Source organism: Melitaea cinxia, chromosome 4 (assembly GCF_905220565.1).
Source record: "Melitaea cinxia chromosome 4, ilMelCinx1.1, whole genome shotgun sequence".
Taxonomy (NCBI): Eukaryota; Metazoa; Arthropoda; class Insecta; order Lepidoptera; family Nymphalidae; genus Melitaea; species Melitaea cinxia.
In genome coordinates this window covers 4,038,300-4,326,657 of record NC_059397.1, presented here as the reverse complement: position 1 = coordinate 4,326,657, position 288,358 = coordinate 4,038,300, and the positions used below count along the sequence as shown (strand labels likewise).

Here is a 288,358-nt window from a genome sequence, read left to right as displayed (position 1 = left end):
GCTGTCTTCTGACGGGTGTGGTCCTCCAGCAATATGGGGGTTGTGCGGCGGGTTAACGCCCCTCCCACGAAAAAAAGACCAAGTTACGAAACCGAAACCAAGAAAGAAACGGTCCGATCCCAAAAACGACGACCAATGGCACGAATTAAAGGACTTCCGAATTGCTTCGTGGAATGTGCGTTCCTTGTATAGACTCGGGGCTATCTACCAAGTTAATAAAGAGCTGTATCGATATAATATCGGAATAGCAGCTCTCCAAGAGGTAAGATGGCCGGGCCGAGGAGAATGCAATATTGACAACCAATCAGTGCTCTTTTACAGTGGTGGGGAAGAAGGAGAACATAAATACGGTACGGGCTTTATGGTCGCTAAGAAATTCATGGGTAGTGTGCTTCGGTTTGATGCAATATCTGATAGAATATCAATACTACGAGTAAAAGGCAAATTCTCAAATATTTCAATATTGAATGCATACGCGCCCACTGAACTTGCTGAAGATGAATTTAAAGACAGCTTTTATGAACATCTCGAAGCGGTTTACGACCAGCTACCCAATTATGATATTAAGATAGTCCTCGGTGACTTTAACGCAAAAATTGGCCGGGAAGAAATTTTTGTGCCTACCATCGGGCGACACAGCAAACACGACCAGTCTAACGATAATGGTCTGAGACTAATCAGTTTTGCTACAGCAAAATCAACGGTTATAAAAAGCACAATGTTTCCCCATAAAGATATATACAAAGGTACCTGGCGATCTCCTGATGGCCATACCGTTAATCAAATAGACCATGTTGCAATCGATGATAGGCACAAAAATACAATCCAAGATGTTAGGTCGTACAGAGGCGCCGACTGTGATAGCGACCACTACATGATTGGTATTAAATTAAAATGTAGAATAAAATCAAATAAGATAACTACAAAAGTACACACACCATTATTAAACATAGACAATTTAAAAGATAAACGACACAGAGAGAAATTCCACATAGAACTAAGCAATAGATTTAAAGACTTGATGATTGAGGACATAGAGACGGGGTGGGATAGAATAAAGAACACGGTAAAAGAAGTTGCAACAACGGTAATTGGTACAAAGAAGAGGAAGAGAAGAAAGAAATGGTGGAATCAACAATGTGAAAAAGTGGTGGAACAAAGAAGAAAATATAAAATCTTAGCAAACCAGGAAGACAGATGGCAGACCAAATATGACGAACTGAGGATAGAGGCCAAAAGACAAATAAAAAGGGCTAAAAGACAACATCTTAACGACATCGTTCATGACATGGAGCGACTTATAAAGGCAGGCGAGACCAGAAAGTTCTATCAGGAGATTAGAGAAGTGAGGAGGGGATATCAGCCGGATACACAAATGCTAGAAGACGATCATGGTAACTTAGTCACAGACAAAGATGTCGTTAAGTGCATGTGGCGAGATTACTTCCAACAGCTGCTCAATTGCCCCCCACCGACAGAGCCGATTATCCAACTAGCCGATGACAATCAGGAGGAACTGGGACCGCTCACCTTCTTTGAAGTTCGTAGGGCGATAATGAGGCTTAAAAACAACAAGGCCCCAGGTGTGGATGGAATACCAGCTGAATTATGGAAATATGGTGGAAGCGCTGTACAGTCCAAAATGTTCGAACTCCTGGAAAAAGTGTGAGACCTTGGAGTACAGCCCCAGGAATGGAATTTGGGTATTATTTGCCCAATTCATAAAACGGGCTCCAAAAAGAAGTGCGCGAACTACCGAGGTATTGCTATGCTCCCGACTGCTTATAAGGTCTGGTCATACATACTGCTGGAAAGGCTAGAACCATATGCGGAAAAAGTCTTAGGGGACTATCAGTGTGGGTTCAGACGCAATCGTAGTACGGTTGACCAGATTTTTCTTCTTAAACAACTCATGGAAAAGAAATGGGAATACGCTCAGAGCATTCACTCATTGTTCGTGGACTTCAGGAAAGCATATGACAGCGTGGATCGAATTTCCTTGTATGCCATTTTAAGGAATTTTAATATTCCAAGAAAGCTAGTGGACCTAGTGGTGGCGGCTACCGGAGTAAGCAGGATGTGTGTAAAGGTTGGCGGCGAGCTGAGCGACGAATTTCCTGTTATTACCGGTCTAAAACAGGGCGACGCCCTGTCACCAGTGCTCTTCAATATTGTCTTAGAGCATGTAATTAGAGGATTAATGACACTCGATCTGGGGCTTGACCTGAATGGAAGGCATATGGTGATAGGCTACGCTGACGATTTGGCCCTTTTGGGGGAGCACATTAACGATGTTGCTTTAGCCGCTATGACACTCGAAGAGCAGGCAAAAAAGGTTGGTCTCTTGATCAACCATGACAAGACCGAGTACTTCCACATGAAGCGGTATAGGATTATTCGCGAAGCAAGACAAGACCTCCATGTTGGAAGTACCACATACAAGGGAGTGTCGAAATTTAAGTATCTTGGCTGCACTGTAACCGATACGAATACACGTGACGAAGAAATACAGATCCGTATACAAAACACCTTGAGGTGCAGTGCAGCCCTGCACAAGGTCTTGGTGTCCAAGCTTCTTAGTAGGAAGACAAAGATCACAATTTACAAAACCATCATTCGTCCAATCCTAATGTACGGTTGTGAGGCTTGGACACTTACGCTCAGAGAGGAGAACAGGCTTCTGGTTACGGAAAGGAAAATTTACCGTAAGATCCTAGGACCATCTAAAGGGCAAGATGGCAGCTGGCGAATAAAAACCAATGCTGAAATTGCAAACCTGGTGTCAGAGCCAAACATCATTGGAGTTACCAAATCCCATCGGTTGCGGTGGCTCGGTCATGTCGAACGCATGGGGGAGGATCGAGCAGTTAAGAGAGCGTATCTGGGTCGACCAACTGGACGTAGACCGGTGGGTCGCCCCAGGTACCGCTGGAGGGACATGGTTGAAGCAGACTTGAGTGAGATCCAAGCCAATAATTGGCGGGAAATCGCGCAAGATCGTGCAAAGTGGAGAAATCTTGTTTCGGAGGCCAAGACTCACTTCGGGTCACTGAGCCAGTTGAGTTAGTTACTTAATGGAAATTGATGTTAAAGCTACAAATTAAAAGCAAGTTTCTCTTTCGTTTTCAATAACCACTTTTTTACGTTTACTGAAATTATGCTATAGACATTTGCTATGTATCCTATTGTTGAAATTGTAATGTAAATTAAAACAGAAATTACAATCTTAATGAAATTGTTTCACGGCGGTTTTATTCTCATTGAAATTTATGACTATTACTCTACTTTGAGCCATAGAATGATTTTACTACATAATTATTTTTTTTAATGTAGCGCTCTAATAGTAAAACATATACTTAGAATATATAAGAGATTAACTATTAAAAATTTTAGCATGAAAAAGTCCGTAACGAAAATGGTATGGCTGGAGAGTGTGAAAATTTTAAAAGTAATGTTGTTGTAAGTGCGTCCTTGTCTGTCACTAGACATAATAGTTTACTGCGTCTAGTCGCATGTCCTCATAGCGTGGTTGCTAGCTAAACCATCCTTTGTTTAAAGGAACTACAAGTGACTCTATGGCTAACCATTTCTTTGTTTACTAATTTTTATTTCACTAAAAATTGTGGAAAAAAAACCTAGCTAATTTTTAATTATTTAAGTTAAGCTCACATAGGTTCTGCTACAAATATAATATGTTTCTGTACTACGTACGATAATATTTTTTCCATCAAAACATTATAAAATTTATGTGTAATTTTTAAGACTCTATAGGCTTCCTCCCTAAGTTTGTAGACTTAGGATAGCCCAGTTCGTGTACGGTTTTTTTTGGAATCCTAATAGATAGATAGGTAATTCTATTATATTTGTGCTAAAATTGTGCAACCTGAGCAAGGGTTGTACAGTTTATATTTTTATACAACCTTTAAAAGGTGAGCCATAAATTAAATTTTTTTTTATTTTTATTTCGCATTAAAAAAAGTTTTACGTGTGGTCCAGTTAATTTTGAGTAAATTGGCTGTGATATAACATTAATAACATCATCAAAAAAAAAATAGAATTCATGACAAGGGACCCCATTATATTAAACAAAGGTTTTTATGCGTTGGAAATCCATTTTTTTAACTTTATAACGTTCACATATTTTTATAAAAAATTGTTAAAAATATTTAAGCTTGCAACAAACAAGTATTATGTAAAGTTGTGTTGAGTTATTTTATTTTCGTAATAAATGAAAAACGTTTTGAAAAAACTCACAATTATTATTAATTCCTAAAAACAAAAATGAAACACAGACTAGTCAGCGTTACTTTACGTTATAAAATATATAAATTCCCTCTCTTATTTTTTTTTTCATATTAGTTCTATTGCTCCCTTTTAGCTTCGGCAAAGCAACTAAAGCCTGGGATAGTCTCGCGTCATTGGTGCGTAAAATGCTAGCTTAAATCTCAAGCGTTTCGTGGTCATATAGCACTTAGGCTTAGGAATGGTAGAATGAATAAAATGTACCTATATATGTATGGATAAATGTGTATGGATAAATAAAAGGAGGGAAGAATCCCTATTCTTGAAAATAGAATATGCATTTTAGTGAAATATTTTATTTGAAATGTAGTATAAGATATTGTTGTACAACTGCTTTAGTGCAAGGTACGAGTAGTTAAACCACTGACGGTTTGCGGGTTCGATTCCTGCTCGGGATGGATATTAGTATTTGTACAAATATTTGTTTCGGGTTTGGATGTCTGTCCTTGTGGGTCTTCTCGCCATGTCTCGGAGAGCACGTTAAGCCGTTGGACCCAGTTGTTATAGCGATCATTACTCATAGTATCAGCTATCGCTCGTATATCTGACGAAAAATATCGGTTGATATTAATATCTTACGACAACAAGCAGTATTGATCGTTTTATGTACTCATCATAAAAATTCTTACAAAATCGAAAACGAAAATAAGAAAGATAAATTTGAAAATACAAGTGGCAAATCCGTAACAGACAAAATTAACTTAACTCGTCACCACTACATGAAAATATTAGACTTTAAATAAAAAGCTATTTAAGCGGGTCGTAAAGTATCTTCCACAAACATTAGCACAGCTTTAAAGGGTTGTCGACAATACTTCTTACTCTCACAATTTTGCAGAATGTTACTGCTAATTTGGTTAATAACCTTGTATTCAATCCAACTTTCGCATTTCGAGCAGTGTAGCTCTCGCGAGAAGTGATGTTTGCATCCGAAATGCAACCAGACTTGTAATTAAGCAATCCGAACGCGAGATGAATGAACGAAGCGATGTTCTTAGACGGATTTTGCTGCTCAAATTTCGTAATGTTTTCATTCGTATAAGACTATTTATTTTAATTACAATTATGACGCAAGAGTCATGAGAATAGAACCAAGTGGAACTGTTTAGCTAAATAGATATCATGCCACTTTATGATGCAGTATATATGTATGTTCTAGGGAGTTCAGCTTCAAGGGTGGATTCAAAAAAAATTAAATCACATAGACTACAAATCACTTCTAAGCTACATACATAAAATCAATGAAATAGAAGTAGTTAGCAGGCGTAGGCGCAAAATATGTTTAAAATCGAATATTAAACTGTTGATCCACTTTTTTTTATTACAACTTTTTTGTTGAAAATGTCGAATTTAAATTAATATAACCTACAAAATTTTAGGATTTAAGCTTAAATGGATGACCGAGATTTACTAGGTATTTTTTTGTTTTGGTAAAATAGTATTTTTTTAATTATGTTTAAATACGAATTACGTACTAATTAATTATTATGATTAATATTTTTTCGAAATAATGATAAAAAAAAATATGAACTGCTTATTTAAATTAAAAAAAAAAAAAAAAAAGAACAGATGAGACATCTGGGCTCGAACCGGGATCTTTTAGTTTCGGGATTGACCGATTTCCCACCTGAGCTATTATAAATTGTATATGGTGGCATTTATCTTCGTACTCTAATGACATTGTAGCAGTTTTTCATTGTCTGAAAACACGAAAAAACGACATTTTCTAAAAATTAATCCTACCCATACTAAATTCCATGTAAATCATTATATATATAAATAAGGCCAAGATAAGTCTTATTTATAAAGGACAGAGATACGTTCATATGGACATTATAAGCACAAAAGAATTGTAAAAGAACTTATCTAGCAAGCGTAGAAGGCATCTTTTATTTGCGTGCGAGTGGCAGTTTAATGCAAATATAATCCTTTATTACTTATCAAACAACCTCAAAGCGCGTCAGAGACGTATGCGCTTCGTCTAATCAAAGAGACCTCGTATTGTACTAATGGTATTGGTATACACGGCGACGCGTCAAAATTGCGCACTACAATAAGACGAATCTGTTTCCATCCTTCAATCACGGTTTGCTCTAAGATTTAGGAACAAATCTACCTTAACTGTATACATTAATAGCGAAACATATTCTAGTTAATTTCTAATTTTCGTAATTATACATACAACTGTATATATTGCCACCCCGCCACCCCGCCAACACACATGAGTTCACGCATTTTTGGCGCGAACTTGTGGAGACCTATGTCCAGCAGTGGACTGCAATAGGCTGGAATGATGTTATATATTGCTGTGTGGTTACGGTAGTTAGAATATAACCACCCCCTCTCGTCCCGTAGGTGTCGTAAGAGGCGACTAAGGGATAATACAGTTCCACTACTACCTTGGAACTTAAAAAGCCGACCGATGGCGGGATAACCAATCCACTGCTGGGTTTGAAATACACAGGCTGAAGACGGGCAGCAGCGTCTTCAATGCGACAAAGCCAGCCCTGCAGTTATCAACCCGCCTGCCCAGCATGGTGACTATGGGCAATACACATGAGTTCACGCCATTTTCAGCGCTAACTTGTGGAGGCCTATGTCCAGCAGTGGACTGTATTAGGCTGAAGTGACGATGATGATGATGATGATGATGATACATACAGAATAAGATCAGGTAAATGGGGATGGAATCAGATGTACCTTTATCTAGTTCACTCTCCGCGTAATTAGTAATCCACGCCTCTTGGACGCAGTCTTGGAATCTGTTACCGGCATAATTTTTTTCCGTCGATTTAATGTTTACGTTTTCTAAATTAACATTTGTACAACACTATAAATTCAAAGTAAAAAAATAATACAGTATTTGAGTGTACAAAAGTCCTTTGTCACTTTGTGAGCTTGACTAACTAGTAAAAAAATTCGTATGAATAAAAAAACATTTTTAGTCATGTTATTTCGCACCTATTTATCACGTAGCTAGGAAAGGGCGTCTTCACGCGATATCCTTACCGAAACGGATAAATCTGATACCGCTAAACCCCTTTGAAAACTTTGAATAATATAAAAAAGTTACGAGGGAACGGATGGTTTCTCATCTAAAAATACTATGTTAAATATAGCCTATTCTGTTGTGAATTGAATTAAGAATGAGTTTTACTTTTTATTATTAAAAGTTACAATGTATTATAAGCTACGGTAACCGCTTACCGTCAGGTAAATCATACGCTTGTTTACCGACCTAGTTATTTATTATATTGAAAAAAAATGCAAGAAATAAAATTGGTAACGTTTTTTTCAATATAAAGTGAAACAGTAATAATAATTATGAAAACTGAAAACAGTCAAAAGTATATTTCTTATAATCAAATGTCTTTTATAATCAAGTCTAATCGATCTGAATATTGTGTGTCTATGCATCAAAATGAAAAGTATGTATTTTTTTTGTTTCGGTTGTTCCTTTAGTTTTTTGCAGGAAACTTACTTATATGTTATATATAAGTTTATTCTCGAGGGTTTCAGAGTGACGGCAATCAAACTTAGTAAAAATCAGCAACTTTTCAGATCACGACTAGAATAATAAGTAGATTCTGGTAAAAAAAAAATATTCGGAAAATGGTAAAGGTTAAACTCGACGGAACTAAGCAAAATCAACCGTTAAGTCAAACGACTGATGGAACGATGAAGATAAATCCACCACACTGTTCCACTGCAGAAATGTGAATAATTTTCTCACTTATAAAAGCGGTCGTTATTAGGTGCTTATGATAATACCTGGGGTCAACTGCTTTACTTTCTGACTAGCTTACTAAGGATTAATATTAAAATTATTTTCGATTTTTGATTTTTGTTTTCTTTACTGAAGCAGGCTTCAAAACCACTTGAGTTGTCATTACACTAATTAATTACAATTAATTTTACAATCTGTATTTGTTTTAATTATTTAATCATAGTTAAAAGTCAAGAGCTACCACCGATTCGGAATGTAAATTCTGCAGAGAAAATCACAAGAAACTCTGCAATAACACTTCAAAAATAAATAAATAAATATCTACAACATAAACACGGTCATTTGTTCCTAAAGTAAGCAACTTAATGCTTGTGTTATAGGTAACAGTCGACTGGTATGGCTACATTTTTTTTTCAGATAAACATACATAAAAATAATACATATATATAAATATATATATTATACCAAGATTCGGGATGGAAAATCTAACCCACAACCCCCGGAGCAGAAATTCTTCTTTTTCTTCTTCTTTTACTTTGGCTCCCTGAAGGATTTGCCAATATCTGGGTGAAGCTTAGTTTACGTTATAAGAATTGTTAAGTTAGGACAGAAAACTTTGCTTTGTGTAAGGCTTTGTTGGAGTGCAAGTCGTAAAAGCGAAAATAAAGACTATGAAATGAATCAGAAAAAACGTCGGAGATGTTGCCAGTTTTTCACAATTTTAAGAGCCGAGTTAGTATCTGAAACGAAAGACAAACAAACATATATAAACACAGTAAATTAACATTTAAAATTTAAAATTGGCCTAAAACTTAAAGAAATGGTTTTTAAATATGAATTTCATTCACTTTAATTACAGCTATGACAAAAAGACGCCAAGTGTTTATTATATTGTAAGCGTCAACGTTACTAGTTTTTTTTTTCTCTTATCCGTTCACTGTGAGCGGAATAATAATAGCCTATATTTGTCTTGCCTCTAACGAAGAGAATAAGTAAATTACTACATCACAAGTTACCCATATTGACATTTGCACTAACGAATGGGTATATTCTACTAAATTATGTTTCGCCAGTAGACTGGTGAATAAATTAAATCTACCGTATCGTCATAATTTTTCCTGAAATTTTGCTCTTATTATACGACTATATACAAAATACCTTTTTTAACCGACTTCAAAAAAGGAGGAGGTTACTCAATTCGACCGTATATATATTTATGTATGTTCGGGGATAACTGCGTCGTTTATGATCCGATTTTGATAATTCTTTTTTTGTTGGAAAGGAGATATCCCAAGAGTGGTATCATGATAAGGATACTAGGCTCTGATGATGGGATCCCAGAGAAATCATGGGAAACCCGCAAAAATCGTAGTGACAGTTAGTACATTTGTTAATTTTTTTAGTCTACTTACGTTGTATTACTTTTCGATGTGATTGAAGTCGGTTTTTTTGTTTGCGAGCAAACACAATTATGTATTATTAGCAGAATTGAAGAGTAGTTTTGGAGGTTCCTAATAATACTATAGCACATTAATATATTATTTCTTTGTCTAAAAATTGTTCTACTCATTACTTTTATTAGTTAAATCTATCCCTCTTACACGCTGTGAATATTTTGACACATCAGCGCAGTTGTCGTAAACATGCCAAATATGTGTACAGGCTGTAGAGATTTTTGTCTCGTCAAGACGTTTATTCTTGTCTATTATATCTCAGGGTCTCAGATAAAATATTTACAACCCAGACTGGACTATTGTGAGCGAGCGAGCGTGCGTGCGTGTGTGCGTGCGTTTGTATGTGTTGAGTGACATTAGCTAAAGTTCTGTACGGTAAAGTGCCTTTCACCTTTTATTTACAAATAATCTAAATAAAAATATTGATATAATGAGTTTATAAGTAACTAGCTGTGCCCGCGGCTTCGCCCGCGTTGAAATCAGTGTGTCACAAAGTTTTCCCGGCAAACTTCCAGTGACACTCTCATCAAAATCGACTTAGCCTTCCTCTTAAACCGCATGAAAATCCGTTCAGTAGATTTTGAGGGAATCGATCACATACACTTTTGGAGACTTTGTTTTATAATAAACTAACTGTTGCCCGCGACTACATCCGCGTGGTTATAAAAATATGCATTACTATTAAGATGTTTAACGCAAATTATTGTTTTTAACCGACTTCCAAAAAAGGAGGAGGTTCTCAATTCGACTGTATTTTTTTTTTTTTTTTTTTTTTTTTTTTTTTTTTTTTTTTTATGTATGTTACATCAGAACTTTTGACCGGGTAGACCGAATTCGACAAATTTTGTTTTAATCGAAAAGTGGTGTGTGCCAGTTGGTCCCATTTAAATTTATTTGAGATCTAACAACTACTTTTCGAGTTATATCTAATAATGCGTTTTTACTTGACGCTTTTTTCGTCGACCTACGTTGTATTATACCGCATAACTTTCTACTGGATGTACCGATTTTGATAATTCTTTTTTTGTTGGAAAGGGGATATCCCTAGTTTGGTACCGTGATAAGGAAACCAGGATCTGATGATGGGATCCTAGAGAAATCGAGGGAAACTCTCGAAAATCCGTAATAACTTTTTACTGGGTGTACCGATTTTGATAATTTTTAATTTAATCGAAAGCTGATGTTTATCATGTGGTCACATATAAATTTTATCGAGATCTGATAACTACTTTTTGAGTAATCTTTGATAACGCGTAGTTGCTTGACTATTTTTTCGTCGATCTACGTTGTATTACTTGTCAATGTAATTGAAGTCGGTTTTTTTTTCGATTGCGAGCAAACACAATTATATTTCAGTTACTTGAAATGCTTATCACACTGAGTAACTTTTTAAAAGGCACAATTTAGTATAATTTAATAGTTGTTTTTATAAAACCTCTCTATACACCACATTCATAGTTTTATTTTCAGGCAGCAGTATAAATAACCTATCAGGCGAACTTATATGTTTCATACAAACTATCAACCCCAATTAAGTCCCTTAGCGGTGGAATATCGCAAAATCCGTTCTTAGCGGACGTCTACTAACTATAATCTACCTCCCTGCCAAATTTCATCTTTGTCCATCCTGGATGGATGAATCCTCCAGCGGTTTTTGAGTTCTCGTGATGAGTGAGTCAGTGACCTTTCTCTTATATATATATATAGATTACGATGCATTATTTGGACACCATCTCATCATCTATAGAGCACACATTTTACATTTCAAGTCTCTTACTTAAAAAACATAGGATTTTCATACAAACTTCCAACCCCCGTTTTACCCCCTTAGGGGTCGAGTTTCGTAAAATCCGTTCTTAGTGGATATCTACGCTCTATAAGGAGCCTACCTGCCAAATTTCAAGTTTGTGGGTGTTATAGTTTCGGAAATACCGTGATCAGTGAGTCAACCTAACATCCCCTGGTTTAACCCCAAAAAGGAGTTGAACTCTAAAAATACATTATTTGGACACCTTTTCACCATCTATAGAGTTTACATTTTAAATTTCAAGTCTCTTACTTCAAAAACATAGGACTGTCATTCAAACTACCAACCCCCGTTTCACCCCCTTAGGGGTCGAGTTTCGAAAAAATCAGTTCTTAGCAAATTTCTACGTCCTATAAGAAACCTACCTGTCAAATTTCAAGTTTGTATCTGTTATAGTTTCGGAGATTTCGTAATGAGTGAGTCAACCTACCATCCTCCATTTTAACCCCAAAAGGGTGTTGATTTCTTAAGATACATTATTTGGACACCTTTTCACTATCTATAGAGCATACATTTTAAATTTCAAGTCTCTTACTTCAAAAACGTAGGACTTTCATACAAACTTCCAACCCCCGTTTCACCCCCCTTAGGGGTCGAGTTTCGTAAAAACCGTTCTTAGCAAATGTCTACGACCTATAAGGAGCCTACTTGCCAAATTTCAAGTTTTTAGGTGTTAAAGTTTCTGAGATTTCGTGATGAGTGAGTCAACCTACCATCCCCCGTTTTAACCCCAAAAGGGAGTTGGTTTCTAAAGATACATTATTTGGACACCTTTTTATCATCTATAGAGCATACATTTTAAATTTCAAGTCTCTTACTTCTAAAACACAGGACTTTCATACAAACTTCCAACCCCCGTTTTACCCCCTGAGGGATCGAATTTCGTAAAATTCATTCTTAGCGGTAGTTTACGTTGTATAAGGAACCTCCCTGCCAAATTTCAAGTTTGTAGCTATTATAATTTCGGAGATTTCGTGATCAGTGAGTCAACCTACGATCCCCCGTTTTAACCCCAAAAAGGGGTTGATTTCTAAATATTCATTATTTGGTCACCTTTTTATCATTTATAGAGCTTACATTTTAAATTTTAAGTCTCTTACTTCAAAAACATAGGACTTTCATACAAACTTCTAACCCCCGTTTCACCCCCTTAGGGGTCGAGTTTCGTAAAATCCGTTCTTAGCGGATGCCTACGTCTTATAAGGAGCCTACCTGCCAAATTTCAAGTTTGTAGGTGTTATAGTTTCGGAGATTTCGTGATGAATGAGTGACCTTTCGCTTTTATATATATTATTATAGATAAGTATACCTTTGCCGACAGGGTTGAGCTTCTAAATGATATAATGTACAAATAATATTAAATTTGTTCTGATCAACTTAGGTAATAAAAATAAATTGCTTTCAGTTGACGGCCGGTAAACAATGGGACACGTGTTAGTTGTCACATCTTATCCCTCACGTAAGTAATAAGTAAAAATATTACCAGCGGTTTTCTATATGAAAGAAGTTCTCACTGAACTTAGACAAAAAGATTAAAAGTTTGTCACGGTTAAGATTAAGCATTTCTTTCTTGGAAATCCAGATTTGCGTTTTGCAAGGCTTTAGTAAAAATATAAAAGCTCGGAATTAGTTTTGTTAATTTTTGAGTTAAGAGATTTTATTGTGTTTCTTTACGAATTTATTGCTTTGTTAAGCATTTATATGAAAAATTTATTATTGTAATTGGAGTTTCAAGAAGTATGTCTGAATTATTTTTAAGTTTTTCGTGCTATTAAGAAATAACCATTTACCTTTAATTTTCATTTAAGTGATACTATCGAAGTACTTTGTATTTACTTCAATGTTTCATAAAATGTATTGTAAAATGTTTGTCTTGATATTGATACACATATTGCAGAATAGTTACGTTTAGAATTCAGGCAACTACTCGTATCAAAACTTGAAAAGGTGATGGTCTCGTGAAACATACTTTACAAAACAGAATATTTCAACATAATTATCGTTGAAAAGTTAAACTGTAATAGAAATGGCTCTTTGCTGTGATGAGATACGATGTATATTACTTTCAACGGTTAAAACTCTAAACGGTCTGCATACATAATGTGTTTTGTTATAAGTTCTTGTAAATGTAACGCTGTTTCTGTTTAAATTAAACTTGTAATGTTCTGTAAAGAATTAAATAAAACGGTAAAAAATGCAAACATTTTCAGCTTCAATTTCGTTCCATATCTTTTTAGGTACGAAAAACGAATTGTCGAGGTTAAAGTTCTGTAACACGGAGAACCTTTTTTCCCGTTTTACTTGTAGCTTATCCTAAAACGTGTTTTAATTTTAATCGTACGCTGTGAACATCAAATTTGTGTTATTTCTATAGTTATTTAATAAAGTAATAGTTTGTTTTTGTGAATTCTTCTGTTCTAATAGTATTTTAACAGTAAAAAATGGTTTTATCAATGACTTTATAATTGTTATTTGTGACAGATATTATGTACTAAACTCAAACTTTATTTATTTATTATGTACACACTCACCAACTATGCTGTAACGTTGTCAGTGGAGGTTGGTGTCAATAGTGTTTGTAATAGTTTTGTAGTTATTCAGAAGTAAAGAAAAAAAAAACAGCATAATTACGTTCGTTAAGAGAAAAGTATAACAGAAATTAGAACTTTAGACAGACCCTAAAAAAAATATTTTAAATAAAAATATCTCTTTCTGTTACCTACATAATACATTAATTTAAAAAAAAATTACACGATTTACTTGACTTACTTTATTAGCAGATATATTTGGTGTAAATCTTATAACCGAATTTTAAAACTGCTAAAACCTCAACCTGATCTAAGAGTTTGCAGATTAAGTTTCGATTATGATACAGTTAGCTAAGTAACCTCTTTCTAAATTCAGTATGGCGGATACCCAAAGGTATCTAATACTCTTCAAGAGGGTCAGAGAACCATTTTAATTACATTAGATTTTACACCTATCACATGGACCAAATATAAAAGAGGTTGCTGAGAGTATAGAGTATGAGCGTGTCGCTTTGCTCTCATTTGAAGACTAAGGTTACGGATACATGTAACACTGTTAACCTTTAAATACTGTAACGATCGATTCGATCTCCGCCTGTCCCGCTGGTTCAACCGTTTGACGGTTCGATTTTCGCTCGCGATGGATATTTTGTATTTGTACAAATATTTCTTTCCGGTTTAGATGTCTGTCCTTGTGGATCTCCCCACCGTCCATCAGAGAGCACGGTCGGTCTCGATTGTTATCATAAATACGTGATAGTGATCGTTACTCATAGTAGGGATTATATATTTCATCCTACAGTGTTATAGCGTGGTGGAATAAGCTCCTATGCTTCTTCTACTTGGAGAAATAGGGCTATTCCCAACCGTGGGATGTTTGAGGCTGAATTGTAATCAAGATCGATTAACCCTTTAGAAAGTATTTTTGGAGTTGGTTCCTTTAACGTAATTGCGAGACTAATCGTCGGCTCTTACCACCGTCAAAGGACATGATTTTTACTGGAGACTTTTTCTCAGTGAACGTCATAATTCCATTGAGGAGTCGTTAGAGGCTCCTTATCGACTTGCATTTCATCAACGTTTTTCTAAAACGTGCAAAGTCCATAATCGCGTGACAGTAATTTTGGAGCGTGTGTTAGAACCCGCATTATAGGTATAAAAGCTTTTGATGCCAGTTAATTAGTTGGAGAGTTCGTTTTTGTTACGTCCTCAGTAGTACAGTTTATCAAACTAGAGGTTGCTGAGTTCACTTCAGGATAAGCTGATATATACTTTATCACTTTGAAATAGAATACAAAATTATTTGCATCAATTCCGTATTGTAATGTTGATATGTATTACCGAAAATTTTCTTCCCTCTGTGGTTTTGTTTTACGCAAATGGGAATAAAATATGAACGGTTTGGTTTGGTACTTTACGAAGTTATGAGTACCAAAAGATCCTTAACCTCGCAAAAGAGTAGAACAAGATACATTCGACTATCACTTTTTTTAAACGCATTTGTACAGAACACAAATAAAAAGTTTGCTTACTTTACACCACGATAATTATGAATATTATGTTTGCTGATATACTTGGAAAAGCCTTTTTTGTCTTTGGTATAATTAGAAAGAGGGAGAGAAAGAGAGAGAGAGAGAAAGAAAGAACTGTTACGTTTAAAAGTGTTAAAGTTAATATTTAAAATTAACTATAAAAATTATACAAAAACCGACACCGATGGTAACCCTTTAGGATTCTACGAAATCCAATATCAGACAGTTGCACCCGACCAATTCATACAACAAAGGTTCAAATAATAAAATTAACCCTACAATAAACTTTACGTGTAATATTAACACTCACTATAACACATTTAACCCTTCGCTGCCGGGTCGGGAGCCAAATTAGATTCTCTGAGTTATATACAACCTTATTGGTGCGGACCTGTCTTGATTAATGTTTTGTATAGCTCCCATTACGTCGTTATCTGTTACCTGAATATTGCTCAAGTTTCATTATATTCAATATATCGATACATATTACGAAATTAATAGATTTTCGTACTCTATAAACTGTTAGTAGTACTATAGTTACTGATTAAAATTTCTTTGATTAGATCAATATTAAAATGTACGTACTTAGTAAGGCTGTAGCTACACAGCAGGTTATGGCAGTAAAGAATGTACCCCCCCTCTTCCTGTGGGTGTCGTAAGAGGCCACTAAGGGATAACACAGTTCAACTACCACATTGGAACTTAAAAAGCCGACGAATGGCGGGATTACCATCCAACTGCTGGTTTTGAAATACACAGGCCGAAGACGGGCAGCATCGTCTTCGGTGCGACAAAGTCAGCTCTGCGGTCACCAACCCGCCTGCTCAGCATAGTGACTACGGGCAACACACATGAGTTCACGCCATTTTTGGCGCGAATTTGTGGGGGCTTATGTCCAGCAGTGTATGACGATAAGCTGAAGTGATGGTGAGTGAAGGCTGTGTACCTGATTGAAAAATTTTTTATTTTCATATAATAAATAAATACTCTACACTTAACTTCGACGAAGATACTTTTTGAAAATCAGTTTCATAATTCTCAAAACAACACTTTAAGAGAAATTATGTGGCACACCTACTAAGCAGCGTGTTGGATTAAGTTTTGGCTTTTATACATAAAGATTCGTCAGATATAGATTTGATTTATCATGAAAAAATTAACAGAAGTCTTAAAATAAACGAAAAAGACATTAAAATATCAGAGGTATAGAAATATATAAAAATATTTTTAAATCCGTTGAGAAGCTAAAGCATTTTTATACTGCAGCTTGTAAAGCGTTCCAGATATTTACAGCACGACATTCAACCTGAGCCATAAATCCACAGCACCTAAATAGTATCGAACTACTGAATATTGGTGGCTTAGCTCGAAACGAAATAGCGGTAAAAATATAACTTTGTTTCCTTGTCTTCGTCCGTAGATATTTAACCTAATATATTTTACTCCTTTCATATTCGAATAAAAATATAAGCAATAAAACGCGTTTACTATTTCGACACCAACAATTTATACTACGCCAACTCGAATATTCGATAAGTTGTTTTTTTTTTAATGCAACTGTGTGTGTGAATAAATGTGGTTTTTTTTTGTAATAATGAAAATTGTGAAATTGCAATGAATAAATTAACTATTAAAGATACCAAAATTCAAATAAGTTTCTTAATTAATATAAAAGGTATCACGTTTTTCCCTTTTATAAGCCTCAATAGTAAAGTTCACTTTTATGAGTTAGCGTAGTATAAATTGCTGGTGTCGATTTACTTGCTATGTAAAAAGCGGGATGAAAGTTATTCTATATGTTAGCTTTTATGCTACATTATTTTATAAAGACTTAGCAAATATTTGCGAGAATTAGCATGATAGCCATCTACTTCTTAAATAAAACTTATTTTAAAAAGAATTTAGATTAAATTTATAAGATTTTTCTACAATATGCACGGAAAAGTATTAGAACCGTTTTAATAGATTTTGTAATAAAATATCATCAAACAAAGGCTTATAGGAAATGCTTTCGTTTGTTATCAACTAACAGTCTTTCATTAAAACCTTAGAAAATTTGTAGTAGCTAAATAATATTATTCAAAATTAATATTACACCTGATTCCTGAGTATTCTATAATTACCAAGCCAAAAAATTTAATATATATTATTCATAATACGAAAAAGATAGTGAAGAAAACACGTCTGCGGAACATCACGCAAATAATTTCTACGCAAATGGCTCAACACGTTTTGTTTTAATTGATCTGAGTGCGTGAGGTTATTATTTCCGTGTTGAAAACGCTAATGGTCGGACGAAACCGAAAGCTTTGTGTGTAATCTCCATTAGAGCTGTCGAAATTTTGGTCACGAATCCAATGGTATTTTAAATGTACTTGTTATTAAGAAGACTTTTTTTTATATGAAAGGGTTTATGCAGATTTAAATCGTATTTTTTTTTTAATTTGATCCCCCGCTATATATACTCAATCATGCCACTCGCACTTTTACTACACATTTAAAAACGAAAGATCCATTGATAACAATTTTACGTTGGTACAATGGATTCTTATATATTACACTATATATATATATATTTTTAATGTATATATATATATATATATATACATTAAAAAAGCTTAATATACATAAACGAATAATATGTAATATACACAATATTCTTCAAACACACTAGACTTGACTAAACAATTTCAACTATCAATTAAAACAACTTTTATGAATTAGCTAGACTAACTTTTGACAAAATAAATGTTAGCGCTCATAAAGGCACTAGCAGTTAAACAAAAAAAAAAAAAAAAAAATATGCAGGATACATGTACGCGCATGTAATAATTACACGTAACATGAAATGGTTTTAGCTATTTTCATGTATTTATAGCATATACCTATTTTAGCGACTGATTTGATATACGATTGCTTCGTTGATAGGGAAATCATTCGCCATCCGCGGTAAGTTAAGATGTTTAGAATCTATTGTATGTAGTGTTGTGTAACAATAAATAACTGTTCAAGCATTGATGCAATTTTGGCTTCTATAGTGCTATAGATTTCTTTGGGTATATATGATCAATAATTTAACACCATGTATTTTGATAACAGGTGTCCAAGAAATTATTTTTCGGTTATAACTGTAGCAAAACTCGTTTATACAAAATAAATTAAGTACTTGTCCGTATTGAAACAGTCGTAGCAAACTCGACATTAATGACAACGATTATTAAGAACCTGTCACGAATGGTAAGCGAAGCGACGTCGAATGCAATTCGCAATAGCTTACTTTATCATTAGCTTATCTTATATTAATTGAATTCAAGAGTTCCTTCTTTAGTGAGCCATGAATATTTAAAAACGTTTTATATGACAGAATGGTAAGTAGAAACGACGACGAAAAAAACTTTTTAATGTCTCCGCAGCAATTTAGTTACATTCTTAAGTATCTTCCGGAAACTTGTGCATTAGGTGCTGAGTGCTTGAACAAGAACAAAATTAAAAACATCAAAATATCCACAGGCAATTTACGGACTCGTACTTACGTTATTAATATTAAAGTTATTTTTTATAAATATTTTTTTAAGTTATACCTCTTTTGGCGCGTTAGGGAAAAAATATAAGAATAATGATGGATTTCGTTCTGGTCATAGTACGGCTTCAGCTCTGGTCAAGGTTACCGACGACATCCGAAAGGCTATGGATAATAAACAACTTACTGTTTTGATACTTTTGGACTTTAGTAATGCGTTCAACTGTGTTGACCACGACATTTTATTGAGTGTGTTGCGCGCTTTTAACATGTCTCACTCGGTGACAGACTGGTTTCTGAGCTACCTCAAAGGGCGACGACAGCGCATACGCTACGATGATGCCACATCTTCATGGTGTGATGTCCAAGCTGGCGTACCTCAAGGCGGCGTTCTATCTCCATTGCTCTTCTCAATCTTCATAAATTCAATTACTCAATCCATTTCTTCTCTCTACCATATGTATGCAGACGATGTCCAAATTTATCGTCACACAACGCTTCAAGATCCACATACACTCCATAGTACAATTGATTTAATCAACATAGATTTAGCTAACATTTCTAAGTGGAGCAGACGCTACGGACTTAATGTTAACCCGAGCAAATCACAGGTTATAGTTATTGGTAGTCCAAGCTTGATCGCAAGGGTTGATAGCTCAACACTACCTACTATCTTTTATAATGGTATTAGTCTGCCTTACTGTGCCACCGTAAGGGACCTTGGTATACAACTCGATCGGACTTTGTCGTGGTCAGAACAATTAAAAGAAGTCAGAAGAAAAACCTTCGCTGCGCTGAGCTCCCTACGGTGCCTCAAGTCTTTTTTACCAATTCCTACCAAAATTATGTTGGCGAATTCTCTCCTCCTATCGATTCTCAACTATGCAGATGTAAGCTATATTAATCTAACAGAGGACCAACTTAATAGGCTTGAGCGTCTTCAAAATTTTGCTATACGGTTTATATTCTGCCTTCGCAAATATGACCATGTTTCTGAATTTCGTTCCAAGCTCAAGTGGCTTCCAATACGTTCTCGCCGAAACCTGCATACTTTATCTCTTCTGTACTGTGCGTTGTTTGATCCTAAGGCTCCGTCTTATTTAAAAGATAAGTTCGAATTTCTCGGGGACCCTTCTTCCCTAAGATCTTCGAGGAGACTAATGTTAAAAATGCCTGTTCATAAAACAACATTTTTCAGTCAGTCTTTCACCATTCGGGCAATTAAACTATGGAATGATTTACCATTATGTATCAAAGAAGCCAAATCACTCCCATCGTTCAAAAGATTAGTTAAAATACATTACCTTAATACTGAGAGCGATTCCAATTAAATTTATTTATTTATTAATTTTTATTATTTTTTTTTTATTTATGGCGAAATAGATTGTAACTGCTATGAGATACTATTGTTATATTTATTTATTTATTTTATTATATTAATCAAATGTATATATATATATATATATATATATATATATATATATATATATATATATATATATTGCTTGTAAGTATTAATGTGTACATATTTGTATGTAAGTTTATTACAATATAACTGCACCACCTACCCGATCCTCAAATAAATAGTATTCAATCCTATTTCGGGTTGTCTGGAAGAAATGGCTAACTAGCCATAAGACCGCCTCTTGTACTACACATTCTTAAGTTGTCTGTATTATTATTATTTTGTATTTGCATATTGTGGTGTACAATAAAGAGTAAATAAATAAATAAATAAAGAATAAATTTTTACGATGCGCGCGCCGTCAGATAAACGGTTTTTTGTGACAGTGTGTGCGCCCGAAGTTAGCTAGTCAACGAAAAAAAAGTTAGCCAATGAAGTATAACTTCTCACATACATACACACGTTTTTTTCGAATAGTTTGCATGAAGTAAGCAAAATTTATTCAGACAATTTACATTACATACGAGTAATTGATAGTGTTGAATTAAACGGCCCGAGACTTTTCACTCAAGTTTTTGGTTATTATTTATTTAGTATCATGAGTTTAACATATACATATTCTCAACATTTTTGAATACGATCTGCAGAAATTAAATAAACTGTGTCGAACCTAAGAAACAAACAAAAATAATTCATCTTTTAAAAATAAATGTTTTATAATTATACCTTGTTAAGATCTTCCGTTTGTTACGTGGTTAAAAACTAAAGATTATAAACTTGTAATTAGTAATATTTAGCTTGTGTGTATCTATTTTATAGTTTCTTTAACGAGACCAGGATTAAAGATACCAGCTTGTTACTTATCCAAAGTGTCCTACTCAAGGAAAATTGTTTCTAATCCCGAGTGGAGAGTGAGGTCATATTTTCTCACATGATTTTATTATGCAAATAAATAGAGCCGAATTGACGCAGAAGATAACACGTGAAGCACCAATGCGTTGCGATTGACCCTAAAATCCTTTTATACAGCTAATAGGATGACCTTTGCCCTTATATAGATGACAGATAGGCCCTTTTAGCACACAATACCGATCGTATGATAAAATTGTAATGTATTTGAAAATCCCTGTCCCTTATATTAAAGGAAGATCTTTAATATTTTTAAAGAACACTCATAGTAATAATAAACTTTGTAGTAAAAGCACAACTAATTCCCTTCTTAGTGTCTTAATGTGGCTTGGCCGTTACGGTCAATAGAAAAACATTCACATTTGTCGTTAGGTTTTGTGCTCTGTCTCAATTACTATAGAGTTCATTTTTAGTTTTATTGTTTTGCATTTCACGTTTGACACAGTACCTTTGTGAATTTGAGAGCAGCGCCTCGCTTTCGAAGTTAAAAACTTTATTCTACTCGACTTAGAAATTATCAATGAAGCTAAAATATTATGTTTCTGAAAGGCAAAGTTGACTTATTTAGTGTCTTTTGAAAGTGTTACTTATTTTGTAACTGATTTCAGGTGTTGTTGAAAATTATTTTTATAAAGTTGATAATGACGCTTATTTTTTGCAACAATAGACTTCACGATATATGAAAACTTATCTACTCGTTCGAAAATTTCTGTAAATATTACGTAGAGCGTGCTTTATAATCTGATTAATAGTGAAATATTTACAGAATGTTACAGTACAGTTACAAATAGTAATACAGCATATGTGTCAGTTTTTTAACTGACTTCCAAAAAAGGAGGAGGTTCTCAATTCGACTGTATTTTTTTTTTTTTTTTTTTTTTTTTTTATGTATGTTACATCAGAACTTTTGACCGGGTAGACCGATTTCGACAAATTTTGTTTTAATCGAAAGGTTTTGTGTGCCAATTGGTCCCATTTAAATTTATTTGAGATCTAACAACTACTTTTCGAGTTATATCTAATAATGCGTTTTTACTTGACGCTTTTTTCGTCGACCTACGTTGTATTATACCACATAACTTTCTACTGGATGTACCGATTTTGATAATTCTTGTTTTGTTGGAAAGGGGATATCCCTAGTTTGGTACCGTGATAAGGAAACCAGGATCTGATGATGGGATCCTAGACAAATCGAGGGAAACTCTCGAAAATCCGCAATAACTTTTTACTGGGTGTACCGATTTTGATAATATTTAATTTAATCGAAAGCTGATGTTTATCACATGGTTACATACAAATTTTATCGAGATCTGATAACTACTTTTTGAATAATCTTTGATAACGCGTAGTTCCTTGACTATTTTTTCGTCGATCTACGTTGTATTACTTGTCGATGTAATTGAAGTCGGTTTTTTTTCGTTTGCGAGCAAACACAATTATTCACACTAAAAGTAAGTAATTGAAGCTTCTTAAATAAATTACACACTTTATCTGAAATTACATTTGCGAGGTTTTATATATATATTTTACTGACAATTTAAAGTGGAAAAGCAGATATATATTTGTGTGCTGCATGTATGTATAAGAGCAACGTATATTGAGAGGAACAGGAGGATTGTTTTTCATGAATACGAGTAATTATTAATATTGATTACATTGACACAACAAAGAAATAAGCTCCCGTCATGCTAAAACAATGAATAGCTGAATCACTTAATTTACGTTACTCGTATTTTCAATTACACATACACATACACACACACACACATTCAATCGTATTCTAAAATGAGTCGATCGATCTACGAGTATGTTCCGTTTTCAACGTTAAATGTTCTATAATTTTTAACTTTCCGCGCGCTTATTAATTCAACAAATGCAACTCAACTGCTGGCTTTGAAATACACAGGCCGAAGATGGGCAGCAGCGTCTTTGGTACGACAAAGCTACCCCTGCGGTCACCAACCAGCCTGCCCAGCGTGGTGACTATGGGCAAAACATATGAGTTCACGCCATTTTTGGAGTGAACTTGTGGAGGCCTATGTCCAGTAGTGGACTGTGAAAAGCTGATGTGATGTGATGATGTGAATTTCATAATGTCATTACAAACGGTGCACGCTTGTGTATTTGACCAATGAGAGCGCCTGAATCACCGGCGTGCATGCGCAATCGAACCTCACGAAGAAAGCAGCGCCCGCGGCGGCCAATAATTACAACAGCTGTCATCTGTAAAGTTTGTGTGTGGCGCGATTAGTGGACTACTCACACATAAAACGTGGCCGGCCGGTATACCTATATCCTAAGAGTCCCAACAATATTATCAAGAACCACTCCGTGTTGTGTTCCTGCTGAGCATGTTGAGTTGTGCATGATGTTTCTTGGTCATTTATTCAAGTCGTGTTCCATTTATTTACCGGCGACTGTATTTTTATGCTCGATCCAAACTGTGCGCATATTGACATTGCATTATTATAAAACATGGAACAATTAGGAGTAGATATTTTAAATATAAAATATCTACTCTATATTTTTGTATTTGTGCGAATTATTTATTCTTTTTATTTTAAATATTAATAACCATTATTATTATATTAGTATTTTACGACAGTGGTTTATTATAAGAGTAAATTATCAATAAACCTGTAAACCAATTTTAGATACTCGTAGTAACGTAGTGTATGAGGCGGCAAACACATGAAATAAAATAAAAGGTTTTTATATATAGTAGAGAACTAAAATTCGTAAATGCCATCTATGGGGAAACTGTGAATAATTTCTTGTTAATCTGATTATAAATCATTCATTTGAAAGTTGATTCAAACAATCAAATGACCATTTTAATTTTTATGATTCGTGATGTGGAAACATCCCTAAAGTCATGACGCACAAATGTTAGTAAACCATTTCATCTATCCAACCAAGCGACTACGTCTCTTTGTTGTAATTATCTCGCTTGGTAGCGCAGGTGTGTCTACTGACTTACACGTGATTTACGGTTAAGGTCAGTTTCACCTCGCTTGGTCGAAGATGCGTTTGATCCCTCATAAACGTCAAAATATAAAAACCTTGAAAGTAGTGTTGAAAATGAATTACTCAGTTAATAAATATGTATCAGTAACTTAAATTGTTCTATTTTTGAATTAATACCTACACTTATTGAAAGGTTGATAATAATCAGTAGATCGGTCTGTTCAGGTTGCTGTATCATCATCATCATCATCATCATCATCATCATCATCATTACAGTCCACTGCTGGACATAGGCCTCTATAAGTTTACGCCAAAAATAACGTGAACTCATGTATTTTGCCCATAGTCACCACGCTGGGCAGGCGGGTTGGTGACCGCAGTACTGGCTTTGTCGCACCGAAGACGCTGCTGCCCGTCTTCGGCCTGTGTATTTCAAAGCCAGCAGTTGGATGGTTATCCCGCCATCGGTCGGCTTCTTAAGTTCCAAGGTGGTTGTGGAACCTTGTTATTCCTTAGTCGCCTCTTACGACACCCACGGGAAGAGAGGGGGTGGCTAAATTCTTTAGTGTTCATATTACCTTAGGTTGTAATATACCTTATGTTTAGATATATCTTTTTTTTATTAATTTATGTTTTGCTACCTTAATTTTTTTTATTTTGTTGAGTGTTTTCTTGGGAATGTAATTTTTTCTCACATTCGTTACGTGTGTGGTCATATTATGGCGAAATAAATATTACATTTCAATCAAAATCAATAATATCTTCATTCAAATACACTTTATAAGCACTTCCAAATCGTCATTTTAGAAATAAAAAATTTAATAACATAAGCACTTTTAATAACATAATTAAATAAGAACCGGCAAGAAACTCCACAGTTACACTTTAAAAGAATATAAGCTAAGCCTTTATACAAATTTTGTAATATCTTGCATGAAATAAAGCGTCTCTAAGTCGACACATCTTTATTTCTGTAATCCTGCACGGAATAATCAGCTAGTATAATATAATAAGCTTAAGCTATTAATTTCTATTTAATACAAATTTTAAATTTATTCTTAGAAAATTTCAGTATCGTTTGTGGAATTTATTATACATACCATCACCCAAAAAATGGACGTTTAATTTGCGTAGTCGGAAACGTGGAGCTACAATTTTGTTATTTCTTCTCGGGTTTATATTGCGATTATTACTATTTATATCAAAACAATCGATATTCTTGTGAATATATATATATATATATGCTGCGGAGCTGAAGCTACCATTCAAGGATGACAAAACGGGAACCACTGAAGTTTTTTATTCAAATTTATCCCGAAGAAAACTGAAGTATCATTGACAATAAGCCTCTCGTTATTTATTGCTAAATTGTAATTCGGATGCTTGACATTGAGCAACGCAAACACAATACACATGGTTTCTTGGCGTTCAAAACTAAGTTGTTTGTTTTAAACCAATCTTGAATTCGCGTCATAATTTATTTTTTTCCTATTGACTTTAAAAATAAGTGGTGTATCATTAGCAAATAACACTATATCAAAAATATCCTTAACATAAAATAGCAGATCTGTGTAAAATATGATCTGTGTAAAATGTGTAAAATAGCAGTGCTGTGTGGCTACGGCACTAAAGAATTTAGCCACCCCCTCTCTTCCCGTGGGTGTCGTAAGAGGCGACTGAGGGATAACAAGGTTCCACAACCACCTTGGAACTTAAGAAGCCGACCGATGGCGGGATAACCATCCAACTGCTGGCTTTGAAATACACAGGCCGAAGACGGGCAGCAGCGTCTTCGGTGCGACAAAGCCAGTACTGCGGTCACCAACCCGCCTGCCCAGCGTGGTGACTATGGGCAAAACACATGAGTTCACGTTATTTTTGGCGTAAACTTGTGGAGGCCTATGTCCAGCAGTGGACTGTATAGGCTGTAATAATGAAAATAGCAGATCATTTATACTCCCTGTGGAGCGGCCATTAGTACAGATTTAGAAGATTTCGTTCCGTTTATTGATACGTGTTTAATTCTATTAGTTAGATATGAAGCAATGAGGTCAAAAGCTTTACCATTAACACCGTAATCAATCAAGTCAATAATCAAGTTTACTTAATAGAATCCCATGGTCCACGTAACCAAACGCCATTGATAATTCACAAAAAATACTAATAGCATTTTTATGACCTCTCCCAAGTGATATATATATTTTTGAGAAGTGCCACACCAGCATCTGTCGTTGAGCGACCTCTAATGAAATCATATTTATTTCTGTCAAAAATGTCGTTAGTATTATTAATATGAATAATAATAATTATATAATATATGTAAGTTGTAAGTATATATTATAAATTAAAAGGGGTGGAGTAACATCTACCATAATAATAATAATAACTCTCCCAGGGGAATCACCTTGTCATGATAGGAGAGCTTACTGAGGTATTTTTAACCTCTTCCTAACTAACGATTCCCAAATATCATATACTTTAATAATTTGCTGCAACTCCAAAACTGTTATTTAATGTCTTCTAAGGCGAGTGATGTATGCACCAGTAACTGGCATGCATACCGGACTATGTACATGAATATGATTATTGTAATATTTAGTATGATATGCTGTTGGTGTGTCAGTAAATAAATAAATAAATATCCTTTTTTTTACATAGAAAATATTAATTGAATCTATGATTTACGGCCGCTGCCCGAATGTCGCTGTGGCGCATATGGAGCTGATGCTAGGTGCTACAGTATGCGATCCATCGGTGATGTGGAGGTGAGCAGGCGGGCTTCTGTTCACAAGAACTACACATAGACTACAGCCGGACCTCGAGAGTTGATCAGAAGGACTCCCGATGTTGATAACAAGATTACTATGAAAAAAAGTTCCACTTAAATTTGGTTCCATGTTGAAGAAAGTTACTTGCTTATTTATAAAAACAAACAAGGATTCAAGAAATAATGAATAAGTTATTATACTAAACTAAATGAAGAAAATACGTATGTGGGCAGTTGGCAGTTGTGCATGTAAATTATTCATTTTACTCCCTCGAGGTGTCACTTTATTAATTTACTAAATAAAAAACACGAATATAATAAAAGCATCTATTAATAGTAGAAAACCTTTTCAAGCATTAAAAATAATCTTAAGAAACATTTTATCTAATACTGTTTCGAATATCAACATAAAATATTAACGTCGACTATGAGAAGGCCTGTTTGTTAAGGATGTAAGTTGAATAAAGCTAGGATCAAAAAAGAGGCTCACAATCTTAAAGCTGAAAATAATGTAACTGATTACTATCTAACTATATATAATTATTATTTTATTAAAACTTATTTTATACATGAATATTTAGCTTAAAAAACTTATTTTTTTTCTGTACAAAGGTTAAACTTAGATGTTACTAAGAAAAGGTCGTTCAATTTTAGGGCAATCCTACGGATCGTCACACAGGATAATTATAGTCCTATTATGAAAAGTTCGTTTACTTACGTAGATGCTTACTTTTTTACATTTGCGTTGAAACATAATTATTCCAGGTATAATAAGGAGGCTCGATGAACAAATTCTCAAAAGTCGATATTGTGCTCTGAATGTTTTTCAATGTTGTAGGGAAAATGCTGTAAGAATTAAATAGTAGCCGAGCTCTACTTAACATAAATATAGTCACCGTGTATGAAGTATCAGTATTTCTTTAAGTTTAGAATAATCTCTAACAAGAAAACGAAAGCACTCAAAAACAATCTCAATTATAGTTGATGCATATTTTGATTTAACATGTGTGACGCAATGCGATATCAAACAGACGCAAATATCATATTAAAGTTGTTTACAAAATGATGAAAAGGTAACTAGAAATTTATAAGTAGCTTTATTTAAAATTAAACACGGCAAAACTAATATTGCTGTACCCATGAAAAGTGACTATATTGTTAATTAAAGTAGCCGGTATAGATCAATGAATTAATGGACGCATAGTGACTCGTGAATTGTGTTGATTTTGCAAGTCATTGAATCGGTTGTAAGTGGTTTTCAGAAGCTAGTGTAAATATAACGTTATTAGTTACCGAAGTTGTTAATTAAAGAGTCGTGTTTCGTTATCACTCTAAGGAACTATAGTTGTTGTACTTGTTATTATGTTGTTATATTCAGGAAATTTGCGAAAGCGTTTTTGTATTTTAGACTTCTGGATATTACTTTATAAATTTATTATGACCTATTTGAAGACAAAACTGATCACTAAAATTATGTAATAAATTATTATTTTTTATAAGCTAATTAAAAATAGTAAGTAAATGAACTGAGGTAGGATACAGCAGATAATATCCTGCTCATAATCTGAGGCAGCCTGATTGGGTAGTACTCTTCACTCGACACCCGAACTACCTCAACCTTACAGAAGGTCACAGCTAAATAATACTGTTTTCAAGCAGTGTTGTGTTCCTGTGGTGAATAAGGTGATCAGAGCTTCTGAGGGAACAGTATCTGGGGTAGCGTCGTACCATGAGAAAGTGAAGAAAATATGTGCTCGCACCTCTCTCTCTTGCTTCGTTCGCCTCGGCCGATTAAACTCTTCGTAACGCTTTCGTCACGTATTCACCAGCTTACTAAGTCAAGCGTGACTAAAGTAGTCTCATTTCAAAAAATAATTAAACTGTATAATAAAACTTAGTACATGTACATTTTTTAAAATTTGTGATGTCATTTGAAAGTATAATATGATTTTAAATATTAATTGAGCATGATTTAAATATTATGTAAGGTTTTATTAATTTTAGTTACGTTCTTCAATTCGAATAAAATAAGAATTCGAATTTAAATTTGAATTTGACCCTATTCAGAATGAGACGATTTTTTTAAAAGAAAAATCAGTAAATTCTTACTCAAGTGAGATAAGGTCTGTGTGTCGACAGTGAATCTTTAATTTTTATTCACATACTCAATAACGTAAATGTATAAACATATAACAAATATTTGTATCAAAGCATGTTCAGTCAAGAAATAAACTAGAAGTAAGCCTTATTTATTTTAGCGAATAATAATTTATACATGGAGATGGCCAATGTTTGGCAGAGCTACTTTTAAGATCGGCGCTTTTCCTTTATTTCATATAAGCCACCGTCGCAGATGTCCGTTACCCTGTAATTGCTACTATTTCTGTCCTCGCGACCAGACTTGCCAGATGTTTACAAGTGTTCCGTAACTGTGTTGAGTATGAAAAATGCTTAAACCGCAGAATGAACCTATATTTCTGTTGAAGATTCTTGTACAAATATTAAAAAAAATGTTTACATTCAACAATAGACAATGTATATCACAAATTAGTGTATAGTTTCCTTAAAATTTAGCCTGAATTTCTGTATTTTAATGATTCGTTTGGCCTTTGATGTATATTTTGTGTTCATAAAAAAATGTTTTTAATACTATTTCTAAAAAATATTGTTTAATTTGTAATATTATTAATACCTATACAAAAGATTTGACTTTCATAGGCGTAATAAAATGTAGCTTTTGCCATAATTATTGTATTTTTATGAAACGTGTACAATTGTTATTCTTAATGTACATAATACATAATTATATTATGTATATTATATATATTATATAAATCAAAATTGGAGTCTCTGTTTGTAATATTAAAATAACCGCGTTTTACTAAATGTATATGGGTAAACAGTATGTATAAACGTTACATATACCAAAATAACATTTTTTTCAATTTTGTCTGTCTGTCTGTTTGTTTGTTCTGGCTAATCTCTGAAATGGCTGGACCGATTTATCGGGACTTTCACTCGCAATAGCTGATGTAATAAGAAGTAACTTAGGTTACTTTTATTTTAGAAATTTATTAAGCTATTGCATAGCTTCTATCGCGGGCCTTGAGCGCGGGGACCGAATCCAGAAATTCCGTAACGAAAAAAACCTCACGCTCCCCACTCCGACGGGCACGGAGGTGTGGCTTGAAGGCCGTGCATCGTCTAACGTCGTTTCAGTTCGGCAGTCTTCGACACGGCGTTGTGTGCGTGCGTTTAGTCGCAAACTAATGTTTCTTATTTCAGTTATCATAAACCTATAGTTTCAATGATAAATATTCCTGAATAACCAACAGCTACTGTAAGATAATAAAACCCACATGTATTGTAAAATAATAAAAATATTTTAAACAATATTAACTTTTTATTTATTTAATAAAAGAAAAAAAAATTGTTTTCTTATGCTCACGCTCAAAAAGTGTAACTTGAATTAATATCAAAGAAAAAGAAATACTGCATAAATAAAATAAATAAATAATTATAATTACGTAAGTTGATACAAAATGCTATGCAATAGCTTTACCGCGGCAGTCCCCGAGTGCCACACGTTATTTTTTTATTTTGTAACTCTGCGAACTGCATAATATTAAAAAAAAACACACACACACAAACACAGTTCATCATTATCGTCATCATTACAGCCTATACAGTCCACTGCTGGACATAGGCCTCCACAAGTTTACGCCAAAAATAACGTGAACTCATGTGTTTTGCCCATAGTCACCACGCTGGGCAGGCGGGTTGGTGACCGCAGTACAGGCTTTGTCGCACCGAAGACGCTGCTGTCCGTCTTCGGCCTGTGTATTTCAAAGCCAGCAGTTGGATGGTTATCCCGCCATCGGTCGGCTTCTTAAGTTCCAAGGTGGTTGTGGAACCTTGTTATCCCTTAGTCGCCTCTTACGACACCCACGGGAAGAGAGGGGGTGGCTAAATTCTTTAGTGCCGTAGCCACAAACACAGTTAGTACAAATATAAATATTTGATGATATAAAAAAAAATATTATGTGTATAAGAGTAAATTATTGAAAAAAAGGTCAAAACCTAAATTTTTGCATGTTAAACAATTAAACATGCGTATATCTACCATAGCAGTATTAGTTAGCATAGTTATTATTAGCGTATACCCAATATAAGACCTTAGTAGAGCACCCTTATCCTTCCAAGGAGAAGTAGATTATATCTAGCATTAGGACGTTTACAGGCAGAGAGTACAATTTAGTTCAGTAAACTAGGCGTGGAGGGTAGATAATATTTTCACAAAATTGTGAATTGTTTACTATAGTTACGTTCCACCATAAATTTTTTATACGTCTTAAGTACAACGATATTTACAAACATTCTTTTTGATGTTTTATGAAGCGAACATGTTATTTCTTACACCACGTTGTGGGGATACGACCTCGTAGGCAACGAAAGAAAACAATACAAAATTGTTAACAATATTATGATATTACTATGAACACAGGAAAAAAGGCAAAGGAAGAATCCTTTATCCTTTAATATATATGAACCTCTGTTTTGTGTGAACTTAAGAAAAAAGTTTTTGTGGTTCAATGAATTAACTAGTGACATGTTCGTATTTGGGCTGACAGGAAAATTTTTACTTTCACTATTAAATTTATTTTATACTTGGGGCTATAGAAAAATTGAAAAACTATATCTTTTCTTGGTTTTTATATTTAACATGATGAGAATAAAGAGTTACTTTACTATAGTATACTACAGATAGTGCTAAAAATGTCTCATATTATTATATGTATAGTAAAGAAGGTAATATTAAACGTAGCCATAAAGTTTATACTATTGAAACGTTAACATGTATAAATATATTCAACAATCGTCGTCAGTAAAACCAAGGCACAAAAGAAGCGGTCTAGCTTCCCTCAAAAGTAATAATTTCTTCATGTTGACTGCAAACAATCATTAATTAAGGCTCAGTCGTACCTGGGGCGTGGCTTCCATTAATCAAGCGATAGTGGGCCAACTCTTTGCGATTCGTAAGCTGATTGATGAACTTACTAACTTGTACCGTGTAGACTAATCGTATGTCAAAAATCATGATATTTAGGTTGCGTAAACAAGTAATATGTCTTCAATATTAAAAATAAATCTTATGTAATATTCCGAAATTTCTTTTGGAAGTTTCTCTTATTACGTTTTGTATTAAATAATAATATATCGCTTCAGCTTGTAATATTGGAAAAAGGCCTATGCCCAGTAGTGGGCTGAATCAGAGCTTAATCCACCACGTTGCTCTAATGCGGGTTGGCGGAAATATTTCCTAGACAGAACCCCCCATTTGAAAGAAAGTAGTTAGGAGTCGAACAACCCATATCTCTAGTTCAAAATATCAAACACTAACACCTTTTTTCCCATCGATTCAGTTTCAAATATATTTTCCAAACTAGTGGATGAAATTAGATATTCATAGAGTATTTTCAAATTTTCTAACTAAAGTTTTTTTGTATGGGTGAAATCGATTTTTAGAATGTTTCACATTTCTTCTTTATTATTTAATCTCATTATCGTTTGCTTTGAATTTGATTGTTAGCGTATGTTTTATTTTAGTAATTTATAAGTTTAACAACAATCACAAGAATTTTAGTTGCTTGTTCAAAAAAAAAAAGGAATTTAAATATCCAATCCTAATTAACTTTATATTAACACGTAATAATGGTGTACCTGTGAAACACGCGATATTACAGAAATTTTATATGTATCTAGATAATAAATAAAAACTTGTGTCCGTACGAAAATACTTATTTAGTAGGGGTTTGTAGTGTCGCTGAAAAAAAATCTCGCACAATTTAATGTATTTGATTTTATGCGCAATTTTTCAAAGTACGGTAATAAAATATTACTGTCAATGACACATTTATTTTGAATGAGTTCTCGCGATTTTGGTATTTGCAATTGCATTGCTTGTGCCTTAGTCACGGAAACACCTTATATAGAATTTTTTCAATGTCTTACATTATTATTAATGACTATTGTTTCGTCAAAATAATTGTGATTCTGATTTTTATAATTTATATTATTTCCTAGAGAGGCTGAGTGTTATGTATTTTCTATGTTTTCTAGATTATCGAGGTTGTGGATAGATTGTTTTTTTCTGTCAAAGGTATGATTAAACGTGTTGTAAACCCAATCAGCTGTTTTCTGTTGTTCCGAATATTTTAGTATCTTTTAACATATTTAACACTGAGTTTCAAATATTCAAATATTGTAAATTAACGGTTTGGCATTTTCAATGACTCAACATTATATGTTTCTAAAAATAGTTTGCTGGACAGCATTTTGTAATTCTATGTATAAAATAAAGATACGGAGAATTATGACATTTGAATTTGCAAGAAAACTGTCTCTGGAGATAACAACATATTTAATACAATGCTCGTATTTATAATACTGTTTAAGCAAACAAAGCCGAATGAGCTTGTTTTCACAATTAATTCAAGGCCATGCGCATAATAACTGCTTAGAGGTGTAACTTCACCATGTTTTTAACCGACTTCCAAAAAAGGAGGAGGTTCTCAATTCGACTGTATTTTTTTTTTTTTTTTTATGTATGTTACATCAGAACTTTTGACTGGGTGGAGCGATTTCGACAAATTTTCTTTTAATCGAAAGGTGGTGTGTGCCAATTGGTCCCATTTAAATTTATTTGAGATCTAACAACTACTTTTCGAGCTATATCTAATAATGCGTTTTTACTTGACGCTTTTTTCGTCGACCTACGTTGTATTATACCGTATAACTTTCTACTGGATGTACCGATTTTGATAGTTCTTTTTTTGTTGGAAAGGAGATATCCCTAGTTTGGTATCATGATAAGGAAACCAGGATCTGATGATGGGATCCCAGAGAAATTGATGGAAATTCTCGAAAATCCGCAATAACTTTTTACTGGGTGTACCGATTTTGATAATTCTTTTTTTGTTGAAAAGAAGATATCCTTAGTTTAGTACCATGATAAGGAAACCAGGATCTGATGATGGGATCCTAGAGAAATCGAGAGAACTTCTTGAAAATCCGCAATAACTTTTTACTGGGTGTACCGATTTTAATAATTTTTAATTTAATCGAAAGCTGATGTTTGTCATGTGGTCACATATAAATTTCATTGAGATCTGATAACTACTTTTTGAGTAATCTTTGATAACGCGCAGTTACTTGAATATTTTTTCGTCGATCTACGTTGTATTACTCGTCGATGTAATTGAAGTCGGTTTTTTTTTCGTTTGCGAGCAAACACAATTATTCGTTATGTTGTTGATTGTAAATGTTTTAAAATTTGTAATATTGGACGTAATCTGCATCACCGGACTCTATTACATGTCAGAGACACAGTTTTAAGAGCTGGGGCCGATTCGAGAAAGGTACAATTGGTAAAATGGTGTAAATATTTGTCACCAATGTAAAATTGCATATTTGTAATGTTTGCAGTTATCACCAATGTAAAATTGTATATTTGTAATGTTTGAAGTTGAAATTTGAAGTATTTGGACATTGAAGTACTAGCTCTTATAAATTTCTTTAAGACGAACTTACTATCCACATCTCGTACGTCTCAGTTATATCTACTGAAGATTTTGTACATTTTTATTATATGTAATAAATAATTTGAATTTTTAATTTGAAGTCGTAAATTTCATGATAAAATTTAGTCAATTTTCAGAATATTTCTGTAGCTGTTTTAAATATGAATTATACTTCGAATAATACATGTAAATGTAGCCACCACTTCTCTGCAAAGACGTAACGTCTGTAATGGCATATAAAATTTGAAATATGGTGAAAGTATTGGCTCGAGTTCAAGATATTTGTTGCTGTGAGAATTATGTGAGACGGGTGCCAGCTATGGACCTAATTTTGCTATATGAAAATTTATTACAACGATTTTTATGTGTTACTAAAATTTTGCACTTCATCCAGTTAAATTTTTCTCGAAATTTTACAATATGGATGGATGGAACATTGTGTTTTGCGATAACACTTATCAGTCAGTCAGTCAGTCAGTCAGTTAAAGCATTGTGTCAGCAGAGCAGTGTATATTATTTTAGCAATATATAGTAAACAACTTTCAGTAGAAAATATGGAGCATAGGATCGGATTTCTTCATTAAAGTACCCAAAATGTTGGCATGTGAAAAAATCTAATAAGCCGCGATAAAATTTGAAAAAGTGGTTTCATTATAAATAGTATCGTCAATTAATCTTATTCTTTTGAATTTGTGTATTGTAATGTATCTTACAAAAAAATTTTGCCAAGAAGGAATTATTTATGTAACTACGAATATTAATAAAACAAAAACAATATTGTAAAATAACAAATAATAAACGAAAACACCAGTCGATTAACATAGAGATGTATGTTGACGAATTTAAAATTATTAAATTAATTTTAATAAATTCACGTTAACAAATGATAAATACAACACAATATTTTATAATTAAATAATATTTATATTGTCATAATTATAACATATTTATAAAACATTTTAAATGGGTTATTATTCTCACGGTGTATAAACCTAAGCTAATTGATTTAATTAACCGTAATGATGCCATTTATCACCATAAATATACTGAATCGCCGATAAATATTCAATGAGAATATTATAAGCGAGTAATTTATGGTATGACGTTTTAATTTTCGGAAACTAATTTATCGTGAAGCGGTTGTCGATTAAATATCGAGTTACATTTATATTGTAAAGGAATTATTGTTATTTCAAATGTGTACCCATTGTATTGTGATGTTATTTTAAGATTTTTTTTTTAGATATCTTCAGAGTTTAGTCAATGACAGTGCCAAATAAACAACGTATTAGCATTATTATCTCAAATAGGAAAAATAGACGTTAATAAAATTTTCTGTTGTTAATACACCTTATTAATAAGTATTTTAAAAATAGCTCAGAGTTGAATTAAATAATCTTGTACTCAACTGTTACAGAAAAAATACGTAAACGTGAAGTACTAAATTTAGTTTCAGTATTCTTATTTCATGTGTCAAAATATTCCATATTCCATTTACACTTATATTTAAAAACTATTCTTCGCATTTGTCTTCAAAAATACATGGCTGAAGGAAGAAACCAGGTTTTGTTGGTTTTTAGGCCCTTGGGTAATCATCGGGACCTTTGTGATGACTGCCCTTATACCTAGAAAATCGACAAAACTTTGATATCACTTTAGCATACGAATTAGACGACATTACTATGCCTCGCTGTAATTAGTAGCTCGGACCAAAGGGGCGATAAACTTATTTTACTCTCGGCTACCAGTCATCTTTGAGAACTATGAAAACCATTGTTTGACTAGAAGCTTCCGACTGCCATCCAGGTTTTGAAAGTCAGCAGGAACGCTCATACAGGCGGTACAGTAAAAAAAATATAAAGTTATTTGTATCGTTTGTTATAATCTTGAAACTCGACTATCCACAAGCACAACATTATGAAAATTGACATATTTTCAATTAAATTCATTAAAAGCAATTATTAAAAAAAGTATAGTCTAGTACACACATATATTTATTTTATTTATATACTTTATTGCACTAAAAATAATGTACAGAAAAATTATACATAAAGTTGATGGCAAAGGTGGACTTATCTCTAGAATAGATCTCTTCCAGTCAACCAATGGCATGACCATTGGTTGACTGGAGAGAGAGTGTCATATAGCGGGCAACACAGTGCAAGAATTAATAACGTAATAGCTAAAGAACTGTAATATATTACATACTTACAGGTACAAATACATACACTTACATAGATACATATAGATATCATACATATACATAATATACACATATATCATGCATATACATATACACACACACTACTTACATCCATACATATATACACATACATACGTGCACACATAAATACAAATATATGATACAATATTATAGATAATTATATATATATACTTACATATTCATTAAGTAGATGATTGTAAATTGAGTTGAGAAATAAAATGCTCCTTTCCATATATTGACTGGTAAACTTGTAACTTTAAGTTGCTCACCTCACAAAGCGAATGTTACCTTTATAGGTCAAGGTTTTCATGTATAAAGCTTATATTAAAATTTCTTAATAGCTAAAGCATTTTAATTAGTACAAGATTACATCTTTACTAATATTATAAAGCTTAAGAGTTCGTTTGTTCGTAGGTTTGAAGTTTTGACCCCATTTAGCTTTTATTACTGTTATCGATAAGTAAAGATATCACTTAAATACAAATATAATTTTACTGAAATTGAGTTAAAACTTTACTTTTACCAAATAAGTTTACAATTTTTACGAATATAATACAGCCAAATAAGGACAAAGGCTGTAGTAAGTTTTTAAGAAATGTTGAGACACCAAGCACTATCAGATCGATCCCCGCGTGGCTCGACCCTAAAAGACTGTAAATAATGACAATGGATTATGTTGTTTTCCTTTTATTAGGTTACTTAATGATTTAACCGTATCTGTGTATCGCTTCATATTATATTGACTCCAGAGATATGTATTAGCTCTGGGGTTTTGTGTGAGATATTAATGGGGGTATTCTGTAAATTTCATAAACTTAACAATAGTTTCTAAAATAGTATAATAAAATAAAATGTTATTTCAACAGTTTTCGAGAGAAGAAAGAGACTGAAATTTTTTGTATTTAATAGAAACTAAAATTACTTTGGGCTGTGGCAATCTTTACGTGAACAAAGTACATTATTTGTATTTATGAATTGGTGTATGACGATGGTTTATTGCGACGTTTATAATATAGCACAATAGCTTAACAATATATTGAATACTTTACTACTGGATGTGAAGAAATAAAAAAGAGGTATTCCCCTCTTCTTCTATTATTATATTTATTCTTATTCTAAAATGGTTAGAACTTTAACTGCGGTGTAACATAAATTATTTATATTTAGCTATCGCTATATCTACAGATGAAAAACTGCCTTTAAGAAGAATAGACTAGGGCTGCAAAAACGCTACTCCCTTGTTTTTGTAGTATCCGTTGGAATGTTAATCATTCACTGTTGAGTGGACAACCGGTAATTCGGATCATAGTGGACTAGACTTCTAACATGTTTATTAATATACTGCTATCTAAGAATACATGTGCTATTTTTTTATACTTATTTCTTTCGTTTAATATAAAATAAGAATAAATATAAATAAAGTAACATGCGACACCATTTATCGTCCACACATCTATAGATAAGGTTTTCCTTTTTGTTTATAGATAAATAAATTTTACTTATAAATTATTTTCGATTCTATTACATAATACATTCGCAAAAATAGTGCGTTGGCCGGTAATCGGACCCTGATTAAACACCAACGCTTTTTGGAGCAACGTTAATAGAATTATAAGTTATTTCAGTTAATATTAATATTTGTAAAATTGACAGCCTTTATCTTCCTTTACCAGAAAAAATACAATTCTTTTTTAGTTATTATATTTAACAATGAATTATTTATTAGCAATGATAATAGACATTATTGGACGATTATTTGACTTGATTTTATTTATTTTAAATTGATTTTTGATTTCTGGTAAATGTTTACCTATTCGAATCACTGAGTTGTTTTTCTTTATCGTGACCAATACCTCATCCGCAGTGTAGCAAAATGACGTAATAAGTTAAACCCTTTACCAATAAGGAGGCTGTCCACAGTAAATTGTTACGATAAATATTATGTGTAAATGTGTGTAAATAATAAAATACAAAATTGCATATGTCGTCCCTTCCGTAACTTTATTGCTATAATTATGGTTCTGTATAAAATTGTTATACATACATGGAAACAAATATCAACATTCAATTAATTTAATACAAGGAAAAATCGACTGTTTTGTTATGTTTAATAAGGGTGACTATTGTTTAAATTTATAACTACACAGCAAACCTCTGGCGAATATAAAAATAGTGGTAGCTAAGAACCCTTCATTAAAATAATTCATTTCATTAGTCCGTCCGGACACGCAAGTTTGTTTTTAAAATTTAATCATACACTGACCTTATTTCATTTCGTGGGCGCAGAATAAACTGTGGAACAATAATTAGTACGAATTTCGAAGAACGTTTATTTTTCGTGGATTTCGAGCGAGATTATGCAAATGTTAGCGTATAATTTGTCCGGAATCTATGTCTACACCGAATGCTCGGTTGTTTCAAAATATTTACTTATCAAATTACTCTAATGTTTTAGCTCCTTATAAAAACAAGAACAATGTTTAATAGAATTTCAGTATAACACCTCGTTATAAGAAAAAAAGTTGTCATGGTTTGTCGCGTTGTAATGAATAACCATTTTGTTCACGTGTACATATAATTTCATCACATACATGATCAGTCTCGTAAACAAGTCATAGTAATGTTGAAATATCGAGCTCGACAATATGAAAATAAAAAACATGATAAATATCCCGTTTTTAAATATTATTATTATTATTATTAAAATCTTATGTACCTAATATAATGTTAAGTGATGGCAAAATAACTGTCTGCCGATCAATACTTACAATTTTCAGCAATTTGTTAATCTATGATTTTACGGACTCTGTGAATAAACTCTGCCAAAATTTTATACCTACTAAGTAAAATTTCAGACGAATAGATTATATGAACTGGAGATTAGTTTTTACCATCCAGTAAATATCTTTATAAAATAATATTTTTTAGCTTGTTTGTTTGTTCCTCTAAGCAATTCCTCTGTGCTTATTTTCAGAGATTTTTAGTAAGCAGATTGATTGAAATTTATAATGTCTGGATCACAGTAATACGTATTATATATACCTCGTATATTCAAACGGTAAAAAAGGAGCTTCTTGCCTATTTAAATTTTGATTTCAGCGGTAGACTTCACATTAAAATGACCAATTAATTCGTGCTTTTGAAGCCAAAAAAAAAAAAGAAAAGTAAAAAAGTTAAAGGAAGTAAGTTTTATTTTTGATTATCAGATGCAGTGATTTTTTTAAATTACACGAAAACAAAATTTCTTCTTCTTCTTCTTCTTCCAACCAAAATAACAGATTAACTTCGTTAGTATGTTTGAGTCGAGTTAGACAATACAAAATACAATTTTCAATGAGCTTGAAATATAGTGATTTTTTTTACATTACAATAGTTAGCTAATGTAATTTAATCAGAGCGAGTAAATAATTTTTGAACCTGGGATAGCATTTAATTCCTCTATATGATACTTTGCTTTGATTAATTCACAGAATTATGTATTAACGGTGTGATTAACTCGAGATCATATCGCTGAGCCCAAAATTTAATCACTTGCTAACAATAAAATAGTTTTATTAAAAGTGTTTCCATTATATAAATAATGCAGTTGCTTATAAGATTAATTAGAATGAGTAAATAACGAAGGATTTATGATATACATTATTATGAGAAAGTTTAAAAAATTACAATAAAATATGTAATATAAGAACTTTTTCATTATGAAATAAATACAAAATGCTCATTTGTAGTTGAATTGAACGAGAAAATAAGCAAGTTGGAAGTGTGCCACGCTCGACTGAACAAGACTTGCCTTGTTAATAGCTTGATTGTAAGCGAATGTGTTGTCATGTAGGCGTTTAGAATTTGCAGTTTAATGCAAATCTCTTTAAATATGTCGGAAATTCTTTATTCGTTTCGAATAGTCTACGTTGAAATTGACTATGAACTTGTCTCCAATATAGGTCATTTTTATTATATGCCCTTAGGTTATTTGTCTTGATAGTTAATATGTGTCTTTTAGTTTTTTCCAAATTCGAAAAAATAAGTTTTAAATTCGATTGCTTTTTTAAATGTATTACCTCACAACTTTGATTTTGGTGTCTCGATTTGGGTGATTTTTTTTATTTATCACTAGAAGAGGCTAGATTTATCCCTAGGTGCACGCAAAACAGATATATCGTTGTATATTTTTGGGAACCGTTGAGTGTGAAGTATTTATTTATAATTTATTCGTTTATTTTTAACCAAAGGTTATCAAAAAAGTATTTTTGTTTTATTTGATTTGCAGTACAATGGGTGTTAAAGTAGCATCATTCTAAATTTGCAGTCTTCCAAAACGGAGGACCATATCGTGATTATATTTAAAATTTTAAATGAATTTCTTATTTTCCTTTTATATAATATGAGTAGGTATATATAGATATAGTTAGACACTCTTTTTGCGATAAAACGTTAACGGTATTATTTATAAATTCACAGCAAATTCAATGAATAATAGCAGTTAGTAGTTAATTTTGAATAATATTAACTTATCTCGTTTCAAAAATTCTGACAGAAATTTTAGAAATTATAAATAATAATAATAAATAAATTCTTTAAATATTTTTTTAAAGAAACAAAGCATCCCTAATTCATAATATTCAGTAATAGATTACTTCAAATAATTTAATTCATATTTTGGACTGCAACGAAGTGTTCCTTTTTCACAACATGATGAATGGTGACACGAACAGACTGTACAAGCCGCGTATTCGAACTTTTTACTTTATATTTTTTCTAATAAACTGCTGTATATAAAGTACAGTAGAATGATTATAAATTGTGATATTTATTGTAAATTTATATTAAAAAGGGAAAATTTTATGTAATATATGCATCACAGTTCTTAGTCACGGGCTTAACGCGAGGCAAGCAGCGAGTCAGCATGTAAACAATACGGCATGCCTAGTCGTTATAACGAACTCGGTAGTGCCTAATTTAGAACAAATTCTATAGAACAATCTTCAGATTTAAAAGATAATTTTCTAAGTTTTGACACTTGTCACTGAGGTATGTGTGTATCGCTATTGACTTTCTGTGACACAGTGACACTTATTTTATGAAAGTTTCAGGAGTCGATCAATTACGGTTGTAATGTTACAGATTATTCTGAAAAGATTGATAGATGGACGGTCGAAAGAATAGAAATCTCAATTTTAGTAATAGAAGCCCTATTATCGTTTGTTTCTATACTTTTGGTTCAGAAGACTGGTATATGAAAAATAAATGTACATGATAATATTATGTATTACTTTAAAGAGCTGCAGTCTGGTTTTAAAATTTGGGCAAATTAAGTAAAACTTGTAGATTGGTAGAGTCAAAAGTCTAGGCAACCAAAAATATTGTGTCAAAACATAAACTTGTGCTATTTATTACGAACATTTGTCTAAGCAAAAAAAAAACCTAATGTTACGAGGATTAAATGTTAAAAGTCTTTTACTTAGTACTCGCCTACACATTTAATATAAATAATCAAGAAATGTTTATATCTATATTATTAAGTAAAATTGCTTATTACATAGTTCAAAATTCAAATAAATGTATATCTAAAAGCCTAAGATCTCTAATTTTCATCGCATTTAGTCTGTAACATCCCACTGCAGGCGCAGGCCTCTGTCTTCATGTAGGTAATCCAACAGTAGGTACTTGACCCTATTAAAAACTATATGTTGTACGTTAATTTCACTTAATATAAAAAAATAATAAATGGAAATGATTACAATAAAATAATTTATCAAAATATTTTAATATTAAAATATTTTAGCACTAAAAATTACATAATTATGTTTAAAAAACTAGGGCCTTCTAATGTTATGTTTTACTTCATAGTTTTCTAGCAAAAACTCCAGCTCCGAGATGTCTGTCTAAATAGTAACTATTGCATTTTTTTATTGATTATTTTTTTATATAAAAAAAAAATTGGCAATAAGTAAGTTGGACTCGTGCCACTACTGGTTAAACGCGTCATTGTTCCAGCTAGATGTTAGGTCTACATATGGCTACCTAGTAATAAATTTGAAAGTTGTTTGTACTCGCATGTAAGAAAATAAGCAAGTTGGATGTGTGCCATGCTTGGTTGAAACCGACCTTGTAATAAAAGGCTTTTATTAAGTCCCGTGTTGCCTGTATATATTGGTTACGAACAGGCCATTTGAATTTTAATGATATTGAATTAAATAAACTACTTTTGTGGTGACAGCAATTTCCTGTTTGATTTAAATACGTCATTTATAAAATATGAATGATTTTTAGAACATTGAACATGGTAAGCTTTAATTTGCTGAGAAGTGAAGCATCATACCTTAACCTTATTAAATATAGAGAATATTTTAACTTTTGCGAAGATATGTACAAGCAAATTTAATCATGTTATTTGCTTAATAAATTCTTGTAATCGATAGGTACCATGGAAAAAAATTCAGTATTTTATCGTAAAATTTTATTTTGTAAATAATAAGATAATGTATATTTTTAATTTTTTTTATAATAAGTAGAATATAATAATATTATAAATAAATTTGCGGTGTGGTTACGGTATTAAAGAATATAGCCACCCTCTTCCTTCGCGTGGGTGTCGTAAGAGACGACTAAGGGATAAGACAGTTCCACTACCACCTTGGAACTTAAAAAATCAACCCATGCCGATGGCGGGATACCCATTCCAAATGCTGGCTTAATTTACACACAAAATCGTCTACTTGATTGTCAAAGCCAACCATTAAAAAAAACTTAATAATACGGTTAGTCAATTCTCATTATCTTAAATATTTTAAAATGACATAATCCAAAATAAAACATCGCTTTCAAAAATTATGCCTTTATTTATACACTTGCAGTATATCGTTGTATGCGCTGCTGTTCTGCTAACTTACGAACCATGTAGAGTGAGTGTGATGTTGCGGTCTTGGGCTCGTGAAGGGAAGTTATGTCTCCATAACAGCCATATTAGTTTGAATCTACAAGGGCCTGAGCGATAACTATGGTGCTATGTACATGATATTGGCTTTAGTTTGGTCACAAATCCCTACTAATATTATAAATGTGAATGTAAGTTTGTTTGTTACGCTTTCACGCGAAAACTACTTAACTGAACATCGTGAAACTTTGTAAATGTATAATTGGAGGTATTAGAAGTAACATAAAATTATTTTTAGTAAATTAAAATTCAATGCGAGTGAAACCACGGGTAAAAGCTAGTGACATAATATATCGATACAAAAAGTTTCAAAGGAGAAGTTTATTTTATCAACTTTAACACATTTAAAATAAAAGCTTGTTTTTTATTCATTAATTAAATGCGTTCATTTATTTAATGCGAAAACTGGTGATTGTTATGTGTTCCTGTTTAAATTTGAATGAGAGCCGATGAGTAGTTGGAGTTATATTTAATAATGCGGATTCTTCGTATATTAGACGATATGATGAAGTGGGATTTTTATTTGTTTGAGGACAAACAGTGTTATAGTCGGTGATTATAACGATTTATAAAAATGACAAAGGTTCGATTTCAAGAAAAACCAACCTAAATATTCTTAAAATCAACAAAGGTCTAAAAATAACGAAAGTAAGAGTGTAAAAACTGTTGTTTTATTATACGAGAGGTGCGAATACCTGCGGGCTTTTCTGTATTTTGATATTTTTATTCATTGTTTGTGACAAGTTTTGACTGTGTATTTTATTAACAGAAATAAAATAAGCATTAAACTGAATAATAACATTATTTTTGTTTCGTGAACTACCGGCATTTGTTTATGGATTTTGAAGTTCAAGTCGCATTTTACCCTCATTGTTAATGTATTGTTATGTTATGTTTCTCAACGAGTGAATTGTTATTCTGATGAGAAATAAAGTTTTTTAACTATATTATTGTAGTATTAACTTATAACATATACAGACATTATTATGCATATATATTTTTATTTGCTTTATACAATGTATGTTGCATGTACAATGAAGCATTGAAGTCCTTTATTATATTATTCTATCTAAACTATCTCACTATTATTATATCTTCACTAAAATAACATTTAAATCTAAATTTATCATCAAAGCTTTAGCAGTAAGCTGGGAGTTGTGTTAGACAAGACGTAAGTAAATATTAAAATGTCTCGATCAAGGTTTAGGTTTGTAATTACCATTATTGAAACAATATATTAACAATACCTACGATTTTATTTTTGTGTTACCCCCACATTAGGAATTCTAAACATTTTTGAATATCATATCAAAAATTGACCGCTCCAGCGGGATTCGAATCCGCGTCTCCGACTGACCGTGTCGGCGCTCTAGCCAATTAAGCTATGGAACGATGTACCCGCTAGAGCGAAATTTTTGATACGATGATTTTTAATTTCGGTTTAAGCGAACCGTGGCGCCGTCTATAGTGAGTTCTTTACAGAGACCCGTAACTATTCAAAGTTTCATATTACAATGAAAATCTTTGACAGGAGACGACACCATGCTATTATTAATACCTACGATTTTATTTTTGTGTTACACCCACATTAGGAATTCTAAACATTTTTGAATATCATATCAAAAATTGACCGCTCCAGCGGGATTCGAACCCGCGTCTCCGACTGACCGTGTCGGCGCTCTAGCCAATTAAGCTATGGAACGATGTACCCGCTAGAGCGAAATTTTTGATATGATGATGAGCTAGAGCGCCGACACGGTCAGTCGGAGACGCGGGTTCGAATCCCGCTGGAGCGGTCAATTTTTGATATGATATTCAAAAATATATTAACAATTTTAAGAAAAAACGTTTAGTTTCTTGCTAATAATTTGCAGCTGTCCAATCGGTTTTGAGTTTATTTATTCATTTATTTATTTATTTTTATGTTTATTATTTATTTATATTATTATTATATTATTAGATTGTAGGATTCACTTTGTTTTGCCTTTATGATGACCCTACTCTGTTTTGTTTTAAAATCTCCTCTACCCCAAGGTTGTCTGGAAGAAATCGCTTACTTAGCGATAAGACCGCCTTTGTGCATATTATTATTTTGTAAGTTTTTATTTTTTAAGACCTATGTACTTTAACTTTTATGCATAATAAAGTATATTTCTTCTTCTTCTTCTTCTTCTATCATTAGCATAGATCTATATTCTCTATAATTAAAAATGAATGTTGCTAAGCGCATAACTCGAGAATAGCTAACTAATTCGGCTAATTTATTTTTTGTATGTTTCTTAAGGCCCACGGACGGCTTTAACAAAAATAAAAAAATAAGATTTAATTTTTACTTAATAGTAATTTTGACAGAAAGAAGTCTGTCCGGGCAGCGAGTAATAAAATATTTCTTGTTCTTGCGAATTTTGTAATTTTTTTAGCTGACTAGTGTTGTCATTCTTTTTTTATTAATGAAAATTTACGTTCAGAGTCTTGATATATTAAAATAATCGAAATATTAAAAACCAACGCTTGTACCATTTTTAACAGCTTGCTTGACCGCTCCGGTGTAATTGTGCGAGTGCCGTGTCGGCGGCGCGTAAACACCGACGGTCGCAAGTGCTATTCCCGCTTGGATTGGATATTTGTCTTGATAAAAATATTTATTTCTGATCTAGTTGTTAGTCCTTGTGGGTCTTCCCAACGTGCCTCGGAGAGCACATTAAGCTGTCGATCCCAGTTGTTATCATGTACAGGAATACATGGGTACGCATGTGGGAACATATCCGCCAACACGCATTGGAGCAGCGTGGTGGAATAATCTCTGATCCTTCTCCTACATGGGAAAGAGGCCTATGCCCAGCAGTTTGATGTACAGTCTGAAGCATATTGTTATAAGTTCTTAGCTACAAAATTTTCTATGTATACAACATAAATTTTACCAAGCGCTACCATTGCGACTCGCAAACACTATAATTATATGATTAACCTAACGTTTTTATTTATTAAATATGTTACAAAACAACGTTGTTAAAAAACCAAGATCGTGACCATATAATATTTTGTTTCGGTATTTATTGAAATAAGTTGAAATAAAGTAATGTCCGTACAAAACCGAATTAAGCAAATGCGTACAAATCCGTGGAATGAATTACTACGGTATAAGTTTTCATTGGTGTCCGGGGTGGATAATCTCTGTAAATCTGTGACGGAAGCCGTTAAGCTAGATGCGTTTTTGTAGGTCTTCACATATTTGCCAAGCTAAAATTGATCTTATTATAAAGGGAATTATACCATTTTGAGTGAATCACCCATTGACCCATACTAATTGTTCATAATATGTGTCAACCATGTTGTATGTAAACAGATCGTAATTAAATGAACTTTTTATCCGACATCAATGGAGATAATAAGGGTAATGCACTTTATAATAATAGAAGGATTAGATAAATCAGTCCATAAGCCTTTTACGGTTGTAGAAATACTAACGTACCTTAATTTTTCCAGAACTTTGCATCTAAAGCCTAATAGTCTATATTCTTAATGTTTGAATAGAAAAGTTTTAACCTTATTTGTATGTCATATTGTAGGGAAAGTTTAACTTAAATTAATTAAATTAAATTTATTTTAATTTAATTTAATTTAATTTTTATTATGGATTTTTTCTGAAATAAATGATTATTATTATTATTATTAAATGTATATATTGTATCTGTCACACTTTCAGGCAGTTTGTGTTTTGTATTCTCTCAATTTAAGCAGAGTAAATTCATTTTTCAAATAACAATTTTTTTTTATTTCGTTACCACTTTCATACAAGTAATAAATTTCGAGTTTCTAGGGATAGTTAGTCTAGTTTAGTTAGTAGAGAACGCTATAAATATTAAATCTGCCTTCTGTAATTATATTTATGATGTATACCGAGTAACTCGCGATGGAGCAGCGTGGTGGATTAAGCTCTGATCTCTCCTACATTGGGAAAGAGATTTATGTCCAACAGTGGGATATTCCCCCGACCCGCCTGCCCAGCGTGGTGACTATGGGCAAAACACATGAGTTCACGTTATTTTTGGCGTAAACTTGTGGAGGCCTATGTCCAGCAGTGGACTGTATAGGCTGCAATGATGAGTGGGATATTACAGGCTGAAGCATATATCGAGCAATAAATTACCAGTAAAGTAATACATATTTAAGTTGAAATAACTACGTAATATAATATACTAAAAAAGGTTTTTGCTAAGATAACATAAAGATTACATGTTTAATTTGTATTTATGAAAAGTACCGTGATTAGGAATCCTGTCTCAGGAAAAAAATAATATGTAGTAGAATGACTAGTAACACACGTGCTTTTAAACAAACACTTCTAGAGTTAATACATAATACCAATCAGTACAAAAATCTCACATTAACAATATTTATTTATTATTTTGATAAAGCATTTTATAGGAAAAAATTTAATTTTAACATGAGGTATATTTTATAATTAAGGTCAACCGAAGATTCAGATCCAAAGTTAACTTTATGACTAAGTTTAGACTATTAGCAGTTGCAGTTAATCTTAGTTAAGATTGAGTTTAAGGTTATTTCGGAGTCCTTTAACACTCATGTATTAAATTTGAATCTAAGCACTATATTTGGACAGCATTTACGGTTATAGATATTCTAGCCTCTACCGGCGATCTTATCTAGATCAGGATAGATCGTAGAACTAGCGGGCTACTAGAATGCTTTTACCCACACGCGGTCTCTCTCAAGGACACGTATGTTCCATCGGGGTTTCGTTGTGTCACAACTACCTACTGCCACATCGACTTGTTGATTCTCCGTGCAACTTTAATACTTATTATTAATTATATTTCTCATTAGCACTTTATTAAATTAGTTTTTATATTTTACATACATATTTTTGACATGAATAATAATAATAACACGAGTATTTTACTTAAACAAAATTCTTTTACCTAACTATGTGACGTTTACTTTTAGACATTGAATTTATTTTTTCAATTCAGTTAGGTCTAATTTAATAAAGTCATTAAATTTTCTCGAGAGTACTACAGCTATTTCCATTCGGTTTGACCAAGCTCGGAAGGAAATAGAAGTAAAAACGAAAAATCCCTGAGCGTCGAATACGATTTACTGCTCTGTTCGTACCCAGCTTGAATATTCTTTTAAAATCGTTAACTGGAAAGTGATTATTATGAGTGAATAATTTGTATTATTTATTAGCATTATTAGGGTTGTTTTTTACTATACAAACTAGGTCGGCAAATATGAATACGGCTCACCTGATGGTAAACAATTACTGTAGATTATAGACGCCTGCAAAACCAGAAACATCGCAAGCGTCTTGCCAACCCTACCCCTAATCCATCTGTGGCGTATCCACACATATGCAAACTTTTTATATCAAAATAATAATGCAACTACGTTTTTATATTGTTTATATTTTTTTTGATATGTGTCAAGAATTTGTATTTTGAATTCTTCTTTACAATTCTTTAATTCTATGATAATTTTTGTTACACACACGTTGTTTTTGATTCTATTTATTTTTAATAAAAGTCGATGGAGATATCAAAGATTTATTCATTATTCACCAAACCTTGCAAGAGCTGTGATTACCTTACTCACACACGCAGGAACAGGAACACAACACTGCTTGAAAGCTGTGATCTTCTGTATAGCCGAGTTACCCCAGTCGAGCTGCTCCAGATTTTGAGCAGGACATTTTTCTCGATTCATTTAATTACTGTTTTAATTAGCTTCTAAAACATAATTATTTTTGCATAAATTGAACGATGAGGCAATCTGCCAGATGATTAGGTTATTCAGCAGATGCATATCGCCGCCTTTAAATATTTATAAACGACATTGCTTTTGGTTTGTTACTGGTTTTACAGTTAGTCCTTAAGTACAGCTGATACATATTTTCTTAAAGTATGGTATCGTGACGAGTGAGCTAGCTATAAATTATATTTATTGTAACCGTATATATTTTTAAATTAGTCCGTAGTCGGCAAGGAATCAAAATTTGTATAGGAACTTGCAAAGATAAAAAATTTTGAGAGTTATAGTGTTAAGCCGTTGTTGAACAGCATAGGGGAATGCGTAATAGTCCTTTCTCTACTTAAGGTAATTATAGGATATTACTATATAATAGTACAGTATAGAGAATTACCACAGTTGTAATTTGAATTAGATCCTCCTATCTACTAACTACCTACTAAACCAATTTTACAGTAATAACTTAATGAAATATCACTTCAAAGTATATGAGGATTATATAAGCCAGTGTATGGGTAGATTATTGTATATATCTACAAGTTTTTCGTTTTCTTACAGTAGTATAAATACAATCATATTGTTTGAGATACTGGTGATTCAATACAAGGAAAATAAAATTTTAATAATGTGGATATGATTAAAATTGTATGTTTCTTAAACGTTTAAGCCCTATCCATACTCTGATAACGTTGTAAGGTTGCTACTACTAGGTACATGAACGGATGACAATTGATCTGAATTTCTCTGTGTATACAATTTTTTCAGGTCTTAGTTTCTCGATTCCTGAACCAGACGCTTTCGTTTACCCTGTCATCGAAACCCCACACTAACACTATTACAAGTCGATGCAAACTGAAGACTACTCGTTGCATCTATAGTAATATCAAACACGACCCTTTGGTTTTGTGGACACAGCAATGGCTAGCGGTTGCGGGTTTGATTTTCGCACATAGTAAACTTTTGTATACGCCACACAAGTTTCTTCCATGGTCTGGGCGTTTTTGTTTGTGTGTTGTGTGTTTCCGGACCTTCGACAAATTAGTAAATCTTAGTAAAGAGCGTTGAGTATAAAATGTTTATTTATTTTTATTTTTATTTATAAAGTTGAATAGTTTGTTTAAACGGGTAAATATCAGGAAGTACTGGCTCGAACTGAAATAATCTTTATGTGTTGAATAGCCTATTTAACGAGAAAGTCTCTAGGCTTTTTCTATTTTCAAAAACGAGTGTTAAGCCGTGGAGCACAGCTACATTGAATAAAGTTTCGAATAAAGTTTCCAATAAAGTAGTGAACTATTATATAGTATTAATATGTTAATTAAAAAATATTTTAGTGTTATATGTACATATATATATTCAACGAATATAAAGTCAAAAATAATTATCTTTATTTTAACAAAAAAAAAAATACAATTTTCTTTGATAAGTATAGTGCAATACAGCTTATTAGGCACAACTCAAAAAGTACTAGTTAGATCTCGCTCCAATCTAAATAAGACCACACCAGCTTTTACATTTAAAAAAAAAAAAAAACATTAAGCCGGTACACCCAGTAAAATGTTATGAGGACACATATACATTAGAAGGAATGATAGCACATAAAAAGTACAGTTAAATTGAGAACCACCTCCATGTAAAGTCAGTTAAAAATTATAACTTAAAGGCAGGTGAATTAAAACTGTGGAATCGTAGCATGAATTTTTGCAGCATTTTCGATTCATTTCTATTCTCTAGACAGAAATAAGACAGCTCTTCTCTCAGTACCGATAGAGTCGTGAAGACTAACGTCAGATTATCACAAAGCTTTATCGTATTAATGGCAAAACGAAAATAGTATCACAATTATTATATTTATATAAATTTATAATTTAAGCTATAATACTTTGAGAAGGTAAGCTTCATTAGACTTCACATAGTATAAAACAAAGTCGCTTCCTGCTGTCTGTATGCTTAGACTTTTAAAACTACGCAACGGATTTTGATGCGGTTTCTGGAATCACTCTATCTAAATAGAGTGATTCTATATAGTATCTAAATAGAGTGATTCCAGAGAAAGGTCTATATAGGTACATGCATAATATTTTAGAGGATCATCGATAGTTTTAGAGGTTTCTAATGTGATATCGTAAATAAACATATTTTTTTGCGCTTACATTGCAAATATTTATTTTTTATTTAGTATCAGCATTGCAACCGTGCGAAGCCGGTGCGGGTCGCTAGTATAATAATACAAATAGCACGAAAATTATAGCAGTGTCAATAACGTCTAAATAAGTTGAACCTTTTTTTGGTAATTTGTGTGTATTAACACATAAAGAAAATTCACACATAAAGAATTAAAGATTATAATATACGAAACTCCGTACATTTGAATTTATTAAACTGATTTTTTTCAGAGTTCGTGTTATTAATTGGTATTCGATTTTAAAATCGTAATTGTTTTAAATTTCAATCTCCGTTCCACTTCAATAACATGGAGTATTTTTTCAAACGTCATATTATTGAAAAAAAAAAAAAATTGAATTCGGTTTTTACGGACAGAAATATTTTAATGTATGAAATAAAATTTTGTTGGAACGAGAAGTTGGTTTTATTTCATAAATGTTTTATAAAAGTCAATCCATTACTCTTATAGGTCATCGATTATATTTATAAACCCTGCACGTATAGAGCCGTGGACTTGATGGAATTTCCCATTGAGGAAAATGGTGATAATGATCATCAAATACGTTATCCAGTATTTAACATTATTTGAACAGATGTTTTATAAAAATATTAAATTTTCTACTAAGTTATTCTTTATATATATATATATATATATATATATATATATATATAAAGAATAACTATATATTTTTGCTTAATGCTATAGGTATAATGATTGTAGTAATCATATCAAACATAGTGAAGTGTATAATTATTATGCTTTAGCCTGTAATATCCTACTACTGGGCATAGGTCTCTTTCTCCATGTTGGGGAAGGATCAGAGCTTAATCCACCACGCTGCTCCAGTGCGGGTTGGCGGATATACTATACTATGAGTAACGATCGCTATCAGGCGTAGATGATAACAATCTCGACCGACGGCTTAACGTGCTCTCCGAGGCACGGTGGGGAGATCCACAAGGACTGCATAAAGACCCAGATCACGGCAAACACCTGTATGGCCAATACAAATGTTTGCCATGTGCGGGGATCGAACCCGCAACCGTTAGCGCAACAGGCACAATCCATGACTGTGACTGTTGCGCCAACGCGGCGTATAATTAATGATTTGAAACAAACACAAATTATTGTGAAAAAATGCAAAAAAAATGTTTCCCTATTTTTAAATTGAATTGAATTTCTACCATTACCTATATAATGAAAAAATATTAACGGTAACTGTGTTAGATTTTTAAAAGGCTCCAAATTGAGTGATGTAAGCTAAGCCGAACGAGTAGCCGGCTTAACGCAAGATAAACGAGTTGAAAAGACTTCGACTTCGGTTCGCGGCGTTTCGAAACATCCGCACTCGAGTACCGCTGCTAAATACCGATCCGTGGCTATTTAGAATTCTGGAATGAGGAATTTAAATTTAGTCATGTTTTTTTATTGACCTTATAAATAGGAGTTTAATTTCGTTTTAGAAAACTGGGTAATATTTTTGTGTGTTTTTTTTAAATATAGCTTTTGCCAAATGATGGAAAGTTTTCGTTTAACGAACTACAAATTGCTTTGTAATATTGCGTGTAGCATGAAATTTATTCGCTTAAACTATATTCCTAAAACTATTGTCATAAAAGATAAAAAATTTAAAATTGTATGGCAAGAAAATTAAAAACATTAGTGTTTCTTTCTATGGTTCTGCTTTATTAATTTTGAAAACTTAATTCATAAAACAACATTTTAATAGCTAATAGATAGTTTTCTAAATCTTTATAGCGTAATTGATGTGAAATTGAATTGAATTTCCGCGTATTTTACTTTAATACTATTTCTTAAACTGAACATATCACATATTACATCATTGATCTTAATTGCTACATACATATGTATATTACGTATATATTAAAGCGTATACTGCTGCATAGAGTGCTTTATATTAAGTTATTTCTGTAACAGCACATTTTGTTACTTCAAATGTAAGTAAATTTCAGCTTGCAGCTAACTAGATATTCAACACCAGTTTATCATAAATGTCCACATTGAACCGTGTATTGTGCATAGACGTCATCGCGTTCTCGCCACGTCATCGCTTGTAATTCGATTCTGTGGAGTACAAAGGACCGAAATTCAATTTTCACTATCACACGGGGGTCATCTAAAATAATATATATCTTTACTTTTCATTTATAACCCAGCGGTATCGAGTACTCTTGAAGGGGTGATGTCTTTCAATATGGGATTATCTTTATTGCTTCAATTTTATACAGTCTTACATCTTTGTGTACTTTTATATGTAAACTAAATCAATCACACGGTTTTACTTGAGTTTCATTTGATTATTAATTTTGCTGTAATAACTAATACAATCATTTTTCTCATACACGGAGAAGAGGCTTTGCCCAGCGGTGGGAGATTTAAAGGTTAAATTAATTACTCATTCTTTGACTTATAGAAGCCACAGCGTTATGCTTTATAGTCTACAGGCATCTTAACACAATTTGTAAAATTAGAGTTACTTATAAGTTGTTCTCAATCTCCATTTACCTAGTTTAAGGGCAAGTAATGAGCATATGTATGTCAAGCAATTTTTACCCGTACATCGACCCTCACAAAATTTCTTATAATTTATTGACGTTTGTAATCTTTCTCAATATACAAGTAAAACAATATTTCAAACCTATCTTGCAGTCCCCGAGAATTCTGACGTATTGAAACAAGCAAACTTTTTTGTTTATCATAGTATAAGTAGAAATACGAATTTACTATCTATCATTGAATTTAAAAGAATAAATATTTTTTTAGGAATAAATTAGTATTGTTTAATATCACCAATCCTCTAGACAAATCTTCATTAGTGCTATGAAAAATACATACTTTCAAAGTTACCAAAATAAAAGCGTGCAAAAAGTAACGAGCAAAACTCAGTACGCCTAATAAATTTTTATATAGTTTTGTTTGTATAGGACATATTTTTGTAAAAGAACTGAACTTTCTGAAGCTTATTATCGATACAGTGGCACAAAAATAACACCTTTAAAAATGTTCGTATATTTTTTCCTATTATAGAATTCTGCTGATAAGTTTCTTATATTTAACGATGCAGTAAAAATGTATGCTTATATTATATTAGTTTATTGTTTATGTCGTGTTTTTTCATAATGTGTTTGTTTCCCGCCCTTTGAGGCTAAATTTTTTTATTCTAATTGAATAATTTTTGTTTTCGAAATACATTTTAAGTCACATTTCGTTAGTTAATATAAACATTTTGATGAGAAAAAAGCTACTTATTTGTTGGCAAGCAATCTTCCAAAGTTTTTGCTTCAAAGATTTCAGATGTGCTTTTATGTATGGGTAAATCAGTCACTTTATTTTTAGATCATCATCATCATCATCACTTCAGCCTATCGCAGTCCACTGCTGGACATAGGCCTCCCCAAGTTCGCGCCACACATCCCGGTCTTCCGCAATCCTCATCCAGCCTACACCGGCAATCTTACGTAGATCGTAATTAATTTTAATAATTAATAATTATTTTTAGATGTACATAAAAATGTTTTTCAACTTCACTAATACTATATATAATATTTTTTTTGAAATATATTATATAATTAACCAAATTTATATTGATGATGATTTGATGGTATAAGTAAAAGCTATTTGTAAAAGGCACCTAGACCTGGACCTGGAGGGCTACGTTTGGGTTTAAAGGTATAAGGAATATTATACCAATATTACCCTTATTCTACAGTGTAGAAAAATATTAAATTAAAAAACCAAAAACGTTCCTTTACAAGTTCGTTAAATTACGTAATACTTATTATATTCAAATTAGAGATCAAAATGCGAATTTATATTTTACATATCCCGCCGTATAACATCTATTTTAGTATTCAGCACAGAATCATAGAAGCTTGTTCTTGGCGTATTCGAGTCGAATACACGGATTCCTTCCAGATTAGACGATATTGCTTGCTAGCATTCCTTATAACTTTGCCTACTGCAGTAAGAGGTTTTGTCTATTTATTATAAGGGTAAAAACTTTGAATAATGTTGTTGTACTATAAAATTTTACTCATGTTATGTGTAATAGTGAAATAAATAACATAAAATAGGTGGCAACAAAATATATTCTATTCGCAATTACTATAGCGTATTTCCTAAATAATTGTGTTTGCTAGCAAACGAAAAAAATCCACTTCAATTACATCGACAAGTAATACAACTTGAGTAAAAGAAAAAAATTAACAAAAGCACTAGTCGTCACTACGATTTCCGAAGATTCCCTTCGATTTCTCTGGGATTCCATCATCAGATCCTGATTTCCTTATCATGGTACCACCCTTGGGATATCTCCTTTCCAACAAAACAAAAAAAGATTAACAAAATCTCTTCATAAATGACGAAGTTATCAGCGAACAGGCATTAAAAAATAAAATAAAAATATATACGGTCGAATTGAGAAACCTCCTACTTTTTTTGAAGTTGGTTAAAAATATTTTCTTGATAAAATTAATGTATTAATTTTATTCTTCGACACAAGTAAATATAATGAATAGAAGATTCTTTTCTTATTATGAAGTTGTAAAGATGAGGCACGTCTTAATTTTGAAATAAACTTATTCAATTTTCATAAAATATATTTTAATATTCATCATCAAATCATGACATGAAAAACTTTAAAAATGTAACATTTTTCATAATAAGGAAGGTCTTACTGTGAGACATTGAATATTAAGTCTCTAACACAAAGGTGGAGAGCGTACAACTTGTGGTTCTCAGTTTCCCAACTCCGTAGTACGATGTTACGGAATTCATTACACATTATTAAATTTGCCCGTCAGTTATTTGTAGCGTTCCGGTAAACGTGCTACAGCTACGATGCTACGGCTACGTAGCTACGAAATACGTAGCGTAGAGATTTCCAGCGCTAAGACAATTGTGGCCATTGAAGTTACGGCTACCAATAGCTCATATTATCTGTTATGTGTGTGTGGAATAACGACCGCATTATATTAAGTCTTATTATAAATTATTGATATCTTAACAATGACAGAACATCGAAATTATATGACATAGTGATATTCATCATCATCATCACTTCAGCATATCGCAATCCACTGCTGGATATGGGCCTCCTCCAGTTCGCGCCAGACATTATGGCGCGAATCATGTGTTTTGCCCATAATCACCACGCTGGGCAGGTGGGTTGGTGACCGCAGGGCTGGCTTTGTCGCACCGAAGACGCTGCTGCCTGTCTTTGACCTACCTTTTGACGTCGAATTTTTAAGTTACAAGGTGGTGGCGGAACTGTGTTATCCCTTAGTTGCCTCTTACGACAGCCACGAGAACAGAGGGGGTGACTATATAGTTATATTACATTGATTTAATGTTAAAGATAAAATATAAAAGAGAAATGAGAAATCTGAATTTAATTTTCCGTATAAAAGCGTTTAATAATAAGCTGCTCTTAAAGAATCTTCGTAAATTTTAGCTTAATCTGATACGGTACTACTATCAACATGTCACGTTTCCTTCAAAAACTTCTAAGCAACAAAAATTAAAAATATTTTTATCATTATTTAATCAAATTAAATGTAAATTATTAATGAAGTTATTATATTTGCATTTGTAAATAAAATATTTTATTAACAAATAATAAAATAAATGCAAATATCAGCATTGCTGCATAATCATTATCTACACGAAAAAGTACTAAACATGTTTGTATACCGTGCAATGTTAATGACCACCGACCTTGGTTCGACACGTTTGCCATATACATATTCATGTTCAAACATCGATTTTCTGTTTAAATACGAGTATACTAGATTTTTCGTGATCACTTACCGACTCGTCGACCTTAGAGATTTAGATGCTTGTTACAATAATCGAAATTTGTTTATTGTGAATGCTTATTATTTCATTTATATCAATTGTAACGTGATGTTTCAAATCCAAATCAAGGTCAAAAAGAACTTTATTATAAAATGATTATTATTTTTGTACAAGTAAAGCTACCACCGATTCTGAATGTAGACTCTGCAGTTACTCTTTTGAAAATAATATATAAACTGTGTTTTAGTAGAAAATTAGTAACATATTGTATGAAATACAGCGTCACTAAGTCCACACATCCTTATCAACTATGTAATCCTACACCGAATAATACGCTTTATCTATTATTATTTTTCAGTAAAAAGTTTAAATTTATATTGAGACAATTCTAAAATTGTTCTTCCTCTTCGTTTTTAAGGATAATGGCTTTCAATAGTGCCAAATGAGCAAAGATGATTTCGCCAATGTCACGTAGAATGGAGAATACACGAAGGAGATTGATCGGTGCGGCTTGTGTGTGGGATTTTATTATACATACGAGTACCAAAACCCAGATTATAGGAGACATTTACTTTGCGCAGTCAGAAAGTTGGAGTTACAATTTTGTTAATCCTTCTCGTTAACACGAGAAGACGTTAGACTGCGATTATACCTATTTATTTCAAAACAATGAATATTCTGGTTAATACCTAAAAAATATATATTTTTTTAATTTTAACCAACTATAAAACTACAAAACACGTACACACATATATATTATATAGATATAGATTATGATAGATTAGACATCACAAACATTTCTTGGAAATTGTTGTTGAACACCGCGTACCTAGTGATTTAATTAAGCGTCTCTATATTCCATCAAATTAACAAATTAAAACAATCATTTTACTTTCTTGATTTCTTTGGAAAATCGTTAATTTTTACTAAATTTGTATAAAGATGCAATTATTTAAAACACACTTAACACTTTCAAAAATAAAGTATCTAAAAACTTTATTCCTCCTAAAAATATCAACAATATTCTAAAAAAAAGAATAGTTTTATATGACAAGCTAACCACGAATAGTGAATACTCCTTGATAATTATGAAACCAAAGCAAATTGTTAACTGTCTACATTCAGAAGTCGTCCTTACATCAAAGTGAATAAAACTTAAAATCCCGTTTCAGTTTTTTTGCTTGAGATTGCAAGTTTTGCTTTATTTCAAGTAGCTTTCCTCGCGTTCGCGCTAATTAATCAAGGCAAACACGTTTCAGCGTGTTGCTAGGCTATTCGTGTGTTACGAACTTGTATTGTTACAGAGTGAGATGCAAATCTTTTAAAATTTAATGGTTGGGGCTTTGCAGATCTTTCCAAAAATGTCGGCTCATTAGAGTGTATATATAACATATGTTAGTATTTAAATTTGTAGTTCTGACATTATTTAAATATTGGATTTTGTGTCGATATTACTTTTATTGTTTATTTGCTTTATACCGGAACAGTACAAAGATGGTGACGCCGTGTTCCGAATGGTTAAAACCTATTCATTTACGATTAGGCAGTCACTATATTTATTATCTGTTTTGTAGGGTAGTTACTAAATAAATACTTCAATTCAAATTTATATTTCTAATAATGTTATTAGATTGTATTGATTGTAATTTCATTAGATTGTATCGTTCTTATTGTGATTATTATTTGTTGAAGTACCGAAAGAGCATATAAAGATGGAGACACCCTCTTCCGAGTAGTTAAAACTAATTTTCTGATTGGTTAGTCGCCATCTTTGTCATGTATTGACGGGATCAATGTCTTATAAATATGATAATTTTTAAGTGAAGAAGCAGTTATTGTTTAATTATTGTGCGGCTAACGTTGCTGCACAATAAGTGGCGTTTACGTGATTAGTGTGGTAAATTATTCAATGTAGTTAAAAGTGTGTGTTGTGAATGCATAACTGTAGATTTGAAGTGGGAAATAATTATTTAGTTGTTTCAGTTGTGTTCTACACATATACAACGTATATGTATATTTTAAGACGTCGTTAATGACCTACAATGTACATACAATCATCGTATGCTTTTTTGACGTAAGTACTGTAAGAGAACACATTCATAGTTTGTAAGAAAAAGAGCAATAACAAAAGTATTTTGATATTAATTACCTATGTTATTAAAGCTAGTAATTAATATAATTTCAACTGTTTCCTGTTCAATACAATGTCCTGTTTACTGCTTAAGCATAGCAGAGGTTATTTGTGCATCGATTTTTTTTCCATTACAATGTTTCTATTAAAGGGTCTGTTGTATTCTTACAAATTGAACATAGCAGTTACGCCAAAATCCATTGTTAGATGATTTTTGTTTTAAAAGTTCTGACTTGCCACGGATTAATGTTTGGAAATGTAAATATAAATAAAACGTGTAAATAGAGGTGGTTTTCACTTACAAAAAAAAATATCCATTGTAAAACAACATTTTATTGATGTTTAAAGAACAAAAAGGTTTTACGCGTCCATGTTACCTGAACTGAACTGAGCTTATAAATATCCTTCTGATTTTTTAAAAGGTTATATACGTGTAGGTTAAGTTCGTCATATGCCACGCTACTATACTGTAGGCTGCCCAATCAATTCCCTGCAAAGAATAAAGTTACCAGGTGCTTATGGTAGCGTATTTAGGTTGGTTAAGACAAAATAAGCTTACATTAGTTCATAATACATGATTATATATAAACGAGTTTTGGGCATTAAATTAAATAAAATTAAAAAAAAATTAAATTTATACACTAAATTTATAATTCTTTAATTCTTTAATTTATGTGACGAGGGTAAAATAAACTTGATCATTTACTATTTAAACAATATAAAAACTGAAAAAATTCAAACATGATAACGTCACACAATAAATAACTTCAATAGTAAAAAAGTTAGTAATAGTTACACTCTTTTATCCTTTGCGTCATCGACTTGTTACGAATCTTTACATCTTGTCAACTAGTGTTTTTGTTTGTTAAAGATTGAGTCCTCAAAATCCTTCCTTGTTATTTTCACGGCCGACTAGCCGGGTGGATTCCATTAATGTCGGCTAACGACCGGACGCACTTCAGATTGGGGATTAAAAGGGTTGAGTGGTTTTGTACAATCGTTCTGATAAAAGGGGTCCAACGTTAGCTCTCGGCGATTTAAAAGATATCTTTCGCGAATTAATTTTGGTGTCGATGAACTAATAAGAACCTTGTTTTTGGAAAATTCGATTCTGTCGTAAAAGCCTTTGTTACAATTTCGTCCTTCGGAATACAACAATGGATTATTAGTGTTTTCGAGTTTCAAATCCTTTTGTAGCGCTCGCGAAAGATTTGAATAAATGCCAAATTAAAGACATATTTTGCAAAATCCAGCTACGTCAAAAATATATTTTCCATTGTAGTTTTAAATTAATTTTAACGTCGACTAAATTAGTTGTGTTTCCCAATTCTTATTTTTACAAAGAAAATAAAGAATGAAACAAATTTATGTACGCTGTGGAATTTTTTAGTGTTTTTTTTTAGTTTATACCATAATAATAACCACCAATTTGTTCATTGAGATACTTATATTCTTTTATCATATCATTCTTTTATATCGTTGTCATAATTTAAGGAAATCTATTTCCAAATCAATTTAGTCAGGTCAATTAAATTTTTCAGTTATTATTTCGTTTCTAGTCTTTTCTTACATGTTTGTAAACAAAAGGAGTTTAGTTTTTGTAATTATATGCATTAAGTGATGCGAGTTTTACATGAGGTTCTGAATATCCTTCATAGGATGTTGTGGTGTTCTATTAAAAATTTGTTTTAATGATCAATCACAAATCAAAAGAAACTTCGAGACAGTGAAAACCAAAACTAATTCTTGCTTATGCATTAACCATAAAAGCAATCAAAAGAAGTAGCACCTGTTTTTTTTCGTATGTAACTAGGTCAGCAAACTAGCGTACGGCTCACCTAATGGTAAGCCGTATTACCGTAGCTTATAGACACCTGTAACACCAGAAGTATCGCAAACGCGTTTCTGACCCTATCCCCAATTTCCCCCCAGAAGCTCTGGTTACCTTACTCAACAACAGGAACACAACACTGCATGAAAACTGTATTATTTAGCTGTGATCTTCTGTAAGGTCGTGTTACTACCCCACTCGGGCGGCTCCATATTTTGAGCAGGAAATTTGCTTTTGTGCCCTACGTCAGTTAACTAATTTATTCATAAATCAGCCACTTAACCTGCACTTCTGATTTATGCTATAAAAACTTTCGAAACAACCTAAAAGAAAACTTTCTACTTAAACACGTAATATATATCGGAAAGAAGGTATCACACACAAACAATACTCAAAGCTCTGTTTCCCTTTGAACAACTCCGCGCAAACCCACTCGTATAGCACCCATGAGGAACATCCGTCAAAACAAAACTAAAAACTAACTTATGAATATTCGCTCGTAGAACGTATATAAGCTAGAGTGTCAATCGGCTTAGCGCACGCGCAATAGCGATCTTAGCGGAGACTTGCGTGACAACTTCAGTAATTGGCCAAACGCTGTCCTGTTTGGACGTGTTCGGACTTGTTCGAATCAGTTTTCCCGCTGGACACGCGCAATACACCTGCAACGTAATGATAATGGTGATCATTAGTACTTTGTAACTAGTAAAACTTTGTGAATGTCTGTAGGTTATGACTTTTAATTTTATAGTGTGTTCTATCGTACAGTTGAAAAGTTTTTCCAAGTTTACTTAGTTAGTTAAAACTTATAAAATTAATGTGTTTAGTGATAATATTATGGACTTGTGGATTTTAAAACTTTAGGTAAGTCTACGATAAACTTTATTGATGTTATTGTTACTTATTAACGTCTTTTTAGTACTTTTATAATTTATCCTTGCAAAAAATTAAATATATTAATAAGTTTCATAAGTATATGAAAATACCAGAGAAAAAAAAACTATTTTCTTACCGCAGTAAACTTTTAAAGAAATGTGACTAAGAAGTTAATATTGTAACGTCTAATTTTAACTGCAGTATATAATAAATTTAATTGCTCTATAAAAAAAATTTTATGTTTACAGTTACAGTAGCATATATTTCAAAATAAACCAAAAAGAAATAATTATACATATTATATATATATATATATATATATATATATAATTCTCGTGTCACAATGTTAGTTACAATAACTCTCCGAAACGGCTGGACCGATTTTAATGAAATTTTGTATGCATCGAGGTAGGTCTGAGAATCGGTCAACGTCAATTTTTCATACCCCTAAGTTATAAGGGGGGGATTAAGGAAAGTTAATAACATATATGGTAAAACGACGTTTGCGGGGTCAGCTAGTATTATATATAAATAAAGAAAATTCTATAATATTTATATATACATATTTTTTCATTTATTAAACCGAGAAAAAATATAAAGTTACATCCTACTAAGGCTTATAAATGTATTAGCTGACATCACGTAATAACCGTTGCGTCATAAATCCTGAGTGTGTTCCTACCATTATTTTACGTTTTCTATATAACATAATATCTTAACTTGGAAATGCGTCACGTACCCCTGTTTCTTTTTAATATACCATATATTACTTTCGTTTCGTACGTGATATTATATTTAAGCATTTACAAGTATAGCTAATATATTATAATATACCTACAAGTTTAATCTTTTTGGTTCTAACGATTTCACCAAAAATTAGTATGCAATATTAAATAAAATTAACTAATAGCATTTTATTTAAATAACATTTATTGTTTATTACTATTTCAATTTAAATAACATTTATTCTTTTAGTAAAATTCTCTTTAACCGACTTCTAAAAATGGAGGAGATTATCAATTCGATTCTATTTTATGTTTATAACCTCAGAACTTTTGACTGGGTGGAGCGATTTCGATGAAATCGAAAGGTGGTGCGTATCATGCGGTCCCATTTAAAAAAAAGTGAGATCTGCCAAGTAGTTTTCGAGTTAGATCTAATAATAATAATGCGTATTTAATTGACTATGATTTCCCCGACTTACGTTGTATTAAAATCTCATAACTTTTAACTGGGTGTACCGATTTTTATCATTCTTAATTTAATCGAAGCTAATGCTTGTTTTGTAGTCTCGTCACAGTTTGATCTAGTTCTGATGACTAATTTTTAAATAATCTTTGTTGTATGTTGTATTAGACGATGTAATTGAAATCGGTTTATTTTTGTTTGCGAGCAAACACAATTATTCTTTGGCATTTGATAAAAATTGAAATATTTTTAGAGTAATGAGAAAAACAGCCCCAAAAGTAATAAGTTCGGCTTTTGTTTCAAGCGAATATTTCGTGGCTTCGTTTTAGTTATGAAAAATTCAATTAACAATTTTTATTTCGCACCGAAAAATATTTATTTTCTTGGCGACGTTTCATTTTGTTTATTACTATCCGAATTATTTTACGGCTTACTCTTATGTTACATCTTTAAACTTAAACTTTTCTTTTTGAATGAATAAAAATTTTACTAGAAGCAAAAATTAATAATTTATTTATTTTCATAGTAACTTTACTTCTTAATGCTATTGAAAATCCAGCTCTCGATAACAGTTGTATAAATTGTACATATATATGTATACTATTTATTTATATCATCGATCACGATTCAGCTTGTGACATCCCACTGCTGGGCATAGGCCTCTTTCTGCATAGGAGAATGATTGAAGCTTAATCTACCAAGCTAATCGAATGTGGATTGGCGGATTTATTTCATATTTACGTAGAATTTTATGATGTTTGAACATTATAATGAATCTGTTAATAAATTATACATGAAGAATTAAATATACTACCTCATTTCTTAGATTGCTTCCTGATGTTAACGAAGCCGGACGTACCCATGGGTAATCAAAATTACTTCTTACACTGAATCTTATTTCGTGCAGTAGGTATATAATTTTATTACGTCGATCTTAATGTAAGACATTTTCAAATACATTTTTTTTGTTTATATAGATTATACTAACCTAAATTAGATAATTCTAGTTAATATTTTCTTAAATTGTTAATAAAAATAATTGCAATATTTTATTACCTAACCAAATATTTATAATTATTTCAACTATCTTCAAATCTTGTTACAAAATATTTGACTATAACGTTAAATGTACGCTAAGTATTTATTGAGCATTAAAATTTTCTACTTTTTTTTTAAACAAAAACATGTAAAATAACACAGTTTGATTTTTGACCACATTGTCACAGTGGACCATAAAATCAAGCTACAGTCAGAAGGTATATTTTTTTTATACAATGATAGGCTTGCGTTTGACCACTATTTCACCTGATAATAAGTGAAAATGCTGTCTATATATATATGATACTTTAATGTGAATATGATTATAACAAATGCGACCGTTTTGACTAAGACTTTTTTTGGCACTTTGATTCATAAACATACATAATACCAAACAATTCAAATAATTTTTTTATGAAGATTAATTACTATAATACAATCCCGCTGCGGCTTCAACCGCACAAATACACAATTTTAATGTTCCGCTGTCTTTCGTAGAAATATAGTTTATGTCACTCAGCAATGACGATTTTAATGAAAAAACTTTACAACCGGTCTGGCCAGTTTTTGAGTTTATTCAGTTCAAACAAAAAATAAAATACAATAAACAATAAGAATAGATTGCAATGTAGATGGCATAAAAAATTATATGATTTAGTTATTATTCTTAAGACCAAAGGTTATAATTATTATAATAGAATACATATGGTATACATTTTGGTAACAGATCGTGTAATTAAATAATCATTACACTTTTAGATATTTATATAGATCGTTATATTTATAATCTAACCTTTTGCCCGCAATCTGTTGGGTAAAATATTTGCATGCCATCGACGTTATATTAAAGCTGTGAATTTTAATTGCTTGCATAATACTTGTTCATGCTTAGAGCACGTAAAATTATAGCATAAAATCGCAATTAAGAATGAACATAGCTTATGATACTTCGAAATTATTGACGCATTTTCACTTCAACCTATCGTAGCTCTCTGCTGGACATAGGCCTCCAAAAACAGGTTGGAAAAGTTTGCGCCAAAAATGGCGTGAACTTACGTATTTTGCACATAGTCACCACGGCGGGTTGGTGACCGCAGAGCTGACTTTTTCGCACCGAACACGCTGCTGCCCGTCTTCGGCCTATGTATTTCAAAGCTAGGAGTTGAATGGTTATCTCACCATCGGTTGACTTTTTAAGTTTTAAGGTAGTAGTGGAATTGTGTTATCCTTAGTCGCCTCTTACGACACCCACGGGAAGAAAGGGGGTGGCTATATTCGTTACTACCGTAACCACACAGCATTTTAAGATATGTATATTCTACATTAAGCTATTACCTCATTTTTAACTAAATATATCTATAAATTTAACATTTAGTGACAGTGTAGGAATAGGTACTAACTTTGTAATACATTTGGTAGGTACTAGAATAAATGTTCGTTTATGTTTAATGATTGATTTTTAAATCTTAATAGATAAAATCGATGTTTTTTAATTTATTTTAAGAGTGTTCGAACGACAACTCGGAATTAAACTGATATAAGAGTATATATAGGAAAAATAGTTTTATTATAAACTAGCTGCCCGGACAGACTTCGCTCTATCAATAGTTAATAGTAAAATAAAATAATTTTTAACAAAAAAAAAACCGACTTCAAACAGGTAACTAAAAAGTGAAAAATAAATTTACTTAGTACAAAGTAATTCGTATTTTGATTTATTTAATCAGAAATGATTAAATAAATATTTTATAATTTTGAAGTCGGTGCCAAGTAAAACAATAACTACTCCAGTATCTACTCGTAAGTTGTATTCAGTTTTCTTTCATAATTTGTTTCATTGACTATTACTTTGAATACTGTTATCATTATGTTATTGTTTTGAGATATCTAATAATATTTTTTTGTACTTGTTTGTTGTGTGTGTGTTGTTTGTGTTTGTTATTGTAGTCAGGTTGTTGTAGTATTTACTTGGCACCGACCTCAAAATTATAAAATATTTATTTAATCATTTCTGATTAAAATCAAAATACGAATTACTTTGTACTAAGTAAATTTATTTTTCACTTTTTAGTTTCCTTTTTGAAGTCGGTTTTTTTTTTTGTTAAAAATTATTTTATTTTACAATTTTTAGTGATGGGTAGACCTAACAAGGATGCTTTTTCTCTTATGTCGGGGGTCCGGAAACATACACAATACACAGGCACAAACACCCAGATCATGACAAACATCTATATGGCCAATACAAATGTCTGTCGTGCGCGAGGATTGAACCTACTAACGCCAGCGCAACAGCCAGTGCTGTGACCGCTGCGCTAACGCGTCGACATACTATGAGTAAAGTTCGCTATCAGGTGTACGTAATAACAACCGGGACTGAGAGCCTAGCGTGTTCTCCGAGGCTAGGTTGGGAGAACCACAAGGATTAACAACTAAACCGAAAATCAATATTTGTATAAACATAAATATCTACTCCGAGTGGGTATTGAACCTGCGACCGTCGGTGTTTAGGCGCCGCCGACACGGCACATGCACCATTATATCAAAGCGGTCGTCAAATAGCAAGTGGTAACTGCTGTAAATTGTTGAGAAATTCCCTCGAGTGTTTATAGGCTCCATCATCAAACCTGGTCCTCGACACAGATGACCAGACAGCAGGTAATTGCTATATATCGTTGAAAAATTCCCTCGACTATCTTTCCTCGCCATCATCAGACTGTAATGGCACTTGTAACTCATATAGGTGCAAAGTTATCATCAATAGAAACGAATTAAGTTCAAACAGCAGGTGATTACTATAAATCGTTAAAGAGTTCCCTCGACTATCTTTTGTCTCCATCATCAGACTTTAATGGCACTTGTAACTCATATAGGTGCAAAGTTCTCATCAATAGAAACGAATTAAGTTCAAATAGCAGGTAATTGCTATAAGTCGTTGAAGAGTTCCCTCGACTATCTTTCGTCTCCATCATCAGACTGAAATGGTACTTATAACTCATATATATGCAAAGTTCTCATCAATAGAAACGAATTAAGTTCAAACAGCAGGTAATTGATATAAATCGTTAAAGAGTTCCCTCGACTATCTTTTGTCTCCATCATCAGACTGTAATGGCACTTATAACTCATACAGGTGCAAAGTTCTCATCAATATAAACGAATTAAGTTCAAAAAGCAGGTAATTGCTATAAATTGTTGAAGAGTTCCCTCGAGTATCTTTCTTCTCCATCATCAGATCGACTCCAGACCTTTATTAAATAGTAGTGCTTTATAGTCCTTAATGAAAACATGATTAAATTCACTAGTCACCCTTACGATTTTTGAAAGTTTCCCTCGATTTCTCTGGGATCCCATCATCAGATCCTGGTTTCCTTATCATGGTACCAAACTATGAATATCTCCTTTCCAACAAAAAAAAAAAGAATTATCAAAATCGGTTCATAAACGAAGAAGTTATCTCCGAACATACATAAAAAAAATACATATATACGGTCGAATTGAGTAACCTCCTCCTTTTTTGAAGTCGGTTAATAAATGTGACGTTTTCCGACTTTAATTTTTATTTTTTTTTATTTTAATTTTTTTATCTTATAAATACCTTTCGTGGACCTTAAGCAACATATAAAAAAATAAATTAACCGAATTTGTCGAGTCATTCTCGAGTTATGCACTTAGTAACATTCATTTATATTTACATAGATTGTGTAGAATAAAATCCACAAAATGGCCGGTGTGAGAACGATATGTTCAGTTCAATGAATCGACAATAAATATCGGACTCAATATCGTCGATAAAAAAAAATAATAGTTATTTTCACTTTTAAAGTATTATTCGGTTTTGACTTATCTGTTATAGCCAATCAATAAGATTTTATCCACCAGACCTCAAAAGTTTTGATGTTAAAACGAATAATCGTATCGGCAAATTTGCCGTGCAAGGAAAGTAATTAATGCAAGAACTGTTTGATAATAAGGGCCAGTCTTTTAAAATTACCCGGTAACAAACAAAATATTCGTTATATAAAGTGATTTAATAATTTTAGCGAATAGGATCTAAAAGTATCTGTCCTTATCACTTAACTAATCGGGAACATGGTTTTCACTCTTTTTTTTCAATATGTTTAATTAATTCTTAATATACTTTTTAAATTTGAGCGCGTTATACTTTTAATTCTATATTTAAATTAAAAATATCTTATATTGTTCCATACATTAAAATTCTGTAAGTTTCCAATTGCTAGGTAACAGGTCTTTTCTCGTATAAAGGAGGATTAGAACTCAATCAGTCACGCAATTTCACTGCGGTTTGGTGAATTGCTTCACTACAAGTTGACGGTTTCGAGAGAGACATGTCAATGCATAAATGAATCTTTAAAAATATATAAAAACTATTTCGATCTGTAATAAAAAAAATACAACAATATTAAAGCATATAGCATTTAAGAATTAAATAGTAGATACTGAGAGTAGCCGAATAATAAATTGACCAAAAAATATATGTAACGTTATAAATTACTGATTTAATATAGAGAAGTAATATTTTAATTCCACCATCTCTTCAAATGGACTTTTTACGGTGGGTGGTGTAAATATAGAGCTACCCCTGAACTTGTAAAGGACTCGAAAGTATGCGAGTGGTAGGAAAGTATCAGAAGTAGAATCGAAACAGATAATTTTTTCTAAAAGTTCAAAAACAACAATAATAGAAAATCATTTTGGACTTTGACCATGAAGGTTAAATTTTAGTTTTACATTAAATCTTAAAATAATTAATCTATACTAATATTATAAAGCTGAAGAGTTCGTTTGTTTGAAGCCGCTAATCACAGAAACTATTGGTCCGATTTGAAAAATTCTTTCAGTGTTAGATAGCCCATTTATTGAGAAAGGCTTATAGGCTATACATCATCACGCTAAGACCAATAGAAGCGGAGCACCAAAACCGTGTGTGCTTAAAAGTGAAAGTTTCGCAAAAATCTGTACGACAGAATTATTTCTATTCCACGCGGTCTCGGGCAGAAGCTAGTATAACATACAATTAATATAGCATATATGTACTAATTATTTTAAAGTTTATATAGTAGTCTTGGGAACAAATCCAAAATGTGTTAAACAAAGACAAAGCTCCTAAAAATAATTATGAGCTAAAGATCATTCGATCCGCAATGACTTCTAGAAAAATGAGTTGGAAGGATTTTCTAGCACGCAAAAAAATTGCAAAGTTTTAGATAAAATAAGTTAAAAAAAATAAAAGAATTTTGTTTTTTGCTAATAACTTCAAAACTATTAATATTTAAGGAATTAAAAAAATAAAGAGGAAACAATACCAATAAAAAATCCGGACTCGTAGGGTTTTAATCTACATTATTTATAATTTTAATTTAACGCTCAAATAGGTCTCCTCGCAGAAGCTAAAGATTGAGTGCGCCACTGCCAAAGCGAGTACGCTCCACGAAATATTTATTTTGAGTGATAAATATTAATTTAACCCTTAATTACTCGCACAAAGAATATTACATTATTGCTCGCATGGGGTCACGGGTGACCCCAAATAGTATGAGTAGTTTTTAATATATTTTGAAATACATAAGTAAATGAATCGATTTTATTATTAAAGTGCTATGTTTATTTTATAATATCTATAAGTAATAATATGAATTACTAATTAATTATACAAAAACAAGTTAAAATAAAATTAATATCAATAATCAACAATTTGTACTTAGGTATACTGAGATCATAGTAAATACTCGTATTTTTTAGGAACTCTCCAAATCACTCTCGTTACACAGTTGACGGTATATGTCAGAATGATCATAGCACACAAATCTTATACATTTCTTGCATTTTGTTGGTACTTTGCGATCGCATTTCCTTGGGCAGCTGTTGCAACGTTCACGTTTTGCAATGGTTGGCGGGACGCGATTTTCCAACTCGCGCTCTTCCATCAGACGTTTTTTTACCTTCTTAGGAGTTGCTCTGACTTCAAGTCGTCGTTTTTGGTTATTATGAATAAGTTCAACAGACAATTGCCGCAAGAAATTACACCTCATGTGAGTACGTGATTTTTCGGTATTTAGTCAATGTACAATGAGTGCATTTATGCCTGAAACATCTATCAGGTGGAAGGAAATGGCTAACGGCCACTATTTGGTTCACCTCCCTACGTTGAATGTACCACACAAGTGATCATTAGTGTCCACTCCTCCATTAGTGCTGTTGTAAAATGTTATTATTTCAGGTTTCTGCTTGTCAGTTGAGGCTGGTGTTATCGGAAGATAACAACACAACAGCTTTATTTGGTTTTTGAACATAAGAAATCTGACCCTCCAACTTCTTCTTCATCAGTACCTCCTTCATTCTCTACCAACCATTGCACAAATCGCTGTTCTCTCCTATCCATGACTAACTCTGACAAAAAGACAAAACTCGTAGTAAAAATGAGTTTTTTGATAATTTCATTGTATAAAGAGGTAAAAAACATATTTATAACAAACATTTATTCACTGAACATACAATAACACAAATATAATTCATAATACACAAAAAACAAATACATAAAATAAAAAACTTACCTCTTCCAAAAAAGTAACGTAATTACTCGCACGGGGTCAGCGCTGAAGAGTGCAGCGACGCATCCTTCCACTCCTGTGACTTGGTCGCTAGTAAAATACAAACTTAGACCCACGTTATGAAGCTAGCGAGGGCGCGGGAGAAATCGGGCCGAGCCAAGTGCTTCATTTTTTAATCCGAAAATGCTTTGACCCCATGCGAGTAATTAAGGGTTAAAATCAATGAATAAATTCAATTTCGAAAAAGTTTTAATATCCATTTTTCAACAAACAGGGCTTTAGTTCATTGACAAAAAAATTCCCGAACTCCGTCTTGATTACACATAAGTAATTTTAATATTTATTTTGTGCTGTGTGGCTACGGCACTAAAGAATTTAGCCACCCCCTCTCTTCCCGTGGGTGTCATAAGAGGCGACTAAGGGATAACAAGGTTCCACAACCACCTTGGAACTTGAGAAGCTGACCGATGGCGGGATAACCATCCAACTGCTGGCTTTGAAATACACAGGCCAAAGACGGGCAGCAGCGTCTTCGGTGCGACAGAGCCAGTGCTGCGGTCACCAACCCGCCTGCCCAGCGTGGTGACTATGGACAAAACACATGAGTTCACGTTATTTTTGGCGTAAACTTGTGGAGGCCTATGTCCAGCAGTGGACTGTATAGGCTGTAATGAAGATGAAGAATTTTAATATTTAAGGAATTAAAAAAAATAAAGAGGAAACAGGCGTAGGCGAAGGCGTAATGGTACGTTCTACAGTTTGTGTTATCTGTTGCAGTACAAGCAAAACCACAAACAACAGCGGGCTATTCGATTATATACAGTCGATTTTATTAAAAACAGATTAACATGAAATGTCGTAATGGGCATTTCTTTAAGTGACTCATGATTTCTCTATCGTTAAATTTCGATACTTTTATTTTGGTATACGTTTATACCTACTACTTCTGTGAGAACAGTTTGGTTTGAGCTCTAACCTTGTTTCGTTAACATTCAGTCAACCGACTGGAAAAATATTTTCTCAAATCACAGAGGTAAAGGTTGGGGGGTATCGCACTAGGAAAAGACCAATCTGTTCAGTTTTATCGCATATGTACCTTTTCATTTCTAACCTCAGTGGCACTAAAGAAAGAATTGATGTATTGTGTCAAGAATTTTACCACGCTAGACCCTTGACACACAGCCTAATTGGCAGAGGTGGCGCGATACCTTGAGGCTTCCGTTCTAGTCTTTGTGTTGCCATGTCCGTATATATCATATATGAGTATGTTTATATGTATGTATGTATTTATTTGTTTTTAATGTATATGTGTAAAGTAAAATATAAATGATAACACTCATGTTTTATCATTTATAGTTTTAAGTTTTAATTTTTTTATTGTTTTGGTGTCGTGTTTTACGCTCTAATTTTTGTTCATCTACTTGTTACTTTTTTTTATGATTATAAGATTATTATCAATAAAACAACTTCATATTTTTTTTGTGTTTTATAAATCAATTGTATTAAAAGTTTAAAAATAATTTAAATGACTGTCAAGTTTATCATAACTATAAACAATCAAGAAAAGAAAGATAAAAAAAAATTACAGAATCATTAATAGACATTATATGAAATCGTTCATATGTAAAACGTTGATATGTAAAGGGTTATATTTATTGTGGTCAGATAAATTTCATATTCTGACTCAACAAGAACGTAACGGTAATTAAATAAAGAGCCAAACGTGTTCCGGATACAGGAATATATTATTCAATCCACGCTTATTTGTAGTAATTATATTCTCGTTTGAATATATCGCCATTACGGCCCCATCAAAAACCTTTGTTCGTTTGTCATATTTAGAGAATAATTCAAATAAATGTTTAACTTTTGAGATTTGAAAGCTATTTACAATCAAGCTTTCGTTCGTACTATAAAATGACGCGGATCAAAACTAACATATTATTATAAGATGATTTACATCTTAGTTTATTGTAGATATGAATATGATAAGTATAAAGTTTATTTTTGTTATATGTACATTTCAATGGTTATATTTAAACTGGTAAAACGAGAAGCGAAACTGTCTGTAGAACCGTTAAAACCAAAACATTGTCCAACAAAAACGGTTTTTGCGTCAAAATTTTTCTCTACCAATTTTTCAGCTTAGTTGCGTGGTTCTAAATAAAGGGATTTCGTGAAAAACGACCTTTCATCTGCTTAAAACCGAACGATTTATTATTATACAACGTTGTACTTATTTGATACTATCGCCTGTTTTAGAAAATGTTAAATGGCGTCTGACGGTTATTATATTACCATTTCATGAAACCAACGATCACTTTTAAGTCAATTTTAGTCTTTTTAGTCGAATTTTTGAATATGAATTTTATTAGGATATTGTAAATTGGCCGAAGACGGGCAGCAGCGTTTTCGGTGCGACAAAGCCAGCCCTGCGGTCACCAACCCGCCTGCCCAGCGTGGTGACTATGGGCAAAACACATGAGTTCACGTTATTTTTGGCGTAAACTTGTGGAGGCCTATGTCCGGTAGTGGACTGTAAAGGCTGTAATGATGATGATGATGATTGTAGATCATTCCAACTAAAATTTTGTAAACAAAATATACGTAATATTCTAGTTATAATGCGCCTTGGTGTTTTTTATTTAATTAACTTTTTATGACATAATTGTACATTTGAATTGTAAATCATTAAATTTAATGAATTTTAATTTACCTAACACGGTCGTATTAAAATTATAAACGTTAAACATTATTTTTCTATAACCACTGGCAATTTGACTTAATAATAAAAAAATTTGAGGGTTTGGACACGTTCGATGAAATAGTTTCAAGGATTATTTTAATTTAAACAAAAGACGGCAGAACATTTTAGTAAAAGAAAACGTGTAATAAATTATTTTCATAAAAGAAAAAAAAAAACGTTACAAAAGTCGATCGCACGGTCAGTTCGCGTGCTACGAGATGGTGTACACGCACGATATTCCAAGGGTAACAATAGGAGAGTTGGACACTATTTTAGTGTTTACTACCTTAAGATATGGGCGAGTGTTGCTTTTTAATGTTCTTTATAGTGTGCTTAGTACTAAGAAAAAGACGCGGCAGGAGCCTTACTACCCAAGGTCAAAAATAATACCTCGTCGAATTCAGTTAGTGTTACTAAGTCCAGCTTTTTATGTACCTTTACTAGTAAGAAAATTCGGCAATTTCTCGCTAAAGTCTGTATTATTTGAAAATTATTAATATTATCGAATTAACTAAGATTTACATTTTATTTCAACGTGAAATTACAATTTATTAGTTATCATGAAAATTAAGCTCTCTATTATTATTATAGATTGCATTCAAATTAAAAATCGTTTCTCAGATAGACGAGGGGGGGGGATCTTTCTGTTTATGCCTAGCCATTTTTCATTAGATCTCAATGCATGATTCATATCTTACATATCTGCGTGACTTATATTTGTCATGTACTGATACAGTTTAAGCAATTGTACTAATAGGTAAATAGTTTAAATAATTGTGTTTGCAGGCAAAAACAGAAAAACCCACTTCAATTATATCGACAAGTAATACAACGTAGGTAGACAAAAAAAATGTCAAGTAAATACGCATTATCAAAGGTTACTCCAAAAGTTGTAATCAGATTTCAATGAAATTTAAATATGACCACATGATAAACATCGGCTTTCGATTAAATTAAAAATCATTAAAATCGGTACACCCAGTATAAAAGTTATGCGGATTTTCGAGAGTTTCCCTTGATTTCTCTGAGATCCCATCATCAGATCCTGGTTTACTTATCATGGTACCAAACTAGGTATATCTCCTTTCAAACAAAAAAAGAATTATCAAAATCGGTTCATAATCAACGGAGTTATCCCCGAACATACATAAAAAAATATATATATACGGTCGAATTGAGTAACTTCCTCCTTTTTTTGAAGTCGGTTAAAAACCAGAACACAAGTTTTCTATTGCACATGTCATTTGTATAAATAAATACAAGATAAAAATTTACATTGTAAAAAAAAATGTAAATATGTTTGTACTTCTTATCTTTTTTATATGTAATCAATTAACAACGAAATTATATTTAGGTGAACACTAAGTGATTAATAAACAAAACCGAGATTACAACCGACGGTTCAGTAAAAGTTAATCTGCGGTTTTGTAAAGCTAAAATCATGTCGAATAACTGAGTTAATGTTCAAAGTAGATAAGCCTCGCTTCTGGTAGACCGTGGATTAGTTTTACTTTGATATAGAATTATAAACTTCCGCGTAAAGTTCGATGATATCTTGGACGACATTGTTTTGTTTTTATACAAAGGTCATCCAAGAAATTTACAGTACACTAGTTGACCTGGCGAGTTTCGTTCCACTCACTATGTTTTTTTTTTAATATATGTAAATATATATATGTAATTATTTTCTTATAAAAACCTTTTTTTATGTTATCGTAGGGGAACCCATTTACGGGTGATATCCAGGATGCCCGGGTTCCTAGACCGTATGTTGGCTTCAGCACTTGGGGGTGCAATACCGACCAAAACCCCCGTGGGAGCCTTCAGACGCTTTAGTTGGAGGGTCCCGGATCTGTAGGCAACAGGATCCCTCCAGCGACAGGCTGACCTCGGCGAAAAGACCAGACTTCTCTTCCACGGGGACTGTCCGGCTCACCTCTGAAAAATCCCGACGACGCCGTGTCTAGCAGGGCCGGGTTCCCATCCCGGCTCGACACGGGCACAGGGGCGTTACTGGAGGCGCATTAAGTGGCGCCTCCTACGCACCCCCGTTCGTCGCCTGCGGACGGAGGCCTCGTCGACGGCCTCCTCTCTCATCCGCTCGTCATTCTCCTTCTGGGACTATACTTATTGCTTTATTTCTTTTGTGTTATTTATTATTAGTACACGGTTCTTATAAAAACCTTGTACTAATAATAAATAAGACAAAAAACGGAATTAACCAATTTTAGTGCTGTTGTTTGGAGGTTATGCATGTAAATACAATGTGGCGACTCAATTTTATTTATGTGGAAGATTGAACTAAGCTAAACTTAACAGAAATTGCTTGTAAATATCTCACTCCTGAGAAGCTAATTATTAAAAAAAAAGAGTCAAGCTAATTATTTTATGAAAACTAGATTTATGTAATGTTGTATCAAACATTAACGTATTTACTTGACATTTTTTTTCACCGACCCACGTTTTATTATACAGCTTAACTTTTTACTGGATGTACCGATTTTGATGATTCTAATTTTGGTCGAAAGCTCATACTTGTAGTCTCATTTAAATTTAATTGAGATCTGATAACGATTTTTTAACTGACTTCAAAAAAAGGAGGAGGTTACTCAATTCGACCGTGTGTATATATATATTATGTATGTTCGGGGATAACTTCGTTGTTTATGAACGGATTTTGATAATTCTTTTTTTGTTTTAAAGGAGATATCCCTAGTTTAGTACCATGATAACCAGGATCTGATGATGGGATCGCAGAGAAATCGAGGGAAACTCTTGAAAAGCCGCATAGCTTTTTACTGGGTGAACCGATTTTGATGATTTTTAATTTAATCGAAAGCCGATGCTTATCATGTGGTCACATTTAACTATCATCGAGATTTGATTACAAGTTTTGGAGTAATCTTTGATAATGTGTATTTACTCGACAATTTTTTTGTCTACCTACGTTGTATTACTTGTCGATATAATTGAAGGCGGTTTTTCTTCGTTTGCTAACAAACACAATTATTTTAGTAATCTTTGATAATGCGTATTTAATTGACAATTTCTCGTCTACCTACGTTCTCTTACATGTCGATGTAATAGAAGTCGTTTTTGTTTTTTCGTTTTGCGAGCAAATACATTTATTCTTTGGCATTTCAAAAAATTGTAATATTTTAAGAGTTGTAAGAAATACAGCCCCCAAAAGTAATTAGTTTGGCTTTTGTTTCAAGCGACTATTTTGTGGCTTCATTTTAGTTACGAAAAATTCAATTAACAATTTTTATTTCGCAACGAAAAATATTCGTTTTCTTGGCGACGTTTCATTTTGTTTATTACTATCGGTATTATTTTACGGCTCACTCTGATGTTAAATCTTTAAACTTAAACTTGTTTTGTGAGTTAACACAATTATGTAGTAACTCGTTTATTAATTATTTAAAAAAATCAACAAATCTTACAAGAGTATGTACTCTAAGATAGTGAAACCGAGACGAATGATACGAACGAACGATGTAGTTGTTTCAGCTGGAAACATTTTTGTTTAGTTTCAAAGTTGTGATTTTTCTATTCTAAGTTACTCATGTACGTGAGTAGTCCTCAGAAATGTATATACAATGACAAACAACCATTGTCTACAGCTATTGTTTCAAAATATTATATCCATTCGCAAAAGTTTACACTCGATGTAACAGATGTGACTCGTTACAATGTGGTTCAAACACTGTAGTTAATGCCTTGCTTATTTGTCAACGTCCACACTTTTTTCGTGGTTATACTATACGATGTTTGTGTTGAACGTAATATGTAATTATTTATGGCTTATAATAAATAACTAAATACTGAAATATTTTACATAAAAGTGTGCGTCTAATATCTAATACACAAATAAATTGCGTTTCAAATTAATTCCAGTCAATTTCCTTTTGTAGTTACCGTCAAAAAGTCGATATTGGTAGAGAAAGGTTCATAATAGCTTTTAAATTATATAGATATTTATAGTGCCTACCAATGTGAGACAAGTAGGAATTAATTATATATGATTTTTAATGGAGTATTAAAATGTACACGTTTATAAATTTTACTGAACTTAAAAGAAAAAACAACACACGTCAGCATAATTGGCACGGCAATATACGGTAGTTGAGTGGTAATGCCAACTAAACATACAAATAACGCTGCATAGCTAAATAAATTGTTAGGAATTCGTAGTTCCTCAATAAAAATGATCAAAACATTGCTATTAATATTACGTTTGACACAAAAGAACGCCCTAATAAAATTGTACGAAATACGCACGATTCCATGGTTTCCCATATGGGTTTGTAACCGCGCCTAGAAAGTCATTTTTCATTTCTAAATTACATTTATTCACCGAATGCCACGTAACATTTTATTTATGTGCCGTAAAATTTGTATTGTTCTAACACAGGCAAATACTAATAATTCACGCTATCTATATTTTATATAGATTTAAATATAAGTTAATATGAGATTTAATTCGCTTGCTTTTTTTTATTACCTTTAAACAAAAATAATAATAAATAAGTTCCTAAGGTATCAAATCTTAATTAAGTTCATCATCATCACTTCAGCCTATCGCAGTCCAGTGCTGGACATATGTCTCCACAAGTTCGGGCAAAAATTGCGTGTCAACTCATGTGTGTTGCCCATAGTCAACACGCTGGGTTGGTGATCGCAGGGCTGGCTTTGTCGCACCGAAGACGCTGCTCCTGTCTTCGGCCTATGTATTTGAAACCCAGCAGAAAACTTTGAAAACCATCCAGGTTATCCCGCCATCGGTCGGCTTTTTATGTTACAAGGTGGTAGTGGAACTGTGTTATCCCTTAGTCGCCTCTTACGGTACCCACGGGAAGAGAAGCCGTGGCTATATTTTTTACTGCCGTAACCACACAGCAGATGTAATTACAAATACACAGTTAATACTAATGGCTGTCTACATAATGTAAAAAATAAACAAAAATTAGTTGAGAGTAACATATTTTTCCTTATATATTCTTAATTTACTAAATAAATTGAATGAAAAGAAATCTTAATTTTTTCTACAAAAATACACAGCATTAGAATTTTAGTCATGAAACGTAAATTCGATATTTTTAAGTGTTAAACGCAGAAACGATATTTCGAAAAGTGAACAACACAGTGTAGTCGGTATTTTCCTCACTAACCTATTCCAACCCCGGTACTTCCGGCTCATATTAAAACCGTTATCGCACAATCTTAACTGCTCTGCACTCGAAACTATAGCTTTCAATGAAAATGATATACTTACATTTCATTATCATACAAAAACCATTCCTATCGTGACGTGTTAATGTCGTTTTTCGCTCGCAGCAGATGACGTCCTCGAATGCCCTATTATTTTTCATTATTAATTTGATAAGATGTGTATGACCGTATTTCAGACTTTATTATGTAAAGCGTAAAGGCAATTTTAAGCGTATTTTATTTTATTATTTTAAATTGTTAGGTCAATACGATTGAAATAAAAGCGGGTTTATGGTAAAGTAGCCGTCTCAATCTCGAACTGTTATGGATATTGGAAATTGTTTTGTTGCGACATATAATTTTAAAATACGACGTATTAATTTTTAATCCATAATTATTAACTACAAGATCATGAGGCGACATGTGAACCTATAGCATCTTTCTATATTAGAAAGTAAATAAAACTCACAAGTAAATAAAATTGTGAAGAAAAATATATTATTTTTTTTTTATTTAGGAAACAAACAGTACAATAATACAAAGAAAAAATCTTATACAATTTACACAAATCAATAAAGTTTTCAATAGTAAACAATACATCAATGAGCTAAAATTAAGAAATAAATATAATCGATAAATGACACACAGAAATATAAATAATCCAAATAGTAGTAAATTGAAAATGCATACTATTGGCACTGAAGCACTTTAAAAGGTTTTAATAAAATAAATTAATACTTGAACAACGACACATTTACCTAAAATTGAAAAGTTACTCACTTCTTAAAATTAGCGTCCTTACACGTATTTTTTATTATTTTCTGAAGATGTGCTGCCTAGATGCTTTAGCGCATTATATACGTCAAACGTGTTTCAAATAATTTTAAGTTTACGTTGGCTTGCATCGCTAGGGCTAAAACAGCTCTATTTATTTTTTTAGTTTATCTAATGTCGTATTGATGAAATATATCTGAAGGAAATGTGTGTTTAAAAAAATATGTGTGACTAAAATTTTAAAGCAATGAGTGTCTCCGTGACTTTATGAAGCATTGAAACGTTTACAGGCTACTTTGAAATACATACAGTAAGTATATTAGTACCTAGTGACGCTGTATTTCATGCAAGATATTACTAATTTTGTACTAAAACACAGTTTATATATTATTTTCAAAAGAGTAACTGCGGAGTTTCTTCCCAATTCTTCTCTGCAGAATCTACATTCCGAATCGGTGGTACCTTTTCCCGTGGGTGCCGTAAGAGGCGACTAAGGGATAACACAGTTCCACTACCATCTTGGAACTTATAAAACCGACCGATGGCGGGATAACCATCCAACTGCTAGCTTTGAAATACACGGGTCGAAGACGGGCAGCAAGGTTTTCGGTGCGACAAAGCCAGCCCTGCGGTCACCAACCCGCCTACCGAGCGTGGTGACCATGGGAAACACACATGAGTTCACGCAATTTTGGCGCGAACTTGTGGAGGACCATGTCCAGCAGCTGATTACGATAGGCAGAGGTGAATCACCATCATCATCATTACAACCGGTGAAACCGGAGGTGAATAATCACTGTAAAATTTTAATTTGTAAAATGACGATTCAAAAGTTCTTTTGAAGCCTATTTGAATAAAGTTGTTTTTGATTTTGATTTTGAATTCCAATTCCATTTAGTTCCTGAATGGAAAATCTTATTACGTAACGTAAATTCAAAACACGTGTACAACATATGCACATATGTATATAAATATTTTGTCTTTTGTAATATAATGACACAATATTAAATTAAATGTAATAACATGGTGCGTTAATATGTAATAAATAAGTTTTTATAGCTGATATTACTTTTGTAACCACTTTAGCAGGTGGATATTACAAATCGCTTGGCAACGGATGTGGCCGAAAATTTTATGCTACTTTGACATAGCGTGGATAGCACAGACTCTTTGTTTATTGTTGTAATAATTTAACATTTTCATAACTAAACATATTTTACAAACATATTTTTTATAAAATAGTTAGTCTCTAGATTTAATTACAAAATGTAAAAGTTATTAAAATAAAAATCAACACAAACGCCTGTGCAGGTGTATTTACACCTTCATCTAGCACATATTCTGCTTAAGGCAAATGCTCATAATTAAGTCGCTTGCACAACGCAAGTTTAGTTCAATTACAAAAAAAATATTGATGCTAAGTTTAGTTGCAATTTACTTGAATTAGTTGTTTCGAAGACAAATAAGTTGTTTTCTAAATGATGTCCAAATGATGTCTAAATGATGCCTAAATGATGCCGAAATCTCAGTCAGTTTAGCCTACAGGCAATCTTACATAGATCGTCGGTCCAGCGGGCCGGAGAATGTCCCACATTGCGTTGCCAAGACGCGGTTTACACTTCATGAAAAAAAAAGTAAAAGTAAATAGGCGTTATCAAAGATTACCCAAAAAGTAGTCATCAGATCTCAATAAAATTTAAATGAGACCACAAGACAAGCATCAGCTTTCGTAAAAAGTTATGAGGTATACAACGTAAGTCAGCGAAAAATCGTTAATTAAATACGCATTCTTAGATATAACTTGAAAAATAATTGTCGAATCGGAACGCATGACAAGCATAGCCTTTCGATTAAAAATTCGAACATTGAATCATCAAAATCGTTCCGCCTCGTAAAAAGTTTTGAAGCAACTAACATACATTAAAAAAAAACAATCTGATCGGAAACCTATTCCTCTTCTTTGAAGTTAGTCAATTAAATACTTACCGTAAAATAAAGAATTTTTAAAACATTATACAACGTGACAACAAATATAAAAAACAACAACAAAAAGAACGTCGTTGTTAGTAATGAAAAATGTTTGATGACGAAAGATAAATAAAAGACGAAGTTTCTACGCCAACGGTGCTCTTACTGGAATAGTTTCAAAGGTTAGACATCAGAAATCACTTCGAAGCGGATGTGATCGAGGAAATTAGGGTAGTTCGACACGAGCGCGCCACGTCACTTACAAACTAAGTTGTACATCAAGTAACCAAGTAATGTAAATAATATCTCGTACATATTTAGATTGTATTTAGATATTTGGTTTTGGAATTCAATTTATTTGAAATACTTTTTCTTATTACGAATACGTTTTACTTTAGTATCATTTCATTTCTTGGTAGGTTTATTTTTTATATCATAGTTATTGTATGTAAATTAATTACATTTTTTTTCATATTCCAAGACCTTAACCTATCTTGTTATATTATTAGTCTTTTTAACATAAGTTAGCTATATATGTATTATTAAATACAATTATAATAACAACCTTACTCTATATTTGAAAATATATCATGAATCAATTGTAACAGTTTAGTTGCATAATTTATGTAATTTCTTAATTAAAAGACTGTATTTTAGAACTTAAATATTTCAAAAAAATATATAAATGTATTTCGTAATAATTTTATTAATAATTCTAAGTCAGCGCTAAACTTTTAAGAAATAAAACAAGAGTGTTATACATAAGAAATTCAGGACACAGCACGCGTCGTAAACATCTCGAAGCGCATAATGACATTACATATGAATTTTTGCTCACCATGCTATCTTTTCAAGCACCAACTATTTTTACTGCATTTGGGAATAAAATGAATAATAATAATTTATAATAATAGCTACATCTTTATGCTTACAAAAATTTATTATGCCACGAGAAAAAAATTTATTATACATCGTGATTCTTAAAGAAATTTATTATGTCATTAACATTATAACATAGTGTTTCATTTACCTACAACATTAGTTAGTCAATATAAAAACAAATAATCATACAGTAGCGACTTTAATATACGAGTAAATAAAACTTATAACTTAATGTAGGTGACCCTGTTCTACATTTTTTTTTAAGGCTATACGGTATTTTATTACTATAAAATCTCGCAATAGTATGTTGTACATTTTTCAATTGTTTTTCAAGGTAGTTTATTTAATTACTTACTAAAAATAGTTTTATTTTAATAATATGAGGTACAAATACCGTATTACGTAGTCATTTTTACTCAGAGCCGTTGTTATAGGTTTATTAGCCTTTGCTTACACAATGTGCTGCTTGCTATGGAATCTAAGATATTATGTCTCAAACCCCTGTTATAACATCGTCTTTCTCATCCAAGATATAATATATAGGATAGTTTGTGTTGGTTATAAATGTATTTACCTATCACTTTCTGTACTACTGATGGACTTAATAAAGAGAGAAAAATAAACTGGTCAAGCTAAATAAAACCGTTTATAAATGTGTTTTTACACAGATATGACAGATAATTACAATCTAATTTAAAAAGTTCTGAGAATATTTTTAACAGAATTATTTTGATACACAACAAATTATTTACTGGCCAGTAAAGTTTACATATTCAAAAAATATAATAGCTATATACAATTTAAATAGAATATTACGGTCTAGTAACTGAAGAAAATAACACTATTGCTTAAAATCAAAGCTGTAAAAATATTTAATTAATTATATTTGTGTTGAGTTCTAACGATGACAATGATATATCATTTGTTTTTTCTTTTACTCGTCAACATTCGTTTTTCAGCGTCAGTATCAGTACTAAAGCAACATCATTTTAGAAAATTATTACTGTAAGGGTAAATCCCTTCCACTATAATTAATATCCAACTTTATTTAAGATTTTATCAAGTCTAGTCGAAATATTTTGTTGAAACAAGTTTTGTGGTTGTCTCTTAGTTTGCTCTTTGTAAGGAACTTAAGAGCTTCGGGAAGCTTATTACGTCAGAAACCCGGTTCAGTGAACTATGTGATGTTAAGGTCTTTGTCAGGAAAATAATTTTGATTTTATTGAATAAAGGAGAATGGAAGTTAGAGAGTTACATATATAATATAGTAAACTATTAATGTAAGTAGAGTTTTTGTTAATAATTAAATATTGTTATCATTTTAATGAAATAAGTCTGATTTGTGAAAAGTCTGTTTATTTGAAATAATAAGTAATACAAATAACTTAAAGATTGATATTACCTCAAAAACGTACTAATTTTTTTATTTTTTGAAATCATTTTAAGACTAAACCGCTTTAGCCTGTAATATCCCACTGCTGGGCATAGGCCTCTTTCCCCGTGTAGGAGAAGGATCAGAGCTTAATACACCAAGCTGTTTCAATGCGGGTTGGCGGAAAATCATACCAATTAGGATAAAAGATATTTTACCAAAACCAGAATATTTTAATGGACAGAGAACATAAGAAATACAGCAGATTTAAAAAATATATTTATGTTTGAGTTTGATAAGCTTTTAAGTATTAAAAATACTTCTGTTTAAAATATATAGAACCCATATAGAATTTTAAAGGGGTGAAAAAGCACGTATTTTTTTGGGGTCGTCTTACTTACTTTTTTCGTTATTATTTGTTGTTGTTAAATATAATAATACTCAGTTTACATTATTTATAATTTTTATGTTAAGTGATAGGTAGAATATGCAGCTTAATATAAGTTAGATTTTGTATCCTAACTGTGCAGAACCCTAAATAGTTTGTATCTCAGTCATTAGATTTTAACATAAGTAAAATGATTATAACGCGCGGTCTTATGAGTCAAAGACAGTCAAGACAGGTTTAATCGATACTAATAAATAAAATTGGAGTGTCTTTTTGTAATATTAAAATAACCGATTTTTACTAAATGTATATGGTGCATATACAAAAATAACACTTTTTACAATTTTTGTCTGTCTATCTGTCTATCTGTCTGTCTGTTTGTTCCGGCTAATCTCTGAAACGGCTGGACCGATTTTGACGGGGCTCTCACTGGCTGATAGCAGATGTAATAAGGAGTAACATAGGCTACTTTTATTTTAAAAAATTATTTATTTTGTAAACTTCGAACTGAACAATATTTTTTTTTTTATTATTTTACACGGACTAGTCGCGGGCACAGCTATTTTCGAATAAAATCGTTTTCCTTCATTTAATTTTAAAATTTTACAATACAATGATTTGAAACACTGATTTAACTGGAACAAATCAAGGAAGAACTAACTTTCAATGCGTTTGTTGATCTCTTCATTAATTTGAACAAAATGAAAGTTATATAATAAATCATCGAGTTTGATATCAAGCTTGTCAGAGAAAACTACCTCTTCATATACCAGAATATCTAAATAGGCTGATACTATTTTAAGCATGAAGCTAATATGAGGAATTATTTATTCTGAGTCTTCAATTCGCTGGTTGCGCAAACCTAAAAAAGGCAACAGTTATCGAGCAGTACATCTACATTTGTTGATATGGTATCAAGACATGGATAATGGCGATTGAACTATCACATAAATTAAAAGTCCCTTAACAAGTTCTAACAAATAAAACTATAGTAACTGCCATTGCCCGTGGATTTAGCTAGTTGAAATGTACATAACAGTGTGTTGGTAAAGTGAGTGGAAGTAGCAGTTGTACTAGGCTTAAGACTGCATCTCGACAAACGCAATGCTTAAGGCTACCTTTCAGCCCTAGAGTGAGGATATTTGTAAGATTGTCACCACAAGTTGGATGTCACTTGAAGACAGCGAGCATTTTTTTCCGACGCACAATAGGTGGCCTTTATCCATTTGTAGAACTTGGTGATTATTTATTATTTACTGGTGTGATGATATGATTTGTGTTATACTACCTAGCTGATGTCTTCTTAATGAATTTAATTTGTAATTTACAGCTTTTTATCAATTCATTTGTTTAATAAAATTTAACAAAATGTAAAAGTGCTAACAAAAAGGGCTAGGCTGTGCGGTTACGGCAGCAAAGAATATAGCCACCCCCTTTCTTCCCGCGGGTGTCGTAGGAGACGACCTAGGGATAACACAGTTCCACTACCACCTTGGAACTTAAAAAGCCGACCGATGGCGGGACAACCATCGAACAGCTGGCTTTGAAATACACAAGCCGGAGATGGGGAGCAGCGTTTTCGGTGCGACAAAGCCAGCCCTGCGGTCACCAACCCGCCAGCCCAGCTGGTGATGATGGGCAAAACATATGAGTTCACGCCATTTTTGATCTCGTCTATGTTCAGAAGTGAACTGCGATGGCTAAAGTGAACAAAAAGAGACCGAATTTTTTTGTTTCAATCGTAATGGAAGGGAAATCTCTTTATTTTCACACAAATTATTCATTTTGATTCGAATAAGCTAAAGGAAAACATAATCTCTTCCTAATACAATAAAGGAATCATATTTCTATTGTTTATGCGATTACAATATTCAATATAACTGAAAGACCCTAGTGTAATACAATAAATAATTTTGACGGATAAAAGGGACGCTTGACGCACCATCGGATGGAGTGTTTCGTAAAATAAATTTAGTGATATCGGGATTATTCATAACTTTATGACTTTCACTCTCATATTTATTTATGTGCAGTGGTTACAAAATACCTGTTACTGACTATTGAGACAAGGAATCTGTTAATGATTTATTCTTTTTTTATCAAGAATATTCTCAGACTGATTCAGATGTATGGAATTTACTGCCATCTGCAGGAAAAAGTTGTTGTTACCTTCAATATTATTTTTTGTTAAACATTATGCATATTTACAATTCATAACTTAAGAACTAAGTATTTACAGATAGTTTTGGTATAAATCATGTCCGCGTGAAATTGTACCAAGAATGCTAGCAGCATTTCCCCGTTGAATCGCTATGCCAATTCTCTGGGCAAAAAATGCACCAGCCCTCTTGTCACCAGTGGAGGCAATAAGGCGAAGAGTTATCTCATTTAAAAAAAATAATTAGCACTGCTACTCCAAGGTCCAAGTGTTTCGACTGCAAACGGCACTAAGATGTAATTTGGATTTAGTGACGAATATTTGTGCCGTTTAGTCGTTTCAGCTTTTTCCGCTGCGGCTCCCACTTTTAAGGCTGTTTCCCTGACATGAGGCAGAGCAAGTGTGTCAACGCAGGTTGCGTCCCACAAAAGCGTCCGTCCCCTTTCCCAGGGAACCAGCGTCACACCAGGACACCTTAACTTCTAGTTTTCTATTGCATCTGTAGCATCTGTCAATTGTTTTCAGTACAGTATATTTGGTACGACACTATATGTAGATACTTTTTCACACTTACAGTACCATGCCTTCGATTAAGAAATATCACTTAATATCTGGTCAGAATGAACGGGCAAATAACCAAATTATTTATGAAAGCTTTTTTTCTGACTTAGGAACTCGTAGATAAATAATACTATATACAATACGTTAGGGTAACATAATTATTATCATCAATTTTGTATTCATAATTTATTTTTGTTTGTAAAAAACTAATATTATGCAAATTAGTACATTCAGCAAATAAAGAAAAATCTCTTTGTACTTATAAAATGAATTGGTACTAATTTAACTTTTCTGTCATTTAAATAACTATAAAATTAAATAAATCACATCTATACAAATAATAAATAATATTGGAGTGTCTATTAATAAAAAAAAAAAAAAAAACGCTTTGTACTAAATGCATGTAATGGATAATTATATACACTGTATATATAACAAAATAACATTTTTTACAATTTTGTCTGTCTGAAACGGCTGGACCGATTTTTACGGGACTTTCACTAGCAGATAGCTAATGTAATAAGGAGTAATTTAGGCTTATTACATTTAGAAATTACTTTATTTTATAACTCTGCGAACTGAACAATAACTTATTTGTTCAATTCCACGCGGACAAAGTCAACAGGCACAGAAAGTAATATATAAAAGTTAAAATGAAAGTTTATTGTCATTAAAGTAGACACGTTAGTAATTTATCATAATTAGACTGATACGCTAGTAAAAATGTCTATTCAAATCCAGTTAGGTCATACTAGTAAGTAATGAATACTAGGAAAACACCACAGAAAGTACTTTATCATAAAAATGTCCAGGGAATATAAGTAAATATAATACTTTTTTTCTTCTATTTTATATTCACTGGGAAGGAAATAATTATACCTGTGTTATCTTATGTTTAGTTACCATTTAAATTATTAACGTGTATTCCAATAAAATTAACTATACCGTGATAATTATAACTGTCACGTGTAAAAATATATATAACAAGTAAGAACAGAAATATCACTGTGAATGAAGAACTTAACTTTAAACAAAAAATTTGCAAATCAAATCTATGATTTTTAGAAGTAGCAATGTGATTTAGCTTTAGCTGTTATAATATAGTATGAAGTAATTTGTAGGGTATTTTATTAATAGTAACAAAACTAAACTCAAGAGAATTAATTAATTTCAATAATAAATGGCAAATATTGTAAGTCAAAGCTATTTTAGTCAACATTATCACATTAATGAACACTAGATAATACACTGGTGTGATTCCGGTTAATCTAACTGAAGAGCCTCTAAACAGAGCGAGCGACTCTCCTAATGATGGATGGACCTAGTTTTGACGAAACAGCTACCATCCATTTTGCTCTAAAAGGGATCTCGATCGTATTATACCGAGGGTTGTATGTTGTTTCGACGAAAAATCAATTTTGAGAGTAAAGGTTTTTTTATGTTTTGTTTAGGTTAGATCTTTCGAAAGATATAGAGGGTGTACAGTTTTACTTTTTTAACCTTTCTATTGGTAAAAAACTTGAAATCAATCTCATCCAAATTTATGATCGTAGGAACAGTGATTGAATTCAGTTTGAACTCTTGTAATAGTAAAATGTTAAGAAAAAAAAAAAAAAAAACGAAAAAAGATACGCATATTTTCAAGTAATATTAACTGTTTAAAGTTATACATATATATAAACAATAATTTATCTTTAAGTATTTAATATATCTATTATAGGGTGAGTAGGACTCATAAAATGGTTCCGTATCCCCAAGTTGAATTTATCGACTTCGTGTAAGCAATATTTTGTTATTATTTTTGGCTCTTATAGAAACATTGTTTTCTGTTTTGAAATTGAAGTATTCGCTTATTACGAATCCAAAGATAGAAATAGAACACTAAAAAGTTAGCTCAATTCAGACTGCAACATCCCATTGTCAGACGTGGGCCATAGCTATCATAAAAGTAATGAGGTAAAATCGGGTCGTAACATATAGTATTAAAAGTTAAGCAATGTAATGTTTAAATCAATTTATATTCCAGTATAATTTAGAAGGAATCACATTACATAAGAATTTCCAAAATTAGTAACGACATATGTTAAAGTAGTTAGCTGAGTTTCGGTAAAAATACTTAGCTAACATTTTGCACGTGTAACCAATTCGACGTTAATGTCTTTGCGTGAGTCGTTCCTACGGAATATAATGTTCCCGTTTTCATTGTATCGCAGAGGCAGTTTTGACATTTATCGACACGGCTAGGATTTATCTAGCCATGTTATTTGATGGCGTTCATAACGTCAAAAGTCTAATCAAACGACGGTTGGACGTCACATCATAAACTGCAGTGATACAATAGTTTTTCATTGTTTTATTGTGAATTCTTGCGGCAATTTAGTTTTTTTTAATGTTAAGATAAGGTTATATATAATAAGGTTTCTGACTTTCGCTCTAAGCTTAAGTGGCTTCCTATCCGTCTTCGCCGAAATTTACACATTCTCTCACTTCTGTATTGTGTACTATTTAAACCAACTAGTCCTTTATACTTGAAGAACAAATTTGAATTCGTTGGAGATCACAGTAAAGTACTTCGTTCGTCTGGAAATCTTACGCTTAGAATGCCTGTACATAAGACCAAATATTATCGAGGTTCATTTGCTGTTCAGGCTATTATTTTGTGGAATACTTTACCCTTACATATTCGCAAAGCTCAAAGCATTGGTTCATTTAAAAAACTCGTAAAAGACCATTATCTGTCTCTTAATAGGACTTAATTATATATATATGTATAAATGTTTGTATGTATGTATATATGTATGTGTGTATTATTTAGCGTGTACTTATATTTTATTGTTATGTACGTGTATATTTATACCTATAGGAATATTGAATAGTTTATCATATATATTTTATTTGTATTAGTTGTATCTTATTTTGTTTGATGTACGTTTATTATACACCACCTACTTATTTCTTTTTTTTTTCCTCTAATCCTAACCCTAAGGTTGCCTGGAAGAAATCGCTATCGAGCGATAAGGCCGCCTCATTGTGCATTATACTTTTTTTTTTCTTTACAATTCTGTATGAAATTACTCTGTGTGGTGTACAATAAAGAATAAATAAATAAAATAAATAAAAAAATTATATTTGAGTTTTTCATTAATGGATCTTTATTTATAGTCCTTATAAGTAAAACCCAACAGCCACTAACTTTTATGATTGAAAAATTAGCTAAGGAAAAGGCGATCAGAAATAGCTTTTTTTTGTACGTTGGACAATATTGTTAAAATATATTTGAAATTTGTTATTTCATTGAAATTAAATGTTTTTGTTACCACGATAGATATAATGAAACCTAAAAGATTCTGGCTTTTAAGCAAAGTAATTTATGGATCAGATAACAGGAATATATTTATAACGTGTGATGTACTCATATATATGAGTAATTACTCCAAAGATTTCAAAAAAAAAAAACTATTTACTGCAAATAAAAGAATAACCATCTATAAAATTTTCTCAGCATTCTATGAGCATGGTGCGAATTATAATTCTGAAATTATTTTATTTTTAGATGTTTGAGAATTTCGACCGCGGTCCTTTCGCTATTATGCTCTTAAATAGAAAACAATGGCCATTCTTTTCAATTTATGAAAGGATCAATACTGAGAATAATGAAATAAACCATTTTTAATATGTACGATTTTTTTTGTGTTACTCACACATTTTTCGTTATTTTTCCTTTTTATATCACAATCAACTCCTATTTGATAATGGCTTAGGGTTGTAGTTACATCAATAGCCTATTGCTTAAGCAGTTACAAACCCATAACTACTTAATTACCATGAAAATATTTTTATAGCATTATGATAAAATGATTTTTAATATTACAAAGACGTTGATTTAAATAAGATAAGAAAATATATACTATAGTAGTATTGTACGATACATATTCAAATATTGCCAAAAACATTTAAAATCAATATTAAATAATTTTGTGCTAGTCGTCCTGTCATCGACTGATATGATTTCCATTGACCTACGTAAGTCGACACGTCAAGATGTAAACGCGCCCTACGTTTTATTTTGGTTCCCAAAGCGAATGTCGTGAGAGTGACATGAAGTAATGACGTTTGGCGTTAAGAACTCGCCTCTGGGTGGTTCAAGTGCTACTTGCCTGCCTCTCGACTATACGTATACCATCCGCGTCATGTCGAAGAAATTTAATCTGAGAAGGGATAAGAGCTAAGAAGTAATTTTGCTTTTTTTTTGTCGATTTGGCCGCGGTTTTTGTGATGTCGATATACGGTTCTCTCTTCTTCTGTAGGTTATTATGTAATTGCTTATGTAACTTTTTACCGTTTTCTACGTTTCTTCTTACACTTCAATGATATTGGAGTTATGTTCATAATGTTAGATAGGATAAAATATAAAATATTATTCCGTAACACCTGTCTTTTTATTTTGGTTTTAAATGTCATAATCAGTTGAACTTTTTAAATGCTTGAAGTTTGTTCAGCGACTTCAGATTTTTTTCTTTTTCAAAAGCAATCGAATCGGTGCAACAGGATTCAGGTAGTTCTAAAAATAATTTCAACGTTATTAGTCCGTTTTATACCACAATATTAACCGTCTTTAAAAGTAGCACAGAAATTTCAAATATTCGTTTTTAAATTAGGAAAAACTGAATTAAAAAACTAACGAGGAAAAAACTCCTAAAAACTAAAACGTATAGTGCTTTTTAGTACCTAAATTCGATTAGTTACACACACATACACCTACACACACACTACACACACTACTACACACTATACTACACAGTCCTAGTTACATTCGATTTCAGCGAGATTTTAGTTTGTTTTTTATAAATTTGTTTAAATATGGGCACACACATCCAAGGTATTTGCTGATTGTTATTACTTTGCTAAAAAAACATATTTACCTTCCTATTGTACATATTATGAAGTAATCTTCCTTTTTATGAATATTAAAACATCATCCGACTGAAAAAGAAAAAGTTAATCTAGTAAGCAAATAGAAAAATCTCTCAAGTATTAACAGTTTGATGAATGTTATTTGGTTGGGTAAATGTGCTCAAATAATTTATATAATATCTTATGTTTAATATGTAAGCAGATAATTGTTTATTATTACATTTATTTTATTATTGTAGTATTTATTTTTATAACCGTATAGGAATTTACTTGACCACGGCGTATATGAGGAGAGCCTGAGGTTCGCATCAAGCGATAATGTTTTCGCGCAGTCTTTTTTATTCAGCTAAAACTCCTAGCATACTCGTATTTGCTTAAATTACATATTGTAAAGGAAAATCATAGTGTATATAAAATTCTTAGCAACTTACGTATTTTAATTAGTTAGGATTAATACTGTATTCGTCTAAGCAACTTTCGAATTACTACATTACTAGTGACAATTTTTTAGAAATTACAATGAGTATAGTGAGCTGCCTCAAAAAATATGTTATCTTTGCGGACTTTTTGTAGGCCTATACTTATAAGAGTAATAATCCTACCGTACATTTTATATTAAATATTTAAAAAAAATCGATTTCTTTAGAAATTATTGTCACATGTAAACAACTTTATATAATATCATAACAAATTATACATGTTAGTCTTCTTAAGGAACCATTGTCTATTGTTGAAAATCGCATGAAAATCAGTTTCATACGAACATACACAAATACGATGTTTTTTACTATATTAAGATTTCGATTATAATAAATTTTAATTAATTTAATTATAAAAAAAATAAATGAACATCGATATTGGGTGTGATTAGAATTATCTTATATATATATAATTCTCGCATCACAATGTTAATTACAATACTCCTCCGAAACAGCTGGACCGATTTTTGTGAAATTTTGTGTGCATATCGGGTAGGTCTAAGAATCGGGCAACATCTATTTTTCATACCCTTAAGTTATAAGGGAGGGGGGATTAAGGGGATTAATAACATATATGGCAAAACAACGTTTGCGGGGTCAGCTAGTATAGTATAAGTATATAATCTGGTACATTTGTTTGAAGAATGAATATATTTCAATCATCATTTGAGTTTCGAACCAAAACGTTTAAGAATGTCAGACGAAGAATAATGCTACAACATTAATATATTTTCGTAATTACTACAAATATTTTGTAATTAAAAATATTTCAGATGTAAATATATAATAGCAAGTTGAATTTGTTTAAGAAAATAATTACAAATAAATTTTTAATTAACTCTAAATCTGTCAATCAACATTTTGATAGCTGTTCGCTAGAAACATAATTTTAATAACCTTTGTCAGTCAGTAAGAAATGTATTAAATGCCTTTCAATTTCATATCTTTATAAGCCATGTTGGCCTGGTGATTAGGGCACCCGAAAAATTCTGAAGATCGTTTGTACATCCTAATATTATCATAAAATATGCTAAATCCATTTAAGCGCAGTTTTTTTTTCCAGCTTACTGACTTGAAAATATTGTTATGGTTGAAAGTCGTCTGTGAGAATTTTAATAATGGACTTCTACTTTGGCTGATTATTGCTCCGGTTATGCGTAACAAAATTTCAGAAAAATCTCGACTTTTTGTTGATGGTTAAAAAAAAGCGTTTTAAAATATTTGGTTAATTAAACTTTGGAAACAAACAAGTGCAGTAGTTGCGGTCAGTGGTTATTATATTTTAAGTGTTCAGATCGTTTCGCCAATTAATAGTGAAAAATTCCAGCAGCGGAATTTAATTTTAGAAAATATTTGTATATAATATGATTGTTTTTCTCTGTTGAATATCACTTGAAGTGTAAAATCGACGAACATTTTGGAGAAAGTTTAAGGATTTCACTATATCAATCATTTGTTTGATTTGTTATATCTCGTTTAAAAGTCGTGCTCAAATTATTAATTCATATGTGACTTGCGTCGCAAATTATTCATTGCCAGCCTTTCAGTAATGGTATTTAATATGTTAGCTTAACGTTGTTTTACATGCGTAACCGATTCGGTATGGTAGTGCGAATGCCTAATTAAAATAACGGTGGTTATTAATTTTATCTAGAGATGAAAATATTTTTCTTTATTTATAATATTTGTTTTTGAACTAAATATTCATTTTGGAATCATCCTTCCCTTGCATTGCAGAGTACATTGGCCTCGTTGTTATGAAAAATACCTGCGCTTGGTACGTAATTTATCAGCTAAACTGCAGTGGAGCCACATGGAAGACAAAGCACTAACCCTTCCTCTTGTAAATAAAGAGGAAACTCCTACAAAACTCGAAAAATAAATTTATTACTGTATAAATCTTGTGCAAGATTTAACGCATTAAGAAGCGTTAAATCCTGTTCTGCGTAACAAGTAAACGCTTATTTTTGATTTATTAATATTTCAGTTATCTAACAGTTAAAAAAGATCATTTCATGTAAGAATTAAAATAATCTGAGGTCAGGAAACTGGCTAACGACGTCACTCGAGATAATGATGAAGCGAATAGCATACATAAAACGTTGCTTTAACAAGCAGGCTATTCGATGAGGCTATTACCAATACAACTAACGATTGCATCCGTTCCAGTTTATTTTTGTTATATCTGTATAATAAAATTTATAAACGAAAAAGTTCGGAATTCAAAAAAAGATATAAATAAATCTTTTTAAACGTAACGTACCATATAATTGAAATTTACTAGCCATTTTTATTTTTGACATGAAGCTTTGATAATATTAAAATGAGGAACATAATGAAGTGAATAATGGTCCTTAACAAGTTTTAAACTAAAATTTTATTAACAATATAGTATGTCGTCACGACTCATAGAAGCGATGAATTAGCCATAAACGCTAACCAATCAAACAAGTACCAATACTCGGCGTTTTTATTCTATAAATCAATAAAAATTAATAATTTATATGCCTAGGTGTATGATTAGTATTCGATGATTAAGTGAACTTCAATATCTGAAGTTCAATCATCATTAACTGAGTGTTGAGTTGGAAGATTAACACTTTAGGATGTTATTTACATGAAGTTTTACTCAAATATTACAGCTGTATGTACTTAGCTAAGGCGACTCATCTAGATAGTTACTAAAAAAAACTTTACATTGGCATTAAAATTAGGATTAAATTTTATTATCAAAAAAACTTTAGGTCTAGGACATTAAGGTTAGGATTTTTAATAGGTTTTCTTACTCCTTACTAAATAGTAGTGTTAATTTGTGATGGTATATTCTTCTTTTTTTAACCATTGTGAATGGTGTCAAAATGTTAAGTTGGTAGTTGATTGATTTTTGAAAGGAATAAAACACCACCAGACAGATGGAGGATAGTTCGCATGGGATTTTATGTTTGATAGGTATCTTTTGAACGGTGAAAGATGTTCGCGACGAAGACGGTGTGTGTGTTGTATGTGTTCTCTACAAAATGGGCCTTATCGATGGTAACCTGAAGGCTAACTAATTTTTTATATGTATAGTTTTATAATTGTATCAAAAGTTTGACTGCACCTAACTCTGTTTACTTACATCATTTAACTAACCACATTTTGTAATCTATACGTGTTTTTGTTACTACGGCTTATATGTAGCGTAAGTTTTCTTTTTAATATTCTGTGACTACCAACTTAACAGTGTGGAAATATTGGTAGCTTTTTAATTCTATATAATTTTGTACATTGTATTTCTCAGCTGTTGTTCCTCAAATAAAATAAATAAATAAAATAAAATAAAATAAAAATTAGAAATCATTTAAAATTCACCGTTAGTTGCGAAAGTCAATGTCCTTCAATATATTCGGAATTCCCATTGAAAAATCGTCATTTTCACTACTGTTTGTATTTTACTGTCACTCGTTGCAATTGAAAATGGCTAATTACAGTAATTGATTTTTTGTGTGAGCCCATAATGTATACTAATATTATAAAGAGGCAAAGTTTTTAACTTTGTTTGTTTGTATCTGATAATCTTCGCAAATACTGATCCGATCATAAAAATTTTTTCACTAACACAAAAGCTACATCATTCAAGAGTGATATAGGCTATATTTTACTGTTATGGAACAGCAAATTCAGTTAAAATAACAGTATGTGCAAATCAAGTCGGAGAAATGCGAGCGAGATGAAAACTTTACTACGAGTATATATTTGCATCACAAAAATAATTAACGCCCAACGAAGTGGGCCCGTGCTAGTGTATGATAAATGCTTTTATAAAATCTTCAATTTTCTCTATACAATTTCTGACAGAATATTAAAGGCATAAATTAGATTACTGCTGTGTGGTTACAGCAGTAAGAATATAACCACCTCCTTTCTTCCCATGGGTATCGTTAAGAGGCGACTAAGACATAACACAGTTCCATCATCACCTTGGAACTTAAAAAGCCGACCGATGGCGGGATAACCATCCGAATGTTGGCTTTGAAATACACAGGCCGAAAACGGGCAGCAGCGTCTTCGGTGCGACAAAGGCAGCCCTGCGGTTAACAACCCGCCTGCCCAGCGTGGTAACTATGGGCAAAACACACAAGTTCACGCCGTTCATGGCGTAAACTTGTGGAGGCCTATGTCCAGCAGTGGACTGCGATAGCCTGAAATGATGATGATGATGATGATAAAATTAGGTTAGGTTATTATTTGACGTTTCCCGAGACTCAAGCCAAGCGAGCATAGAAAGCATAATGCAACCATTGCCACTGGTTGGCAAATGTAAATTGAAATCACAGATTATAATCTTGGGAATTTTGACGGGTTTGAACGATTTCGACGTTTTTTATTTTTTTGAAGTGAAACTTCTTTAGAATTGGTATGATTTGAAACTCGATGGAACGAAAATGTGTTATGATTAAGAAACAAACACATCAATGCATAGGAGAGAATGAGATAGAATACATTACCGCTAAAAAGCGCTTACGACCTTTTTCACGAGACCGTGATCATCGTCGATAGAACAAATCACAACGGCCTATATTCCTACAACTTTCCAGAAGTTTCACGCCCGCCATGTGTGAGTTGCATACACACTTTTTTAGTAATCAAAAGGTGGTGCATGTCATGTTGTTCCATTCAAAATAAATTGAGATGTGACGAGTACTTTTTGAGGTAAATTTAATAATGCGTATTTGCTTTATAATTTTTTCGTTGACCGTCGTTGTATTTATATCTCATAACTTTTTACTGGGTAAACCGATTTTAGTGATTCAGTTTTTTAGTTGAAAGCTAGTACTCGGCACATGGTCTTTTTTAAATTAAGTTGATTGAGATCTGATGACTACTTTTTAAGCTATCTCCAATAATGCGTATTTACTTGACTATTTTTTCATCAACCTACGTCGTATTACTTGATCCATGTAGTTAAAGTTGATTTTTTTTTCGTTTGTGAGCAAACACAACCATTTACGTCATCTAATTTTCATATTCATATACTAAGTGGTCTAAGCTACTACAATACAAAAATCCTAAAATAATAAAAACGAGCATTGAAATAGTATTTATGAATTATTGTACATATTATCGTTTTTGTTGGTCACTGATATGTGAACTAAAACAGCCTGTGAACTATTATACAAAGGCATATTCTCCTACACGAGAATGGTATAAGCTTAATCCGTCACACTGCTGCGTTCCGTTGTTTGTGAATGATTTTGCCACCAATAGTAACGATTGATATCAAGAGTTGAAAATAACGATCCAACAGATTTTACGTCTTCTTCAGTCATATCTATATAAATTAAAGCAAATGGCTCAGTGTTTTTTAAGAGTTTTTACATAAAATATATAAGGAAAATTACACAGAATATTGGATTATTTCAGAAAACAGTTCGTATGACAGGACAACGTCTATTCGTCTGTAATACAAATATTAGCATCACTCAAAAACTGTTCTCCGAAACATTTGTTATTACATTTGTTAAACTTTTAATATTTATGAATAATATTTTAAAATATAAATCGAGAAAACGAGGTGTATATTTTTTTACTGTTTTTGGAAATTGTTTATTTTTTGTGAATGACAAATGGAATACTGCTCTCACCTATGAGCTGGAGCGCCCCAATACCAGCTCCTTCCATTTGACCGTGCTCAACGCCGAGCGGCTCGAATCGTCGGCGACAAGATTCTTTGGCGCTGCGTAGAGATGTCAGGTCACTCTGCATCTTCTACCGTATCTACCACAGGGAGTGTTCTGAGGAATTGTTCGGATTAATACCTACAGCTGAATTCCACCACCGGACGTCGCGTCAAAATTCCAAATTTCACCCACATTTCCTCGATGTCCGGAGGTCTACCACAGCTCGATTTTTGCTAGATTTCCTGCCACGCACACCACTTTATGGAACCAGCTACCACCTACGGTATTTCCGACCCGATACGACATAGGAACCTTCAAAAAAGGAGCACTTTCCTGTCTGAAAGGCAAGGCTAAGGCTAATCCTCTGATGTAGCGGGTGTCTGTGGATGTTGTTTTCACTTACCACCAGGTGAGTCAACTGTCTGTTTACCCCATCTTCTATAAATAAATAAAAAAATATCGAGGATCACTCTTAAAAATTAGTTATGAATTTGATTAAAAAAATATTAATTTTGTTTGTAACTTTCATTTTAAATTGAACTTAAACAAGTATTTACAACGGGCGGATTAATGCTGCTCGCTTTTTTCGCCAACCAGTCGTAGTATATGTACAAAAAAATATATACAATATTACAATATATAATAATAAATATCAACTATCATAAAACCAAATCATGAAACTGCACATAAAAATCAACTGCATTTAAAAATCTGCATTTCTCTTCTAACCAAAAGCCTAAACAAAATGGTCCAATTTTTTGATTCGCCAGACGAGTCACGTAATTCCATTGGTACCGCAAACATCACTGAAAGGCTGAAGAGGTTATCGTGAATGAGGCTAACGGTAAAGGACTTAGGGTGATACTTCATCTGAAATATAGCTTTAGGTATTTTAACAGTATTTTAATACAATAATTTTGCTTGGTTTCGTGTTGAAAAATAATAATTGGTTAAAGAAGCGATTAAGAGGAGAAAATAAAACATAATTATTTTCTCTTGAAAATATGATTAGAAATGATTTTATTTTATAACTAATCTATTAGAGGTGAAGTCAAAATGTTCGTTTTACAATTTAGATGAGTATCATCATATCATATATATTAATACGCTGAGGTTAAAGATGTTTGCCTCTATTTAAAAAAAAAAAAAAAAATAAACTTCACAATTTTATTTTTTATTTTTTTATTAAAAAAAAAAAAAAAAAACTTTACAATTACTCCACATAAATTATAGATTTGCTTGCTCTCCCAGCATCAACAACAAAAAAAAAATATTATTACTTTTTTTAATTAATCAATTATTAAAACTATATATCTGATGGATTTAATTTTGAAACAGCGTCAACATGATAAGCGTTCGATGATCTTTTTATTGTTCAATGTGAAATCAACTCACGTATAATACTACTTTTTATAATTTCGTAAAGTGACAATTATTATAATTATTTGAGACGATAAAATCGTATATGGTTTTATTACATTTCATTTCCGGTTGACGAAAAACAAAAAGAAAAACGTTACTAAACGATCAAAGCTTGTAGAATATCATATTTATTTTCATAGAATCGCGTACAATGAACGTTCATCTTTATTGCGGATATTTTATACAAAAAATTGTATTTCACTGCTATAGAGTGTAGAGACCATTTCTCACGTACTATATAAATTCGGTTGCTATTATTTCTAACCACCATATTTTCTTCCACTGATTTTCTTGTTACTTCGCAACACTGTTTATTTTTCGTACGATTACGCTTATCGAGATTTATTCTGATATTTATGTGATATAAAAATTAGTAAATATAAGAATGTTAGCTACATACTCGTATTCGAGATCGTTTGTATAAAATCACAAATGTTTACATCCTATATTGTTTATATATTGTGTATAATGCACGAATTAATTATATTTATTTACAAACGGAAAAAAAAAAACGAATTCAGTTTACATCAATAAGTAAGGTTAGACAAAAAAGCAATGAATCAAAATAATTTTATTATAATTGTATATTTGAACTGCAAAAGTAAGCATAAATTTGATACAGTTTATTTGCACTTTTGGGTTTTTTTAATGTAAGTCAATTAGTATCAATTTCTAATATATTCAATTTTATTATTTTAGCTAAATCATAAAATATGATGGTAAAGAGCACATTGAACCGTTAATCTATGAAAATGTATCGATATTTCTTGCTTTATTAACTTGGAACGTTTCTTACTGAAACACGGTAGCATTATACGAAGCGCAGTTGGCTTAATAGAACAATATACCACAGGGAACGCCTCGACTTCCTTACTCGATATGAATTTATCGTTCTCTCACCGAATACTTAGTTTATAGCATTATAAAGACAAACTTTTAACATTTATACCATTAATATAGGTCGATGATGTTGCAACAATTTCTGGTATTTCATTTATCTTCTATACTTGGAGTAACAACCGCTCTGGTGAAGTGGTGCGAGTATTCGCCTAAAAAACTGACGGTTTGCGGTGTTGATTCACGCTCGGGATAAATATTTATATTTCACTACATAGTATAAAACAAAGTCGCTTTCTCTGTCCCTATGTATGCTTAAATCTTTGAAACTACGCAATGGATTTTGATGCGGTTTATTTAATAGATAGAGTGATTGAAGAGTAAGGTTTATATGTATAAAACATGCATAATATAATAGAGGAACACTGATAGTTTTTGCAACCGTGCGAAGCCGGGGCGGGTCGCTAGTATACAAATATTTCTTTCCGGTTTAGATGTCTAATCCTTGTAGGTGTCCCCATCTCGCCTCGCAGAGCACGTTAAGCCGTCGGTCGCGGTTGTTATCATAGATACTTGATAGCGATCGTTACTCATAGTAGTAGTATATATCCGCCAACCCGCATTGGAGCAGCGTGGTGAATTAAGCTCTGATCCTTCTCCTACATGGAGAAAGGGGCCTATGCCCGTAGTAGGATATGATCAACTGAGGTAGGGCACAGCAGGAATTTCCTGCTCAAAATATGGAGCAGCCCGACTGGGGTAGTACCTCGACCTTACAGAAGATCACAGCAAAATAATACTGTTTTCAAGCAGTATTGTGTTCCTGTTGGTGAGTAAGGTGACCAGAGCTCCTGGGGGGATTGGGGATTGGGCCGGCAACGCGCTTGCGATGCTTCTGGTGTTACAGGTGTCTATAAGCTACGGTAATCGCTTACCATCAGGTGAGCCGTACGCTTGTTTGCCTAACTAGTGACATAAAAAAAATACAGGCTGAAGCGTATGTAATTTAAGTCGTCAAAGTGAGTTAATATCCCAGACTGATTCTAATCGTAATTCTTGTTATAAATCGAAAAGAAAGGGACAAAATGTCACTTCTGTTTTTGAGCTGCTACAAAGTACAGTAATTTGCACTGAATAAATTTAACACGGAGTGTAACATAACATAGAAACACCTTAATATAATACTGTAGGCTTTTGTATCAATCAATGATCCCTTTGGATACTGCCAAAAATATTTTATGTTACTAAAGATAAGAGCTTTTTATTACGTATAGATGGATGCCATTTTTCCAGGTGTCATAAAGGGCCAGTGTAACGCTATGGGGCGTCAAGAAGGCACGCGGCGCTCATCAATTTCCCTTACTCCTTATTATTCCCACGCTGTGGAGCTTGAAGGCGTTCTTGACTTACTTACACTTTTATTAATAAAAGTTTAGGCGATCTCCGTCTATTCGGTTCGTAATTCTTGGCTTTTTCGTGCTTTATTCGGCGGATCGAATTTTAATTTAAAATTGCACCGTGCGAATGGACGGTCCACTCGAACTTTTTGAATAAAATGAACGCTTGGAATAGGAATCGTTATCAGATTTTTATTTCAACTTTCAATATTACAAAATTTTTAAATAGGTTTATTATTTTTCAAAAATACTATTGTCTAGATTTCAGTGCTATAAAGGACGGTGTATGTTTCTTTTTACAACGTTAATTGAAAGAACATCACTGTTCAATAGTTAGTAAATTAAGTAAATTTATGCATGCTTAAAATTCAGATACGTTTCAAAATACGTAGATTAGTTATAAAGTATTGATCCAAAAAATGCTTCCATACGTCATTAAGATTAACGGTAAAGCTAAAAAAAGTTGTAAGGAAAAAAAAAACAGAAATTAATTAAATTTTCCACTTTAAGTTAAAATCTTTTCATTGAGGTAAAATACCGCTGGAAATATATAATATAGCTCAAATTTTTGAGCAACCCCCTGGGGAAGCACCCCAATTTTACAGAATATGACAGCTAATTAACACTGTCATCAAGTAGTGATGTGTTCCTGTGGTAATGTAACCTGGGTTAGAAGGGCAGAGCTCTTGGCGAGGTTCTTAGGTTAAGCAAGACACTTGCGATACTTCTGGTCATCTATTTATACTCTACGTTTACCGTATTTTGTTTGCCACTCTAGTCGTATATATTAAAAAAAAAAAAAAAAAAACTGTACATTATTGGTGCATGAAAATGTTTTACGCGGTCGAGCACCGCTCCAGGAGTCATTAGCGCAGCGATTGTTGCTCCGCGACTACCAGTTAATTACTTTAGCGTGAAATAGCGAATAAATAATTAACAAATTTAATGAAATGCTCTGTTGGTTATTAAATTGAGTACCTCAATAATACTTCAGTAGAAGCTGTATTGTTACATATTTGAAAGTTCATGAATTATTCCGTTGATTTACTTCATTCTACTACCAAACTATGAGGTACTGTAATATTCTGATTATTAGAGCTATCGAATGTAATACGAAAAAAAGTTCAAAAATTAACATATAATACAAGTTGTTATTATTAATTCTACAGATTAAAAAAAACAATGTTTTTTTTACTTTAATATTATTATTTTAAAGTAAAAATAAATGATTAATTAAATACTTTGGTTATTATTAACAGTAACTATTATGTATTGAAAATAGTTATTCAACGCTTATCTACACGCTTTGATACTCAGAATTCCTGATATGAATACAACCTCATTTCTTATGCATACGCCTGTTTTATTTGAATATAATTGAAGACTCAAGATATTATTTTTTGTTTTGTTTGTTAAATTCAGATATTTATAATGATCCGTAGAAGTGATTAATTGTGCAGTCTTTATCAAACTCAGCCTAAAACATCGCATTAGTAACTATTTCGAAAGAAACTTTAATAGGCTATATATTACTGAAAATTACAATCATTGTAACATATTTACATATATAACATACTGCTAATAAAAATTGAAACTGTATGGATAAATAAAAATATATGAATGTAATTGCTCTTTCATTCAACAAGCTTTAATTTTTTTATACATGACATAAAAATAAAAGGTACATATAAAACGCAAACGAGAGCTTTGAAGTAACATAATAGTGTTGGCTGTAACTTTTAAATTTTGTTTTACAAATATCATCAAAGAGAAAAATATACTTTTTATTCTGATAGTTAGTTGATTTAAGTGAGTTCTAGAAAAATATTAAGTCTCATAATTGTAAATAATTAACTGTTTACTGTAAATGACTAAAAATATTTTAACCCCCCCCCTCTTTTTCTCTGTCTCTCTTCTCAAAATTTTGAGTTTAACTTAAAAGTTTTTCAAGCTAATAGAACGATGTCGCCTGCATCGACGCCGAAACTTCATTTTTTATTATTTCTCGTTATAACAGCCTTACTATTATGTTTTGTGGAGACTTGTACAATTTTATGTATGCAATGTTACAATTTTATATATACAATTATCTAAGTTAAACATATTCTATTTGACGTGGATAGTAGTTGAATAAAACTAATAAAATATATCTCATACAACTTTATATATGAAGCAATTTTTTTTTGTTCACGGTAAAGTGTTGTCTACGCAATAAAATCCCGTGCACCTTTTCTCCTTTTACAGTGTATATAGCGACTGTCTTATATTCGGCCTCAACAGAATATCATTGTTATTATCTCACCTTGAATAAAATTTTTCGCTTTGTTTCAAACGAGCTCCGCTAAAAATCACCGCGTGAGCTGTGACCTGGCCTTTTAATGACTGAGTTCTATTTATATACATATCTCTGTATGAAATGTAATTTTTATAATGTGTGGCATATGATTTTAATGTGTTTTATTTGAATGTGAATTATTTAAATAATAGCTCGCGGGATTTTGTTAAGAATAATTTTAGAACTATAGCTACTTCATTTTTTAAAATCAAGCGTTTAATCAACCGAAACACAATATTTTCGAGTCTCAACATACTACTTCTTATTTATTTCTTGGAATTTCAAATATTTTTTGTCGTAACCTTCTGTTTGTTTCCTTCCATTTCCTCGTTCCTTTTAAACTTAATTTTTATAATATCATGTAATCATCTTACTGCCAGCTTTACACCTCTTTTCGTATCAAGGAGGATTTAATCTTATAACATCACGCTGCGCCACTTGGCGTTAGCAGATATGCGTAATTAATAATCACGAATATTTTCTGAAAAATAAAGGTTTTATTTTGTAAAATAATGATGTAAAAGTCCTTTTGAAGCTTATTTCAATATAAATTTTGATTTACATTGCAAACTTAATTTTATATTATAATAAACATTGAGTAATGGGACTTGTGTCTTTTATCCTTGAGGCTAATGTTGACAGAAGGTGGGAGGAAAAACGACAAGACGGTGGACTTAATTAAAGAAGTTTATTGTAAAATCATAAATCTTCTGATTACGTAGGCTTAGAATTATTCAGTAATATTTATAAATTAAATAAAATAAAGAAATAAAAATAATGTTGCATAAAACTTCGAAGGACTACCGTATTGATAATTTTAAGTGTACAGTACACAATGTTTGGTATTGTTTCGATTTATTTCGCTGCCTTTGTGTAATTATTAAATTTTTATCTTGTTCCAGCCTTTTCAGTTTATTTTCTATTAATTATTATTCACGCAGGCGGGTTTTTATAATTGTTTTTTAATTTTTGTCTGTTTAATTAGACAAATTATGTAATCGGTTCAATTCATGTGTTTGGCTATTATATACATTACAGGTAGATTTTTTTATGGAGGTTAAATTTTTGTTATTTCTGACTCTACCCTAATTCCGGTGCTGCGGGAAGTATACTCATGCTCCGTTCTGCGACTATCACGCGTTATTTTCAAACAAATTTATGTAAAAACGATTTTTACTGCAAGATCAAACTACGATACGAACTGACCTTTAACGACTGACAAATAGACACTTTTAAACAAAATAACGCGTCAGACATAATATTCCAATAAAATTAGTAACATTGCGTGCTAGAATATAGGTATAGAAATTCGAAAAATACCCAAAACCGAATCGGAGCACCCCACTGTCCACGTGGTCTTGGTCTGCCCTACCCCTAGAGTGTTTTTTTAAGCCGGAGACGCGGAGGGAGGGCTGCCCTCGCACGCAAGGGTGGAAGGGCTGCACTTCCTGCAGCGCCGGAGCCAAGCGTTACTCTAACCTTAAAGGTGGTAGGTTAATTTTTTCTGATTTAAAAATTGAACCTCAAAACTTCAACCACGATATCTCTGTAATAACGGGGTTTACACGAAAATAGTTATCCAGGGGGGTGAAAAACCCACACTCCCTTCTACCCCCCACCCCCTTTTCCCCCAACCCCATAAATTTCTCGCCGGGAATGTTCATATTACCCATGTGTTTTATTCAGTAATTTTTTTAGGGTAGGTAGGGAACTGATAGCAAGTCTGGAGAGATATCTCACTGTGCTCAAAGTAACGTAAGCCTGACCTTTAGCAAAATTTTTATAAGAAAATTTTTAATCTACTATACTTAATTCTAATGCAAAGAAAGATGACGTCTTTTTACAACCGACAAAAAAACCGAGGAGATTCTAAAGTCTTCACGTATATATATTTTTATGTTTGACCATGCATAACTTTTTACAGAGTAGTCCAAATTGGGTTATTATTTTTTTTATTGGAAACGCCCCAAAGTTGATCGTCATCTAGGAGGCGAGGAAGAAGCGCGACTCGCAGCTTGCTTGCCATAGTTATGGGAAAGAGCAAAGTCCACATTTTTAAAACTTTCTCAGTGTATTTTTTTATTAGTATTACGGTAATAATAATCATGATATACTTTTTTTAAACCTTGTATCAAGCCCTTTAATTAAAGGCAGGATATCGATGGCAGGATAACCATCCAACTGCTGATTTTGAAATACACAGGTCGAAGACGGGCAGCAGCGTCTTCGGCGCGACATTTATTTATTTATTTATTTTATAGGCAATCCGACAGCGTTATGTTACAATAGTATGTTACAATATAATGTACAAATATGGCCAAAATAGGATCACACTGATATATAAAAATATTATTCTTTATAAAATACATAACTAGACACTATATTTAAAAAATAACAGAAAGTAATAAAAAGTAAAAAGTGACATAAAGGCAGTTGCTAATTATATATTAAAATTTTATTAAGTAATTTTGATTAGAAAATTATTTATAACATAGCGTTTAATGATAAAGAAATAATAATAAATTGAAATTCGAAGATGTTGTTGTTTTACCAACGTGTTTAATTTTACACAAGAGCCTTATATTATATTCATGATACGCAATTAGCGCTAGATGTGTTGTTAATCAATACGTTAGTAGTAAATTTATCTAACTTGCTATTATGTAGGTTAGGGGTGGGGAAAATAATTTGAATACTTGACTATATTACGTATTACTTATTTAATATGTGGGTCATTTAGATCTTTTTATCTTTCAATAACTTGTCTCTGGAACGAAGCCTGGAAACAATGAGAGCGCTGTGTACAAACACTCGTCCATGATTCAAAAAGATATTGTTTGTGGACGGATTTTTATATATAGACAGTAGATATATGGAACATTTATATATTCCATTTTCATATTATTTGTTTAAAGCTCAGTATTCTCCAGTAGTTGAGGGAGCAGCTGATCATTTATTTTCTTAGTACAAAAAATATGTTATAAAAGTAAGTAAAGTATTTTATAGAGCTCAAAAAAAATTTTTTTTTGGACGCGTTAATCTCAGGAATAGACTAGTTCGAATTTTAAAATTATTTTTGTGTTGGATACTGCATTTTTTCTTTAATTTAGGAGGGTGAAACCGCGCGACACACCTAGTTATATATATGATTGACAAAGTGTAGTCGGATTAAAAAATGGCCAATAAACAATTGATATTCTTTTAATTATTTAAGTACATTTCATTTAAAAAGACGCGAACTCGTAGATAAACTTATTTTGATTCATTCTACAATAATAATTGTTATAAATTCGGCAAATATTGAAATTTTCTTTTACTTAACAAAAGTTTAAGATCGTGAATTCTCTCAAAGTTGATTTAATGCTTCAACTTGCTAACTTTGCTAAACAAAAACGAACAGAAAGCCAAACGGACAGGTCGGAAAAGAAGATTACTGTGAAAGAAAGTACTTGTTTAATAAAGAAATTTTTAATTGGTTATACCTTTGTAAACATTTTTCAATCTTCTTTTATCTTTTGTGCTGATATTTTGGAAGTATTGTTTTGTAAGTGGCAACAAAAATGTTGAATTGTGAACAACCCTATGTAAATGACATTAGAAAATAATGAAAAAAAAATATGAAATTAAATATGGAGAAAACGGTCAGACCACTAGCTGGCTGCGTTGGTGGTCGTGGCATAGACCCCCCGCTCCACACATAGATGGATAGAGCAGTAGACTGCGAAGTTGAAGTGATAAAGGGTCGGCACAATAAACACGTTCCGCTGGAAATAATTACCGTGTTTTTCACCAAAATTAATTAGCTAATGTAGAAACGGTTTTTCTGAACTTTCTGAGAGTGCTAATAGCCAAAACGAGAAGAGCTTGTTTATGAAAAAGTGTTATGGTCGTATGTAAAGTATACAAACATTTTAAAAAATTCGGACGAAAGTGAAATCCTTAATCAAAAAGGACTCAAGTACAAAGTGAAACAAAACCTTTGTCAACGTAGTTTGTCATTTCCAAGGACTTTTAAAAAGAAAAGATCTTACCTACTCGTATGTGATACCTTCTTGAAATTTAAATACCTTAATATTAATTGTATATACTTCACTTCTAAATGGCTAACTGTGGTGTATTGCAGTTTCCTTCTTAAACATTATGGACTCAACGCAAATCTACTCGTAGTTTTCATATCAAACTGGCAACTCACGAAATAAATAAATATTGACTTTCATATTTTATTACATTAAGTATATCGTTCAAATCACAATATAAAGCCAAGTCTGAACTAGTAATACCCAAAACTAATATTTAGGTTTACGCGTTGTAAAATTTAGTTTTTGTATTGATTTTTAAATTTTCAACTCTCGATCGACGTCACGAATGCCGTGCCAAATGGAATATGAAATGGTTCAAGCCCTTGCGCCTGTCAGTCTATTTGCCTGTTGCTGATTTTACAAATTCGAAAACTTTTTTTCACTATGGAAAACGGTAGGTTTTTTATGCAGATGCTTCGGTTTTGATAGTTTGTTTACCGAACGTTGTTTTACTTTATTCGAATATTTTGATGTGTGCAGTGAAGTTTTTGTAATTGTTTGCTGTTTTTTAATGGTTTAGAGACTTAATAAATATTATACTTTGTTTTTTCTTCTTTTTGAAACTATAAAATATAAATATTTTCGTTTTAAAAATCTATATCAATTTATCTAATTATATAACCTAGTTTTTATTTTATTTTTTATTTCAAATTTACTGTTTGATTATTGCATGTTGTGATTACCTTTATAAAGAAATACAATTAAACTTCTTTAATCTATTATGTAGAATATTTATTTATGTTTTACTGTTGTAATTTCTGTTGGTAATCCTAATAAATAAATCATTACAGCCTATACAGTCCACTGCTGGACATAGGCCTCCACAAGTTTACGTCAAAAATAACGTGAACTCATGTGTTTTGCCCATAGTCACCACGCTGGGCAGGCGGGTTGGTGACCGCAGTACTGGCTTTGTCGCACCAAAGACGCTGCTGCCCGTCTTCGGCCTGTGTATTTCAAAGCCAGCAGTTGGATGGTTATACCGCCATCGGTCGGCTTCTTAAGTTCCAAGATGGTTGTGGAACCTTGTTATCCCTTAGTCGCCTCTTACGACACCCACGGGAAGAGAGGGGGTGGCTAAATTCTTTAGTGCCGTAGCCACACAGCACTGTTAATAAATAAATAAATTATTAAAAAAAAATTAAAAAATATGAAAACAAACTTAATATGAATAAAAAATCGATAAAATTCCACTTAAACATTTGTATAAACCATGTCATTGTAGCTAATTAAATGCGAACTATGCATTTTTTTTTAACAATACCCATTTTCAAATATAAAATGTAAATATCGAAATTTGTAAGCTTGGTGTCGTGATTAGTTGCGAAGCAAAATATGCTATATAATATTTTTCATAAAAAGCTAAATATATTTTCTGTTGTAGTTATACCTACCTCGTCCTATAATCAGGAAATCATTTACAATGTAGGATTATGCGAGACACAGTTGGCTAAAAATTAAAATTCAGTAATAAGTAGTCAATCATTCCGTTTATTTGTGATTTTATTGTAAACTTATATTTAAATAATAAACATATAAAAATGTACTTTAAACTCCCTTTCCATACCTTTCTCTTTCTCTCACTACTTCTATCTCTGTCATTTTCTCATATTATATCTTCAACATCATACATAATTATAATAAGTTTCATTAATGAAAGAATAATTTTACCAAATCAAAATAAGGATGACTTTGATTAAATCATATTTGTTTAGATATTACAAAAGAGAAGACTCTTTTTCTGCTCCATAAGCTAATTAATTATGAAAATCTACGTTATAACCAATATAAATGTACGGATACAAATATCAAATCATATGTAAATAAAACATAAGTTTTATAATGGATGTATTAATCTTATAGACTAGCTGTACCCGCGACTTCGTTCGCATGGTATTTTAAATATATTTTTCAGTTCTCAGACTCACAAAATAAATACATTTCTAAAATAAAAGTAGCCTAAGTTATTCCTTATTACAACAAAAGTCCCTTCAAAATCGGTCCAGCCGTTTCAGAGACGGACATACAGACAAAATTATAAAAAATGTTATTTTGGTATATGCACCGTGTATACATCCATGTTATACATTTAGTAAAAAGCGGTTATTTTAATATTAAACACTAACGTAGACACTCCAATTTTATTTATTTGTATAGATGAAAATTTAAAGAATACCACTATCACAAATACAAATACAAATACAAATACAATATCACAATCATTCTTTTACTCTTAACGACCAAGTAAAAACAGTTTGGATTTAAAATTTAAACTATGTTCTTAGCACCTTTTTCATACACATTTTAAAACGTGTAGAAGGACGCTTATATGTTTAAGGGCCTCTAACTAGGTAATTGAAACAAAGTGAAATATCATATTTAGATAAACTATATAGTAAGGGGATGAATTTTTTATTTATGGAAGCAATGAATAAGATGTATGCAAATTTTTTAATAGACTCTTACCCGCGGATCCTAGCATCGTTTATTTTTATTTTTGTGCGTTCCATTTTACGAGTATAAACGGGAATTTGTAAACAGGAGCCAAGATTAATTGCAATGGTTCTCAAATAAGAAGCAAAAATTTCTTCAATAATATGTAACGAATAAATCTAAAAGTATTTTTAAATTACTATTTTTTATTGTTTGATTTTTACAGACTTCGTATAACCATGAAATTATATTGTTGGTGGCTATCTTTATAATTGTGTTTGCAGGCAAACGAAAAAAAAACCGACTTCAATTATATCGTCAAGTAATACAACGTAGGTAGACGAAAAAATAGTCAAGTAAATACGCATTATCAAAGATTACTCCAAAAGTTGTAATCAGATCTCGATGAAATTTACATGTGACCACATGATAAACATCGGCTTTCGATTAAATTAGCAATCATCACAATCGGTACACCCAGTAAAAAGTTTGCGAGTTTTCGGTTAAAAATATATTTCGATTTTAGGCTTTAGCTCAAAATTCATTTGACTTCTTTTGCGAGAAGTTTTAACACTTTCTTTAGCGATTAGGAAAGTGAAACAATCAATCGATATTTCATAAGACTAGCGTTGTTCATTTTAGATATTTTTACAGCATTATGTCGTATTTATTTAGTTTTTTTAAGGATTCCATCATCAGATCCTAATTTTTTTATCATCGTACCACCCCTAGAATATCTCCTTTGCAACAAAAAAAAAATCAAAATCGGTTCATAAACGAAAAAGTTATCCCCGAACATACATAATATATACATATATATACGGTCGAATTGAGTAACCTCCTCCTTTTTCGAAGCCGGTTAAAAATAAAATAACGTGGAATTGAATTGCGTAGCATTTTGCAATGTAGTTGTTAATTCCTATATTCAACAACGTTTTATTAAAAGTTTTAAAAATAATACTTATTACTGAGCTTCTTCCCAGCTTCAGTTTTTCAGTAGCATATGCGTTCTAAAACAGCACTCATGTCCGTCTAACTCTTAAGACATTCTTATAAAGTGTATTTATACCGTTAACCTTCTTAAATAAGGTATGATCTGAATTTGAGTTAAAACGACAAGATTATATAAATAAAATTATAGTTTCAAAATACAAAAGCTCATCATCGTGGTCGTCATTAATTTTAACGGTAATCGGCTACCGAAAACCGATGGCGCGTTTATGGTTTTAGATTGCGGTGAAATCTGGAGTGCCGTTAAGAAAATGTTGAATATTCACGAGGCTAAACGTAGGGTTTGATCGCATGGCTTGTTTTCATTTACATGATTGGTCTGACCCGGCGAAATTTCAACTGTGTACGCTAAGCTTAATGAGTAAACAGTTAAAGGTAAGGTAACTGCACCGATAAATTGAATTAACGATCATTTACTTCATTATTGCTAAAGTTATTTGGAGTAACAGTTTTTTAATATTATTATGACTGAATCGAGTGAAACTAGTATTAGGTAGCATATATGTATTTATTAAGATCGGTCGTAAATTAGACTTATAAAAGTGAATTTTAATTGGTGTTAAAATTTCGCCAGCTTTGCTATTAGTATTTATATCATAAGGTTAGCCAGTCTTTGGCTAAATGACATCGTTAATAAGTCAGGAAAATAGATTTTTGGTATCTAGTTCCGTCTTCCATGAATTTTAATACTTATAAACTATTGATTCGAGTAAATACCAAATACAACCTTCTGAGAAATTAAGTGTTCGCTACGCTAAAGTATACTCTTTATTAAAATACCAAGGAAATTATATTTTGTGATAAATCAAATCGTAAGGTATATAATATAGTTTCTAATTTAAATATTGTAAAAAATCTCAAACTAATTGCAACAAAAAAAATGTACGATTTTATATTTGTGTTACCCACACGTTAGAAATTCTAAACATTTTTAAATATCATATCACGGTCAGTCGGAGACGCAGGTTTGATCCCCGTTGGAACGGTCAATTTTTGATATAATATTAAAAAATGTTTAAAAAAAATACCTTTTGTTCGAAACAAGGGCAGTAACGCTTCCCTAACGCCAAAATATGTCTAAGGTATGTCTGATCGTACATGCACATTTCAGTATGTGTTTGACAGTAAACACAGATACAGATAGAAAGATAAGTTTTTACTCTTTAGTTGTTATGGAATGTAAAATGTTACGCTAAAATAATTCATATGAAATAAAATTCATTCCAGATAGAATAGAAGTCATATCAATCGGCAAATATTATTGAGGAACAAAGCAAATAAAAATTTACCGTGACAATCGACGTACAATGTACAACATCACAAGTTCATAATGAAGAGTAAATAAATAAAAAATACCTCTATTGTGTTGAATATGTGAAAATTGGTAGAATTTTTTTATTACAACGCTTTTTTTAATTACCGATATTGGTTAGTTTTTTTTTTCGTCCGTCATTGTTCTAGGTTGCGGCATTTTTACCCTCGATGCGGTTGGTTTGTTGATCGACATAAATGAATTCAGGCTATAAACGGTATTTAACGTAAAAATTTAATAAAATACTATGTAAAAAGTCTAAAGTACAGGATAAAGTATATTTAAATACTAGCAAAATAAATTAAAATTTTTCAAGTCTGGAATTTCCGGAATGGAATTCCAATAACTTCTTCTTCCTATAATCAAATAATTCTATTCTTCCTATAACTTCAGTTGAAGACGCGTTAGCGCAACGGTTACACCACTGGTTTGTGACTGTTGTGCTGGCGGTTGCGGGTTGACAGATGTTTGTCGTGGTCTAGGTGTTTGTGTAGTCCTTGTGGGTCTCCCCACCGTGCCTCGAAGAGCACGTTAAGCTGTCGGTCCCGGTTGTAATCATGTACACCTGATAGCGATCGTTACTCATACTAGGATTATATGCGCTAACCCGAATTGGAGCAGCGTGGTGAATTAAGCTCAAATTTTTTTACTACATGAGGAAAGTGTCCTATGCCTAGCAATGGGATATTACAGGCTGAAACGTAATGATTTCATTTAAAAATTATATGTCAGTAATCTATATGTAAAATCTTCTTTTTTAGAAGGAAAAATATGACATTACATACTCTCGAATAATACCAGTTTAAAAAATTGTCATTAAATTGCTAACATAATTTGACGCAGCCGAATTTCAAATTCGTCATTCTTGGCACATTTTACGCACGGCGCAACATGTTCTCCGGTCAAAATGTAAATAATGAATGACAAAACGTAGCCTTATTATTACCTCGACCAATCCCCCAACAATTCATGACGAGGAATAATGCAAATGTATCCATTACCTTGTTACGACCTCACACAATAATTTACTCGCTATCACACGGTAATAAAGACTATAATTGCTTTTACACATCGAATTCTAGTTAACAATGAGCAATATTTCGTGTACGTGTTCGCAATCTCTCAAAATGCACGCGAAGGCAATCGTTTACAGTGTATTTACGGTTGGTAAGGAAATTTGTCGCATTTATAGGGAAAATTAGATCAAGATTGTTTCTGTAAAAATTCAAGTAATTGATCTATAACTGCATATAAATACCGCTTTGTTTCCAAGATAATAAACAATAAATTTAACAAAGTAAAACATTTTTTCGAGTATACCTACATTTTATAAGTATATAGCTCCCTAATGATTCTAATCCCCCCTTAAAAGAACAAGAAAATGTACATAAAATTCCATAAGCAGCCAAAAAGTATAATTTAAACGTCCAAACAATTTTACGGTACGATATTTGTATTTCAAACAAAAATATACTACTTTTATTCTAAAGTAAACTTAAGTAAAACACGCCAAATTGTCTAGACCGTACTAAACTCCGTGACCTAAAAGAAAAACACTGAACAAGGTCTCTTTTCTATTTTGCAAACAAGATGTATTTACACAGTAAACTAAGTGCTGTTTTAAATGCTAGGATTTACGTAATGGTAAATCAAGTATCTCAATTAAATACTGTTAGAACTTAATAAAATATCGTTTTTCATTATACGTTATTATAAATAGTTAATAAGAGCCTCATCCGTGCCTCCATTACGATTTACTCCTGTGCCGAAGGTGGCCGGCCATACACAATACACAAGCACAAACGCCCAAACTATGACAAGCATTTGTAGGGAATATATATTTGTTTGCCCGTTGCGTAAATCGTACACAGCCAGCGCAACAGCTAGCGCTGCGACCGCTGCGTCGGCGAATTTAGAGCTGTTTGCTTATACTTATGTAACTCATATCACCTATTACAATTGATTAAGACTCGGTAAAAATGGGCATAATTTACCAGCACTAGTTGAGTTATCATACACGGTGATCTTTGGACTCATTACACATACCATAGCTCCATCAGATTATAAAACTCCTAGTTCTATGCCTAATCAAAAGACAACATTAGAATATCATATCTTAGATAATGAGGGTGCTAAATTTATTAGAAACTAGCTGCCCGGGCAGACTTCGTTCTGTCAAAAGTTAATAGTAAAAAATTATTATTTTTTAATTTTTTATTTTTTTAAGTATTAAAGCCTTCCGTGGGCTTTAAGGAACATTTGAAAAAATAAATTAGTTGAATTGGTCGAGCCACTCTCGAGTTATGCGCTTAGCAACATTCATTTTTATTTATATAGATTATCGTTGTCGGTTAGTGTTATATCCACATTACTACAGCAGAAAATTGAAGTTAGTCTAGTATCGTGTTTAGTGCGGTGATGTATCGCACACAATAATCACGTTTCTTGTCATCTTTTCTCATATTCATTTCGTTGCACTCAGTACTTAAGCAAGTAACCTATTGTATACAGATATCTCTCTCTATACTTAAATGTTTTCGTAGGAAACAAACAACCGAGAGATATAACCACATCATCTTGCGTGTCATATGAAAATGGGTAGTTTCGTTTCGGAAAACGTTAATATATTAACGACATTTGTATCTTTTAAAAACAATAGTTCAGTTGTATTCCGCAACTGAAAGACTACTAATATATATATTTTTATTTTTACCCATTTCTTATGAACGATTAAAAATTCTCTTTAAATCTTTCATTTAAATGTATTTTTAGCCTAGACGCTGAACACAGACTTTGTAAGTTTTTATCTAACACAGGGGCTTTTATGTTAAAAAGTCTACAAAGGAAGAAAAAAGCCACTCTCGCTTCTATTCCTAAACGCATTCTATTTCCGAGGACTGTATAAACACGTTTTATGAGCGGTCAGATCACAGGTAGTAAATAAAAACTTAAATTAAAAATGAAAAGATTAGTAGAAGAAAGAAAAATAAATTTCTAAAGTAAAAACCTTCTACGTAAATTACATGTATTAAGCCGTGTTTCAATATCACCGTCATAATTAAGATGTCGGAGAGAAAATGACCGAACATTTTCGGTGTATAGGTGTTTCGAGATGACTCACAATTTTTACCTTATAAAATGGTTAAGTCAAGCAAATTTTAATATTTTTCCCGCTCATAAATATATCAGCGTCGACGACTTCATCTACAGAACACCATTACGACTTATATTTTTTGAGCAATATAAATACATAAAAGCATTATGTACATGAACAGAAATTCGTTCAAACGTTTTCTTTTGTTGATTTTGTTTGATGTTACGATTATATAACAGTTGATTTTTTAAATGAGTAAAAGTATAAAAAAAATAAGATATAAATATGTTGTTGCTAAATTTATTTATTTTTTATTTTGATACGATTTTTTGGATATAGTCTATCACGATTTAGTATGTAATACCCCACTGCTTGGCATAGGGTTATTTCTCCGTGTAGGAGAAGAATTAGAGCTGAATCTATCACGCTGTTCCACTGATGATTGGCGGATATATTTTGAGTTATTGGTGATGCTTAATCACCGCAGGTCGCAGGTTCGATTTCCGTTATCAGATATTTGTATTTGTAAAACTTTTCCAACTTTGTTTCTTGTCGGTGTAAGTACTTGTGAGTTTCCACCGTATCATCGTGTGGCTGCAGTTCCGGTCGGTATCCTAAATACCTGGTAGCAAACTTTCGTGGTGGATTAATTATCCCCCAATTGTAACAATGACGTAGTTCAAGCTACTCCTTCACCTTTTCTTATATGGAAATAAAGCATTTGCCCAGCTGTAGGGCCTCACAGGCTAAGTCGGGTCAGTTTTAAATATTTTAATTTTGTGTTTAGCGTAAAATATTTATGTTATATCCACACATTCATAAGATTTTGCCACATATAAATCTGCAGAATCAGTGCCGTATGATTGTCACTCTTAATAAAATACACCAAAGAAGGTAGAAAACTAAAAATATTATTTCTTTCAATTTCGTTAAAACTACATACTCGTACTTAGGAGGGCAATCGGAAAACCTCATTTATCCTCAAAGCCCCGTGAATCACTATTTTCACGTCATAAACACGTATTGGAAATTCATAACCCATCCGTTCAACAAATGGGTAAAACAGCAGAGAAGGATTTTGTATGTCTGAAAAATGAGCGCTTCTTTGGAAGATTGCACTGTTGAATTTTCGTAACATTCATCATACACAAGTATTGCTAAAAAACTTTACACCGTTAACAATATTATTTTAAATAAAGAGCAAGAGATTCCAACTCAATAGCTACTGTAAGTATTATAAACGACATATAAATCCAGACAATATGTGGTCACTGTCCTTTAACACCTCACATCTTTCGTATTTCTGATTCGAATCCCGCGAGAGTGTAACATCCCATTATATTTCCGATCACGAACCGAATAACGTTAAAGTTTTAAAATCGAAATCGATTTTTCTCGACCTGATTTGTGCCTTCCATTCACCTGTAGAACTCGCTGAGAAAAGCTGCTGAGACGTAATTCAGGACTCGGTAAAAAGATTTCCTTTTTCTGACGTTTGTTATAACGAGATATTTGGGGAATTTACCGTGCTGGCGAAATTTCGAAGCGAATTTTTAATGATGCCAACCTTAAAAGAAAAATTGTCATTATTTATTTATTTGTTATTTTCACGCTTTTGTCATTTAATTTACTTTCGTTGAAACGCATTGCAATTTTTTTAATATGCAATAAGTTTATATATATTAGCTATTCTGATTAAACATATACTTTTTATTCTGTGATTGACCGTGATTTCAATAATATACTTTGTTTTACAGAATAAGAATTAGATTTTATAATATTTGCAAAGTGTAACGGAACGTCAATAACTCCATTCACAGTAAAAAAATAGCTTGTGATTGGATAAAAGTTTACAATTTTAGATTCAAGATATAACTAATTAATATAAGATATTTGATACGCATCATTAGAACCAAAAATATTAATATGTTTTGTGTTTCTAACGTAAACTTAGATAGTTGCAAAACTTGCATTATTTTTAAAAATTGCGTTAAATTATTCGTCATTACTCCGGTATTGGTACACAAAAATAGAGCAATCGGAACATTTAGATGTCAACGTGTATACAAAGGGCAACTGTATCCCAAGGGTTTGCTTGTAATCAGTGCAATTTCACTCGTCAATGAGATCTGTTCCTGACGTCCCATTTGCCTGCCATCTATGCAGAAATTTGGAACGACCACGCGAAATTACTGACATTCGTACGCTAAAATAGCATTTTAAATTTCGAACCGATTTGAATTTCGAAAATTGTTGAATTTTTCCGCACCGAATCTCTGGTTTATTCTCTCTTATAAAATGTTTTAAATAAATAGAGTATAATAAAGTTGAATTTTATTAAATCATTCGAAATTTTTTATTCATCTTAATTCATAATTTAAATTCAAACAATTTTGAAGTAAATTGGTAAAGAAGTGTGAGTAAGTTTGTAAGTTTGATGAGCTTATACTTTTCGTAGTCGCTGTTACAAAGCGATTTTAATATTTTGTTAAGGGTGGATAAAATAAAATTACGTCACGTTAGAATGTATGAATATGAAATTAGTTTGTCCTTAATTTTTCATAGCTTAAGTGGAAGGACGTTTCTGTGTAAAATTATCATATAAACGCTTTTTTAGGTATTTACACAAGGTCATTTTTTCTGATTGATACTCGTTCAAAAATTACTTGGTATAGTTTTGTTCTCGTAGATCAGTTCTAAAGCGATATTCTCTATAGTAACGATTTTTAAATGATATTCACGGAGTTTCTTGAATATAAACCCGTAAATAAATAAACGCTTCACACTCAACTATATTGCGATGTTCTATTAAGCATCTCCAGAATGAAACCTTTGTATTGTAATTATTCAATAAAAGGTGAAAAAAATAGTTTTCAACGCGTTAAATATATGGACACATATTATTTTCATTCACGCTTTAAGTCTATATAATGTTTATTTTTGTCAAGGCTTATTTATAATATCATTTTTTACCAGCGACCCGTAGGATGTAGATTGAAACAATGCTGAAAAAATTCCAAGACTTATAATTTGTAGCATATTTAAAAAATATATACTAGTTATAAATATATAATACTAATTGAAACGTTTACGTATATCTCTCTAATTTACATATAACACATAAACTGTACAACTCTTACTTAGTTACAGTTTGCGACAATCCTTGTTTCTCACTAAACATATCACGTTACATTCAAATGTGACTTTGAAAGGATGAATATCAATACAAAGATGCAAGAAGTACTCTTCAACTAATTGGGCTGTCAACCACAGGTGCGTTGAAACGCGCTTTCGTACGATAACACATATATTTGAATTACAGCCCTTGCTTAATTGACAGCGCCTTATGTCGCGTTCTCGCGTAGATTAGATAAGCCAGTATGACAGATCAATTTAAAATAAGAAATATTACTTGTTGAATTTTGAGTATATTAAGAAGGTTAGTTTTGTATTGTGTTAGAAGCTTACAATGAAAAAAAATAAGATATTTTTTTGTATTACTAATCGATGTAATTGTAGTTAGTTTTTTTTCCAACAAATAATTATTATTTTATTTATAATACATATAGCGTGATAAACAAACAGACAGTTTTAATAGATGAATAAGTTATGATATAAATTAATTAATAATTATAAGATCTATAGTTTATCATTATAGATGACGGAAATATATGTATGATCTTCCTAGTTAATCAAATAAGTTAATTCCTTAGTAAAATAAACATTATTACAAGTTTTATACTGAGTACCGAGATAAATTTAATTAATGTTAAGAATATATGATTTTTGATTTAATTTATTATGACGTAAGTGCAAAAGTGACTCAAGTAACATATTAAAGAAGTACGTAAATAATCTGCTACAAAGATAATTAAAAAAATATATATATTTAATAGACCGATTCAATTATTTTGTGTTTTCCTGACAGACTCACCCAATGCTTGAGTTTAATTAATCAGTTTAATAGCCAGAACGATAACACCTTCCCTCTTCTACGTCGCTAGATATTTTAAACGAATCGTTATTATAATACTGAAAATATTATTTCAAGTAACCCGTCTTAATCGTTTCTTCGACGTTATTTGAATTCGTTGTAATAAGTATTACTTATTTTACAGGCATGAAATATTTGCGAGGTTTCTTCAAATAAGATTTTTAATTATTATTCATATTTCTCATTCAATAAAACATGTGACATTATTTATTACATTGATTTTATTACTTTGAGAATTTTTGTTACTTTTAGTTCATATGAGAAGTTTATTTTTATCACGATTAGGTAAGAAAAACTATTATAATACTGTTTTCACTTGTACCTTAAAGTTAAAAAATTGTAAACGCTCATTTTGCCAAGTAAAAATCTCTAAAACTAGAAATATTTAATTTCCTATTAGCCGAGAAAGATTGTATTTTTATAAACAGATTTGACGCGAACGAAATTGTAGATATAAAAAATTGTTATAATTTTTTTCATTGAGCTTAATTATAAAATAATTACACAGACGCGTATAAATTAATGTCGAAATACACTTTCAACTTAAAATACTCGCGACTAATTCATTTCGTTCGCAATATTAAGTTATGTCAACCATAAAATTTTAATTTCGTCGCGATAATATAATATTGTCGAACACATATGAAGTTTATCATAGGAATAAAATAATAATGTCTGTGAATTCCAATTACTCCACTCTCCATTGACTATAATGAAATCGGCGCGCCCGACTTCTTGCACAGGTGTACTTTAATAAACGTAGAGACGAAAGGTCACCGATATCAAGGGTCGCGGACAAAGACGCTAACCTTTTTGCCGTTTTTTTTCCTTGTCCTAAGATAAAAAGAGAAAGTGGATTAAATACATAGATAGCCGTCACCCATAAAGAGATTGAATCGAGATAATCCTAAGAGAAAGAACCCCGCCGTTTTCTATCTAAAAGGTTTTATAAAGGTGGCCGATTTTTTTTTTACTGAGAAAATTTAAACTTTTCCTTTGTTTTTTGTTCATTACTCCGGATAATATTTGTATTGAGATAGATTAAAAGTAAGTGCTCTTTTATGTCATTTGTGTTTTTACTGAACTGTTTGATAAAATGATGCCTCAAATCGATTTATTTTTGAATCACCAATAATGGTAATTGGTTTGCTAGGTAGTTTAAATAAATTAACTTCAACTCACAAATTACTCTTCGTGATAAATACACAGTACATATAATCCAGAATCTCACATTTTTAGCTAACAAGTGGTCGTTATATGCCATGGCTGCCATAATTAAGTTCATAAGTTCATTTAAATATTGACCTAAGCTACGGTGGAACTTTTCGAAATATTTAAGACATCTTTAGATATTCCATAAGAGTGTTGGTCTTTGAAATGCGGTTCAACTCAGTATTCGCTTTGCACTTTGGTCTTTGCGCAACTTGATAACACTGAGGCAACAAAACTTTGATTTCTTTGCAGTTTCAGTCATATAATTGTGCGGGTATTATCTACGAACTTAAATAACGCTGCCTTGTCGAACTTTGTTAAAGCCATTTTAATTTTCTCTTTATTTTCATCTGCGTTTAATTAATTTTCATAGAATATATTTGCTTTTACTATGTGTCGTTAATATTAAAAAAAAAAACACTTTAGTTGTAGATACACAAAAATAGCACGTATTTATTCATTGACTGGCTGATTCTTCACTTAAATTTTGGCAAGTCGGATATATTTATTAGGTAGACACTCACTTATCAAGAATATTAAGAGATTCCGCCTCTAAAAGGGTGAAATAGGATTTTGAAGTATATTTGGCAGTCGATCATTTTCGATGTTAGATACGTGAAATTTTAATTTAGAAGTACCGACTAGTTGGTAAATAATTAATTAAGTACAGTACATATAAATATTGTAAGCTTCTTTTTAAATATAATCAATTTATACGCAAGCAAAGGAGAGAAAAACAGCTAGTAGTATAATATTCGCCTTAGATACGACCCATATATTAAGATCGTAATTGACGGATGGACATAACTCAAAAAAAAAAAATCCATTATCTTCTAGACTATCTCAACTTAGATATTATGTTTTGTTTAATATGTGTAGTTGAAGGTTTTACACCAATTAAAATAAAACCTTGAACTTTATAAAAAGACAACAAGTATATTTTATTGTAGGTATTTATTTTTGTCTCTGGCTAGTAATTACTATACTTTGTAAGTCGTTTACAATATAATAACATCGATTTCGTTTTTAAATTTATTCTAACAGTATTCTTTAATTAATATACATATATTATTATTGTAGAGTTCATTTCATTGTTTCAAAATTATTTCTTTGTTGAAAGAAAAAGTTTCATTATGCATTATTTTCAATTTTTTATTTTTTATTTTAGACGAGAAAAATAATTTTAGGTGCGATACAGTTTTAAAATTAAGTTTCAATCTATTTAAGTTTAAAGTTTCTATGTTGCATTTTTTAATTTATTTTCATTTCTAAGATATTGTTTTACGAAATAGGCCACTTTTTAAATGTGTAATTTTATTATAAATTATAATTTTATAAATGATTGTAATTAGCGTAAGTAATATTTACGTTTTCTCAAACCACACAACTAAAAACTGGGTTATATCCATCTCTGCTAAAATATATTAAGTATCTTTATCACGATGTTACTAAGTGGCCTCAGTTTGGTAACTCGGTCCATCTTGAATTTTTAAAGTGAAGCTACTTCACGAATTACGTGACTTAAGCATACAATTACTTATACTTATTTTTTATACGATCCAAATATATGTGAATTTGTTGTTGTGAATGTTAATTTGATTATTTAATTGTTGTTTTCTTCGCGAATATAAAAAAAAATCGTAATGAAACGGTCTTTTTACACAACTTTTTGGTAAAATAATGTCAATAAACATTCAGATATTATTTGCAGCTTATTTTTCTTATAATTATTATTAATGCTTTTAAAGATTTCACTAATAATAAATAAAAAACAAAAATCAAAACTATATAATTTTTACGTCTATTATTGATTTTTTTTTTTATTACTAGATGTACCCGGGACTTATATTCCTCGATAAATGGGCTATTTTACACTGAAATATTTTTTAAATCGGACGAGTTCCTGAGATGTGCACGTTCAAACAAACAAACAATTCAGTTTTATAGTATTAGTATAGATTGATACTCGAATCCTTCAATAAAATTTTCTTTCAAGGTGGTTGAAAAATACGAACGGGCGAATATTAAATGCAATAATGCGTCATACTATTAATTATAAAACTTTTTATATCGGCCTACATGAAAAATAATAAAAACACATCATAAGAGAAGCATATTTAAATCATTCATACAAAAGATGTTTGCAACAAAAATTAAAATATTAATAAATTATTCCTTATTTCACCTATTCAATCAATTTTTTGTCTGACTGTTAACCATCACCATCATTAGACTCAAATTTTACAGTCAATACAGCGCCTTAACAAAGTTTTAGAATTTGAGATTACATCACGCGCGAATGCTGCCGATTGTTCCAAGTATGAAGTACTCAAAAATTAATTTAAGCTCGGAGTCTCGTGCAAGATAATGTATATTTAATTTAATCATTATGGCGTAACTTCAAAAGTCTTTAATTTTTGATTATTGACAGGAGCATCATCTTTTGTTCACTGTGCGCTGACTTGTTGGAGTATAAGTTGTATAAATTGTTTTGTTGTCAAAAATTCCAAAACCAGCTTGGAATTTAGAACCGATATTTTCATAATATAAATGTATTAAATCAAGCAATTAAACGTAAGTACTTTTAATGAAATTTGTATATTAATACATATCCTATTTGCATCTTTCTTTGAAAGTGGATTCCGTAACCAGTTAACTGAGGTAGGGCACAACAGGAAATCTCCTGTTCAAAATATGGTGCAACCCGACTGGGGTAGTACATCGACACAGAAGATATATAATACTGTTTTCAAGTATTGTTGTATTCCGTTGGTGAGTAGTGTGACCAGAGCTTCTGGTGGGAATAGGGGATACGGTCGACAACGCGCTTGCAATGCTTATGGTGTTGCAGACGTCTATAAGCTACGGTAATCGCATACCATCAGGTGAGTCATACGCTTGCTTGCCGACCTAGTTATATATTTAAAAAAAGCTTACATACGCCTGCAATACCAGGAGTATTGCAACCGCGATTCTAGTCCTTTTTTGGTATCGCAGGGGAACCCATTTACGGGTGATATCCAGGATGCCCGGGTAGGCATTCCTAGACCGTATGTCGGCTTCAGCAGTTGGGGGTGCAAAACCGACCAAACCTCTGCGGGAGCCTTCAGCCGCTTTAATTGGAGGATTCCGAATCTGCAGGCAACAGGATCCCTCCAGCGACCGGCTTGTATTTGATGGTTAATTTTTGTGAATGATATTTTTCTGACGTTCGTTATGTGTGTGTAATCACCTTATGACGAAAAACATTTTCATATCAGTTTCATTTCAAAACACCATTTTTTGCAGTCCGTGGATCTGTACAGCGACTTCTCTGTATATTTCTCTGTGCAAGGGACAAGTTATCGAATATATAAATAAATTCGAATTAACCGCTATTAGTATATTAAGTATAATACTGTTCGGATAACAATACCGTTCAATTCTTTTGAAACTAATATCCGTATGAAGCTACATCATTTTTTTTTTTACATTATACTTTCTAAGTGATACACCACTTAGATTATATAGTTAAAAAGGTCATCTCAAGCTACGTGTCATTAAAATAAGAAATTAATATACAACGTATCACGTTACTTTTTGCAACTGTCACTATATAAAATTATTTTATTAAAGTTTTCCTATTACTATTCATGTAATAAGACCATAGTTATTTAGATAGATATTTTTTATATTATAAAAATTAACACTATATTTCAAATTTTTACATTAATTATTAATTTTTCAAAAATAAATAAAATAAATAAATAACTCTTCAGTTCAGGTATCTAATGATCTTTAAAAAAAAAAAAAAAAAAAAACAATTCTTCGTACAATGGACAAAAACAACAAAACAAATACAACTAAAATTTTTTAAATGTCTCAACAGTTTTACAATTACAATAATATTTAATAATCAAAATAATAATTATTATAATAATAAACATAAATATAATGTTTCATTATATAAAAATTAAGAGAAACAGTTACAGTAAAATCTCAGATATTCGTAATTTAAGGCTTTCGATCCGGCATTTGTACAGCAGTGTCTGCAATGCCGGAGGTAGAAGCAGTCAAAGCGTTCCGCGATCGTCTTAAGCACACTGTTTGGGCTGCCTCTTACTCTACGCACTAAAGATGTGCATCGTTTACACATGATGGTGTGGAAACAGTCGGTTCTTGCGTCTGCAAACATGCCAGAGGCGCTGCAGTCAATACAAGTAACACAAATATTTAGTAGCGTTTGTAATTATTATAATCATGACTGAATGGTGAATGGATGAATTAGTGTTATAATTAGCTATTTTTCACGCTTATCAAATATAAGTAAACTTTAAACTTGTTTTCTTAATTAATTACATTTTCATTAGAAAAACCTGCACGATAAAAGAATATTAAAATTTCCCTACTGTGTATTAAGTTAATTCCAGCACTTATTTTCAACGGGAACACACGCAAAACAGTAAAAAGTGGCCATAGTTTGATAAGATGATTCAGTTGATTAAAAACGTAATTTAGTGTCAAATTTGTCTTTTTTCCATTATTATCCTTCTTCCTTTCTGTGACACGTCAGACTGTGACATTACAGAAATAACATGTTGATAAAACGATAAGAAATACGAAACCAATAACTTAATATTTAGGCATAAAATTTCTAACGCTGTCGCTTATAACGTTGACCATGCCAACATTTTATGGGCAAGATGTACATAATTATATAGATATATAATTATGTACTTTCTTGCTTACATAATAGGTGCGGCTCAGCCGTTTATGATATCTTAAGTGAAAATTTTAATGGACCAACAAAATGAAGCTATTTTCAGAGGGAAGTCTAATATAAATTTTATTTGAGCATCTTCGCTGTTAGTAAAATGTTACTTATTATTTTTGTATGTAATAACAATTTTTGGCGCTACTGTTGTTAGTAATATATTTATTGCAGAATTAGATATTGTTTTATTTGTTTAAACTTTGTCTTCTTATATGTTATATTACGAATTTAAAAATTTGTTTTGTAGTAACAAACCTTTTGAGTATTCTTTAAATAGGTTTTTATTGACAAATCACTTATAATATAATATATTATGATGATTATTACTACTTAATTTAATGAAAATATTCAGTAAAAAGTATCGTACATACATCAAGGACGTTCTTTGATGTATGTACGACAATTTTTTAATTAATTTAATGTAAAAATATTGAGGAAAATAAATATAAATGTTTTGACATTGTAGCTGTTTATTATAACGTATTTTTTAATCAACTTAAAAAAGGAGGAGGTTACTCAACTCGACTGTATATATATGTTTATATATATATATATATATATATGTCGGATTCGGCCCAGACATCAGAAGGAAAACTCAGATAAGGTATTATACAAATTTATTTCAGTCGAACAATCGGTTATCTTAAATCTAGAAATACAGAAATGAAATATAATAAATTAAACAATTACAAAATATGACAGTGAGGGCGGTCACATAGGGCTGTACTGACTGTCAGAGACAGGGTTCCACGCACCCACCGCAATAAGGACAGTACTAATTATACAACGTTCCAACGTCCAATAACCGTGCAGTACTGACTGTCGAGAGACAGTGGTCCGTGCACCAAGACGCATCCGTTTGAAATGCGTGTCGACTCAAAAGCGCGGCTCCTTATAAAGACGATCGCTTGGCGGGGAGAACCGTTACAACATTGTACTGTCGATAATGATGCGTCCGGTGCACGTTCCACTAGCGCCATCTAGCCGCCGTCTCTCAAAACTGTTAAATAAGGTGGCTGCCGTCACGGCCATTCTGATAAATCAGTCGTCCTCGAGTGTATTCATTAATCTAAAAAGATAAGAACTCATTAATTTCCATCGTCATCATCATTACATATCAATATGGCAAGTATGACTGGTCTAGGTTTACAACAGGAAAACCCCTACAGTTCAAACATGCTGGTCTAAATCGTCACCCACTAGAGCAGGTGAGATTCCTGCAGCGCATCACTGATCATCGCCATAGCAAGTTAACAGGCTGGTCTAAATCGTCACCCACTAAAGCAGGTGAGATTCCTTCAGCGCATCACAGATCATTACCATAGCAAATTAAATAGGCTGGTCTAAATCGTCACCCACTGAAGCAGGTGAGATTCCTTCAGCGCATCACAGATCATCTCCCACAATAGCAGAAGAGACTATTTTAATTGATCACTCTAAAGATTCTATTACAGCTTCGGAATTATCTACACTTAATGTTCTAGAGCTAAGAGATAAAGTTTCCTCAGAATCATTTGCGCTTAAGGTGCGAGAGCTTACAGAAAGTGTTTCCTCTGAATCATCCGCAGTCAATGTTCGAGAGCTTACAGTAAGGGTTTCTTCAGAATCTGAGGTAACATTACTATTGCTTACAGACACAACAGGTATGTTGAACTCATTATCTGCCGTCACGGTTCGTTCATCATCATCATCACTATAATTTTCGTAAATTTGTAAATAACCTTCTTGCCCTTTAGGTACTTCCCTTAAATTTTCATGGGCAACTTTATAAATTCTGTTAGAACCGTTTATCTGTCTAAGTTCATAACGGTCATTATCTAATACAGTGATTATTTTATAAGGTCCCTTAAATTTATTGTCCAACTTAGTTTGATGTCTTTCTTCGCATTTTACAAAAACAAATTGACCTACTGCAAAAGGTTGAATCCTAGCTTTTCTTTTATTAAATCTTATAGTGTCAGCATTAGCCACTTTTTGAATATTTTCTGATGCAGATGAACGAGCCGTTTCAACATTAATTACAGTGGGTTCAAAAGAACTAGGAGCTATCTTAGCTAGATTAAGTGAGGAACCTTGAATGCCAAACATCAGTTCTATAGGCGTAAAACCTGTGGTCCTGGAACGTGTACTATTAAGAGCAAGCTGAATCTCTCCTAGTTCATCCTTCCAAGCTTTATTAGTATTACATTCGACAATAGTAAAAATGTTCTTTAAAGTTTGCATGACCCTCTCAACCTGCCCGTTGGCTCTACTAGAACCAGTTGCTATTAAATGGAGCTCTATTCTATTATCGTTACAAAAGTTTTTAAACTCGTTGCAGTCATAACAACGTCCTCTATCTGCGATAATGCGCTTCGGAGCACCAAATAAGTTTACAGCATTTTTAATTGCTCTTACAGCGTATGAAGAACTTAAGGCCGGAGTATATTCAAGTAATACAAACTTTGTAAAGGCGTCTATTAAAACTGAGCAATATTCTTTTCTATCACTTTTTCCTGAAAGTTTTCCTGTTAGATCTAAATGAATTGTATGCCAAGGGACTGGATGTTTGGGGATTGGATGCAACTGCATTTGCTGTGCACCTGAAGGGCCTTTAGAAGTTTTATATACCACACAGCTATTAATAAACTTTTTTACAAATTTAGCCATATCAGGAAACCAATAAAATTCGTAAAGTTTGTCTAAAGTCTTGTCAAAACCTAAATGTTTTATTTCATTATGGACATGACTAATGAGGGACCAAACCAAAGAACGGGGCACAATAGGAAGCCAACTAGAAACTCCTCTACGTTCTATCTTTCTATACAGTATTCCTTGTCTTAAATCATCTCTTCAGGTAGTTGATTATTACGGACTTTTGATATTATTTCAGAAAGTTCCAAACCGCGTTCTTGTTCTACAATTAACCAACCTTTATCTAACTCAAGAAAATTTACCTTACGGGGTTCAGAATAATTAGTGTTTGCTAGATTTCGAGACAAGTAATCTGCATGGGCTATCTTGCGACCTTCTTTGTACACGATATCAAAATCGTAAGCCTGCAATATAGCCCACCAACGGTGAACCCTTGGAGTTAAATCACGCTTTGAGTGAGAAGCTTTAAGGGAGTTACAATCAGTGAATACAGTGAATTTTCGTCCATGTAAGTAATGACGAAAATGTTCGATTGCTTTTACTACTGCAAGGGTCTCTAACTCATAAGAGTGATAACGTGTCTCTGCATCTATGGTCTTCCTACTATAATAGGCTACTACATGAGGGGCATCATTATATTTTTGGATAAGAATTGCCCCATATCCCTCACTACTTGCATCGGTATGGAGTTCAATGGGCAGAGCAGGGTCAAAAACTTTTAAAACCGGTTCGGACGTTAAAATGTGGATAATTTTTTTGTGTATTTGGTCATGCTCTGGGGTCCACTTAACATTACCTTTTCCTTTGGTTAGGGGATACAAGGGCCGAACTATTTGGGAAAAGTTAGGAATAAACTGCCTAAAATACGTTGCCAGCCCTATGAGCTGCCTAACTTGAGTAACAGTTTTTGGAGTGGGGACATTAACTAAGGCTTGAATTTTTTTTGGATTCGGACTAATTTCCCCAGCTGAAACTATATACCCAAGGTATTCAGTTTGAACTTTTAGAAATGAACACTTCTTTAAATTAAATGAGAACCCTGCATTGGACAGCGTTTTAAGTAATTTGTCTAAGCGGTTAAGCCCCTCATCAATATCCTTTGAAATTGAAAGTACATCATCCATGAAAACTAAAATCTTTTCATCATTCATGGGCTTTAAGGCAGTATTAATAGCCTTTTGAAAAATGGAAGGGGCATTGCGTAATCCAAAGGGCATAGCCAAATATTCAAACTGCCCTTTTGGGGTTACAAATGCAGTTTTTTCTATGGAATTTTCATGTACAAGTAGTTGGTGAAAACCAGATGCCATATCAATACTACTGAAATAATGAGCGCCATTAAGCTTGTCGATTTGTTCACTAATCAGAGGCAAAGGGTAATGAATTGGTTGAGTATTATTATTCAATTCCCTATAGTCAACACACATGCGTGTTCCACCGTTCTTTTTATCTACAAGAATGATAGGGCTCGCAAATGGGGATGAACTTTCTCTAATAATATTCGCCGCCAACAATTGCTCAATCGTCTCATCAACTACCTTAGACTCCTGAGGGGATAACCTATATGGTCTCCTATGTACTACTTTATGGGGATCTATCAAATCAATTTTCAACTGCCCGGTTTTAATTCTAGTTGTAGGAAAATTTTCAATAAAATTATCAGCATATTGCGTTAATATGTCAAAAAGTTTTACTCTATCAGATCCCGTCAGGTCGGTAATAATTGAATGAATGTCAAATATGGGTTTGGTTTTGGTACACACGTTAGACTCCCTACATCGCTTAAATATTAAGCCGGTCTCGGAAATTTTAACTAAAATATCACGCTCAAGTATATCTCTACCTAATAAAATAGCGTGTCGTAGGCAATCATCCGGGACTACATGAAGAGTGACGCGAATCTCGACGCTCTGAATATTTATGTCACAAACGATTTGCTCTGTGCTACTAATGATACTCTTTCCAATACCAGTCATGTTGATAAGGTCATGCAATCTTTCGCCGATAACAAGGTGTGAAAAGCTTTTCTTAATTAAACTACACTCAGAACCGGAATCGAAAATAAAAGGAAATTTCATACCACTACAGTCCATAATACCTCGAACAATCTTCGAGCACGCGTTGACTTCTTTGCTTCCAGTAGCGACTTGTTCCTTCTTCGTATTGTCAATCCTTTTTGGGCAGGTGGAGACGACGTGGCCTGGCTCCCCGCAGACGTAGCAGGTAGGGTGTGGCTTCTGGTTGACACGTTTATCTTGTGGTTTGTTTCTGTCACGGCAATCAGCTCCACGATGCCCAATCCTGCCACATATGTTGCAGCTGCCTCGAAAGCTGAACGTGGCGCGAGGGCGTTTGACATCAGGGTCATTTAAATCTGACAATTCGGACTTTCTTTTCAAGGAAATACCCCGTAGTACTCGAAATAGGTGGGATTTATCATTTACAACAGTCGAGTTCAGTTCACGACGTATTTGAACATCGCACTGAGATAATACGGAAATGGCAAAGCCCGTCACAACCTTTTCAGATAAACTTGCATCCGGGATGTTTTCAATTAATTGCCAAAGTCGTAAACATGCTTGAGCGGGGGTCTCATTAGTGTTAATTTGAAATTTAAGGATACTGTCAAAGTGATCCTGAATCAGCATAGGACGAGAGAACTGAGCTTTTAAAGTCTCCTGTATATCTTCCCATTTATATTGACTGGGAGGTATTTTGGTCAATAACGTGGCTGCACGGCCTCGTAGACAATGGGTCAGCGTCATGATTAAATCTACGCCTTTCAAATTTTTGCTACTAATTATGGCGTCTGACAGGCGACACCATCCCTCTATGTCAGAATTCGGGTCATCAGGATCAAACGGCACCAATACCGTGACAGGATGTGGTGGTGCATTGGAACGGGGTAGTAAAGCATCGGTTAATTTTGAAAGAAATGCTTCTAAACTATTTGAGGGTAGCGGAATATTTTCTTGCATATTTTGTGACGAGGTGTCAGACGTGGGCGGAAAATCCAATCCCACTTCTGATGTCGGATTCGGCCCAGACATCAGAAGGAAAACTCAGATAAGGTATTATACAAATTTATTTCAGTCGAACAATCGGTTATCTTAAATCTAGAAATACAGAAATGAAATATAATAAATTAAACAATTACAAAATATGACAGTGAGGGCGGTCACATAGGGCTGTACTGACTGTCAGAGACAGGGTTCCACGCACCCACCGCAATAAGGACAGTACTAATTATACAACGTTCCAACGTCCAATAACCGTGCAGTACTGACTGTCGAGAGACAGTGGTCCGTGCACCAAGACGCATCCGTTTGAAATGCGTGTCGACTCAAAAGCGCGGCTCCTTATAAAGGCGATCGCTTGGCGGGGAGAACCGTTACAATATTGTACTGTCGATAATGATGCGTCCGGTGCACGTTCCACTAGCGCCATCTAGCCGCCGTCTCTCAAAACTGTTAAATAAGGTGGCTGCCGTCATATATATATATATATATATATATATATATATATATATATATATATATATATATGTATGTTCGGAGATAACTTCGTCGTTTATGAACCGATTTTGATAATTCTCTTTTTGTTGGAAAGGAGATATCCCAAGGATGGTACCATAGTAAAGAAACCAGGATCTGATGATGGGATCCCAGAGAAATCGAGTGGAACCCTCGCAAATAGTAGTGACGACTAGTGCGTTTGTTATTTTTTTTTTCGTCAACTTACGTTGTATTACTTGTGTATGTAACTGAAATGGTTTTCTTTTCGTTTGCGAGCAAACACAATTATTTCTAATCCCACGGGCATTATGGGATAAAAATTATATGTTGACATGTGTCCCCTTTTATGTCATTTTTGAATTTTAATAGAAATATATATATTATAGGCGGGTAGGCGGGTACCTAGGCGGTAGGTACTCTCGTGGGGTCAACGAGGTGTTTTTTTGGTAACAAAACCGGTATAGAAGTAGTTTATATGTTGCTTCACAACCTCCTCTATCTTCGGATCGGAAAAACAGAAATACAGAGAGACAGACAAAACTTTTGATATCATTCACTGTCGTGCCTTAGTATCATGTAAATATGCACATTAAAAACATAGGTATTTTGAAATCACAGACAAATAATTCAATTTTATTTATTTGTATGAATAAAAACTGTTACAATATTTTATGTTTATCTCAACTTTTTTTTGGTAAATATTAAAAAGTATACCCACTTTATACATATATGAAAAAAATATGGTTTAGCAGAAGTTCTGCTGTAGAGTTCCTGAAAATTTATTCGAAATAAATACTAAATGCAAAAACATTTTTTAAAATGATAATCAAAATTCTCAAAATAAAATCATGTCATGAAAAAAAAAGTACAAGAAATTCGTTTGATTTATAAAAACGTTTTCGCTAATAGACACGAACCTCTGATTTCGTTTAAGACACTTTATTTCGAACCTTTTATTAAGTGACTTTGTTATAAAAGGAAAAATTGAAAAACAATGTACAAAAATTTATAAACACAATAAACAAAACAATTTCTTACAAAGGAAATGACAAAAAATAACTGTTACTTACGCAGATTATCACTTCGTTAATGTTAAGCTATTTTAGAGTGTTTATCTTAATTCATATCTCATTGTTCTATATAAGTCATTCAGAAGTATGAACAATATAACAGCAATGCTTCGAGACCTTCTAGAACGTGTGTTTAAGGTTTACTCTTAGGAGATACGATATTTTCCTAACTTAATATATATATATCTAATAACTTAACACATCTTCATATATTCGACGACGCGTTGGCGCAAAGGTCACAGCACTGGTTTGTGGCTGTTGCGCTGGCGCACAGAGGGTGATTTGACCCAAAAAGCTGGTCAAAATTCAAAAATTCAAAATTTATAAATATTAGAAAATTTTGCTACATAGTCATAGATAAGGACATAATGAATGATATACCGTAAACTTTCATTCACTCTTGCTTCGTTAAACATATCAATCAATCGTCATTTTACCGTCTCGTTTAGATCGTCTTTGTTCTATACGGTTTGCTGCGAAAAACAATTGAAATTTATATTTTATTTGAAACAAGATTAAGTGAAACTGAACTTTTTTATACAATGGACCTTTATGCACCAGGTATGTGTAATTAATGTTTATTAGTAACTTGGTATTATATTGCTTAGTATCTTTAGAAACAAGTTTTTTTCTAACTACCTTCAACATATTATTTATTTTATTCAAAGGTTAAATACTTAAGTTTTTTAAATATGTTTCCCGAATGGTCCTAGCTTGTAATTTTTTTCTACTATTAACCTAATGAGTTGTGAAGAGAATTACATAAAATTTAGGTGCCACTAAGTGCCACTTTTGGAATGATATTTTTTTAATTAAATTGACTCTTTTACGAAGCAAAGTTTTATTTGCGTTCAGATATTTATTTACCGTATTTTATGGTTGTGGGTTCTTCTGGGTTAACTGTTTTATCAATAAGTTGTTAGATTTTGCGTTCGAAAAGCTATTAAGCGATTATTTTTAAATTGTTCGTGTTTCGTGTATTAGTAAATTGCAGTAATTAAAAATTTTGTAGTATTTATTATTAACGTACTAAATGCCTATTTAATTGCGACCTTGGCTATATCTTATTGTTGTACTCCACATAAGTGGTATCTATTAAAATTATTGAAATTAATAATCTAACCATATTTCGTAATATCCGGTGACAACTCTAGGCAAGGCCGTTCTATATGTACCAATGAACATGTAAATACTAAGAGTATGTAAATCGTATGAACGTAAGAAAGTAGCCCTAGCGGTTGCGGGTTCAATCCCAGGTCATCACAGGCATTTGTATATTGTATTGGAGATATATATATATATATATATATATATATATATATATATATAAATATATTTGTCGTGATCTGGGCATTTGTGCGTGTGTATTATGTGTGCGTGTGTTTCTTAATCCTCGACACATGAAAAGGTCCTGTAAACCGTTGAGTCTGAAGTAAAAAAAATTCATTACGTCAAAATAAGAACTGAAAAGTATAACTAATTAACAAACTTTTAAAATAAAATATGAAAATTATATTATTTATTTATAAATTATAAAATTATGTTATATATCTTATTTATTCAGTTTTTCTTGTAAATATTTATTTTCAGGCGAGAGTGTAAAAGTAAAAAAATGACTGAAAATGCCATAAATTATATAAAAAGTAGACGTCATTTGAGTCATTTAAGTTTGGAAATACATAACATCAATTATATACTATTTTAATATAACAGACAGGTTTTAATGACGAGGATATTAAAACAAAATAAGTGTCTATATTGTAAAAGAAAATTTTGTCTTTGACGCCTCTTAAGTAAAGCGACAGTAATCGTTTTTCATTAGAACGATGGGTATTTTCAAACCCAACGAAAGCTTCAGCGTTATCAACGTAAAAGGTTCGGTCAATTAAGTGAAATTTACTATTTCTCGGTATATTTTAACGTTATTCCTCTAAGAAATCGGATCGTTAGTAGCACTTAGCGAGACGAACGTTCTGTGTCAGTTGTTGTTTGGGAAATATGAAGATTGATCGCCTTCAGTCTTCAGCTTATCTATTAAGTCGAGTTAATGTTCTTACAAAATCGTGAAATTAACGAAGCGATAAATTTCGAACAGCTGCGTTTGAAAATGGCAATTAAACGATTGTTAATTTGTATCAAGTTTTTTTTTTGTGAAAGAACAAAATTGACTTTATACGATGTCCTCGTAGTGGTAAAATAATGAACTTCGATTAATAGGTAAATTAATATTTTTTTATTCGTCGTATATATATATATATATATATATATATATATATATATATTTTTTTTTTTTTATTTTTTTTTATGTCACTAGGTCGGCAAACATGCGTACGGCTCACCTGATGGTAAGCGATTACCGTAGCTTATAGACGCCTGCAACACCAGAGGCATCGCAAGCGCGTTGCCGACCCAATCCCCAACCCCCCAGGAGCTCTGGTCACCTTACTCACCAACAGGAACACAACACTGCTTGAAAACAGTATTATTTTGCTGTGATCTTCTGTAAGGTCAAGGTACTACCCCAGTCGGGCTGCTCCAGAATTTGAGCAGGAAATTCCTGCTGTGCCCTACCTCAGTTAAAATATTTTATATATATATATATATATATATATATATATATATATATATATATATATAAAATACTGTACTCTCTCGAAAATGTCTGTGGTAGTTGAAAATAGTATCTTATTCCATTTGAGATATTTCTTACTGTGTCGGCTCTTGAAAACTATTTCTGTAAAGTGACCTGACAAGTGCTCGCAATGTTGTGACGTGTATAAAATTTATATAAAGTAGTAACGCTCGCTTCGAGTTCGACTGCGGGCAGAAATATTAAAGTTGTAGAGGCTTTTAATCATATTGTAGGTCTTAGTTACCATTTTTATATATAAACTGAACGACTAATGCAGTTTGAGTTACTGTTTTGCTCTATAGTTAAATAATATTATTTCAGTCTAAAAAATATTATTAAGAAACACGATTCGTAGCATTATTTTGTATAATGATTGTTTTAATAATAAATCTTAGCAAAATAATCAATATTTAGTAGAAGACGCGAAGAAAAGACTTTAATTTATTCCAAGTTATATGTTAAGATATTTCGACTTTCAAAGTTACTAAAAACGCGCTTGTGGTTACGGCAGCAAAGAATATAGCCACCCCTTTCTTCCCGTCGTGGGTGTCGTAAGAGGCTACTAAGGGATAACACAGTTCCACTATCACCTTGGAACTTAAAAAGCTGACCGATGGCGGGATAACAATTCAACGGCTGGCTTTGAAATACACAGGCCGAAGATGTGCAGCAGCGTCATCGGTGCGACAAAGCCAGCCTTGCGGTCACCAACCCGTCTGCCCAGCGTAGCGACTATGGGCAAAACACATGACTTCACGCCATTTTTGGCGCGAAATTGGAGAGGCCTATGTACAACAGTGGACTGCGATATGCTGAAATGATGATTGATGAAGGAACTGTTTAAAATACTTTTGAAAAAACATAATTATTCATCTGTTAAAATAATAATTACATATGTAAATATTAGTTTGAACCTAAGAATAATTATTTACTGCGTGTACTTATGGTGTGTATCAAATTGAATAACAATTCTATCCACTATCTCATGTTCTAAATTATGACTCATATTAATTCATTATTATTCATTTGGTTTCAGGTTGAATAAAAGAGATGAATGAAAAAATGTAATCAAACATCAGTGCAGTGCAGTAATAATTAAGAAGCATAAAATGGAGTGTTCGCTCCGTAGCTCGACGCGAGTGCTCTCCCTATGGACCTTGATCATCGGCAGCTTCAATATAGCAGGTCAGTTCATAATTAAACTTGAATATAAATTATAGTTCTCTAGCCCACGAGGACGTATCTGTTCGTTTTAATGAAGTAATTTCTGACTAAATGTTCGTGTTTGTATTGTTTTCATTACGGACATTTCAAAATGTATTTGAAGTAACAATATTTCTGCTATTAACACTTAAACTTGGAAATGTAATATTATAATAATCCTAATAGGTATCTAAAATAGAATGTAATAAACTCTTCCAGTGCTATTTACCAAAACTGATTAAGTATTCATCTATCACTTCCGATTTAGGTGAAATAAATTTTAGTCACATGAATTTTATAATATCAAATCACTTGGTGAATCACATAGTCTCCTATTACCAATTCTTGATTATGCTGATACTTGCTATCTTGACATTACAGAGGAGCAGCTTAATAAACTTGAGCGCATTCAGAATGTATGTATAAGATTTATATTTGGACTATGCAAATATGACCATATTTCGGAATTTTGCAAAAAACTCAAGTGGCTCCCAATTCGCCTTCGCAGGAATACTCATATCCTTACCCTACTTTACTCCATTTTATTTAATCCTTTTACCCCTTCCTATCTGAAAGAACGTTTCGAATTCCTTGGTGATTCTCATGAACGTTGTTTTCGTTCAGTAATTTTCTTCTTGAAATTCCTTCTCACTCCTCTTCCTTTTATGATAAATCTTTTACAGTTCAAGCCTCTCGCTTATGGAATACCTTGCCCTTGAATATCAGACGTATACAAACACCTGCACTTTTTAAAAAGACTGTTTGGAAGCATTTTCTTCAAACTCAATAATAAACAAGTAATTCATAATTATAATGTATGTATATGTATTCATATGTATGTATGCATGTACGTGGGTGTATATGTATATATGTCAGTACGTATGTATGTATTTATGTATCTATTTATGTATGTGTGTATGTATGTATATGTTTAATTGTTTGAATATTTATAATAAATTTGTTGTAACTTGTACACCTATGTTGACGCTAGACCATTTCCTTTGCCCTAAGGTTGCCTGGAAGAGATCGCTTTTTAGCGATAAGGCCGCCCTTTGTACCTAATGAATATATTGTCAATATTTTTTTTCTCTCTTTGATATGTATCATTTCTGTCTTTGGTGTACAATAAAGTGTATTATTATTATTATTATTGGTGTTTTGTACAGATATCTTCTGTTCTATGGCTAACACACAGGCGTACAGCCTAAGAAAAAAATACATAAAATATATTTTTTAAAATGCTATAGGAAATCATAAAGCAATATTATGTATAAACTAAAAACAAAATTGTAAATGAATATACTTCATACAAACTTACATTCGCAGTAAGAATGTGGTGGGTGTGGTGGGCCTGCGTTTTAAAATATTACTTTTAATTATCGTGTTACCTAGCTACAGTATTACAGCTTACAGTATTCTTTTATTTTAATAATTCTTTCATTACTATATTCTAAAATATTTCCGTACTCCTTAAGAAATAAATAAATAAAAGATCACTTATAGAGATAATATTTACAAATTATTCGAAGTTCATATCAAAAAGAAGGACATGAGGAAAAAACTTCACACTCTTTTAACTTCACACTTTGTCTTAGAACAATACACTTATGAATTTTTTGTTTTCAATATCAAGGTTTTACGGTGTTCGTCACACTTTCAACGCCTACTTCGATAAATATTTAAAATTTAACGCCCTGTTAAGTAAGTTAAAGACTTAACAAATTAATGCTGACTACGCTGACATAAGTTTTAAACAAAAAAAAAAGATGTTTATTGGCATCGCAAAACTTAAAAGAATAAAAATAAGACAGCCATAACATCGTATTACGATTTGCTTACAACGATGATATACCACGCCACAACGATGCAGGTTGACTAATGTACATGTTTGGAAATTTCTCTTGAGACTATGTCCCGTGTGTACTGTGACTGTCTGTCAATGTCACCGCAGCATGTATATAGCAGCATGAAATTTTGCATATCTATATATGCAAAATTTCAAGCATTACTTATTACAATTTCCTATGTTGCTTCATAACGACATTTTCGTTCAATACGAATAGTTTTGTAAAATAAACTTTAGTTTTGAAGTTACCACCGATTAGTTTTACTGCATAGTGCAAAAATGATCTGTAAGTATTTCAATGTTTGGATAATACGTGGACGATGTTTCAAACAGTTAAATAACTCCAAATGAGGTAGGGCACAGTTGGAAATTTACTGCTCAAGATATGAAGCAGCCCGACTGGGGTAGTACCTCGACCTTACAAAAGATCACAGCTAAATAATACTGTTGTCAAGCGGTGTTGTGTTTCTGTTGGTGAGTAAGATGACCAGAGCTCTTGTGGGGAGTTGGAGATAGGGTCGGTAACGCATTTGCGATGCTTCTGGTGGTACAGGCTTCTGTAAGCTACGGTAATCGCTTACCATCAGGTGAGCCGTACGCTTGTTTGCCGACCTAGTTGTATAAAAAAAAACTCCGACAGCTTAGCAAAAATATGATACGTATAAAAATAATCTGATTTTTCAATATTTATAAAATCATATTACAGCAATAAATACAGAATAATGACGATAAAACGGTACACGCGAATATAATTGAAAGCTTAATAGGTACATTTATTAAGTTCGTCGTATCTGACATAATACCTATAATATGCAATGCTATTTCAATGAATGTAAAACAATTATATTATTTCAGTAAAGTTATAGTTTCAATGTATAAAACATGTCATACCAATTTAATTACGCGGTGTAAAGTAGGCCACCTGTTTTATTTTGCGTTGACACAGAGCTTTGCTGTAAGCTTTTATGAATGTTGGGTAGCACCGAAACGTTTCAGCCTGTACGTAAATTTAAAGTATTTTTTTTTATTTCATGAAATATAATTTTTTCTTGTGTTTATCATGGTATGAAATAGCGTAATTTAATAACATTTTCGCGGGCAAGTAACTAATTAATTTTACTTAATTATAATGGAACTAATTTTTTGAAGATTATATGTAACTTGATGAGTATATTTTTTGTATATAGAAGTTAGATACAACCATACTGATCTGATTAACGTTATGGTGTCTACATTTTTTTTGCACTTTTATCTAGAGAAGCGAAGGTAAGCTGATTTTTTTTGTATTGTGTACACATTTATTACTTTAATTCGATATAGTCTTGATACTGCTGTTTTCAATTTCGTCAAAAAATGACCAACTTGAGTGTATCATATTTCGTCAAATTTAACGTTCAACCACAAGCCACTGATAAAATAATTGTGGAAATAACTAGGGTTTATTTTCCATGTCTTTGTTTTTATATCAACTGAATATAATCACGTTAAAGAATAAAGTCACGTTAAAGCAATAAGGGATATTTTATATGTTTCCGTGTCGTCTTAAAATCGTCAGAATACACTAGGGTATGGAATTTATAAAGTATTTAGGCAAGTCATTGATGAAAACATTGAACGGAACTGGCCCTAATGTAACACCCGATTAACTTTTGACATTTAGAATATTAATCTATAACCGTTTGTTGCAACATTAAAATACCTGTTGGTTAAGTTGGGGTGATACCATCTGAAATGGGAATCGGTAACTATGGGACTAGTAGCGATTAATAATTGAATTGATTAATAATGATGATATTGATTTAATAGTTGAAAACAACCTATATAATTCATATTAAAGTCCCTTATAAATATTGTAGTTTAACACGATGACACATTATTTAATAACATCGATTTCAAGTAGCGGATCAACGAACTTGTATTGTTAATATAAAAGAATCGAAGTGATTAAAAATATTTCGGTCAAAGTTCGAAACATAAAAAAGGCATTGAACGAGAATCCATTTAAACAATTTGAACAATTTTTACATATTTTATTAAACCACTACAATTTCTCGACCACTTTTGAATACAAATTTCAAAGCTGTATGTTTCTATTAAGCGCTAGATCGCAGCTGAATATTTACAAGATACTTGTACTATCGTGCTTATTTTCATTAGCATGACTTTTGCATTGTTGTTTTGTAAGTAGTTACTGTAAGGATTATTTAAATGTTAGAAACTCAATTATTATGTATAAATAATTAATGCTACTATTTCTGAGTTCAATTTTATTTAATGGTCTAGAATAATACGGGGTTTTTGTTACTCATTTAGTGTTTAACATTTGATGCTTATAGTTACTTAAGGCCTGGTGTAACATATTAAAGCCTATTTATTGTATTTATCACTAAGCATAAAATATAACCAGAAAATTGTGACATGAACATTTCAAAGTCTACAAACTATTTATCTTTATAATAATTTTTTGGACATAAACAATTTTATAACCCATTAATATTAATAATAGGCAGAACCCAAAAATTTTTTTTTTAAAATAAACATTCATTTTAAATGTTTAGCATTTATCTATACTAATATTAAAAAGCGGAACATTTTGTTTTTTTTTTGTTTGTTGAAGCGCGTTTATTCCAGGAGCTACTACGTTGAATTGAAAATTACTTTTTGTGTTGAACAGTCCATTTCCCGAGGAAGGCTATATCTATATGCTAGTTTATTATAATAGTAGAATATTTGAAGTCATAATTTATTTTAGAGACATTATTTGGCCGTCCCCCTCTCTCTTCCCCGGGTGCCGTAAGAGGCGACTAAGGGATAACACGGTTCCACTACCACCTTGGAACTTAAAAGGCCGACCGATGGCGGGATAACCATCTAACTAGGCTAAGGCTAAGGCTAAGGCTTTGAAATACACAGGCCGAAGACGGGCAGAAACATCTTCGGTGCGACAAAGTCAGCCCTGCGGTCACCAACCCGCCTGCCCACCGTGGTGACTATGAGCAAAACACATGAGTTCACGCCATTTTTGGCTCGAACTTGTGGAGGCCTAGGTCCGGTAGTGGACTGCGATAGGCTGATGTGATTTGGCCGTTTATTTATTATATTTAAAAAAAACATGGATATATCTATTTTTTAGTTTCAAGATTACCCACAGCGATTTATACATTAATTATAGAATATTTAGTGTTTTGAATCGATCTCTTTACATTTTTTATTCTATGTTTCGATTAAACATTTTCATATTTACTGATGGAAAAAAAAAACAGCGTGGATTAAGGTCATGCTACCTTATCTCTTTTAACGGTCTCTGTATGGTTTTATTTTATAAAATATACGCTTGGCCCTAGTTAGTTTCGTATAACAAATATTCAAGTTTCCTTACATAGTAAATTTTTATAAAATCATCTCATATCCCCAAAGTTTACGGCTGTAGATTAGTCTTGATAACATTTTTAAAATAAAGGCAAGTTTATTACGAACTTAGGTAGTTTTAGAGTACACCCGTTGCTTACAGTGTTGTGTGCACAAGACGTTAGTATCTTCTGTTTTATAGTTTCATTTTTATATCATTCATAAATAAGATTTAATAAATCCTGTAATTTCATCATATTTAATAATGCACACGTCATTACATCTTAATATCACCGCCGTTTGTCATTATTTTGTTAGATCCCAACTGTTGTTAATTTATGTTATATTCATGGCGTGATGCTAGTCAATATTAACATATTAGAGCGAAATAGTACTACGCGGATATATTTTAGGGTGTATCGTTTATTAGGTAAGACAATCTTTTTATTTAGTTATAATTACTGCAAGATATCGCAAGGTAAATTTCATGTAACACATTTAATAACGACAACGCGTTGATAGAGTAATAATAGCACTGGTTGTTGCAATTGTGACCATTTGTTCGTGAGCGAATTATTGACTGAATGATGAACCAACGTTCATGGAAATCATCAGAGAATTTCAATCTGAAATTATTCCTTTAGTTAGAATGGGATCATCATTACAGCCTATACAGTCCACTGCTGGACATAGGCCTCCACAAGTTTACGCCAAAAATAACGTGAACTCATGTGTTTTGCCCATAGTCACCACGCTGGGCAGGCGGGTTGGTGACCGCAGTACTGGCTTTGTCGCACCGAAGACGCTGCTGCCCGTCTTTGGCCTGTGTATTTCAAAGCCAGCAGTTGGATGGTTATCCCGCCATCGGTCGGCTTCTTAAGTTCCAAGGTGGTAGTGGAATTGTTTTATCCCTTAGTCGCCTCTTACGACACCCACGGGAAGAGAGGGGGTGGCTAAATTCTTTAGTGCCGTAGCCACACAGCACATAGAATGGGATAACAGGTATAAATAAAATAGAGTAAAGAAGGTTAATGATATGAGTATTCCTGCAAAGGCGAATTGGGAGCCATTTGAGTTTTTAGTGAAATTCGGAAATATGATCATATTTGCGTAGACCAACCATAAATCTTATATATAATTTCTGTATGCACTCAAACATATAATAATAATAATAATAATAAATATTTATTTTATTTTCTCTCACACAAAACAAAATACAAATTTCAACATAACGAAACACAATCTGTGTGAGAGACTGGCGACTGTACTAGGAGACCTGTATTACAGATTGCCAGTCCCTCCACATCCGGAACGAATTTGATCAATAAAATTATTAAATATACTCACACTTTAGTGTCATGGTGTATGTATGGGTTAGTGTATGTATTTTTTAATGCATGAATGTGTAAGTGTATGTAGTAAATGTGTTAATGTATAGGTAGGTCTTAGTATATGTACATGTATGTGTGGCAAAGAACATAATATGTGTATACGCGTGTTAGAGTGCTTAGTATTAGCTGAGGACCAGTAACAACTTCTCAGTCTCATTGTAGTCTAGATCTTTAAGCCATTTTACTATAGCTTTTTTACATTCATATTTAGTAAGCGGATATATGTTGATCAACCTGTTTATCTTGTTATATAGATGACAGCCCATAAAACCAAAAAACCTCCTTGAGAAAGCGGTGGACCAACGGGTATCTGAGGTGCAGACTTTATATTTGCATCGTTTGTTGTTATTTAAAAAAGGATCATAGCGAGTCATAGAATGTTGTTTGAGCACTGTGTTTAGTATATATAGTTGGCGAACACTGAGTACGTCAGATAATAATATAAATCTGCTCCTCTGTGATGTCAAGATAGCAAGTGTTAGCATAATCAAGAATTGGTAATGAGAGACTATATGCAAGAGCGATTTCTGTGGGAATGGGTAGTATATTACGCAATCTGCGGAGAGACCCAACAACGCGGACCCCAAAAGAGAAGTTTCTCGAAGATGACACCTAAATTTCTCATGATTTCGCTACATAGAATGGTGAAACCGCTAACTTTAAAAGGAGCATGATTAGATTTATAAATAAATAAAGACTTGTAAAAGTGTGCGCTAGAAACGTTTCATTCATTAAAATAATTACAAAAATTGTTTACTTCGTATCAATTTATTAAATGACAGTTACAAAAAAAAAACGAACCGTAATTTAAATCTAATTATTATTTTCTAGCATTCTAATTTTACAAATGGAAACAATTTTAATCAAAGATTAGTAAAACTTTGAATAAAACATTAAGCAAACATCTACATTAATAAAGTTAATGATTTTACAATTAGATATTACTTTAACTGTAACTTAGAAAAGATGTCAAAGAGAGAAATTACTGTGGAGCATTCTCGTACTTCTAAAATATTATTTACAAGTTCACGACATTTTTTACGTAATTGGAGAACAATATTGGCTCGGAGGATTAATGAGAAATCAGCTTTGTTCTAAGGAAATTCTGTATGAAGATTCATGTAATTGGATTATTTATGAGAATATTTCGCTTAAATAAGAACTTGTAAATATAATGCTTAGCAAAGGACTGTTTCCTTAGAATGAAAATGATTTGAGATTAATTAGGAATTGCTCCGCGTCTTATAAATTCAAAATATGTGTTGAAGTTATTGTGACAAAAGTTCATACATTTTAAGTTGTGGCGGCATCTATCTCGAGACATATAAACTAGACTGATGTAGTTGACATCGCCATATCAAAGTTATCCGAAGATTTAACATGTATACAAGAACCTGATAACAACCATCGGGGCGTTAGCCCGCCAGGCACAATATCCGCCTGGTCGGAAGATCCTCCCTTTTCAATGGCGGAAGAGGAACTTTAACACCCTGTTCTCGCACTCCTAAAATGTTATTTATTTATTTTAAATACTATTTAAAGCTTGTTTTTGTTGTTATACTGTGTGGTTACGGTAGTAAAGAATATAGCCACCCCCTGTCTTCTCGTGGGTGTCGTAAGAGGCGACTAAGGGATAATTTAGTTCCATTTCCACCTTGGAACTTATCAGGCCGACCGATGGCGGGACAACCATCCAACTGCTGGTATTCAAATACACAGACCGAAGACGGGCAGCAACGTCTTCGGTGCGGCAAACTAAGCCAGCCCAAAAGACAAAACTGCGGTCAAAATTCAAGTTATTATAAAAATATCTTTTTGTATATAATTAGCGTACGGCTCTTCTGATGGTAAATGACTACCGTGGCTTATAGACGTCTGCAACACCAGAAGAACCTTTTTCAACCTTAAAATCTCCCCTCCTCCCCACTTCCTGACCTCAAAACACCCGTAAATTAATTTTTCCTTTTATTTTTGTTATATTGTCTTACTTTTCTTAAGGGGTTTTATCCTGTTCTATTTTTATCACTTTTTACCATTTTCAAAGGCTTCAGCACTGATCTAATATTAAAGTTATCGCATAAAAACGTGTACGTATAACAATCAGTAAAGCATATCATAAAACTGATCTCGATCGAGGCGAAAGATTACTCTCAGAACAGAAAGTAAAATGATTTTATATTCGGCAATATTAAACCATTGAATATTTCCCTTTACATCATTTTCCTCGTCGTATTTTCCGCTACGTTCGCAACCATTCTCATTTTACTGAGAATTAATAAAGAACTTGACAACTGTGTTACACCGATGAGAATTGGTGTAATCAAAAGTGCGAGTAAAAACGGAGGGTGCTACTGCCAGTGCAGCGCTAAGTAAAATTATGGCGTAGTTAAATCTCGGTTGGAATGCCGCCTCAGATTGTCAAGAATGCGAGCCTTTGAGCAAGGCGAGGTATGCCGCCTTTGATAATATACACAAGGAGTAACGCTTTTTATATCGAAAAATGTTTTCGTACGGACGGGTCGGGTGTTTTTTCACTGTACAATTCTGAAAATTCCTACGAGTGTATAAAGTGGAGTTTTTAGTTAGTCATCTAAATATTCTTTGTAAAGATCTCATAAAAACGTCGGACATAATTTTTCCGCACCTGTCACTATAATTGTATCACCAAAGGAAAATTAGATCCATGTATGTGATATTTTAGGTGGATTTTCAATTTTTATTTTAACTATGGTATAATTAATATTCAAATAATTAGAAGTAGAATCATAGTTTAATAATATAGATACATTCAAGGACGAAGTACCTTTGTCGAGTGTTTAATATAATGAAGTACAAATAATGAGAAGTGTAAATTGAATCTTCATATGTGTCCACTACTAACTGCTGCACTTGCATTGCTTAATGGATATAATACAAGTAGAGATCGCGGGCCAAAAAATAATTAAAACTATACACAATAGTATTGATTGACTAGCCCGTTGGCGCAGTTTGAAGTGACCCTCTTTCCTCTCCGGGGGTTGTGAGTTCGATTCCCACCCCGAGTGTGTGCGTAATATATATATTTATTTACACATATATTATGTATAAGTATGTTTATCGAAAAAAAATGTAACTGTACCAGTCGACTGTTACCTATAACACAAGCATCAAGTTGCTTACGTTAGGAACAGACGAACGATAAATTATTTATTGCAGCCAATACCATCGAGATTTTTGGGGTACTATATTTTTAAAGCAAATTTGATTAGGTATAGAAAAGAAAGTTTAGCAAGATGAAACTAAGATGTCTCTCCTACAAACTGTGGAGAAGCGTTAAATACTCAGTGCTAACTATTCTTCACACACACACAAAAAACGCTTTTGTTTAGACGTCGGAAGATCACTATGTATCTTCTATGGGACAGCACTTTTACGCTTCAGCCTGTAATATCCGTCTGCTGGGCATAGGTCATTTTCCCCATGTAGTCTCCTACCTGTAGGATCAGAGCTTAATTCTGTGCTTTATCTGTGACATATTTAAAATAATGTATTCTTTTTTACTTGATCCGATGATTTATATGATTGTGTGTAAGGAAATATATAAAGCTAAAAACGTTGATGATTAAAAGCAAAATTTTCACATGAATAAATTAATAAACTCATAAAACAAAACTTCGATAATAAAACGACTCGATGACGACAATAAATTCAATTCCCGCGAAGCCGTCACTTATTATCCTGAAGGTCACACGATACCAAGAATCGTGTTCGCACGTACGCCGCTTTTTTATTGTTTCGCATTGTTCCTTTTGAAAATAAATCGGAACGGAGGGGTTGCGTGCGCTGTATATGTATTTTGCATGAGAAGGAACTACTTCGCTCGGGGCCGGCTGGAAAAAGGTGCGTGATTTTTGTCGGATATAGGGAGAGAAATTTATGGACGTAGTGTGTTATAAGTTTTATTAGACATACACTCACGGTAAGGAAATATCCTTGATACTGTTTTTAAGAAGCATAAACGAAGTGAAGTAACACTTGATATTGGGGTATTATTATTAATGCTTGTCGTTCCACTCGCTGTTATGTTTAACCGCTGCCATAAACGTTTGACTGCTAAGTACCGACAACTACTATAACCGCACTATGGTTATCCTAACAGCGACCTGCAAAGGCTTTCACATTTTCGTTAATCGTAAGATCCCTAAAGTTTCTGTGTATTTAAAAACTATTAAACTAAATTTATGTGTTAGTAGCATTCGAAGTTCTTTGTATAAATATTTAGAAGCGCGCAACACGTTGGAGTGAGACCAATAGGTATATACTAAGATGGAAAAATTATTTCGTTTCTTGTTATCAAAATGTCAAACTGTCATTAATATCCCATAAAACTGTAATAATAATTTAACTACCTACCAATCTACCAAATGTGCTGTGTGGCTACGGCACTAAAGAATTTAGCCACCCCCTCTCTTCCCGTGGGTGTCGTAAGAGGCGACTAAGGGATAACAAGGTTCCACAACCACTTTGAAACTTATGAAGCCGACCGATGGCGGGATAACCATCCAACTGCTGGCTTTGAAATAAACAGGCTGAAGACGGGCAGCAGCGTCTTCGATGCGACAAAGCCAGTACTGCGGTCACCAACCCGCCTGCCCAGCGTGGTGACTATGGGCAAAACACACGAGTTCACGTTATTTTTGGCGTAAACTTGTGGAGGCCTATGTCCAGCAGTGGACTGTATAGGCTGTAATGATGATGATACCTACCAATCTATAAAAGCGATTGTTTTTTTACCTTTTCGTGTTAAAGAAAAAAGTTGGAGCTTAATTCATCCCGCTGTTTAACTGCTGGTGTTTTAATATAGATATATCATATAGTATTTTTTTTTTATGTCACTAGCTCGGCAAACAAGCGTACGGCTCACCTGATGGTAAGCGATTACCGTAGCTTATAGACGCCTACAACACCAGAAGCATCGCAAGCGCGCTGCCGACCTAATCCCCAATCACCCCCCCCCCCCAGGAGCTCTGGTCACCTTACTCACCAACAGGAACACAATACTGCTTGAAAACCGTATTATTTTGCTGTGATCTTCTGTAAGGTCGAGGTACCCCACCCCAGTCGGGCTGCTCCATATTTTGAGCAGAAATTCCTGCTGTACCCTACCTCAGTAAAAGTATAGTATGATTAAATAATTAAAATATGAGGAATAAGGAAAAAAATCCTTTACTTTGCTTTATTACTTTGAATATAATAATTTTAATATGTAAATGTTTTTATGTTTATTGGCGTGTTTTATTGAGAAGAGATATGAGGAATTAAATTATATGTTACGACTGGCCAAGTGATACGGCGCGTCACACTCTCGAGGACTGTGTCGCTTGGCCCAGCGCTGTGCCCTGGTGGCCGTAATAGGCGAAGATCTGTCGCTGCCGAGCGTGGTCCGCAGCTTGCTTGGCAACGAGAGGTGCTAGTTGGCCGTAACCTCTTTCTACGAGAAGGTCATGGCGTTAAAGGAAGCTGCGGAGCGGCAGCGCGAGGCTGATGCTCACGTCAACCCGCTCCGCAGAAGACGACCATGGGGAAGGAGACGCCGTTATGCGCTCACCCTTCGCAATTGAGTGGGAGAAGGGCACCACTATTCCCTCCACTCGACGTCGGTGTGATGGAATGCTCACAATGCCCGTGGGCGCTCTATCAACGAAGGCGGCCCGTGCATGGAGGGCCAACTGTCGGGGCGTCGCGGTAGCATGCGAAAGCGATCCCGTGGCGCCCCGCTATGGCGATACGGGCACCACTGGATTTTAGTGGGTAGTTTGGGTTGGCCAGGAGTCCAACACTCTCACCAGCCTCGTCGGCGGGGTGCGTAAAAGCATTTCTGTGCAAAAAAATATATGTTACAACTGCGATAAACAACAAAACTCAAACTACGTGGGCAGTATTTTATATCACATAAAAATCCATTCCCCGCCACACACAAATTCAGATTCAAATCCTGATATGACATTGTCAAAGTTTCATTAAACTCTTGACCTTCATAGAGATGAATCGCGCCCAAAATCCATCATGCGGATATCAAACAATTTCAACGGATCAAGTATCTGTTAAATCATCACGGACAAACGATTTCCAATTGGTCTGTGCCATTAAAAGGTTCGTTTTATTGCGAGTATCACCGCAAAGCGTGTAATGTTCATCGAAAACACCGAAATTGCTTTCGAGAATTGGGACGCTCGAAGTCGAATGTGCGGCGATAATTTAAGATCGTCCTCCTGTGAAATTAGTAAGACGGTTCGTATTATCGGTGTACTTAATAGATATTTAAATTAAGTCAGAAAATTGTATCGATTATTCGTATCTATTTTTAATCAATGATCGATAGTTTCTCGAGAGGTTGTATCTTAGTTTTCATCAATAGGTTGTAAATATAGTTCTTCGAGAAGTTATGTATTTAATGAATATTTAGAAGTGATTTGCTGTAGATATACAAAGTATGAAACAAAATAATATACATGTGATACATGTTATTATTTTTAAGAATAAGGCAGTCGAAAAATAATAGAGCTGGTATTATTTTTTCGGGCTCAAAGATTGATGTTACAGTTATTAATAAAGAATACCCAAAAGGCCCACCTGTTCTGTACATTATCCTAGTCGTTCGTACAAAGTAATAATATTTACCCTGTGAGCCAATGGGCCCGGTAGGAGTTGAAAAAAATAACATATTTTCGGTATCCCGACCGAAAGAAGTAAGCTGAGGAGTAAATAAAAATTATTCCCCATCGACCGTCATGATAGGTTTATGAAAAAATAAACGATGAATAAACACAGTCAACGTCATAAAGTCTTATAAAGCGTTCAGTCAACATTGATTTCAGTTTTTATTACGGAAAGGTAAAAATTGCAGAATGTTATTATTAAGTCTCAGATTATTGTGGAAAAATAATAAAAGAGGTTTTTTTTTTAATATTAATATAAATTTGTATACTATAATATATATAAATATAATATAGTATAAAAGACGAAGCAAGACTTCTCTGTAAAATGTTTCTGTTCTAGCGAAGCTGTGGTAGTGAGAACCAATTTTATAAAGCAACCTAAAAACGTGCAGTGATATAAAATTAAACACATTAATATTACATAGCAAATACGATAAGGATTATGAAATAAAATAAAAGAGAATGAGCATTTGATTTAGATAGATATTGTTCATTGTGGAACAAGACGACGGGATACATAACACTTGCAATATATAAATATTATATTCTTGAATTGCCGCTATTGTACGAAACTCGTGGCAACTCGCCGAGCGATATCAAAAGTTAAAACGTTTTCTGCACTAAACCATACAAAATACATTTTGTCTGCGGAAAATAAATCTAATGGTCATAGTAATAACGCGAGCATCATTCAAAGAAACTAGTCGAGAAATACGAAACGAAGTATTTTACAAAGTCGGTAGGTACATTTTCAATGTTCTTTCGCTTTTGTAGTATTCTTTTCCCAACTGACTTCATCTGCACTTGTTTTTCCTGGTTGTGCACTTTTGTATCGCGAATGTTCGCAACTACATGTTTTCAAAGGGTGAATTAGCCATTTAACTTTGCATACATATTGTTCAAGCAGTCTCTAGCCAATGTATATTCTTCCGTTTTAAGAATATTTGTTCGTTTGAAATTCTTATTGTGTGTAATTTATTTCGATTAAACAAAATATTTAATTCTATGTTAAATTTTTAATACATTTGTATTATCAACGTAATTATTGTTTCATTCCAACATTTAGAATGATAATGATAATTATATCATGTTTTTAAATCGCGTTTTAATCTCTAAATAGTATTAAGTACAATAGCTACCTACATAAAACACATTTTTTTAGTAAGTCCTAAACACATTGATTGTCGATAAAAAAAATCAAAAGAAAATAAAGGATTACAGTCGTGTTAGTATTCTTGATCGAACACGTTGTAAATAAACCTATCAAGGCATTTGACGGCGACTGAGAAATGCAACGTAATTATACACATGCGACGGCTTGATGTAGCTATTAAAATTAAACTTTTGACTACTTTGATGTACTCGGCAATTTCACGGTACATGTTAAATGAGATTATTAAAGCGATCGATATTACGTTACACGCTAAGTCCGTTGCAGCGAATAGACCCTTTAAAGTTGAGATTATTATCTATTTAATTCTTTCGTGGCGTGTCTAATTTTTCTTTTAAGTTATTAGTCACTCTAGTTTTTTATGATCTTTGAGCGTTGAGCGATCGAAACTTTTGAAGTACTCGTAAAACATATTTTTATGTACGAGCTATTTTTTTTTTCCTTTTATTTATGTATATTTTTTCTTTTTCTTTTATTAATATATTCTTTTCATACATGATAATAATTTTAAACCTATAGTCCCTAAATTAATACACAAATAATCATAAACATAAATCTATTAAAGTCACATTGTTAAATATAGAAAAGAAAATATTAATTGTTTGTCATGTCGGGGTTCTGTGACCAATGCGCCAATGCGTCGTTGTATGTGAGTGTAAATGGTAAAACAAATTTTTTTCACGCCCAAGTATCTGATCCGAGACAGTGTCACCGTGTAAGATGGATTCATGGAGATTTGTTTTTGTCCTTATCCAAAAGGGGATTACTTACGCTAATAAATTTTGTATTTCTATTTTATATATTTCCTATTGCATATAACAGAAAAAGCATTGATTGTATTGTAAGCTATATGTTGCGATTTTGATTGGGTGGATTTTGATGATATTTTTAATCGAAAGTATTAACTTGATTGGTTGTTCGTCTGCGTACGTTGTATTACTTGTCAATGTAATTGAAGTAAGTTTTTTGTTTGAAAGAAAACGCATTTATTTAATGTTTGAATGAACGAATTCAATGAGTATTGAATCAATTTTATTTCAACAGGAGAATGTTACGTTATCACCGAAATGAATGATGTAGGCTTATATAATAACGGAGAAGAACAGAACAAAAAAATCTTGTAATCCACAATACTATTGAAATTAGTTAGAAATGGCTATTCGTGTCATGTAAATAATTTGAAAATTAATCTGTTGAACACAATTATGTATATATATTAAATTATACCTACTATATATTAAATATTACTTATGTAGTATATCAAACGATCAACGGTTTCTTGTTCACACGAACGGTGTATAATTAATGTATTCTAGCTTTTAAGTCGATGACAATAAGGTTCACAGTCTTATAGTGTATTTATAAAGTAAAAAACCGTTTATCGCATCACGCTATGAAGTATGACTTATGGTAAACCACCTATCTGCCTTGTCAGCTCCACGATCGATGTTTCAATACTGACAACTACTGACTACTCAAAAATACATATAACTGTATCCCTCTTATATCTATCTACACATTTAATAAAATGGTAGGAAAGTCAAAACTGTACATTGAATATTTTTTTTAAAAGAATACTTGGGGTGTGATCTACAATCGATACCGAAGCCAAAAATATAGTTTTTAGAATTTTTTCTGTTTGTCTGTTTGTCTATATGTATGTCCGGGATAAACTCAAAAAGTGCCACATGGATTTACTTCAAATTTGGCACGAATATTATTAAGAAGTCGGGTCAACATATAGGCTACATAATATTATCACGCTATCACCTACGGGGAACGAGCAGTGAAGCTTTATTTCATCAACGCATCTAACGACGCATATTTGAATGTTGTTGTTATTATGTTAATAACCATGCTATATAAGCTAGCTTCAGACTACAAAAATCACGCAAAATAAGTAACTAAGGCGATAAACGTAATTAAATGAATATAAGTAGACAATACAATTTTAAAGCAGCGCCATCTATGAGATTTTTCTGTAAATATGAAATGTAAAGAAGAAACGGGTGATTAAATGTTATTTTAAAAGGTATAATCGTAGGTATTTTTGGTGCTGTATAGCGTTCACGCAGACTTCGTCGCGGGCAGCAGCTAGTTATAAATATAATATGGATATCCTGTCTTTCCTGTATCCACACTAATGTAATCCCACAACCTATTTTATTATTGCTAATAAATAAACTTGAACTGTGTGCTAAAAATCCTTTAATATCTAAATCAAATTATATGCCGCAAGACTATATCAGTGCTAAATGTGTTTAGTGGCGCTGTATTCAATTTTTTTTTTATGTCACTAGGTCCTCAAACAAGCGTACGGCTCACCTGATGGTAAGCGATTACTGTAGCTTATAGACACCTGCAACACCAGAAGTATCGCAAGCGCGTTGCCGACCCAATCTCCAATCCCTCCAGGAGCTCTGGTCACCTTACTCACCAACAGGGACACAATACTGCTTTAAAACAGTATTATTTTGCTGTGATCTTCTGTAAGGTCGAGGTACTACCCCATTCGGGCTGCTCCATATTTTATGCAAATCAAATATATTAAATTTTGAATCCAAACCCGTAGCAAGCCTAGATGCTAAGCGCGAACAATGGGGATTTCTTCCTACGAATATACATACAACCGAGACGGACAACTACACTGTTTCTTTTGTGTTTATTAGTGCAAAACAAAGTTTGGCTTCGCCAGTCATCTCAGAGCTCACGCCAAGCGCTAACAGACCTTCACGATAGATAGTTATATCTTGGAGGATATCATTTCATGCAAGACTTTTCAATAACTGACAGTTTTTTTAAATAGTACTCTACTGCTGGTTTGTTGTCGATTCTTCTTACTAGAATCTATATTCCAAATCGGTAGTATTATATGTTTGAGAAGTGGTGCGATGGTATAGGGTGTAAAGTTTCTCATCCACTCTCGCAAAGGGTAGGGGATCCTCCGACTAGACAGGTGCTGTGTCTGGTGGGCTAACGCTCCGACGGTTGCTGTCGGGTTCTTGTATATATACTCAATCGCTCTGATAACTTTGATATCGCGATGTAGGTACGTCAGTTTTCTCTAGTTTGCATGTCGCGAGATAGATGTCGTTACACATGCACCATAATTTATTTACTAACCGACTTCAAAAAAGGAGGAGGTTCTCAATTTATCTGTATTTTTTCTTTTTTATGTGTGTTCCCTCAAAAGTTTTTATGGGCAGACCGATTTCGATGATTCTTTTTTCATCAAAAAGTGGTGCTTGTCATATGACCCATTTAAATTTGACCTAAATTTGACGAGTCCTTATTTAATTTTATCTCTAATAATGCATTTTAAATTGACTATTTATATACGTTGTATTACTGGCCAATGTACCTGAAGTCGGTTTTTTTTTCAATTGCGATGAAACACAATTATTAATTGATAGGGTTGAACTTATTTATTAATAGGGTTCTCCAACAATATTATAAAGGTACTTACAAAATAGAACTTGGTATATAAGTATTCAAGCTGACTATGCGCTTCAAAATTTCAAGAGAGCACATAATCCTTTCATCTTAGTTTCTGAGAGTGAGAGTTTCTGTAGCCTACTTAAATTAAGATGTTTTTATATTGTTTTTTGTTTTATATTAATAAAGAAACAAAACAATACAACGGGATACAACGAGATTCGAAAATATCAAGTAATAAAAACCTGTTATAGTAAATTATGTGCTACGTTGTGGCAGTAACTCACGTCGCGTGAAGTATTGGAGGTATTATGTCGCATGTTGTCACGTCGCTTATTATCCATTTTTCTCGGGTATTTTAACGGGCCATCTTTAATCGGAAACGTGAAACGTAACAACATTATATTTAATTACTTAAAAGACATTTACGATCTAGTTTTTTTTTTTTTTTAATTTAAAATAAATTAAACGCATCACACTCAACGGCCCGACAGGATTAGCTCCTGGGTCTGGAAACACACAATATACAAGTACAGACGTCCAGACAGAGGCAAACATCTGTATAACCAATACAAATGTTTGCCATGTATGGGAATCGAACTCGCAACCGATTGCGCATCTGCCACAAACCAGTGCTGTGACTTTTGCGCCAACGCATCGTTTTTAATTTTAGTCTTAAATATGGTGTATTGGATTGATGTTTATGTTATATATCAAACATATCTATATATTAAATGTGGTGTATTGGATAATTCATCATCATCATCACATCAGCCTATCGCAGTCCACTACTGGACATAGGCCTCCACAAGTTCGAGCCAAAAATGGCGTGAACTCATGTGTTTTGCCCATAGTCACCACGCCGGGCAGGCGGGTTGGTGACCGCAGGGCTGGCTTTGTCGCACCGAAGACGCTGCTGCCCGTCTTTGGATTATTATTAAAAGAGTAATAGAGAGAGTAGCTAATAGATTAGACATTGGATAATTATTAAAATAGTATTAGCCGACTTGCTTACCGCCTTCTCAACAATATGAATATTGTAAATATATGGTATCTAAGTAAGACTTTATTAAATTAATTATTTCATAAAATGACAATTCAAAAGCACTTTTGAAGTCTACTTGAATGTCGTATTTCTTTTTTGCTTTGCATTTGAGTTTAAAATTTGGTAATTGAAAGTGGAGAATATTTTTGAATTTTCTTTTGATTTTATCAGTAATTTGAAACATACTATAACATTGATTTATTTAACATAAAAAATATGTATTTTGATGTATGTGTATTAAATGTAATATCAAAATTACATTACTAATAACAATAATAATTGACAACAGTCATTTCAGTGTCAAATTATTACTATTATTTCTGTACAGGTAAAACAAACAGGCAATGATAATAGCGTATGTATGGATTACACAATTAAAAATTATTATTTGTGACTCGACTAAAATAAAGGATCGTATACGCTCTAATCATGCGTACTACATTTACACATTATGAAAGACCAGTGAGACAGTGATTAGTGATGTTATAATTAATTTAGTAAATTGAATTTGCTAGCGAAACTTTAAATTTATGAACTGAAATTCGTATACTTACGAATATGTAATAGGATGAAATACAGTGAAAATTATTACTGATACACCTGAACCATTTTATTAAATACTATGTCAAAAGTTGACTTAATAATTATTTTCTCTTAAAAGGAAACAAAAATATCCACTAGTTGTGTTTAGTCCATTTAATTGGGTAGGCAACTGCAGTAATTGAACTAAAACGGAGTCTAACCTGCCCAATGCTGAGAATACTCTCCTATCCTGTAGATTAACAGGTCTAAGGCTCTAACTACCACTATTATTTCCCTACACAAGTGAAAATTCAAAATTACTTATACAAATACTCATTCAAAGCGAGAAGAAACTCAAGAAACGGTATTTATTAGACTTTTGACTTTTACCTAACAAAGGATAAAAAGTTCTTTATCGTGTCCATATTTTTACAGAAACCCAGTTTCGGAGCCTAGGTGTAATTAAAACTGTGGCGACATCTATCGCGCGACTACGAACTACGTAACTTGAGAAAAATTGACGTATCCTACATCGCACTATCAAAGTTATCAAAGTGATTGAGTATATATATAAGAATTCCACAACAACCGTCGGGGCGTTAGCCCACCAGACACAACACCCGTCTGGTTGGAGGATACTCCCTTTGCGATGGCGGACGAGGAACTGAACACCTCGTTCGTCGCAACCCCCAAAAATCTATCTGAATCAAAATTACAATAAAAAGATAAAAATCCCTATTATTACTTAACTTATCCCTTCGTATTTGATATTAAGTAAATCAACTGACAGTTAATGATATCCTTAGTTTTATCGACAAGAACAGACCGCATAAATATTTTTCAAATATCTGTCTTATTTGATATACTCGTAAAATACAGTAGGTGTTGAGTTACGATTGCAAAAAAAAAGTCAGTGACATAAGTCAAGTGACGATTTATTGCTCATTGAGGAACGTGTTCGAGTGAAGATAGTGGAAAAATGAGAAGGGATGAGTAAAATGTATCACTGTTCTTAATATTATGAGGAAATTGATTCGAAACAGGATCTATTTTTTATGGCGATGGAGTATCTATATCAGCTTATAATATGACTGATGAAGAGTACGTTTTGATATGGATTAATGAGAAAAAATAAGAGGACACTACCTTCTTTACTAATTTTGCTTTAAATATCTATTACATAATAAATGTTATCTATATTTACTAAATAATTTATGACCTAAGACACGAGTATATATAAGGACTATAACTTATGTAAGAAAAAACCTAATATAAAATTTTCATTAAATCGAAATTTGGTCAATAATTAAACTTTCTTCAAGAAAAAAAAATTGCCCATTTTTTGTCGCACTATTTTATTGACTCAACTAGAGTAAGGTTTGCTCAAAATTGTTTGTTTTACTGCATTTTATTCATTCTACTGCTCATGTTTTCATACCCATAAATAAACTACCGAGTAACAGCAAAAATAAATAAATTAATAGATAAAAATTATTATTTGGTGCGGGATTACATAGTTGATAAATATGTGTGGACTTAGTGACGCTGTATTTCATGCAAGATATTACTAATTTTGTACTAAAATATAATTTATATATTAGAAATTTTCAAAGTAACTGCGAAGTTTCTTTTCGATTCTTCATACAGAATCTATATTCCGAATCGGTGGCAGCTTCACTTTTGAAAATAATAAGTAATTACATTAAAATTTTAATTTCTAAAATGACGTTTCGAAAGTGCTTTTAAAGGTTATTTGAATAAAGTTGTTTTTGATTTGATTTGATTTGTCTGTTCTTGTGAGTTTCTCACCGTACCTTATAGAGCACGTTAAGCTGTGAGTCCCAGTTGCTATCATATTATACACCTGTGGGATGTAGCAATCGACGTTGTAAAAACGATTACGTTTCGTTGTAACATTCTGAACGAGTAAACTTGTTTACGAATTTTCTATTCGTTTGTTGTGATCACGTGACTTAACGTTGAGGTGATGTCATTCCTATACATTTAGTTTTCTAATAGCGTTATAGATTTTAGATTGTCAACTTGGCTAAGCCTTCTGATAGCGATTGTTACTCATAGTACGATATATACCGGTCAACCTGCAGTGGAGCAGCACGGTGGATTAAGCTCCGACCCTTCTCCTACACAGACAAAGATGCCTATGTATCTTTTTTCTTTAAAAATCAAAAATTTTGCCTTTATATATTTTAGTTCGCAAATGACAATAAAATTCATCAATAGTGTTCTTTAAAAAGATTCTTAATAATTTATTTCTATATAAATAACTCATTCCAATGCGAACCGGAGTAGCAAATTCAGTTGTATTAATTTCAATTTCGGCTTCGTAATTGATACCGCAACAATAACGATATTGCGACAAAGCCAATGTAAACATTGAACGGGACCACAACTTAGTTGAAAACAATTCATCAATTAAAATTAATAGAGCACCACGGCTATAAACCAACGTGACACTTATTGAAGGAAACTTACAAGCGTATTCAATTATAAATCGAAGGCAGAGGAACGATTTACGTTTCAATACACGTACGTGAATATTATTCCTTAAATGTACATTATGATTATTATATGAGCACATTTTTGTATACCTCCTTGTTTGTGTAAACTTGGGTAGACGTGTCTTTATGTGTGTATCATGACTAAAGAAACTAAGTAATACGTTGCATGTATAACTTTTTTAATTTTGTTTTCTATTATTTCTCTGTTTCTTTATTAATTATGTTTGTATAATGCTGTTTGATTGTATGGACTTTGTAAATAAAATTATTATTATTATTATTATATTATAAAGTTAATCAAAAAATAACACAGAATTGTCAAGAGGGTAGTACAGATTTAATGCAAATTGAAATGAAAGATATGTCTATTTAATGATCAAAAATTATGAGTAGAGTGTATATCGTTTTAAAATACTCATTTTTTTTTAAATCCCCTTAAAAAGTGTACACCAAGACACATCTAACATCCATTTCAAGAGTTAGATTTAGGTCAGGGGAAAAGATTCTTCGAATTTTATATAGAAGTTCAAAGCAAGACTTTACAAATTCATTTACATGTACCGTTTTTTTAATTTTAAAAATTTCACCTTCAATTTTAAAATTCAACCATTCTGGCGGACAGAAAAACAAATGAAAAGGGGTGGGAAATTGTATAATTTTTTAATTTCATTTATAAAATGTCACCCTTTCATGGTATCAAATAAGTCAGTAACAAACATTACAACCAAAAAAAAACCGTAACTTATTACAAAAAAAGTCGAAAAGGCTTTTTTTGGTACCTATTATTCCTATACAAACGTCTAATATAACCATAATACAAATAAATGAAGTCTCCCACTTTATCAAGGAATTTTGGACAATAACGTTTTTCAAATATGTCTCACACTTCTTAAACAATTAAATCAACTATACACACCAGCAACTAGAAACTAATACGATATCCTAATTAAAATATATTTTATTAACCGTATTAGCTTTGCGAAAACCGTAAGTATACTGATACTATTATCATGTTGGCGTATTTCGCGTACACTCCGCCTATGAAATTAACCGCAACAAATTGTATTTGCGCATAATATACATTTCATATAAGAAACTTTGTCGTAGTTGTGTTTCTGTCGCTGAATGCTTAATTTGCCGGAGTAACGCGGAGACCATCTAATTTGGGTATGTCACTAACAGTTCAAACATACTTCGTATCGGTTAAGATAGCTCTATCTCTCTCGTTCCCCGTAGCTGAGACAAAGATACAGTATTTCCAAGTGGCCAAAGTTATGAGCATCGAATACAAGCCACGTGAAGCTGACTCGGAATTTTCGCAACAAGATACGCCAACTTATTTTGGCCTGCGTTGCTAATTTTGAGTACGATATTAAGGATTAATTTTGCCGTTTATCGCAAAGTTGCTTCTGCTTAGCAAGAGTTTACTAGAATATTAATAAAGCAATATAATATATCCTCTTGATCTACGTTTGATTATCGAGATATTCTTAATAAAGGCCCCGTTTGTTTTACGAGTCAGTAAAATATTATGACGTAGTTATGTAAACAATTCACTACAAAGAAGATAGATTTTATCGAATAATTGAAATATAAAATATCTTATTAGTTATTTATAACTTTCTATGGTTTAATTGGATATATATTAATACAAATATTACCTAAGTGCATATTATAAAGTAATTGAAATGTTATCGTTAAAAACAAAACAGTGCATATTCTTTTTAATATAGATTTTTTATTTAGTATATATTTAATTATCACAGATGTCCTTCATTTATAACATTATTATACTTTATAATTGATTGTACCCGATTTTTTGTAAAATGTCCGTATATTCTTATATTTTATTTAACGCTTCAGCCTGTTATATCCCACTACTGGGCATAGGTCTCTTTCCCCATGTAGGAGATGGATTAGAACTTAATTCACCACGCTGCTCCAATGCGGGTTGGCGGATATATTCCCTACTATGAGTAACGATCGCTATCAGGTGCACATTATATCAACCGGGATCGACAGCTTAACGTGCTCTCCGAGACACGGTGGGGAGACCCACTAGGACTGCACAAACACCCAGACCACGGCAATCACCTGTATGGCCAATACAAATGTTTGTCATGTGCGCGGATCGAACCCGCAACGCCAGCGCAACAGGTACAATCCATGGCTGTGACCGTTGCGCCAACGCGGCGTCCTTATTGGCGGCGCGTTATTTTATTTAGTTACAGTGTAACTCAAATAGCTTATTTTTAAAGTGAAACTAAACTGTATGTTACCTATACCTACTCGTATATAGAGAAACTACCTTTTTCCTCTTTATCTTTACTCAGTATAGCGGATTAAACACGAAAGTTTCTCCTACCTCAGTATATCCAAACTTATTCCATCCATAGAATTAAATAGTTGAGACGCAACATAGTTGTCTCGACGTACGAAATTTATCACCGTATTCATGAAAATGAACGTACCACTTTACACTTCAGTATAGAATGTCAAACGCGATCAAAACTTCTAACTTCTTGGTGTGCACTAACTATTTGACTAATTGCTCCGAATCATCTATTCGCTTGTCCAACCGCCTGTTTAGAACTAACGGTTTCAAAACGGATTAAACTATGTCATAACTAATATTTCTGGGATTCAAGATATCATGTAACTTTTATTGTTCTTTAGCTTGCATGAATTTCTCGAATAAGACTGCTTCCATTCTTTTTTTACAAACATAACAGGTCTATAAGAGCAGGTATTAATCAAAAAGTCATCCAATCTAGTAACTGTGTACAAAAACGTATAGTAAAAATCACCATCATTAACAAATAGAGTTTAAGTTACACAGGCATGAAAATAGAATAGAATTATATCTGCCATATAATAGTGAAAATATTTTTTTTTGAGTAAACGGTGTATAAGCGGTACTTATACGAGGCCCCCAGTAACGTTTAATTCTGTATTTCGAGTTAGAACAATTACCTAACTAAGTATAAATTCCAGATCACGACAATCCCTAGAACACGATAAATAAACTAGTGGATAAATCCTTTGTTAACAAATTTTTAATACAAAATTTCATACATACATATTGACATAAGTTATATGAAATAATAACTTAAAATTTTTGACGTAATGAAATTACATAATCTTATTTTAATATTATTTGCCGTAAAATCAGGCACGTAAGTTTTATTTTTATTTTTTATCAAACCCTAGTTACAATGCAAAACTTTTCGATAATCTATTAACAAAAATAACATCTTATGACAAAGTTATACATCTGTGAAGTAAAAGAAAGACAAAACGAATAAATGTAACATTTTACCAAAACATCTATACCATCTCCCTTTGTTGTCGTTGTTAAAAAATAAATGGACGGGAAGAGATTTTACCGTCAAAGTAAGTCACTTCCTTTTAAGACATTCAAATGATATTAGCCAGGTATTATTTGGTAAGGAAACTCAATATTCACGATTCAATACGATCTATACTGTATACTTGTTTACCGAAGTCACGAAATCCCTAAAATTTACATTCCCAGATTGAGTCGTCTCACAATCTACGTTTCGTGTTCCGTGTTCCTAAGCCTTTAAAGCTTTCATCTGAAAAGGAAATGAGGTTATATGAACAGTAAGGTGCAAAAGTGAATTGCATTTATTGTGATTCGATTTGATTGTATGATGTTTTCGTTGATAGGGTTCGTGTGTATGTATTCAAGTTAGTCGTGATTTATTACTAAAAAGTTAGGATATTGTATACATTTATATTGAAAGTAGTTGTGCCCGCGACTTAGTTTGCGTGGAATTTAACAATATAGTTATAGTTCAGCTAGCAGAGTTATAAAATAAAAATAGGTTAGCCTTTAGTAAAAAAAGAGTAGTAGTTAAAAAATTAATCCTTATTACATCAGTTATCTGCCAGTGATAGTCCCGTCAAAATCGGTCCAGTTGTTTCAGAGATTAGCCGGAACAAATAGACAGATAGACGGACAGACGAAAATTATAAAAAATGTTATTTTGGTATATGTACCGTATATACATATGTATGAATTTAGTAAAAAGCGGTTATTTTAATATGACAAACAGAGACTCCAATTTTATTTATTTGTATAGATGTATTACATTAAACAAAATATATACAAAACATATAAGTATATAACTCTAATCGACGAACAAACATTAATATAATTTTTATTTTTTACTAAGCATTTATGTGATAAATAATTAACGTACGTTATGTACTTGGAAGTAGCATGAAAAGTAAAAAAAAAAAAACGTATACCTGATATCCGAGTACTCAACAGAAAACAGGCAAAAACAGTTCTTTTGAATATTGTAATAAAACTTCCCACAGCACACACGACCCACTCCAAGGCCGAACTGATAGAATCAGCGATAACCTTTTTTTTTTGGAGCATTAATTAAACCCCTTTTAATTGGACCGATTTATACATCCCCATTATAATCCCTCCATCTCTACCCTTTGTTCCATTTGTAAAGACCTTCACGGAAAAAAATGGAAAGAAAATTAAATGTCCACAAATGGAACTCTGAAATTCTGATAAATATACGTCTCTTTTTAACCGCTGTAATGACTCTTTAATAAGATGGTAAGAATAGTGGAATAGTCATCTTAGAGCGCCTTTGAGAAGTGGTTCTTATTTAGATAAGATTTTTTTTCCTACGAGTTCTATTCAAAATTAAATTACTATTTATCAATGTGATTGTTTACCTAAGATATATGATAATGTTCAATCCTTGTTACTAATAGTTTTAATTATAATTTTCTTTTAATTTGGAAGATATATAACAAATATTAGGAATAAAAGAGCGTAAAACATTTTTAATAAAATGTTTACAAATAGTAGGTATAAAGATTGGTATTTGGTGTTATAATAAAAAAATCAAAACAAAAATAATCACTAAAATTTTCACTAAATAGTATATTACTACGTAACTATGGTAATAAAATATTCAATAATCACGTTTATTTACGTGGGATGTTTATTTCATTTACATTTTTATCACTATCGCTTCAGCAAAATATATTAATATAGAACATTTATGTTACAAAGATTTTCTTTCTTAGACTATTGCTTTCAAAAATTCGAAATGAAAATTAGTATCATATACATTGCTATATTATATAGACACCGAGTTGGCGCAACGCTTACAGCCATGGATTGTACCTGTTGCGCTGGCGGTTGCGGGTTCGATCCCCGCACATGACAAACATTTGTATTGGCCATACAGGTGTTTGCCGTGGTCTGGGTGTTTGTGCAGTCCTTGTGGGGTCTCCCCACCGTGCCTCGGAGAGCACGTTAAGCCGTCGGTCCCGGTTGTTATCATGTACACCTGATAGCGATCGTTACTCATAGTAGGGAATATATCCGCCAACCCGCATTGGAGCAGCGTGGTGGATTAAGCTCTAATCCTTCTCCTACACGGGGAAAGAGGCCTATGCCCAGTAGTGGGATATTACAGGCTGAAGCGTAACATTGCTATATTAATTAAAACTTAGAAACTTGTCAAACGCAATCTAAATACATAAATACATTTCTAAAATAACGGTAAATAATATATTTCCAAACGTTAAATTCGAATTGTATCAATGTGTCTTATTATATTAACAACGCTTTTTAGTTAATCTGCATATTTGAATAAATACATAAATTCAATACGGATGTATTACCCACTAACATCCCAGTAGTCAACTTCACGCGTCGACCGCAACCTAACGCCTCCAACCACAGCCTAACATAGAGTCCTTAGAGTCGACTATTTGGCAAATGTTATAAGATTCATTATTCAACAGCAACACTCAAACGCTAAGAGAATTCCAGTGTATAAACAGTGTGTCAATTATAAGGACGCCATCATTTCTAATGCTAATTTTGTCCCTTAAATAAATTGATTCCAACGTTCAATGACTTGGACTTCCATTTCGATGTTAGACTACAACCGTACTAAGTACAAAGCTAAACGTAATATGATAAGATAATGAAAATGATAATTTAAAATATATAAAAAATGCATCCAATTGTTTTTCAATTTTTTTTTGCTGTGTATGCACATTGCAATCATTATTTATGTTATGAAAATTATTTGCCATACCACAGTAAAGCAGGATGATAGTTTAGACTCTAATTCTTTTTATGGGCCTTTATCTAGTAGTTATGAGACCCTTATATACTTAATATTTTATTTAATTAATATTAATTTTATTAAATTATAATACATAGATAATAAATATCATAGGATTATTTGTAAAAGATACCTCTTAGGCAGGTGATTCCTATATAAACGTGATTTAAGCGAACATCAAAATTATTTACATAAATGTGATAAAATCTTTCAGTGAGGAAACGTCGAAAATTGACTCCGGGATTATATAATTGCGCATTACGACATTAGCGGGTATATCTTAAGGTCTAATAATGACATCGTAAGTCCCTAATTCGCATAATCTGCTTCGCACACCCGCCCTTAGCCCTCCCTTTATCACAACGTGCACAATGTACCATCTTAAGTTGTTTTAACCTCACATACCGAGAATTATAATACTGACCTGATTACATATGACATAATCGTGTATGTTTGATTTACTATTTATTTTGATAAGTCCATTAATAGCATATTGAGGACCGATTTTTTCTTTTATTGCAGGTTATTTGGTCATTAATCTAATTGAGAATCGTTAAATAATAAATCACTAAAATGCTTTTCAAATATTCGTTTATTAATCTAAATATATATGTATGTGTGTATGTGTATTAATACAATAACAATCATTATTTTTTATTTGTCAGCGATAAGCGTTAATATTTTGGAACATTATTTATTATTTGTGACGAGCAGCATACATTTTTTGGTGGTATATGTAGTGACGTATTCTGAAAGGTTTTGTGAGTGAGAACTCGTGGTTACACTATTAGGTGGACACTTATACCTAGTATACATGAAAAGAGGCTACGCGTTATACATGCTTGTGAAAACTATAAACAAAAAGAAGAACTCTGTAACTTTTTTTGTTTATATATAAAAACATTGTATTTTTCACTCATAACACCCATAATAAGCTACTAGTGGGTTATGGGTTAAACAATACCCAACCTACGTATTATTAAAGTACCAAAATTATTCAATAGTGTACTATAGTTGCACTAAGATTATACCTGGTTTTAATATTCTAATAGTACAATATTGTACTAAACTGTGTTTTTGCTACTAAATATAGTAGGGGAGAGAGGGGCTTGTTATAACATTTTTCATGAAAACTAATATATCTTGAAATCTATTGATTATATTGCTACTAAATAAAGATGGATGGATGCTGTAACTCTTCCTCTACCCAATAAAGTAAAAATAATACCATAACTATTAGTCATTATTTTACAATCAATTATTTTCTAGAAAAAGTGCGGTGTTACAACTTACCTTGTGCTTGGGGCAAGTTGTAACATCTACCGGGGCAAGTAGTAACGACAAAAAAAACGACACTAATACCTGTAATCATTTATTCTTTGTTTATTTTTAACAAAATTGACACCTTTTTAAAGTAGGTATTATGTAATTCTTATCAAAAATCAACTCAAATAGACTTTTAAGTAATCAACGCCTAAAAATTAAATAATTAACTGTTTTATGTACTTAAACACTACTTATAATCATCATTGCACTTTTATATCACAGTAAGTAATTAAATTATTTATATGTAAGGTATGCTTCGTAATTATCTCTTTTTAATATCTATCTAACAAAGTATTGTACTTATATAAGAATCAACATTTGGTAGGTTTCATTATAATTAAATTCAGTCTTCATCTGAGCAACAATGAATACAAATAAAAGAAATAGTGTCTCCTGTAACACATCCTACATGTGCCCACATCTTACAAATGATACACTCTACCCAATCTTCTTTATTTGAATCTGTGTAAGCTTCACCACATACCAGACAATATGTATCTATAAAGAGATACGTGACATAATCCGAAAGTCTGACTAGCTTTCCGAATACTGCATTTTTTTTCTAAAACTTTAGCTGCCGCTAACTCGTACACTTCTTGGCTTTGTTTTGCCCGCTTTGACTTTCTTTTATACACCCTCATTCTAGAAGAACATAACTTGGGGCATATTGTAACACGCTACATCAAGCCTGGAATTTTGTTACAACTAGCCCCGGGTTTTTGTTACAACTAACCCCATGGTATGATTTTTAACATTTATCAACATAACTATATAAACAATTTAGCAACCTTTAAAACTGTTACACATTATCAAAGATAGATAAATTTGTATGTAAATAAGATATAGAAAGTCTGAAATTAGTCGATATTAATAATGCAAACCAAAATTTTACGACAGTAAAATTTTATATTACCTGGCAAAAATGATGCGCGTGCACAATTTCGCTCATTGCGCCAGCTGGCGGGACACTGGCTATGGCAACATGATGCAGCGCGGTTTATAGGTTAAATCGAGTCAAAGAAATGCGTTGATAAAGTTTAAGATCCTAGTGAAAAGAGCCTGTTACTACTTACCTCTGTTACAACAAGCCCCTCTCTCCCCTACGTGGGTGACCGAGTTTTGCTCGGTATTATTTTTTTATAATACGTGTTTTTTCGAAAATTATAATTAACTACGATGTTACCGACATAATAATAAAAGAATGTGAATTTGTTTTATAAATAAAAAAACACGAGAACTTGAAAAGAGGGCAAAAAGTAACCGGACTGGTGACGTCGGGACTCGAACCCGGTTCTTCAGGTTTTAGGACATACCGATTTCCCACCTGAGCTCTTATAACCTGTAGGTAGTGGCGAAATTTACCTTCGCAATGATATAGTAGTAGTTTTTTACTGTCTGAAAACACGGATAAAACGACATATTCTAAACATGAATCCTAGTTAGTTCGATTTATTACCCCCAAAACTCCCTGCATACTAAATTTCATGAAAATCGTTGGAGCCGTACCCGAGATTCAGATTATAAATATGTATAAGAATTGCTCATTTAAAGGTATCAGATTATTTTACCGATTGTATAGATAGAAAAAAGTATATATTTTGACCCTAGCAACTACTCAAATCAGTGTGGTAGTTTGTCAAGTTTTGTATGCCTCCAATCAAATCGCCCTGTTACACAGCGATAACGAACGCTGAGGGAGATTTACTGTTGATGTTTGGCAAAAAAACTTTGATAGGTCACGAAAAATTTTAACGAATATTTTTTTTTTCGTAAAAATATAATTTATATTTATAAAACATTTTCTGTCTAATGATGTTCATGAAAATAAATTTCAGACTATGAAATCGACCGAAAATAAGGTAGTTTTTTCCGTTGCTCTTTAGATGTTTCCATTAACCACATTAATTTCTATTTAACTACTTTCAAAACTGATCATTGATTTTCCAGCTAAATGCATACCGAGGCTACGCTAATATAGATATAAATAATCTTGTTTTTTTAGATTCTTATCGTAAAGAAACCATATCTTCATTGTAACTTATTATCGATATCATTCCCTTGATTTTAAGTTGCAGATTGACGAACACTAACTTACTTTTAGGTCAAATATATCTATTCTCACAAGAATTAACAATTCACTTATATGAGAAATACATTAGATAGAATACATTTTTAAATAGCTATAAGTTTACAATAATTCTAGGCGAGCGTGTCGGTAATATAAAATATACATTATACGATATCGTCACAAAAAGTAAAAAAGTGAGCACCCCGCGTTTCTACGCACTACATCGATGGACCGGTAAGAGACCGGTAATAAGACCGGTCACTGTGCAGAAAAAAAAGTAACAAAACGATAAGCAACGAAACACAATTAAATACATAGATCTTCAAATGTTTAACTAGATGATTTTACTTTCCTACACATATACTAATACATAAATAAATAAATAAATAAATATTTTTAATATACACACGGTCGTGTCTTCCTAAGGTGATCAATTTATTGCTTGTGTGATAAATAACAGCCGACCGATATAGCTATTCTATTTGATAAATATAAATATAAATAAAACATATATAAATAAATATATTTCTTATCTATGCATTTATGTCTGGCGCGAACTTGGGGAGGCCTATGTCCAGCAGTGGACTGCAATAGGCTGAACTGACTGACTGACTGACTGAAATAAATATGTATTACACCCAGACTCAGGCGATAATCGAGGCCATAACCCCCGGAGCAAAAAGCAGGGTCACTACAAACTGCACAAACGGGCTAGTCAAAGCTAGTCTAATAATAATACTTATTTGTAATGTTCATATATAAAAAAGATATATTAAATATATAATTCAGCTCTATTTTTTTATTAAATACCCCGACGAAATACGAGTATATTCATGAAAAATTATTATAATTTATTGGACTGGCTATGTGTAATTTAATTAAAAAAAAAAAAAAAAAATTCCGCTAACACAATAATGTTACTGAGTTACTTGAATATGACGTATTACACGTCATTACTCTCCCATCATAAATTTCATGACATTTTTGTATAACAATATTGTCAATCATTTATTGCCGCTGGCTGCGAAGTTATATTAGATAAATACTTATAGTTTAATTACATATTATGTGAGAGTAATAACATTTTTGTAGGAAATATTTTATTTCAACCTTATTAAATTTTACTTTTAGCCTATAAATGTTGTACAACAGGAGGAAACTCATACAACAAGAAAATTAACCTCTCAAGTTCATTAGGTATAAAAATGTTGATGTTAAAATTGTATATTACATTTCAAGGATCAATAATAATTATAATTTTTATATATTAGATAATTTCATAAGTCGCATGTCAAGTGCCTTTAATGCGAATATTATCCAGCTATAAACTACTTTCGTAATGAAACCAAATGGTTTTAGTAATTACGAAAACTCTCAGCTGTGTCTCGTAAAATAAAAACCGGCCGTATAACAAATTTACGATGTTATAGGTATCTGTTCTTGCTAACGTAACGCTAAATAAGTTTTAAGACGACTCGGGTTGTTTCGTTTCATCTATAAAATGCTCTGATAAAGAGTTTGCTGTTGATTTGTAATATGCGTTGTTGCGTTTATATATATATATATATTTTTTTTGAGTTAAAAACTGTTTTGAGAATTCTTTAACATTTAAATAGTTTGTTAGTTGATATGAGTCACAACTAATTGTCGCCGCAATAATCTTACAGGCTTGGAGCATCAATCACACGCATAAAATAATTCATTAATGATTAGCTTTTACCCGCAGTTTTACTCGCAATTTTTTTTATAAAAAAAATGTTTTTTTTTTCATAAAAAGTATCCTATGTTACTTCTAATACCCCCTAAGAATATGTGTATAAAGTTTCATGATGATCAGTGGAGTAGTTTTCGCGGAAAAGCTTAACAAACAAACTTACATTCTCATTGATAATATTAGTAGGGATATATTTTTGATAAAAAAAAGGACTTATGCAAAATATACTTTGATGTACGTGTTTTTTAAAAATAAAATGGGAAATAGTTTATTTTTTTTTAAATAATATTTTTTCTAAAATGTAGTGAAGGGAAACAAAATCCAACTGTATGTAATGGATTTCATAAAATATTTTCGAAGCGTATAGTATGTGAAAAAATTACTCAAGTTTCATACAGCACTATAATTGCGTCCGCAGAAAATTGCAAGAGAATTTCTAACAAGTAAAATAGTACAGACGTAAAGCAGCGAGGATATCCAAAGACATTTGTAACGATTTTTCTTGAGATATCCTTTATCACATAACGTGAAAACGGTACAAATGTTTCTTTTTAAAATTTCCGTTTCTTAAAAGCACATTTATTTGCAAGGACAAGACTTGATAACAGGGCCTTTAGATACGAAGTACATTGATTTTACTGAAACTCATAACTGCTCTGATTTAAATTTGATTAATAATGGCTAGTTTTATTTTTATTTTGAGCTAATTGATGGTTGCATGATGCTTATAAGCTGATAGCTTCTTAACCCATATGTGCTCACCGCCCCATTTTTAAAACGGCAGGTTATTTATTTTCTGTGTCGAACTAAAACTGTGGTTTGATTATTGAATGGTACTGTTCGCTTTGTTTACATTTTGACATTATAAAAAAAAAAAAAAACGAAAATTTGCTGGCGCCATTTTTTCTGTTTTTTGGAAGAATAGAAAGTGCAAGTGTGGTGTTCACGATGGCGGGAATAAAAAGTAAGTTTATTTTTTATTTATTTATAAGTAAAACCGTGTAAAGCAGTTTTTTTATATGTATTATTTTATATTTGATTAGTTTTGTGATAAAAATCAATTCTTTCGGTTGAGATTTAGTTTTTTAGAGGCATTATTTATAGCGCCCCATTATTGGGGCGCTGGGCACGTACTTGCATGTTGATTTCAAACTTCATAGTATATGTGTTATATTTTATTTACATTGTTTATAGCAACTTCCAGTTATATTGGTACTTTATATGTTATACTTTTAAATTTATTATGTTGTTTTAGGTTGAGTTTGGCAGAAATTATCGACTTATTGGAGACGGAAGATGAGGACACTATCTACACATAGCCCAGCAACCAAATGTTGACGAGAGACTGCGATAGTGACGAAGTAAATGCGCTTGTAGGTAATATCAATCACCTGACAGGCAATCAACTACGAGCCGAGGCGCTGCTTGTATCGAGCCGAGGCGCTGCTTGTATGTGTGCGCAAATTGGGTTCACTTTTACAAAGATAAGTTATAGAAGTGGACTCGATTGATGACGACAAGATATCCCTATCGGGAGATACATCCACTTCTGCGCCAAAAAGAGGTAGCACAGGTAACACTAATCCCGATCTAGGTGTTGGAGGATCTGTCATTACGAACTTGGCGGCCAAATTGCCTACAGATTTTCGAGTTCATGTTTACATAGACAATTTCTTTACATCGTTTAGATTGCTTATCGCTTTGAAGGATTTTGGTCACCAGGGGACATGAACAATACGGGCCAAAGGGTCGAAAATGCGCTGCTCGAGTCAATCGACGACATAAAGAAAAAGCAGCGAGGGAGCTATGATCAACACGCCTGATGTTTCATCAAATCATTGATGAAACATCAGGCGTGTCCCCAGTGCGATACAACGTCAGTAACATCGTTACCGTAGCTTCGAGCTGTGAAGGTGTTTCTCCAGTTGGATCCGCAAGCGATGGTCAAGTGCTGTAAAAGAACCCTCGATTTAACCGCCCTTTTGTGTTCAAATGTATAATCAATATATGGGCGGAGTAGATCGTCTAGATCAAAATATAGGCTGCTACCGCAATAGCATAAATAAAAAAAGTGGTATTATTCTGATGTGTGGATGTGTATAGATGTTCTTAGATGTAATAAAAATTTCTTTACTACCTCTATAACAGTTATTTTATTAATATTACTCTTTAAAATAAATGCAATTGAAAAAATTAAGGAGTGGTTATAGACGTGATCTGCCGTGCTCAGCGCCCCAAAATTGGGGCGGTGAAAATGTCCAAAACGGCATATTTTTTTTTATTTAATTTTCAGAATACCTTTATTTTTATGCTTATTGGACTTAGAATATAACGAAAAAAATATCAGTTTTTACGAAAAAAAAAGTTGAGCACATATGGGTTAATTATTTTAAAACCTGTATAATTATTCTACTATTTTATGATTTTCTAGTTTACATCATCATTACATAGTATAGAACAAAGTAGCTTCCCGCTGTCTGTATACTTAGATCTTGAAAACTACGTAACGGATTTTGATGCGGTTTTCTTTTCTAAATAGAATGATCCCAGAGGAAGGTTTATATTTATAATACATGCATAATATAGTAGAGGAACACTAAAAGTTTTTGCAATCGCGTGAAGCCGGGGCGGGTCGTTAGTTTATATTTAAACATAAGTAAATGAAATGTACTTAATAAAGTAAGTTTTTTAAACTTTATGTATATTTTATCACACATTAATTTCGGTTGTAATGTTGTCGCTAAAATTTGTTAGGATGATCGTAGCTTAGCTGTAAAGCTGTCAGTTTCAGTTATAATTCTTTTTGTTGTTTTTTTCTCAGTAAATAGGCTACATACTTGCATACCTAAGGAGAAAATCTAAGACACGTATATTTACTAATAAATAACGAAGCGACATGGTATATTTTTTTATTTTAAATAGTGGAAAAGAAAAACAAATCATTTGCGGACTGTTTTACTACAATAGAAAGTTTTCCAACATACTGAAAATTTAACTAATTGTAAAACCAGACTGTCATACAAAAGGTTTCATACGACCACGTTTCCTGATGTTTTACGAATCAGCTCAAATTGTAGCAGTTAAGATTTTAAGAACTATGTTAAGGGAATTAGCCGTAAAACTCAGCTCTGCTAGATATGGGAATCGTGTAGTGAAGGGAAGAACAAAGAAACGCTATTTATATAAGTGTATCGTCAAGTCTATCCTTTGTAAACGAGTCACGCAACGACACGGTGCATTGTCACGGAAAACTGTGTAAACTTTATGCCTTTATACGCTTTATGTAAATACGGTATGGTAATTAGTATCATGTTGATTTTTTACTGTACGTGATGTGCTTTTAAATTTACATTAGATTTTGTTGGCTAGATATTAGATTAACATGTCGTTAGTCCAATGTTTTTTTCTTTACTTTTTTTTTCATTTTGTTACTCAATCTTTGTTTAAGCATTTGAGCATAGTTCTGTGATGTGAGTTTAATTAAATTGTGTATAATTTTGTAAGGCTTTTTTTTTGTAAAAAAAAAGTACTTTTTAGCATAATTTAATATCTTTGAAAAGTATTATTTCCTAGTAAATATTTAACAAGTCTAGCTTCTTCAGATTTGATGAAATGAGATGTTCATTGGAACACATCTACACACATATTTACTTTTTTAATATATATTTTTTGCCCACCGCTAATATAATTGTCAATGATGGACTTTGAAATATGTTTATTCTTGTAATAGAATTCCAGAAATCGTTCTGTTTCAACTGAGTTTGGTTAGTTAAAATAATATTGTGGAATATTACAGGAATAAAAAAAAAAATCCTCAAACATAATATGATATATGTTCATTATTTTTGTAGGCGTGATTGGATTTATCCAAATGTTTTCAATCGATACAAACAATTTTTTAAGTACTTACTGTTAAGAGATCAATTTTATTATGTCCGTACCTGTAAATTTAAAAAGGTCCTCCGTCTGTCTAAATGTCTTTCCGCTAAGTGTTTCCGGTTTATTGTCTATTCTCTAATGCTTATCGTTAAATCGTCGTGTAGTCTTGTATTCGATTAATAAAAAGTTAATTTCATAAGAATTCTTACTCGGCTAAAAATATTTAAAAACACAATACTTACTATGTATAGGTATGATGATGCGATTATAATACATTTTTAGAGTGTAGGATAGAACTTTTGAATTTTTGTGAATAATTACTGTACATTTGTTACAAAATAGTCTACTATAGTTAAACATAGGATTACATTTAAGTAAATATAATAAACTCATTTGATGACATAGTAGCATTAAATCAACATTTACTCTAAAACATCAAGTATCAATCAAAAAATAGTATTTATATTGACTTTTTTATCTTTAGGAAAAATCTAAGCATGAAATTAAAAAAAAAATGTGTTGCCAACTCCGACACGCGATTGAAGGTTAATCCCTAAGTCGATTACCGTGATATTTAAAAATTTAAATGCTTTATCGGATCAATCAAATAATAATTAATTATGATAATAAAATTCTAAAATCAAAACATAAATTTACTGTACCGATAAGTTGTACCAGTATAATAAATGCTGGTATACTATTAAGCCTATCTTGGTCAAAGCTCACAAATCGCTTTAAATTGTCGCTCTCAGCGTCACTGCTATTTCGTTGTTTTAAACGATTTTATTCCCATAGTTTTTTCGTAGTATCGTTACATAAATAGCTCTAAAAAAATATTATATGACAAAATACTAAATTCTATATTAAAAAATATATAAATCGAAGTTTGCCTAGGAATTGTGTTTTCTCACTCGTCTGACTTATAGTAGTAATTAATTTTGTAGTGTATGTCCATCGCGACATCGATGGAATCGTCACTCATTAGTGGTGAGCTAGAGATGTTGAAGTTTCAGATATTTCATAAAAATATGGTTATATTTTAAAAGTAAAGAAACGTACTAAACTAGACTAGATTCGTTTTTATTTCAATTAGGGTCGACAGCAGATCGGACTTTACAATGAAAAACAGAGAAAAATGATAAATGTAATTGTCACGTTAAAACTTTTATGAAAAAAAAAACGTTATAATAAACTGAAACAATTTGTTAAACTTTCGTACACAAATAAGAACATAATATCATAACTCCCAAGAAATGCGAGTGGTTGATGTAAATAGCGTGGGTGTGTAACTTTTGTAACTCGTTTTACCTCTGTAAATCTCGTATTCCAGAAACGCGGAAACACGAGTTTAAAAATAATATCTCAAGCAATAACTTTTGAACATTTGTTTATAAAAATGATAGATCTCTAACACATATAAACATATTGTGTTCTATTTTATTTCAACATATTATTGGGAAAAATTACGGAGACTGAAATATGTATTTTTTTAGTTGTTAAGTTCTGTAAAAACTTAATAATATTTCTGAATAACTAAAATAAAAAAAAAAAAAATAAAAAAAAATTTAATTGGATACGTAATTCTTTTTTCACTTGGTAGAGTTCCCAAAAAAGGTGAGAGGTAGTTTAGAGGTTTAAACGTCCAAAAATCATTTCTTGTTGCGTGTCGTTGTAAATTACGTTTTAAACGAGGCCCACACTGGTTATACTGACCCAAAATTATTCTGTTTAACTTAACTAAGATTCAATGGAAATAAATCAATCAGTTATTTGATCAGTTAATCAATGAGGTTATGTTGATTTTTTTTTTATAATTTTCCGTTGTAAAGTTAATTGTAATGTGAATTTAGTTCATTAATATGTTATGGACTTCATATCTCCACGTTACTTTTGCAAAAGTTAACTACGACCAAGATTTAGTACTTTGTAAATATATACAAAGATGATGAATGATGATGAAGTCTTCGAGGCTACTAGTTAGTAATTTGAAATTTAAATTTTATTGAAAAAACACTTATTTTTGCAATCTTCAATCAATGCGTTAAACAAAAACTTTCGTAAAGAAAAAAAAAATAATAATAATGTAAACGATTACTAGCATCCAGCTTCCTTTTACGCTTCGATACTCTTACCCTGATTAAAACTGGTCTAAATGACAATAAACATTTCTAAAATGTAGCTATTGAATTTAGTGACTATTATGAAGCAGCCGGTAGCAAATGCTAAAATACGCGATGAATTACTACGCCCTTATTCAAACTAACTCAAGAAAGAAGCAGTAAGCGGATTTAGTGTAAACCAAATTATCCAAAACGGCTTTGTTACTCAAATACGCTATGTATTTTACTGAAAATAATAAAATATATAAAAAAATCTGTCCCTTTACAATATTCGAGTAACGAGATCCTTACGCAATAGAGCAGGGAACGGATTACAATGCAATCTATCTCTTTAATAACAAGACTTTAGAGATATCTTTTCTTAAAATGAGGATATTAGTATATTTTATAATAATACGCTGCTGTACAATGGATAGAAAGCTAGATTGGAAAAAAATAAAATATTAGGATATACATTGGAATTTACAATACCTACTGTTAAATATCATCATCATTACAGCTTATACAGTCCACTGCTGGTCATAGGCCTCCACAAGTTTACGCCAAAAATAACGTGAACTCATGTGTTTTGCCCATAGTCACCACGCTGGGCAGGCGGGTTGGTGACCGCAGTACTGGCTTTGTCGCACCGAAGACGCTGCTGCCCGTCTTCGGCCTGTGTATTTAAAAGCCAGCAGTTGGATGGTTATCCCGCCACCGGCCGGCTTTTTAAGTTCCAAGATGGTAGCGTAACTGTGTTATCCCTTAGGCGCCTCTTACGACACCCACGAGAAGAGAGGGGGTGGCTATATTCTTTAGTACCGTAGCCACACAGTACACTGTTAAATATGCTTTGATTTAATTAATCTAAATAGCTTTAGTTGAGCTGTAACTTAAAAAATAATAATAATAAAAATCAAATCGGACTCTATACGAATAAATTAAGTTATTAGATAATGGCATCATTCTGTTTTTATACAAATCGATAAAATAGATGAAATAAAATGACTTTAACTGAGGTTAGAGCACAGCAGAAAATTACCTGCTCAAATGTGAAGCAGCCCGACTGGGGAAGTACCTTGACCTTACAGAAGATCACAGCTAAATTATACTGCTTTCGAGCAGTGTTGTATTCCTACTGGTTAGTAAGGTGACCAGAGCTCCAGAAGGGAATCGGGGATAGGGTCGGCAACGCGCTTGGAATACGTCTGGTGTTGCAGACGTCTATAAGCTACGGTAATTGCTTATCATCAGGTGAGCCGTACGCTTGTTTGCCGACCTATTTTATGTAAAAAACAAAAAAAAATAGACTTATTAGACTCCAGAAGACCTGGTTTTGATTTGGTTACACCCATACAAGCGGAAACGCTTATTTAAAAAATTACACTAACACCTGGATTTGTACAAAGGAAAAACATCAAAAGATCACCGAATTACACCCAATCCCACTCCCACCAGGAGATCTGACTACCTTTTTGCCCCAGATTTTAAGCAGAATATTTCCTGCTGTGGCCCACCCCAACAAAATTACTGACTGCAATCTTATTATAATTATATATATGCATTTAATAAATTTGGTAATCCATTTACTTCAATTACCATTGCTTTGACTTAATAACAGCTATAATTAATAAAAAATAATAGTTCAATAAGAACTGTCTCCATTAATTCAACAACTTTCATCATAATATTTTTATAATATTATTTACATCTGGTACAACAATGTAGTGATACATTTAATAAAAATATGGTCACCGTTGACACAATACACTAAAATGTAAAAATTAAAACAACGTAACCAACGCATATCATGTAACAAAGACATAAATTAAACAGGTCTATCTAAAATTTATTCCATCTTTTATCTTATCACTTAAACCATCGCGTAAGCCTTTAAGCTGCGACATTAACATGCCGCGTATTCTGGTTCTATCATGAATATTTATATCAACGTCGCATCAATGCTGAGCGATATTTAACGCGAATACCTACGTGACAAAACAAAACTAGCTTCTGTTCTAGCGTGTTATCTAATAACGTTTTAACAAGCTATATAAATATATAATATCATGCGAAATAGCATGCAGCGTTAAGATCGTAAAGTTTGATATGTGTGAAATATTTTACGAATTTCATGTTACATGTGACATGGCAAATGTTATATGTAAATTTTTCATACCAGCTTGTTTGTTTAATAGCCGTGTGATAAAAATCAAAAATGAATTCAGTTTATTTTGTATTATTTATATTATTGGATTATTAAAACTTTAAATTGACTGAGTCTATTTATTATGAAAACAAACATGCAACCGGTTTTTGATTTGGTTTTCGATGTCGTTTGGAAAAAAATGCAGTATTTTTTAAATTTTGTAAAAACATCAGTTCGTAATTTTGTGTTTAAGTTTAATAACCGAGTTCGGACTTTCGAAAGCTTATATAGCGTATGATAAATAAGTCTTTCGATGTGGCACATTTATGTATGACGCTAATTAATGCAAACGTAACGTAGTAATCAATACACATTAAAGTATTAAAATAACTATTCATGTTAATAAATACTAATTTAGTTTTGAATATTTATGATCATATTAAAATACAACAATTTCTAATTGATAAAACTCTTCAATTTAGTTAATCAGTGACTATAATAAAGCTTTGTGACTATATTTAATCTTTTATTAATTAAACACATTCAATCAGTTTGCGCTCCGGTTCCAATTAAATCTTAGTCCGTTTTGCTAAGTCATCGCTTTGAAACATAATCGTTCGCTTTTCACCGACACGACGAGCACTGTGTCACATCGAGAGCGCTCAGCGTCCTAAGCGCGCAATCACAGTGAAATAGCATCGACCAGTTGGAAAACGCTTAGATAGATGACGGAGCAAAAAATTCACAAACGATTCTTGTCCCTAAGGAATAGAGCGCAGTTAATAGATTTCATTAATTAACCCGTTCAGTGAGCCGGGTGATTGTAGCACTGTCCCAAGATAAAAAGTGACAATTTCAAGCCTCTGGGATTTAGGGTTATACACTTTTTTACGTATGCGATACGACATCAGTAAGCCGCTTAGTTCCATTCGTATTGTTGGCTAAACCTTTTACATTCCCGGTAACAAAAAAACAAAACCGTTTTGCGTTTAAACTTTGTGTTTTATAAAAGGAGATGACAATATAAATGAATGTTGGGAGGGCGATTTACGAGAACCCACAAAAGAACTAAAAAAATAATGCTGAATTAAGGCCTTCTTAACAATTTACATCAATGTAATATTACTGAAAACGAATTACTATTTTTTGCTTTAGATGTTCTTTTCAAATTCATATTTAGCATACGTTAAAATATTTGATCATAGACAGCAATGTTGTATTTAATCTTTTTTATTCTTGGTTCATAATTATTATACCTTTTTTAATTTTTATTCATTGTATGCAGTATGACACATTGGTGTATTTAAAGACATACAACATTAGACCGGTAATGAATTATGTAGCATCAATCACGAAGTCGTCGTATAGTTAACATTGATTTGTCAATTGAAAAATTTCCGTTAATATTTATATATATATAAAAAAAAACAACTCACCTACTCTCCTCTTAACAATATATGCAGAACACAAACACTATTGTCTTTTTTATTTCAAGAAGTATACCTATTAATAATGAGCTCGATATCACATATATTACTATAATGTCTTAGTAATAGATGGTAGGCTTCAGTCATATTTTGATATAAGTAAAAAATATTCCTATTATTAATTTAAATCAAAATTAAGATATATATATTAGCTTAGGCTTAAGTTTAATTAATTATGTACGCTAATAACGTAAGAAGGTGAGATTTTATTTAATTTAAACTCGCCATTTACAAAACCACAAGCCACTATGACGAGAATGGATGCTTATTTTTTATACTTCTCATCCAGATAGCTAAGCGAATGGCTATAAAGACAACCGCTAAAGGTGATATAAGAAGGGTGTTACAGCAAAATTAGCCTTGAGGGTAAGGTCGTAAGGACTACAATTGCTTAAATAAATAGACTATTTTCGTATGTGCTTGACCGTACGTTAAGTATTGCCTTTTACCTGGAACGAGCGCGTAAGCTTCATTCTCTGTCTGGCTACTGAATAATTTAATATTAACTCGCGCTGCTGTAATTGAAAATAAATTTATTTTATAAAAGTAAATTTAAAAATGTATGTTTTCGACCTTTTTCGCAACTAATTCGACTTTTCAGTCATTGAGTGTTTTTAAAATAAGGTAAAAATTCAAACATCTTAGCACTTTTAGTATATCGTACGTTGGCATATTTACTTTCATTATTAAACTACTGATATTCTTAGTAATTTGCTTTATTTTAAGTTTTTAAAACAAAGCATTTTATAAGTACTTTATATTCATGAAATAAATTCTTAATTGTAAACCTGTGAAATAAAATGCTAATCAAACGACAGGAACTATCAATCAAATCAAATCAAATTAGCCCAATTCAAATATGCTTCAAAAGCACATTCGAATCCTCATTTTACAAATTAATATTTTAATTATTTTAAAAAGAGTGCTACCATCGGTTCGGAATGTGAATTCTGCATAGAAGAACCGGGAAGAAACTCCTTAAGTACTCTTTAAAAAAATATATAAACTGAATTTATATAGAAGTTTGGTAATATCTTGCATGAAATAGAGCATCACTACATACACACATTTTTATCATTTCTTTAATCCTGCAACGAATAAGCTTTAGTTATAAATTTCTTTTCAATACAGTCTTTAAATTTATATTCAGTCAATTTAAATATCGTGTAATCGTTTAACCTTAATTAAAATTTAATAAAAAAATTCGCTTTGTGTGTAAACTAATGGTTTTTACGATAACACACGTCCCACACAAAAATGTTTTGACTATGAAATATTACAGCCTATTTTGATACTTTCACCCAACTACTATAAAACCTGAGGATGTTGTGTTTTTATATGATCACTTCAGCCTACCGCAGTGTACTGCTGGACTGATAGGCTGGATAGGCCTCCCCAAGTTCGCGCCAGACATTATGGCGGAAATTCATGTATTTTGCTCTGTCACTACTCTGGGCAGGCGGGTTGGTGACCGTAGGGTTGGCTTTGTCACACCGAAGCCGCCACTGCCCGTCTTCGGACTGTGTATTTGAAAGCCAGCAGTAGGATAGTTATCCCGCCATCGGTCGACCTTATAAGTTCTAAGGTGGTAGTAGAACTGTATTATCCCTTACTCGCCTCTTACGACACCCACGGGAAGAGAGGGGGTGACTATATTCTTTACTGCCGTAACCACACAGCACATTCTATATGATATTTTCATGTTAATACATAGAAATATTCTGTACGTCTCCACTGCTGGGAAAATACTTCAAATATTTGATGTTTAATCCGCACACTAATAACCGGAGGAAACATAATAGCAAACATTCCAGATCAGACAAATATATATAAAAAGAAATGTCCAATTCAAACTGCGACTCCCAGTCGAAATAAGAATAGAACGACTTACCAGGTTGCTCCTATCAATAAAATTAATTCAAAAATAATAAATAAGCGTTTAAACTTAAAATATTTTTTCTCATGACCTGCACCTTCCACGGCGCCATCTTGTCCAGCTCCCGACGCGTTCCTCCTTCTCCCTATTGTGACGCCGTCTTGTCGATTCCTCCAAAGCATCGTTCCGTTCTCCTTCTGTTTATTTCCAATAAGACAATGGTGGTCACGTTATGAATAATGTTATACTAATATTATAATAATTTTAAACAATTATAATTTTGTTATAATTTATTTTAATATAATTACGTGAGAATTATGTTTTTTTTTTTTGTAAATTCTATTTTACGAAATAACTAGTATCTATCCTGCAATAAGATTTTTTTACCTGTTTACAAACGAAACTATTATGCATCTGTAAGTATTGTAACAAATCGAGTTTCAAGAGTTCAAATTCAATTTCATTTATTTATTTTGCAATAATAATTTCAAATAATTATTAAATTAAATAATTAAATAATAATAATAATTCTCAAAAATAATTCTGCATTTTCTATAAGTAAAGACATTGTAATTACTTTCAGTTTTGAATTTTCCGAAAGAAATTGAACTTCGGATTCTTTCATTTATATTTCATTGTCTTCGAGAAAACGGAGAGGATATTAAAACTACCGTAGTTTACATAAAAATTCATCAAGATATAAAAGATAGAAATTTTCAAAAGAATGGTATTAATACCGTTTTGTTTTCAGAAATTTATGTCATTGTTTTGTAATTAATTTGTTTTTTACAAATTTTTTTATTCTCTGTAAAACAATGTTTTTATACATTGAACGCATAATATTATATATAAATTCCGAAACATATTTCTAAATATTATTTTCAGCTATCTAGAATATTGTAAAACCTTTTTCTAAATTTATTATAGTTTTATTCTATCACAATTTTCTACAAAAAAATAAATATCAGGTATGTAATTTTATTGCTTAAGTTAACAAAATTATTGTTATTAAAAACGAAATAATTCCAGAATGTGCTCTCATATTTTCAATAAAATTTTTACAACAATTTTTAAATCTTTTAATACATTTTTATGCGATAAAATTAGTATACGGTCGAAATCAAATCAATTATTAACGTAATGTTTATGCATGGTCATACTCGCGATTCGAATACCGGTCACCGACCTTAGCTCCCGCAGGGGAATTTAATAATAAAATACTAGGCACGTCAAGACAAAAACTAATTTCGGACTCGTATATTACCCGGTTAAATTGAAGGTCACTATAGCAACAAGGCTACATAATCCGAAAAAAGATAAAAGTTAGCGGCGAACTCAACCGGCCGTAAATCTTACGACAACGTCCATAGGCTTAGGTTTAGCTTAAAGTTATACCCGAATAAATTCGGTTGTAATAAAACGTTAGGTTGTATTTTTGCAATTTTCTCTGTATTCGATGTTATTTCTCCCTCGGGTCTAATTGTTTTAGCCCAATAATACACTCGAAGCAATTATTTATTTAAGAATAAGGGTTTATTTTGACATATTGTTATGTAATATCGAATTCATTTTGAATATGAAATTTAGCAATTTCGATTAATAAATATGGTAAATGTATAAAATATTCTCAATAATATTTCACCGTGCAGATAAATTTGTAGTATAATTAAAATAAAATTGTTATAATAAGTGACGCGTTTATCTATGTGATCATTAGTCATCATTTTGGTATATATGAAATATGGTTGTTATAAAAAATGTGGAACGCGTCACACGAGCAATAAAGCCATTTCAAATACCCTTATGTCATCGATCCCGAACAATTGAAGCGTTACGTGCCCTTCGCAAATTTTCCTTAAGCCTCCGTCACGTATGAGGGGGAGAAAATACATATTAAGCCAAGTTTGGACTGCGCATTTTCGTACACTGAAACACGTTATTCGTATTTGCAACAACACTTATTGTTCGTCGTTTTAAAATAATAGCTTAAGCTCAAAAATATATACATTAATCGCTATATTATAAATTATTTTAAATTTGGAACTAGAAAAAATTTAAATAATGCATTTTTATATACACAATACGTTATAGCATCACGCATATCAATAGCTTAAATCGTATATTACTATATTATTAGATTACTTACTTATACAAGATTTAAATTTAGAAACTTAAGAATAAATTCGGAGATGAATATATTTGGATTTTCTTTATTTTTTTATGAGATCAATAATTAATCCTTATGCCTGTATTATTGTAACCCGATCGCCGAGTTAAGTAATATGGGCTTAGGAGATGTTAAATACTTTCGCGGCTACGGTATTATTGTAATATATTTTTATAATTTATTTATAGAAAAAATCCAACATCTATTAATCAATATTGCGATATGCAGTTTTAAGTGGCCCTGCTTTCTGCTTCGCGGGTTGCGGGTTCGATTCCCACCTGAGACTGGGTGTAATATTTATATCTATATATATCTATATATGTACTAACCCGGCAAACGTCGCCTTGCAGCTATTAAAATAGGGGTTGGTGGTAGAAGGGTAAAAATTTAGGGTTGTATGTATTTTTCAATGTTAAATCATAATAAAAATATATATTAGGGTAGGTCACCTTTATAATTTAGGGGTATAAAAAATAGATGTTGGCCGATTTTCAGACCTACCCAATATGCACACATAATTTCATGAAAATCGGTCCAGACGTTTCAGAGGAGCTTGGCAACAAACACCGTGACATGATAATTTTATATACTAGATTATTTCTATGTATATTTATCAAACAATATTTAGCTAGAACAGTTGGCGGCTACCTATAACACAAGCAATAAATTGCTCAACGTAGGAACAGACGACAGACTGTGTATATCTGTTATATTTATTTATCATCATTCATCATTACAGCCTATACAGTCTATAACTGTTGGACATAGGCCTCCACAAGTTTATGCCAAAAATAACGTGAACTCATGTGTGTTTTGTCATGAGTTCACGTATTTATTTATACGAGTATAAAATATGACCAATTACAGATTTATTATAATATATTATTATTATTATACCTTAATAAGAGGCAAAAAGGTTAAAACTAAAATTGTTTCACAATTCAAGGTTTCAGTGGAACGCGTTCTTAAAACAATTGTCTATCTGTTCGCGTCTTGTGTCACGTACTGTAACAGTTGTTTTCAATGCTCGCTCGTAAAACTTCCTCGGTACACTAATGTTGCGATATTCACTTCTTAGATGTGCGTTTTATTGAAATGGCCAGTAAAATAAAATTAGAATTTTTATTAAACAATATATTTAACATTTTTTGAATGTACGCCTATATGAAACTTAAAATTTTACGAAAAAAATTAATGTAAAATATTTGTCGTACTTAAATAAAAATTTGGTTAAAAATACTCTAAATGTAAATATTTTTCTATCTCTATTTTTGAAAGTTAAACGAGTTATATAAACATTGCATAAATATCATATTATATACACCAATCGGAATAAATATTTGTATTGCATACTTTTATAACAAAAGTTGGAAAAGGTGTTGCTCTGGCTGGCTGGCCGACAATATAGACTTGAAATAATGTTAGAAACTGTTATATTTCAGGAATTGAGTACTTCTAGTGAACCCGAAATTGCAATTTTCAAATGATTTAAAAATAATATAGAAAAAAAAAACAAAATTACTTCAGGACCGCTTTTTCTGATCCTTTATTATTATAAAATTGTGAAAATATTTCAGAGGTGGAATATAAAAATGAGAGCTTAATTTTATGAATGAATAGTATTCATACGACTTGTTTTCGTTCAATCGAATCGAATCACATGCAAAAAATACGTTCATACTGCAACTACCGACTGCAGCTAGTTAAATCAATTTCTCGTGTTATCCGGAACGACAGAAAAACATTGAATTTTTCCATCGAAATATATGTCCCTATGAAAAATGTAAAGGCAGTCGTGTATTTTTTTCGAATTATTGTATATTAATACTAGCTGACTCGGCAAACGTTGTCTTGCCGCTAAACGCTATTTAAAAAAAGGGGTTTGTGGTAGAAGGGTGAAAATTTAGGGTTGTATGTATTTTTCAACGCCAAATCATAATAAAATAAGGAATAAATAATTTATCTAAAAATTAAAAAAAAAATTTTTTGGGGTGGACTACCCTTAGCATTTAGGGGGATGAAAAATAAATGTTGTTCGTTTTTCAGACCTACCCAATATGCACACAAAATTTCATGAGAATCGGTCAAGCCGTTTCGGAGGAGTTTAACTACAAACACCGCGACATGAGAATTTTATATATTAGATTGAGAGTAAAACTAGAAATGTGAACAAATAAAAATTGTAAATGTAATTTTTTAATGAATGTCATAAGATCTATTGCGTGACAGTTTGTGACGCAGTTTTTCCGCCATAAAACTTGCCTGCAACATGGCGGAAAATTGGAAGTAAGTCCGGTTTAAAATAAAGTACTCGGAATGACCACAACATTTAAAAACTGTCTAATGTTTATAATATAATAAACGTTTCACACTCAACGGATCCCCCAGTATGAGTTTTTTTAGTGTTCGGGGTCCGGAAACACACACAGTACACAAATACAACGCCCAGACCACGACTAACATCTATATGGTCGATACAAATGTGTGTCGTGAGCGGGAATCGTACCAGCGACCGCCAGCGCAACAGCCAGTGCTATTACCGCTGCGCCAACGCGTCGTCATATATAGGCAGTTAACTTAATAGCTGTATTTTAGGAAGAACCCGATGGATATATATATAATAGCTACTGCCCGCGATTTCGTCCGTGTTGAATAGTTCCTTGAAAAAAACCTTCGATTTTGAAACATTCTTCATTAGTGCTCTTCTCCTATTGATCTTAGCGTAACAATATATAGCCTTTTTCGATAAATGGGCTATCTAACACTGAAAGAATTTTTCAAATCGGACCAGTAATTCCTGAGATTAACGCGTTCAAACAAACAAACTCTTCAGCCTTATAATATTATTTTATTTATTTATTTATTTATACTTTATTGTACACTACAACCACATTTTAAACAATAAACACATTTAAAAAAATATTTACAGACTGTGAAGTACAATGGGCGGACTTATGGCTATTTAGCCATTTCTTCCAGACAACCCAAATTATTATATTATAGATTTACTTGTCGAAATCGATCCCACATTTTTTAAGTAGAAAGCAGGGTTACTGGTATCTGCTAACCAATGAGCTAGTTAAACCTTGAGATTCTTTAAATGCTTCTCCTTTTGTCGTAAAAACAACTATTTAGGAACCTGAATATCTATCAATATAAACAGTCTCTTTGTTTGTCCGTAGTCACTAACTGTTCAAGAAGAATTAAAAAGTTCCCGAACAACAATTATGGTGGACAGTTCGAACGTCAGAATGGTATAAACCGAGCAGCTCGTGAATCTTTTACTAAAGATATATAAAATTTCCAAATAATCCAGAATTCTTCATAATGCTTTTTTCTACTGTCAATCATACTTAAAATTTGAATATGTGTTCTCGACTCAGCTTGTACGAAAATTCATTTGACTGTGTTTTTTCAATACATATGTATATATATTTTTTCATATATTTTATATACCTATATATTGGACATAATATTTTTACACAAACTCTGAATAAAGAAATATTAAAATTCTCAAACACGTGTCATGTTTTAGTTACCACAAACCAATTATTTCAACTTTTGTTTATTTTATAATAAATAAAATTTAATGCTTATTTATAAATCAAGAAAATTTTAATTAATAAAATAAAATTTACAGCTACTATATTTTAATTTGTTATTAAATGAATTATCCTCCATCAGTTAGTGTTCATTATTTCATTTCATCAGTTATTTTTTATTATTTTTTTTTTTTATTATTTTTACTTATAGCCTTTAGTCTTTACATTAAATCATTATAGGTATATAAATTGATATATTTTATTATAAATTTTTCAATTTAACTTAGTTAACTTGATATTTTACAATAAAAATTATGACCGTTCATCAAACGTCTATCGAAAAGCGAAAGGAATTTCGTTCCGAACGTTTATCATTATTTTTGTTTAAAAGACTATGTGTAAAGAGTGTTATTACTGGTTCAAGGATCACAAGTGGTGCTCATTATCAAGTAGCAAAACATATATGTTTCAAATACCTATAAAAAAAAGCAATTTTCAGATTCATTAAAAAGGTATCAAAATTGATAATAAACATCGTTCAGTATAAATAAAATTATTTAACGACATCAGGGTCGTAGCAAACGTTGTTTTTTCATCTTGAAATTGTTTATCGAATCGTTTGATCTATTGAATTGTCAACCGTCACCGTCGAGACGACAATCGTCAAAATGTTGACATTTTTTTTCTGATAATATGGAAATTTTCATTAAATATATATGTTGTACCTACTGAATAAATTATCGAATAGCATTTTGTACAAGAATTTCGTTTCAGGTGAACTTGAACTCCTAAATCCTCTCCATCATCGATTCAACTTAGTCTTCGTTGCATAATCCTTATATTATCATCATCAGCAGAGTCTTTGTACCAACTTAAATTTTTCAGGAAAAAAAATATATATCATGCATGCATCCATAGTTCAAAAAACGGTATAACTTATTTAAAAAAGAGCAAGTAAAACGGGTTCTCAAAAGCGGATTAAAGGCAATACGATTCCTGAATTCACATTCATTAATAAACAGGAAATTGCTTCAGTGTCTCGTCAGCGTACAGAAAAATCCTTTGATATATTGGCTCGTTATTCGCGCCATCTCCTTCGTCGGGTACTTGGATTGTTAATCGGGCCATTTGTCACGATCACGCTCGGTATTCACTGCAAACGAACGATTCAAATTTCGCGAACAATTTCGCACGGGAATCGGAGCGGTTCCTTGGACGATTGGAGCTATAACCAACTAATGTTAATTTAGCCAATCCGTTGGCAAACTGTTATAGCTCACGCTCAACGTCAAACAATGGAGTAGAGTGGACTAAAAAATTAACTTGACGTTAAATACTATAATATAACAGGTTGTTAATTTTGCTATGACAGGTAGAAAAAAGTTAAATAGTTTCTCTGATTTTTGTTTAAATAAAACGAATTTTTATATTTTGTTTCGATGGCAATTATCAGTAGATTTTATTTTATATTAGTTTGAATTTTTCAGTGTCATAAAACATATATGCTAACCTAATAGGGGTTAATAGAAAACATGTATAATTTTTAAAAGACTTAATATTTTTGTATTACTACTGCATACGTACAATATGAAAGAGTTATCATTGTTATTAGTATGACTCAATGTACAAAATTACTTTCTCTACGATTTCACGGGTAGAAGTTTAATCAGAAATACTTTTCACTTGGACAGCAAACGGTTGGTACGCTACTCAAATTCGTGTACCTATTAATCAGTAGCAAAAAAAGTTTAGTTTTGTATTATTATACAATATAATATACTTCTTACTAGAAATTACTTTATTATATTGTAATTTTATGAACATATAGGTACATAATTGTGTAAAAAAATATATATAATTTTATTTTATTATAATTAAAAGATATTAATTATCATATTTGAATCTATTTTTATTCATATATTTTTATTCATAAATAATTCTAAGCTTTTCAATTACGTTTGCCTTTAAAACAAGAAAGCATAGATCGGTATTACCTTACCAAGCGTGCTTTGCGACCTTAAATTTTGTGGAATCGCATAAGCTCTGTTACTTTGCTTTAATTTACGACCAGTTCTAATACTACTGTATTATCGTGTTGTCTTTACGTTTAGAATTTATAGTGAACATTTTTATTTTATTGTGCGGTGAAACACGAGTTATCTTTAGGAATAGCTTATCTTAAAATATCTAACGTGTAATTTTTATAATATTTTATTAGTTACAATACTCCTTCGAAACGGCTGGACCGACTGTTATGAAATTTTGTGTACATATCGGGTATATCTGAGAATCAGCCAAAATCTATTTTTCATACCTCTAAGATATAAGGAGGAGGGGGATTAAGAGGGTTAATAACATATATTATGGCAATACAACGTTTGCGGGGTCAGCTAATAATGACATAAAATTGATTTCGGAACAATTTTATTTAAGATCATAAATTATCTTGAGTTAAGTAAGTAGTTACGATAATTTTTATTTATAAAATATCCTCTACTATACAGTAGAACCCGCTGATAAGACTACTAAATAATAAGTGAACATTATTACGAGTTAATCGCTTGTGCTACTGCTAAATTATCCTTGGTTATAAACTCATGATCGATGGCAAGATAACCATCCAATTACTGGCTTTGAAAACACAGGCCGAAGACGCGGAGTAGCGTCTTCGCTGCGAAAAAACTAGCCCTGCGGTTACCAACCCAGCCCAGCTTGGTGACTATGGGCAAAACACATGAGTTCACGCCATTTTTGGTGCCAAATTGTGGATTCCTATGTCCAACAGAGGACTGTAATAGGATGAAGTGATGGTAAACTCATATTTTTATTCCTTAATCGTTTCCTTAGAAGAGTGACAAGTGTTATTTTATTAACTACCTTTAAGCACGAGGTATACGCTAGGAAAATTTTTCTCAGTCAAAATAATACTGCGTTTGTGTTCAATTTAAACATTATAATGGAACCGCACGCATTACATTATCTTCCTAAAAATTTATATTCGCTCGCCTGAATTAAGTTAAGCCTCGCTTTGTGATAGTGCGATCGCGAAAAAAGGATTTTTATTCAGGCCGTGTTTTATACATCTCCGTGTATTAGTCTTAACGTTTTAATTTTTTATCCCTTTTTGAGATTCTGTGTTAAAATTATAAAAATATACTTTTGTAGGGCAACTAACTTTGTTTAATTTTGTGTGTGAATCGGAATACGTAAATAAATTATTCTAGTTTGCGAATATATTTTCAACATTCTCTGTTATAAAAATCCTATGAGAAAATATTTAAAATCTAGGGTGATGATTTTACAAGTTTGTTCACGCGATGGTAAGATTTATGTGAACATCGGTAATTGTTTTCATTTGAATTTTAAAAGAAAATAAAAGAAAAGAAAAAATTGACGTAGTTGGTACAAAAATTATAGCTTATTATACTCATCATTGTTACACCATGACTGCTTCCAATTAATTTGTTAACATACAGAATACGATCCATGCGTCAATCAATTTTACTATCCCACCAATTTTAATCATAATAATATAGCCATAAGAGAAACAACGGATTTATTTGTATGCATATGATTGTCACACTGAATATATTTCAAAGTGAAATTGTTAATTTAAATATGTGTCATTTCGTGGTTTTAAGCCACTAGCATTGAAAATGTATAATCCGTTACATATACATATATTAATTTTTAATTAATATATAATTATTTTTATATTAATCAGCTTTTTAAATTATTTTTTATTTGCAATTTAACATATCAATCACGTAAATTTTAATGGTGAAGGGAATTAACATTTTTTTTTTAAATTTCAGTAAGAAAGTATACTTTGGTTAATTGTAATGAAATATTAATCACTATTTTAAAATACTTTTATATTTAAAATTTTACGTTATCCCGTAGATAATACATAATTTTGGTGTCGGCTATAATACATCTGTATGTACAAAGTTTCTGTGTGCACATTTTCTTTTTCCTAAATATCCTAGGTGAGCGACCAGTGCAGTCACATGACGCTTCTTCTGAAAAGAATCTTGTAGTGGAAGGTCCATTAACGTAGTATTTAACGTAGGCCCGCGACTTCGTTCGCAATATCTTTTCGTTAAATTGCATAATTTAACGAAAAGTTCTTGTTCAGTTCGCAGAGTTTTAAAATAAATAAATTTCTAAAATAAAAGTAGCCTATTTATGTTTTGTTATTTATTTATTTATTTGTCTTTGCTTCTTATCGTATTATATCGTCCATAAAGGTGTGAAATGAAAGACAAAAAAAAAATAGCTGATTTCTTTATAAAATTTTATTAGTTTCTCCTCAGTGAAAATAATTTTAAGCAAAATAATGTTCTGTGTATGTTTTAAATGCTTTTAACGACGTCTTCTAAGCTTGAAGTGTAATATGAATCAGTATATACAAATAAATAAATTTGGAGTGTGTTTGTAATATTAAAATAACCGCTTTTTACTAAATGCATATGGATGTATACACGGTACATATGTTATGTCAGACACAGCTAGTTAATTAATATGACTTTAAAATCAATTTCCACGACATTCTTACTTAGAATCACTGTAAAGGGATCCTACTATTTCGTGATTATATTGAATTTCGGCGAATTACTATTAAGTCAAATTTATGAGCCAATCTTTTTAATGTACAAGCAAATTCACGGAAGGTGTTCGATACTGTAACTTTTATGAGACACTTCATCAGTTAACTCATTCTTAATGTGCTTTTTGTTTTTTTTTGTTTTTATTCTAAGCCTTTCTAAAATATACTATGCTCTATATCGTTTTTTCCTAGATACATCTTGGTATGATGAGAGCTCTATGCTAAGCAAAGGAAAGGAATCATGTTTATTTTTTTTAGTAATCTTGGTTTTATTATCTGTATGTGAAGATAGGTCGGTATAACCTTACCAACAAATCATGAAGCTATTACCAAGTTATATTTTATCAACAGGTCTACGTCCGGGTCCGAGCGTGAGGGCGGAGTCACTGGACGCGGTCAATTTGTCAGCGGTGGCGGGAGGAGACGCCACGCTTCCTTGCGACACCCGATCGCCTCAGCCACCCGACGCTCTTCTTCTTGTCGTCTGGTACAAAAACGATGTACCTATATACAGGTAATATAAATGGTTTCCGGTTTTTTTAGTGATGAATGACGAAAAAAAAAATACGATGACACGCGATGCGAAAAGACGGATATTTCAATACGCTTAATACCGATGAAATAGTGCGCATTATACTCATATACATATAACATAATTTCAAATCACATCGTGTCGTCTCGTGCGTTTTATCAAGAAACTAGCTACTGCCCGCGACTTCGTCCACGTTGAATAGTTACTTGAAAAAAAAAATACAAAATAACCCTAAATACAAAATATCAACATTTTACTACCTGTAAAATAATTTCACTGAGAGCTGTTAAGATTCGTGTGTATTTATATGTATTATATAATAATAAAGAGTTGAACGTAAATAAATGCGTTACTGAAATAGTCTCAGAATCGGTAGGCAAATTAGTAAAAAAAAAATAATGTAAATTTATAAAAAAAAAAATTTACGCTTGGACTGAAATCATAGATTAAGGTTGCGAATTATTCTGTCTTTTATACCTTAAAAATATAATTGTATTTTTGACTATAAAAGGTCCTGAATCAAAGTTTTGAGAAAAACGATTGTTATATCTATAAAACAGATTGCAAGCCAGAATATAAAACTGTAATAATATAGTAAGTAATCGTATTAGTAGCCCGTCGCAGTACCGCACCGCGATGCGTCACCGTAGTATTGCTGCGATTCAATGTTATATCATAATACGCCACTGTGTCTAAGTTAAGGCATTTCGCACATGATATGATATTGTAATTTTCGCACGGTATCATACGTTATCAAAATGTGACAAGGCGCGATACCATACGCTACTTCTAGCGGAGTACTGTATTGAACCGTGATGCATTGCCATAATTGAAACAGCGCGATGGCGTTTCATAATTGTGGCGTGGCACTGTTGTGCGTGTGTGTGTGTGTGTGTGTGTGTGTGTGTGTGTGTGTGTGTGTGTGCGTGTGTGAGTGATGTCTTACCATAATTGAGGCATAGCGATATTTCGTACGGCAAGTGGGGCGTGGCGCTTTGTTCATGTGTGGTGCGTCACCACAATTGATTCAAGGCGTGATGGATTTAATTGTGACGAAGCGTAGAACGCACCGTGATACGTCACCATTATAGGCGCAGTCCAATCGTACTGCGATACGCTGTCATATTTATAAATAAATAAATAATAATCACTTGTTAAGTTACATCACAACATTGCAGTGATATGTATTGGTGATGAGTACTCCAACGCGAAAAGGCGTCGTAAGGTGATGCAGTATGACAGCAGAATAATCATGTTCCGCCATAACGATGTCGCCTAGTGTAATAAAGTTGAATTCTATGTAACGTCTCAATGTCTAATGTACAATAAAGATGAAAAGAAAAAGTTTTACAAAAATAAGAATGATGAAACCAGCAAGAGAATATAGTGAAAAACTAATTTTTTCATTAATTGTGTTTGCACACAAACAAAAAAAAAACGACTTTATTTACATCGACACGTATAATACAACGTGGGTAGACGAAAAATTAGTCAAGTAAATACGCGCTATCAAACATTACGCATAAAGTAATTTAAATGGGATCATAAAACAAGCACTAGCTTTCGATTAAAAGAAGAATCATCAATATTGGTATACCCAGAGAAAAATTATACGGTATAATACAACGTAGGTCGACGAAAAGTAATCAAGTAAATAGGCATAATTATATATAATTCGTATAGTATTTGTCAGATTTCAATTTAATTTAAACAACAGACGTAAAAAATACAACCAAGCTCAATAAACCTCCCCCTTTTTGGAAGTTGACTAAAAATAATAAAACAGGTGAAGATCAAATTTCTATTGAGTTCCATTGTCAATAATGGAGAGCATTATTGAGAATTATTTGTTTTCGATTTTTTTGTACCCGATATTCACGCTTACGATCATAATTTATATTAATTGTCGATGAACATTTCTTTGAAACTGTGAAACAATTAAGTCTATGTAGTTGTTAGTGAACGAGGCTTCGTCGTACAAAGTATTAAATCTTCGTGTTTCTTTTTTTATAACTTTGACACGTCTTTGTCTTACAAAAACATAGATGTTTTATATAAAATAATATCAAAAGCGTAATAAAATATATTATTAATAGGCTACTGAACACTTAAACATATAATAACTGTGTATTTTATGCAATAATACATTAGGTCTGACCACAGAGGTCTGACGTTTTTTATTGTCAGTAATTGGAAATAATTTCTATTTCAAAGGTAAAAAAAATAAAACCACATTTTCTTAATTAAGAAAAAGATAAGCTCACCTGATATTTTACTGTCGTTGTTCCAGCTTATCAGAAACGAGTCTTAATGTAATGCCGCAAAGTTTAATTTGGCTTAACAGAGATTTACGCCAGTTTTTGGTTTACGGGGACGAGATTACTCAGCTAAGAAGGTCAATCGTCAAATTTGTTGCCGTCCTTAAAACGGTCTTTATTAAAACCTCAATTCAGGATATTTTTTTTGTTGCCCCAGTGGAATGAAAATTGTTCGTTGTGTACTTTTATGGTTCTATAAACTAGTATATTACCTAACTTCGCTTATTAGTTTAATAATATACAACGGTACACCAGTTATATATATTATTTTTTATATAAATATTGTTTTTAGTGTAATTTTATATGAGAATTAAAAAGACCTTTGTCGATAGGAATATAAACATTTTATTAGTATGACCGCTAGGCTTTATTTAATTATCGACGTAAATACTCAATTCTCTGTAACTAGGCTTTGTGCTCTTCTATCTACCAAAAATTTGGAATATGTCATTAAATTTAAATGAAAAAACTAACAATGATTAATTGTTGCTACCGTGACCACTGCTTCGGCATTATTTTGAAAGGAACTTCAGTTGTGTTGCGTAATTACAATTTCTTGTTATGCTGCGGGACACTGCACACTCTTTTGTTTTATTGTTGCAGACAGAACACCTCTTAAAAAGAAAAAGGGTAATCACATCTATTGAAATTTGTATACCAAAATTGTAAAAAATAAGCCTATACTTAAATATACCAATTAAATGATTTAAGCATTTCACACTCAGCATTGATAAGAATAATAGGTATGAAATATGTTTCATAGATATATGTAGAATTAATATAGAGAAAATGTGTGTAAGATTGCGGTCCAATCTATCTCCTTGATAGAAGAAGTAGACATTGCTCGCCAATAGTACATTATTGTCTATTACACGACAATATCTTTTTATGGCACCAATGCCGTATTACACGACGTTTTCCAGTAACGGACTAGAGACTATTTACGTAAAACTGTTCTTCTCGACGTTCGAACCTGTGTAAAAAGTTGCCCACCGCTCAGATCGATGCGGACTTTGGACAGTTTTATTAAAACTCCTAAAATAATACGATTTATTCCTTAGCTTCAAATTAGATGTTTTTAATCTAGAAAGCTTACCAGGGCAGTTCATTCTTACAACTTTTTTTCCCCTTGAATCGAGTCAACGACACTTTGGTGATGCCAAATTAATTATTTGTTTAAAACTTCTAAGGTTAAATTAACAAATTTTCATTATCATAATCATCATTTCAGCCTATTGTAGTCCACTGCTGGACATAGACCTACACAAGTTCACGACTTGAGTGACGTGAACTCATGTGTGTTGCCCAAAGTCACCAGGCTGCGCAGGCTGGTTGGTGGCTGCAGGGCTGACTTTGACGTACCGATGACGTCTTTAGCCTGTATATTTCAAAGCCAGCAGTTAGATGGTTATCTCACCATCGGTCAGCTTTATAAGTTCCAAGGTTTAAAAAATGTAAGGAGGATATAAAGCTAGCACGAATGTTTTTTATTATTTATAGGCAAAATCAAAAACGTCACGAAAAGCTTGTGAGCTATATTATCTAAGTTGACACATCAAAAATGCACCACCCACTTATATCACAAACGATACTGAAAATTTAATAGCTGCTCGCCACAGTTTTGTAACAGGGAGTCGTTTAACTAAGATAATAACAACACGTCCATTGTTGCCATTGACGTGTTAGCCTCGCACATTATCTTTCTATGTTAGTGTGTAGCTAAAAATAGTTGAATTACATATGTCTATTTCTTTACTAAAATATTTTTTATTCCTAATAGTAAATAACAACATAGCATAATTGTTTGATCGCAAACGAAAAAAAAAAAAACCGACTTCTATCAACCAAGTAATACTACGTAAGATAAAAATAGTCAAGTATTATAAATACGCGCTATCAAAGATTATTCAAAAAGTATTTATCACATCTCGATTAAATTTAAATGGGACCACGTGACAAGTAATAGCTTTTTATCAAAATTAGTACACCCAGTGAAAAGTTATGCGGTATAAATACGAGTACAACGTAGGTCGACGAAAAAATAGTCAAGTAAAAACGCAATACTAGATATAACTCGAAAAGCGCTTGTTAGATCTCAATTAAATTTAAATGTGACCACATGACACATGTCGGCTTTCGAAAAAAAAGATTGAAATCGGTCTGCCCTGTCATAAGTTCTTAGGTAAAATTCATAAAAAAATACAATCGAATTGAGAATCTCCTCCTTTTTGGCAGTCGGTTAAAAGCACATCTTCTTAACGCAATTAGAGCTCAGCTAAAGTTTCTTTGAAAAAAAAAATATTCCATCAGAAGTTTATTAGTATAAAAAGTATTCTTACAGCGATATATCAACATTGAATATTATACTAACGCAAAAAAATGGAAATGATAAGAAAATAAGGAAAATTATTGTCGGTCTTAATTAATTAAAGTGATAACATAAAAATTAATAAGTTTTTGCTTCTCATAATATATTCCCCATGCTATAATTGTGTTAAATATTCAAAAAGCATGTTATATCCACCCCATGACACAAAGGATTCATGGTTAAATCATATTCTAACATTGTGTGCATATTTTATGAATTGCTCAAGCGCGCATATGTTATTCAGAATGGTTCCGCGATCCCTAAATAGATTTACCTCAGTTGTTTCGATAATTTAATAAATATTGTAAAATTGTTATTTTCGTTTTTTTAATTTTATCATTCATCAACAATCGTTTTCCGATATTTTGATTTAGTTAAATTAATCTATTTACCATAGTTCATTTTTTAACCGACTTCAAAAAAGGAGGGGGTTACTCAATTCGACCGAATATATATATATTTTTTTATGTATGTTCGGGGATAACTTCGTCGTTTATGAACCTGATTATGATTTTGAATATTATTTTTTTTTTTTGTTGGAAAGGAGATATCCCTGGTGTGGCACCAAGATGAGGAAACCAAGATCTGATGATAGGATCCCAGAGAAATCGAGGGAAATTCGAAAATCCGCATAACTTTTTACTGGGTGTAGCGATTTTAATACTTTTTAATTTAATCGAAAGGCGATATTTATCGTGTAGTCACATTTAAATTTCATCGAGATCTGATTACAACTTTTGGAGTAATCTTTGATAATGCGTATTTACTTGACCAATTTTTCGTCTACCTACGTTGTATTACTTGTAGATATAATTAAAGTCGGTTTTTTTGTTTGCCTGCAAACACAATTATTAAAACTCAGTTTAAACGTGGCTTCATAAATGCATATCAATAATGTATTTTATGGACAAAAACTCCTCCTTTTTCGGAAGTCGGTTAATAATTAATCTATATTAAAGACATGATCGTGAACTTAAGAATTCTAAGTAGAGAGTCTAAATCTGTCAACTCACGGTGTCCATTAGTTATTTGTATTCAATATGTGTTTCGTTATTCCTAAATCGGATTGTGAAGATTTATTATTCTCTAACGTCGTTTTCCAGCAACGTCTATTGTGTTTTAACGAAATAGATAATTTAATAATAAATAATATTGACACAGAAACATAAATTGATTGGAAAATTTTTATTCAATAAACGCAAAGAAAAGTAATCCGAATTGAATAAAAATTTTCAATGCCCGCTTCCACTTGATAAGGTTTAACATCGGAAATATAAATAAACGTTTAAAAAAATATTTAGCCGCTTAATACTCGAATCGTATTTTTTTTTATTTTAATATTAAAGCGCAAAATAAACCGAGGGCTTAAAAATAAATGTATGTATTTATGTCCATGGCCCACCTACACTTAGTTGGTGATTTTGTTCTATATTTTTGTCTCAACTTCATTATATGATCATCACGAAGCGTGTCAACTCAATGGTGATTATACGTATAATCTGCTTTATAATCAATACGCTTTTGAGAATTTATTCTAAAGTGGATATTTTAAGTAAACAGTAATAAAGTAACAATGATTAATGTAATAGTTACAATTTTATATTATTAACTGTACTATAATATAAGTATTTATATTAAATCTGTACAGGATCAGCCACCAGAAAGATCTATAACTTCCACACGATTCATATATTTATGTTAGTAATGTTTATATATTAGAGTATATGGTACATAATCGGTATTAAAGTCAGTAAATACAGCTAAAATTGCCGGTTCAGTCACTTTCGCGGCTACATCGAAACTACGTCGGTTGTGCTAAAACTTTGTAAGGGTTGAATTTCGAATTTCTAAAGAGCTACAAGAAGGCATCAAAGGTCTTTGTGATTAGACCTAATGAAAATGAATAAAACAGCACTACAAAGTTTTAATATACAAACATGATCTTATATTGGATATTATTTTGTTACACTCTCGCGAGTATCAAATTATTTTAACACAAGTTTAGTTTGATTCATTATTACAGTTAATTTATTTTAATTTGCAAGGTTTTATCGTCTTTGATGATTGATTTTCTTTTTTTTTTTTTTTATGTTACTAGGTCGACAAACAAGCGTACGGCTCACCTTATGGTAAGCGATTACCGTAGCTTATAGACGCCTGCAACACCAGAAGCATCGCAAGCGCGATGCCGACCCACAATCCCCAATCCCCCCACGAGCTCTGGTCACCTTACTCACCAACAGGAACACAACACTGCTTGAAAACAGTATTATTTAGCTGTGATCTTGTGTTTTCTTTTGTTTTTGGTCTGCCTTAATGAGTAAACAGGTTTTTGTCTGATGGAAAAAAAAATTTTAAAATGGACGAATCAAGAAAAGATAATAAATACTTATAATAATAAATAAATAGATAAACGCTTCCCACTTTCAACGGCTTTCAATAGGATTTTTTTCTGTGTTGGGGGCCCAGAAATACACACGAACGCAAATACCCTTACCACGACAAACTTCTACATGGCCACTAAAAATGTGTGTCATGTGCAGGGATCAAACCGCGACCGCTAGCTTCACTGCAAGTACTGTGACAGCAGCGCCAACGCGTCGTCAAAATATCATAAATTTTGTGTAGTTTTCTGTAGTTAGTGTGACTAAAAGTAAAATATATAAAAAAAATATCACGATGAAAATATAATTTTCGTTTCGATACCAATCAATACGCTTTCAATCAAAGTACGTGTAGCTGTTAAATCAAATACGATATACTCAGGGAAACCTTTCCAGTACATATCTTTACACCAATGACGGATTATGACGAATTTATATGTTATTAGCTATTGGGCATTACTCTCGCCTCCATCAGTTTTGATTGATGACGTTTTAGTAAATAGCTGCTAGTTCGGTTTTATTGATCAAAGCTGTATTTAATCTGACAAAAGGTTCTCATAATATTCACGTTTTCTTTATAATATTTAACGGTAAAAAAATTGTCTTACATTTTTAAGTCAACTGATTGAATGAATAAGATTCCTATCACTCAATTTCTGCCCTAAAAGCTGCTTATATTCTTTTAGAAATTGAGTTTAATTTCTTGTCCAACCATACGATAATTTTTACTTTTAAATTGTGAATAAATTTTTAAGGATTCGTTACTTTTTTTCAAAACGTAACATAGGTTTATATTATCTTTATAGCCATAATAAAGATACATTTCCGCACTATTAAATCCGTCAGTTTATCTCAATGTGACAGCATTACATTACGGACTATACAAAGAACTGGGTAAAAGTTAGGACGTCGCCTTAAGCTCGCTTAGTTATGAAATATTTATGAGTAAAACGTTTTCGTTCCGAAGCATACAGCCTTCATACGAATTTCCAAGGTATCTTTTGAGATATATAAGCGTTTCTGGATAATTACCCAGGGAACGAATGTCAAATTGCTTGAATTTATACAGTAGGTTATGTTAAACTTTTTCTATATTTTTAATTTTCAAAACACTTTTAAAGCAGATATTTTCAATTCTATAGTACATTTCCGTAAATATGTCATAATAGTAGCGAAAAAAGTAATGCAACTGCAATGGGTACTTCCATGTTGTTTAAGTATTGATAGAAGTAGAATAAATAATGTGATAGTTCTAAATATCGTGAATCTAAATTTGTTGAAATCATTAGTCTGTAGTATTAACGGGTACTAGGTAGTATCTACAAGTAACAGATTTAAAATCTTATATTTGTAATTCTAACGCTTATAGCTTTTACGTTAGTTAAAAAAAATGTTCATGAGGACAAAAAAACCGCGATAGTAGGTAGATACGCTTTAGCCTGTAATATCCCACTACTGGGCATAGACCTCTTTCCCCATGTAGGAGAAGGATCAGAGCTTAATCCACCACGCTGCTCCAATGCGGGTTGGCGGATATATACTAGATATATATAGATAGATACTATAAGTAACGATCGCTATCAGGTGTACACGATAACAACCGGGACCGACGGCTTAACGTGCTCTCCGAGGCACGGTGAGGAGACCCACAAGGACTGCACAAACACCCAGACCACGGCAAACACCTGTATGGCCAATACAAATGTTTGTCATGTGCGAGGATCGAACCCGCAACCACTAGCGCAACAGGTACAATCCATGACTGTGACCATTGCGCCAACATTGCGCCAACATGGTAGGTAGATAAATTAGTTAAATTTGTAATTGTTAATTTTGTAGCTATTATGGCGGCCCAAGATACAAGCGTAGCTTAGTTTGGGTCCCACTAGCAAATACTGTATATTCTATACAAATGTAGTTTACTTGAATAAATAAATAAAGAAAAAAATGACTTAAATAAATCTGTGTAAGCAATAAGTGACTTTTGGATTGAAATTATATACATATATGCAGGTAGTAAATACTTTTGAAATTCAAAGGCCATAAAATGTGGGTTGTTAGACAATTTAGTTAGGTAACAATAAAGAAACTTGTGGTAAAAAAACTGTGGTGTGCTTTAGAACACACGACTGAAGTAAAACTGAGGAAACGTAGCTCTCTTTCTACTTTCACTAACTTATATATCTCTCTCAACTTCCGTACCCATCGCCCGATCATACTTTTCATAACGTTCTCGTCACGCATCCACCAGCTTACTCGCCAAGTCTAACGTACGTAAAGTTTTACTTCAAAAATCACTTTCCCCTTTACGTATTGTTTAATTATATATGATCTACCTTAGTAAGTTAACAGAACATAAAACTTCCAATTTCGCAGGAATAGGACACGTTCGAGTTGACAAGTGACAGAAGCAAAAGTTTTACTGTTACGAGTTTCGAATAATTCTTTAACTGAATTAAAAATTGACATTCGTAGTCGTTTACAAATTAAAACTTTTTTATATGTTGCAATTTTATTAATTCGCTAAATCTACTTAGTTAATATATAGGTACATAGCTGACCCGACACACGTAAGTTGTCTTGCCGCTAAACGCTTATAAAAATAGGGGTCGGTGGTAAAAGGGTAGGGTTGTATATATTTTTCAATACCAAATCATAATAAAATCTAATATATAAAATTCTTGTGTCGCGGTGTTTGTAGTTAAACTCCTCCGAAACGGCTTGATCGATTTTCATGAAATTTTGTGTGCATATCAGGTAGGTATGAGAATCGAACAACATCTGTTTTTCATACCCCAAGTTATAAGGGGGGGGGGGGAGGTTACGAGGGTTAATAAAATATTAGAGTAGCCGATAGTTCTTTAAAAGAGTAAGCCGGAGGAAGCTTTGGAGTGTTTTTATAGTATTTTTAATGTTATAATGGAAAATTGCGTTCCCAAAAAACGTCTTAAATTACATCATCTAAGGTATAACTATCCTAAATGGTATACATTCGATTTAATTAGGGATGTACAATTAAAAGCTAAACTACATAAGCAATACAAAATCACGAAATCCCGAGATGACTACGAAGCGTTTTCTTTATGTAGATCGCGAATTAAAAAAAATATTCATAGCGATTTCCTTAACTATCAGAATCGATTACAAAACGATATGGTAAGGGATCCTAAGTCTTTTTGGGATTATATTAAAACGAAAAAGGGTACTACGACATCCAAAAAAATTTTGAAAGATGGAGTAACCCTTTCAAATTCAGAGAGTACGATAGAATTTGCTAAATATTTCTATTCGGTGTACAATAGTAAGGCTGCACGACTGGACGTCGGCGAGGCGCAGGCTGGGGATGACGCGGGCGGCGCGCGCGTTCACATCGCTCCTCTGCGCCTCGGTGACGTGAGCGCAGCTCTCGAACGACTTAAACCCAAGCGATCAGCAGGCCCTGATGGTATTCCGGCATTCGTGATGAAAGATTGTCGCCCAGTGCTCGCGGAACCACTGTTATATGTTTTTAATTTGTGTCTGGAACATTCATATTTCCCAGAACATTGGAAGGTTACACGTGTCGTTCCAATACCTAAAAAAGGTGAAGGAACGACTATTGAGTCCTTTAGACCTGTGGCAGTACTGTCTACACCGGCGAAGGTGTTCGAAACAGTCATTCAGCGAAGTATAAAGGAACAGGTGGCTTCGTATCTATGCGATGCTCAGCATGGCTTTCGACCTGCACGAAACACAACCAGTAACCTTTTAAATGCCCTGACGTACATGGTTCCTCACGTTGATGCAGGGTTACAGGTAGATGCGGCCTACTTTGATTTTCGTAAAGCTTTTGACCTAGTTGATAACGACATTTTGCTATCAAAGATGGCTAAAATTGGCTGTACACCTAAGCTGCTTCAATTGTTCGCAAGTTACATGAAAGACAGAAAACAATATGTTGAGTACATGGGTTACCGTTCTGAGCCTTATTTCGTTAGGTCGGGAGTGAGCCAAGGCAGTAATTTAGGGCCGTTAAAATTTATAATAATGATTAACGATCTACCCGAAATCGTAAGCGAAGCCAAATGTTTACTTTTCGCAGACGACCTAAAGCTGCTTCTAGCAATTAAGGGGAAAGATGACTGCCAGCACCTTCAACAGGATATCAACCGTGTCCTGGAGTGGAGTAAAAGGAACAAGTTACAATTTAATGTCGATAAATGTTCCATAGTAACATTTAGCAGAGCGCAGAAACCACTCCATTTCGACTACAAGGTGGATGGCACTTTATTAAAAAGAGAGAAATCGGTCCGCGATCTTGGTGTTCAGTTTGATGCCAAATTAACATTCCGCGAGCATATCGTAAATATATGCAAAAGAGCGTTCAAACGATTAGGTTTTGTTATTCGCACAGTTAAGGGATTCACTAACATCAAAGCAATCTCTTTACTGTATGATGCCCTGATAAGAAGTCAGCTTGAGTATAATGCGGTAGTATGGTCTCCACATGAAGTCAAATACAGTCTCATGCTGGAACGTATTCAAAATAAATTCACCAGGTTTCTTTACCATAGGCTTTATGGCGTGTATCCCTTGTATCCCTTGATGTATCCAACATTGTTTGTATTGGGCATGGTTGGATACAACAAGTTGGAGACTAGGAGAGAGCTGGCTCTGGCAACTTATATTTTAAAATTATTCCGCGGTGTTGTCAATAATCCAGGGGTACTACAGTGGATAGGTTTGAGCATACCCGATAGGTATCTACAACGAAAGCGGCGACCGAGCTTATTTGCAGTACCCCACGGCAGAACCGAGCTAGTGCGCAACGGCCCCCTTGCTCGTTCAATCAGAACGCTGAACTTAGTGGCTGACACACTAGACCTTTTTTCTTGTTCGTGGAGTGAATTCGCAAAAGTTACTTTGTACATAATATGTTATGAGAAATGAATTTAATGTTTTATAGTTATTAATGTTACATTGTTTTGTTTTTTTAGTGTTATGCTCAAGTTAGCTAATTCTTTTTTAATTGTAGTTTAATTTTTTTTTTTTTTTTATTCCTTTTGCTTTTTGTCTCGTTTACTATGTCTAATGAATTGGGTTATGCCTGTAATATTAGATGTAAGAAATAAAATAAATAAATAAATAAATTATGAAATTTTGTGTGCATATCGGGTAACAGCTATTTTTCATTCCCCTAAGTTATAAAGGGGGGGGGGGGGGTTGAGAAGGTTAATAAAATATGTGGCAAAACAACGTTTGCGGGGTCACCTAGTAAAAATATTTTTTTTTTCAAAATAATAATAAAAAAATACTTATATTGGGTGACCCTTATCATTTAGTGTATAAAAAATAAATGTCGGCTGATACTCAGACCTACTTAACATGCATACAAAATTTCGTACAAATGGGTCCAGCCGTTTCGGAGTAGTTCGGCAACAAGCATCGTGACACGTGAATTTTTTATATTAGACGAAAGAACAATATATGTAGATAATATATAATAATTGTGTTTGCAGACAAACGAAGATAAACCGACTTCAATTATATCGACAAGTAATATAACGTAGGTAGACAAAAAAATTGTCAAATAAATACGCATTATCAAAGATTACTCCAAAAGTTGTAATCAGATCTCGATGCAATTTAAAAGTGACCTGACATCGGCTTTCGATTAAATTAAAAATCATCAAAATCGGTACACCCAGTAAAAAGTTATGCGGATTTTTGAGAGTTTCCCTTGATTTTCATCATCAGATCCTGGTTTCTTTATCATGGTACCAAACTGGATATTCCCTTCCCAACAAAAAAAAAAAAAGAATTATCAAAATCGGTTCATAAACGATGGTGTTATCCCCAAACATACATAAAAATATATATATACTAGCTGTGCCCGCGGCTTTGCCCGCGTTGAAATCAGTTTGTCACAAAGTTTTCCCGACAAACTTCCAGTGAAACTCTCATCAAAATCGGCTTTGCCGTTCCGTAAACCTTCCTCTTGAAGCCCTCTCTCCATTTGTGAAACCGCATGAAAATCCGTTAAGTAGATTTTGAGGGAATCGATCACATACGCTTTTGGGAACTTTGTTTTATAATACACTAACTGTTGCCCGCGACTACGTCCGCGTGGTTATGAAGATAATTATGCATTACTATTAAGATGCTTAACTCAAATTATTTTTTTATTTCAGTCACTTGAAATGCTTATCACTCTGAGTAACTTTTTCAAAGGCACAATTTAGTATAATTTAATAGTTATTTTTATAAAACCTCTCAATACACCACATTTTTAGTTTTATTTTCAGGCTGCAGTATGAATAACCTATCAGGCGAACTTAAACTATCAACCCCAATTAAACCCCCTTAGCGATAGAATATCGCAAAATCCGTTCTTAGCGGACGTCTACTAACTATAATTTACCTCCCTGCCAAATTTCATCTTTGTCCATCTTGGATGGATGGACCATCTAGCGGTTTTTGAATTCTCGTGATGAGTGAGTCAGTGACCTTTCTCTTTTATATATATTTTTAGGAGAAACAAATTTATTTATTTAAAAAAAAAGACAGAAAACCGAACACTTAACTTTTATTTATTACTAATTTTTACAAACACAACAATTATCACGAAATTAACCTTAACCACGAACTTAATCGAGAATAATGACCGAGAATTACAATTTAAATTAACCAAACAAACAACCGTTACTTTGAGTATAAAAATGATCAACGCGCTCGTCATGAAACAACGACCTATCGTTCCGAAATCCGAGAACCAAAAAAGCCCTCTGAACGGGTAGGGACTGCTTTTATTGACGTTGTTGCATGACGTCACGAAACGTATTAAAATAATCGAGATTATGCTAACAATATAGATTACGATGTATTATTTGGACACTTCCTCGCCATCTATAGAGCATAAATTTTAAATTTCAAGTCTCTTACCCTAATAACATAGGACTTTCATACAAACTTCCAACCCTCGTTTTATCCCCTTAGGGGCCGAGCGAATGTGTACGCCCTATAATAAGGAACCTACCTATCAAATTTCAAGTTTGTAGCTGTTATAGTTTCGGAGATTTCGTGATGAGTGAGTCAACCTACCATCCCCCGTTTTAACCCCAAAAGGGAGTTGATTTCTAAAGGTGCATTATTTAGAGACCTTCTCACCATCTATAGAGCTCACATTTTAAATTTCAAGTTTCTTACTTCAAAAACATAGGACTTTCATACAAATTTCCAACCCCCGTTTCATCCCCTTAGGGTTCAAGTTTCGCAACATTCATTCTTAGCGGTAGTTTACGCTCTATAAGGAGCCTACCTGCTAAATTTCAAGTTTTTAGGTGTTATAGTTTCGGAGATTTCGTGATGAGTGAATCAACCTACGATCCCCCGTTTTAACCCCAAAAAGGAGTTGATTTCTAAAGATACATTATTTGGACACCTTCTCACCATCTATAGAGCATATATTTTAAATTTCAAGTCTCTTACTTCTAAAATATAGGACTTTCATACAAACTTCCTACCCCCGTTTTACCACCTTAAGAGTCGAGTTTCGTAAAATCTGTTCTTAGCGGATGTCTACGCTCAATAAGGAACCTACCTGCCAAATTTCAAGCTTGTAGGTATTATAGTTTCGGAGATTTCGTGATGAGTGAGTCATCCTACCATCCCGGCGGATGTCTACACTCTATAAGGAGCCTACCTGCCAAATTTCAAGTTTGTAGGTGTTATAGTTTCGGAGATTTCGTGATGAGTGACCTTTCGCATTTATATATATTATAGATATATACGGTCGAATTGAGTAACCTTTTTTGAAGTCGGTTAAAAAAGGGACTTTTAGAATCTTTTAAACTTTACTTAAGATGCTATACTGTTAAAGTATATCGAACCATAACTATTGTTTGTTTTAACATTAAGAAAATGCTTTCAAAGATTTCTGAGTTGCTTTGTCCGTTGAGATTTCTAACAAGGCTTTCGTTTCGATTCGAATTTATCTAAGATTGTATTGAGTTTCATTCAAAGAAAATATAGGTTACCTTGCAATTGCCATTTTCTTTTGATCTTTTGTTAGTTTGAATAAGTTGTCGTTCAGTCAAATAAAAATAAATATTGGAAGATGATGTATTCAATACAAACTGAGAATCTTTTAACCAAATATTTATTGGCGTTTTGTAAAATAGAAGTAAATCAAATTTTAAGTTTTATTGACGATTTAAAGTTTGTTACGTACGTATATGTTATTTGTTCTGTTAGTGAAATATTATCTTGACTATAACTAGATATAATATTTCGTAATAAATACTAGACAAAATACTAATAACATATATATAAATATTAAATAAAACTGAATACTAATAGTATAATTGATACTAAATAAAGTAAGAAAAATTAATATTTAAAATTTTTTAAATTTTTAGTTTCAATAATAATATCAACAAACTTATTCGTCCAGAGAAATATTGCATATAATTCAAGATTAGAGAAAGAGAATAGGTATATTTATTCTCATAAACCCCCATACATCCTACCATGCACATAGTCATGTTCATTCATACATTGTTAATCCTTTCACGTTCTACCAAGTGCACATTCATGATCAAATTAATATCGCCCGCAGTTACGACGGTCGAATGGAAGGACCGTCAGCGCATTGGGCGGATGCATCTCTCGCTGGTCGAGCGAGATGGCACGCCAAGCCACACTCCGCTCTACGAATACGCGACGTTGTACCCACCGATCGAGCTCTGTACCGCTGCAGAGTCGATTTCAAAGTATCACCGACTAGGAACTACAAGTTCGTCCTTCATGTGATTGGTAAGTAATTTATGTTATATAGGTACAAAATTTTATGAATTATATTATATTTAACTTTACTGTTGTGTGGTTAGGACAGTAAAGAATATAGCCTCCCCCCTCTCTTCTCGTGGGTGTCGTAAGAGGCGACTATGGGATAACACACTTGGAATTTAAAAAGCCGGCTGATGGTGGGATAACCATTAAACTGCTGGCTTTGAAATACACAGGCAGAAGACGGGCAGCAGCGTTTTCGTTGCGACAAAGCCAGCCCCGCGGTCAATAACGCGCCTGCCCAGCGTGGTGACTATGGGAGGCCTATGTCTAGCAGTGGACAGCGATGCCTATCGAATGATGATATATGACTGTAATTTATTTTCTTTATGTCAACAATATTTAGTTATTTATCTGGTTTGAACCCTTTATTTTGGTTTGGACCCTTTCATCAGTTAAGTATAATAGTAATCTATGAATAGTATAGTAGAATTTGCTCTAATTAATACCGAACATGTACGAAAGTACAAAAGCATATGTTCCCATTCGAAGAAAAGCATTGTCTTAGATTTCGTACGGGAAACTGGAAATAGGAAAATGGTTGATAGTCGCTGAATATACGTAGGAATAATGTTACTACTTCCCACATTTTGCAAATCGAACAAAATACAAAAAAAAAAAGAAAACAAATAACGAGAGAAGTAATCAAAAATGATGTTCAAACATGTGTTGTTATTGCTTAGTGGCAAAAAGGAAAGATAATTAGAAATATTTCTTTAGAAATATAGAACAAAAGAAGCATACATTGAATTAAAATAATAACTATGGTAAAATGATATAAAAATAGTATATTAGTATACAGTACAATGTACTGGTTATTAATTAATTACATTATACTATTTAGAATAACACAGTTAAGCATACATTGAATTAAAATAATAACTATGGTAAAATGATATAAAAATAGTATATTAGTATACAGTACAATGTACTGGTTATTAATTAATTACATTATACTATTTAGAATAACACAGTTGTTTATTGTACGTGTTACATTTATTTCGTAAAACAAATAAATAATAACGACAAGATATGTATTATTTCGTAAATATGTTTGTATTTATTTTATTTTTGTAACTCATCTATTGTAAATTTTTTGATGTCAATCCGGAAAGAAATGATTTTTATTTATTTATTAGGGATGTTACACTGCACAGAAAAAGTTATAAACACAAGAATGACATATAATCATAAAGGCCAATTACGGCCACCCATCCGCTTAAAATTAAATTAACGCACGCCAATGTTCGCCCATTCTCATTGGGAAAGATATAGTATATTATTATTATTTTTTGTCAATCAAACAATTTTGGTTACTGTATCAGATAGCAGATATACTGAAATTTTAGAATTCGTGCCACACTTTCCAACTTCTCAGATTAAACTTCCAAGTATCGCCTGCACGAAACAAGTTACACGTGGCCGGTGAGAACTTTGTTCATTGAATCATGTAGTTTTACTAGTTGTAATATAAGAACGTTGCAGTTGGTACAAGTTAGTCAAAGAAGCCGGTAAGGCACGTATCCCGCCGAAATATGTTAGGTCCAGTATTCGCTTTCGAAATTGAGTTCGATTGAAAATTAGCTTCCCTTCTTAGTCGAACAAAGTTGGTACTGAGTTGAGGATCAGATTTTAGAAGTTTCTTGGAAATAGTTAAGTCTATACTAAATTGCAACTTTTCGGAAATAATATCTTACCGGCAATCGCATCAATTATAAAACATTTTTAGGTAAACTAATTTCTATAAAATCTTATTGATATTTTATAGATTTTCGAAAGGTTTAAGTAATTTTTTATGACTTAAATAATAAGGTTATGATACAATAAATTATTGACAAAATTCAGTTTTGTGAAATCTATATTTCCAACCAGCATAAAAGGCTACCGTACTCCTTATCAGTAATTGTACAAAATGTTACAAAAAAAGCAACGAAATAACAAATATATATTATTATGTTTACTCACACATAATAATTGCTATACTTTAAAAGAGCAAAGTAGTGTATTAATTTATCAGTACTAATAAAATATCTTGTAATTTAAATCAAGTTCAATGTAATCGTAATTCCGCAGCTAACACACCTCGAACAAGGATCGGAGATGTGCAACTTGATAAATAACCTTTTAGTTAAAAACGAATCAATCACTCGCTGAAGAGCTGACGACGAAAGAGGGAAGATTTTTCTCCTGGTTCACTGAATCACTGTTCCATTAGTTTTTTGCGTGAAAAGATCTTTATTCCTCCGAAGGGACCCACGTCACGTTTATACGTATATGAAACTTAAACTATAGTTTGTTCTAATGGATTACAATACTTTGTATGATTTTTATGTATTGTTGTCCTTTTTATTATTGATTTGGAAAATAGTCTCATTTGTTCTATATGTATGAGTCTATGACTACGTTTTTTTAACTAGGACGGCAAACAAGCGTACGGCTAACGTGATGGTAAGAGGTTGTCGTACTCCATAGTCGCCTGCAACACCAGAAACATCGTAAGCGCATTACCCATCCTACCTGTAATCAGCAGCGAATTCTTAACAGGGTTTCCATTATTGACAGTCATGAAAACAAAGAAAGTTAAAGTTAAATAGGGTTCTCGTTGCATAAAATCTTAAGAACATAATAAAAGCCAGTTGTGTACATAATCATTATCGTGTAAAGTTTATCAAAATAAATTATACAATATCATGTTTGAAAACGTAATATGCTTAGTGATTATTCGTCTAACATCTGCCATAGCGAGACGTCTACCGTAGCATCATTTGATATTTATTGGTGCCTGTTTCATATTCTCATCTAAGTGCAGACTTCTCTCGCGCTTGCCACCCTTTAAATATGCAGCGGGAACTGTTTATTGAAACAATGAAATGCACTTGAATACCTCGTGGAAACATTGCTATTAGCTATAAATAAGATTTACATTTTCCTATTGTTTTGCCTACTCAGGATAGTATTTAACTACCGACACTTATATATTCAATAAGCTTATTTATAAAACACGATTATTTCATAAAATTTGATTCCAGTTTCGATTTAGATATAACTCTTATCAATAAACTTAGATAGAGTAATTTGAATTGTCCGTTGGCGCAATTTCCATTTACCTTGCTATCTGCTCTAAGGTCATGGGTTCGATTTCTGATATGACTATTATGTTAAACGTATCTTTCGTTTTATCCAAGTTCGTGTCGATACCGACTCTTCAAGAGAACTCATTTAGGCCGCCAGCAGCAAGTTGGAGGATCTGACCAAAATGGCTCAGTTCCTCCAACTTCTCCGCAAAAATGACGATATCGTCGGCGAAACGAAGGTGAGAGATGTATTCGCTATTTATATTTAATCCAAGCTCTTGACAAGATCCTAATAATAATATTATTATGCTTAACATTAAATATATTATTGATACCAGCTGTATCATAATAACAATAATTACAATACTAACTAAGATTCATCGTTATAGGAACTAGGACAGAAAATAAAGTATCATGGCTTTTTTTATGTTAATTAGATTTTAAATCCATAACGTATCAAATCAGAGGCTGACAAATTATCTATTTATCTCTTTCTACCTTCGAAAAACCATAATGTTCCAATTGGCGAGAAAAGACACGCGACAAACTACTGATCGTTTCTACTACGCGTATTATTTACAAGCTTTTTTCACGGTTCACGGGAGATTGGAAATGCTTAGCTAAGAAATATATACATTAATGTAGTTTTTTTTACACGTATAACTACTACCATAAACAAATTACTAGAGTTTCGGTCAAGGCTATAAAGTAGAAGGTTGCAACATTAAAAAAAGTATTCATTATATACTCGTAGCGTAATAGCCGAAAAGTTGAGCCGGAAAAATAATGGATAGATATTAATATCATAATATATTCTTGGAATCTATTTAGAGGATATTTATTTCCGAGGCTTTTTTGTTTCGTATCGAGTAAAGTCAAACGAATGTTAATTTATTATTCAATGCGGGCGTGAAAGCAAATGTTTACACGTAGGTCGTATATAATTCGAACATGTACATATATATATATCATAAAACTTTATACTTCTCGTGTCTGTACATGAGAAATATATTCGTCTGTCTATCATATTTTTTTACGCAGCAAAATATATTAACATATACAACAAACATATAGGTACAGCCTGTAATATCCCACAGCCAGGCGTAGGCCTCTTTCCTCACGAGGAAAAGGTTCAGACCTTAATCCACCACACTGCTCCAATGCGGGTTGGTGGATATATTTTCTAATACGTGTAACGATCGCTATCAGGTGTACATGATAACAACCGGGACCGACGACTTAACGTGCTTTCCAAGGCACGGTGGGGAGATCCGGACACAAGACGGAGACAAGGACTAACAACCAGAATGGAAATAAATATTTGTATAAACAGAAAAATCGACTCCAAGCGGGAATCGAACCCACAACCGTCGGTGTTTAAGACACTCACACGCAGCTTTACACCAGAGCGATTGTCTAGTCTAGCAAAATCTATTGCTATGCTAAAATTAATTTTCTCAGCTGCTATTCTGATAGTTTGACTCAAAATATGGTATAGATTTCAACTCTATCTACTATCAGAAATTGAGTTATTACTCTTTAAGTAGCGGCAGTAATATTATAAAGTTTTATTTTTATTCAAACACACAATAAACAATTTTAAAAAAGTAGTTGTCCGGTATGAGATAATTTAGAACCTAAAAACATTTTTAACGCCTACAAAAAAGAAAAAAAAAACAGAAAAGTAATAAGTTCGAATATTAGGATGGAGATTTGAAAATAAGAATCGTTTTAAAAAAATGGAATTTCAAGATTTTAAAATCAAAACTATAATTTAAAAAGTACACGAAAATGGCAATGAAATAAAAGGAAGGATATGAAAATAGACAAGGTCATTTATTTAATTTATTTTGCTTGGAATATACTACCTATTCAATATAGTATACTATCAATGATGTTAATATATAATTACTTATATATAAAAATTTAAATACAAAAAGTTTTTATATTATCGCTACATAACATGAATGTTTAAAGTACTCAGAATTTATAAAATGCATATGCGCATTGCTGTCTGTTCTCACCTTGTTGTTTTACTTGGTTACAAAAGTTTCACTTAAAGTTAATACCTATAAATATTAACATAATTGTGTTTGCTCGCAAACGAAAAAAAACAGACTTCAATTACATCGACGAGTAATACAACGTAGATCGACGAAAAAATACTCAAGTAACTGCGCGTTATCAAAGATTACTCAAAAAGTAGTTATCAGATCTCAATTAAATTTATATGTGACCACATGACAAACATCAGCTTTTGATTAAATTAAAAATTATTAAAATCGGTACACCCAGTAAAAAGTTATTGCGGATTTTCAAGAGTTTCCCTCGATTTCTCTGGGATCCCATTATCATATCCTGGTTTCCTTATCACGGTACTAAACTAAGGATATCTTCTTTCCAACAAAAAAAGAATTGTCAAATCAGTACACCCAGTAAAAAGTTATTGGGGATTTTTAAGAATCTCCATCAATTTCTCTGGGATACCATCATCAGATCCTGGTTTCCTTATCATGATACCAAACTAGGGATATTTCCTTTCCAACAAAAAAAGAATTATCAAAATCGGTACATCCAGTAGAAAGTTATGCGGTATAATACGACGTAGGTCGACGAAAAAAGCGTCAAGTAAAAACGCATTATTAGACATAGCTCGAAAAGTAGTTGTTAGATCTCAAATAAATTTAAATGGGACCAATTGACACACACCACCTTTTGATTAAAAGAAAATTTGTTGAAATCGCTCCACCCAGTCAAAAGTTCTGATGTAACATACATTTTAAAAAAAAGTACAGTCGAATTGAGAACCTCCTCCTTTTATTAGAAATCGGTTAAAAATTTATTATAATATAGGTTTGCCTGAGTACATAAATATTTAGTTTATATATAGCATTATAGTTAGTGTTCGCGACATCGCGCACCAGTACAGCGCACAGAGCGGTGGCTTGCTGCGTATACGGCTGGTGGTGCGTTCCCCCCCGCGCCCCTCCCCTTCTAGTGGTCACTTCTACCCTTAGCCGCACCAGGCTCACATCAAGTTTATCTAAGTCTTTATACGCATTAATTTCTACATTAAATACTGTCCACTTGCTTTACATCTTTTATTTACATAAGCAGTTAATATAGTTAGTTTTATAAAATACTAGCTGTGCCCGCGGCTTCGCCCGCGTTGAAATTAGTGTGTCACAAAGTTTTCCCGGCAAACTTCCAGTGAAACTCTCATCAAAATCGGCTGAGCGATTCAGTATATTTTAAGGAAATCGATCACATACACTTTTTGAGACTTTGTTTTATAATACACCTACTGTTGCCCGCGACTACAACTACGATCAAGATGTTTAACGCAAATTATTTTTTTATTTCAGTCACTTGAAATGCTTATCACGCTGAGTAACTTTTGAAAAGGCACAGGTAGTATAATTTAATAGTTATTTTTATAAAACCTCTCTATACACCACATTTTAAGTTTTATTTTCAGGCTGCAGTATAAATAACCTATCAGGCGAACTTATAGCTACTGTATATGTCTCATACATCCATCAACCCCAATTAAACCCCCTTAGCGGTGGAATATCGCAAAATCCGTTCTTAGCGGACGTCTACTAACTATAATCTACCTCCCTGCTAAATTTCTTCTTTGTCCATCCTAGATGGATGGATCATCCAGCGGTTTTTGAGTTCTCGTGATGAGTGAGTCAGTGACCTTTCTATTATATATATATATATATATAAATATATATATAAATATATATAATATATATATAAATATATATATAAATATATATATAAATATATATATATATAATAGAAAGGTCACTGACTCACTCATCACGAGAACTCAAAAACCGCTGGATGATCCATCCATCTAGGATGGACAAAGAAGAAATTTAGCAGGGAGGTAGATTATAGTTAGTAGACGTCCGCTAAGAACGGATTTTGCGATATTCCACCGCTAAGGGGGTTTAATTGGGGTTGATGGATGTATGAGACATATACAGTAGCTATAAGTTCGCCTGATAGGTTATTTATACTGCAGCCTGAAAATAAAACTTAAAATGTGGTGTATAGAGAGGTTTTATAAAAATAACTATTAAATTATACTACCTGTGCCTTTTCAAAAGTTACTCAGCGTGATAAGCATTTCAAGTGACTGAAATAAAAAAATAATTTGCGTTAAACATCTTGATCGTAGTTGTAGTCGCGGGCAACAGTAGGTGTATTATAAAACAAAGTCTCAAAAAGTGTATGTGATCGATTTCCTTAAAATATACTGAATCGCTCAGCCGATTTTGATGAGAGTTTCACTGGAAGTTTGCCGGGAAAACTTTGTGACACACTAATTTCAACGCGGGCGAAGCCGCGGGCACAGCTAGTATTTTATAAAACTAACTATATTAACTGCTTATGTAAATAAAAGATGTAAAGCAAGTGGACAGTATTTAATGTAGAAATTAATGCGTATAAAGACTTAGATAAACTTGATGTGAGCCTGGTGCGGCTAAGGGTAGAAGTGACCACTAGAAGGGGAGGGGCGCGGGGGGGAACGCACCACCAGCCGTATACGCAGCAAGCCACCGCTCTGTGCGCTGTACTGGTGCGCGATGTCGCGAACACTAACTATAATGCTATATATAAACTAAATATTTATGTACTCAGGCAAACCTATATTATAATAAATTTTTAACCGATTTCTAATAAAAGGAGGAGGTTCTCAATTCGACTGTACTTTTTTTTAAAATGTATGTTACATCAGAACTTTTGACTGGGTGGAGCGATTTCAACAAATTTTCTTTTAATCAAAAGGTGGTGTGTGTCAATTGGTCCCATTTAAATTTATTTGAGATCTAACAACTACTTTTCGAGCTATGTCTAATAATGCGTTTTTACTTGACGCTTTTTTCGTCGACCTACGTCGTATTATACCGCATAACTTTCTACTGGATGTACCGATTTTGATAATTCTTTTTTTGTTGGAAAGGAAATATCCCTAGTTTGGTATCATGATAAGGAAACCAGGATCTGATGATGGTATCCCAGAGAAATTGATGGAGATTCTTAAAAATCCCCAATAACTTTTTACTGGGTGTACTGATTTGACAATTCTTTTTTTGTTGGAAAGAAGATATCCTTAGTTTAGTACCGTGATAAGGAAACCAGGATATGATAATGGGATCCCAGAGAAATCGAGGGAAACTCTTGAAAATCCGCAATAACTTTTTACTGGGTGTACCGATTTTAATAATTTTTAATTTAATCAAAAGCTGATGTTTGTCATGTGGTCACATATAAATTTAATTGAGATCTGATAACTACTTTTTGAGTAATCTTTGATAACGCGCAGTTACTTGAGTATTTTTTCGTCGATCTACGTTGTATTACTCGTCGATGTAATTGAAGTCTGTTTTTTTTCGTTTGCGAGCAAACACAATTATGTTAATATTTATAGGTATTAACTTTAAGTGAAACTTTTGTAACCAAGTAAAACAACAAGGTGAGAACAGACAGCAATGCGCATATGCATTTTATAAATTCTGAGTACTTTAAACATTCATGTTATGTAGCGATAATATAAAAACTTTTTGTATTTAAATTTTTATATATAAGTAATTATATATTAACATCATTGATAGTATACTATATTGAATAGGTAGTATATTCCAAGCAAAATAAATTAAATAAATGACCTTGTCTATTTTCATATCCTTCCTTTTATTTCATTGCCATTTTCGTGTACTTTTTAAATTATAGTTTTGATTTTAAAATCTTGAAATTCCATTTTTTTAAAACGATTCTTATTTTCAAATCTCCATCCTAATATTCGAACTTATTACTTTTCTGTTTTTTTTTTCTTTTTTGTAGGCGTTAAAAATGTTTTTAGGTTCTAAATTATCTCATACCGGACAACTACTTTTTTAAAATTGTTTATTGTGTGTTTGAATAAAAATAAAACTTTATAATATTACTGCCGCTACTTAAAGAGTAATAACTCAATTTCTGATAGTAGATAGAGTTGAAATCTATACCATATTTTGAGTCAAACTATCAGAATAGCAGCTGAGAAAATTAATTTTAGCATAGCAATAGATTTTGCTAGACTAGACAATCGCTCTGGTGTAAAGCTGCGTGTGAGTGTCTTAAACACCGACGGTTGTGGGTTCGATTCCCGCTTGGAGTCGATTTTTCTGTTTATACAAATATTTATTTCCATTCTGGTTGTTAGTCCTTGTCTCCGTCTTGTGTCCGGATCTCCCCACCGTGCCTTGGAAAGCACGTTAAGTCGTCGGTCCCGGTTGTTATCATGTACACCTGATAGCGATCGTTACACGTATTAGAAAATATATCCACCAACCCGCATTGGAGCAGTGTGGTGGATTAAGGTCTGAACCTTTTCCTCGTGAGGAAAGAGGCCTACGCCTGGCTGTGGGATATTACAGGCTGTACCTATATGTTTGTTGTATATGTTAATATATTTTGCTGCGTAAAAAAATATGATAGACAGACGAATATATTTCTCATGTACAGACACGAGAAGTATAAAGTTTTATGATATATATATATGTACATGTTCGAATTATATACGACCTACGTGTAAACATTTGCTTTCACGCCCGCATTGAATAATAAATTAACATTCGTTTGACTTTACTCGATACGAAACAAAAAAGCCTCGGAAATAAATATCCTCTAGATAGTTCTTAGCGGACGTCTACTAACTATAATCTACCTCCCTGCTAAATTTCTTCTTTGTCCATCCTAGATGGATGGATCATCCAGCGGTTTTTGAGTTCTCGTGATGAGTGAGTCAGTGACCTTTCTATTATATATATATATATATATATATATATATGTATATATATATATATATATATATATATATATAATAGAAAGGTCACTCATCACGAAATCTCCGAGACTATAACACCTACAAGCTTGAAATTTGGCAGGTAGGCTCCTCATAGGACGTAGACATCCTCTAAGATTAGGATTTTGCAAAACTCGACCCTTAAATATTTTTATGTTAAATATTTTAATTTCGATTTGTTTTCTAAAAATACATTATTTTAATAAATAAATAAAAAATAAATACATAATTTCAAGTCTCTTACTTTAAAAACATAGGACTTTCACACAAACTTCCAACCCCCGTTTTACCCCCTTAGGGGTCGAGTTTGGTAAAATTCCTTCTTAGGAGATGTCTACATCCTATAAGAAAGCTACCTGCCAATCATTACAGCCTATACAGTCCACTGCTGGACACAGGCCTCCACAAGTTCTGTTCTTATTCTGTTCTATTCTATTCTATTCTATTCTGTTCTATTCTGTTCTGTTCTATCCTGTTATATTCTGTTCTATTCTGTTCTATTCTGTTCTATTCTGTTCTATTCTGTTTTATTCTGTTCTATTATGTTCTATTCTGTTCTATTCTGTTCTGTTCTGTTCTATTCTGTTCTATTCTGTTCTGTTCTATTCTGTTCTGTTCTATTCTGTTCTATTCTGTTCTGTTCTATTCTGTTCTATTCTGTTCTGTTCTATTCTGTTCTTATTCTGTTCTATTCTGTTCTGTCCTTATTCTGTTCTATTTTATTCTATTCTATTCTGTTCTGTTCTTATTCTGTTCTATTCTATTCTGTTCTATTCTGTTCTGTTCTATTCTGTTCTTATTCTGTTCTGTTCTTATTCTGTTCTATTCTGTTCTGTTCTTATTCTGTTCTATTCTGTTCTGTTCTATTCTGTTCTCTTCTGTTCTGTTCTGTTCTTATTCTATTCTATCCTGTTCTGTTCTGTTCTATTCTGTTCTGTCCTTATTCTGTTCTATTTTATTCTGTTCTGTTCTTATTCTGTTCTATTCTATTCTGTTCTATTCTGTTCTGTTCTATTCTGTTCTGTTCTATTCTGTTCTTATTCTGTTCTGTTCTTATTCTGTTCTATTCTGTTCTATTCTGTTATGTACTATTCTGTTCTGTCAGCTGTCTTGTTCTGTTCTATTCTGTTCTGTTCTTATTCTGTTCTATTCTGTTCTATTCTGTTTTATTCTGATCTATTATGTTCTATTCTGTTCTATTCTGTTCTGTTCTGTTCTATTCTGTTCTATTCTGTTCTGTTCTATTCTGTTCTATTCTGTTCTGTTCTATTCTGTTCTTTTCTATTCTGTTCTGTTCTGTTTTGCTCTATTCTGTTCTATTCTATTCTGTTCTGTTCTATTCTATTTTGTTCTCTACTCTGTTTAGTTTTGTTCAAATTTCAAGTCTCTTACTTTAAAAACATAGGACTTTCATACAAACTACCAACCCCTTTTTTACCCCCTTAGGGATTGAGTTTTGTAAAATCCATTCTTAGGGATGCTTAACCTTTAAGTATGGACGTCATTTTTTCTTAACACTACTGTGGACGTGTAGTCTCACAGGCTCCTATATACACACAAATTTTTTTTGGAGAATTTGATAGAAGATCGCTTTAAAACTAATTACATTTTAAATTTATGTAGTTTAGCAATTAAATAACGTGCTTATATAATCAAATTTTATTTAAAAAATTATAGAAATATTAAAAATCTAAAATTATGGCTCTTTTCAATCGAAATGTACTTAGGTTACATTTTTAGGTAATAAAAGCAGCCAAACTTATTCCTATAACAAAATAAGTCTTTTTTTCTCAAAATATAATGTATAACAAACCAAAAACACAAAAGAACTACTTCATATAACAAATATAAAAAAATTTGACAACAGTCAAATAACGTAAATTTATTGGCAGTCAGTGCACAAAGGTCTAGAACATTGGAGACACACAGGTTTGTTGCACCCAATACAAACCTGGATAATCATCGTATGTTTTTTCGTGGAACAGATTTTAAATGCACTTCTGGTTTCTTGACTGGTTTCTTGATCCTAGACATCTTTTGTAACCATATAAATACCTAAAACTAGAGTCATGATCAACCTCAGCTCTCCTGGCAGTCGTGTAATTTATAAAACGTCTTTGCACATAAGGCATCACAAGCACATGTACTAATTTTTTAAATCTCTTTCCGCAGCTTTTGTTTGGTGCATCTTATATAAGATGTACGCATTCATGGTACTCAAGTCTAGGACACGATATAGCAACACCATAGGCTATCTCTATAACTACAAGATTCTTCTCCTATGTCTCGGTCTTGGTCCTGGTCATCATCACTGTCACTTTCATGATTTTGTATCAGTTTGGACTCCAATATAAAAAAAATCTTCAGTACTCTCTTCAATGTCAGACTGATCCGAAGCTAATAACAACTAACTCACTTCACCACAAAAGTGGATCTCCTGCACAAATTTTTTTCTCACAGGGTCCTGAACAGAACTCGTAGATGGTCGTTTTGATTTAGAACTACCGGCTTTATTGTTTTTTGACATTTTGTACTTCAAAATCTGATACAAACGTAATCGCTCTTGTAAAATATATCATAGGGCAAAAATGGACGTGTAGCCTGATAGGCTCCGGTCAATATTTTGATGGTCATAACTTTGGTAATATTCATTGGAAGACGCAAACTCCTCTCTCGTTGGTAGTTTTACAACTAAAACAAAAGCTACTGAGCCGCTCAACCGCTGGGAGTTAGGGCAAATAGGTGAAACTAGGAAAACGAAAACATCGAGTAGCCTGTGAGACTCCACGTCCATACTTAAAGGTTAAGCCTTATAAGGAGCCTACCTGCCAAATTTCAAGCTTGTAGGTGTTATAGTTTCGGAGATTTCGTGATGACTAAGTCAACCTACCATCCCCCGTTGTAACCCCAAAATGGATTTATTTTCTAAAGATACATTATTTGGACACCTTCTCACCATCTATAGAGCATACATTTTAAATTTCAAGTCTCTTACTTCAAAAACATAGGATTTTCATACAAACTTCCAACCCCCGTTTTATCCCCTTAGGGGTCAAATTTCGTAAAATCCGTTCTTAACGAATGTCTACAATCTATAAGGAGCTTACCTTCTAAATTTCAAGTTTGTAAGTGTTATAGTTTCGGAGATTTCGTGATGAGTGAATCAACCTACCGTCCCCCGTTTGAACCCCAAAAGGGAGTTGATTTCTAAAGATAAATTATTTGGACACCTTCTCATCTTATACAGAGCATACATTTTAATGTTCAAATCTCTTACTTCAAAAACATAGGACTTTCATACAAACTTGCAACCCCCGTTTTACCCCCTCAGGGGTCGACTTTCGTAAAATCCGTTCTTAGCGGATGTCTACGTCCTATAAGGAGCCTACCTGCCAAATTTCAAGTTTGTAGGTGTTATAGTTTCGGAGATTTCGTGATGAGTGACCTTTCGCTTTTATATATATTATAGATAAGCTCAATAATAATATAATATCATTTGACATATTCAAAGCACTGAACTTAAGTATTCCATCATTTTCACCTGACAATAAATTTCAAAGGCAACTGAGTGTTTCTCATGTTCCACAAGCACACGAGACAACGTTAACTTAAAGTAGCAATATCTAGAAGCGAGGTCAAGTTTGTCATGTAGCTACAAAATAAAATTTTTTTTTTTTTTTTCGAAGTGAAGAGTGCTGTTGGTCCTAGCGGCCTTTACAGCGTCACCGGTGAGAGGGGCCGGGCACTTAGGCAAGCCGGCCGCGAAGGAAGAATGGGAGCCCTCTGGGAGGGCTCGAGGGGGAAAAACGCCCGCCCTTAGGGTGTCTCCTAGCGAGATCGCACCTCGGCTTAGAGCGTCGTCGGAGTGGAGGAGGCGCTATGCGGAGCGCTGGGACGGCTTACGGACGGTCAGCTACGCGCCTAGGCGCGTGCGAGCCGTCAGAACGCGGGGACCTCACCCTCGCCGGCGGGGGCGGTGTGTGTGTGTGTATTGTGTGTGGTGTATATGGCGTTAAGCGCCGTGATCCTATCGTCAGGGTCGGTTAAGACGTGCATGGGACGCCTTTGTACGGTCTGTAAGTTACCTCTACCTACGTATTTGCAAGCCTCTGCTACAAGAGGATTTGGGTGACTGCGCGCTCTCTCAAAATACGCTGTAGCGAGTATTTTGAGGTGCTTCGCGATTGAATCGATCTTAAGGTCGCGATGTAAGTCGACATTACGCACGTACCACGGCGAGTACGTGGCAGTGCGCAGAAACTTGTTCTGAATGATTTGGAGCCTATGGATGAGGGTTGGCGCCACATGAGCGAAGACGGGGCACGCGTAAGTCATAATAGGTCGTATGCAGGCCTTGTATAATGTCGTCTTATTTCTAAGAGACATTTTACTCCTCCCGCAGCAGCGTGTGCAATCGACCTAGTACGAACGCTGCCCTGTTTCGGACCCGGTTGATGTGGGCTTTGAACGAAAGTTTACTGTCGAGAATGACACCTAGGTACTTTGTTTCCTTTAGCCAAGGAATCGGAGTGCCGAACAGGGTAATGGTCCCGGGTCAACCTTTCGTCCAGAAGACGCGTCTAGTGTGCTTAACAAAGTGCACTGCTGCACTCTTTTCGGGATTTACTTCGATTCTCCATTTCCTAAACCACTCGCCGAGGGCGGTGGCCGCGGATTGGAGTCGAGAAGTTATAGCCTCGACGGAGGTGCCGGTCGTGAAGATGGCCGTGTCATCGGCGAATAGGGCCAGCTTGGTGGCTTTATTTTTGGGAATCGGGATGTCATTCGTGTACAACGAATACAGAAGCGGTGAAAGCACCGAGCCCTTAGGGACTCCGGCGCGAATAGGACGGGGCGAAGACAGAGTGCCGTCGACCCGATATCTGAAAGTGCGATTTGACAAGAAGTCTCGTATGATGCGCACGAGATTATCTGGCAGTTCTAGTTGATAGAGCTTGTATATCAAGCCGTTATGCCAGACTTTGTCGAATGCCTTAGCGACATCGAAGAATAGAGCCCCCGTAGTGTGAGTACGGGATGTGGCGAAACCTTTTAGGATGTGCTCCGTTAAGCGGTGCACCCGGTGGACTGAGGAGTGATGGGCTCGAAACCCGAATTGCTCGTCAATGAGCGGAGTACGCATTTGTTGCGTGGCGGCCTTGAGGCGGGTGTGAATGATTTTCTCGTACACCTTACCGAGGGTGTTGAGAAGACTAATAGGTCGATAGCTCGAAGGGAGGTTCCTGGGTTTTCCAGGTTTGGGAATTCCTATCACGGTCGCCTCTTTCCACTGATCGGGGAACGAGCAACCGGCCAGAAGGGCGTTATAAATCATGACGAGCAGCATGATAAGCTGCTGAGGAAGGCGTTTGAGCGTCTTGTTGGTGATGCGGTCGGGACCCGGGGCTTTTTTCGCGTGGAGTTCCTTAATGATCGATTCAACTTCTTCCACCGTCGTCGGTGGAAGCGTTTCGTTGGATGGCGGTGAAGCCGCCCTACGTTCGACGAACCCGTCCACCGTCGAGAGGTGTATGGGATCGCACGGCTCAGTGCTTGGGGAGCATTGGCTCTCCAGACTACTCGCAAGGCACTCGGCCTTGTCCAGGTCGTCGAGGGCTGGTGGGAGATTCGGCCTAATGAGGGGAGGTGTAGAGGCTACGGTGACGCCACGGAGTCTCTTCGCCCACGACCAGTAAGCGGTGTGCGACGGGGTGAGTTCTCCTAGACGTCTACTGTAGTAGTCATCCCTGAGGTCGGCGAAGCGAGCTTTCACCTCCCTCTGTAGGGAACGGAGTTTCCTCCGATTGTCGTCAGTCGGGTAAGAGTCATGGGCTCTGGTTTGTGCGTTTTTACGCCTAATGAGGTCTCTTAACTCCTCTGGGAGCTGCCAACGCTCGCCCGGGCGGATTGGCATCTCCCGAGAGCAGTCATCGATCTTATTTTTAATAAAAGATGTTAATTTTGACGCGGCCGCTTTAGCTACGTCTACCGAATCGATTGTGTCGGGTATACCTTCAAGGTGATCTGAGTCTAGGGAGCTAAGCTCTGATTCGAGTTTTTTCCAGTCTATGACTGTTTTGACGGGTTGGTGGAGATCCGTATCTGATCCTAGCTGGATTAGGACGGGGCGATGGTCTGAGTCTAGCTCTGATAGTGTCTCGATAGAGCGTAACTGGAGTGTTACGCCCTTGACGATAGCTATGTCGAGCACGTCTGGTGAGTCATTTGTTCCCCTAACTGGATAGCGAGTGGGTGTCATGGGCGCTAGGACATCTATGTCTAGAGTGGGGAGTGACGTCAGTCTGTCTAGTTCTGTTCCTCTGCTATTTCTCGTGCGGCAGTTCCAGCGGGGGTGTTTACTATTTAGGTCGCCGGCCAGAAGGTCCGCGCTACCTGTTGAGAGTAGCGACTTAATGTCGCTCTCGAGCAGTCTTTTAGTGGGAGATAAGTAAACTGACGCGATGGTGATGGCCTGGTGGCCCGTCATACTGAGTCGACACAATGATGCTTCGATTTCGCTAAGCGGCGGAGGGTCTAACGGCACGCAGTGCAACGACTTTTTGTAATAGATAAGAGTGCCGCCGAGTGCGGTGACTCTGTCGTTTCGTACAAAATTATAATTAGGCACATAAGGTGCTCTATGACCCGGCTTGAGAAAAGTCTCTTGCACTAGCATGACGTCGACCGGGTGTTCCCTCAGAAATTGACAAACTAAGTCAAGTTGTGGTCCAAGGCCGTTTGCATTGAAAGTAATGACACTGAGCGAACGTGGTTTAACCCTAGCTTTATCAGTCATTTAAATTTAATTATCAAATGATTCTAGTACCGCAGCCATGCGGTCTAATTGGAACCTGACTTCAGCGAGATAGGTCTTCATCCGTTTACAAAATAAAATACATATATAATTACAATTAATGTTACTATATACTATAAGAAGTAGTTACTATAGTAAATAGTCTTGAAATGTATCAGCCTATAAGCATCTCATTACTGACAAAGAATATTTCTCCACAGAACGTTTGGAAGTAACCTTTATTGTCAGGTATCTTTGATACTAAAATCGACCAACGGATTTATTTGCTCTTCAAGGCACTAAGGGAGACCTAAATGGACATAATATCTAGACAATCTAACCTGCACCTATGCCGTTGAGACATCTAATCGTAACATTATACTAGAGCGTTTGATATCTACAAAGCAGCGAGAGTCATATAAAGTTTTACCTTTTTTTAAATATAGAAATAGGTATGTTTTCGTGCTGTGTGGCTACGGCACTAAAGAATTTAGCCACCCCCTCTCTTCCCGTGGGTGTCGTAAGAGGCGACTAAGGGATAACAAGGTTCCACAACCATCTTGGAACTTAAGAAGCCGACCGATGGCGGGATAACCATCCAACTGCTGGCTTTGAAATACACAGGCCGAAGACGGGCAGCAGCGTCTTTGGTGCGACAAAGCCAGTACTGCGGTCACCAACCCGCCTGCCCAGCGTGGTGACTATGGGCAAAACACATGAGTTCACGTTATTTTTGACGTAAACTTGTGGAGGCCTATGTCCAGCAGTGGACTGTATAGGCTGTAATGAATGAATGAATGAATGATGTTTAAAAGAACAAAATCAACGCATAGCTTGATTTTGTGTTGTATTCTTAAAAAACCTTTAATTTCTGTCTGTTGAACTTTTACTTTCTTTAGAGTCGATCTTATTCACCCATGTACGCACAAAGGATTGCAATTGTTATTTTAATACAATTTAAATGAAACGAAAATGATTTTAACGAAACTATGCCAACTTGTTAGCAGTAATTTCAGCTTGAAAATGTTACACAAACACATTTAAATCTTTTGTCCGTTCATCAGAATTCTAATGGCGAGATGGCGCCATTTATTTTAGAGATCCCACACGTAGACAGTATTCAAGTGTTTATATGCCATCAGCAATAAAAAGGGATAGACAATAAAATGTTCTATTATGGTGGGAGATAAAAGCAAGCTTAATAGAGGTTTTATTGTCCCGGGAAAACTTAAAACTCTGTTAGTTTCATATAAATAATGACATCATTTTATGCCATCTGGCATCAATCTCGCATCAAGTTTTAATAGTTTCGAATATTAAATTAATATAAAAGAGATACAAATACTTATATCGATACTTTTACGATTAATCTTTTGTTTTTAGAGAGAGAGAGAGAAAGATAAGTTAAAATCTTTACTTTATTCCTCAATGAATGTACAGCAAAGAACATAATAATTCTACGTAATATAGTCTTAAGATAATTTACAGGACATAGCATATTTTTACAATAAGTAATATGTATATCCAGAGATGCGAAATGTTTCGGAATTGCTTCCGGCTAGTGCATGTGTCCTTGTGTTTTCTGATAGCGCGCCCTAAGAAGCAGATTGAGTGATATTAGTCGAAGCTACTGCAAATGTTATTTTTAATATCTATATTATAATATTATAAAGCTAATTTTTTTTCCTTTTTTTTTGTTTATCGTGCTTATCTCAGAAACTACTGGTTCGAATTGAAAAACTCTTTTTAATTCAATAGCCCAGTTACCAAGGAACTCTAAATGGTATTTATTTTCTCTTAAATTAGTTCGTTTGAAACCGCGGGATACACCTACTATAATAAATTAGTTAAAATGTATATAAAAATATTTATATATTTATTAATTTATGTATTATATGTTATAATGTTAAAAAAACATTACTATTTACTAAATAAAATAAATGCTGTTAAGTTGTCACCTTGTCCTTAAATATATTACACTTCTGTATAACCCCTTTGTTACATTTTACTTTTTCGTTACTTAAACTTAAACAATATTTCGTCTTCTAAATTAAAAAAAAAGTCTTTACCTTCGTATATGCAGTTTTTAATTTGGTGTAATAAATAATAATGAAAAAATAATTTAAAGCTGTAGGGTTCCACATATAGACAAAGTAACTTGAAATAAAGGTATGCTTCTATACATATATCGAAATATTTTTTATACGACAAAGTCGGTAAACGGTCATACGGCCTGATGGTAAGTGGTTACCGCAACCTATAGACGCCTGCAACTGACCGACCAGTTGACCCTTCTTGACCCACTCCAGGAGCCCAGCCCCCCTTACTTACCACAGGAACACAATATGTATGAGAGAAGTATTATTTAGCTATGATCTTCTGCAAGATTTAGGTACTTCCTCAGACGTACTGCTCCAGATTTTAAGCACCCTACCGTGCTTTACCTAAATAATATACTTATACTAGCTGACTCGGCAAACGTTGTCTTGCCGCTAAACGTTATTTAAAAATAGAGGTTGTTGGTAGAAGGGTGAAAATTTAGGGTTGTATGTATTTTTCAACGCCAAATCATAATAAAATAAAAAATAAAAAAATTATCTAAAAATTAAAAAAAAATAGGGCTGGACTATGTTCGATTCTCAGACCTACCCAATATGCACACAAAGATTTATGAGAATCGGTCAAGCCGTTTCGGAGGAGTTTAACTACAAACACCGCGACACGAGAATTTTATATAATAGATATGGCGAATGGCTTAAAATAAAAATAAATTAAAAGTCACTTTATAGCATTATGAAATAAACTAACTGGCTTCCTACATTTTTTATTTTATATACATTTTAAAGGTTTTTTTTTTAATGCATTCTACATGCACTCTTAATGTCCAAACGAACTAAGCAGTTCTGAACGAGAAATCCATACTAATAAATTATTCAAGATACGAGCGGAAAATTGACCTCGCCTTAAGTCAGCAATTTTATACCTTTTACTAGTTACCGGTTCTCATTGGTGGAGAGTGTTATATCTTTTAAAATTAATCTTAAGATGGTCTTCAAAGTCAAAGACGATCATAAAAGATTTCGAATGAAGATAGATATTTCTACTCTATGTGACATACATTCCTTCTTTATACGTGAGTGATTCAATCGTTTGTGTCGATTTTTGTTACCAAACAATGTCTCTTATTCAAGCCTTTACTTCGCCGGATTAATTTCTATTTATATCTCGAAGGATATTTTAACTTGCACTAATCGAACGACACTAAGAAAAGTAAATTTATTACTGTAAAAATACGCCATAAAGCAATCATCTATTGCTCAATCGTTAATCTATGGAAGTAACTTCTACAGAAAATTAGTTGATGTTTTTATAATTGTAGTAATTAATTAATTGTACTGTACTGTGGGGCTACGGTACTAAAGAATATAGCCACCCCCTCTCTTCCCGTGGGCGTCGTAAGAGGCGACTAAGGGATAACACAGTTCCGCTAGCACCTTGGAACTTAAAAAGCCGACCGGTGGCGGGATAACCATCCAACTACTGGCTTTGAAATACACAGGCCGAAGACGGGCAGCAGCGTCTTCGGTGCGACAAAGCCAGTACTGCGATCACCAACCCGCCTGCCCAGCGTGGTGACTATGGGCAAAACACATGAGTTCACGTTATTTTTGGCGTTAACTTGTGGAGGCCAATGTCCAGCAGTGGACTGTATAGGCTGTAATGATGAGTAATTAATTTATTTATGTTAATAAATAATGCCGAAAATCGGGATATATGGCGCGAACTTGGAGAGGCCTATGTCCACCAGTGTACTATAATATGCTGAACTGCGCAACTGAGCAACACTTGATTAATTAATTGGTTCATTGTGGTAAACGAAGTAAAAAATGTTGCTTGATATTAAAACACACCAGAATGTAATATATATCTAATATGGTAACATAAGATAAAATTTTGAAAATTTCAGTTCGAGCGTTGCTTATTGTTTTTTACACCTAGTAAATTATCTAAAGTCTAAATAACTTAATCATTTTTTATGATGTTGTATATGCGGGCGATCTGCCTGATAGTGAGCAGTTACCGTCACCTGTTGTGACCTATTCCGATCTACTCAGGAGTTCTGGCTACCTTTTTCACCACATAGATAGAACATTATTTAAGATCAGCACCACATGCTGGAATCTTCTTAAAAATTGAAATATCCTTAGTCAGGGTGCTCCAAATTTTGTCCAAGATATTTCCTGCTGTTTTAATTAAATAATTTAATATTAACCAGAGCTCCTGGGGGGATTAAGGATAGGGTCGGCAACGCACTTGCGATCTTCTGGTGTTTCAGGCGTCTATAAGTTACGGTAATCGCTTACCATCAGGAGAGCCGTACGCTTGTTTGCCGACCTAGTTATATCATCACCATCATCATCATTTCAGCCTAATACAGTCCACTGCTGGACGTAGGCCTCCACGAGTTCGCGCCAAAAATGGCGTGAACTCACGTGTTTTGCCCATAGTCACCACGCTGGGCTGGCGGGTTGGTGACCTAGTTATATATATTTAAAAAAAAAAAAGCGGATTCGGGTCGTTGTTGTGACAAATGTCAGATGCAACCTTATAGGACTCCTTGTATTTATATAGTCGACAATAAATTAAAACTGAAAACATTTAATTCGTGTATGCAATGAATTATTTTTGGTTTTAATCGTTAGTACATTTAAAACAATGTGTGACTCGCCACAGATATCCCGACCGTTTCCAATAAATTTATGCATACAAAACGATTGCCTTCAATCATGTGAAAATATTATGTAAATTGGTATTTATTTAAAATCTCTCGAATCTCGATCGATCTCTCTTCCGGATAAATTATTTTTATTTACTGAGATATAAAAGTACTTTAAGGATTTTTTTTAATAAACGAAAGCAAATAGATTGATAAATAAACATGTGTTATTTGGATGCTTTAAACCAATTTTTTATTATATATCACGATTACTTCAATAATTTTAGCAAGCTGGATTATCAGATTAAATAATCCTTATGAATTCCTTATGCCATAAAATATGAAAAATGACAGATTGTTTATAATTTTCGTAAATAAATTTTGTCTCCTTAGAACGTGTAATAGCGGTAAAGCCGATGCTAAAAATACTATCGTTATTATTTTTATAGTACATTAGCTATACCCTGCGCGCGTTGCTAAGCTTTTTTGGTCGTATCAACTCTAACATCTTTATGAGCTCATGCACAACACATTTTGCTGAAGATCATGACATGATCAAATGCTTAGTTTACGATTCTATAAAGAAAATACAGACAAACATTCATTTTTATATATAAGTAGATATAAATATATGATATTAACTTTGCAACGCGGTTTATACGCGTTAATTTGAAGAAGAACATAGACTATACTCGTATATACCTTCCTCGGTAAATGTGCTATCCAACACAAAAATAATTTTTCGTTTCGAATTAAAAGCTTCTGAGATTAGCGCGTTTTAACAAACAAACAAACTTTTCAGCTTTATAATATTAGTTTAGATAATCATCTAGCAGTATTCGCGATTTTAGTTCAATTTCAGTTTCAATGTTTTCAGAATTTCGGAAAAAAATCCTTAATTGTATTCTATTTGTATAGTTATTTACACACGTACCAAGTTTTATGAGAAAGCAATAAACATCCAACTTTTACATTTATAACATTAAGTAGGATGCCTTAAGTAAATACGTGTCAACTAAGTCTACTGTTTTTGTTATCACTGCTTAAAAATACCTGATCGCAAAAAAAAAAAATAGGAGCTTGATACCTAACTTTTCTGATTCTGTTTATACCACACAATAAAAACGTCATTCGGACAGGTTTAAAAGAAAAAAAAAGTAAAAATATTAACCAAGCCCGTTCAGTATCAGCTGTGTTGCCAACGTACAAGTCACCTGGGCCAGATGTCCTACAAATTTATGTCCGGGAATATCGGAACGATGCCAAGCGGCGGTTTATACAGCCAGCTCCTTGCCAATGCGGCGTAAAATAATGTTTTGCACTAAATTCTTTATTACGTCAAATCTATCGATTGGTTTAGGTTTATTTATTACGCTATACTTTTGAGTGCACATGTTCAAACTCGTACATCTACATGTATTTTTTTCATATTCCTGAAGGTAATGGACCATAAATAATAATAAAAAAATGCTTAGAAATAGTGTTCGTTTCAGCTAAAAGATTATATCTATGTGTATAAAAATAAAATATGATTTTGATAAATATAAATTCCTTAAAAATATCTTTAATAATAATTAAAAACATGCGTAACTTATTAATTTATCATCGAGTTTCATTTACTAATCTAAGTAATATTCAAATAATCACTATTTCTATATTTTTATCTTACCAATATATTACTTCAATTGATGTAAGTCATTTAGAGCATAAAAACACGACATGTATATGGAGCTTAAAGGAATTTTTATACGATATCATGTCCGGGGTTTGTGTTTACAAATGAAAATCAAAAACAGTACAAATAAGTAAAATGCATTAACACTTCAGTTTTAATTTTAATTTATTTTTATTTTAAGTAAAATACGTTTTACCGACTATAAAGCATATTTGAAAAAGGCGAATGAAATTTGACAAAATAATTTAAAAGTCAATAATGACATTTTAAATATAACGAATTCCACATAAAACTCAAGGTATGATGTACCTTTCTGTATCTTTGTCACGGGTGGTAGGTACTTTAAATTGATAATAATATTTAAAAAAAATTCGAAATACTTTATGTACTGTAATAAATTTGTACTGTAACGATAAATCTCGAAACGAAGATTCAGCCTGCAACATCCCACAGCTGGGCATAAATATCTTTCTTTATATAGAAGCAGGATCGGAGCTTAATCCACCAAGCTGCTCCACTGCGGGTTAGCGGATATATTCCCTACTATGAGTAACGATCCGCTAAGGCATGGCACTAGGACAGTCATCCAAATCGGAAAAAAAATATTTGTTAAAATTCAAATATCCATCCCGAGTAGGAATCGAACCTGCAAACCGCCGTTGTTTAATTACATACATAGCACACGTACCAACACTGAGCGGTTGTTAAACTCGAAAACGAAGATTTTATTTTTAACTAAGCCCCGAGGACGAGCAAGACCCCGAATCACATGGATCGTTGTAGTAAATAAGAACCTCAAACAAGCCCAAGTCACCAAAGAGAAGACCCTGTCTGAAGAAGTTGTCTGGAGGCATATGATACGGAGGGCCGACCCCAAATGAAATGGGAAAGAGCCAGGCAAAGAAGAACATAATTTTCCTTTGAATAATAATCGAATCGATATTGGTTTTATCGAAAATTTGCAACATGTTTTTCCAAACAATATCTTAATGTCACGCCAACACGCAATGACTTACAGTCTAGATACAGAAAAAGCCGTATAATTTCCTAAATGGTAGGGTTAAAGTTGCTTTCCTCAGTTTGGTAATAAAACTTCACACAAAAAAAAAAACTGTAACGTGTTTCTTGTTGAAGTTATCTTGAAGTAACACAGGTGTTACTGTTAGCTTTAAACGATCCATTCACACGACGACAGTTCGCGAAACATCGTAAAATAAAATAAAATTTATTTTTCGGAGAGAAGTTACCGCTTTATTGTGTATCTAAAAATGACCTCACACATTCTTATGAGACGAAATCAATCAAAAATTATCGATTTTAAAACATTTCTTGAAGTATGGTTTATTTTTAATCTCAATTATTCACAGTTTAATTTTTTACAGTCCCTAAGTGACCTTTTAAGTTTTCAAAGACACATCAACAATTTCACTCCTCTCTTACAACCAATTTGCGGTGATCCTTCCGACACTCTTATCGTGGATGGGCCCTTACATAATACGAGTATAATGCCATGTTGCGGTAGATTTCAGTCCGCTTGGTCGCTCAGTAAGTCTGTAGTGATTTAAACGTGTAGATAGGTTAAAGGTATGTTCTTAGAGAGCGGTGTACGTGGTTTAAGTTTGAAATCTATGTATCTGTTGTGTATTACATCAAATAATTAAAATTAAATAAATATCTTAGCAATAAATATTATTGCAGTAAATATTATTTCTTGCCTTACTGTACCCCGCGGTAACAGCATTTCTCACCATTATGGGTTATATGTATACATATAGGTATAAAAGAAAAATATGACCCAATTTTAAAAGTTGAACGTTTCAGAATTCTCTGGTTGTTTTCTGAATTCTTTGGTTTTCTCGGAATCCAAAGTCATAGTTATAATTAACATTTTTTACTAACATTAATTACAATAAAAACTTTTTAAGTTTTATTTAATTAATAAAACCAAGAACATCTAATTACATTCGTAATTTTTAACAGAACTCATTAAGTGCAACCCGACTGAAACATTGGTAAAAATTACATAAACCCGACATGAAACTGGCTGTAATTACAAAGTTTTGGTTGTAATTTGACCAATTTTGTTTAAACCGCTTCTTAATTAAAAACAAGCGATATGAATAATGCTGTGGTAACGTATTATAACAATGTTTCCAGTACGTTACGTGTGATTATTTAATTTTAAACAAGCTGAAAATTCAACGGGCGTTTACCAAAATTTTGTTATTGTTATCATGCTAACATTACCAAGGGGAGTGTTATGTTTGCGTGTTTAAACTTTGACAGTGTTTATAAATGGTACCTATTATATATTATTGTTCGACTTTGTTATGAAGGTGAAACTCTTTGATGGTTAATATTTATTTATTTATTTATTTATTTATTTATACTTTATTGTACACCACAACTACATTTTAAACAATAAACACATTAAAAAAATAACACAATACAAATTTTAATTTAAAAATACTCGAATTTATCGCATTAAAAAAAAAATACCGGATAGACTGACGATATACAACCGCTCTGGTGTAGTGGTGTATGTAGTTGCCCAAAACACCGACGGTTTGCGGGTTCGATTCAAAATATATACAGTTATAAATTTTGTTCGATATTATTAAACCTTAGCCAAAATATTGATGGGACTTAAAAACAGTGCAGCGTTCATACTTAACTTCTTAACGCAATGGGATAATAAACAATGTACTGTAATGTTTTTATTTTACGACACACTCTGACTTCCGTTAAAGAACCTTTAAAAAGCCTTAAAAATGGCGTGAAATGGTTAAATCAACTTTAAACTTGTTTTAACCTGTGGAGTTAACACTTATATCATGTAATTGATTGAATTTGTTTTTATTTGTTTGTTTACCTTTGCGTTAAAATATATTTACAGTGAAGTATAAACCATTCTGTAAATAATTGGTGGCGTAAAAATTAACGATTATTATAAATATGAATTATTAGTGACTTGTGTATTTTTTTATATAACTAGGTCGGCAAACAAGCGTACGGTTCACATCATGGTAAGCGATTACTGTATCTTATAGACGTCTGCAACACCAGAAGCATCGCAAGTGCGTTACCCTATCCCCAATTACCCCCAGGAGCTGTGGTCACCTTACTTACAAACAGAAACACAAAACTGCTTGAAAACAGTATTATTAAGCTGTGATCTTCTGTAAGTTCGAGGTACTACCTCAGTCGGGCTGCTTCATATTTTGAGCAGGAAATTTCCTGCTTTGTACTACCCCAGTGTATTTTTATTACCTTTATGTTTTAACGATGGATAGCGCATCTATATAAACTCATTAAGTACCTGTTGATAACAACCAATCTCGATCTCCATCTTTTAGTTTAACACGTTATGAATGAGACAGAAGAAATATTTTGATGGTAAAATGAAAAATATGTTACAATATTTTATTTACTTCATACAAATAATATTGCCTTATTAGACACTAATGAAACATGCTAACACAAATTGTATTAATGTATTTTACGTTGTTTTTAAATTATTACGGCTAGCTTGTTTATAAAAATGTTACATTTTATTACTATGTGGGCACCACTTTAGTCGTATAAAACATAAAAGGCTATAGTGCAACTTCATCGTACCGCGGCGCATAGTCTGGCGTCCAGCCAATGTGAACTCCATTATCGCTGGCTACATCAATCATTTAGATATTTATTTCCCGGCCTTAGATACTAAAGTTCCGGAATTCTTTGCCGAATTCCTTATTTTGTAGAGTATACGGCTTCTTGGTTGTAGCTTGCGGCTTAAAGTTTAGATAATTTTTTTCTAAGTAAAATGTATAAAATGACAAGTATAAAAATGTTATTGTTTTATCCATAAAATTCATAATTACATCTTAGGTAAAAAAGCTTATTTACAGATACATAAATGAAGAAAATAATAATAATAATAAAATAATACAAGTTAAAATGCTACTCTACTGTATATCAAACAACATTTTTTCTATTCATTAATAATTATTTTGTTGTAGGCCTTAATTAACTTGACCTACTCCAATTTTAATAAATTAAAAAAGAAATCGAATTTCAAAAGTAATTAAATATAAATAGCATTTTGTTTACATTCTTACAACGATGCAGCGAGTTTTTTATTCTCCATGTATTTTAATTTGCTACACGAAGGTCTGTTTTAGTTTTCTTTTCCAGTTCGAGCGAAATGCGAATTTCAGCGGAATGTTTTATTAATATCTCACTATAATGCAGCCGATGAAAGAATACATATTTTTGATTTGCAAAATTGCAACAGCCAGTTTAATTTCGTTAATTTACAGGCGAGAGATATTAAAGTTTATCTATTCTAATATATATATTATAATATATCTTTAAAGGAAATTACAATAAATTATATTTATATCCAAATCGTTCTGATTTGTAATATGCAACAGGCCATAAAACAACAGACCATGAAGCAGAACGACCACACAAAAATGTCAACTAGTCTGACAAGAATATTTTTAGCTTCGTTTTCAAAAAATAAATAAAGGACGTAATATCAAACTTTACCCATTTTAAATTAAATAAATATATTAAGTTTGTTACCATTTAAGTTTGATATGTTTTTTAAAAGAAATTTTTAACCACAAATAATTTTAATTTAATCGTATATAAAATATAAAACGTTAAAACTTTAGTCTTGACTTTTAAGATCAAAAAGGTTAAAAAACTCGTTATTAAACTTTTATAAGTTTAATAATGAGTTCAAAGATCAAAACGAAAATTCTAAATACTTAAGAAACGCGGTTATTTTTTAAATTATTTGATGTAACAAAAATAGTTACTGGATTTTAAGATTAATAGGATACAAAAACAGAAAAAAATATTGTTTATAATAATACCTCTATTTACATTGACAAAGAATTAAGAACAGTTTTATTTAGCTGTGATTTTCTACACTAAAATACTCTTTATTTTGACTAGGATATATCCCGCTGCGCCTTACCTCAATAGGAGGATTTCACCATAGTGAACGATTGATCGTGAGGTCGTAGGTGTACATTTTAAAGCAATACGATTTTTGTTTAATCTTCTATGCGAAATATGTTATAAATCACACAGATATACCCATGCGAATAATTCGCACTAAACAAGTATAATACTTATCGCGTTACAATATTAGAAAAAAGTATTTTTTTCGTGAGTTCATTTGAAATTGAACAAAAAATTTACCGAACGTCTACAATTTTGATGTTTCTCAAAATTAATGCCGTAATATATATTTTAATAATTAATTAATTTACAAAAACAAAAGCGATAGTAAACTTTTTAGTTGTTGATGCCGGTAGAGCAAGCAATTATTTATAAAATGATATATAATTTATGTGGAACAAGTTTACAGCTTTAATACAAAAAGATTCACTGTAACATTGACTACGCGGAGTAATTGTGAGGTTTTTACTAAAAAGTATTATTGAACATAGGATTCATGATGTATATGATGTTGATTATCCCAATGACGATCAATAACGGTAGCTATTCTACCAATAATATAGCAACATTATTAAATACAAAAAATGCGAAGGCGAAAATATATCTCATATTGAAGTTGTGGATATTATGAATTTTTTGCCATGTCTCATGACGGAACATATTACAATATCATTCTAACATCAATCAAACTGAGTCTTCGATTGAAAGTGCTCAAGATATTTGTTTGGTTTTATTAACGGGTATTTGATTTCTAATATACGTCATATTAATGCTATTGGATAATATTGCTAACTGAATAAGTCATGAAAAATGACATTTAAAAATATATACTATTTTACTATAAGATTAAAAAAAAGAATTGTGTTGAAACATTTACATTAATAGACAGATCAAATACGAATAAGGTAGAATATAAATTAATGCTACACGGTCAGTTTATGCGAGCTATGGGCGCCGCCATATTGGCCTTGGTTGTTCTACCATGCGCCTTTCACTTTATCCCTACTCCGTGGCCAGCGACATGCGATAGATGAACGATTTTTTTTTTATAAACACACATCTTGATTATGTTTCAGAATGTTACATCGAGATTAATTTTATATATAACTAGCTGACCCGGCGAACTTCGTATCGCCTAACACAAACTTTATCGTATGGTATTAAAGTTCAAATTGACTTTTAAGTATTATCACAAATCTTTTGTATGGGAGTATAGGAAAGTGGTTTTTTTTAGACTTTTTTAAGGAAATTAAAATTTTTTTTTTGAATTTTTCTCTCCGTGAGAACCATCCTCGTACTTCAATGAATATTTTAAAAAAAGAATTAGTGAAATCGGTCCAACCGTTCTCAAGTTTTGCGCTTAGCAACACATTCAGCGACTCATTTTTATATTATAGATTAAAGAGAATAATAAATGTATTCTGTTTATACCAAGATATTATATTAGACTTATTCCTTGTAAAATGCGTACAACACACATTAGCATTGCAATCGTTTAAGTACTGATTTTCTTATTTGTATTTTTTGTTTAATGTACTAATTCTGATGTTTAATAAATATTGTAAATCCGAAAAATTTAAAAATAGAGTTTGTTTTTACATTTGTTATTTTTTCACTTTAAAGTTACTAGGTACGTAAATACCGAGAATGAACAATAACCATACTACGTTTTGGATTTCGCAGGTAAAACAACGACCCGCCGTTAGTACGTAGTAATTCAATCATTTAAATGCAAAGTAACTGACTCAAGTAATTAAGTATAAATTCAAATTTATGTAACATAATATAACCATCACCTAGTGAATTACAAGTAACACCACATACTCGTATATCAATGCAAAATTTAAAGAAAAGTTTAAATCAAAATTCACATGTCAATTACATCTTAAAGTGACATTCTTTTTAAGTAGTGGCGCTATTAAGAAAACTCATTAAAAGATAGCACCCGAAATAGAAGGGACGTAACAATAAGCCCAGACATATTGAATGGGGTGAAAAATTAAAAAGAAAAACGTTGAGTGGAACATTGAATACCCGATCAAACAATAAACTAGAGTGTGTGAATTTTACGAACCCCTTTTACTTTAATGAGTATCCCACTTCCAAGTTCAGTGATTTCGTATATAAAAGAGGGGTATTTCGAGTGAGGTAGTATCGCAAATAGGGAAGGGTGAGACGCGATAAAAATTTCAAGTTCTCAGTTTAAAATGATGTGTTCTTTGAAAAAAAGTATTGTGTTGTAGTGCATTTTATATTGTTTGTCATTCACGATATCCTTGTCAAGTATCCGTGTTGATTTAAATGCATTTTTAATCGAGCATTATTAATATTTTTTAATGTACCTATCCTCGTTTTTTTTTTTTTAATACGATGGAAAATTCACATAATTTTTTTTCCTCAACCCTTTTACGATTGTTTTTCTAATATACCAAAATAAATATAAAATAATTTTCATTCATTAGGATGGGAGAAGTTTATCTCTAGTTCTCTACTATTTAGAATGAATACAATTAAGTTCATTTACAATTGCTTAGCATTGTACTATTATAGCAGAATTGTAGAAACCAACCTACTCATCTTATTTACTTAAATTGCAATCTATGAAAGTTACTTTGTGCACTATTATATTACACGTTAAAGAGAGTAATTTTAACAAACAACTTAATTAATTGTTTAACTAAAAATAAACATATTTATAAAGAAAGTAAATCTTCATCGTTGACAAAATCTGAGAATATTTAATTTTGAACTTGTGTCTTTTGCTAATGCAAAACACTATTAATCAATTTGAAGTAACAATTTTTATAACTAAGAATTCAGATTATGAAATAGTTATTAGCCAATATAAGAACACGACTGTAATCCGATGTCATTTTGATGTTGTTATATTTAAAATTTCTAAACGTATAAATAATGCGATAGTTATTTAAGTACCTAGTTTATTACGATACATCAACACTTTATAAACATGATACAAGGGAAACTTCTATTCTATGAATATAAAACTAAAACATCAAAAGCGTGGTAACTGCGTTTATAGCTGTACTTGAACCGAGATGAGGACGTTAAAGTATTTTCAAACAGAATTCATCATATGAATGAAAAATGCTATCTCGAAAAATCACAATAACGATGATGAGATTGCTTCGGGTCGGGAGTAATTTGTGTCCGGACTCTCTGGGCTTTTATTTTAGCAGTATACGGGCGGAGGAGAAAAAGTTTAATGTTGGGTAACTCAATTATAGGACCCCACCTCGTGTGCTCCGAATTTATCACGAAGGTTTCATTCTCGGAGTAAATGTTTTGCATTACACGTTATTACCTACGATCGTTGTCAACACTTTGTTATTCGTTAAAAAAATAAAGCACGTACGAAAAAAACTTTCTTATTTTTTCTTCTAGCTATACCTACCTGTTCTGTTTTGTTTTGTCCTACACCTGGAGTATACTTAATAGATTATTGAAAAAAAAATGTATCATATTTTTATTAAAAGGCAAGACATTAAAAAAAAATTAAACAAACTTTTCTTGTTTACAATATTAATCAATTTAAATTATATGAATACGTAAAAAGTTCAATTTAGTCCCACAACAACTAGCGTTACTTAGCCCTGAATTATCCTTTTCTTGCAACAGTGACGCACTTAACTGTAGCACTCGCTTTGATGAAATCACTTAAAACATTATACCTCAAGATAAGCCGCTTCAAGACCTTTCGCATTGACCGGGATTTAAAAGAAACTTTTTCAAATATGCGATATGTTTTACTTTTGATATACAGAGAAAATAGTTAATTATTCATAACTAGCTGCCCGGACAGACTTCGTCCTGTCAAAAGAAAATAGTAAAAATCACATTTATTATTATTATTATTATTTTTAGTATTAAAACATTCCGTAGGCCTTAACGAACATACAAAAAAATAAATTAGTCGAATTGCGCGAGCTTTTCTCGGGTTATGCGCTTAGCAACATTCATTTTTATTTATATAAAGATAAATATATAAAAAAACCGACCGTTTTTTAATGATTGAGTATAAATAATAGATTATAAAACATCCAACTAATATTAAACGATAGCCATAAATATTGGTTTATCCCTACAAATATTATAAATGTGAATGTAAGTTTGTTTGTTACGCCTTCACGCAAAAACTATCAACCGATCATCATGAAACTTTGTACACATATTCTTGGAAATATTAGAAGTAACATAGGATACTTTTTATGAAAAAAAAAAAATACGAAAAATAAAAAAATTGTTTATCAAAAAATCTCAAAATCTAGCTACTTCAATGCCATCTAGCAGTCCAGTAATGAAGTTCCAACCCTGAGTACTGTAATACCGTTGAACTGTATTATCGACGGTCATGTCAATATCCAATCCAATTGACTCTAGTTTTAGCTGTTTGGGATTTTTCTATATTTATTGTAATTTTTTCCTGTCATTATATATATAATATTATCCCTATTATATTATAAACATGAATGTAAGTTTGTTTGTTACACTTTCACGCGAAAACTACTTAACTGATTCTCATGAAACTTTGTACACATATTTTTGGAGGTATTAAAAGTAACATAGGGTACGTTTTTAGTAAAAAAAAAAAAAAAAATGCGAGCGAAGCCGCGGGTAGAAGCTAGTTTTTTTTAAAAGAATACGGGAAAAAAAGCGAGTTTGTATTCTTTTCCAAGCTAAGAATCTAAATAGGAAAGTTGCTCTGTACATGTATATGCATAAGTATATAATGCTGGTACAATCATGGGGTTTTTATGACAAAATTGATCATGAATGTAGTTTAAAACATGCGAAAAGGGTGTTATATACATGCGAAAATACGTGTTCAATTAAGGTATGGTATTTGAAACGAAATAGATAAAGATGAAAGCGGAGTCGCGGTTGAACGTTAGCATAAAACAATTTTGAAAGCTCTTTGTTATATCGGGTGTTTAAATAATGTTTCTTTTCTTCAAATATTCATATTTAAATCAGAAACTGTTAAGAGACCAGCAGTCGTTCTGGGGATTAAACGTGTCATGACCTCACTTCACACTTTCAATAAAAAAGCTTGTCCAAAGTAGAGCGAAGAAGGTCAGATGTTCGTTGATTTTTCAATTTCTCGTTTTATGGACTTGTATTATTGCGTCTCTTCAAAATTTGACAATTCTTGACAATTTCGTGACAGTGTTACACTTTTTTATAATATGACTAGAAATAGTTGTTGGCGTTTTCTATGTAAAATTTAATAGAAGATTATACTACTAATATTTTTAGAATATGGAAAGTTTTATATACAATCGGTATTTATAAGAAATAATTAGATTTCTTTATCATCGCACTATTTTATTTTGAATCGAATGTTTATTAGTTATTTTGTCGTAATTCTTCTCATTGTTAAATGGTCATTCATCAACAGTCATTTAAATATATACACAAATTATTACACAAAATATTTTACAATGTATTGGTGCGAAAATGAGAAGACATTGAACAATCATATAAAAATGACAGATTCCAAATTCAAATGTAATATTTTGTTTATTTTTAATTGTAGCAATATTTGTAGTCTGACTATATATATATAAAGTTTTATTTCGCTTGCTCATCACTTCAGCCTGTAATATCCCACTGCTGGGCATATAGGCCGCTTTCTCGGGATCAAACCTGCAACCGCGCGCCAACGCGTCGTCAAAAAGTGTTATTTGTCTGTCCCTATACTCGTATATGGACATCTCACAGAACATGACACGCAGTTATATGAAACTTTCTATATCTGTATTTTACTAGCGTTACAGCAACATAAAAATATTAAACCTATTATTATGTTGTTTGACTTACTAAGTTTAATATTTGTACATTTCAAGCCAAAAGCCGTCGTCGCGTCGAGGACTGGCAGATATCGGGCACGTAGCTGATGTAGAAATGTTAGCAACTGCTAAGTTTCTCTGTCGTTCTCATTACATTATATTAGGATAAACGTATTTTTTTATGTTTGGATGAGTATATTTCGTTTTCCTACTATAGCAACATTTCAAATAAATACCTTAATCTTGGTTAATTAAATTAAATTTAGAACGTAATGATTTAAAACTTCGAGTAAATCGTTGTAAAACTGTATCCTAGTAAACAGTTTACAGTTATACGCTTACTACGTTGTTCTTATATTTTGCAATAATTACTCGTTGAAAAAAAACTTTTTTGTAATTAATAAATAAAAATTGAAACATGACTTTTTTAAAAGTATTTTTGTGATCTAAAAGAATATTTAAAAATTATGAGTTCCCAATAGTTCAGCACTTGTTGCAAGCGCTGTAGCAACGGTTCCACCCGTAACATCGTGATTCAAAATGACCAATAACTAACATTGTATATATCGTGTTATATTTACATAAATCATAATTTAGAGTTTGTTTTCTTTTCAGGATGTAGTCAATTTAGCAATGTAGTCCTCCAATCAAATTGTATCATTCATTAAGAAATACAGATAAAGAGTATTTAACTTTAAAAAAAATAACTACTAACGTATAGAAATATTTATATTTAATTAACACAATCTATGTATTTAGTGTGTGTTTGTCAAAAAATGATGCTTTCAAGTGTCAAAATTCCTAGTTTCATTTCCTTTTGTTTTTATAGTTCGATACGATGTGAAAAATTCCTTCCTGACAATATCATTGTAATTTGATTGGAATCGTTGGATTGTGCTCGGCCATAAATTGCTTTTTTGCGTGCTTATTTCTTTGTAAAGGTTTTGGGGTCAATCTTTTATGTTTTCTATTTCACACCGGAAATAGTTGTATAAATTAAATTTACTGTTTAACAATGAAATATTGTAGTACCTGTAATTTAAAGTTCTGGTGAAGTGCTTTGCCCGTTGCACGTTTTCGCAGTTCGTAGATCTGACAGTACATAATGATGTAATAGATTAGTTTCTTAAAAAAAATGTATGGCAGAATAAGTACTTTTTTTTGAAAAATAATAACAAAGTATGTAAAAAAAAAACAATCGAAACGTAATTAAAAATAAATAATTTTATATTTACTTAAAATATTTTTTAATTATTGGCTGGATAAAATATTCCTTTGCGCGAACGCAATTTTCTTATTGAAAAAAAAATGGACTCGAAGACGAATTGGCGCGGGGGGTTGTCTCGAGAAGATGGCGCCATGTAGAAAAGAACGAATCGTGAAAAGATAAACATTTTAAGTGAAAAACGTTTAATTGTTGTTTTTAAAATTAGTTTCTATTGATTTCAGCAACCTGGTGAGTCGTTCTATTTTTATTCCGACTCTGATATCAAATGCTGTGACTAAAATTGCAATTTTCACTTATTCATATACAATACAATGAATATATACGTTTCTTATTTAAACTACTGGTATATTAATGCATTTTCTACTATGGCGTGTGGTGTCGGTTGGAATAGCACCAACCCTTTTCTTCCCGTGGGGGTCGTAAAAGGCGACAGAGGGATAAACCTGGCTCAAAAGCATCAGGATCCTGGAGAAGGAAAATTCATTTGAAACCCGGAATGGGGTCTCCGTCAAGCATTCGTGACATACCTCTAAAATGCGAAAGACTCCTGCAGCTGAACTGGCTCCACACGTATCGACTCGTCGTTCCTGTCGGCCTAGCCAGTGAGGTCGAGGGGTGGCGCAGAGCTTAGGCAACTCTGCGTTTTTCTGAAGAGTGTCCTAGACGACACAGTGTCTGTCTGACCCTGTCTAAATCGTCTGCAATAGACGGACTAAGGCCAATGATGTGGGTCTCCCCAGCGTGCCTCGGAGAGCACGTTAAGCCGTCGGTCCCGGTTGTTATCATGTATACCTGATAACGATCGTTACTCATAGTAGGGAATATATCCGCCAACCCGCATTAAAGCAGCGTGGTGGATTAATCTCTGATCCTTCTCCTACATGGGAAAAAGGGCCTATGCCCAGCGGTGGGATATTACAGACTGAAGCGAGCGAGCGATGCTAAACTTTATTTGTGATTCACAAATACAGTATAATAATGGAATCAGCATCCAGCTGGTCGATTAAGCTCTGACCCTTCTCTGGAAATAACCTTAGCAGAAGGATATTACAGGCTGAAGCGTAAAGATATTGTTTAAAATTAAATAACTGCGCTAAATTATAGCGTTAGAACTTAAAACGTTATTTTATATTTATAGTTTTAAACGGTAATAACTAAAACGGATTATGTTGTATCGGAAACTCAGAACAAATGCCGACACGTGATCATAACAATACTTATACGGCTTATTCTATAATCGAATAAATCTGTTTTTACTAAAACCTTAAAGCAGATTTTTCATGAAACTTTATTAAAGTGATATTCAAAATTTCCATTACAGAAACTACATCAGTAATAACCCCTAGTAATTCTTTCCGTTAATAAGTCACGTAGATAGTTAGTACCTTTTCCTTAATAAATCACCCCCATTACAACAATTGTTGAATAATAATCTGACTTTAAGTATTAGGTAAACCTTAGTGCATTTATTGTTTGATTCAAATCTTTTAGTTTCTTATACGATGTTGCGATATAATCAGAAATCGATTACAATATTAACTTTTAACATTTCTGAAATCATTTTTCACGAGTTTTGTGGTGACATATCTTCGTATGGGAAAAAGGGTACTATTATTTATCGCGTGACTCAAGAATGATTAACCATTCAGGTGTCAAGTCTTTGTTTATCACGCGGAAACATGTAATTATGTGTTTAATAGATAAGATTAACCTTTTGTCTTTTAGATTTCTTTACAAATTTATTTTGGACAAAGTACGTTTACGTATTTTCACAGAAAAAACTAAAAATGAATCATAAGCATTTTTTTTTATTTTTGATATGATATATAAAAAAATGCTTATAATTTCCTCATGTGGGGTAAATACACAAAAAATAATACAAACAAATGAATCATAAGTTTATAAATTTTGAAACTACTTTTTACGTTTATAAAATTATGAACAAATCATATATAATTGAAATCGTAACGATTTAATTCTTGTAGCTAATTCAGGTTATGTTAATGGAGATGATACTTGGGACCTTAAGTAAGTCATATTATGAAAACGCGCGTAATACTTTATAATTAAAAGTATCTTTTTCTTTTACAGAATTACCAGAAAAACCGAAAGTATTCGATGAGGGTGACAAGGAAGTGATCGGTGTCGCCGGACCGTACATCGAGGACACAAGCTTGAAACTCACCTGTGTTGTAAGTGGAGGTAAAATTTGAATAAGCATCCATTATATTATTTCTGTAAAAAAGAACAATGCTTTTCCATACAATGCATCCGTTTAATGCTAAATGTAAAAGAGATATTTTGAATTTTTCTCGAAACTTTTTGTTTTATAATCTAGCTCTGTGCATCGCGTTTGCGCACGTGTTTATTTGAGGGACAAAATAGCTATAGCCTTTTTCGGGAAACGGAGAAATTTTTTTTATCTTTATAATATTAGTATAGATGGCAGCAGCAATGATGTCATTTAGAACCAATTCAAGTACACATTTTTTTTTTTCGAATCGGTCTCTCTTGTTAATTTCTTTACGAGTATCATTGACATGTTATAAACACATTTTTTATAGCAGTAATACATGTTATAGATACAGTGTTTATCATATGATGAAAAAAGTAACTGCCTAGTTACGAATATATATATATATATATATATATATATATATATATATATATATATATATCTCTTTGACCAATTCCTTTTTTCTGTCATTGGAATAAAACACCAATTGTGGCATTGACAAACATTTTGATTTTTAACTGACTTCAAGAAAGGAGGAGGTTGTATTCAATTTTTTGTTTTTTATTTGGGCTGACCGATTTCGATGATTCCTTTTTTAAACAAAAGGTGCTTGTTGTGTGGTCTCATTTAAATGTAATCGAGATCTGATAAATATTTTTTGAGTTATCTTCAATAATGCGTATTTACTTGACAATTTATTTTGTCGACCGTCGTTGTATTACAACCTCATAACTTTTTACTTGAGTGGTGGATTTTCATATTTGTTTAATCGAAAGCTACTGCTTGTCGCATGATTCCATTCAAATTTGATTTGATGAGTAGGTACTTTAAGTTTGAGTTTTTTTAGTCCTTTAAGTACTTTAAGTTATCATTCAAATTATCTCTGAAATGCGTATCTATATGACTATACGTACTAATTGAATACAATCGTCATAATTATGTTTGTCAAAGTATTTACAAAATTTCTTCTGACAAGAACATAGTTTTTATTCTCATTTAATAAACAAAAAGAACACGAGAGAGAGACAAAAGTATGACTCCTTTAGAATTGTTGAAGTAAAATGACACTTCTTGGTGATAGTCGGCACTATCTACTACATCAATGATATTAAAATAATTATTTAATAGTTCTTGTGTTTGTATAATGACTGTGGTTAGGTTATAAAGTTATAATGGAATTATTTTGAATTTTATATTATTTTAATTATAAATATATACGTAATTATACCCCTTATTGGTATATGCTAGGTTTATTTAGTTAATTTCAGGATTAACTAGCACATGTGAATGAAACGTAGAGTTTTACCTAAGTTAGTATTAAGGCATTATTGCGTCAGTTACCTACATCTTTTAAACAATTTCTGCTTTATACTATAATTTCTAAAATAAAAAACAATTTAAGCATGTTTTTATTTAAATAACGAAGCATACGATTGTTCTATTATTAAAAAATAACAACGATTTTCATCACAATACATCAGTTTAAACGCTAAATATAAAAAAATATATTTTAAATATTTCTGTCTCTGTACTTAATAATCTTCTGGAAAATTTAGCTTTTATTCACGTCACAATGGCATCGGAATAGCACTGATTCCGACCTTTTGTTGACTTACCGTGACCCGCTAAACGTAGTGATTAATTTAAAAATACCACTGTACTCGTACGTCGCCTAATGTGTATGAAAGAGGTTTTTGTCCACTAGCACGTTAACACATGCGAATGTATAATAACTGTTATTAACCCAGTTAGTAATTACAGTATTTAGGTTTATATTTGAAACTAGCGGTGCACACGACTTTGTCCGCATGGAATTTAACAAAAAAGTTGTATTTTAGTTCGCAGTGTTATAAATTAAATAAATTTCTAAAATAAAAGTAGCCAAGTTACTCCTTATTTCATCAGCTATCTACCAGTGAAAGTTCCGTCAAAATCGGTCCAGACGTTTCAGAGATTAGCCGGGACAAACAGGCAGACAGACAGACAGACAGACTGAGAAAAAATTGTAAAAAATGTTATTTTGGTATATTTACTGTGTATACATCCATATGCATTTAGTAAAAAGCGGTTTTTTTAATATTACAAACAGACATTTCAATTTTAATTATTTATATAGATATCTTTTGATCAATTAACTACTAACATACATTTTACTTACGATTCATGGTAATTTTATTTTAGGGTCAATTAATTACTTTTTATCTCAAACTCTACATCAAAATATAATACATTTATTGTTCTAACTAAACATTTGTAAGGTGAACTTATTAAAGTAGACCTAATAAATACTGAACAAAACAGAATATATTTTTTAATTATTATAAATATGATTATTACTTTACATTGATACAACAATTAAAATCAATCTCATTTACTAAAATGTATTTTTACTAAAACAACTTCATTATTCATTAATATCGGAATAAAACGTCGGAAATATCAGGGGGATAAAGAACTTTGGAAAACGAGGGTCGAAATTTTTTTAAGACCTTTCAGTGAGTCTTTTTAAGCCAATGTTTTTCTCTTTAAGAATTAGCTTTGCTATTTAAAGGGAGTTCCAACAGTCTTTTTGTACAAGTATATTTTGAAGCGAATAATTAGAAATAATCAATTAGAAGCCCCTTTTTCTTTAAAATCTTCGTTAACGTGATTGTACGATTTTAAAGATAGGCAACCTAATTAAGCTATATTAATACAATTATTTGAAATGACTTCAGAAATAGGCAACCCTATTCGTCTTTATATTTTACTTTTGATAGTTAGGTATTTCGTTGAAATGGAGAATTTGCTATATTTTGCTGGTTTTTTTTTGTTTGTTTTTTAAGATTAACCTAAAGTTGTGTTTAAAAAAATCAACTAGTTGAATAGAATTGTCAGTCTCTGTATTTTGGTATAAATACCTAATCAGTTAATTGGGTTTTAATGATATCGATAGAAAAAGTTTATATCAAAGTTATTAATTATTGTAGTTATTATTATATAAAGTTTTGAATTTATGTTGAAAATTATGTACTTTATGCAGTATTATTTACCCTACAATTGGTCAAAAATAAATAAATGAATAACAAATAATAAATATCCGCGAACCCGCTACTGCTTGGTGCAGCGTGGTGGATTAAGCTGTGATCCTGCTCCTAGATGTAGAAAGAAGCCTATGCCCAGCAATGGGATGCTACATGCTGAATTATGATCAGTTGTGAAATAATAAATAATAATTAGTGAACTCATGACATACAAAACAATAACGCCTACGAGAGCATTTCACCAAACATTTTGAAACATCAAACACTTTTTGTGTTTTATATTGAATAAAAAAAAAGAAATCCTGAATTTGTTTCTTTGTAAATAAATTAATTAAAGGTGAAAAAAAAATACAATGAAGGTAAAGCATCTGGGAGTGAGAAACGAAAACAACCAAAAACATAACAAGTGAAGCTTGAGGCGTACAAAAACGTGGTGGAGTCAAGTGTCGCCATGTTTTTGTCAATGACGAGATATAATTCCGTTGTGATTTTGTTTTTATTATTTTATTTACACAATTTTGTAAATACAATGACGTTTCTTTTTATTCACAAAAATTAGGTCTAAAGGTCTTTATGTATTTTTATTTTTATGATTTTTATTTTATAAAAAATTATGTCGAGTTAAAATCTAAATAAAGTTAAGTTAAGTTAAAAATCTGAATTTATAACCACAGTGGTACCTAGACTTTGTCTTTGCTGACATAATTATATAACTATAGTCCTATATAACCAAGTTTAAAGATTATAGATTGATGTTGTAGATTTAGATAATTTTAAGTAGAGATAAAAATAAAAATAAAACATATATATTTAATTTATAGTAACTTATGTAATGTATGTGTAATACATATTTTTTTTTGTAAAACTTAACAGGTAAGCCGATGCCACGCTTACGCTGGTGGCGGGATGATAAAGTCATCTCTAAGTTGGAACCAGTTGAAGACGAAACCAGGCTAAGCCTTCTAGAGTTAAGGATACCGAGGCTTTCGAGAGAATACTTCGAAGCAGTCTACACTTGCACAGCGGATAACACAGCGCTGGTTCCTCCACTGAGGGTTAACGTTCAAATTCAGCTATATTGTAAGTACCTTTATATGATAACCTCTTCTTCATCAACTACAATTACTATTTATAATGCAAATACTAAGATTTTACAAAGAGCTTACTGTCTACTAGATATACTTATCAATTAAATCCAAGTTTTAGGTGTTAGCAAGTTTTAATCTGCCTAAGTACATTTTGGTTCTTTACTCAAAACTATTGCCCTCCTGTCTTTAAAACAGTTGAGAACTATTTAATGATTAATTAACGGCTAGTTTCAATATTGTTGAATTTGCTTACTAGAAATAGAATTTTTCCATAAACTCTACACAAATTGTGTCAAATGCCTATCGCTAGTAATCAAAACCAGAGATAAAGAATATATAGATGATTGAAAACGGCCCTAAGATTACAATAATCAATCTACCATCATTATATATCATTATGAAATGCTTACGCTAATAATTGAAACACTATACTAATGTTTACACGAATGCAGATATCTATCACAAGCGGTTATCGAAATCGCTATCGTTGGCTCTGTGTTTGATTAACCGTTAACATCTCTCTATAAACATTTTTTTTAAATATCATATTAACCTCCTAATGTGTGAGTAAAACAAAAATAGAAATCGTACAAACCTCTCTATAATTCTCATCGAACTTTAAAGTCACGAAATTTCAATGGACTATCAAGAGTATTAGTGTTAATAATATTACAACAAGAAACATTGAGCACCCTTAAGTGTCCTCCCCGTAGTCCTTGATCGAATAGTTCTCTAAGAGTACTTTAAGATGTTGGTCGAGACTATTCACTCATCGGCCATTGATCGAAAGCACAAAAGGAACAATTATTGAGACATCCACACTTCACATGTCACTTACAATATAGCTAGAGGAAAATGTAGTATTCCTTCTGTGACCTCTATTTTGTAATTATGTAACGTTACGCCCGTAACTCCACTAATGTTACACATAGCCATTAACTTAGCCATGAACGATTACAGATAGCCATGGACGATGGTAACCATTTAACAAAAATGGTGGTCCACTCGCTTGCTAATTTTTCTATAAAACAAATTATAATAAATAAAAAAACAATGGTTATTAGTGTAAAGAATTAAAAGTTCATTGTAAATATAAAATAGTTAATTACTGATAGCAAAATAATTTACATTTTTAATAAATACACAATATTGAAAAAAATAAAGTAAAAATAACTTATAACTACAATATCACGTTTAAATAAATAATAAAATACAGGAAAATAAACATTTAAAGATATTTTAATTTTTAAATATATTTATTGTTATAGTATCAGACAAAATATTGTAGATAGTTTTTTTTTGTACAACTAGGCCAGAAAACAAGCTTTCGTAATATGTATGTGTAATATAGGGTAAAATAAAATATTTCATAACAAATTATTTTGAAGGCAATTATTAAATCAAATAATACTTTTATACATTTGAACAAAATAGTATTAAACAAAAAAAAACAAGTTTAACATATTTTACTGACAACAGACTCCAGACGGCATTAAAGTTTTTTTTCTAAGCATGAACTTTGATATGAATAATATAGTTAACACGTAATATACAAATATTAATTAAAGAGTGATTTCAAAAATATACTCATGATTACGCTCTTTCCATTTTAAAACTTATCATTAAAAACATTACTCGCGTTTAAGTATTTCAAAAACATGAACTATTTGTAATATTTGTCAGAAATAATAAATTAAAACACGTGACAAATTACGGACTGTTTAATTTTCGAAGCAATGAATCACGCGTGTCCCTTCACGTTATTGTGGGTTAAAGGTGAAATGTCACAATAATATTCTTGACTTAACCTCGCTTTCACTGAACTAAACTCTGAAGAATAGTGTGTTTAATGATGTGAAGTTGGTGTCTTTATGCCTTGGAAGATTGAAATTATTTTTATTGCAAATTGAGTTTTATGTATTGTATTATAAGGTAGTATTTTTTACAGTTCTAGTCTGACATAAAAATACACGACTATGTGAGTTTGTCTTTATGTTTGTTAAAGAAAAAGGACTTTTAACTTCTACAATCGTTACGATGGATCATTTGAATAATTCTGTCATTAAACTAACAACGTGTTATAAAATGAAAGTTAAGATATATCCTGGGATTTAAAGACTCTTTAAACCTTCAAAAATACGTTTTTTAGTTTGATAAACCACAAAAACGATACAAAAGTAGACTTCATATGGACCTATTCGTTTTTTTACACGTCACTACATCAATACTTAATGTGAATAGGAACATGTGTCTAAATATATGCAATAGAGACAGGTCATGTATATATATATATATATATATATATATATATATATATAAATGATCAATAATTTGCGAATATAACAAAGTAAATAAATGAGGAAATTTAGAAAGATGTATGGATGTATGAACGATGGGTCCTATTCACTCCAACGTAATACAAATGGACTAATATTGAAACATCCTATGCAAAATACTGTTAGCATTTAAATTTCTAATTCTGACAATTATTAAAATATTGGATTTTGTGTCGATATTACTCTTATTGTTTATTCGCTTAATACCTTGGAATTAACTGACAGTTATATAGTAATGAATATCTGAACGTGTTGCGTTCGTAGTTGTGTAAAAATTATCATTTTCATACAGACTATTCATTGTTATTGCGAAATAAAATCCGAGAAAAACCACGTGTTTAACCTAGATCAGCCGGAACGTCGGATTACCTCAGGTACGATGACAGCTTACGGATTTCTTTTGTGTAAGTCTCGCTCGGTGAACCATTAGTTTTTATTTGTATGATCCTTTGTTCTGATATAACACCATCGTGTTGAAACAGCAGGAAATTATTCTCCATTATTATTATATAAGTTGTTATGTAATCCGTGTCTGTATAAAAATCCTTGGTAATACGTTTATATGGGAAACAATAATGTTACTAATGTATTTCATTGTTTGTTGGGCGTGTATAAATGATTATGTCTTTGACCTTTAACGTAAGCATATATTTGTCTATTATCACAATAGTTCTACAAATATAAGTTCATTGGAATATTATATTAATAATAAATTTACATTACATTAAATCTGTAAATATTTTGTTTTTATTTTCCTTACAATAAAAATGTAGTATCAATAGAGAAATAAATTAGAATAGAACTTTTTTTGGTAAAGCTTTAGATTAAGAACCATCAAATTTTGGGATTTTGGAGGAGGGGGGGTGGGGTTGAGTGCGGGGCTACTGCCCATTACCACTGCCACCACTTGTATCGTTTATTAAAAAACCATGTCAAAACGTTTAAATAACGTATGAAATGTGAAAACAACGTGCAAAATGTGAAAATAACGCGCGAAAGTTACGGAACGGAGCATGAGTAACGTAAGTTGTATCGTTTGTTGATCTTGCAGTCGAGATCGTTTGTACGTACTCAAAATTTTAACCATGGATATCTCCATAATATCTCCATAACCATTGGTTTCCGAATGATGGCAGTGTTACATAGTTTAGCTCCCCCTTCGCCCTCCGCCCTCCACCCCCCAAAATCTCATAATTCGATGATTCTTAATCTAAAGCATAGCCCCTTTTTTTCTAAAATGCTGCATTTTAAATACAGCTTCAGTACATCTATTTACATATTATTTATATATGACTTAACATGACATTATACGTAGATTAAAATGTACATATAAGTCTTGTATTGAAGTACCTGTAATAGTTTGCCTCGTTTCGGAGGTCCGGAAACCCTCAGATACGTACAAACTCACTGGAAATATGAGAAACATCCGTATGAAGTCAACAAATATTTGTCCTTATCGACGGTCTAACCCACGAGCTGTTAAAGTAATATATATTGCTCAGCATAAGTGCTTTGTAAATAATAAGGGCAGATTTACTTTATGTTTTTGCATACTCTAATGTTAACAGTACTATGAAGTGAAAAGATTTCTTTTTTTTTGTAATTTAAATTTCTAAGATATTAAATAAATTTCATAATCACATCAACGTTGAAAATGCAATTTATTCAGAAATAATATCTATTACTAGCAATACCCGTGCGAATAATTTGCATTAAATAAGTAAAAACCTGATAGCGATCGTTACTCATAGTAGGGAATATATCCGCCAACCCGCACTGGAGCAGCGTGGTGATCTCTGATCCTTCTCCTACATTGGGAAAGAGGCCTATGCCCAGTAGTGGGATATTACAGGCTGAAGCGATATGTGTGCATATCGGGTAGGTCTGAAAATCGGCCAATCGGAGGAGGTTAGGGGTTAATAACATACATATATGGCAAAACGACGTTTGCGGGGTCAGCTAGTATACGTTTATAAATACAACCGATTGCGGTACGGTGCGATAAGATGCGATTTAGTACGACATGCAGCGATTAATACTGCACGGTACATTCTATCAGGTGTCCGCGATAACTGATACCGACAGTTTTACGTGCTCTTCGAAGCACAGCACAGTACACAAAAGTACACCAAGACCAGAAGAAAATGTTTGCCACAATATTGAACTAATTATATGTACCTATGTTCCGAACTGGAATCGATAAATTGAACGCCGGCGTTTAAGTGACTATCCGTGCCACTACACCATAATGTTTATCAGCTGTTGTAAGTGTAATAATTATTTGATATTATAGCGTTACATTCCTCACATAGAACAAAGGATCATAATCGCAAAACAGTATCCATAAATGTAAACGCGGTTGAAAACGCGAGGGACGTGTAAAAAAGATAAGGTCATCCAATTTACACTTTAATAAAATTTCGACCAACATATATTTTGTTTATTAAATGATTCTAACAAAAAAAAAAAAAAAAAACAACTAACATTCTCTTTATTTTTTTTATTATTCGAACATTTTTCAATTTTCTATGTTACTTTCAATAAGCAGTCAATGAATAAAAATCTATACAAGAATTTTAAAGCGTAGTCGAAACTGTATTTGATTAGTAAACCAAACTAAGAAACAGTTTTTAAGCATTTATGTGACAATATTAAGTGTATGTTACATTAAAATTTTATTAATTTCACAAAGAAAATTATATCGCTATTAACTCAATCAATTATATCTGGCGAAATCTAATAAGTTATATTAAAACATTCCATTTTAGTTATTAAAAACACTTCTTATACAATATTACTTAAATTTAAATGCTACATTTATATAATACACCTTAATCATCCTTAGTCTGTTATTGTATTAATGCTTTTTATTTCGCTTTTGAACTAATGTTAATGGAAGACATTAGTGGCTCTTTGTTTTACGATCGCGGTACTATAATGGTCTTCTTTATTTTGTTTTGTATTTTTAATTTGGTTGTTTTGTTTAATTATGACTTTTATAATAGGTTAATGGATTAAATTATTTGAGGTGAGCCGGACATGGAGGAGAAGTCTGGCCTTTTCGCCGAGGCCAGCCGGTCGCTGGAAGGATCCTGTTGCCTGCAGATCCGGGACCCTCCAAATAAAGCGGCTGAAGGCTCCCGCAGGGGTTTGGTCGGTAGTGCACCCCCAAGTGTTGAAGCCGACATACGGTCTAGGACTGCCTACCCGGGCATCCTGGATATCACCCATAAATGGGTTCCGCTGCGATAACAAAAAAAATTGATTAAATTATTCGATATCAGTGTCATGTTTATCTATAGTGATGCTTATAATAAAATAGGTGAACCTGTTTGTTTGAATGCATTGATGATAGTAATAACTAGTCTAGTATATTATATTTAAGAATTGTGCTTCGTAAGACACGGCTCCATAAATATGAGATGTGAATTTGTGTGAAACAATTGAAGTTGACGCTCAGTGACGCTGACGCTTAGTGACGTTGACGCATAACAGTGATATTAAGACTATATTTTTACAGCGTTTTTAGCTGTTTATGTAAGATTTACGTATAATAGTATGTCAGCGTTTACTGTACTTAGTAAACGGAGTTAGTAATACTGAGTAAACTCCAGTCACGTGTCGGAGCTGATACACACACATACAAGCACACAACACTATTTTAATTTTATTTGTTAAATGTATTACTGTTTATAAATTTCTAAAATTATAGTGGATCGCAGCAAAATTTGATAAGCTTAAAACAGTAATAGTTGTATGTCAAGCGAAACAGCAAGGAATATTTAACTACCTTACGCTTCAGCCTGTAATATCCCACTTCTGGGCATAGGCCTCTTTCCCCATGTAGGGGAAGAATCAGAGCTCAATCTACCACGCTTCTCCAATGCGGGTTGGCGGATATATTCCCTACTTGCTATCAGGCATAGATGATAACAACTGGGACCGAAGTCTTAACGTGCTCTCCGAGGCACGGTGGGGAGACCCACAAGGACTGCACAAACACCCAGACCACGGCAAACAACTGTATGGCCAATACAAATGTTTGTCATGTGCGGGGATCGAACCCGCAACCGCCAGCGCAAGGGGCACAATCCATAGCTGTGACCATTGCGCCAACGCGGCGTCACTATTATTAATTCGTATTACTACCTATCTACATCAAATCGATAATGTTGACCCTTTTGACATTGTTATCATACATCGTATTGAAACAATAATAATTGTGTTGTGTTTGCAGGCAAATGAAAAAAAAACTGACTTCAATTATACAAACAATACAACGTAGATAGACGAAAAAATAGTCAAGTAAATACGCATTATCAAAGATTACTCCAAAAGTTGTAATCAGATCTCGATTAAATTTAAATGTTACCACGTGATAAACATCGGCTTGCGATTAAATTAAAAATCATCAAAATCGGTACACCCAGTAAAAAGTTATGCGGATTTTCAAGAGTTTCCCTCAATTCCTCTGGGATCACATCATCAGATCCTGGTTTCCTTATCATGGTACCACACCAGGGATTTTTTATTGGAAAAGAGATATCCTTTCCAATAAAAAAAAGCATAATCGGTTCATAAACGGTTATAGACATAATTTAAAATAAAAGAAAAATATAAGAGTGATTTTTAATTTTCTACATAATTATACTAATCACAATTGGCTGCAGATAAAAAAAATATTTTTTATATTTAGAAGTTATTTTATATGTAATTTACGAAACATTTGACCTAAAATCATCTTCTCTTTACTTTTATGTAGCATACAGTACACGTGAATACGAAATGCTACGTTAAAAGCATATCAAAATAAACCAAAGCACAAGACTATCCTAGATCTAAATTCCATGTGTCATAAGCACGGGACTCTAAATATGTTAATGTTGATCAGCATACCGAAACGTGTGATATGTAATACCGAAATATGTAACATGAACAAAAGTGTAAATATAAACATTGAATACAAAGTTTGCCTTGAACCAATTTACGAATGTTGAAATTTTTTTGAGGATTTACATTCAACCGTTGGCATAGCATTCATGATTCGAAAATATGAATTTTTCATCGGCTGCATTATAGTCAGATATTAATGAAACATACCGTTGAATTTCGCATTGCGCTTCAACGGAAAAAAATTAAAAGGCCTTTTCATGTAGCAAATTGAAAAATATGTGTATAATAGTTGCTATTTTTTGTATTAGAATAAATCTTGAATGTATTATCTTTGATTTAAATTTCATCATTGTATTTATTCGGTTATAAGCTTTATTGAATTACCATAATTCAGGTGAACTCAAATAGAAAAGCAATATTTTTTTATTTATTGAGTAACAAATTTAAAACAATAACTTCTAATAAAAATGTGATTGTATCGTGAATCTAAAATTAAATACAATAAAAATACTTGTAAAGATGATGTAAAGATACACATAATAAAATATTGTTTTTATATTGCTTTATCTTTATATTAATATGCTTCAGCCTGTAATATCCCACTACTGGGCATAGGCCTCTTTCCCCATGTAGGAGAAGGATCAGAGCTTAATCCACCACGCTGCTCCAGTGCGGGTTGGCGGGTATATACTACTATGAGTAACGATCGCTATCATGTGTACATGATAGCAACCGGGACCGACGGCTTAACGTGCTCTCCGAAGCACGGTAACACACGGTGGGGAGACCTACAAGGGCTGCACAAACACGTTTGTCACGTGCGTATATTAATACGTGAAGCTAAAACTTTTTACCCCTTTTTACGGAAATTGCGCGGACGGAGGAGTATGAAATTTCGTACACATATAGAGAAGGAGTGCAGAATACTAATATTTTTTTAAATGATACATGAAAATATATTAAATTAATAAAAAAAAAATACACACACTACCATGTATTTGATTCACACACGCATATTATACTCTTTTGTCGATTGTCAAAGTCTTTAGTCAAATTTTTTGGTTTTTTTTTTAATTTAAATTTTTAATTATGGTCGAATTTCGACCTCTGGGCGACTACTAGTTGAAGTAAAACTACCTTAAGCATGTTTGACTTGAGAAGTAACCTGGTGAATGCGTGATGAGATCGTTACGAAAAATGTGATTGGGTGAGGTGAACGGAAGTTGAGAGGGAGATATAAGTTATAGTGAAGATAGAAAGACAGAGAGAGTTACGTTACATAAGTTTTACTTCAGTCGTGTGGTCTAAAGCACACTCGTTTTTTATTTTCCATGTTCTAAAACAGCTCTTCATATTTACAATGAAATCACTAGTACATTATATTATTACTGGGCCTGTTATCTTATTAAGGCTACGGAATTAAATTTATTTTATATGCTACATATAGCATTGGTAGAAAGTTCAAGCCTCTGAATTTCTTCTGAGACATATAATTTTCTGATAATCCGATCGCCCATGTGTGCTCTATCTAAGTAACAAATACACGCGCTAAAATACGGCTAAATATAACATGTACAGGCTAAAGTAGATTTTTGCACGTACCATTTGGTGTTGAAATGTAAAATCACTACACTATATAACTTAGAAAGAAAGTATTCGTTTAATTCGAGATCACTGACGCTTATGCTCTGTCAAGTACATATTAAAGTCGCGTTGTTATTGTCATATTATATCAATGTATATCCACTAATAGATAAATGCGTATTCCTTAGGCTTGGCTTAATCTCCGAATATACGCGATATTATGCATAGTGCTTACAGTGCTCTGATAATGTCATGTTAGTATTCCGTTTGTTTTCTACATATTTCAATTAATATGTTATTTATTCTATATAATCTATATATATAAGAGATTTTCATCTATGTATATATTGACTCATCAGGATATCTCTGGAACCATAAGGCGTAGAGACTTGAAATTTGGTAGGAGTATTCCTTTCACTAAGTAGAGGTCAGTTACCAATGGAAAATTCCCATTTTTAAACTATAGCTCCTGTCGACTCCAAATTTGGTAGGAATCTCCTATATGTGATGTAGAAATGATCTATGAGCGGATTTTATGATGAGTTAACTCATCCACAATAAGGACTGCGGAGGTGGGCGTTAACAGTGAAAATTTTAAATGTATGTAACTCCGAAACTACTGAACCAATTTTTATCAAGTTTTGTAAGCATATGTATGTAATATGGTCTGACTTAGAAAATAGAGAAGTTTTTATCTCAGTTGGACCCGGTAGGTGTCGCTGCTATCAGTAGCTCCGAAACTACTGAACCAATTTTTATCAAATTTTGTAAGCTTGTGTAATTTGGTTAACTTTGGAAGATATGATTATTTTTATCTCAATCGGACCCGGGAGGGGGTGCTGCTATCGGTAAGTAAGCTATCAAATTTGGTAGCTGTATTCCGGGCAGGACAACGTCTGCCGGTTACTGCTACTTGACCGAGCTTTTGTATCTATAAATATAAAAATGAATGTTTGTCTGTATGTCCTTTATAGAATCGTAAACTATGCATTTGATCATGTCATGATTGTCATCAAAGTGTTGCGCATGAGCCCATAAAGATTTCTGAGTTGGAACGACAAACAAAAGCGCAACAACGCGCGCAGGGTACAGCTAGTATACTATATATTCTACGTATAATATACACTTATATTTAATGGACTTAAATATTTCTTATTTTATTAGGAAATGCTACCAGAATAGTAAGCGAGGTATTTAAAAGATATTCCCTTGGTTATAATTATGGCTGATAAATAGTTAGAAATGTAATAATACTGATCCCGGTAAAGTATAATGCTTTTACAAGATATTATTTTGTTTGATATTTAGGTATTGAAAATATACACTAACTGGTAGAATTTTGTTTTATATTTTTTTTATAAATTTAGAGATTGTAAAAATTTCGTTCGAAAAAACGTGAGAGCAGCTATTGTAGTAGTCAATTTATATATCAGCATGGTTATATTAACTGTTAATCGACAAAGGAGTTTCTCAATTTGTTTCTATTATCGATGTGTTATATTAAAACTTTTTACTGGGTGAATCAATTCTAATGATTCTTTTTTCATTCGAAAACTTGTTTTGTCGTGTGGTTCCATTTAAATTTGTGTAAGATCTGACAAGTACTTTTTGAGTTATACCTAGCAGTGAGTGTTGCGGGTCTCCCCACCGTGCTTCGGAGAGCACGTTAAGTCGTCGGTCCCGGTCGTTATCATGTACACCTGATAGCGATTATTACGTATAGTAGGGAATATATGTGCCAACACGCATTGGAGCAGCGTAGTGGATTAAGCTCTGATCCCTTTCCTACATAGGGAAAAAGGCCTATGCCCAGCACTGGGATATACAGGCTGAAGCGTAGCAGTGAATGTATTGTCGAGTGCTTGTCGATATAAATTGAAGTAGTTTTTTTTATATATTTGAAAACAATTATTATTACACATATTCAATTCATGTAATTAAAGTATAATTTTCTCATGTGATACGTGAGATGGCGTATCAATTTAAGTTCGGTAACGTTAATATTAGGCAATTATTCTAAGTAATTATAAAGGCTGAATTATATAGCACTCCAACTAATTTCGTACAATTATTATATACGGATGTCTACATTAAAACAAGTGTAGTTATATACTACGTTTAAGCCATAATTGAATAATTAATATTAATAATTGGAGCTAATTACACTTAAGTGGGTACCTACATTGAACGACTTACGTTACGCCAAAGGCACATAGCAAATTGTCCAATAGATCCAGACGAGATTCAAATATGTAACAACTAATGAAATAAGTGAAATTATGTTATGGGTGGAGGGTGAAGGATATGTTGCGTCTACTGGCATTTCCTGTAAAATTATACACGTTACCAACAAATGATCTATATTTACTTCGAAATTGACGATGTTTAAGTTCAATAAAGTGATAAGTAACTTGGTTATGGTTTTGAATGATCAATTATGATGTCCGTGTTGACGTAAAACTTTTTTACGTACCCTTGACTTGGGGCAAAAAGTGTTATCGGGCGAGGCGAATGGAAGTTGAGAGGATGATATTGAGATTGTTAATGAAGATAGAAAGAAAGAGAGTTTTTAAGAAGTTTTACTTCAGTTGTGTGTTCTAAAGCACACTCGTTTTTTTTTTTTTTTTTTTTTTTTTAATAAATATTTTCATCGCTTTTTATACGAAAAAACGATTTGATATTTGTTTTTCGTTACTAATTTCATAAAAAATTAACTTATTGTTTGTACCATTTTACGTACGAGTACATATTAATTTGATATGTTACTAAATTCAAATACCAAAAAAGTACACTTAATAAATGACCTGATAGTTTAGGTGTAACCATTTCAGGTACAAGTAATAATAATGTAAATTGTTTACAGTGCGACCGTTGCTCGTTGAGATACTGGCGCGTGAACAACCCCTGTCAGTCAGTCAAGAGACAGAGCTGGCTTGTAGAGCCGTAGGTGCGCGGCCGACAGCAATCATCACCTGGTGGCTGAATGATAAACAGATGACTGTCACAGATCCACAAAAAGTTTGTATTATTATATATACTACATATTTTTAAAATTTTGAAATGAAGTAATAAATTTCAGTTTTTACACATCAAAAATATTTTTATACACCTAGGACGGTAAAAAACGCATGGCCCTCCTGATGGCAAGCGATTACCGTTGCTTATAGACGCCTGTAATGAAAGAAACACCGTAAACGCGTTGCTGCTCCTATCCCCCATCTCACCCAGGTGACTTACCCATCACAAGAACACAACACCTAAAAAACAGTATTATTTAGCTGTGATCTCCTTAAAGGTAAGGGCCTTCCTCAGTCAGTCTGCTCCAGATTTTAAGCAGGATATTTCCTGCTATTGCCTATTGTTATATTTAACCTATTGTAATACCTACCTTTTGTAATACTATAACTTGCTGTAATTTAATAAGGAGGTATAGTAACAGATTAATTACAATATTTCAAAGTCTCTAAGTTGGAACAAAACTCGCGATTTTTATGTTGTTCTTTCTCGTATAGGTTTTCTATTACATTCTGTCTTCGAAAGTATTTGAATCAATAATTTATTGAAATTATGTAATTAAAATTATTAAGTAATAAGGCTGTATCGAATTTTATATAAACATACATCTCAATATTATATAAAATTCGATACAGCCTTATTACTTATACTATGGTATAACAATATTATTTATCACTCAAATTATCTGACTCACTTCTATGGATAGCAATAGGGAGTACTATTTCGTATTCATAGAGTAACTGATTAGTTCGTGACATATATCACCCCAGCGCCCGTTTGCATTCAATATCAAAATTAAAATTAAAATTTTAATACTATCTCTATATAAAGCATCGAATATACATATATTGAACGATATTTTACTCATTAATTGTATTTAATATTGCATATTAATTGCTGTATTGAGCTAAAATATTTCGAACTCAACAAATATTTACAGTACTGCCAAATATTACAACATATTTGATTTTCAGTAAACTGAATCAAGATCAAAAATTAATATTAATTATTTGAGTAGGCTCCAAAAGCACCTTCAAATCGAAACTGGAATTCGACTAAGAGATTTTGATTACTTTAAACATTTATTTTTTTATAATTGCTATATTTATAATTTTATATAAATAATAAATAAATTTAGAATTAAAGATAATAAACTTCTGAATTGAGATATATGCCATTAATTTTTATAATAATTTCTTGAAATAATTATCATACAAAATCTACCAAAATAATTATTGTACATAAAATGTTGCTTATCAACAACATCTGTGTCATTCTGTGTGATTTTTATCAGTATCTCGTCACTATAAATAATATTTTAAAAATAAATTTTCCACATTTAGTGCCGTCTAATTGGATTTAACCTGATGTCTAAGATAGTCTACATAATTTTCAGTGTAACAGCCACTAAAAAATAAGAAATTAAAGTAATTTTTAAATTTGGAATTGTTTCAGATATCCGAAGATCGAAATGAGACGATATCGGTGCTGCGTTGGACGCCCCGTATGGAGCACAACGGACGCACTTTAACATGTAGAGCTACTCATGCGAAATTGCAACACACTATCCTTGAAACTTCCATGAAACTAAACTTGCACTGTAAGTAATTTCTATTAGCAATTTATTTTTAGTAAATCATCGTATATTATGGATTTCGAATTGGTTGAATTCAGCTCACTACACGCTTTCTTTATGTGATGTTGAAGTATTAGTTTAAAATAACGATTTTATGTTTCGTATAACTTGAAAGTTACTAAATAACTATTTACTCTAATTTTGAAATTGGAAATGGATTACTATTTTTGAAAAATTTATATCTTAAATTGCCGTGTTCATATTACCAAAAATTACTTTTTTACATTACGTACAGATAGGTCGTTAAATTTTTTTGTTGAATGTGTAGTAACAATATTTTCGACAAAAAAATCATGAAATCGTAGAAACACATTTTGTTTTATAATAATTTTAAAATAAACTACTCCGTATTGTATTGTTGTATTTGTGTGTTAATTTATTTAATTGTTAATAATTAAAATATTGTTTAATATGGATTCATATTATATTTATATCTCAATATAAAAATATTCCTAAGGTTTCCAAATCGAATTTCCAAATCTAATCAGATCCGATCCGACTGAACTAAAATGTATAGAGTAGTGTGTTGTCATATTTAATTTATCGTAAAATAATATTTACATATGTGGTTTATTTAATTAAGGTTTATTTGGAAGACTTATTCTAAATGAATAAATAAAATGCATCATTACGTTATTACGTTAATAGTTATTTTGTAGGCTATATGAAAGTGATAGAGAGAGTTCTATAACAGGCTCTCGTGTCAGCGTTAGTACCATCATATATTGCTTTAGATATAGCTACAAACTGACTGTTTTGATTGATTGTACGACTTTCTGGCAGACGGATTTAAATACCCATGTTAATTTATCATTAAAGAGACCGATAAAATACAGAAAATCATGCTCTCTATGTAATTAAGATATTTTAAATATAACGACAAACGTAATATATATACGTCTTATAGATAAATAAGGTTATATTAATACTTAAGAATGTTTAAAAGAAGTAAGTGTTAAGTATCTTCTCGGTTCTTTGCAGCAGATTTTACATTCTTAAACGGCGGTAGTTTTACTCCAACTAAGTCTTATGTACATTATATAATGACATTTCAAGCGTCGAGTGTATAGACATATTTTCCCTAAAGGCCGGTAATGCATCCGCAACTCCTCTTATGCTGCAGGTGTCCATGACGACGGTAGCCGTTTAACATCAGATGGCTTCGTCTGCTCATTTATTCCCATTGTTATATAAATAACATAAATTATTTAGGATATAAGATAAATAATCTAAAAGTTATTTTGAAGCCGACGGTGATGACGCGATTGACAAGTTACAGGACTGGAGTGGTAAGAGCTTAAGCTAGAACCATTTTAGACAACAATTTAAAAAGAAGTATACACATGTTTGACATCTCTGTCGCTGTACTAAAAATGATACAAGATGATGCAGGGACTTCTGCTAACTAAATTGTTGGCTTTTGTGACGATGTACAAAATTAAGTATGTGGAAAAGTATGTTCACTACAAAATTGTAAAAGATTAAAAATGACAGTATCGGGCCACGTATTCGCTTTACTAGGCAGTCATAGAACTGTCGATCTGAAGTCAGTTATGCAGTTAATCGCCGATATGATAAGCATAATAAAGCATAATGTCTTAACAAAAGGCACGGAAAATTTAGAGCCCATGAATGTTACATATTTTAAATTAAAAAACTATAATATTATGAAAAGTTTATCATTGATGTAATTTTCAAATTTAATCCAACCGTAAACTGCTTTTATAAACTACTTTGTGATTCACAAAGTGGTTTTAGATAACACAGTGAAAGCCTCTCAGTGCCTAATAAGTTTGACATAACTGATTTTGCTTTATATAAATAACAAACAATTAATGCAAGAGGTGAACGTTTATGATTGCTAATATGAAAACATTGTCTATGGATTTAAGTGAAAAGCTGAAACGAAAACGTTGACTTGGCTTGTAGACTGTCAGATGCGTGCAGTTGAAATATTTGTTATATTTTCTAAAACTTCCCGATTTCCCGTTTAGTTTTCTTAATTTTTCATCAAATAAAAACCTTCTTCAAAGCAGCAGAAAAATTAGAAGAAAATTCGATTAGAATATGTTCAGCCATTCTAGAATTTTACTTACACTTAACAAAACTCTTTCGTCGATCAATTTTATAAGTTTATTAGAAATCAGACTAAACACATGCAATAACTTACTTTTAGTGATATTAATTTGTCTGTCTTTGCTGTATTAGTTGCTGACAAGCAAGAAGAAATCACGAAATTTGCATTTCGATAAAATTTAATTATTAAGTTATTAAAAGTTGAATTATACTAAAAAAATTAAACAAAATATGATATTACATTCTTTTGTAGAAGAAAAACAAAATATCAATTTCAAGATCAGTCTCCGTTCCTTAGATATCCGCTCTTCACTTTAATAAAGAGATAATAAAATCTTTCACTATATAAATCTATCATCGGCACTGCACCTGTTTGAGACACGAAGCTACGTCTTAATTACGAAAAGAAAAATGTACTTTAAATTAACAATAGCAGACTTAATTGAAAAGTGTAATTATTTCTATCTCAACAATGAACGGATTTCGTATGTTTTGTTCGTCTTCGTGTTACGATTTTTGATTTTATTGGAAAAATAGCTCGAGTTGATTCGAGTGAAATTCTTACAATAGCTTATTTTTGTGTCAATTAATTCATGTTTCAATCAAAACTTAAAATGTTTTGATTGAAACAAGCTCGTTAATGCTTTCATAATCAAAGACTAACAAATATTTTAGTCTATAGGGATGAAAGAGAGTTAAATACGAAATGTGTTCTAATGGACTATTAAAAGTTAGCGTTGAACACAATTAGGCGATACATTATGTATACTAGTAAATTATATATTTTTCTCTATACGCTAAAACTCTTTTGAAATATGTAAATATGTACCTTAAAATGTTTTTTGCGTACATTTTACAATTTCTTTTTTTGAATTGTGGATAAAAAAGGTTTATTATTTATGTTCCTATACATGTTATAGAATAGTTTAAAACTATAAAATATATCGAACATTTGAATTTGTTATTCAGGTAAGGATAAATAAATGTGTATCGGATATATGTATGTTGCACGTACTTGTAAATGCTAGACACACGTGTCTCTGTATGCATACGTGCTTGTACATTCGTTTGCATTTAGACACGTAAACATTTGTAACTATAATTTTCGGGGTTGAAATCAAATGTTGAATTTTATCTATACTAATATTATATAGGGGTTAAGTTTCTAACTTTGTTTGATTGTAGGGGGTAATCTTCGCAAGTACTGATCCGACCATAATAATTCTTTTAGTGACAGAAAGCTACACTATTCAGGAGTGATATAGACTATATTTTGTTTTTATTGAACAAATATATATATATATGAATGAAATGATGAAAACTTTACTATTTTTTTGCATGACAAAAATAATAACGCCCAACGAAGTGGGCACGAGACGGCTAGTATTTTATATAATTAAATTGTTTTAGTCAATAATATAAGGTAAGGCGTATATAAAATTATTTATATACTTTTTTATTTTGATAAAAAAATTCAATATTTTATTTTGTTATTTCAATTGAGTAAAGATAAATACACATATTTTTGTAACGGTTTTTTAGGTATCCATATTTATATGTGACGTGTTAACGGGATTAGAAATTCTCGACCATCATGTAATATTGGCGAGACACACAGAAGTTGAATATTGTCATCTTAATTTAATATTTATATTTCTTATATGTATGATGTATGTACTTAAAGACTTATAAGCATCGATTTGTAATGTTATGCTAGTCCCCTTAGAAAATAATTTAGTTACTGAAATACACATAGTATAAAATATGTAATTGGACTTCATCACAATTACAAATAAAGTTTTAGATTTCTTAGGCGAGTGAGTTATAATAACCTCTATAGTATATAAATTACATTGCTTGTCTTAATATAGTTATATATAAATTCGCGTCACGTTTTTTGTCCGCGATGGACTCCTTAACTACCGATTTTAATCAAATTTACACACGGTATGCAGTTTGATCGAACTTTAAAGATAGGCTATGTTTTATTTTGATATAAATAGTTATTATACGCTTCAGCCTGTAATATCCCACTACTGGGCATATGCCTCTTTCCCCATGTAGGAGAAGGATCAGAGCTTAATACACCACACTGCTCCAAAGCGGGTTGGCAGATATATTCCCTACTTCCTTCCTCATTTCCTTAAATAGTTATTATTTTCACAAAAAAAAATAAGGTGTTACGAAGTTCGCCAGGTTAGCTAGCTAATTATATAAAATTCCAGTACAATCAATAAATAAATTAAACAATTAGATATAAGAGTAACCAATATTGCTCAACCTTTATAAAGACAAATTAGGATGTAATGATTTGGAACTTAGTCTAAGAAAATATGTATATGGAACTTTAAAGAAGAGCCACCAATTTATCAATTTATTCCCGAATGAAGTAACAATTTTTTTTCTTTACCAGATGTTCCTATAGTAGAACTAAAGCTGGGTTCTACGTTAAACCCAAACGACATAGAAGAAGGCGACGATGTGTACTTCGATTGCACAGTGAAGGCGAATCCACCAGCTTACAAAGTTGTTTGGGAGCATAACGTGAGTAATACGGCTTAATGGATGTACTGTCAAACTTAACTAGTTTTAAAGTTTAAAGGAGATTCGCGTTGTAACTGGATCAATTGCTTGTGTGCGATGATTTTGTTTACAGCTTTCCTGCTTCTCTTTATAGTCGTATCTTTTTTATTATATATTTATATATAATTAACTTCGTTTTTATTAAACATACAAGAAAGGTATTTTAAAGTTTTTATTTCAGTTTCGTATTTCAGTTAAAACAATACCCTTATATCAATATCATTTAGACTTAGAGCGCCAGCATAAAATTATTCGTTGTAATTTTCTTAGTTAATTGTAATTTACCCTTCACTTAGGGATAGGGTTTCTCGGAAAATTTTACGGACATTAAAAATAATCTTCGTTCGCAGGGTCAAGTAATGACGCACAATCAACGCGCCGGGGTGATAGCGGGATCAGCAAACTTAGCCCTTCAAAAAGTATCCAGAGAGCAAGCGGGAAAGTACGTTTGTGTCGCGTCCAATGTGGAGGGGGACGGAAGGTCAGCAGCCGTCAACTTGCAAGTTATTTGTAAGTAATTATGTATTAATGGATTTTATTTGACGCTTTAATTGTTTGCTCCCCAATGGGTTATGAAATTTATTGTTATATCGATCTCTATTCGAATATTCGATGTTACGAAAACGTTTTTCATTTGGCTGTAATGTGAAATTGTTTTACTTAAACTATTAATAAGTAAATATTAAATTACTTAACTCATGAACATTTTGAAGTTATATAATATTATCGCTTAAAACTGAAATATTATCATTATTTTTTTATTTTAACTATAGTTTCAAATATCTCAGAACTGTTTATAGCCTTGTAACAGTACCGTGTATTACCGTAGGAGACGTCATCGTCTTAGTAATTCAGAAACTTTGACAGTTGAAATTGTAGTACAGATGAAAAACTTCCGTACCTCATTCCCTTAACTCGTTTCCAGTAAAAATATATGAATAATGTGCTACATATACACGTCATTCTGCTGGTATGTTTGAATTACATATATTATGACGCTGCGGGCTACAGCGCGATTTGATGTAATATGCAGTCAAATGCAAATGTGTATTGAAACTTGGATGTTAACTTCGCGATGTATTTACATAAGCCCGGTTGAGATTCAGTAACTATGAGGTTTGATGTAATTCTAGGATAACAATTGCAATACTAAGGATTTTGGCTTGATCGGAGCAGAGATTTATAATGATAAAGAGTATAAGGTCTGTTTTTTTGGAATTGTCCTAATTGGTAAACAAATATGGCGTACTTATGACCACAGACAATTAGAGTATAGTGTAGCTTAGTGAAGTGACACAAAGAGCAAATGAATGAACAATATCAATAAGCCATAGACAAAGTAAAATTAATTTTACATCGAAATATTTAATGATACCATATTGCTAAAATTATTTCAAAACCTAATAATATATTGAATATTTTTGCTAAGAATTAGTAGAGGTACAGAATTACGAAAAAAAATATTAATCGAGCATCGAGCATAAAAGGCAACAAAGGGGACTGTCCATTTTGGCCCAAGGTGAACAGAATTCATACAAAAAAAAACAAATATACCAATAATTTTCATAAATTAAATCATGTTTATTCGTGAATTGCAGTTTTATCAATATAAACTGATGAAAAGTTTATTTAATAAGTATTTTAATTCATTAATTATATACTTCTAGTTTATTTTCGGTTGGTGATTTGATTACAACACGTTGCCAGTCTTAAACAAACAATTATTATTAACGAACAATCGATTTTAAAATATTTTTAAATCAATTATTTGTTAAAATCGATTAAAAGTATTGTTAAATCGAATTAATAAGAAAAAAGTCTAAAAAAAGTCTATAAAAGTGTATTAAGTAAAAAAACATTTAACTTTGGTGAAAAAGAAACTATTTTAGAAACATTGTTATTGACTAAATAAAAAGCAAGCAATTAATTATATTAAATTCGATTATCGATTTAATCGATTTATTTGTTTATTGAAAATATTATTTATTATGGCCACCCTAAACTACAGACTTTTGCTTCATACATTCATTTGACTTCGATGTTGCTTTCATGGTGATATAGCAACCTACTGTAAGGTTTTCCGTCAACCGAGAATTCATCACTACTGCGACGTAAAATACACAGTAGGCATATTCATAAGTAGGAAAATATATTTTGTATTTATTTTATATGTAAACAATAAAGGTCAGGCAGAGAAGCCATAAAAAAATATTATTGCAACTGCATGGTTGGTCGACGGACAGTAGGTTGTTGTGGCCATGTCATGAAATTATTTGGTTTTTGGGCTGAAAAAGGTTTCAAGATTTTATAAATCTACCTGCCTAGTTTTTAGATAACATTCTGTTAACGTACGAATCCGATTAGTAAAACAAAAATAACAAAACAATGATTTTTTATTTCAGAAACCTTCTTGTAATTATCCACAAAAAAACAAAAAATGAAACACCTGGATACAAAACTATATCATTTTTCTAATTCATACTTGTTAGTACTACTAACTTAATATATAATTATTATTCTCAGTGACTGTCCACTCGGGGCCGAAACCCCCATACAAAGTGGACAGTCCCCTATATATTTCGTTTATGTGATATGGTCGGTAAAAAAAAAGCCAAAAACAAAATTTACAACAAAATAAAGGGGCCGCCTGTGTCTAAAAAAAGTCGACCCTATTAATATTATTGTCACATTATTTGTATTTACTATGAATAAAAAACCTTGCGCCGGCGGCACACTCTCTCTAACATCTAAAAAAAGGACTAATAACATTGTACTCCACGAAGCTCTCATTGGGTAATCTTAAGTCTCATCCTAAAGTCTCAAAATTTTTTCCTGTGAACTACAGTAAACGTTTATGCCGTTGCTATGTGGTATACTTTAATATTATATGGGATAGCATTAAAAATGTTCAGGATGAAATTGATATTCAGAAATATTCATAATATAAAATAAAACCTTTACAATGAACACTTTACCATAAATGATTGACATTTGCAATATTTTGTAAGCATTTTTTTGTGCGCTCAACATAAAAAAAAAAAAAAAAAAAAAACAATTAATAACAAAATACAAATAAATAACAAATCGCTTTACTGTAATATTATTTAACAAGTTATAATTCGTGAAATTTTAAAATATAGTTAAAGAACATGGCCTATTTTATCGCTCATGCTGTTCATTCACTTATACTCATTCACTTCTAAAAATATTATGACCACATCCCTATTTGCCTTATAAAAAAAGATATTGAAATGTCATATTCGAAAATATTAGTTATCTGTACTCTCGGAATTCGTATTTTGTAGTTTTTATGTGTTTAAAATGATAAATTGATATTTGTTTTTAGTGAAATAAATAGTAAATGGAGTTTTACAAATGTCCGTAAGCTAATATGTTGTGAAAGTGAGTGATAAATGAGGAAAAAACGTGAATTACGATTGACAGCGGTTTGTTTACCAATTAGGACTCTTCCAAAAAAACAAGATATAGACCTCTGCATGTATGCATCCGCATATATCCGCATATATGTGTAGTGTGATAACAAAGTTTCGTGACTGCTGCACTAAAGTATTAAGAACTAAATTTTCCAATTTTTGTCAAATATAGTTCCGTATATTATTATTTTTTACTTTATGGTTTATCACATTTCGATTTTTGATATAAAAAATTTAAATAATACTATAAAAAAAATTTATGATAAATATTTATTCATTTTCTATTTCCAAAAATTTTGTTTTTTTTTAAATAATATTTGTCAATATTATTAATAAAAATTTGGATTATATATTATTTACTTTTAATGTCCTTATTTTCTAAAGTTGTAAAAACAAATAAGTAAATAAAGGTAATTAAAGTTGGTTATATATTACGTATAATATTTATATTGACATCATTTTGGTGTAACTGGCGACCCGGCGCGACTATTGACGTTATTTTCTGTCACGCCTAATTAAAGGTTAAACAATGGGGCAAGGTGTAATTTTAACGTGTAGAGTAGTCATTTTTACTGGTACAACTAGTTGTTTCTAATTTATAATTATTTTTATTTCATTCGTTATTCATGATAAGAAAATCATCCACCAGCCTACAGTCGTGCAACGTGATTTAAGGTCAAACCGTAACAGTGAAACGTTTATGGACTAATTCAAATCAGTTTAGATGTAAGCTTGTAAATTGCAATAGCGCAATATCAAGATTTATTCTGAATCGTGACTAAAATGTTCACTACGGCTCATTATATCGGCAATACCATTAACTGCTGTTAGCCTTATAAACGATATTCGTGTATTGCAATAGAACGCGGTTTAGTGATATTGATTTTTGTACAAATATACATATTATTAACATGCAGCAATTACACGCGAGAACATTTTTGCATTGGTTCCTCAAGGGAGAATAACTTTTCTACTTTAAAAGAAAAGAAGTTAATGTCCAATAGTCCCTTTTTGTACTACCAGGTCGACAAACAAGCATTCGGCATACCTAATGGTTAGTGATTACCGTAGCTAATAGACGTCTGCTGTGCCAGAAGCATCTTAAGTGCGGTTTAGATCCTACTCACCTTACTCACCACAGTAACACAACATTGTTTGAGTGCAGTATTTTTAACTGTAATCTTCTATAAGGTGATGGTACTTCCGCAGTCAGGCTGCTTCAGAGAGAGTTACTATACAAGGAAGAGTTTTTTTTTTAATATATAGACTAGCGCTTGACTGCGATCTCACCTGATGGTAAGTGAAGATGCAGCCTAAGATAGTGCGCCCTTGCCTAGAAAGATGCCTATTTACTCTTGATTTGAAGATACCCAAGTTATAATTATTTGGAAAAACGGAAGCCGGTAGGGCATTCCAAATTTTTGCGGTGCGTATTAAGAAAGAGGAAGCAAAACGCTTAGTGCGAGATCATGGGATCTCAACCACGTAGCGGTGCAGACTCATGTGATGTCTTGCGATTCGGTGGTAGAATGGTGATGGTGGAACCAAATTGAAAAAGAGTAATAAATTTTCATGCATTCTAACAGGCTTTATTATTTATTTATGTTAGTGGGAGTAAAAGCAATAAGAATAAAATAAAGATTTGACAATCGTAAAAAAAGTTATATTTTTGTTATTTAAGTCATTTTGGCCGTATTTTACATCTCAAAGATAGTTGAACTTCTAGTGCACATTTGAGTGTAAATAAATTCTAAAGTTCCCGACCAAACACGGATGTGTGTTGTAGGAATCATGTATCCGGTTTGAAGGCGTCGCCAAACTAAAACGTTCACTTGTAACAAAACTTTTAGCTATTCCAGTATTATTTTCAACGAATGAAATGACGTACGTAATCCCAGAATAATTTAAAATAACGCAACGGGAATTATTTTGAACGATGAATATAAGTTAGCTGAAATAAATTTTGCATTTCGAAATGTTTCTACGAGTGTTTCGTGTCATCTAACTCATAAGTAAATTTTACATCTTCATCAGCACCTAAGCCCAAAGTATCCATCCATAAAAAATCTTTATAATAATTATTTATAGATAAAATAATCGGTAACTTTATGGTTTAAATCTCCATATTTCCATTGCAAAATTTATCTTTAAAGAAATTTGTGTTCTTAGCCTTCTTTTGCACGTAAATATTTTTCTAGATACTGTGGAAACATAACTGCTCCATATAAGTTTATTATTACGCCCGTGACACGAGACGTTCAGATTTAATTAAATTTTTATGTCCTTAAAACGAAAAGTTTAAATTAACTATACGCGCAGTTTTCAGCCTTGACGCTAAAATATAAATAAAGTTCTTAGCAAACATTTAAGTTTATGGCATACATAAATGTGGCATATATGGTTCTAGAAAATAAAATTAAAAAGGGTTCCATTTAAATTTTAACACAAAACGTGTCAAAATTAAGACATTTTTTAAACAAATTAAGGCAGAGCTTATTTAATCCAAGTATCGCGCTAAGAAGTAGACTGTTATAAACTTAAAAAAAAACCGCCATTTTTTTTTTCTTTGTTTTATATTTAAAAGTACTCTTAAGCCACATTGAATAAAGTATATCGATTTTGTTTGGATAATATAACAGCAATATAATATTCCATTACGTATGTTGTAAACCACTTTTCCCTCGTCCACGATGCGTGTGATTGAATTGTAATACACATAACCTTTTTCGGAGTTATTCAAATTGTTTTTCTTACCCAATACAAAATTCCTAATTCCTAAAAGTATCGACAAGCATTTATCGTTACGAGTTTCTTACCATTCAACGGTTCATTGGATGCGATCCAAAAAGTTTACAAAAACAAAACGAGGTAGAAAAAAAAAGTCGAAAGACTTTTTTTCCTGGTAATTTAACTTCATCGACGATACGATACAAGCGAGTAAATTGTAATGTTAGCTGTTTATTTTCATATGGAATCGTAAAAGTTTTGAGGTGCTTTCACTCCAATAAATCGAAGGCTTACGTTCTTCAGGGAATGTTTATAATAGTACTTTCGAAATGTGATGTCTTTTACACAATTACGGAAAACAATGGATGTCATTTAAAGTTTATATGTGTTAACTTTTTTTTCTTGCTGTATAAACGAGTACTTTGTGAACATTTATACCATTTTATTCAAGAAAAATATAATATTTTATTTTGGTCAAGATGTTTAATATTTAATATTATATACCTTTAGCTTAGTCGTATATTACCATATGGTAATAACGTATTTAATTACCAAAAATATTTTTAATTTTAAGAGTTTTAAAGTCAATTTAATAAATAAATAGAAAACTCTTTAATTTAAATTTGAATGTACGTAGTTCAATTAATCCTTTAAATATTTTTTTTTTTATTTTATAGATATTACTTGTGATTTCACCTGCATTTAAGTTAATATTTGATTGATTACTATTTCCAGTTTCTGCTTTTATGAGTCATAGAGTAAATCTTTCGCAGATAAACCAATGTGTAAGAACAAGGTAACAGCCATTGTCGGAGCCGCTATCAATGAAGAAGCGCGCGTTACTTGTGATGTTGACGCCTTTCCACCACCAACAAACTTTCAATGGACTCTCAACAGTACTGTAGGCACCGTTGAATTGGTAAGTTATTAAAATATTATACAAGTTAATCGTAAAAAGTTCTCGAAAAGTTTAACACTGACCTTCGTGTGTGTATCTATATTCAGAATAATTTTACGTGCTGAAATTACTGAGTTTCATTACAATCCCAGTGATAGACTAAGAAAGTTTTCACAGTTTTTCTTTCAAAAAAAATTTAAACAATTTAAGAAAATAAATAACTTACATTACTTGCATACATACCTGGTAAAAGTTTACAACCTAATAGTCTTTACTGTATAGTTTTTTTACAAGATTAGCAATTTGTTCATGTCATCTTTTGTCGCTAACTCTCTTGTTACCAATAGTCGACAAACAAATATTTTCTCTTTATTCTAGTCATATGTGTTCCTTTCAAAAATTATTCCTTCTCTCGACAATCTCAAAGAATATTCTTCATCAAAAACTTTTTGAGAATACAAATTAGAAATATATGTAATAAAGTAAATAAATGTCATTGACATTTATTTTATTATATGTTGGTAGGTTAAAAATTTAGTTGGTGGACAAATAGGAATCGTCTCCTTTATTCATATTTTTTTTTAAATTATACTTCTTTTCATTTTATGGCTTTTTATGTTACTGAAAAAGCACAGATAATTTTGTAAATGTCATGAAAATAACCAGTAACTAACTTTTTAAGATTTCTTTTGTCCGTTGCATTTCTTAGACTTTAGAAGAAATGTAATATGCCCTAAGAGTTTTGAAACAGAATCATAATAATAACATAATTAAAAGAAATATTACGTAAATAAGACTAAAACTTATATATTGAACATAATCCATATCATGTCATGATATGGATTTAAGGGAAGTTTGTAAATATAATACAGATGGAATAATACATGTTAGTATAAGTATTTGAAAAAAAAAAAACCCTCAGATATACTTTACCAATTAAAATAACCCTGAATACTGTATAATATTTGCCGAGAATTAAAATAAGACAATTGTTTGTTTTTTTTTTGAATTTTGTGACAATATTATTATACCTTTTATATATTATACAGGATAAACATAAAGTGGACAATTCCGGACGTTCCATCCTAACACATAAGCCATTATCAGACACGGATTATGGGTCCCTAGCATGCAGGGCCACTAACTTAGCGGGACAACAAATCGAGCCCTGCAGATATACCCTACTGCCCGCTGTGAAGCCAGATCCACCCACTAACTGCTCATCACTGAACTTGACTGAAGATTCGGCAGAACTTAAATGTTTAGCTGGTAAGTCTTTTCTCAATTTTCCTTGTCATAGTATTACTAATATATAAATTATCGACATAATACATTTATACATGTACAAAATATCGTGTTATTGCAAAAATGCTATCGCAACTTGTAAAATATACAAAGAAAACGAGTGTACTTAAAAAATAAAACGACTTAAGTGAAATTTCTTTAACCCCATCTAACTTATCAACTTCCGTTCGCTTCACTCTATCGCAATTTTCGTAACTCTCTCGTCACGCATTCTTCACCAGCTTATACCACAATTCAAGCACGCGTAAAGATGTTTTACTTCAAACGTCTAACGAAAATTCCATGATATCATTTCATCAATACACAATAAAAAAAAAAGCTGTGAGAATTGTTCTCATCGAACGATGTCATTATTTTTAAAAGAACATTTATTTATTATGTACCTACATAATTCTTATAACTATTAACATTTTTCATTACCTTGTTAGTTTATACCTGGGCATGTTTCATGTTTTCGTCAAGGTTACGACGGAGGCCTTCAAACTACTTACTTCGTGGAAGCGTGGGAAATGGACACACTTATCGCAAATGTTTCCACAATAACACCGCTGTGGAAGTTACAAGGACTCGGGTCGGGGAAAGAGTTAACGCTAGTGTTTTATGCGAATAATGCAAGAGGACGATCGGAAATCACCACACTGAGAGTGCATACATTATCAAGAATGGCTTTACATACAGGTATGAAAAAAAAGTATTGGTTAAAGCTCAAATGCGTAACACATACAATCACGTTGAATTACTGTTCTTTTTTTTGTATCAGCTTACTCTCTGGTTATTATACAAACTTATCACTTATGCCAAGGGCAGTAAAAATCAGCTTCAAAAGTTATTTGTTACATTTTATATAATAATTAAATTCTAACATTCTTTAGTAATAACTAATGGCAGACGCACTTTACAGTTATGTCAAAATCAGTATAAGTTTTATAAATTAATACACTTTAGTTACTTTGAATTTTATTAGAAAAAAAGTAAAAGAAAACCAAACCAAAATAAAACCAATAACCGAAATGCTATAATGAAGTACATGTTATTGATTTATTTCCTTACCTTATTTATTATATTCTCAAGTAATATTATGTGAGTCTTTATCAAAAACGATTTTATAATTGATTCGAATAGAGGCACAAAATACGATGGGCAGTATCGACGCAAGCTGGGCGCTCGGTATAATCGCGGGAGCGGTGGGCACGCTGGCGGCGGTCGCGGTGATCGCGCTGTTGGCGAGGAAGCGGCAGCACCGGCCGCTGCACTATGAAGGTATCGTCTCACACTCTCTGTACCTAAATAAAAGACAAGGGCTTTTAATGATATTATTATGATACTATTACTTTAATGATTTCGAATTTCGATTTTGTATGTATTATAGGTTACTTCGCTTTTTAGCGATAAGACCGCCCTTTGTACCTAATGAATATATTGTCAATATTTTTTTTTCTTTCTTTGATATATATTATTTCTGTTTTTGGTGTACAATAAAGTGTATTATTATTATTACTTGTTGTGTAAGGTTGTCGGGTACTAAACATAATTATAGTCAAATTGTTTTTAGTCTAATTTGGGTATAGTAACTGTTACTTGAATAAAGTCACAAAAATGCAGGTTTTATGATTAAGACTTCTTGATTTTGCTTCCTGTTCGTACAGTACTGATAACTTAAGCGAAAGCGCAAATTCAATAGTAAGCAAAGGCTAGTTAGCTATTCATGCAATAAAATGCAGTAGCTTAAATTTTCATTAAATTTTATATAAAAGAGACAGTAGGTACCATTATCATAATAAAACTTCTTTTTATTTAAAATAATGTTAATTTTCATATCGATGCCGAAAAACAAAACAATCATTATACAGAGTACAATACAGTTTTTTTGGAAGCATTAAATTTAAAAAAAAATACCAAACCATTTCGAACAGTAATTTGTCGTAGCAAAGGTTTTTGCGATTAAACGGAAGGACATACGTTATTCTTTCATCGCGTGTAGAATACCTATACGTTAACTTGCAAATGGCTCAAGTTTGAATTTTTATGACACCATTATCACCACCTACAGTGACTAAGCAATTTATATACAAATAATGCGACCGTCGCCTCTGTAATTAGAAAATTATACTACAATCAAAGTTGAAGCTTAAATTAGTTTAAATAGCGCTTTGTGTTTTGTTGGCTAAGAAAATTGTTTACAATAGTCAGAGCTTTGAAAGGTTTTTAATTGTTTTAATGTGGAAAGTTAGATGAGACAGTGTTACTAGTTAAATTGACATTAGTTAATTTTTTATAGTTTTTGATACTCACTCACATTCAATTTAGATGATCGAAAGTATGTGTGACTGTTAAATAAATATTATTGTGAATTTTCATAACTTACATTTTATAAAGTTATTTAAATAAGTCATAATTAAAATAAGTTCAAACTGGCGCAATATCTCTAGAGACAACCACGTTCAAGGCCACATAGAAAACAATATTTATTTTAGTTTCAACTGTTTAAGATTTCATAAGCAAATATTATAATATTAACACTAGCTGCAAACGTTGTTTCGTAATATATGTTATTAACCCCCTTAATCCCTATCCTTATAACTTAAGGGTATGAAAAATAGATGTTGGCTGATTCTCAGACCTACCCAATATGCACACAAAATTTTATAAAAATCAGTACAGCGGTTTAGGAGGAGAATGGTAGCTAACATTGTGACACGAGAATTTTATATATAAGATTTACTAAAAAGATACTGAGATATCTTTCAGTTGTAATATAACTAACTTAACTTACCTACAACTAATCTTTTCTACTAACGTTCGACATTTCCACTTCGTACATGTTTCACTTAAGTTGGAAAAGGTTTTCGTCCGCCAAGCACTCAAGTATCTACAGAGACGTCTCCTCCATTCTCGAAATGACAGTTATTTATTTTTAAAGTACTAAAAACAATTTACCTTGATTCTTAACGTTACTAAACTTATTTATCTGATCCTTGGATTTTGAGGAGAATTTTGATCGACGATTCTGCTAAAGCTAAATTAGAAAGTGGAAATTACGAAAAGAAGATATTATTCAATGTTACTCAAAATTCGGTACGGTAAATCCGGATTAAAACTTGAATCTTTCCTGAGATGAAGATGACTTTTAAATCGTATCGTAAATAAAACAAGCCACTAAGCTGATCACGGTTATCCGAAAGGTTTTTGTTAACATTTCAAAAATAGGTTTTTGGTGCACAAATCAAACAATTCTGTTTCATGTTTTTATGCGTTTTTTTTGGCACGCGTAAAAAAAAATAGAGCTTTTAGTGTTTTGGTTTTTAGGATAAACGAAGCGAGTCTTCCATTAGATCACACTGCTGCTGTTGATTCTCGTGTTTTTTTAAATATTTTAAATAGTGTAACATAAGTATATTATCAAATTAATTGAATACATACATACATTTCCGTGGTCTGGGTGTTTGTGCAGTCCTTGTGGGTCTCCCCACCGTGCCTCGGAGAGCCCGTTAAGCCGTCGGTCCCGGTTGTTATCATGTACACCTGATAGCGATCGTTACTCATAGTAGGGAATATATCCGCCAACCCGCATTGGAGCAGCGTGATGGATTAAGCTCTGATCCTTCTCCTACATGGGGAAAGAGGCCTATGCCCAGTAGTGGGATATTACAGGCTGAAGCGTAATTGAATACAGGAGATTTAAATTGAAAGTTGTTACTAATCGCATATATTTAAAATATGGAGTAGCCCGTTTAAGTAAATACCTTAATCATGCAGAAGACCATTGCTAAATGATGCTGCTCACAAGTAGCGGTATGTTCCTGTGGTGAGTAAGGTGGGCAGAACTCCTGGGAAGAGGCTGGGTTAGGGTCGGCGACACGCTTGTAATGCTTCTAGTGTTGCAAGAGGCTACGGTAACCGCTTACCATCAGATGAACCCGGACGATTGTTTACCGACCTAATCGTATAAAAAAAAAAACAGTTATAATAATCGAAAAATAGTTGTTTTTACTTGAATCGTTGTATAATTATTTTAATATATTTAAAACTATGTTAACCTACTTTCTTTTGTATTTGTACCAATAATATATTTCAAGACTTAAGGAGCCTTACGAATATTTGAGTGTTATTAGCCTAAATTTTACTATAACTGAATTTTTAACTTCAATATGTTAACCTAGAAACTTGGCCTCATTCGCATGCCCGACATAAAAAAAAACGACTTGATACAACATACTACATTAGAAAACACCGTTTAGTTGAAAAAGTAAATTGCTACTAGCGTTGCAAAGAAATACCGTAAAGTATAAAGGCAGATTCCGAGCGTGCGTCGAACTTTCGAACACTTTAGTAAGTCGCGAAACGATTTCACTGCATTTCAAATGTGATTTACGTCCTTTTATATCTGAACAGATATTGCGGATGTATCGTCAGTCTTAGCGGCGTTTTTATTAAGTTTTCACTCCTACGAGACCGCAAAAATGAATATCGTATTCGGATTCAGATATTCAAAGTGCAGTATTAAATTTCAAGTTATAATAGATAAAATTTCATCGTTTCACTGGGTGCTATTGTGTTTCGGGGATACGGTTGATTGGTTTTGAATTTCATTCGAATAGTCTTGGTAGTTATGATTTTAAAAATTTGGCTAGCCAACGTCCACTTCCATGCGTAGAAAAGGAAAAAATGAAATTTAGGGACTCGCATTCGTTGATAAAGGTTATGATAGAAATTATGGTTAAAGAGAAAGCTTCAATTATCAGATTGGTTTTATATTTTGTTCATATATTTAGGTTACAAAATAAGGTGACTTTTCATGTTTTTATGGTTCAAATTCATAAGTATCGTATTTTTATATTTTACGGTCACCATGCTACTAAAAATCTATCAAAATAAAATAATTAATCAGAATAAGTTGATTTTTAGGAAAGTATACTAAATACTCGTAAATGCTTAGGCGTTATTATTTAAAATATAGATGATATTTATGTTATATTTTTATTCAATTAAATTAATTACATTTTATTTTATTATCATATCCGATTATTAATTACCTTTTGTACCAGGGTATGCCAGGATATGTTGTCGAAAATCAGACTAAATGTAACTTGGCGTGTCAGACAGCTATCTTGTTGTATCGACACGAAATATTGATAACGTTTTGTCATTTCTCGGTGTTATCGAAACATGAATAATAAATATTATACGTCTGTAATTTGGTTTTCGTATCGCCATTTTAAACATATTTAGGATGGCACGAAGGCAAGATTCGTGGATTAATTTATTTATTTCGCACATGAATGAACTTTTCTATGGCTATTTTATATAATATTTTTAATCACAAATTATAAAATAAAATAAATTTTGTAATAGCTACAAAAATTTAAGTAACTACTATTACTAAATCAATTACCGTATTCTCGAATAGATAAATTATAAGTCTTTTCGGATTTTCTAGAAAAAAGTTGGAACAATATCTTGTTGCTTGTTTCGTATTGTTTATAACTGGTTAGTTTTGTTATCATGAAAAGGTGACATTTAAAAATGAAATTAAAAGTAAAAAAGCAGTTTCCCGCCACTTTGTTTTTCTGTCCGCCGAAATGGGTGAACCCACGAAGATATTCGTTACAATTTAAAGTTTTACTTTAAAAAAGGGACTGCTAGAATGCAATGCCAGTAACAGTAGCACAAAATTCGGTTAACGTTTTCAGTCAGGAAATTTTGATATCAATGTGGTCAATGGTCGGTCAAGCTGCACAGATTATCACGAAACCCGGGTTAACGTAGTAATGTGATGTTGAGTGTATAGTGTGATTGGAAGGGCATCATTTATTATGAACTTTTACCGCCAGGCAAAACAACATACGTTGTCTGAACGACTGAATTTTATTTATGTCAAACGTCTGAATTTTTGTTGAGTAGCTAAAGCCACTCAACAAACATTCAGATAGTTTGACTGGGAAGTCTTAATGCATCTACCACATAGCCCCAATCTTGCATTCTCAGATTTTCATTTATTTCGGTCTCTTTAGAATTCTTTAGGTAGTGTAAAGTTAACATCAAAAGAGGACTATCAAAACTACTTGTCGCGGTTTTTTTTTAATAGGTCAATTTCTACATCAATGGAATGCTATCACTACCTACGTGATGGCGGTAAATTATAGAACCAAATGGTGCATATAATTAATGCAAATAAATTTTTTAAACTCTTACCTTGAATTTCTGTATAAAATAGGACCAAACTTTTTCCCCTGCTTAAAAAAGTATGTTAAGAGTTTTAACTTTTTATGTTTTGCGTCCAATCTTATTTTCGTTTAGTATCATGTGATTTTTCAATATTACTTATCGAAATGGTCATGTTTAGAAATTTCGATTGTTTGTGATGACCTGCGATTTGTTTTCTCAAGTATGAGGTTAACTTACTACTTTCAAGAGGAGTTTTGTTTGTTATGTAATCTTCATTACGAATCGGTGGTAGCTTAACTTTTACAAAAATAATAATTTATTTTTAAAGTTTAAATTTGTAAAATGACGATTCAAAAGTGCTCTTGGGGCCTATTTGAATAAAGCTGTTTTTGATTTTGATTGTGTACTACTTATACTATTTGTAATGTGATCCAAAAAAAATCATATCTTTGACTGATAATAGATCTTAAGAAAAATAGCCATATTATACATTCATAAAAACTATACTAAGTTATTACATAGAAAATAACTATTGCCTTAAAATAAATGACACCAAAGTTCTAAGATATGTATAATACCAATTCACATCAAAGCTCGGAGAATTTAGGCCTCATGTTTCTTGTTATAGAGGAATATTTGCAAAGTGACTGATTGTTACGTCATAATATAGATTAGAATAGATGTCTCAAAATATTGTATTATTTTGATGTGGACTTAAACACACATTACAGATAAACATTGTATGGTGATAGCCGATTAGAATTTTATGGAAACTTCTTCTTCTCACCATAAGTAGGATTTATCTGTGGAATGATCGATCTGATAGAAATTATAACCCATCTCAATAAAGCTTCTTAATTTTAAAACAATTTCTCAAATCTATCTAGATCTAGATGAGATTATTCAAACAAACATATATAAAGACATCCATTTTCTGAAGCGGAAGTAGACCATAATCTAAGCAAACAATTTAAACTAGGAACAATATTTTGAGACAACTAATATGGCAACTTACATAGTGCAATAAATATAAAGTTTTAGCCGTAATACCAAACTGGCTTCCAAACTATTCGAAATCACAATAGGTATCGGCTACAGAAGCATTCGGGTCTATTGTAAGTCATTGCTGTAATACAAATAGCTCAAAATGTATTAGAATTTCAACGAACTTTGAAAATGAAGACATAACCAGTGACATTTGAGCTGTCTACATTATTCCAACATGAAATGTCAGTGCAATTTTTCTACATTAAACAAGAATTTACAACGAGGGCACGAGAAAGGAATAAAATTTTACAGTTGATATATAAAGTGAAGATAAATAAATGAATAATATTGAAGAAGTCGTGCTCAAGTAACTATTGTTCTAAACGAGTGGTGACCAGAATCCCATTAATGCGATGTAATTGATTTTCTATCAGTGTATGAACGAAATATCTGATATCATAGTTGTTAAACTAAAACTTTAATATTTTTCCAAAGTTTCAACTTTTGCTTTTATTATGTAAAGCTTTTATTATATACACCTTGCGGTTGCGGTTAATATAAAACACATAATACTTATGTTCACTATTTTATCAAAATATTCTACTCAATTTCTTTATTTTCTACTTGATTGTATCTATACTTGGGGATTGAAAGCGGTTTTCAAAAGTTGAGATCAGGTAGCAATTTGTTAAGGTAAAAAATGATCTAAACTTATCACCACATCCAAACTTATTGTAAAACATATTGTTTATTAGAACGCGCTTAAAATAAGCGAAGTTGGTCTTAGTCTGACATTAAGATATATTTTTAGTTTGGTCAGCCAGTACTCATCATGAAATACGAGTATTACAGAGTAAGAAAATTGACGCTAGATAATAGAAGAGTAGGAGTGGAACGCGCAGAATGGCTACAAAACCTGGCTAGTAATATGACAGAGGAAGATACAAAAAGGATAAAAATGATCAGAACATTTTGTTCAACATTACATACCTACTTGTAATATTTACATCATCAAAACGTTACTTTAAATTTTTTCTTTATTTTTAGCTCCAACGCAGACCGTTAAAGCGTACAAGGGAATACATAGTTCTAACCATTCTCCTATCCAGCCGGACGACAAAAACCCAGACGTAGTGCCTCTGGGGAAAGGTGAGGGTGCTTGTTTGTTGTTATTCATATCCTAGGAGCACTTAAGAGCAACGTGAGATAATAAAATAACTATGTTACTATGTCATAGCGAAATACACTTTTTGAATTTAGCTTTCTCGCGTAGATTGTCTTTTGTTTTGCACGTCTGTTCAAAGGTATTTTTATTTTTAATAAAACGTCGTCCATTTCTCTATGGAATATATTTAAGCGAAACCAAACTTGTCTTATTTTGGTATGGTATTTAATTTTTATGTAAATACCTTTAAAATGAACACTTACCTGCATGTAAATATAAAAATTATAAGGAAAAATTAATTTTGATAAAAGTAAAAACTTAAATGCGTGTATTGCGAAATTTGCTATTTTTGATTAATTAATGTCACTTTTCTATTTAACTGACGTGTAAAGTGGATAAATAATTATTTTTTTTTTACTTGAAGTTCTTTTTCGAAATTTTTATTTTCTTTCATCCTGTTCGTACACTGAAGTAAATTAAATAGAAAGTAAATGAAGACAAAAGTGCCCATAATTATATTAAACTGAAACGAAAGTGACTTAAAAACTATACTATAATTATTCTGTGATTAAACCCAATTTACAATTATTTTAATATTTAAACTTGAATATGTAAACGTAATATCATCGTATATATTATGTATATTTCCTAAACTTTCATAGATTTCAATTGCACGCGAGATTCAGAGCGACCTCCGGAGCCTCCGCCTTATGGCGCTGTCGTGTCGCCTCCAGTGGGGTCATCTAGAAGTGTTCACAGTCTGCATGACAGATCCAACACTCCACACACGCCTAACACGCCCATATCTGATGCTCAGGTATGTATTTTTCTACAAAAAATAATTGGAAACAAAACATTTTGATTTTAGTATATCGAAACAGAAATTAGTTATAATAATAATAATAATTAAGTATGTATAGTCTTAGTAAACGTAGTTCAATAATTATAATATTTATTGATACGAGAGGCATCTCTCGTATACTCCCACAAATACTTACACATAGACAGATCGCTTACAAATAAACAGCTTTATAATAGAAAAGGCCTTTTCACTTATTTCTTTAATGATTTCATAAATAATTTTATAAGAAAAAACTAAATTCTAAATTCTATGAATTTCCACGACTTCTTAGTTCCTCGCACATTTTACTTCATACTGATTTATCGAGGAATTGGTTTTTCTCGGCTTGAAATCTGTGCTTGTGCCACAGATTGTAATACTTTTGTACTGAAATGACAATTACGCTCACTCACGCAACTTCAATAACATAAATTAAGTGCTACGTAATAGCCTCGAATGAACAAAATGGCCTTGTTTTACGTGTTCGATTACTGAACTACTAAATATATTTTGAAATAATCTTCAATTCTTTATTAATTAGAAAAAAAAAACAAAAGTCAAACATATTATTATTTTGACGTTTTTAGCAAATATAAAATACCACTCATTCATCCCTCACTCATTGGTCTTAGTCCGTCTATTGCAGACGACTTAGACAGTGTCAGACACACACTGTGTCGCCTAGGACACTCTTCAGGAAAACGCAGATTTGCCTATGCTCTGCGCACACTCTCGACCTCACTGCCTAGGCCAATAAGAACGACGAGTCGATACGTGTGTTGCCAGTTTGGCTGCAGGAGTCTTTCGCATTTTAGAGCTATGCTACAAATGCTTGACGGAGACCCCATTCTTGGTTACAAATGAAGTTTTCCTTCGCCAGGACGGTGATGATTTTGACCCAGGTTTATCCCTCGGTCGCCTTTTACGACCCTCACGGGGAGAAAGGGGGTGGTGCTATTCTACTCGGCCGACACCACACGGCACATAAATACCAATACCTCTCTTATTGGCACCTTAACTTTTTTTTCTATTTTTATTTCGTTAAGGTATCAAAAGTTCATGGATAAAATTTTAGTTTAATAGAGTTTAGTTTTAGACCTTGTAAGCTTTTTTATATCTCGTGCCTATAGCATTGAAATAATTGAACCTCATATAATATTTATTATCTTACCAAGTTATTTATAGCGTCTGTATGAAGTAAAATGTTGGTATATAATAATAATTAATTGATATCGAAAAACACTGGTAAGGCTTCTACAAATCCAAGATAACCTTACTTGTTAAAATGAAAGCTTACAGGGTATATGATATATTACAACAACATTATTAATCCGGCAATGACAGACTATTATAGGCCTTGTAATTGGGACAATAGTTGTGTAATAAGTATTGAAAAAGAGAAACACTATAAAAAATATACATGGATATTTTTTACCTTAAAAGAAACCCAAAGAAATGAGAATTTTGAATTTAAAATACAAATTTATTTTACAAACTTTGGTTTCCTCTTACTCTCTTCTTCTGTTTTCCTAGTCAGTGACAATATCGTTTCTTCGAAATTAAAGTTAATAGGCGTTTTCTGTATCTCCTTAAGCTACGTCACCAGTCATATACATTATTCATATAATTGTTCACACACACACGAGTGGAGTAAAAAAAAAATGATTATCTATATTATGATTTTTTGGCACCAAGTATCGTAATGAGCGCTAAGCGAATCTTAGTATACATAGTATACTCACACACATATCCATATATTATACAATGTTATAACACCAAGAGAAGTTTGAGAAATAAATTCAGGGTTTTTAAACCAGACTGAATCATTCAGTCTTCTTCTTCCCGCCCTTATCCCACTTATGTAGAGTCGGCACAACATGTTTTCCTCTTCCATTCCTCTCCATTATTATTCACTTCAACTCTTACTCCTTTCTCTCTCATATCTCCACTCACAGAATTTTTAATTTCTCACAGACTGAATCAAATGAAATTTAAATAAAATTCAATCACAAAATGACATTCCCCTTATAAGCACTAAGCGATTCGCTAGTACCTTCTTGATCCGTACAGCCAAAGAATGGAACTCTCTACCAGCGTCTGTGTTTCCAGAAAATTATAACCTGGGGATCTTTAAATCGCGAGTGAATAGGTTACTTCTAAGTAAGCGTGCTCCATCTTAGACCGCATTTTCACTTATCATCAGGTGAAATAGTGGTCAAACGCAAGCCTATCTTTGTATAAAAAAAAAAATCACCCAGTCTTCATATTAAAGTCTAATGTTTTTATTTCTTTCTTAGAGCATAGGTACACTAGCGGAAGATAGACGGAGCGTCACGAGCGGGACTTTGTCGAGGAGAAGAGAAGTCGTGACGACAAGGACGCCGCTACTGGCGAACGCGCGGGAGAGTTGCGTGTAGACTGTACGTGTGTATATCGCTTATATCGAGGGAAACTATTGTACACGATATATTGATGTTCTTCGGGATTTCCGATAGTATTATCCTATTCATGATTTCATTGTACATGTTAAAACTAATGAAAATGTGTAATTAGTATGGACTTGAAAAAAATTTTGAAATTTTTTTTAAGCAAATAATTGAATTGTGGCCAAGAGTTCTCAAAAGGATTGCTTTTTAAATTTATATATTTTGCAATTACTTTATAATAATTGTGTTGTTATAATATTTTTTGTATTATTTAATAA

The 288,358-nt window shown here is 32.4% G+C and overlaps 3 protein-coding genes across 4 annotated transcripts in view; 2 read left to right on the top strand and 1 right to left on the bottom strand.

Annotated features, from left to right (window-relative positions):
• The window catches only part of LOC123670159 (craniofacial development protein 2-like), a 1,677-nt gene extending 8 nt beyond the window's left edge, over window positions 1-1,669 (top strand). The window contains exon 1 of the mRNA XM_045603670.1: window positions 1-1,669. This exon is cut by the window's left edge and continues 8 nt beyond it. Coding sequence (XP_045459626.1) covers window positions 1-1,669 — 1,669 coding nt within the window.
• A 125,339-nt stretch (window positions 1,670-127,008) lies between these two features.
• Window positions 127,009-131,029, bottom strand: LOC123670500. Of its 2 annotated transcripts, none has more exons than XM_045603992.1 (2): window positions 130,749-131,029; window positions 127,009-127,103 (listed from the first exon to the last, which is right to left on the bottom strand). In XM_045603992.1, exons 1-2 carry the CDS (start codon window positions 131,025-131,027, stop codon window positions 127,038-127,040), a joined length of 345 nt encoding a protein of 114 aa, XP_045459948.1. In that variant the 5' UTR covers window positions 131,028-131,029; the 3' UTR covers window positions 127,009-127,037. The 2 variants fall into 2 exon arrangements, with proteins under 2 accessions (XP_045459948.1, XP_045459949.1); XM_045603993.1 differs by having other exon boundaries at window positions 130,767-131,029.
• Window positions 131,030-136,994: 5,965 nt separating this feature from the next.
• Window positions 136,995-288,071, top strand: LOC123670152 (nephrin-like). The gene is made up of 16 exons (XM_045603660.1): window positions 136,995-137,070; window positions 192,468-192,630; window positions 208,315-208,511; window positions 245,754-245,864; window positions 249,795-250,001; window positions 261,686-261,840; window positions 263,293-263,437; window positions 267,963-268,093; window positions 268,483-268,642; window positions 275,067-275,212; window positions 276,241-276,460; window positions 276,959-277,174; window positions 277,619-277,756; window positions 284,696-284,797; window positions 285,476-285,630; window positions 287,952-288,071. The coding sequence occupies exons 1-16, from the start codon at window positions 136,995-136,997 to the stop codon at window positions 288,069-288,071; spliced, it is 2,442 nt and encodes an 813-aa protein (XP_045459616.1).
• Window positions 288,072-288,358: the final 287 nt, after the last annotated feature.

Coding starts and splice junctions, on each gene's coding strand:
- LOC123670500 (XM_045603992.1), bottom strand. CDS start 131,027: ATGTCAAACGCCCTCGCGCCACGTTCAGCTTTCGAGGCAGCTGCAACA. Junction 127,104..130,748: donor AGGTATTATGGACTGTAGTG/GTATGAAATTTC, acceptor TTATCTTTTTAG/ATTAATGAATACACTCGAGG.
- LOC123670152 (XM_045603660.1), top strand. CDS start 136,995: ATGGAGTGTTCGCTCCGTAGCTCGACGCGAGTGCTCTCCCTATGGACC. Junction 245,865..249,794: donor CACCTGTGTTGTAAGTGGAG/GTAAAATTTGAA, acceptor AAAACTTAACAG/GTAAGCCGATGCCACGCTTA. Junction 275,213..276,240: donor CTGTAGGCACCGTTGAATTG/GTAAGTTATTAA, acceptor TATATTATACAG/GATAAACATAAAGTGGACAA.